This window comes from Panthera pardus, unplaced genomic scaffold, assembly GCF_024362965.1.
Source record: "Panthera pardus isolate Hobbes unplaced genomic scaffold, ASM2436296v1 HiC_scaffold_7, whole genome shotgun sequence".
NCBI classification, from domain to species: domain Eukaryota; kingdom Metazoa; phylum Chordata; class Mammalia; order Carnivora; family Felidae; genus Panthera; species Panthera pardus.
In genome coordinates, this window is record NW_026527002.1 from 74,025,055 (window position 1) to 74,309,154 (window position 284,100).

At 53.1% G+C, this 284,100-nt stretch overlaps 2 protein-coding genes and 3 long non-coding RNA genes across 11 annotated transcripts; 3 read left to right on the plus strand and 2 right to left on the minus strand.

Annotated features, from left to right (window-relative positions):
* Nucleotides 1–14,499: 14,499 nt before the first annotated feature.
* Nucleotides 14,500–18,583, minus strand: LOC109273101 (uncharacterized). 2 transcript variants are annotated; one of them, XR_002082765.2, is made up of 3 exons: nt 16,275–18,583; nt 15,197–15,433; nt 14,500–14,745 (listed from the first exon to the last, which is right to left on the minus strand). It is a non-coding gene; the product is annotated as an uncharacterized LOC109273101 (long non-coding RNA). The 2 variants fall into 2 exon arrangements; XR_002082764.2 differs by having other exon boundaries at nt 14,964–15,433.
* Nucleotides 18,584–46,534: 27,951 nt separating this feature from the next.
* Nucleotides 46,535–46,927, plus strand: LOC109273100 (glyceraldehyde-3-phosphate dehydrogenase-like). The gene has a single exon (XM_053896195.1). The coding sequence runs from the start codon at nt 46,550–46,552 to the stop codon at nt 46,889–46,891; it is 342 nt and encodes a 113-aa protein (XP_053752170.1). The 5' UTR covers nt 46,535–46,549; the 3' UTR covers nt 46,892–46,927.
* Nucleotides 46,928–53,344: 6,417 nt separating this feature from the next.
* On the plus strand, nt 53,345–60,855 carry LOC109273098 (uncharacterized). Of its 3 annotated transcripts, XR_002082758.2 has the most exons (3): nt 53,345–54,469; nt 60,214–60,288; nt 60,545–60,855. It is a non-coding gene; the product is annotated as an uncharacterized LOC109273098 (long non-coding RNA). The 3 variants fall into 3 exon arrangements; XR_002082757.2 differs by lacking the exon at nt 60,214–60,288; XR_008419918.1 differs by lacking the exons at nt 60,214–60,288; nt 60,545–60,855 and adding an exon at nt 54,808–54,970.
* A 23,604-nt stretch (nt 60,856–84,459) lies between these two features.
* Nucleotides 84,460–178,865, minus strand: ST3GAL1 (ST3 beta-galactoside alpha-2,3-sialyltransferase 1). 4 transcript variants are annotated; one of them, XM_053896502.1, is made up of 9 exons: nt 178,529–178,865; nt 161,117–161,251; nt 124,952–125,007; nt 103,001–103,897; nt 94,449–94,645; nt 93,221–93,400; nt 92,367–92,412; nt 90,850–90,969; nt 84,460–89,054 (listed from the first exon to the last, which is right to left on the minus strand). In XM_053896502.1, exons 4-9 carry the CDS (start codon nt 103,310–103,312, stop codon nt 88,881–88,883), a joined length of 1,029 nt encoding a protein of 342 aa, XP_053752477.1. In that variant the 5' UTR covers nt 103,313–103,897; nt 124,952–125,007; nt 161,117–161,251; nt 178,529–178,865; the 3' UTR covers nt 84,460–88,880. The 4 variants fall into 4 exon arrangements, with proteins under 4 accessions (XP_053752477.1, XP_053752478.1, XP_053752480.1 ...); XM_053896503.1 differs by lacking the exons at nt 161,117–161,251; nt 178,529–178,865 and adding an exon at nt 125,105–125,229; XM_053896505.1 differs by lacking the exons at nt 124,952–125,007; nt 161,117–161,251; nt 178,529–178,865 and adding an exon at nt 125,044–125,066.
* A 139-nt stretch (nt 178,866–179,004) lies between these two features.
* LOC109273095 (uncharacterized) lies at nt 179,005–182,261 on the plus strand. Its single transcript, XR_008420008.1, has 4 exons — nt 179,005–179,659; nt 180,448–180,478; nt 181,122–181,674; nt 182,044–182,261. It is a non-coding gene; the product is annotated as an uncharacterized LOC109273095 (long non-coding RNA).
* The last annotated feature ends 101,839 nt before the right edge of the window (nt 182,262–284,100 follow it).

Genomic DNA, 284,100 nt, shown 5'->3' on the forward strand with positions numbered 1-284,100 from the left:
AGAGTGAACACCCACAGCATGACGTTCTGAGAGTGAATACCCATAGGCTTCGTGCATCTCCGAAGCAGCTGGAGGCCCAGGGTTCTTTGGGCAGGAGGCTGGGCCACATGGGCTCCTGCAACCTGGAAGCTGAGCGGGTCCTTCCCTCCCCGCTCCCGGACATACCCACGTCCGGGACAGGGGACAGAACTTGCCCACGGCAGGTGGTGAGCCAGTGGCCGGGCCAGGATCCCAGACAAGGCTTAAAACCAGATTGAATCGGGGCGCCTGGGTGGCTCAGTCGGTTAAGCGTCCGACTTTGGCTCAGGTCATGATCTCGTGGTCCGTGAGTTCGAGCCCCGCGTCGGGCTCTGTGCTGACAGCTCAGAGCCTGGAGCCTGTTTCAGATTCTGTGTCTCCCTCTCTCTGACCCTCCCCTGTTCATGCTCTGTCTCTCTCTGTCTCAAAAATAAATAAACGTTTAAAAAAAAAATTTAAAAAAAAAACAACAGATTGAATCGTCAGGAAGTGATTTCCACTGGGCTTTTTGCTACCATGCTCATGACTTAAATTGCAACAGCACGTGTCAAAACAGCCCTCGGAGGCAAGCAAGCCTTGCCTCTGCCGTGGCTCCCGACCTCGGTGGGAGTCTGAAGAGGCTGACACTGGCTATCCGGGAGCACTTGCCTCTGCCCAAACACCCAACAAGAATTCATTCACTCAGAAATAGTTCAGGAGCTCTGCCGGCCTGGGAAGTGGGGAAACGGGAACAAGACGCTGTCCTTGACCTTGAGAGGTTCTCGGTCTGCTAATGGAGGCAAACGTGTGGGGAGAGCCTTCTCCCTGGAGGATGCCGATGGGGTTTCAGACAGCCAGAGAGAACTCTGTAGAGTTAGGGTAACTGAGGCAATGAGTCCAAAGAAGCTTGAGCATAAGGCTCAAGTCAAGGTGAGGGGAGCAGGCAAGATAACGGTGGCTCTTCTATAACTTGCAGGCTCTCATTGATGTCATCTGCTAGGTGTTCCCCTTCTCTGGCCAGACTTAGGGTACTCGAGAAGCAGGACTCGCGGCCACTGGAAGCAAGGTGTGGCCATGTGACCCGGCTTGGCCAATGAGGTGCGACCAGGAAGTGGTGGGTGGGGCTTCCAAGCTGGAGCTTTAAGAGCCGGGGCAGGTCACTCCCCCTGCGACAGTGAGCGGCCACGCTCCTGATGGGGTGGTCCTGTCAGCCCCGAAAGGTAGGACAACATAGTTTGTGACCCTCACCCAGTCTACCAGACACACAGGGCAGGTAAGAAATAAAACTTTGTGGTTTAAAGCACTGATTTTTGGGGTTTTACTTCTGCACAGTCCAGTGCAGCTTGAGCAATACGACCCAAACCCGAACGATCTCGCTCACAAGTTCTGGGATTTCACCACTAGGAATTTCTTTTGCCAGAGTCAGGATTGATACGTCTCACTGTATTAGGCGGGTTTGGCCAGGCTATGCAGCAATGACAAAAATCCTCGATGTCCCGGGGACTTCTCCTAATAAGTGATTTCTTGCTTAGATCAAAGGCAGATCTGAGTCAGGGGGCCCTCCCCCTTGTAGTACCTGTGCCACTGGGAGCGCAGTGGCCAGCAAGGTCGCTGTAGGTGAGAAAAGGGAGGGAGCATGAGGGCTTGAAACTGACACCCAGTCACCTGTGCTCACAGTCTATGGACCAGAAATAGATAGATGGTCCCAAACTTAACCTGAAAGGGATCGCATCGCTAACCCCTTCTGCACTGGAGTGGCTGTTAATGCATGCATACTAAAATGCTATCACTATTGGGGTGCTTGGGTGGCTCAGTTGGATGAGAGTCTGACTTCAGGTCATGATCTTGCAGTTCGTGAGTTCGAGCCCCAAGTCAGGCTCTGTGCTGACGGCTCAGAGCCTGGATCCTACTTCCAATTCTGTGTATCCCTCTCTCTCTCTCTCTCTGCCCCTCTCCCGCTCGTACTCTGTCTCTCTCTCTCTCAAAAATAAATAAACATTAAAAAAAATTTTTTAAGTGCTATCACTATTAACTGTGAAGGTACAAAATATCTGCTGCTTTGGGGGAATAATAAAAATCCTTTTACGAAACACACATGCTACCTTTCGGAATCCTCACTGCAGCCCTGGGAGGTAGGTCGGATTATGACCCCACTTATAGCTGACTGAGCAGGGACGAGTAAAGTTCAAAGAAGCTTCTCTACATCGCGAGGCTCACCAATAGGGCTTGGGTTTGAATGCAGGCAGCCTGGGTCTTAGGGCTGGCTCACTGGACCACTTTATTACATAGCCTGTGGGGATGGTGGGTTGTATTTTTTTTTTTTAACGTTTATTTATTTTTGAGAGAGAGAGACAGAGCGTGAGCAGGGGAGGGGCAGAGAGAGAGGGAGACACAGAATACGAAGCAGGCTCCAGGCCCTGAGCTGTCAGCACAGAGCCTGACGCGGGGCTGGAACCCGTAAGCTGTGAGATCATGACCTGAGCCGAAGTCAGTCGATTAGCCAACCGAGCCACCCAGGCGCCCCAGAATGGCGTGTTGTTGACTCAAGGTGACCTTGTAATGATGATGTTCTCATTCCACCTGCATCCTGAGAGGGGACCCAGGGGTGCGGCTACAGCCCCTTTGATAAGAATTGTGCAAACGTGAGATTTCCTCCCAGCAGTGCATCACCGACGTCATCACCTCTCCTGCGTGTTCAGTGGGAGAAAGTTGAGAGGCATGAACCATCTGTCACTCTTTGAAGACCGCAGCTTTCGGTACAGCACCGAGTATGTGCCAAGCCCAGTGCCGAGCCCTGTTTAGATGTGTGTGCCTTTTAATTGTTACGGCCACCGCAAGAGTATGTATAATTTCCACTCCAGAGGCGGGAGCGGAGGCTCATGTTTGGCTGGACCAGGGTCACTAAAGGCCTTAGACAGCTGGGTCAGGGTCCATATCCAGCCCCGTGTCGTCTTCACCACACCTGTAGTCCTTCTCCAGCTACCAGTTACGACGCCAAATGCTCTGGAACATGCTCAGAGCAGGAGAGAAGAGCCCGGGCTTGGAATCCGAAGACCTGGGTTTGAGTCCTGGTAGCTGTGCGCCCTGGAACAGGCCACCTCACCTCTCTGTGCCTCTGTGTGTTCAAGCGCATAACGGACTTAATATTACTTTGCCCCCGAGTTGTTTGTGAGGCACAAGCGAGGTACAGAATGTCACAGCACTCTGCCAGCGATAAAGTCCGGGCAAAATGCACAGGCCCTGCTTCCTCCTCCCCCTTCCCTCCCCTTGCCTGCCTCCCAGCCCCGAACCATTGTCTTGGCCCCGGGGTGATACTGCAGCTCTCTTCCCAAGCCCAGGATGAGCAGGCTGCCTTCCCAAGATGAGGGAGAACAAGGTTCAGGCCGGTTCCTTCTTTGAACGAACAGCCACACGATTTGGGCGTACAGGCGTCCCCGCATTGGGGACAGATCCCAGGGTCTCACTCATGTGGGAGAGACTCTCAGACTAAGGGAGAGGCGGTTGCTTCACATTGCTCTCTCCTTTAATTGCGTAGCAATCCGGGGACATGTCCGGTGATGGACACGCCCAGGCCCATTCTATTTTCCAGTGAGGTAAACCGAGGACGGAAGGAAGTCTGGCTGCCTGCAGGTGGGAGGAGTTGAGAGGCCGACCACCTGAGCCCACGCTCTCTGCCAGCTTACCTGTCCTGTCTCCCGCTTCCCTCCCCAGTTGATGACTTCACTCTCCGCTCTGGGCTTGTGGGTGTCGTCCTCTGGCTGGAATTTGGCAAACCCCGAGTCTTGGCTGAAGAAACAACGGGCCCAAGGTTTTGGGCCTGGGCCTAATGAGGCCCCACAGGGATTTACCAGCGGGGTTCTATTAAGTCATCTAACTGGGGAGCCAAGCGACGAGGCATCGCTTCTCCCGGGGCTGACTCCCAAATGCGCGGAGCCACAGGGGCCGCTGTACGGCCCACGGACGCAGTAGCCCTTCTGGAACCTTCTCAAGGCGATGCTTCACGTTTTCCTGGGAAGGGGGTGAGTCAAGCCTGAGGAATCTACTCTGGGAAGGAGTGCAGGTCGGAGCCCCCGGAGGCCTCCCCGCCCGGCCGCCCAGCCTCATGTGTGGGTGCCCCCCGCTCCTGTGAAAGCCACCCCCACTTCCTGGGCTGGAGGACCACCCAGGGGCTGGGCTGGGTCCGGGTCCAGCGGCAGTAGACTCATCGAGGCCGTCACAGGCTCCCTCGCAAGAGCAGCATGATAACGTTCACCTCACAAGCTGCGTGGGCATCAAATGTGGGGCTCTGTTATTTCCCACTCACTCGTTCACCCGTGTAGCCGGCTACGTGGAGGCCGGCTGTGCACCCGCACGGAGAATCCGGGGTGCCTTAGAGAACCAGTGTTTGCCCCGGTGGCCCGTGGACTCCAGAGGAGGCAGGTGACACGACTTCGTGATACTGAGCTGCCGGACGAGCGAGAAGGGAGCCAGAGTGAGGGGAGGGTGGGTGGCCGGCCCTAGCGCCATCAGGGGCCTCGGTTCAGCTCTGAGATCTGCCCGAAGGGCAGGAAGGAACGGCCATGGCCAGAAGCACCCCCTGCGGGTGGGATGGGACGGGGCGAAGGCCAGGGGGCTGGAGTTCTGGTGGGGGGGAAGGCTGGGCGGGCTTGTGAGGGAGGCAGGAGGGCTGACCAGGAGCTCGGGCCCCGTCCAGGGTGAGGAGCGACCCCGAGGTCTGCAGTGGGGGGCAGTGGGGAGATGCGTCTGACTGCCGTGTGGAGGTGTGGCGGTGAGGTTGGAAATGTCCGGGTCAGTGAGGAGACCATGGCATCTGTCCCCGTGAGAGACAGTCCCGGCCTGGGGTGGGCAGTGCCCGTGGAGGGAAGGGACAGAGCCGAGATGCCTTTGAGAGGACTTGCTGCTGTGCCGTCCGGCACAGAACCTGCGGCAGAACAGGTGCTCAGGAAGCATTAGCTCTCTGTCCCGTGGACCCCGAGCAGGACGAATTTCCACGCTCCCCACGGCTCCCCCCACCCCCCCGCATATGGTGGGGACTCATGGGCATTTGTTGTGGTTAACTAAACACCTTTCATTGGCGTGACCCCAAGGCAGTCCTGTGAGCACCCTGTGCCTCAGTTTCCTCATTTGTAAAATGGGTACGTTCGTAAGACCAGCCTCATAGGGTTTTTGTGAGGGTTCAATGAGTTAATCTATGAGAAGCGTTTAGGGGCGCCTGGGTGGCTCATTTGGGTATGTGTCCGACTCTCGATTTCGGCTCAGATCATGGCTCCACGGTTTGTGAGATCGAGCCCTGCGTTGGGCTCTGGGCTGACAGCATAGAGCCTGCTTAGGATTCTCTCTCACCCTCGCTCTCTGCCCCTCCCCCACTCATTCTCTCTCCCTCTCTCTCTCTTAAATTAAATAAACTTAAAATATATATATATATATATATATATATATATATATATATATATATATGGGCACCTGGGTGGCTCAGTCAGTTGAGTGTCCGACTTCGGCTCAGGTCACGATCTTGAGGTTTGGGAGTTTGATCCAGCCCCGTGTCGGGCTCTGTGCCGACAGCTCGGAGCCCGAAGCCTGCTTCGGATTCTGTGTTTCCCTCTCTCTCTGCCCCTCCCCTGCTCATACTCTGCCTCTGTCTCTCAAAAATAAATAAATGTTAAAAAAAATTTAAAATATATATATATGTGTGTGTGTGTATTTATACATATGTGTATATATCTATATCTATATCTATATCTATATCTATATCTATATCTATATCTATATGTATCATCTATATCTATATATCTATCAGAAGCATTTAGAACAGCCCCTGACACATGGTAAAAAGTATGCAAGTGACAGTGATAATATTTACTATCCTATTTATCTGCCTCCACGCTCACGTACCATGCCCTGGGCACGCTGCCCTTCCCTGCTTGGCTCGTTTACCATACAACACAGATCCCTCCACAGCCCACCCGACTGAAAAATCTCCCGCTGGCCATCCACGCAAGCAAAATCGTGTTTTCTAGGGATCTGAGCTCAGAGGCTACTTCCCTTTTACATAGACACCCGAGGGGGTTTTGCAGGGTTTTCACATTCCCTGAAGTTTCTAGAATGCAACTACCGTACCCATCAAGGGACGTTTGTGCTTTGTCGGCTTCTGGGGTTTTTCCAAGAATTGTTCACTGTTTTGGAAAATCACATCACCCACAGAAGCGCTTTGAGTCACTGGCAAACACACCCATGTCGGTCTGTGTTTGTAATTGTGCTCGTGGTGATTTTTTATTTATAGGTGTGGGCAAGCTGACTGCTTTGTTATGGTTTTTCAGTGCGGCCGGGCCCAGGTATTTGCACAGTGCGATCCAAATCGGCGTGCTACAAGTCGTTTTCCTTTGATTCCTCCTTTGTATTAAAGATAGAGCATTACACGTGTTTCCTAAACATTGCATGTGGACGCGGACCATGCTGTCTATGATGTTGACTTCCAGATAGCACAGGATATTTACTTTTAGAGTCATTCGGTTTTTAGAAGGAAATAAGTAGGTCAGGAAGAAGAAGTGCTTTCTGGAGGGTCATGGTGGAATTTTAGGCATGTAAACACCACTTAGGGAATGTATTACTTCATGTTCCTTCAGTAATTCCTGCCTGGCTTTCTGCTCTGTACTTCCTTCTGGCCTCTAAGATCCCGGCAATCTCCATGTGTCTTTGCCCTTTAAAGTCTCCAGAAATAGGTTTCTTTGCTTTTCGGGATATGGGCTGTGTGTGTGTGTGTGTGTGTGTGTGTGTGTGTCTCAGCTGCAGGTGTATGGCCTCAGTTTGAGGACCCTTCTCACCTTGGGACGCTGCACTTCTTTGGGTCTGTTTCCTCCTCTGTGAAAGTATGAGCAATAGTCCCATCTCTGAGAGTTTTGAGATCCGTAAAGGTCCACGTGGAGAGAAGAGAAGAGTCGGGCCGCGCCCAGAGGGCAAGGCATGCTGGGACGACCTCAGGATTGGCCCCGTCCACCAGCGGGCCTGGGGCCTGAAGTCTCTTGCTGTCAGTTGCCCCATCAGCAAAACAGGTACAGAGGCAGAACTCACAAGATGTGTTCTGGGGCCCACTGGTCCACAGAAGCCCTGTGAAGTTAATTTTTTTTTTTTAATTTTTTTTTTTAACGTTTATTTATTTTTGAGACAGAGACAGAGCATGAACGGGGGAGGGGCAGAGAGAGAGGGAGACACAGAATCGGAAGCAGGCTCCAGGCTCTGAGCCGTCAGCCCAGAGCCTGACGCAGGGCTCGAACTCACGGACTCACAGACCGTGAGATCGTGACCTGAGCTGAAGTTGGATGCTTAACCGACTGAGCCACCCAGGCGCCCCCCTGTGAAGTTAATTTGAACATGGCCACTCATAGGGGAAATCTATGTATTCAGACATAATCTCTCTTCTGATAATGGGAAGATGCTAACCACCCCCCCCCCCCATGTTCCATACATCTGGAAAGGGCCTTGGAAGGAAAACTTGCTCCCAGAGAGGAAGGTGACACCCCAGTCATGTCCACGGGCCATGCAAGCTCCCAGGCACGGGCTGCTGTATCTGGAGCTAGAAGCAAAGGGCTTTCACTCGTACACCAGGTTGGCGTGGGGTCATCCATTCCGTCATTCGATTAGTGCCTTCCCCGAACCAGGCCCTTTCAGCTGCCCAGGCTGCTGCGCTAACTGTGATGGCTGAGGTAGCTCCAAGAGCTATGGGAGCACAGACCAGGGCCACCTAACCCAGCCCGGGAGGCCGGTATCGGGGCGGTGCGGAAGGGCCATAACCCTGGAGGTAACTCTTCCAGACAAAGGCAGGGATTGAAGGGCATATTGCCAGGCAGTGGGAAGAGCCTGCGGAGGGCAGGAGGCAGGAGGAAACATGGCATGCTTCAGGACCGATCAGTGATCACTTTTACTGGGCACCAAGTACAGGGGTTGGAAAGTCGAAAACTGAGTCTGTGGGGTAGACTGGTGCCAGCCAGGAAGGTCCTTGTGTACCCTCAAAAGAGTTCTGATTGCCCTTTGGGTAACTTGGAACCACGGAAGGACGGCAAGCAGGAGAAAGACATAGTCAGATTTGTGTTTTCAGAAAAGCTTGACGTCTTCCCTTGTGTGAAGGAAGTATCCGAGCAGACACATCATTGGTGATCTGGTCCAAAGGGAGAGATGATGAACGTTGACCTGAGGCAGTGGCTGTAGGAACCAGTAAGGGGACTTGGCTGAAGGACACTTAAGACGCAGGAGAGAAAGAGCACGGTGGGGCTTGACATGGCTGTTGTCCACAGGTGCCTGGGTGGCCAGCCTTCACCTACGTGCATGGGGGACAGAGCTCAGGCACGTGATGATGATGAGCTTCATATGGGTGGCACCAGAGGAAGGTCAATGTCACATGAATCTTTGGACCAATCCTGAGAGTTGGTTGATCCTGGGATGCTAGTTCTTCAGAGAGAGAAAAGTGACTCGCCCAGGGTCACACCTCCAGGAATCAAGCCATGGGTACGCCAGTCCTGTTAACTGGGACCCCGAATGACAGAAAGGTGAGAGGTCCAACCAGAACTTCTCAGGTGTCTGCCACTGTGTCACTGAGAGGTGTTTCAGCATCTAAAAGAGGGTGTGGTTCATCCTTACGGGAGCCCACCTGGATGTCCTAGGCTCACGCGCATCTCGAGCTACTCCAGAAGACACAAAGCCCATCACTATGAACAGAAGGGTCTTCGGTTGTCATGGTGACTGGGAATGGCGAGAGAAGCTTTCTGCTCTCTTTGAGGGGGGGGAAAAAGTGTGGTTCCTTCTGTGATGAGCTACAAAATGCCTCCCATGTTCTGCCCGATCTGGATGCCTCTCCTCTTTTCTCTCTTCCCTCTGGCTTGTAAATTTCCCATCCCTGCCAAATAGGTCAGCTGATTTGGAAACATTAATTGTTTGTGTTGTTGGATGCCAAGTTCCTCCCTGGCCTTCCTCACCTGGCAGAAGCTCACTCACCCTCTCAAAGCCCATCTCAGATGGCCCCTCCTTCCTGTAGCCCCTCACCTGCCGGCTGCCCCCTCCACGGCCCCACAACATGCACTCAGCTGACCCAGGGCGTCACTGTCTCTTGAGACCCCCGCTGGTTCGGGCCTGCTCCCGTGGGTCATCCCCTAGACTCTGAGTCCAGTCCTCTGCGTCTTCCTACCTGGGATGTGACTGCCACCAAATTGTTGAATGAATCAACCAACAAACGGAGCAGTCCATGAGTGAATTTCAAAGGCAACCTAAGACGCCCTAGTGAAAACACTGTCTTTGAGACATTTTAAATATTTTATTACAGTTTTTTTCATAAAACACACACACCGAGTCCAAAAAAACTCTCACGGTGCCTGTTTTAGTTTATTTCGGCTGCTGTAACAAAAACACCATAGGCTGAGTGGCTTACACAACAATTTATTTCTTATAGTTCTGGAGGCTGTGAGTCCAAGACTAAGGCCGGTAGAAAGCAGCTTCCTGGTTCACAGACGGCAGTGTTCTCACTCCATCCTTCCCTGGCGGAAGGGGTGAGGGATCTCTGGGGTGTCTTTTACCTAAGGACACTAATTCCATTCCCGAGGGCTCCACCCTTGTGACCTAATCACCCCCCAAAAGCCCCACCTCCTAGTATCGTCACATTGGGAGGGGGCTAGAATTTCAACATATGAATTTGGGGGTGGGGGACACAAACATTGGGTCCATGGCAGTGCCCAAGGGCATAAAATAAGCAGTGAGTCTTTCTTCCCCCTCCAAAGACCACTCCCCAGATGTTCCGACCCACACAATGGTTGTTTATATTTCCAAAAGTTTCCCTTTTATACGCTTTACACAATTGGGGACATGCTGTCCAAACTGTTCAGTTAGAAGATAAACAAATTTTTTAAAAATCAAATAAATAGAATAAAAAGAAATCTTTTTATTTCGTGTAGCAATATCATGGCGATGGTTTCACATCATTCCCTATTCAGTTATGTAGAGCTCCATTTAATGGATACATAATAATTTCTTTAATCGAGCTTCTATTGGAAGACAAGGACGGTGCGTCACTTAATATGCTCCCCCCAGGAGCCTGTCTGCCTTCATTTTTGCCAGCATTAGGTACGATTTTATTCATTTTTGGACCTAATTGTAGCTGCCTTCTGGATGGAAGAGGCGGGCTTGTCAATGCGCATTCATCCGCGCTGTTCATATCGTGTTAGACTTAGTAATTAATATTTGTATTTATTTTTCTCCAAAGGCTGTGAAAACACTCCAAAGGCAGGGGCTGGAGCGCAGGGAACTACTGTTCCCCGAGCGGCACTCGATACATTTGTGGTACAGATGAGTAAGTGAATGTCTGTGGATGACACAAGGCAGGGAGGTTGGGAAGTATTTTCTGATGCCAGGTCAGTGGCTTAAATGCCAAACTCACTGAGATGTCATTTCCTGACTTGTATTCCGACCAAATCAATGCAACGCTTCATTTCATCTACTTTTAGTCTTTTACTATTTGAAATAACGTTGTACACTTTTACAAGTATTTCCTTACTAAAAGCTTCTGGAAAATCCCAACTGTGGAACTGCTGACTCAAAAGCGTCGTTATTTTTAGGGATTCTTGATACATTGTATCAGAATGCCCCTCCAGAAGATTGACAGAAATTTTCACACCAACCGAGCTCTGTGAATCCTGTCAATGCCCTCTTCCTTCCTCTGGTAGGGAGACATTAGGTGAAATTCAAATTCGTGTTTCTTCAACAGTAGTTAGGTTGGCTATATTTTGCTGTCTGTTGGCCATTTGTAATTCTTTTTTTTTTTCTTTAAATGGTTATTTATTTTTGAGGGAGAGAGAGAGAGAGAGAGAGAGAGAGAGACAGAGCAAGAGCGGGGGAGGGGCAGAGAGAGAGGGAGACACAGAATCCGAAGCAGGCTCCAGGCTCCGAGCTGTCAGCACAGAGCCCGACGCGGGGCTCAAACTCACAAGCCATGAGATCATGTCCTGAGCCGAAGTCAGACGTTTAACCAACTGAGCTACCCGGGCACCCCCGGCCTTTTGTATTTCTTATATGAATTATTTATTCTTACCAATAGTCGATTTTTCGGTTGGGATTTTGTTTAATTTCTTATTGTGGCAGAATGTTACTTGGGTGTTTCCAATGGACCACGTCCATTCAATGCCGCGTTCAATGCCTCCCCCCCTTGCATCTGGGCGACTTGTACAACCTCCTGTAACAGATAGAATGAGGCAGAAATAGCACGGGGAGGGTGTTAGGGCTCAGCCGTCAGGGAGCCTCCCCTCTCCTGCCCGTGTTCGCTTCGAAGCCGGCAGCCACGCATGGGGTAACACACTGTCAGAGTCCCAGTCTGGCCACCAAGAGAAGCTTCAGGAAGAAAATTGAGGCTCCAGCTAAGGGCTCTGGCTGAGCTCCCAACAGCCAGCCAGGTGAATGGTGGCGACCTCGCTGGTGACCGGGGTCACCGAACAGAAGACTTGGCCATGTCAAGCCCTGTCCGGGCACAGAATCAGGAGCAGATGCCTACGACGATTGTCTTTACGAGCCGTTACTTTGGGGATAGCTTGTTGTATCCCAAGAGAGAACCCAAATTCTCACTATGGGTGTCGGTTCTACAGATCAAAGCTCACGGGTTGGAGCTATGAAGTGTCAGAAGTTAATTTTCATGGTTCATTTTCTCCCCCCCAGAGTTTGTCTGACTTTTCATTATAGCTGATTGATTTAGTCAGATCTATGCCTTCTTCTCTGCACGGTTTCAGCTTTTCAGGTCATGCTTGAGGCTCTTTCTCATCCCAGTTAAGTCCACTGACATCCAGCTGTATTTCTTCTCTCGTTTCACGTTTGTATGTACGTGTGCATTTTTAGATGGGATGTGGAACGTTTTCATCCACCTGGAAGTTACGTTGAACCAGGGTAGGGGTGGAGGCAAAGTCTGCGGGGGTGCAGGGCTTTTCCTGGACCTGAGGGGGGAAGGCAGTGGGGGTGTGGCACGGGGAGGGAGACGGCACTCTGGCTGGAGGAGGCCTGGCAGGTGATACAGGTGTGCAAGGGTCCAGAGTCATCCAGATGCCCCCACCTGCCTGACCTCCTGCCGGGTGCCCTCTGATGTGACCATGGTGCCTCATGGCACCCGGGGAGCCATGCAAATGGCTGAGTTCAGGCCCAGCTGGGAACCAGTGGCAGGCGGATGAGGGGACGGTGGGTACTTCCAGGGTGTGGGCCATTCGTCACGACCTCTAGCCTCTTCTAGACCAGCAGCCGATGTCAGGGAAAAGAAATGCAAACAAAAAAAGGTGCAGACAGGAGACACGCATCGAGGTTAAGAGACTTAAAATGTATCCTATACAAATAAAACAAACAAACAAAAAAAAACACTGCATGAATCTCATTTGGATTCTGATTTGGGGGGAAATGCCATGAAAATGACTTGGGGGACAATTCTGGATGTTTGAATCTGCACCGCGTATTTAATCATATGAGGAATGTGTCCTCTCATTTGAGGTATAGAATGTGGCTAGGTGACATAGTGCCTCTATTGTTAGAAGATATTTGTTGGAGTATTCGGGGGGGTCAGTGGGTCACCGTGTCTGTATCTTACTTTCAAATGCCCCAGCAAATAAAAGCAAAAATAAAAGTAAAATGTGAACACTATTGACTCTGAGGAGGTAGGTATAAGAATGATCGTTGTGGTGTTCTAGAAAATAAAATAAAATAAAATAAAATAAAATAAAATAAAATAAAAATAAAATAAATACAAATAATAATAATATAAAATAAAACAAAACAAAATAGAATAAAATAAAATAATGGCGTACCCCCAAAAAAGAGCCCCCGGGCCCTGTGACCTCTCCGGCCTCCCTCCCCCACCCCGCCCAGCTGTCTGGTCCTCGGATCACTGTGGCATGCATCTGAGCCTGGCGACCGCCATCTAGGGCGTGACTTAGAAAGTGGGGCACAGATCACTATTGATTGGCAAAGACCGAGAGCACTTTCCCACGGGGCTTGAAGGTCATTGTCGTTTCAGTTATTCACTCACCCACTTATTCATTCATTCAAGAAGCTGGCTCTGGTCAGAGGCTGCTGACCTGGGGGCTTGGAAGGTAAATGGGACCCAGTCCTTGCCCTGGAGGCACTCACCATCCTCACAAGCCAAAGCCACGGTAAAACCCAGCAGGGGACATGCCTTTAGAGGTAAGTGTGGCACAGGGGCAAAAAGAGGAAATGTTTACTCACCCCGAGGCGGGGCAGGGCACAGTGAGCCAGCCTACGGGGTTAGGGATGGCGTCGCTGGAAGTGACTCTGTCCTTCATCAAGGTTCTTACCGGTGACGGCCCAGAACATTCCTTCGTCCTCCCCACGGCCCCGAGAAGAAAACCCGAATGCCGAGCCCCCCCCCCCCCCCCCCCCGGCTGCACAGACGTTGGAGAGGTGACTTTCTCTAGCATCACCTGTTATCTGCGATGGAGGCGAAAAAACCCCTCTGAGAGACCGCTCACTCCCGAGCCTGACCCCTACCAGCGGCCTCCCCAGGGAAGGGCAGACGGGGCCCAGGCAGAAACACGAAGGTCAAGAAGGGGAAGAGTGGCCCATGAGAACGGCAATGAGCCCACAGAGCAGGCTGTGCGGGGGCGGGGTTGAGACCCAGGGGGCTCAGCCCACAGACTGATTATTAGCCCAGTTTACAGGAGTATAGACTGAGCTCAGAGAGGTGGGGGCACTGCCCAGATGCACCGCCCCCCCCTCCCCGTGGCAGAGCGGGAATCCAGACCCCCCCCTTTCAGCATGAGGACCTCCAGCTCTTTGCCCCGCACGGGTGGCCTGAGAGGCCCTGCCTGACCTTGATCCTGCGTGGAGCCAAGGTCAGCTGGGCAGCGTGGTGGGGGACGGGGGAGGGAGGGAGCAAGTATCTCTGTATCTGTCTTCCAGTTAAATAAAAACCCGGATCGCGAAACTGCTGCCTAAGCCCTGGGCCCGTGTGTGCGCAGGGCGGTGTCCGCTGCTCTGGAAAGGAGCCAAAGTGGGCAAATGTTTAACCAGGTGTGTCCTGTGCCTCCCAGAGCCTGCAGAGATTCCCTAGGGCTGACCCCAGACCATCCCAAAAAGTGCTGTGTGAGATTCCTGACCCGGGTTGCCGCCACCGTCTGGGGGTGCTTCTAGGCATCTGGGGGTGCTTCTAGGCGTCTGGGGGTGCTTCTAGGCATCTGGGGGTGCTTCTAGGCAGTTTGAAGCCTGCCAGCCCCAGGTGCCATCCTGTTCTGGACCCTCAGCACAGGTCAGCTAAGGTGCTGGCATTTCCTGTAATCAGAAGGTCAGAACCCCTTACCTGTAGAGTTAATGGTCCTGCCTTACAGATGGGGAAACTGAGTCCCAGAGAAGGGCAACCCCGGCCAAGAGTCACACTAGCAGAAGAGGGGCAGAAATGAAGTCTCTCGACACCCAGCCACGGGCCTCGTGCTCCCTGCCTCAGTCCGCTCAGGCTGCTGCGACAAAATAGCACAGACCAGGTGGCTTAAACCACGTTTATTCTCACAGCCGTGCAGGCTGCAAGTCCAAGATCAAGGCAGAGTCGAGGCGCCTGGGGGGGCTCAGTCGGTCGAGTGGCCGACTTTGGCTCAGGTCTTGATCTCGCGGTTCAGGAGTTCATGCCCCGCGTCGGGCTCTGTGCTGACAGCTTGGAGCCTGGAGCTGCTTCCGATTCTGTGTCTTCCTCTCTCTCTGCTCCTCCCCTGCTCATGCTCTGTCTCTCTTTGTCTCAAAAATAAATATAAACATTAAAAAAATTTTTTTTTTTTTTTTAAAGATCAAGGCAGAGTTGGTTCTTAGCTTGAGAGCCCTTTCCTAGCTTGCTCACGGGCACAGGCCTGTGCCGAGAGGAAACTGGCAATCGGGCCGTCCTCGGGCATCCTTGACTGTGCTCCTATCCTGACCCCCCACCCCTGCCCATCCAGGCTTCTGCCCACCCCACACACCTTCCTTCCCATTCAGCTGCGATGTCCCAGCCCTGCCGGCCCTTCTAGATTCCTGAGAGCCTCAGCAGGAGGGACCGACAGGATCACCCAGGCGCCCTGTCCTGGTGTGTGAACCTCACGGAGATGGGGTGGGGACCCCCCAGCATCACTTTCTGAATTACTCGAGGCATTAAATGAATCACAGAGGATGGAAATGACTCCCAAGTTAACCCCTTATGCCCTCCTGGTTCTACCAGGGAGCGAGTCTTGATTTGGCATTGGTCCGAATGCTTCCCTGATGCTTTTTCTTCTCCCACAAGGAGAGCCGGCCTCTGTGCCCAGGTCCTTCCCAGTCAGGATGTAACACCCCATTGGCTTTGGGTTGTGATTATTCTCACCAGTGACTTCAGTTCATGACCAGCAAGACGGCTTCTCCACTTAGAGCGGCAACGTCGTGTTCGCCTTAATTTTTTTTTTTTCTATTTCAGCTTCTATAAGGGGATCCATTAAATTTTCAAAAGATATGAAGTAATAAATTTTGCAAAATGTGTTTGGATTATGGTAAAAAAAAATCATAAATGTAATATGCCAAAGACTGCCATTTGGTAACTATTACTTGGACACAAACCACGAACCCAGGCAGGGAAGATGAGGCCCTGGAAGGGGAGGCCGGACAGCCGGTGTGTGTGGGAGGGGCCACCTCTGGCGTCATGTAGATTTGGACCTACTACGCCCTAGCGTTTTACGTCCTCGGTTACTCCCTACCGCCAGACTGCCAGATGCTGCTTTTCCTGTTACAGTTGTGAAAACTGGGTTTCAGAGAGGCTGAGTGACTTTCCCGAAGTCGCACAGCTAATGGAGGTCCTGGGGATTGGAGGCTTTGTTCCCGGGGCCAGTGCTATCCACCCCTCCCATCCCCTCCCCCCATCCGGGCCCTGAGGCCTCCCCTCCCCCACCTCTGCTCCGCTCCCGCTCCCGTCTTGGGGGAGCTGGGAGCTGAGTTTATAAGCCCTGAGCTGGTCTCTCTGAGAGTCTCTGTCCCCAGTACTAGCTGTGACCCTGACTACAACCGTCTCAGCATAAAGAGTAAGACCCCCCTTGTGCTGACCATCAGGGAAGCACTGATCTCACCTCCTACAAACACACAGGACTACATTCTCTCCTGCAAGATCCACCTCTGGCCCATCCAGCATTCTTGGACCTAGGAGCACCTGCTTGGGCCCTGGGGCCTCGTTTATACGAACTCGATCTTGCACACAGACTTGTGTGCTGTCCCATTATAAACCCGAGTACTCTGACACCCAGAAGCTTCCATCACTTATCCACACTCACCTGCCTTAGAAGGAAAAGAGCTCGCATTCCAACCCAGATTGGTCTATAGCTCTAAAGCTGACCTCGGTCCTCCTTCCCCATGAACGTCCAATTTCAGAGAAGCCTCTGTCTACCCAGATCCCAGTATTCACGTGATAGCCCCAGTCCCTCATCTCTGGCCCCCTCCTGGGGTGACAGCATCAGCTACCTGATGCACACACAAGTACTGGGCACCCCCTGTCACAAAGGGTTCCTGGGGAAAGGTGGGGGTGGGGGTTGCCGGGGAGGCAGGTGGCCCTTGTTCCTCTCCTGAGAGGTCCTGCCCCTGGAGCCTGCAGACCCTCGGCCTCAAGGACAAAACAGAGGGGAGAATCTGGGTCAGAAAATCAGAAACTTCATCCCGGACCACGCACTAACTCCTGGTGACTTTGGGCACGCTGTTGCCTCTCAGCGTACTCATCTGTAAAATGGGGAAGAGCTTCGGGAATTGGGAACTCACGGGCTTTATATGGCCCACAAACACATTTGTTTGTCCCTTTGTTTGCCCCCCCCCCAACCTTTTCTCATTGCCTCTTTCATCTCGTTTTGTTTTTGCTTTTGTTCTCTTTGGGGGGGTGTGGGTGTGCATACGGGCGCATGCCCACAAGCATGGCAATAACAACTCTTCCTGTTGATATGCCAAGTGGGTCCCTGGTTTCTGTGGTTGGCCCCTGGAAGACCTGGATGCCAGGAACTATCGCCCAGGCCTGGAGGGACTGGAGGTCCCTTCCCTGGGGACAGCCTCTGCAGCAGCTGGCCGACCACATGGCCGCCCCGAGGTGGAGTCCAGAATGCATTGTTTCGCTCTGTAATTAACACACAGGGTTCATTTTTCAGGGCCTGACTTGGAAACAAGTGCCAAGAGCATTCCAGAGGGGTCAGAGGGAGTGTTTACTGTCAGACTGTGAAGAAACTTCCTCCAATAAACCCTTGGGTCACGTATCAACCCTCGAGTAATGCCTTCAAGACTGAGTACTCAGCAAACCCTCATTCGGCACCTACTGTGTGTCAGGCCCCAGCCCAGGCGTGGAGACACAGAGACACAGGTTAGATGCAGTCCCTGTCCTTGGAGAGCTCCCAAGCCTGCGGGGGAAGCCGATTTATAAAGGGACAACCCCAGGGGCTAAGAACACTGACAGTGATGAGCACCAGACCCAGGGAGGTGGTGGGCAGGGAGAGTCGGCAGCCTGGGTGGTGAGTCCCGTGCCTGAGTCCGGAGTCTACCCACCCATTCGTGCAGGGAATGTAGTAGAAGGAGGCATTGACCTATCCTCGAAGGCCGGTAACAAGGGTCTCCTTCGGACACCAGTTGTTTCTCTGCCCGACTGCATTCTTTTTTCCAAAAATGTTAAACGCCGTGGAATGCGTGAGTTCAACCATCAACACTCTTCAGAGACAACCAGTGACCGGTGCCGGCTGAGCACAATTCTCCAGCACTTCCTTCCGGGCTTCAACATAGCGACGACTCCAGGGCTTGCTGTCTTCCAGGCCTGCAGAGACAAAGCCTCGCAGGGTTGCACGCATTCCACCCTCGAAACACCTCCCAGAGGGAAGCACTAGGAGCGAGCACGCCCGGTTTCTGCGCAGGGAAACCGAGGCACGGCAACAGTGAGTCACACGGTGCAAGTCACGTGGGAAACCTGGCTCCGGGTCCGGGCCCTTAGCCCTGAGACACGGAGAGCTGCCGAACCTGTCCACCCTCAGCCGCGCTCAGACCAGTGTCAGCCCCGCTCTCTGCTGCTGGCAACACGGCGAGGGAATCCAAACGCCCACACGAAAACGGCGTTCACCCCAACAGCCTCGCACTGTACGAACTGTCCTGAGCCTGAACTAGACCTTGTGAACATCCGCTGTTATCACAGGCAGATCTACTGCCTTCACTTCAAGGTGTGTTCGGTACTCCAAATTTGAGCGCCGCAGTGGATCGGACCAGTCTCCTCCCAGGACGTGCGGGGTGGTTTCCAGTGTTCCACTCTTACAAACCGTGTTCCCCGCAGAGATCTTCGCTGGGGCCGATGAGCATTTCGGCCACATGGATTCCTGGAAGAGGGGTCGCCAGGTCAATGGTGCGGCCACACCTGCCAGCCAGCCACACCTGCCGAGCTGCCCGCCGGGCAGACTGGTCCAGAACTCACTTCCGTCCACCGGAGGAAGAATGTCTGAGCTGGCCGCGTTTAAATGCCTTTTCCCGTTGTGGCTGGCCGCTGAGCTGCATTTCACAGCCTCCCTGCGCTTTGCATTTTTATCTGTGCTCTTAAATGGCTTTGAGAAGGTCAGGATAAAAAAAAAAAAAAAAAAAAAAAAAAAATCAATGCTGCAAATGACAAAGGTGCGATGTGGTCAGCTGCTGTCGTTCCCAGGAGGACAAGCTTGGCTTGCGGTCCTTGGGTGGAAGTCACACAAAGGTGCCCCATCCCCCCCCCCCCCCCCCCCAGCAGCCCGTGCCAGCCTGCACAGCCCAGAGAGCAGATTTCGCGATGGATCTCGGCCTCCACCTGCGCAGGGCACAGCCTGGCCAGCCTTCCACATGATTCTAGTTAGGGCAGGAAGCTGGATCCAGGCTGCCCAGATTCAAATCCAACCTTTCAACCCCATGAATCATGTGTCCTTGGACCAGCCACTTAAACACTATGTGGCAATTTCCTGGTGTGAAAAAGAGGCTGATTATCATAGTAATGCCTCCTTTGTGGACAGCAGTGGTGAGAATTTAGGTGAAATATTTAAAACCCTTATAGGCTTACACAGTACAGTATCAGTAGACGTTTGCTAACAAGCAGTTAACAATCCCCCTGGGCAGGCCTTCGGGAGGCCCAAGCATCGCTCCCAGAGGTTCTGCTTTTCTCCACCACAAAGGTTTCTTTGGCCTTCAAGCCAGTGCATTTAATGGAAAGATGCTGGATCTGGGAACTGGAGGGGAAAAGGCTGGAATCCTGATTCTCTCCTACCCTCCATGTGACTTTAAGTGACTCCTTTATCTGATTTTCATGTTCCAGAGTTTTGTCTGTATATTCGAGACCTAGCATCGTACCTAGCCAAAAGGGCCACCACGAATTCTGGTTCCTCTACCAATTCAGGGGCTCCAGGACGTAGTAGAGGGTAATAGGTGGGGGGTTGGGGCTCAGGGGGGAGGAGGGGTGCGTGGAAGAATCCAGAAAGGAGCACACGCTTCTGGCTCCCTGTGCTGGCCTGCCAAAGCCTTCAGCGGCGACCAGGTCCTGCCCCGCCAGCCTGCCTGAAGCCCACCGCGGAGCCATCCCAATGCCGACTGGCAGACTCGAGACACCGGGGCTCGGCACACGCACCCCTCCAACCCCACACACCCTTCAAGACCCAACCTGTGTCGCTTCTTCCTGGAAGCTTGGGTGATTTCTCCAAACTGGGATGGTCGGCTCCTGGGATCTCCCACAGCTCTTTCCTTGTACTTTTTTTTTTTTGGCAGGCGCTTGGAAAAAGCACCCGTGAGTTGCTTCTGTTCTCCAAGAGAGACTGGAAACTTCCTAAGGGCAGAGGTAGGTGTCATGCAAGACCCATGGCGGGGCGGGGGGGAAGGGCATTGGAGTAGTGAGTTTACCACCAGCCAGTTCTGGGGTTCAGTTCCCAGCTCTGCCCCTCACTACCCCAGAGGCCTTGGGTATGGCACTAAACATCTCTGCCTTAGTGGGGGAAGGGGTAGGTGGCCTCCATTTGCAAGCCCCTCCCTGCCCTGCCCTGGATGTGGCAGGCTACGTGCATACCTGTGGATCCTTAGAACAGATGGGTTCTTCTCCCTCACCTCCTTGCGCGGGGAAGGAAACCGCGGAGCCTCAGTGGTAGCAGATTTGCCTGAGGACACGCTGTAAGCGGGCAGAGCTGAAATCTGAACCCAAGTCTGCACATGCATGCTCTAGCCGCCAACGTCCCCATGCCTGTCTCTGTCCCCTTGTTCCTGCTGTGTCCCCGCATCCCTCCGGCCGCCCCAGCCTCGCAGGGAAAAGCAGGCGAGGCATTGGATGCATCCTATGAACTCGGCACATGGATTTCAAATAGGGACGTAGCAGCCGAATGTGGGTAGTTCTTGCCTTCACTGAGCGTGATTTAGGCTTTCCAGTCCTGGTGGGCGAACCACACAGCCCCTCACGGAGCCCCAGAGGCCTGGCCCGCAGGAGCAGGAGCAGTGGCCAGAATTGGGAAGAGGAATTTGCACCTTCCGGCTCTCCTCCTGACACTGTTCTCTCCGGAGCCTCGGGAATTACGTTTTCCTCCCCGTTTTGCTGTGTGCTCAGGAAGCAGCACGCGAAGAAATCCTGGGCCAGAGCAGGCGCTGAAGAGACAGCGGTCGTGGCCGTTCTCCAAGGTTGTCCTGAGCAGGCACTGGACCCGTGGTTTACATTATGTCCCCGAATCGCCACAGCCACCCAGAGGCAGATCCCCTTACTGTCGTCACGGACGAGGAGACTGAAATTTAGAGCGATGCAGGAGCCCGAGTGCGTGGTGGTCCCGGTCCCTGGATTTCTAACCCCCTGCGAGCTGGCAGGTGCTCCTAAAACACGAGGCTTGAGCACGGACGCTCATCCCCACTGCCCGCCGTCCGCGCAAAGGTGTTCCCGTGAGGGCCCAGAGAGGCCGACTCGGGCTGGCGTGGCCCGCGTCCCTGTCCTTCCTCCACGTCCGCCTGCCACCGGCTGTTGAGAACGTTCACGGAGTCGATTTCTGCCAGGCGGGGACGGGCCGCTCACTTCCACACTCCACACTGCTTGTTTTACGACTTCCACTTACACACTGAGCCGGCGTCTAACCAGACGAGGCCTGGCCCAGCGCACGGCCTGTGGGATGACGAGCGCGTCTGCTGGGCTTTGCAGAGGTCCCGTGCGACGCCTCCCGTTGGCCCAGCCTGCCCGAGGTGTGGTGCCTCTAGATTTCGAGAGGACACAGAGCAGGCTGGGAGAGGTTTCCTCCTCGTCCCCCTGGGCCCTTCCCTCGAAGTGAACTGACACAGAAGAAGGGCGGTCCTATGTGTCCTATGGGTCTCTGGGCCCACGTTGAAGCTGTGTGACCTAGAGCAAGTTACTGAATGTCTCTGAGCATCACTCGTCTTTACCTGAGACAATTCCGCACACCCACCTGGGTGGCGAGGAGTAAGAAGATAGAAAAAAACAAAACAACAAAAAAAAAAACCCAAAACCAAACACCAGAAAACAGTGCCGGCAGATGGACAGTACTTGGTTTATGTTCTTTTCTTTTCCTCACCGTTGGGGGGGGAAAAAAAACCCAAAAAACAAAAAACGATCTTATCAGTTCTTTTTTTGGACATGCGTTTTGGTCTGGAGAGACACGTGTATGTAAGATGCCGTTCCTGGGAGTGTGATACGAATCCGTCTGCCACGTTGTTGCCTGCTTGTGAGTCCGGACGCAGGCCTTCCTAGCTGGCCGTCCTAGCGCATGATTCAAGCTTACGGCATTTATTATGCGCTACTGTAAACCCCGCCTGGCACGAGGGGCTGGGAGCTGCGGAAAACCGGATGCCTTCTGCAAGAGCTCACATTCCAGTGGGGGGAGGCCAGCAGCTCCGGCCGGAACGGACATCCCCAGGGAGTCATGATTTCAGACTGTGCATTCTGGAAAAGGTGGCATGTTGGGTGCCCCCCAAATATGAGCAGGACCGCTGTAAGCAGAGCTAGGAAGAAAGGCATTCGGGCAAAGGGAATGGCTGCAGTGTCAAATCTGTGGACGTAGAGGGGCGCCTGGGTGGCTCAGTCGGTTGGGTGTCTGACTCCGGCTCCGGTCATGATCTCACGGCGTGAGTTTGAGCCCCGCGTCGGGCTCTGTGCCGACAGCTCGGATCCTGGAGCCTCTTCGGCTTCTGTGTCTCCCTCTCTCTGTACCTCCCTCACTTGTGCTCTGTCTCTCTCTCTCTCTCAAAAATAAATAAACATTAAAAGATTTTTTAATGGTGGAAGTATAGTGTGGAGATATTGGGTTTTTTTTAAGTTTATTTATTTATTTTGATGAGAGAGAGAGATAGAGAGCTGGGAGGGGCAGACAGAGAGATAGAGAGAGAGAGAGAGAGAGAGAGAGAGAGAGGGAGTCCCAAGCAAGCTCCTTGCTGTCAGCACAGAACCCGACGCAGGGCTGGAACCCCCGACCCATGAGACCATGACCTGAGCCGAAACCAAGAGCTCAACCCACTAAGCCACCCAGGCTCCCCAAGATATTGTTTCCAAATGCTCATGACCTTCAGAATCACCTGGGGAGTGTATTAAAACACAGATCATGCAACCAAGATGTCCTTCAGTAGGGGACTGGATAAATAAACCGCGGTCCATCCAGACAATGGAACACCGTTCAGCGCTGACAAGAAATGAGCCACCACGCTGTGAAGAGACATAGAAGGACCTTAAATGCCCGTCACCAAGTGAAAGAAGGCCGTCTGAAAAGACTATGTACTGACTGTATGATTCCAGCTCTATGACATTCTGGAAAAGGTAAAACTATAGAGACAATGAAAGGATCAGTGTTTGCCTGGGAGAAGAGGGGCTAGGCAAGTATGAATAGTCAGAGTGCAGAAAAATTTTAGGGCGGTCGAACTATTCTGTAAAATGGTGGACACACGTCATTATACATTTGTCCCAACCCGCAGAATGTACCGCACCAAGAGGGAGCCCGAAGGTCGACTGTAGACTGTAGGTGATCATGGTGTGCCAGTGCGGGTTCATCAGTTGTAACAAATGTATGACCCTCAAGGCACGACCCTCGCGGGGGGATGTCGATAGTGGGGGAGGCTGTGCCTGTGTAGGGGCAGGAGGTATGTGGGAACTCTCTGTTACTTTTGCTCAGTCTGGCTTGCTTGAAGCTAAGCTTGCAGGTGCCTGCTGAGCCCCACCATGCGCGGTGGGAGCCACGGACCCTTGGTCCCGTGAAGAGAACCGTCTGACGTGCTCCATGATCTTTGCCCGGCTGGGGCTTACGGTCATACGTGGCACTGCACGGCCAGCTGCTCTCCGGCCATCGGGGCACTCAAGACAGGACTCTTGTAGGTGGGATTTGCTGCCCAAATCATGCCCATTTCAAGAAAAGTCTTGTCTTAACCAGAACTCCCCACGGTGTCTGAGGAACAGGTTGCTGTAGAGTTGACTTGCCCAGTAATAGAGGGTTATCCGGTCTATTTGTTGGAATACAGGGTCGGCTGTCACGACAGAGACCAGGACTAACCAGGACCGGAACGAGATACAACTTTCTCTCTCTCTCACGCCACAGTCTGGGTTTGGGCGGCCATGGTTGAAGCCCATGTCGAGGAGAGAGGACCGGCTCTTTCCCGCACTTGTTCTGACGTCCCTGGGGTGTTGCTTCAGTACACAGAGTTGGCGGTGGCTCACCATCGGGCCCCCGGTTGCACAACCCACGGGGCCACTTGCACGGGACCCAACGAGATCAGGGCTTCCCGGACCCGTGTAACGTGGTGCCGCCACTCTCCGCCACCTCCGTGACGAGGAAAGGCGAGGAAGCGGGAGGGCAGAAGACGTGCTTCCCCTTCAAGACTCGCTCTGGAGATTGTCCATCTCGCTTCTGCTCACAAACCACACACCACGGCTTGATCACATGGCCTCGCTTGGAAGGCCGTCCGTTGTTTGCCGTGGACGGTGGGAAGGGATTCGACCTTCGCGATACACCATCTTGGATCCTGTCCTTCCGGAACATTCTGTGTGTCGTGCTTCTTTCTAACGTGTGACACTCCACCATCCTGCTTTCCTCCTTCCGCCCACCCGCCTGTCCCTCAACAGTTTTATCTAGACGACATCGGGTTCAGGCGAAAACCGTGGATGGTTCTCAAGCAGGAAGCAAAATCCCTCATGATTCATGTATCCTGGATGAGAGGAAGCTTCACTTTTTCACTTCAGTGAAGGTAGAAGTGACAGGGAGGGGCTGATGGCACTTATCTCAGGGCTTCGTGCCTTCTTTTTTTCCCTTTCTTTCTTTCTTTCTTTCTTGGTTTTCTTTTCTTTTCATCTCGTTTTTTTTTTTTTTTTTGTTTTGTTTTGTTTTGTTTTGTTTTTGCTGACCTTACCAGCTCCTTCTCTGAGTCACTGTCTGGGAACCCAGCACCTCCTTATTAAGGAAAGGGTGATTCTTGGAATTAGCTATAACTTCGCGTGACCCTGCAGGAATCAGGCACAGTGTGAACTCCAGAGACGATCACCTCTCTCAGGAGTCAGCCAGTCCAGATGCGGTGATACCCTTTTCCCGAAGTGAGAAGCCTGGGCCCCTTGGTAATGATGACGTTTTTTGTTCTGTTTGTGGGCAGGCAATTACTTTTAGTGCCCGTGTTCTTTTCCCAAATGAAAATATCCTATTTTCTTTTTTCTGATGCACACGATCTGCACCATTTATCAGCCTTTCCTATGAATTGTCCCATCCCTATATGTAAATCTCGTTGTGCCGGGTTGACTGCAATATAGAAGAGAACGAATCCAGGCTGGGGTCTCTGTAGAGCTGTGTGCCCTCGGGGAAGTCACTTAGCTTTGCTGAGCCATTGCCCTGCCCGAGGGAAGGCCAGGGGGGGCAATAATTGTGGTCGGTTCCATAATGGCCTCCAAAGAGATCAGATCTTAAATCACCGAAACTTGTGAATGGTCCCTCATACAGCAAAAGGGATATTGCAGATGGGATTAAACCAAGCATTTTCTGAGGGGGAGATCACCCTGCACTACCCAGGGGGGCCGTGAACGCAATCACAAGTGTCCTTGTGAGGAGTGGGCGGAGGGAGATTTTGGCCACAGAGAAGGAAGTGATGCGACCACAGAGGCTGAACTCAGAGTGGTGCAACCATAAACCAGCCATCGTCAGTAGCTGTGCTCAGCAGGAGGAGGCAAGGAACAGATTCTCCTCCCGGATATGGGCTCAGCCCTGCTGACACCCTTATTGGGGCCCAGAAACTGCCTTGGGCTCCCGGCCTCCAGGATTATGAGAATAGATGGCTGTTATTTTAAGCCAGCCAGTGGGCAGTAGTTTGTTAAGGTGGCCCTGGGAAACAAACACGATAACCATCAATCACCAGATCCCACGGGGGATCTGGCCCCACCCCGTCCCGCTCAACCAACCAGAACCGCCAGGGCGGGTGGGCAGGTGGCTTTTTACTGAGCTCCTGGACATTGCATGGGGTCGGAGATTCCAGATTCCATGCCGCAGCTTGGCCTTCCCGGCTGGCCCGAGAGGTTATGACCAGTCCAGAACCCAGGGGAACCAAACAGAGAAATTCTCCCGACCAAGAAGGCCGGGTGTCTGGAGGCAGAACACAACAGGCTGGTTTATAGTTTTATCCACGTACGCTGAGCACAGACACGCCACGCACACGTTACGTAACTTACCACCTGTTCCACAGGAGGGAAAACAGGCACTTGAATTACGTGAATCTCCCCCTTGAGTGGGTACCCCAGGGTGAGCTCTGATGGAGACACGGCTTCCCTGCAGGGCTGGGCGCTGGCACTCCCTGCTGCCCTTCTCACGCAGCACCCTGCCCGCACCTCTCCACACTTCACCCCCTTCCCCCCTGTTCCTCAAGACCCAAACCGACACTAAAGGAATTTTCTCCTTCCTCCCATGTCCCACTTACCAGGGCTGGGCCAGGCTCCTGAACTGCTTATCTTGGCCATAGGGGCCCTGCCTGCTATAAAATGTTTGCTCACGCTCACCGGATCCCGTGGGGGCAGGGTCTGATAATGGGAGTGAGCTACACCCAAATATCTCAGACGGGAAGAGGGAGGCCCAGGGAGAGACTTTCCTCAAGGTCCCTTGAATCTCATGCCAAGCTCAGAGCTCAGGTTCCTGACTGAGTTCCCTGTCCCTGCAGGTAATAAAGAACACACAGCGGAAAGATTGTGAGGGAGCAGTCGGGACCGTTGGGTGTCCTGTCCCCCACCCGCAGGATCTAATGCTCTCGTTCTGTGCCTACCACTTTCCACTCCTAAGCACTGCCGATCTGTCCTCAGACATTTACTGCGTGTCCCCGTGCCCCCCCCAGGCACAGACAGGGCAAAGCCCGGATCCCAGCTCTGTCTCTTACTAGCTGTGCAGCCCAGATGCATAATTTGTCCCGTGCCTCAGTTTCCTCATCTATAAAGTGCAGGCGATAACGTCGAATTGCAGAGGGTCAGAAATAAGGCATGTGAGGCACCCAGTATACCCTAAGCACTCAATAAATGACAGCTGTTATCATTCCTGAAGTCATGAAGAGGTCTGAGGTCCCTGGGAAGTCCCAGGGACCCTACAGTGTCTTGCTGGTATGTCACAGACTTAGAGACGCTGACAGCTGGGGACTTTTCCCATGTGGGGGGAAAGCGAGTCCAGACCCTGCTGTCGCATCTGGCTCTGGTCAATAGCCGGCCGGCAGGTCCACGTGCCACAGGCCCATGTCTCCAGACCCCGACTACGGCAGCAGCCTTGAATGTGCGTGTGATTCTCTCCACTTTCCAAACGTTCGGGGAGACCGTGTCGCCTGCCTGGGTCCCCTGGAAAGTGGGGAGCGGCAAAGCACGTGAGTCCAAGCTTCCCAATTCCACAGACTTGTTGTTTCGGCCGTTTCTAGACCCCACGAGTCCACTCTGTGCCTTTGCACGTTGGCCATGCCGCTCCTGAGCTTGGGACACCCTCCCCGCCTTCTGGGCTCTTCAAGCCCTGACATTTTCTGCAAGTCCCAGCTTACAAGGCCCCTCCTTCTGGAAGCTTCCCCTTGGCTTCTGGGGCAAAGTTTTTGGTTTCTTCTCAGCTCCCACAGTCCTTTGCAACGGGTTCTATTACAGCCCTTATCTTAACCACCATAATTACCTGTTTAGGTCTCTGTCCCATGAACTGCGTGCAGCAACCCAGGGGCCAAGGCCTGGACTTGAGCAGTCGGTCTGTTATCTCCAAGACTCGTATCCTCCTCTGCCCTGGATTATAGTCATTTACATTCCTGCCTGGCTCCCTTCTCTGATAGTCTGCGTTTTAAAATGGTTTTGTTTATTTATTTTTTACAGTTTATTTTATTGATTTTGAGATAGAGAGCGAGTGGGGAAGGAGCAGAGAGAGTGAGCGCGCGAGAGAGAGACAGAGAGAGAATCCCAAGCGGGCCTTGCACTGTGGGCACAGAGCCCGACACGGGGCTGGAACTCATGAACCAGGAGATTGAGGCCTGAGCTGAAACCAGGAGTCGGCCGCTTGACTGACCGAGCCACCCAGGAGCCCCTAAAATGGATTTAAAGTCATTTCACTGTAGTTACCCAGTGCTTTCCCCAGCAACAAGTCGGTTGAGGCCCCCACAGTTTCAAAAGTGCAGGTGCAGGAACCAGGCAGGCAGGGCACAGTAGTGGCTCTGGGAAGGGGAAGGGGGAAGGGGGAGGAGGAGGAGGGAGGGAAGAAGAGGAGAGAGAGAAAGAGGAAGAGAGAGAGGAAAGAAGGCGGGGAGGTCGAGGGAAGGAAGGAAGGAAGGAAGGAGTGCAGGGATGCTCCCGGTGGCCAGACGTAGTTGGCTGAATAATGACCCACCAAAGACATCCACGTCCTAATCCCCAGGACCCAGGAATACGTAACTTTACGTGGCACTGGATTTTGCACAGATATTTACATTAAGAATCCTGAGGGGCGCCTGGGTGGGTCGGTCTCTTAAGCGTCCGACTCTAGACTTCAGCTCAGGTCAGGATCTCACGGTTCTTGAGTTCGAGCCCCACATCGGGCTCTGCACTGACAGTTCAGAGCCCGCTTGGGATTCTCTCTCTCTCCCTCTCTCTCTGCCCCTCCCCCTCTGGCTCTCTCTCTCTCTCAAAATAAATAAATGAACTTGAAAAAAAAAAGATTAAGGATCCTGAAATGGGGACATCCATTGTCCTGTACCATCGAGGTGAGCCCAGCACAATCACAAAGGTCCTTAACCAGGGAGGCAGCGAGAGGTGACGTGACTACTGAGGCAGAGGTCAGCATGGCTTCTAGAAGCTGGAAAAGGCAAAGATACGGATTCTTCCCTAAGGCCCCCGGAGGGAGTGTGGCCCTGCCGGTACCCCGAATTTGACCAGTAAAACTCGGTTCAGATGTCAGACCTCCAAAATGGTAAGATAATAAATTGGTGTTTTAAACCGCTAACGTTCTGGTAGATTGTTAGGGCAACATTAGGAAACTACCACATGGTCTGGCTCACCTGCCCGTTCCCGGATGCAGGGCTCGGGGAGGAAGGGGTAGGCATGGAGTCCGGGAGAGGGTGGGTCCCCAAGAGCAAACGGGAGCACCTTTACCAGAAGAAAAGGAGGGACGGGAAGGGAGAAGACACAAAGACACAAAGTCGCTGCGGGATTCCTTTTACGTGAAGTGCGGCGAAGGCGAACTGGCAGAGGGAGAGGCGGAGAGCTGGGTTAGTTCAGGGGGAAGGGCAGATACTGACCAGGAAGGGGAACCCGGGTGTCTCTGGAAAGCAGGGGACGTTCTGGCTGGATCTGGTGTACCTTCGAAACTGCCCATTTTACAGATGAGGAAACAAAGGCCCGCGTGGTCGGGCGCAGAGCACGTGTTGAGCAGCTGAACCAGACCCAAGCCGGTCGGCCAGCGCTCTGCACCCCGCTGACCCCCTTGGGTGTCCTGCTGGCCGGGAGGAGCCCAGTGTCTCCTCGTGTCCTCTCTCTGATGTCAGTTACTCCTCCGGGACTCCGGGGATAGGGAGTGGGTCTCCTCTCCTTTGGTGGTGTTTCTAGGCTCCTGGAGCCCGCGGGGAGCGCCCTAAGCCTGGGTTCACCTCTCTGGATCCTGGGACCCACCTGGGATCTCACCGGGAATTGCTCTGGAATCACAAGACCTCCTGGGCGAGTGGACACCATTCTCAGCATGCCCTTTGCCACCCATTCTCTTTCATTCATTCAACAAACGTTTCCCGAGGGCTCACAAAGCCCAGAAATTGAGGATAGAGTGGAGAACAAGCCCGTGAGGGCGCCCGGCCTCCGTGGAGCCTCTCCACCAGACCAGACGGAAGCCTTCGGCCATCTCCCTGATACTGGCCCGAAGCAGTCTGGAAAGAACAGGCCAGAGAAGGTATTTTTTTGTTTTGTTGTTGTTGTTTTATTTTATTTTTTTTTAAGGTTTTGTTTTAACTCTTCCATTGACTTGAATTTTCTTTAAGGTTTTATTTTAATTCCAGTTAGTTAACACACAGTGTTGGGTTAGTTTCAGGCGTACGATCTAGGGAGGGCGCACTTGGGCACATCGCCCGGCGCTCATCGTGACAAGTGCACCCCTCAATCCCCTTCCCCTCTTTCCCCCATCCCCCACCCCCCACCCCCCTCCCCTCTGGCAGCCATCAGTGTGTTCTCTAGAGTTAAGGGTCTGTTTCTTGGTTTGCGCGGGTGGGAATGCAAACTGGTGCGGCCACATTGGAAAACAGTGTGAAGGCCCCTCAAAAAGTAAAAATAGAACTACCCTGCGAGGGGACCGCTGGGTATTTACCCGGAGCATAGGAAAACACTCATTCAAAGGGATCCATGCACCCCTATGTTTAGAGCAGCATTATTTACAATACAGAAAGTGTTATTTAGGCTCCTTTTGCAGACGTGTAAACAGCAGCTCAGAGAGATGGGAGCCCAGGCCAGGGTCACTGCAGCTGGAAGGCGGGCCTGGCACTCAACGCCCACCTGCCTTGGGATAAAATTACAGGTCTATCTCCCCTCGTGGAACTGTGGGCTCCGGGAGGGCTAGGGCGGGATTGGCGTCCTTGAGCCCCAAGAGGGCCCTTAGCTACTGCTTGTAAACCTGGGTCTTTCTCCCCACTGGTGCTGCTGGGGCAGAGAGAGAGAGCTGGCGCGGACAGGCACCCTCCCTCTCCCCTGCCTGCCTCAGTGGGACGTGCAGCCCTGCACACCCCTCCCAGGAATCCCTCAAGGCCAAGAGGTGACTCAGCGCCTTGCCAGATGCAGGGCCCAGGGCAGGGCAGGGCTCCGGGGCGGGGCAGCCCCTCCCTCCTGGCTCCTTCCTACCACACCTGCTGCTTCCAGCTCTTTCCACTTTCTTGGCCACCTCCGCACCCCCCACCCCCACCCGGGTCCTGTCCTCCATCTGACCAGCCATCCTCACCCCCTGGGCATTAAGGCAGTGCAGGGGGATGTGGGGGGTGTGGGGGGGGGGGGGTTGCTCTGCCGAAAGCTCCACACAAGCCTCTTCCTGTAATCCTCTCTGCAATCCTCCCAGGCCAGAGTGGGGACACTGAGGCTCAGACTGGGGCCATTACTTATGCAAGGAGCTGAGATCCGAACCCAGCTCAGCCTGACCGCAAGACAGGCCAGCCGGTTTCCAAAGACTTCGCACGAAGAAAAGCTTATAAAATATCTCCATTTTTAATTATTAATTACATATTGAAATGATATTGGAGATGTTGGATTAAATGGAAATATGAAATCTGAGTCAAGCTCATTTCCTTCTTTTCATCGTGTAAACATGGTTACGGGAGATTTTCCGTATTAAATTACGTGTGTGGCTTGCGTGATAGTTATGCTATCTGCACCCTGACTTTGTTTAAAAAATTTTTTTTTTAATTTTGTTTTTAATATTTATTTTTGAGAGAGACAGAGCGTGAGTGGGGGGAAGGGCAGAGAGAGAGGGAGACACAGAATCTGAAGGAGGCTCCAGGCTCTGAGCGGTCGGCACAGAGCCCGACGCGGGGCTAGAACTCACAGACCGTGAGATCGTGACCCGAGCCGAAGTCGGGAGCTCAACCGACTGAGCCACCCAGGCGCCCCAGATCTTACATTTTCAAGTGGTAGGAAAAAATCCGAAGAAGAGGTAACATTTTTCGTGGCAGAGGATAATAATGTAGAATTCAAATTTTAGTACCTATAAATAAAGTTTTATTGGAACACAGCCACGCGCATTCATTTCCATATCCTCAACGGCGGCTACGGAGGCAAAGCCGAGTAGTTGCCATGGGGACCGCGTGACAGGCAAAACCTGAGATATTTACTATCTGACTCGTGACAAAGCTCACTGCGCCCTGGTCTCGAGTTGACTTTTTCGGATGACTCACTGTCTTTGGAATATTTTGTATTTTTCTTTCTTTTTCTAAAGGTCACTGCCTCCAAAGGCCAAGATGATTTAGAAAACAAAACAAAATGAAGGGACAATTTCTTCAGCCTGGCCCGGCTCTAAGGGCAGCGCCCGGACGAGAAGAGAGCCCGCCGGCCTGCTTCTTCAGCGTCTGCTCAGGGGAAGGGTATGTAGGTGTGGAGGCGGGCTCAGTGCCAGACTCCCTCCCCCTGACTTCCTTACCTGCAGGGATGTAGTTAAAACCGAATCTCCGAAAGGCCCCAAAGAGCATCAAAGACGAAAAATCTGTCCAGTGCAGTGTGGCTAAGCACATGGGCTTGGGGTCAGGCGGATCTGACTTCTAACCTCATCTCCCCACTTCTTGGCTGTGTGACTTTGGACAAGTTACATAACCTCTCTGAGACTTAGTTTGTATTTAGGGGTAAAATGGGGAAAATGGCACTTAACCTGCATTAGTCTCTTGGGGCCGCCATAACAAAGCACCACGGACTGGGTGGCTTAAACAACAACAATTTCTTTTCTTACTATTCTGGCGTCTCTAAGTCTAAGATCAGGGCATCAGCAGCGTTTTCTTCTGAGGCCTCTTTCCTGTAGACGGCTGTCTTCTCCCCATCTTTCCTCTCCTCTGTCTTTCTCTGTACTTGTCTGTGTCCTAATCCCCCTTCCTACAAGGACACCGGCCTTATTACACCAGGGTCCACACTCATGACCTTATTCTAGCTTGATCATTGCTTCACAGTTCCTGTCTCCAAAAACGGTCACATTCTGGGGCCCTGGGGGTTAGGACGTCAACATATGCATTTGGGGGAGACGCAGCTCAGCCCATGACACTGCCTCATAGGGTGCTAGGAAAACTGAATGAATTCAGGACCACATAGCACAGTTTCTGGAATATCAGGGAGTCGTTAGGAAATGCTAGCTCTAATTTTCGTTAATAATTATTATTGCTGCCAAGCACCTCGGTGGCCCAGTAGGTTAGGCCTCCGACTCGTGACTTCAGCTCAGGTGAGGAGCTCACGGTTCCTGGGTTCGAGCCCCTTATCGGGCTCTGCACTGAGGTGCAGAGCCTAGTTAGGGTTCTCTCTCTCTCTGTCTCTCTCTGCCCCTCCCCTGCCCCTGCTCTCTCTCCTTCTCTCCCAAAAATAAAAAGAAACTTAAAAAAAACTAAAAACAATTATTATTGCTGCTGTCGTGACGGAGCCACTCCCGTGCCTGGAACAGCACTGACAGCCTTCCTCAGAGTTGGAGGCTTCAGTGGCTTCCGAGTGGCCCCACGGGGTACAGCCCCTCCTCAGTGAAGCTTGTTCACTGCACGACCCCAGGTGACCCCATCACATGGTTGTTACTCTCTATTCGTATACTGGTCAGGACAATTTTTCTGGCAGAGGTCAGAGGAGAAGACCCCTTTCCTCAAGTTCCCACAAAGGTGCAGTCCGGCCCAGGGCAATGCTGCCTCCTGGCCTCACGGGACGTGGTCTGCGAACACAGGGCGGAGAATGGCATCTGGCACACAGGCAGGCCGTCCACACGCCGTGCTGGATAAACGCGTGGAAAGAATCCCTCTCCCTGATGTGACGCGAGAATGCGAGCTGCACGAAGGCAGGGGCATTTTCTGCCTCTTTCACTGATGTATTCTGGCCCCTACACAGTTTCTGGCACACGGTAGGCACTCGGTAAATAACTTGTTAAATGCTCGTGGGATGAAACAAACGAACTGCTTATGCAGAGTCGTTCTTTCTCTCCTCCCAGTTTACAAGTGTTCAGCACGTACCGTAGAAACTCAGAGCCGGGATACAGGTGTATTTCTTGAACACACCTGCTGTGTGCTGGGGGCTTCCTCATTCGCTGTAGCCTCTCCTCTTCCCTACCCTAGCTCTCACCATCACAGCCCCGTGGGGTGGATTTTGTGCTGGAAAGAGAAGGGACTCTCAGTCGAATCCAACCATTTCGGCGCTGTGCTGGGAGTAGTAGATTAATAAGGCTCAGCAGAATGTTTGGCACGTAGTAGGCATTCAATAAATGTTACTACATTTTCCCGCCCCACCCCAAGATAGCTGGAGGAATTCTCTCCATTCCAGCCATGGCTCCACTGTTGGCCCTGGGCTTCAGAAGTGAATGAAGAGAGAAGATACCAAGAACCGAGTTGAGGAAGGGGAAGGGAAAAGGAAACCCCACCCAGGCTGTGTGGCAAGGCCAGAGGTGTCTCAGCCGCTCTGGTGAGCATTTGGGGAAAAGGCAGTTGCCTTCATCCTCATCAACTGGGGGATGCGTCAGGCCTCAGCCCAGAGCCCCAAAGCTGCAGCCAGGGGTCACAGGTGGCTTTGGGGAAGCCGTGTCCCAGGACAAGGCAGAGCCGCCTGGAGCTCTGGGCCTGGAGGAAACGCTGGGCACCCAGGGCCCAGAGCTGAATGGGCCCTTTCTCTTTCTGTAACAAACACAGGCCTTGTTCGTAGGTTGGTGTGTTTGTTTCCCCAGGCGGTTTCTGTTCTCCTTCTCCCGCCCCGGGCTCAGCCTCGGGCAGGCGCCTCCAAGAGCTCTGGCTTCGAGAATTTCTACAGCATTGCTCATATCCTTTCTGCTTGGAGAGCACCCGGGGGGGTCCAAGAGGAAGCGAGAGGTCTTCACCCTTTGCAAATTTATTTGGGAAGACAAAACCTGTCCAAGGAGCAAGGACTGTTTTGGGGGGAATCTCTCACGGAGGCCCAGGTACCGTCCTGGGGGTTTGGCATGGATTCCCAGGCTAGCATGCCAGAAGGACACAATTAGCCACACGACAGATTATGTCACCACCCTGCTTAAAACCCTTCAGGGCTCCATTTTATTTGCTCGAAAGAGGAGATCGAGGCTCAGTTCTCAGTGCCTTTGTAGCTACGGTGGCCGAATTTGAACCCGGACCCATCTCCCTCTTTCTGCCCCCAGCCTCGGGTTGGGTCCCAGACTCAGTTTCTTCACCATCCGGTTCAGTCCCCAGCTCCCCGACTCCTTTATTCACTCCCGCTTAGACACAGGCACAAACTCGCCCCAGCTCTCCGGGACTTGCTTCTTTCCTCCGTAAAGCCGAGGTTACCGCGCCGATACCTACCTCAGCGTGTGCGGTCAAGACGAAATGATTTCCTTCTGGGGAAGCACTTAGGCCACGCTTGGGCAATAGATTCCAGCTGTCCATGGTCCCTCATCCTCAGAGGAAAGCCTCTGGGAGCCACTCTTGTTATTTCCACTTTACAGATGGGGCCGACCCACTAGGTCGCCGGCCGGAAGGTCCCCTACTGCTAGAAATTAAAGTTGGTGTAGGAATTAGCTCCTTTTTGCAGGTGCACCCCACTGGGGCCCAGCCTGGATGGAGATTGTACAAGGAGGTGGGGGTGAAAGCCACTTCCTGACACCCAGATGTGCAGAGGACCAGAAGGCAGAGGAATGCTGGGCAGGGGGCGTTTCAAAGGAAGAACGAATACACACGCCTGGCTTGTGGACCTTGAAGACGTTTGCCGGAGCCCCAATGTCAGCACCTGTCGCTGAGCGTAACTTAGATGCCACAGATCATGCTGAAGGTGAGTGTGTTGATAGGGGCAGCAGCAGAGACTGGAAAGTTCCCCCACATCTCTCTTGAGTCTCCTTCCCACGTTTCTACACAGGGCCAGCCTCACCGACTCCTACCGGCTTTTTCCCCAGCCTCCCGTCCCTCCTCTGCTGGGCTGTGCAAAGCAAAAGGCCTCCAGATAAAGGCAGATCTGCCAAGGTCAAGGCCCCTCCTGTCCTTGACCGTACCCACGTCCTGGGCGCTCACCCAGACCCAGAAAGAAACACGGTGGCAGGGTTGCTCCAGGCATTCTCTAAATGCGACGATCTCCCTCTGGGCGAGAGGAGGCACCCAGGAAGAGAAGAACCACATGACAGGGACTAGACAGGTCAGCATAAAGCGCCCCAAGGACAATCCTGGGACCTCCACTTGTGTCCTGGGGGTTCTTGGTGAGTCACTGAGCCTTGGTGAGCCTCGATGTCCTCTTTCAGGAAAAGAGGGCCCTGGGATCCCAGCCTCATTTTGCCGTGTTTCCCCCTAGACCACAAATGTCTCAGAGCTGAGACTGTGCCTCCATCACCTGTGCACCCCCCAGGGCCCGGGCCATCTAGGTCCCCGCATCTCAGAGCCGGCATCTACGGACGTTGCAGAGAACACAGTGTGGCCAAGCACTCCGTGCAGACCTCCTGTTTTGTGCTGCCTGGCGTCGTTACCTCCAAGTTGCCCGTGAGAAAGTTGAGGCTTGCGGAGTGCAGTCAGCTTGCTCTAGCCACGGAGTGGGTAGGTGGGAGAGCCGCAACTCACAGCCAGGCGGACGGACTCTAGAACCTTCCGGCTCACCCCCCCCCAGGCTGCAGCGGGGCCACGTAGGCTGAGCAACGGCTCCTAGCACTGACTGGGACGCTCACCTAGGCTGTTGAGAGAGTGAACATGCAAGGAAGCTAACCTAACGGCTGGTATCCTGTAGGAGCTCACTCGGTCCAACTGCTTGAGATAAAGTCAGGCCTAACCCAATATCCCGAGATACGCAATAAAAGCATCAAGCTCAAGGGTCCTGGATTAGCCCCGGAGGCACAGCGAATCCAGTCCAATAACGTCTTCCCTGCTGAGAAATTGGCTGTTCGCCTCACTTACCGGTGCTCTGTCTGATCCCGGGGTCCCGCTGTCGGTGCTGCTGGGAGGTCAAGGTCGAAACCTGGCTACGCTCACCGGTTTGTGACGGGTTGTTCTCCAGTTACGCGTTGGTTCGTTCAGATTCCGTCTTGGGGGTTCCCCTCGGGGTGCGGGCCCGAGCACGGGTCTGGGAACCCTTTGGGCACGGCCGGACGGGTTGCCCTGCCCCTGGTGAGCTCTGACCCCAGAAGCAGCCACATTTTCTGGAGGTGGCTGTTGCCTGGAGGGAGGAGTAAGGACACCTTCTCCCACCCGCGGAGGACGTACAGTCTACAGGGGGAGAAAAAACGAACCGACTGTCACCATCTCACAGACCAGGAGACAGAGCCAGGCAGCGACTGGCCAGAGTTCCCACAGCAGGTGAGGAAAGAAACTCAGACTCCACCCCAGCAAGGGAAGGGAAGGGAGGGGAAGGGAAGGGAAGGGAAGGGAAGGGAAGGGAAGGGAAGGGAAGGGAAGGAAGGGAAGGGAAGGGAAAGGAGGGAAGGGAAGGGAAGGGAAGGGAAGGGAAGGGAAGGGAAAGGAAGGGAAGACTCCCTTCCACACCCCCAAGCAAGCGCGTGATGCACTTTAGCAGAAGTGCCCGCCATGTGCCAATATTCAACAGGCTCTCGTTGGAAGTTCCAACTCGTTCTCGAGGCTTCAAGAGGGCAGGACGAGTCCCGTATTGGAGTTTTTAGGGGACACGCCAAAACCCCAGATGGAAAAGACTCTGCGTTGAGGGTGTTCCTATTTCCCTGAGGAAGACTTTCATTTCAGGGACAAAACTATATCTCTGGTAAGATAGAGAGACCAAGGGTCCAGCCTCAATGTGGTGCAGGACGGCGGAAGGCAGTATCTTCTTTTTATGTTTGTTTCTGTCGGGTCTAGAATCGAAAGTCCTTCAAGGAAAATACCCATGGTTCTCATGTTTTCCCACACAGCAGACAGCATCTTGGCTGGAACGGTATTATTCTGGTAGGTTCCCCTCCATGATTCCCTCATAAAGTCACATGGATGAAAATCTGAGAGGAACCCAGTGTTTGTGTAAGACTCTGATCTTGTCCTTGTCCCTCTGACGTAATGAGACTTATATTAGGAAACGGGGGGTGGGGAATGAAAACGTATTCTTTATTTTTCACCTCCTTGTCTTTGTTTGAATGTTTGCACGAAAATCGGCAAGAGAAACAAAAAGGAAGGAGAAGTGAAAAAATTCCTATTGCCGGGAAATGAATACATCCGAGAGGGAAATACAGGTTGGTGCCCTCCTAAGCCTGCCCGTTAGATAACGTCCATCAGAGATCAGACAGTTCAACACTCTGTGTTCACTGTCCAGTACTCGTCCTAACGATAGGGTAGGGCATCCCGTCCCTTCCAGATCCGGGGTTCTAGAATCACACACGAGTTGTGTTTGGGTTTTTGGTGTTTTCCCCTCCTTCCTTTCTAAGGAAGGGTCTTAGAGATTGTGGCACAGAATTTAAAATCACACACACCCGGATTCCAAGCCTGACTCTGCTCCTCGGTGACAACGAGACTTTTGGAAATTTGTGTCATCCTTCTGCATCGTGGACTCTCCCTTTTGAAAGGAGAAGGGGTAGTCACTCTCCTCCTCGGGGTCACCGTGACGATGAAATGAGTTGACACGTGAAATGCCTGATTGGCTCATGGTGTGTGCTAAGAAAAGTTAGTTCCTTCCTTCTCTTTTAAAAACCTTTCCTGGGGGGCTTGGGTGGCTCAGTCCGCTGAGCGGCTCAGGTCATGATCTCGCGGTTCGTGGGTTTGAGCCCCGCGTGAGGCTCTGTGCTGACAGCTCGGAGCCTGGAGCCTGCTTCGGATTCTGTGTCTCCCTCTCTCTCTGCCCCTCCCCCTCTCATGCTTTGTCTCTGTCTTCCAAAAATAAATGAATGTAAAAAAAAATGTTAAACCTTTCCTAATTGGATTTTTTTAAATTGTAAAGCAATGCATTCTCATTGCCTTTAGCCAGATAACATGGAAGTCTATTTTTTTTTTTTTAATGTTAATCGTCTTGTGGCAATGACCGTTATTTGCTTACCCAATATCTATTCTCCATAGCCTTCTTAGAGTTTTCTTACGTTATCGAGCCTGCCTGATATCATAAAATATAATATGTTGCAATATAATATCATGCAATTATTGCGGCCAGCTGAAAGACTACATTTCCCAGCCTCCTTTGCAATTAGGTACGGTTGACAGGACTTCTGAGATCGCGCCTGCGGACGAGGCACAAATAGCTTCCCCCACGTTCCTACCTGGACGAGGCTGCCAGAGCACCAACCACCGTCTCTGACCACAAGTGGTCTTGAGGAGAGGCCATTAGTCAAGGACAGTGACGCAGAAAGACGGAGCCCGAGTTGATGACTATCTAGCTATCGCCACATTGGTTCTGGACCACCTACTTCTCAACTTCCTTTTGTGAGAGAAAACTAAAGCTCCTATTTACTTAAGCCCCGGTTTCCGTGGTGGTGGTGGTTTGAGTTTTCCGTTGAATGGTCCTGGATCTAGTTATAACTGATAAGGCTTCCTCCTCTTCTAGTCTCACCTCTGGACACGACTGGTATTAACCAATCGCATCTGCTCATGAGATTTTTTTACGCTCATGGCAAAGATAGATTTATGGGTGCATGCATATAGTTGAATCATGCAGTATGCCACACATAGTAATTGCTTATCACACACACACACACACACACGTGTGTGTGTGTGTGTGTGTGTGTGTGTGTGTGTGTGTATCAAGGTCAAATTCCCAGGCCAAGGCACACATATCTCTAGCATCAGCTTTCTACTACTAGGCTATTAAGTTGCACTATGGGTATATTGTAATTTATTACCAATAAGTAACTCCCACTGATATAATGACAAGCTTTCCACTTGTTTTTCAAATAACATAAACCCTGCTGTAAAAGACATCTGGTACAAATACCCTTACCGTTACTCTTGTATTTTTTATTTTTTAGTGTCTATTTATTTATTGAGAAAGAGAGAGAAAAGCTGAGCATGGGGCAGGGGAAGAGAGAGAGGGAGAGAGAGAATCCCAAGCAGGCTTCCTGCTGTCAGCACAGAGCCTGATGCGGGGCTTGACCCACGAACCCTGGGATCACGACCTGAGCTGAAACCAAGAGTCGGACACGTAACTGACTGAGGCACCCAGGTGCCCCTACAGCCCCACACTTGTATTTTTTAGCAAATGCTGCCACAGTGGGACGACTAGGTCCTGTTCTTTGTCACCCTTCCATACTTCTTCCTTTTATAGATGAAACAAGAGAGACCCCGAAAGCTAATGTGCCAGAGATAACAGAGATGACGATGCCTCCAGAATCCTCCCAATTTTAATCCAAACCCCACACTCTGATCTATCCAGTGGTTGCTGGAAGCAAATATTTGTTGAAAGAATATCCACATAATCTTTGTAAAGATAATTCTCCTCCGGTCTCTGCTTGAACGTATCTGGTGGCAGGAATTCACTACCTTTCTTTTCATCTTTATTTAAAGATTTTTTTTTTTTAACGTTTATTTATTTTTGGGACAGAGAGAGACAGAGTATGAACGGGGGAGGGGCAGAGAGAGAGGGAGACACAGAATGGGAAGCAGGCTCCAGGCTCTGAGCCATCAGCCCAGAACCTGACACGGGGCTCGAACTCACAGACCACGAGATCGTGACCTGAGCTGAAGATGGACGCTTAACAGACTGAGCCACCCAGGCGCCCCTCTTTTCATCTTTAGAGAATGTCTACAACTAGAATGTTCTTTCTTACATTGTGTTGTAATCTGATGCCGTGAAGAAAAAAATTTGATGTTTGTTTATTGGAGAGAAAAAGAGAGAGAGAAAAGGAATGAGCATGGGGTGGGACAGAGAGAGAAGGGGGACAGAGAATCTGAAGTGGGCTCTGTGATGACAACAGAGATCCCCATGTGGGGCTCGAACTCAAGAGCCGTGAGATCATGCCCCGAGCCGAAGTGGAACACTTAACCGACTGAGCCACCCAGGCGACCCCCCTCCCCACCAAACAAATTTTCAATGACACTTTTAATCATGACCTCTGGTAATCATGACTATGAAACTACTACTCCGTGGTCTCAGTTCTGACGCCTGGGGTCCTGGAGAGCTGGTCCAGTTTCTTTTTTTTTTTTTTTTCTTTTTAAAAAAAAATTTTTTTTTAACGTTTATTTATTTTTGAGACAGGGAGAGACAGCATGAATGGGGGAGGGTCAGAGAGAGAGGGAGACACAGAATGTGAAACAGGCTCCAGGCTCTGAGCTGTCAGCCCAGAGCCCGACGCGGGGCTCGAACTCACGGACCGCGAGATCACGACCTGAGCCGAAGTCGGACGCTTAACCGACTGAGCCACCCAGACGCCCCTGGTCCAGTTTCTCAAAGGACAGGTGGGACCCACCAAGGCAGGCACAGGAAAGGCATTCAGCGCTATCCCCCTGGGGTCTTGGCACTCAGATATTTCTTCTGTATGGAGAATATCCGAGTTGTCAGACAAGGAACATGGCTGAGAGGATACAAAGAACCGTCACCGTTCCTGACCTGAGGATGGTCCCATCCCCTGACAAACCCAGCTTTGGGGGACCTGAAGCCCCCCGGTGATGGCCAAGGGGCACAGTTCGGAATGCTTGGACTCAGAAGAGAAGCACATGTGGGTGGGGTTGAGGACTCCCTTGGGAGAGATTACTGGAAATAACGTTGGCTGAGTAAGTGGGCAGCGGTCTTCACCCAACGGAAGAAATCATTTCCTCTATAAATGTTGATTTGTTTTTCCTGGAAAGGTTTCTTACTCACAAGCACTCGCACCCTCATGACAGTCCTCCCCCTCTCATCTTTCTCTCACGTAGAGACAATATGTAGAAAAACAGGCTGAAAAAACACAATCTCCAGAAGCTTCCTCTCTCCTGACGTTCCAATGAACCCGGCTTGACTTGTTCATCGTCCAATGGGATCACAGAAAGTAAACGTCACTCTTGTAAAACACTGGGTCTTTCAGAGCAAAATAAAAGTTAAAATTCATGGTCAAAATCTGTAGAAATTAAAGGTGAGGCGATAAAAAGGTCAGGCTGCCTTCTGGAGTAGAAACATGGGGTCTGAAGCCAACAGGCCTTGTGTTGGAATCCTGTCTGTCACTCATGGCTGGGGGACCTGACCATACCACTTCTCCTGGTTTCATTGCCTGGTATAGAAGGAGGATAGAAAGTACATAAGTCTCCAAGAGAGTAAATACGATAAAACCACCTCCATAAAGTGCTCGGCCCACTGGCAGTGATCAGTGCCTGTGACTCTCTCTCTCTCTCTGCTTGTATTTTCACTTGGCACAACATGGGCATGCACGCTGGGCGTACCCGCCCTGTTCTCTCCGGGTGGCTGAGAACGTGCAATAATCTTCAGAAGGTAAGATGTGAAGAAAATGGATCAGAAAAGGCACAAGACTAGGCACAGGGGTCCAACACTTCCCTTGAACCTTTGTTCAAATCCAATGATGCATGGTTGCCCTATGAAGTGACCAAGCCACTGGCTGTGGTCACAAGTTCAGTTCTCCTACCCGACTGTTGGGCTGACCGCGCTTGCTATAAGCCAAGGGATAGCAGGACAGATGCAATCGATGAAGAGGAAAGGCGTCAAAACTTGCCCTGTTCTGCCTCTCACCACCTGTGTGGCCTGAGCCAAGTCAGTTAACCTCTCTGAGCATCAGGTTCCTACTGTGCAGAATGGGGCCTCCAAATCCCTCCATACCTCCAGAAGGAATTCTTGTGCTATCCAAAGTGGACGGGAAATGCTTCATGAACTTTCTGGGTGGTGAGGATGCCAGTGTTTCTTGGGGAGCAGCTCTGCAGGCAGGGAGGATACCCAGTCCAAGGACCCACCGGGAACTTGAGGTTTTCATCTGCGCTTCAGGTGGGGAGGAGGATGCTGACGGCCGTGTAGGTGACATCACTTGGGGGCTGGACTGCCCCCGTTCCACTCCAGCTCACATCAGGCTCTCCCTTTGCCTCCCAAGGTCTTGGTCTCACTTTGAACCAGAGTCCCGAGGCCAGGGGCCCGGCCTGTCACATGGCCTATCAATGATTAGCAGCCTGACCCCTGCTTTGGTGGGCAGGAGAGCTCAGGGTTGTCAGGTGTCTGCCCACTGGGGCAAGTCAGGGTGACCGAGGACCTCCTCAGATAATCAGCTGAAGTCTGCCATATGCAACATCCCCCCCACCCCCAAGCAGGACAGCAGCCCAGTCCTTTACCATCAAGACTTTTAGTGAATCCCCACCATTGTGCCAACTGTTGATTGGGAGACATTTTTTTTTTTGGCCTTATAATAACTAGTCTCTATTGAATACTCAATGTCAGGTGCTTATATGCATTATTTGTCTCCTTTTCTCCTGGTGCAGACTTTTAAATTCAGTGACACTTCCAAATAAATTTGTGCCTGATTAGCAATGCCCATGGGTATTTAAGCTGATAGTACATTTTGTGTGAGACAAGACTTAGTGTGCCTGCAATGCCAAGGACACAAGCGGTTTTGGGTTCCCCCTTATGCTCTAAGTCTAAGAAACTGTAGACAGCAGAACATAGTGGTTGCACAGTGGATTACTCTGGCTGCTGTAACAGCGAGCCTTAAAATAATAATGACTTAAAACAAAAATTTAAATTTAATGATCAGGGGCGCCTGGTGGTTCAGTCGGTTCAGCGTCTGACTCTTGGTTTCAGCTCAGGTCATGATCTCACGGTTCGTGGGTTTGAGCCCCGTGTCGGGCTCTGCGTGGACGGTGAGGAGTCTGCTTTGGATTCTCTCTCTCTCTCTCTCTCTCTCTCTCTCTCTCTCTCTCTGTCTCTCTCAAAATAAATATATAAACTTAAAAAAATAAATTTAACGATCATTGCCATATAAAGATCCCCTGAGTAGGTGGTCCAGGATTTGCATAGCAACTCCACAGTCATCAGAACTCGGACTTCTTCCATCTCATTGCCCTGCAATTCTCCTTGTGAAATTTACATTTCATGTTCCAAAAAGGCTGCTTCAGTTCCGCCCATCACATTCTCATTCCATCTCATGAACTGGGAAAAGAAGTTACATATAGTACTTCCTCTCATATCTTACTAACTCGAGTTTGGTCACATGGCCTTAACCTCAAAGGACTCCAGGAAATGCATGTTTTAGCTGGGCATTCTTGTGCCCGGGTGAAAAGTCTATCACTCCAAAAGAAGAGAAGAATGGACACGGGAGGACAACTTGTATCTGTCACAGCGGTGAGAACTTGGACTTGAAAACCTGTCAACTTGACCTTAAACCCCAGCCCAATCACTTCCCAGCTATGTGGCCTAAAGAAAGGGTATTAGTTATCGATTGCCATGTAACAAATTATCCAAAAACTTATCCACTGCAAACAACAAACATTTATTATTTTGTGACTCCTGTGAACCAGGAATTTGACAGGGTGGGGGTGAATGGCGGGGAGGGCAGCCTAGCTGGGTGATTCTGGCTCAAGGTCTCTTTCAGGAGGTGCGGTCAACTCAATGGCTAGAGCTGTGGTCACCAGGAGCTTTGACTGGGGCTTCCAAAATGACTCGTTCCCATGGCTGTGGGGTGGGGGGTGGAGGGGGGTGCTCTGTTCCTTGCCACATGCTTTTCTCCCGAGGGCTGCTTGACGGTCCTCGTGACATGGCAGCTGGCCTTCCCCAGAATGAGTGACCCAAACAGTCAGCAAAGAGGAGGCCACGGTGCCTTTTGGGATCCACTCTGGAAGTCTAGCACCATCATTTCTGCCACGTTCTATCCACTGGATTCACCAAGTGCAGCCCACGAGCACACAGAGGACAATGAGGCTCCACCTTCAAAGGAAGAAGGATAAAAGAATGTATGGGCATATTTTAAATTACAAGGCAATTTCTCCATTTATAAAGTAATTTATTAATTTATAAAATAATAGTAACACTCGACTCCTAGGGCTGCAGAAGGGTTTAAAAGAAACAATGACTTCCCCTCTTCTCCTGGGTAGACATGACCTTGCTCTGCCCGGGGACCATCAGTGGTCTGTGTGATAAAGATGCTCCTGAAGCACCTACTTCATAAATCTCATCAGAAGACTATGCTCCTCAGGGCGCCTGGGCGGTTCAGTCGGTTAAGCATCTGACTCTTGATTTCAGCCCAGGTCATGATCTCACGGTTTATGAGATCGAGCCCCACGCCAGGCTCCAAGTCCTGATATCGAGGAGCCTGCTTGAGATTCTCTCTCTCCTTCTCTCTCTGCCCCTTCCCTGCTCATGCTGCTCTCTTTCTCAAAATAAATAAACTTAAAAGAAAAAAGAAGAGTGTGCTCTTAAAGATTGCTCACGATTGTGAATGTGTGCACTTAAGGCCAATGCCACCAATGGTGATGATGAGCATTTCTGTCCTCCAGCTAAAGTAGCACAGGTATAGAGCAGGAGCGTAGACACAGTTTGGAGCTCGTTCCACCTGCCAACTGGGAAGTTATGTAATTGATACGTGGCTGAAGGGGGTGGGGGACTTGAATCCTTTCACATTTGGCACATCGACTGGGAATGGTTTATATTTTCACGCTGCAGATCTTCAAATATCACACAGTTCACATTCACGTAGAATGTGGGTAGTGTTGTGGGTGTTTATGGATTTGTTTCTGTCACTAGATGAGTTCCCTGAGGACAGAGAATGGGGGCCTCAAAAAGTCAACCCAGTTCTGGAATCCTCAGTTTTCTTCATCTGTACAATGTGGGTGATAACACCCACTCACAGAAAGTCTGTCCTGAAGGTCAGCAGGGGCTCTGTGGAGAGAAAGCCCAGGTGGCCCAACATGCTACAAGTCAAGGGTGAAGGGCAGAACTGAGGGGCAGAGGGAATGGAGAAACTCTTCAGAGAGGGAGTCAGAAACCGGGGGCCAGCTTCAGTAGGTCATGGGTGTGAGCCAAGCCAGGTAGTTCAAAGGACTCTCTAGAAACAGGGGCCGGAAATGGACACCCCGTTGGCTTGAGCTGGAGGCCATTCACCCCCCAGCTGATGGCAGGACACAGAGCTGGGCTTTCGGGTCCTATCGCGGCCAAGAAGCCAGAGACCGGTGGCAACCATGAAACCTGGCTGTGCTTTCCTGAGTTTTGGGTCGAGGTGCTGGCTGTGTCTTGGGCATCTCCTTCTGGAATGTTCTGCGGATGCTGCTGCAAACCCAGCATGTCTCAAATGGGCCTCCTCAGCCTCACCTCCGCACAAAACTGCCCACAGGGCTGGCTTTGTCCCATGTTACCTTCTGGGACCAGTTGCTGAGACCAGTTGGTCTTCCCCTTCCCCCATGCCTCCCTGCTTCCTATCCAACCAGACGTCACATCCTGTCCCATCTTTCTGTGCCTTGTCTCCTGAATTGGTCCACTTTTCCTTTCTCTGGCTGCCTTGCCGGATCTGGTATCTCCTGCTCCATCTGCCAAAGGGCCTTCCTAACGGCAGCTTGGAGCGCACCAATTCACCCGTTGCAAGGCCTTCTGTGGCTTTCTCTGGCACAGATTGAAAAGACTTGGCCAGTCAGAAGGAAAAGGACTTCTCGATTTATATTCCACATCATGGTTTGCTCTAGACGCACACCATTTTGAACTCTACAGGCCAGCTTTCTGGGGCTCTCCTCCCACACCCCCATTCAACACCACGTCCTGGCAAAAGTCCAGTTGGGATTCGCCTTCTCCCCAGGAACCTTCCACAAACCCACGCTCCGAATTCATCTTCCCTTCCCAGGTCTTAGTAGCCCTTTGAACCTTTCTAATATACTTTACTACCCGTCTCCTGATAAATGGTTATTCACATATCGATTTGTTTCCACCTGACTGTAGATCAAGGACTTTAGCTTATTTAATTACATAAACAGTATAGGTGTCAAGGCCAAGACTCAAAATATGGAGCCCTCCACAGGAATGTCCTGGCCGAAGAGAAGCTGTAGCCGCTGAATTAATCATAGCAGGAACATAATAGGCTCCTAATAAATATTAAGAAATAATTTATGGGCGACTCAATAGCAAAAAAAGCCCAAATGGGTGCCTGGGTGCTTCAGTTGGTCAAGCGTCTGACTCTTGACTTCAGCTCAGGGCATGATCTCACGGTTCATGAGATCAAGCCCCTTGTCAGGCTTCTTGCGGAACGTGGAACCTGCTTGGGATTCTCTCTCTCGTTCTGTCTCTGCCCCTCCCCCATGGGCATGCGCTCTCTCTCTCTCCCTCTCTCTCTTCCTCAAAACAAATAAACTTTAAAAAATCCCCTTAAAAATGGGTAGAGGATCTGAATAGGCATTTTTCCAAGGAAGATATACAGATGGCCAACAGGTACATGAAAAGTAGGCTCAGTGTCACTCATCATCAGGGAAATGCGAATCAAAATCGCGATGAGTTACCCTCTTAGTCCAGTCAGAATGGGGATGTTAGAATGCTAATATTAGAATTGACCCCAAAACTCACAGATACAGAGAGCAGGTTGGTGGTTGCCTGAGGTGAGGTGGCTCTCTGCTCTTCCCCGTTGGACAGACAGCCGCATCTCCTGGTGCGGTGCCAGCCGCGCCCCGAGACACGATGGTGAAGGTCAGAGTCAACGGATTTGGCCGTATTGGGCGCCTGGTCACCAGGGCTGCTTTCAACTCTGGCAAAGTGGACATTGTCACCATGAACGACCCTTTCATCGACCTTAACGACGTGGTCTACATGTCCCAGTCTGATTCCACCCACGGCAAATTCCACGGCACAGTCAAGGCTGAGAACGGGAAACTTGTCATCAATGGAAAGCCCATCACCATCTTCCAGGAGCGAGATCCCGCCAACATCGAATGGGGTGATGCTGGTGCTGAGTATGTTGTGGAGTCTACTGGGGTCTTCACCACCATGGAGAAGGCTGGGGCTCACTTGAAGGGTGGGTAAAATGGGTGATGGTGGTCAAAAGCTACAAGTTTAGGGAATTTATGAACTGGATTAAATTCCTAACTTTGTCCAGGGTTGTCACAAATGTATTTATCTATTTAGCTTCCTCTATTTCTCCTTCTAGCAAGTTCTCTCGAGTCCCTCCCTCCTAGGAAAAGCAGATCTTCTGTACACGATTCCTTCATTTGTTCAGGAAATTTCTAGGAGCATCTACTAGGGGCCCGGCACCATGCTGAATGCTGGGGGGACGTGAGTGCACAGAGAGTGCAATGTCTCTGCTTTCCAGAAACCTGGAGCCAGACCTGAGATGCTAAGAAGAACAAGAAAAGAAAAGCAGTCACAAAATTCATCGTGACCCAAAGGACAAGATTCCGGAGGGCGGTGGTGCAGATTTCGATGAAGCCGGCTGGGCAGGTACCTCAGCCAAAATCTAAGGGGGACAAGGACTCATCCCTGGAGAGTCAGGGGTAGCATTTCAGGCGGGGGGGGAAATGGTAATCGAAGGTCTTCAGGTCAGAAGGTGCTGATCTGCTTGGAAGAAGTAGGAGAAGGCCCTGGAGCTGGGGAGAAGCCGAAGAGGAACAGGAGAGGCAGTGATCCCGGCTGCTGCAGGGTTGGAAGCCACTGGAAACCAAGTTTTCTTGACATCTTTTTGAATAAGCCCTCGCCGCCGTGTGTACGAACTTCCTCGTTCCTGGGCTTCCACAGAAGCCACCGACAGCTGTCATTTCTTCTGATCTGGGCCCGGATCTCACACTGAAGCTGCCCCAGCCTCTTGAAAAGAGCCCAGGAATTCCAAGGAGACAGGCAGGTTGGCCTTCTGTTGCCGGTGACACCAGGCTCCCAGCACTCACCTGGCTCCGAGGAGTCTGGGGCTGGCAGACGTCCCCGTCTCTCCTTTCTTCACACGAGGAGGGAAGTCCAATGCCTTTCCACCCTGCAGGGTCTGCCTCCCAGGCTGCAGTGTCCTGGGTTCCTCTCAGAGAGAGGCTGGATTCTAGTGAGGCCCTGAGTAAGAGCCGGCCAGGGCTCCTCCACACACAGCCTGTTTCCAGAAAGCTCTTTCCCCAGTCCTGTTTGTTCTGGATGGCCTGCCCCTCAGGCCCATGGCCTCCACCCATGTCTTCCTCTGGTCTAACCCCGAATGTCCTCCCGAGCTCTCAGAGCCTCGCTTCTCTGGTGCGCGATCGTCCCTCGGGCCCATATGAGTTCTTCCTCGCTAGGTTCCACAGGACTTCGGACCGGCAGGAATGGGAAGAGGCACGCTGGAGGCTGACGGCACCCCAGGAGCTGCTATGCTCCTACAGCTATCCCCTTATTCAAATTTGGGGTCTCATTAGCCCCAGCTTTCAGATAGGGAAACTGAGGCTAAGAGAGGTGGAGTGGCCTGCTTTGGGCCGGGTGGACAGAGCATACACCGACTCCGAGGGTGGGCCCCCCACAAGGCTTCCCCCTGCTGCCTGAGTATCAACTCCTTATACGTTCAGCTGGTACTTCCGGTGATGGTTTAGTTCTTCACATGCCCTGAGCACCTGTGGCGGGCCAGGCCCTGTCCCCATCCCTCGGGACACGGGGATGCCCAAGGCATGATCACAGCCTCTATGCTGGGGCCGTGGACCAGAATGGGTCAGAGCTGAGGCTTTGGTGGATGCGCTGATGCAGGGTCCAGCCGTTGTCATTCCACATTGGGCTGTGTGGTTGAGCGAGTAATGAACGTTTCCGTTCCTCGGTGTCAAATTCACAGCCGGGGCGGTAACGGCACCCGCTTGCCCTGACTGGTAGGGTCTTAGCGGGAGTGACTGAGAGACAATTAACAAGGAGCCCCCCGGCGTCCCTGCCTTGGAGGCCAGAGAGTGACCCCCAAACTCCGACCTCTTTTCTGTCCTTCCTCACTGCCGCGGTGTCAGAAAAAGCCACGCCAAACAGATGGTCTGCGTGAGAGCCAGTGTCTCTGTAACATAACACACACTTTCGGCTTCAACCGAAAGTCCCTCATGCCAAGCACCAGGAAGAACCAAGAAGCTCTCAAACCGATTGAAAGGTGATCAGTAGATTCCAAAACCATGAACACAGAGGTTTTAGAATTACCCGAGGAAACTTGGGGCTGAAACGTTAGGGCTGAAATCTTAAGTATACTTCAGCGAGCAACTATGAACACACGTGAAACAAATGAAAAAAATAGAAAGCCTCAGCCAAGAAACAGAAAATCTCAGGAAAAAAAAAAAAAAAAAACAACAACCAACCAAAACCCGAGAAGATATAAAAGAAGAACCCGATGAAACTTGTGGAACTGAAAATACACTAAGTGAAATAAAAAGCCCAGCGATGGGCTCAGAAGCAGAATTGAAATATAATCCTAATTTCAGGTGGAGACCTCCCTGCCTCCTGCAGGGCACCAAAGGCTCATGAACCCTGGGGGCTGGGATGACCATTTCTGTACCCCGAGGGCTCACCCCTGGTTCTGGCTAATTGGAGGGGCTTGCTTAAATGATGGCGGTGTCTGATTTGGGATGTGAGCCCTTGAGGAGCCCAGGGAATTAACCCCACCCCCACCCCCAACCCCGGTCTCTTGTCTATCTTTCCTGTACTCAAGGGCAGCATGGTCCCATCTCCCTGGGATGGAACCATGGTTTCCAGTTCAATCCAGCTGTCCCAAGACACAATTCGGGATCTTGTTCTCCCTCAGTGGTCTCTCTTTTCCGGGAGATGCAGCCTGCAGGGAACAGCTTAGAAAATTCCAGCCTGCAGGTTGGTAGAGGCATTGGAGAATGTCAAATCTAGCCCCTCATTTTCTATCTAGGAAAACTAAGACACAGGGAGAAAGAAGTTTCCCAAGGAGCCACTCTTGTGAGTTGCAGAGTTAGAACGTAAAATCTCTCCACCAACTCACAAGAGGCTTTACATTTACACAAAATCTTTAACGTTTATTCATTTTTGAGAGACGGAGCGCAAGCAGGGGTGGGGCAGAGACAGAGGGAGGCACAGAATCCGAAGCAGACTCCGGGCTCCAAGCTGTCGGCATGGAGCCCGATGCGGGGCTCGAACTCACGAACCGTGAGATGGTGACCTGAGCCGAAGTCGGATGCTTGACTGACAGAGCCACCCAGGCACCCCGAGGCTTTACGTTTTAAGTCAGGATTCCTAGTTCCTGGAGGCCCAGCCTGGGCTTTGGTAGAGAAAGCAAGAGAGGGAAAGAATCTGCTCTGCTCTCCGTCTTCCATTCAACAAAAAAACTTTAAACTGCGGTGTGTGATTCCCCATAGTTCCTTCTCTCTGCTTTGGAAAGCAGAAAGTCAAGGTCGGCGGTCCTACTGGCCTGAACCCCTGAGGGTTGCTTTAACCCCACTCCCCTCCTCTTTGACCTCAGGGCTGCAGCAGGGGAAGTGAGAACAGTCGGGGAGCCTGCAGAGCTGGCTGGCGGGAGGGAGACGGAAGTTTGTCACATATGGTCTCCTTTAGCCTCCAAGGCATGGGATTGCCTGTTTCTGGAAACATCACTGATACGGGGTCTGTCCTCGTTTCCCGGGGCTGCTCTCCCACACGTGTGTTCTGTCATAGTGGTGGAGGCCCCAGGAATGACGCGGAGCCCTGGCAGGTGGGCTCCTTCCGGTCACCCCCGCCATTCCTTGGCTTGTAGGCCCATCACGCCCGCGTGAGTCCTGCCTTCACACGCCTCTGCCCTGTGTCCCTCTGCCTCTCCAACCTCCCTCTCCTCCTACGGACATCCGTCATTAGATTTAGGGTTCCATCCCTCATCTAGAAATCCTTAATTACGCCTACGAAGACCCGCCGCCGAACAGGGTCACGTTCACAGCTTCCCGGTGGACAGATCTCTTGGGGGTGGGCGACACCATTTAACCCGCCACGGGGTCCCTGGGCTTCCCCGACTCCTCAAGGGAGTCTTTGAACGTGGGCAGTATGACTCCGGCTCCCCTCTCTGACTGCCCGCCGTCTCCTCTGACAGGAGCAGAACGAGTTGGTCCCCCCTTCACAGGGCCCCAGGAGACGCCAAGCAGAAGGGACTCGGCAGGGATGACAGTGTTCTCTTGTGGCTTCTCCCTGTGGGTGAGGGGATCCTCCAACTGGAGAATAGAGGGGTCTTAGTTGCAGCTGCCGCAAGCCCCCCCAGGAACAGAAGAGGAAACTGAGGGCTGAAAGCAGTTAGCTCGGGTCAGGCAGGAAGTCTCGCCGGCCAGGCTGAGAGCCCGGCCAGGGGCTCGGGTTCTGGATCTTTGTATCTCGGAGGAGAGGTCCCTAAAGTGAGAAAGGCTTTGTCTGCTTGGAGGTCAGTGTGGCCAAGGTCCCGTGGGCACGGAGGGAGGCTACAGGCAGGCAGGAGAAGGGTCTCCACGGGGTAAAACCTCTGTCCCCGGCAGGAGAGGAGGAGCCCCTATTTCCTGCCTGCCCTGCGATCTGCCCCTCGGCTGGCCCTGCCCACCCTCCTGGATCAGAGCCTGTGGCGGGTGGAGACGCCAGGAACTTCTTCATGCTGAGGCACACAGGGTGGTGGGGACGGTCAGGGCTGCCCCCTTCAGAGGAACAGCCTTCTTTGGGCCAGGGTCACCTGCAGGAAAACCCTGAACCCCCTCCCGTCCCTCTTGTCCCACAGACGAGGCAGCTGGAGCCAGAGAAGGGGCTGGGATGGCCTGAAGTCACATTACCTGGAGAGGCCTGCAGGTGCCCGGGGCTGCTTGAGCCAGCGCTCGGCCTCTATCTGGAAGCTTCCCGGCCTCAAAGTTCTCCTTTTCCAGATGAGCCAGCTGGCGCTGCCCACCGAGCTTTTCTTTGTTAGTCTGGGAACAAAACAATAACACAACGTGTCATGGAGCCTCTCGTTTGGCTCACGAGCTGAGGTCTCCCGGGACAGAGTTTGCTGGGCCCCTCGGAGCTGCCAGGTCTGTGCGTGAAGTCGGCACCTCAGGTCACCGGCGGCCAGAGAAGAGGAGAGACGCGTTCACCATCTGGGTCTGGGGAGGAATGAGGGTGTCTCCCTCCAGCCCCTGGGGAGTAGTCCTTGGCTCATGACCTTTGACTCCAAAGCAACTTCTCTTCCAAGAGCCGCTCCAGCGGGCTGGTCATGGGTGCTCTGTGGTCTGGCAGGATTTCCTTTGTACCAGACAGAGCACCCTCCTCCCTGCTGTGTGACCTCGGGCAGGCTGCCTGACCTCTCTCTGCTCTGCGTCTCCTGCATGCTCGGCTCAAGGAAGGCAGGGGAGTGAAGCCCTCTATCTCCACTCTGACGGCAGGGCCGTCCTTTCCCAGAGGTACAAACAGGAACTGAGCCGGCCGGAGTGGCTGTTTTAAAAGAACGCTCTGGCCGGGAGGGTGTGTCTGTCCGATTTGGTTCTCTGCCCCACGGGCTCTGGGAAAAGTTCCAGGCCTGCTCGAGTTTATCAGATTCCTTTCTTTACTCACCCAACCTTGAATTCCATGGAAAACAAAATAGAGAAGAAAAAAACAAAGCAGCCTACCACTGGATTCCATCATTTCCTGGATTTTAAAGTCTTTTGGAGCTGGGTTTCTGCACTTGGCCCCCTACCACACGGGTGCTCTAGGGCAAGACGTTTCAGTCTCTCGGAGCCTCCGTTTCCTCGCTTCCTGTGTGTAAAACGGGTGTAGTAACGAAGCTTCTGCAGCGTGTTCAAGGACCACAGCCGATCCCGGACAACAGTCCTTGGCAGGGCGCCCACGATCGCGGCGGGACAGAGCGGGCCGGTGTCGCTCTGGGCGGCCCTTCGTCACCCTCGGATTCACACCCCAGCCAAGATGTCCCCGTTCCTAATCCCGGCACCTGCCGATACGTTGTGTTACATGGTAACAGGGACGCTGCAGGCGTGATTAAGTTAAGGATCTTGAAACGGGCTGATGTAATCACAAGAGTCCTTTCGAGAAGGAGGCCGGGGATCAGTCGGGTAGAAGGAGGCCAGGGGACCGCGGAAACGGAGAAGGAAAAGGCGGTGAGACGTGGGGCCAGGAGCCAAGGAATGTGGGCGGCCCGGGGAAAGCTGGAAGAGGCAGGGATCAGATTTTTCCCCTGGAAGCTCCAGAAGAAACACGACTCTGCTGACACCTTGATTTTAGACTTCTGGCCTGCAGAACCCTAAGACACGAACCGCGTGTTGCCTTAAGGGACTGAGTATGTGGCTGCAGTAGAGGCCACAGGAAACTGAGAGAAGCCCAGAGAAGACGTCCGTGCTGAGTCCCCCGGGCTCCCTGCCTCCTGCCCTCGCCCTGACTCCGCTCCTCCAGCCTTCTCGTGCGTTCTGTGAGCTTCCTGATCTCCCGTGCTGCCCACGCTCTCGGCAACGAGCCCGGCTCTCCCAGGCTCCCCAGCGGGACGTGCCCTCTGCCTCGTGGGGTGGCGTTGACTCCACGGTGGACGGTCCTTCTCTGCCCCGCTTGGGTTGGCAGTTCTGACTCAGACTAGCTGATAAAACATGGGCAGAGGATGGTTTGCTGGGACTTGTCACAAAATGCTCCAAGGAAGAATATTCTTCTGGACGCACCGAAAGCCAGTCTTCAGGTTCCTTGAGCTGAGGAAATGTTTCAGAAAATGTTAACGGAAAACACAAGAGAAAGATGAGCAGGCGTGGTGGGTCTGGGATCTCCCTGCAGCCTGGGAGGGTTGGCTCCCAACTGCATGAGGTCTGGGAGCTGATAGATCGTGGAGGGGGGCACCCCAATGTAGGACCTGAGGGTTTGAAGGGAGCAGAGCAGCGACTGCGGGCTGCGGGCGTGTGTGATACGAGGGGGCCATGCAAAGACCGCTGCCTCCCGCTTTGATGTCATTGCTGTCGCTGTTCCATGATGGCATTTCTTAATTTTTTTAATGTTTATTTACCTTTGAGAGAGACAGAGCACGAGGCGGGGAGGAGCAGAGCGGGAGGGAGACAAAGAATCCGAAGCAGGCTCCAGGCTCCGAGCTGTCAGCACAGAACCCGACGCAGGGCTCGAACCCACGAATCTCCAGATCGTGACCTGAGCCGAAGTCGGTCGCTCAACCGACCGAGCCACCCCGGCGTCCCTCCATGATGGCATTTCTGATGCTAACTGGCTGAGCCTCTCAAAGCGTCTCTGGTTACCTGTTTCATTCTGCAGGTCTCTCATTAGGCTGTGAGTTCCTGGAGGTCAGGGGCATGTCGACCTTCATCTCCTGCCCTTAGCTCCTGGCTCGAGCCAGGGGCCTGGCACACAGTGGGGACCCAACGGACGTCTGCAGAATGAAGCTTTTCCTCCTCTGGCTTCCTCTCCTGAAGGAGGCAGTGGCAACCCTTCGCATCGCCGGAACTTTATGTTGACCAAAAATGGTTAGGGAGGCCCGGAGGGAAGAACGTTGTGTCTGAGTTCAAGTTCCAGCGCAACCCATGGCTTGACATTTGGGAAACCTCCCCGCCCTGGCTTGTCTCAGGTGCGTGTGTGTGTGTGTGCACGCACACGCGTGCGGGAGGGGGTGTGGTAATACCACCCTCCTGGCCTGGACGGGTCTGTCTCCTCCGGGAGAGGCTCTCCTTGGAAGGACCTCTTGGAGTTGACTATGCCAACAGCACCCATCACGGGGCCCCGCACAGAGTTGGCGCTGTGAGTGTCTATCGCTTGAACTTGGCAGGATATCTCTCTAAAGGTCATGCTTCCTCTCTCTCCCCACCATGTTTATTCCCTACCCACACTCTTCTCCCTTGGCCTCCATCGTCCCCTCCCTTCTGAAGCAGGGGCAAGTTACCAGAAAAGCAAGGCTGAGCATCGATCCCCTCCTGCTTTACGCCCTTGAAGGCTTGTTTTTTTTTTGGATGTTTATTTATTTTTGAGAGAGAGAGAGAGAGGGAGGGACAGCACTCGAGCGGGAAAGGGGCAGAGAGAGAGGGAGACACAGAATCCGAAGCAGTCAGCTAAGTGTCCGACTCTTGATTATGGCTCAGGTCACGATCTCACCGTCTGTGAGTTCGAGCCCCGCATCGGGATCTGCATTCACAGCACGGAGCCTGCTTGCGATTCTCTCTCTCTCCCTCTCTCTCTCTGCCCCTCCCCTGTTCGTGCCGTCTCTGTCTCTGTCCGAATAAATAAGTAAACTTAAAAAAAAAATAAACTTTTTTACAATGCACAAAAAAAATCAGCCGATGGTCTTTCAAAAAGAATTACCATCTCATTTCTTTACCTTAGACAATCTTTTCTGTATTTCAAATCTCAGCTCCAAGGCTACTCCTTGCATGGAGACGTCTTTGTTTTTTTGTTTTTTGGTATTTTTTCCACTTGATATTTATTTATTTATTTTTATTCTGTTACTATTAGTTTTGTCAATACGAAATTTACTGTCAAATTGGTTTCCATACAATACCCAGGGCTCATCCCAACAGGTGCCCTCCTCGGTGCCCATCCCCCGCCCTCCCCTCCCTCCCACCGCCATCAACCCTCAGTTTATTCTCAGTTTTTAAGAGTCTCTTATGGTTTGGCTCCCTCCCTCTCTAACTTTTTTTCTCCCTCTCCTCCCTCCTGGTCTTCTGCTGAGTTTCTCAGGATCCACATATGAGTGAAAACATGTGGTATCTGTCTTTTTCTGCCTGACTCATTTCACTTAGCATAACACTCTCCAGTTCCATCCACGTTGCTACAAAAGGCCAGATTTCATTCTTTCTCATTGCCAAGTAGTATTCCTTTGTATATATAAACCACATCTTCTTTATCCATTCGTCAGTTGATGGGCATTTAGGCTCTTTCCATAGTTTGGCTATTGTTGAAAGTGCTGCTATAAACATTGGGATACAAGTGCCCCTATGTATCAGCACCCCTGTATCCCCTGGGTCAATTCCTAGCAGTGCTATTGCTGGGTCATAGGGTAGTTCTATTTTTAATTTTTTGAGGGACCTCCACACTGTTTTCCGGAGCGGCTGCACCAGTTTGCATTCCCAACAACGGTGCAAGAGGGTCCCCGTTTCTCCACATCCTCTCCAGCATCTGGAGTCTCCTGATTTGTTCATTTTAGTCACTCTGACCGGTGTGAGGTGGTATCTCAGTGGGGTTTTGATTTGTATTTCCCTGATGAGGAGTGACGTTGAGCATCTTTTCATGTGCCTGTTGGCCATCCGGATGTCTTCTTTAGAGAAGTGTCTATTCATGGCATGGAGACTTCTTTGAAATCTCCTACTCTTTTCGCATGGCTGTTTCTCTTTCCATTCGGTCAGTGTTTACTTTAAATATTTAGGGGCTCTGATGTTGGGTGCATGAACATTCACACCAGTTCCATCTTCCTGCTGAATTCATCCGTTTATCATCAGTTTTGACTTAAAGTCTCTTTTGTCTGTTATTAGTGGGCCTGGTCCATCTTACTTTCAGTTCCCATCTGTATGGAATATTGTTTTCCTTCCTTTCATGATCAGCCTGCATGTGTCCTCACATCTAAAGTGAGTCTCTTGGGGCGCCTGGGTGGCTCAGTCGGTTAAGCGGCCGACTTCGGCTCAGGTCATGATCTCGCGGTCCGTGAGTTCGAGCCCCGCGTCGGGCTCTGTGCTGACAGCTCGGAGCCTGGAGCCTGTTTCAGATTCTGTGTCTCCCTCTCTCTGACCCTCCCCTGTTCATGCTCTGTCTCTCTCTGTCTCAAAAATAAATAAACGTTAAAAAAAATTTTAATTAAAGTGAGTCTCTTGGGGGCACTTGGGCGGCTCAGTTGATTGAACGCCCGACTTTGGCTCAGGTCATGATCTTGCAGTTTGTGAGTTCAAGCCCCACATCGGGCTGACTGCTGTCAGACTGTCCGTGCAAAGCCCGCTTCAGATCCTCTGTCCCCCTTCCTGTGTCCCTGCCCCACTGGTGCTCTCCCCAAAATAAATAAATGTTTTTAAAAAATATAAAAATTAAAGTGAGTCTCTTGTAGGGCCGCCTGGGTGGCTCAGTTGGTTAAGCGTCCGACTTCAGCTCAGGTCAAGATCTCATGGTTCATGGGTTCGAGCCTTGCATCGGGCTCTGTGCTGACAGCTCAGAGCCTGGACCCTGCTTTGGATTCTGTGTCTCCCTCTCTTTCTGCCCCTCCCCCGCTCTCTCTCTCTCTCAAGAATGAACATTGAGCCACATGCAGTGTTAAGGTCTTCACTCGTGTTCTTTTAAACGAACCATGAGTTAGAGGCAAGGCTTACCCCCATTTGGCGGATGGGGGAGCCCAGGCTCAGAGGAGTAAAGAAACATTTGGACTCACCCACTTGGAAACAGCAGACCAGGATTCGAGCCCTGGTTGGCCAGTTCCAAGCTTGGGTTATGACCCGCTGTACTCTTGCATCAGTGAGCGTTAGATCTTGCTGTAAGTGCCAGAGAATCCCAAGCGACAGTGGCCTAAATAGGAGGGAAGTTCTGTCTCTCTTGTGTAAAAGGAGCCCAGAGGCAGGCAGCCGGGGTCAGCAGGGCAGTAGAGCAGTCTCCCCAGAAACCCAGGGTTCTGATTTCTCTGCTCCATCCTTAGCACGCACCTTCAATCTCAAGGTCTCATGGCCCAAGAGGGCTGCCACAGCTCCAGCCATGGCAACACCCAAATTCCAAGTCACCAGCAGGACGAGGTGGGTAGGAAGAAGGCGTTCTTCTTCTTTAAGGCCATTTTCTGGACGTCTCATGCACCTTTTTTATTGCCGTGTAACAGATTACCACAAATTTAGCAGCTTAAAACGCTGTGCATCCGTCACATCGCAGTTACTGTGGGTCAGGAGTCTAGAAACGGCTCAGCTGGGTTCTCTACTTCAGCGTCTTATGGCCCCTCAATCCAGGTATAGGCTAGTGCTGCTGTCTCCTTGGAGGTACCAGCTGGTGGCTTCTGAGCTACTTCTAAGCTAAGGTGGCTTTGTTGCCAGAATTCCGGTCCTTTGAAGGGCTGGGGGCGCTGAGGGCCTCAGTTTCTTTCTGGCTGTTTGCCGGAAGCGTCCCTCACTCAGCTCCTCGGAACCGCCTGCAATTTGTCACGTGGGCTTCCTTAACTGGCCTACGTACTTCATCAAACGAGCAAGGGTCCTTGTAGGACATGGCCACCTGTGTACATATGTGTGTGTGCACGTACCTGTGATCACCACACGCTCACGGACATCCTCTGACCTTGGCTGTGTTCTGCCGGTCTAGAAGCAGGTCAAAGCTCCCACCCACCTCCAGGGGAGGGGATCATGCAAAGACGTGAGCCTCAGGAAGCAAGGGCCACAGGCGCCGCAGGAACAGTTGGTCTACCCCAATCCTTACGACACTCGGATTGGCCTCCCGTGGGCTAAAACCCGGTCCCATAGTCACCACGGTGCACAGGAACCCAGGGATGAAGTTTCTTAACTGTTCAGCCACGTGCCCCTTTCAAAGCCGGGGTTCCATTACCAACAAGATGGATATTGGCATCTACAAGTCATTTTTGTAAAATTCAAGTTGGTTGATATCTAGTGTAGTCCTGGCTTCAGGAGTAGGACCCAGCGATTCGTCTCTTACGCACGACACCCGGTGCTCATCCCAACACGTGCCCTCCTTCACGCCCTTCACCCGTCTAGCCCGTCGCCCCCCTCCCCTCCAGCAACCCTCAGTTTGTTCCCTATATTTAAGAGTCTCTAATGGTTTGCCTCCCTCTCCCTCTCAATTTTCATCTCATTGTGCCTTCCCTTCCCCTATGTTTATCTGTCGAGTTTCTCAAATTCCACATATGATGATATCTGTCTTTCTCTGACTTATTTCACTTGGCTATAACACACTCTAGTTCCATCCATGTTGCTGCAAATGACAAGATCTCATTCTTTTTCATCACGGAGTAGTATTCCTTTGTGTATATATACCGCATCTTTATCCATTCATCAGTCAACGGACACGTGGGCTCTTTCCATACTTGGCTATTGTTGATAACGTTGCTGTAAACATTGGGGGTGCATGTGCCCCCTTCGAATCAGCCTTTTTGTATCCTTTGGGAGAATTCCTAGTAGTGCTATTGCTGGGTCATGGGGTAATTCTATGTTTAATTTTCCGAGTAACCTCCACGCTGTTTTCCAGAGTGGCTGCACCAGTTTGCATTCCGGCCAAAAGAGCAACACGGTTCCTCTTTCCCCGCCTCCTCGCCAACATCTGTTGTTCATGTGAGCCATTCTGACAGGTGTGAGGTGGTATCTCATCGTGGTTTTGATTTGTATTTCCCCGATGATGAGGAATGTTGAGCATCTTCTCATGTGTCTGTTAGCTATCTGGACATCTTTTTGGGAAAAGTGTTTATTCATATCTTTTCCCCATTTCTTCACTATTTATTTCATGATTATTTGTGGGGGGTTTTTGCCCATTTCTTGCTATTTATTTCACGATTATTTGTTTTTTGGGGTGTTGATTTGGATACGTTCTTTACAGATTTTGGATACTAACCCTTTATCTGGTATGTCATTTGCAAATATCTTCTCCCATCCCATGGGTCGCCTTTTAGTTTTGCTGATTGTTTCCTTTGCTGTGCAGCAGCTTTTTATCTTGATGGGGTCCCAATCGTTCATTTTTGCTTTTATTTCCCTTGCCTCTGCTAGAAGTCACTTCCATTACTCGTAGGAGAAAATGTGAAAGACATTGTTGATGACAGAGGCATTTTCTCCTTTCCTTCCTTTTCTCCTTTCCTATGCTTTGTCCTCATCATATCAATTTTAAGAAGAAAGAAAAAACGAAAATCGATCAGTATGAGGTTCCGTGTTCTCGAGAAGTTTTCTGGTGGACTTTGCCATGCATTTCTGGCTTCCTTCCCATTCTGCCTTCTTCTTTTTTTTTTTTTTTTTAGTTTTATTGTTTACACCCTATCATGAAACTCCCACTTCTTGAGTCAGCAGGAGGGGTGGAATCCTAAGGAAATAATTTGGGGTGTACCAATAGCTCCAGGCACGAGGAGAGTCACCAGAGTGTGTGCTAGAATACAAATATTTGATACAACCTTGATGACCAGCTATTACATGCTGAGTGGATGTGATAACAGCAAACCACATGCTGGGCCAATAGCAGTCATAAAAGTCATGTTTGCAGATGTTTGTTTAAGGAGGGGAAAAGAAAGGCTCGGGATATGTTAGGTTTAAAAAAAGCCAGATAGGATAACTATATATATATATATATATATATATATATATATATATATATATATAACTATGACTTCAATCATCTAAAAATTGCATGTAATAAAAAATAATCTGCAAAAATCAATCACAAAAATGTTAACAATATTTATCTCTGGGTAAGGGGACTCCAGGTATCATTCATTTCCTTCGTTCCACATTTCTGTATTTTTCCAGACCTTTACTGAGTAGGAAAGTATTGCTCATGAAGTCATAAAGATGGAAGAGAAATACATATATTCACTCCCCTGGCAGGAAACACAGTTTCACCCAGTGTGAATTGCATGGGAGGGCGTGGCTGGTCTTGTGGTTCCCTGGGCCAGGCTGAAAGTGAGCATTCCTTCTAGAAGACCGGCAACAGTGGAGGGGGTGGGACTCTGAGCCCGTGAGACCAGGGTTTATCTCCCACCGCCCCCGCAATGGTCAGAAGCAGAAGAGGCGGCCTGGGGTCGGAGCAGGGTCATATGAGTCCAGCAGAGTCCGCGGGGGTTCGCCCGGTGGCAACGACATCCCAGGGAAAGCCACCATGCCCCTGCCTGTGTGCACCACCCACTTTCTCTCGGTGGCTGATTGCTTCTTTCCCCAGGGCCCACGATACCCCCGAGCAGGAGCAGACTCAGCCCGTGCATGGGAGAGGCCAGAGCAATGGAGGACTTCCAGGGGCCCCCGTAAACAATGGCGGATGGAGGCTGGTGGCTGACGTCCAGCTCCCCCGCCCCTCCGTGCCACGCTGCTGAGTCGATCTCTGCAGTCTGTCGGGGAACCCCAGTCGGAGCGAGCCCCGGGTGCCCATTGTGGTAGACTGCTCGTGCGTGTACCTGACATCCGTCTCTTTCTTCCCTGCCTCACCTTCCCAGTCCCTGCGATCATTTCCCAAATAAAGTCCCTGCACGTAAATCCTTATGCCATAATCTGGTTCTGGGAAACTCAGTCTAAGACTTGGCATCTCTCACCGGCTCTGCTCTGGAATATTGACTTCTCCTTCTCCGCATACGTCTTACCCCCAGGGGCCCATCCCAGGCAACCATCTTGTCCCAGACACTCTTTTCCCACGTCTCCGGTCTGGCCTGCCCTCGTGTCTCTGGCTCCCAACATTACTGTCCCATTTCCCCCACGGCCCTGATCTTTGTGTTAACACCTACCTGTGCTTTCTTCGCTGGTTTTGGAAAATAGGTGGCCATTATACCTGGCTTCTCTTCTCCAGCCATTTCCCTGATTCCTCAGCCATTCTCACTGTGGGTAAGCGGCCCTCCGATGCTGCCCTCATTCAAGACAGCCAACAATCGCCTTGGAGTGCTCCACAGCACAGCGGCCATCTTGCTAACAGTGACCACAAAGGCAACAATAACAACAATGGTTATGGTTATTTCCTGAGCTTCTAACGGTTTCCCATCTCACTCAAAGGAAAACCCAAAACCCAGTGGCTACAGAGTCATGTGTGATGGGCTTTCTTTTCCTTCTGATCCTATCTAGTCTTCTCTTTCCTGGCCTCAGCAGTGAAACATAAGGTGAAACAGGGGAGAGAGAAATAAGGAAGACACACAGAAGACAGCTAACGTATCATACTTAGCGTTTCTGAGACAGAAAATGTAAAAATGGGAGAAAGATTATTCACACGTGTATTAGAAAAAATTTCCTAAAATAAATGTGCAGACTGAATGGGCAAAGTGTCCCATCCCACACCCCAATGCCCACAAAGCCTGCGAGATAATCCACACCAAGATACAGTTCCCGAACTTTCATGCTAAGGAAAGGAGCTTGGACACGTTCAGGTAGAAAAAGCAATTAAGTATAAGAGTGGACAAAGCCAGGCAAACTCTTGATTTTTCTCCAGCCGTTTTCATTGCTAGAAACAATGGCAATGACATTTTGAAGGAAGGAAGTAGGGCCCAAACATGTCAATTCCAGCCAAGTTGACTTTCAGATATGAAGGCAACAGGCAGACATTTGCAGCCAAACAAGAAATTAGGAACCAGAGTGTCCATGAGCTTTCTGTGGGGAAAGAAAATGAGAACAAGAGAAAATCCGGCTGATGGGAGTTCCTGTCATCCAAGTGATAAATCCAGACACAGGACGCTGAGCTGGAACAGCATCTAGGAACACTGATGATGAACATGGAGTCCATTTAAATGTCAAAGTCATTCAAAACACAGGCACGAATGATGGTTCTGAAACAATGCAAGTTGTATCAAACTTACTGTTGAAAACGTCAGTACTAACAAGTGTAATCGTCGGATGGTAGAAATGGAGGAAGATGAAGGACATATGTAAGGACACAGACTTTCTTTTCATCATTATTCATTTATTCGACAAACACTAGTTGAGCACTTACTATGGTCAGATCCTGGTCTAGTTTCTAGAGAAAACGCGGAAAAAGTCAAAATTCCTGTCCTTGTGCCCCTGACGTTATGTTGACCACTGAAACACTAATTCTGACTCCTTGCTGAGTTTGGGATCTTGGGTCTTGTTCCAGATCCCATGAGGAGTTTCAGAACCCACAAGGCTTGTTCATGCTTTTAACTGTCCTCTCTGCCTGGGAGGCTTCTTCTCTTTTGCTTTGTTGACACCTACTCAACTTTACTCAGTTTAAGCGTTGCCTCTTTCAGGAAGTCTTCCTTGATCTCTCACTCTGGCTGGATTAGGCATCCTTCTAATGTGCCTCCTTCAGTCACAACTCCATCCATTTGAGAACTTCTCAAAGCTGAGCTATTCAAGGCAGAGACTATGTGTTTTAGGTCTTTGCATTTTGAGCATGGTGCCAGGGCAAGAAAATAGGTACTAAGTAAGTTACATAGATAGATGGATGGATAAATAATTGGATGGATGAAAGAATGGATGGATGGATGGATGGATGGGCAGATGGATGGATGGATGGATGGATGGATGGATGGACGGACAGATATATGGACAGATGGATGGATAGATGGATGGATGGACAGATGGATGGATAGATGGATGGATGGATGGATAGATGGATGGACAGATGATGGATAGATGGATGGACAGATGGATGGATGGATGGATGGATAGATGGATGGACAGATGGATGAATACATGGATGGATGGGCAGATGGATGGACGGATGGACAGACAGATGGATGGATGGACAAATGGATGGATGGATGGATGGATGGATGGACAGATGGATGGATAGATGGATGGATGGAAGGATGGATGGATGGAAGGATGGACAGATGTGTGGACAGATGGATGGATAGATGGATGGATAGATGGATGGATGGACAGATGGATGGATGGATGGATGGATAGATGGAGGGACAGATGGATGAATACATGGATGGATGGGCAGATGGATGGACGGATGGACAGACAGATGGATGGATGGACAAATGGATGGATGGATGGATGGATGGATGGATGGATGGACTGAAGAGTGAATAGTTAGTTGAATGTATGGATAAGTGAATGGATGGAAGGATGGTGGTGTGAAGCTGGTCCCCTTGTGTGCTATCACCCACTCCCTGTCCACACCCCATCTTATTATTGCAAACTAGAAGCCTAACCATATCCCATGCTCTTAATCTGTCATCTTCTCTCCATGGCCTACTCAATAAAGTCCAAGCTCTTCACTGTGACGTGTATGTCCTCTGTGATCGAGGGTCTTTCTTCTTCTCTAGGCTCCTGTCTCAGAGATGCTTCAGCCTCTGACCCAACCGAGATTAGATCTAAGTGTCTACGTGCTCTAAGTGGAATTAGAGCAAACCCCTTGACGTGGCCTCCTCTTCGCTTTATGCCTTTGCTTGTCCTGCTTCCTCTACGTGAGATTTCTTTCTCCCCCAGATATATTCCTCCTCATCGGGTCCTCCATTCTCTGTATAACGTTAGATCTTTACCCCTTAAACTCTTTGGTTTGGTTATTGGTTTACTTACTTGCTACCGGCACCAGCCTGTGAGTTCCTTGAGAAAATAGTCCTAAATCTTATTCAGAGCGGAAGAAGATTCAACACCTGACAAAGAACAGGTACTCAAGAAATATGCGGGAAAATAAAATCGTGTGATGGGCAGAATGATGACCCCTAAAGATGTCCATATCTTAATCCCCGCAGCCTATGAGTATGTGACTTTACCTGGCAAAAGGGACTTTGCAGATGCAATTAAGGACGTTAAGATAAAGAGATTATCCTGGATTATCTGGGTGGGACCAACGTAATTACAAGGGTCCTTAAAACATGGAAGAGGGAGGCCCCGGAGTCAGAAACGTGATGATGGTAGCAGAGGTCAGAGTGCTGTGGTTCCTGGCTCTGAAGGGGGAGGAGAAGCCGCCAGCAGCCTCTGGAAGGAATGTAGCCTTGCCAACACCTTGGTTTTAGTCCATCGAGTCCCATTTAGGACTTTTGACCCCCAGGACTGTAAAATCCTAAGCGTTAAGGCGCTAACCTCCTGGTCGTTTGTTACAGCGGGAAAAGGGCACCAATGTAAGAGTAACAGCTGCAGCTTTGCTCCCCCTCTGTCTCCGCTGTGCCTGACACACCGTGTCTGTTGACTCATTTAGCGCCAAAGGTCTGAGAGGAGTGTGAAGTGACTGTCACGTGGGTAGTAAGTGGCAGGGGGGGGATTGCAACCCCCGGCAGTCTGGCTCCAGAGCCCCAGCCCGTAGCTGCTCCCCTGGATGAAAGGGCACAAGGGACCTTCATCTCTGTGACCCAGAGATGCCCTGATCGACCGTTCCAGGGTTAGTTCTCAGGGACAATCTAAAATAATCCTAGTTCCTTCCTAATCCAGACCCCAGAGGCAGGAAACTCTTTCTTGTCCTTCACTTTACGTCTTCTTCTTCTTTTTTTTTAATGTTTTATTTTTGAGCGGGGGAGGGACAGAGAGAGAGAGGGAGACACAGACTCTGAAGCAGGCTCCAGGCTCCGAGCTGTCAGCACAGAGCCCGACTTGGGACTCGAGCCCACAAACTGGGAGATCAGGACCTGAGCTGAAGTCGGACGCTTAACCAACTGAGCCCCCCAGGCGCCCCCAGTCCTTCACTTCTTAGCTTCTCTTTCCCTTCTTCCCAAGGAGGAAGCTGGCCGCCTGTCCGTGCTGGGAGCCAAGTGAGCCGGGAGATAGGCTGGGCTCGCCAGGTGCGCGGTGGCTTTTCCCAGAAGTCTTCCTGCTGTGCCAGGAGAAGTCCTGGAATCCTGGCTACCCAGTGTGCCAGGAGAAGCGATGGTTCTGCTCCTCCGATCAGCCTCCGTGAGGGCGGGCAGCCCACGGGCCTCGGGGCAGGAGGACCGTCCAGGAGCCCAAGCCGATACCCTCTCCCGAGCCTGTGCTGGAGACCTGCGTCCTCGGCTCCCGGGAGGAAGCGTGAAGGGCTCACGAATAGGTGGAAAATGTGGTCCCCCCCCACCAGCCACCAGTAAAACACACATCAGTTACCCACCAAATCCGTGAAGTTAAAAACGCCAGTACTTATGCTCTGGAACCAATTTTCTAGAAACGAAATTAGTATTGATTTATTATATATTATTTTTTATGTATTTATTATGGAATACTTATATTCTACTTTGAAAACTTCGTGCTCTCTGACCTGCTCAATCCACGTCTAGGGAGTCATGATAAAAAGGGAAAGCAAAACCAAGATTGGCATCTGGATAACAATTTAGGGAGAAGAAACATCATAGCAGGGGGGTTGATAAGAATAAACAAAGGAACGTGGGGCGCCCACATGGCTCAGCTGCTTAAGCATCCAACCCTTGACTTCGGCTCAGGTCATGATCTCACGGTCCGTGTTGGCCTCTGTGCTGCACGGAACCTGCTTGGAATTCTCTCTCTCCTTCTCCATCTCGCCCCCTCCACCCCCCGCCTCCCTGCTTGCACTCTCACTCTCTCTCTCTCTCAAAATAAATAAATAAACTTTAAAAAAAAAGAATAAACAAAGGAACAATAGAAATGTCAAAAACTTTTTTTAAAACAAGAATAAACAAAGGAACAATAGAAACGTCAAAACTTAGGGGATCAGTTACATAAATCTTGGCCATCTCGTGACGGTATGCTAAATAATGACGATCTTTATAGGATTTTAATAAGCATGAGAATTTCTTCTGATTGAGGATTATGTGGAGATAAAATACAATGAGGGTACACATGCCTGCACATTTAAAAATTTTTTAATGTTTATTTATTCTTGAGAGAGAGAGAGAGAGAAAGCATGAGCATTGGAGGGGCAGACAGAGAGGGAGACCATGAATCCGAAGCGGGCTCCAGGCTCCGAGCTGTCAGCACAGAGCCCGACGCGGGGCTCGAACCCACAAACCTTGAGGTCGTGACCCGAGCCGAAGTCGGACGCCCGACCGACTGAGCCACCCAGGTGCCTCCCCCGACACATATTTTTAAAAGACTGCACCAGACTGACAAGCGTGGTTATGTCTACAGCTGGGTTATGGTTTTTCTTTTCTTTCTTCAAAATATCTGTGTTTTCCAAGTTATGCTACTTTTAAATCAGAGAAAACGGGCGTTATTTACTTAACCCACATCAGAGACGCACCGTCTCGTTCCTTCACGACACCCACCAAATGCTGACTCTGCGGTGAGCACGGTCAAGTCAGGAGCCAGCCAGATGGGAAGTCTTGGTGCAAACCCCTTCGGGGAGCCCTCGGGGTTTTGGAACAGGCACAGCGGCAGGCCTGAGGACACAGAACCTTCCTTGAATATCTTCTCTGATAAAAAGAAACAGGTCTGCCCACAGGCTCTGCCAACAGCGGCCCATTAAGCAGCTGGCCCTGGAGTGCCTCAGCTGACCTCCCCTTGGAATGGGCCTCAGACGCACCTTCCCGGGAAGGACTCCGGGCCTCCCAGGTGGGCGTTTCTATTTTTGGAAACGAGACCAATCAACAACAGGCAAGAGCATTTTCTGCCTCCACTGTTCAGGGGCCTGGGCCCGACGTTCCGAAACCCAGATCCGAACTCACAGCATGCTGTCACAGACCCCTCCCTCGCCTGCCCGGGCAGCCCTGGGCTTCCCAGCACCGGTCTCTCTTTCCCTCCTCCTTCCTGCAGTGTTAGACAGATCCCTTTGCCTGAAAGGCCTGGCCGGGCCGACCGGAGGTTGGGAGCAGAGTGTAGGAGCCAGAGATCTAAGCCGGATTCTGGCTTCACCACTTGCTGTACGACCTTGAGCAAATGACTAACCCTCTGAAAGCTCGGTTTCCTCATCTGAAAAATGGGCACAATACAGTACTTGTTTCAAAGAAAGGAATTTGTGAGAGTTCATCCATCAGGGTGTTTCCCGAGTTCTTACCAGGTGGGGGGCCCTGACCCAGAGGGGTGTGCCAGGAAACCACAAAATGAAGCGCCCTGATTCATGGCCCTGGCCACTTTCCGTGGGGTGAATACTCCCACCATTATGGATGCCAAGCTACCAACAGTTTAACTGGTTGGCAAGACGCCCGCCTATTTCACAAGCGGCTTTCCGGATCTTGTGAGCGTCCTGACACCGTCTGTCCCAAGAGGACAGAGTTGGTCCCTGGTCTTCATGGGCTCACGGTGCCATGGGAAGAAACCGAGAGCTATTTGTGTACTTATTGAATAGACACCTGTCCTACCTCTAGACTCATGGCTTTGTCGTGACAGGAGCAACCATTTAGAGAAAATTTTTCCTTGCCGTGTTATCCCCGGTCCTGGCGAGATACGTACTAATAACTAAATACCCTACTAACGTGTGTTAGGCCAATGAATAAACGTCTTCGATAAAGAACAACACGTTTGAAAAGGAGCTAAATGAAGAGCTGGAGGGCAATAGGGAACCAGTCTTTCCAGAGGCGGACTCTCTGGGGAGGGATGTTCTGTGAACATCTGGGAGGAAGGCTAACACGTTAGAATTGGCTTGTGTGAGGTCACAGGTCTGTTTTAGGCAGAGCCCTGGTTACAAAGACCTGGCTGGGTCCATGGCTATCGCCTTGGGGAAGGCTCCACCCCTTCGGCAATTCGGTGTCCCAATCTGTAGCTGAAAGGCCCGATAATGTCTGTGCCTCCTTCCAGCCCTAACGTGTTGTGATGATTATATCAGCTGACACTCTCCGAAATGTCTTCGATGTCTTCAAACCCTCTGGGCCTCAAGAACAAGCCGTACCTTGCACATGGCTGCAAAGGAGCCTCTGCCGAGAAGATAGGGCCTAGACCCCCGTGTCCTAGCAGAAGACAGGCTTGAGGAATAAGGGTGTCCTCTTGACCCCATCGCCTCCCTTACTTTTTCCCCATCGCTCCCCAGCTCCCCCGTGGCCGGCCTTCTTGGAGCACACTGCCTGCTCCGTGTGGCTCAGGAGGGTCTCAAGCCGCCGAGCATGCCCACATGTGCCAATCTTTTCTTCCGACCCTGTGGGCAGGAGTCCAGTCTCTGCTGGAAAACATCTAGCCACGGGGACCTCCCTACCTTGCAGGCTGAGGCTTTCCGTTGGCAGGGGCTGGAGGGCAGAGAAGGGAGCCAACCTCCACTGAGCGCGTGCTTAGCCACACGGACGCAGCTCTCTAGAAATCATCGCCCTGTAATCCTCCCGACCGGGGGAGGCCTGGCTGATGAGTCTCCTTTTAGGCATGAGGACGCTGATGCTCTGGGACACTGAGCCACTTGCTAGAGGACACGCAGCTGGGACGCCCAAGCTACGCCTCACGCTGCTTGGTGCCCCTGAACATGCACACAGCCCCTGTGCCGTGAGCACCCTAACTGTGCCCCCTCCCATCCCCTCACGCACACCACTCCTGGAACCCCCAGGAACGTCTCTGGGCAGCCCGAAGACAAACTCACACTTTTGTTGTCCGGGGACCAAGGAGACGGGAATCTCCCGTCCCCTGGGTACTCGTGAGGCCCCCCAGATTCTCTCAGCTCTTTCCATTGCATCACATTCCCCTCGGCACAAGCTGTAGAGTTAATGGTTAATAAACATTTGTTGAACAGACAAAGCAGGTCCCTTGCAGACACAGATACGGAGGCTCTGAGAGGCCGGGTGACCCACAGCCGGTAAGGGGAGCTGGACCCTGAACCCAAGGCCAGCCCGCTCAGGGCTCAGGCCCATCCCCAGGGTGGGGGGTGGGGGGTGGGGGGCACATGTTCTCAACTGTGTCGGATTTGTCCCCAGCCCAAAGTCCCTGGGGAGGTTGGGGCCAATCAGCTGTGTTTGGAGAAGGCAGGTGTGGAGACCTCAGGACCCTGGTTACTCATTATATTTTATTAAATGCTGATAGCGCAAACTGTCATAAATAGGCCAAGGAGTGCTAAGTCACCAGAAGGCCAGGCCGGACAAACACGAGCCTTACTGATTAACCAGGCCCGCCAGCTGCTCAGCAGCCTTGGGGAGGCCACGAGTGCCACCTCTGCCAAGGGTGGCCAAGGGTCAAGGCTGGGCTTGCTCTCGGGCCCAGCCGTCAGGGATCTTGAAAACCGGCAGTGGCCGGGACCCCTCCTGCAGCCTCTAGAAGTCCCTGTCGTGGGTGTTTCCCTGTCTTAGCTGTACACGTGTCCTGTGATGAGGCTGTAACAAATTGTTACACACTCAGGGGCTCAACACAACATGAATTTGTTGCCTTAGAGCTCTGGGGGTCACGAGTCTGAAATGGGTCTCTGTGGGCTCAAGTCAAGGACCACCTCCCTAGTGGGGGCTCCAGGGGAGAATCGTTTGCTTGTTCTCTCGGATTTCCAGAGGCTGCCCACTACTGCTTGGCTCAGGGCCCCAGGCCATGATGTTGTCACGTCTCTGTCTGGGACTCTGCCTCTCCTCCTGGCCTCTTAGAAGGGCCCTTGCGACTTCAGTGGGCCCAGCCACGTAATAGAGGAATACCTCAAGACCCTTAACTTAGCCGTACCTGCAGAATCCCCTTCCCAAGTGAGGTCACATGTTCCCACCCTCTGCGGATGGGGCACAGACATCTCTGGGGAGAGGCCATTCTTCAGCCGAGCATGGTGAGTTGGCTGTCTTTGCAATGATCACTGACAGCCACTGTGTCCTAAGGTCACCAGGCTTCCTTCCCGCTGGCCGAGAGAAACGGGTATTATGATCTGCTCCTTCCACGGGGCCGTCCCTCAGGGGGAAGAGGTCCACCTCCTGGTGGAGGGGCACTTCCCCACCCTTGGGCCCTGACTGAGCCTTGGCCTCTACCCTCAACCATGACTCCTCTCTTGGCCTTGGGTCTGGAACTAGAGTTGGCTATGCCAAGGTCACGAGTGACCTTGGGAGAATTACCGTTGCTTGTGACCCTCCGTTTCCCCTCGCACAAAAGGGTCAACGCTGTCTCCTCCCCAAAGCTATCACGAGGATGGGTTGACACGGTAAACTGTAACTCAGATAACTCAAATACCCATAAAGGCCTCCTTGCCCTTTGGAAGGAGGATAAGATCTCTGAAAAATGCAGCCCAGATTCAGGCACTTCCCTGCTGGAAATCCCCCGGGGGCTCCTGGCGCCCACTTAGAGCTGAGATCAAGCTCCCTCGCGGGCCCTGCAGGGAATGTGGGGTCTGCGGTCTCGCCACCCTCACCCCGGGTTGTCCACACTGGCCGCCCCAGCTCCTTGAATGCACCGACCTGGCCACCCTTTCGGGGACTTGTCCCTGATTTCCTTTCTGTGCCGGGCACGTGTCCCCAGCGGCGTGGACTGCCGGGCACCTGTCGCCCTTTAGATCCTAGCTCAGGTGCCATCTCTTCAGACAGGCCTGACTTGCCCGCACGGTGTGCACGGTTCCCCGCTTACCCCGGCCGCTGTCACCATACCTTGTTTTTTTCCTTCGTCCCCTTTGTCATGCTCCTCCTCCCGGGCACCCAGGCCACCACACCTCCCCACTTCCTTGCCGCGAGGTGTGGCCACGGGACCGTGCCCTTGGCACTGGCACCTGGGCAGGAGTGCTGTGCTCTGTTTCCAGCGCTGGTGTATGAAACTCTTCTGCACGGGCCTCCATGCTCCCCTCCCCCCCGTCCCTGGCTGTGGGGCCGGCAAGTCCCAGCAGATGGGAGGCGTGTCACAGGATACTGAAGCCTGCACCCCAAACCAGGGAAGACCCGATAACCCCCCACACTAATCCCTCTGAGCGCGAGACACGAGTTTCTATCGCGGGAGGTGCTGAGGTTTGGGGGTCGTTGGCCGACGCGGACATTCTTATTTTGTGTTTTATTTATTCGCTTTTTAATTTTACTTGTATTTACCTGTTCACTGCCCGTCTCGCTAAAAGGTCCCCTCCGTGCGGCAGAGCCGAGCTGTCTTGTCCCTGCTGCTGCCTCAGCTCCAACCACGGTCTCTGACACACCGCAGGTGCATGACCCAAGCTTGTTGGGCAAAAGAACAGATGAGCGAATGAGTGAATACAATCGGCCTGACTCCCCAAAGCCCACCCCAAGTTTTTTGCAAATTCCCGGCGACTCGGGCTCAAGGGCTCAGAGTTACTGGCAAGTCACCGTCCTTGCTGCTGGGTCAGGAAGTCTGAGAGCCTTCATTCCATCTTCTTAGCATCGCGACACGTCACCCGTGGAGCCCCATCCCTTTCTGTGTGCACACGAACGAGCGCGCACAGGCACACGCCGGCCCAGGCCCTGGGTGGGCCCGGGGTACTTGACTGAGGCGCGTGGGAGGCAGAGGACGGGGACGTGACCCCGCAGCAATGCCTACAGCTTGCAAAGGAAGTCAGCGACCCGGTTGAAATTTGTAGGGCCTCCCCGTCGACTCCTCCACCAAAGTCTCCCCACTCCCGTCTTTCACTTCCATTTCCGGCCACATGTTGTTCTAAACGCATGTTTGTTTCCCGGTTTCTTTTCCCCCCTTCCTCCTCTTCTCTCCCTCCTTGTGGTGGATGGCGCTTTTTTCCGTGGTTGACGAGCTCTCCCATTGTGCCTGCTCTCCTGTTATGTGACCTGATCACCCTCCCTTCCACCGGAGCCGTCCGTCTCCGCCTCCCGACTGTGGGCAGTCCCGTCCCCCAGACAGGGCAAGGAGGGAGTGGTCCTTATCTCTGAGACCAGGTCAGTCTGGTCCGAGACCAGCTTCTGCCCAGCCCACCGGGACACTGGCTTTTGGACCCCTGCGCTTCGTGCAAGAAGTCCTCTTCCCTTCGTGGAGAAGCCCAGACCGCACGGAATGGCCGTGATGGATGACGCTCTGGTCAGCGGCCCCAGCTGAGGCCACATCGGCCACCAAACTGGCAGGCACAGATGGCTTTCGACATTTCCAGCTACCTCACGGGGAGACAGTCGTGCCACTGGGTCGTCCCAGACACCGTGGAGCAGACACAAGCCAGCCTTCCCTGTGCTCCGTGCCAATCCCCGGCAGAATTTCTGGGCGTCATAAAATTGGGGCTTTCCTTTACCAGAGAGCTCTGCCCTCCAGTCCTCCGGCAACTGGGACAGCTCTGCCCTCTGCTCCCTCTGCGGCAAAAAAAGATTCCCCTCCTTTTCTTAAGCCTGGCACAGGCCGTTTCTTTTGTTGGTTTCCTTTGCCCTCCGGGTCCCCGATTCCACCCCCGAGTGGCTCGTTAAGGTATTTTCCTAAACGGAACTTCTCTTTGAGAGGTGTTCTGATGCCAGCGATTAAGAGAGCAAAGTGTTTAATCTCTGCCAAGGGCTCTGGTGCTTGGCACTTACGTCTGCTCAATTAACGTTCGTTTCCAATTCTGTGTTCCTTTTTGAACTCCCGGGGAGCTGGAAGGTGAATAAAAGGCTGGGGTAAGGGGGTTGCTCTCGGATTCCAGGAACACGCATTTGGCTCACGCTGGCCTCGGCATCTGATCCGGCGACAAAAGAGCCCTTATCGGGAAGTTTCACAGAGACAATTAATACGGAGAGTCAGGTGCGATGGTGTCTGAGGAATTGAGAGGACTCACGTGTGGGGCCATCAGATGCAACGCACGAAGGCTAGTCCGATGTGCGTTTCAGATACACAAGGATTTTCTTTTTTTTTCCACGTAAGTATGTTCCCTGCATATCTGGGGATACTTCCCCTTAAAATATGACATGTCGTCTGGCTGAAATGAAACTTCAACGGGACTTCCTGGTTTTTTTTTAATTGACTAATCCTGGCAAACTCTACTCCTGAGGCTCTTGGAGGCATCGTGGAGCTTTGCAACACAGACAGCATCTCTCCCTGGGCTGGGGGATGAGGGAGGAGGGGCTGACACCGGGGGAGCGAGGGGCTGAGGCTGCCCCCTGGGGCTCGCACCCTGTCAGGGACTGTCTCGCTGGGGCTGGGACCAGGGAAGGGATGAGGCCACCTCAAAGACGCTGCCCGAAGCAGAGGGAGGAACCCCATAGCTCCCTCCTTCCTCCTGCTCTCTCTCCCCCCGAGCCAGGGCCTCCCACCCGTGGGCCAGTGGGCCTGGAAAATGTAGTTTGCGAGAGCCAGTCCTCTGGGACAGAGTAGACGAGGGTAAAGTGTCCGCACTATACATTTCACCATACTTACCAAAAATATATTCAAGGGAGGCCTGGGTGCCTCAGCCGGTTAAGTGTCCGACTCTCGATTTCGGCTCAGGTCATGATCTCACTGTTTTGTGGGTTCGAGCCCCACCTCAGGCTCTGCACTGACAGCGTGGAGCCCGATTGGGATTCTCTCTCTCTCCCTCTCTCTCTGCCCTTCCCCTGCTCTCTCTCTCTCTCTCTCTCTCAAAAATAAATAAATAAACCCATATATATTCGACCTCTTCAACCATTTCTTGATCCCTCGCAATGTTTGTGGAACTGTGTTAAGCAATTCAGAGGCATCATGTCATCCAATCCTTAACCAAACTATGGGGAAGGCACGATTCTTGTCCACGTTTCGCAGATGAGGACATTGAACCTCCGAGAGATTAAGAAATATGCCCAAATGCCACACAGGAAGTATGTGTCAGGGTCAGGTCTTTGCTACATCAGCAGGAGGTGCTCCGGCCCTCTGGGCAGGTAGGGAGAAGGGCGGAGGTCAGAGAACCAGGGGCGACATCGGTTCATCCAGACCACTGGGTCCGGAAGGGGTGCCATGTTGATCTACCCCCACATGCTTTTGCTGATGCCTGTACCTGAAATGCCTTCTCATTCTTGCTCTTCCTAAAGGCATCACATCTTTCCTTCCGATACCCCCCACACACATGTTGGCAGCCACGCGTGGTAGAAAGCAGCAGAACATAAGAGTTAAGAGCTGGAACCCTGTAAGCAGACGGCCGATTCAGATCCTGGCTCTGGCATTTATTAGCTCTGTGACTTAGGGCAAGTTCCTGAAACTCTCTTATCCATCTTACCCTTCATTTATAAAACGGGGCGGAGGATGATGAAGATGATGGTGGTGCTGCTGATGATGATGGTGATGTCTACAGTACGGTTGTGTGGATTGTTCACTGCTCCAGACCGCTTCTATATGTAACAGGCCAGGAGCAGCCCTGCCTGCCCATGGATGTGAAGGGCCAGTGAGTTCGTCCACGTGAAGCCCTGGTTCAGTGCCTGGCCCACACTCTGCACCCGAGAAATGCAAGCTGTTATTATATACATCACAGAACCAGCCCAAAGCAGGGCAGTGTGCTAAGTGCTCAGGGTACAAAGTTACAAGTCTGTGTGTACCGAGCGACGGGGAGGTGAGAGGGGCAGGGAACCACACCATTTCACCAAGTTGTCCTGAGCGCTGATCAAGGTACTGTCATTAGCCCAGCGGGGACAGGAGACAGCAGGGACCGGGACTGAGGAGGAGTGGGTCTCACGGAGAACACAGGAAAGGCGTGTGAGGGGAAAAAGCAAGTGAGGATGACGGTGAGATGAGGGGGGGATAGGAGTGCATGGGGCAGAGGGAAAGAGAGAAGAAGGGGCAATTCGAGACACAAAAGGCTGGAGAGGTTGGCAAGAGGCCAATACCCTGGGTCTCACTGGCAACTCGGGCTGCCTTCCCTGGCAGGAAAGATCTTCAGGAGGTCGCTGGTACAGAACTGACGTCAGAGCTATCACAGTGGCAGGGGCGGGGGGTGGAGGGAACGCACTGCAGAGAACCGACCTCCTTAGAGGGAACCCTGTCTTAGTCCAGAGACGAGATCCCTTTGTTACCCCCAGGTAACAAAGACTTCCTGAGCACCCAGACCTATGGGGCTCCTTCTTCGGGGTCAGTTTTGCATTTGAACAGAGACCTTCCAAGCCTAGACAGCAATGCCATCGGTGGTGGAGCCTTGGATAAGTCACCGCACCTTCCTAAACACGGAGCTGGTGGCCTCAGCTCCCAGCTCTAGGCGAGAGCTGTAAACAGCAGAGAGGACCGTGGGCACTGACGCTGGAGGAGGAAGGCAGAATCGGGCAAATACCACAGTATTTCTGGGCACACCTGAACCTTAGCACGAAGTGGCCTCTGTTCTAGGCTGATCCTCCTCCCCTCCAGGCTCATCCCTCCACCTGACCTCTCCAACACTCTGTGGACCTGAGTCTTTGGCCTCGGGAGGGTCCATCCCTCCAACCCACCTGAGGCCACAGGCTCGGAGTCTCGGAGAGGATCACTGCGGGAAAAGCCTTTGGGGATCAGGTCATCCAAGCTTCTTATTTTATAGATAAGAAAAATGGGGTCGGAGAAGGGCCAGGGGGTCCTGTGGTTCTCCACCGAGTCGGGAATGGTGGGGAGCCTGCTCTCTGACCTTCAGACCGAGGCCCCTTTCCTTCCCATTCTGCCTCAACATTTCCGTTCACCTGGCTGTCCATCATCCAGCATTTCTTTTTTTTTTTTTTTGAGAGAGTGTGCACGAGCCAGGCAGGGGCAGAGAGAAAGGGGGACAGAGGATCTGAAGCGGGCTCTGTGCCGACAGCAGTAAGCCCGATGTGGGGCTCGAACTCGGGAAACGCAAGATCATGACCAGAGCCGGAGTCCGACGCTCGGCGGACTGAGCCACCCAGGTGCACCCCATCCCGCATTTTTTAAAGCGATGCCTTTTCCTCACTCGGCCCACACGATCGAGCACCGGCTCACTGCCAAGCACCGCACTGGGCACGAGAGCTCACACGTGTCTGATTGAGAGCTCCCTGGGGAGCGAGGTAGACAGAGAGGCAAAGAAAGAATTCTGGTAGGATAAGCGTGGTGGCGGTCCTGGGGCTCTAGAAGCCTGATGAGGCATAGGATGGGGAGTGCGAGGAGGGAAGGGCCGATTCATCCTCCAGCCAAGGCCGAGAGGGCAGCAGCTGACTTCCCAGGGGCCCAGAAGCCTGCTCCCTACCAGTCTGGCCAGCAGCACAAAAGCAGGAGAGGAGGCAATCCGTGTGGCCGGGCCAAGGAGCCCAGAAAAGCCAGAGGCTGATGGGAGGGGTGGGGGGCTGGGACTAGGTTTTCCAGGGGGTCCAGCCTGTGGAAGAATGTGACCAGAGGTATCACCTGACCAGCCCCCTGACCTCTGGCCATGGGCCCAGCGATGCAGACACTGGCCCCTGGGTTCTCTCCGAAGCAGGACAGTCAAGGAATCAGCTTCTGATCTGTCCACTGCTGCTAAGACCCCAGAGACTTGGGGCAAACGTTTTATTCACTCTGAGCCCTGGTTTCCACGTCCATAAAAAGGGGTTCTTCTTCACATGTATTTACCCTCTTATAGGTAGAGAGACGCCTAGGTCGTTTCTACCTATTGGCTCTTGTGAATAGTGCCGCTGGGAACATTCACGTCCATGTGTCGGCATGCCTATTTTCGGTTATTGGGGGGCACATCCCTACGAGTAGGATTACTGGGTCATACGGTGATTCTGTGTAACTTTTTGGGAAGCCACCAAGCCGTGTGGCACAGCGGGCGTACCATTTTGCATTCACACCAGCGGGGGCACCCGGAGTCTGATTTCTCCACGTCCTTGCCAGCGCGTGTTGCACTCTGACTTTTTGGTTCACGGCCATCCTGCCGGGTGTGCAGTCAGAATCTCATCAGAGCGACGCCTAACGATGTTGAGCACGTTTTCACGAGGGCCTTGTCCGTTTGTGTATCTTCTTTGGAGAAATATCCGTTCAAATCCTTTGGCCGTTTTTAGACGGATAATTGGGTTGCTTGCCTTTTTGTTGTTGAGTTGTGGGAATTCTTTATATATTCTGGAAATTATCAGGTAGGTGATTTGGAAATAATTTCTCCCAATCTGTAGGTTTTTAAAAAGAATTTCTTTTTAATACTAGTTAGAAATAATTTTTTAAAAAAGTGTCATGTGGGGCGCCTGGGTGGCTCAGTCGGTTAAGCGTCCGACTTCGGCTCAGGTCATGATCTCGCGGTCTGTGAGTTCGAGCCCCGCGTCGGGCTCTGTGCTGACAGCTCGGAGCCTGGAGCCTGCTTCGGATTCTGTGTCTCCCTTTCTCTCTGACCCTCCCCCATTCATGCTCTGTCTCTCTCTGTCTCAAAAATAAATAAACATTAAAAAAATTAAAAAAAAATAAAAAATAAAAAATAAAAAAGTGTCACGTATAGATAGATTTAGTATCACCCCATCCGCCCTTCTCCTTCCCTCCTCCTTTTTTCCTCCTTCTATTTCTTCCTTCCTCCTCCTCCTCCTCCTTCTTCTCTTTCTTTCTTTCTTTCTTTCTTTCTTTTCTTTTGGACATTAACTATATTCTAGAAACTCTGCTAAGAAGTTTTCACACATTTCAATGTGGAAATTAATGGTTGCAAAATAACAAGCCAGTAAAACGTAAAAATAGATCATCCTCTGTGATGGCAACTCTGTTAAAATACACCTGCAAGGATGAGGGAGGGAGAGGAAGAACAAGTTACTGGGTTCTTTCTTTCTTTCTTGTTCCCTTCCTGCCTTCATTTCTTTCTTTCTTCCCCCTCCCCCTCCCTCCTCCTTCTCCTCCTCCTTCTCTTCCCCTTCCCCTTCTTCTTCTTCTTCTTCTTCTTCTTCTTCTTCTTCTTCTCTCTCTCCCTCCCCCCTACCCCAACCTCCACAGAGAAAGAGAAATGACTTTATATTTCAGTAAGAGATTCCATTCATAACTTTCAGGAGTTTTCAACTCCTTGGGGATGCCTGGGTGGCTCACAGAGCAGCACTGCAAACCGTCCCTTTGTGGAATAACGGAGCCGGTCATCCTCAGGGTGATCTGTGTCTCGCACCCACTCAGGGGACCCTGAGGCCTGGGAGTGCCTAGAAGCCTGGCCGAGTCTTGGCCGTGACAAAGCCTGAGCAATGGAAACTCGGGCCTTACCATTACCCATCCGTTCCATTCAAATCTCTCCGATCCCTCACACGCGCATCGTGCTCCTGGACCAGGCTTTCCGCTCACTTCTGGGAATGCAGGATGGTCTCGGTCACGAGGGGCTCAGTGTCCAACTGGGGAGACGCCCCCCCCCCCAGCCCTTCCCCCAGCCCTGCCAGCAGCGGGACGGTGTGCAGAGCTGGGGAGTGCAGAGCTCCCCATCCTGAGTCCCGGCCCTGTCTGTCTCTGACTCACTGCTGTCCTGTCTCAGCCATCAGCTCGGGTCTGCTCCCCTGTTCCCGGCCGGGTGCTGCTGAACGAGAGCAAGGGTGTGGGGCACTTTGTAAAGTGCGCATGTGACGTAAATATGCGTCCAACCGCCACACCAAGTGTTCTTCTGGAGGGGGCACTTTGGGCTTCCCCGCTTGCTCTGGGCTGCACCCTTCAGTGCTCTCTGTTTTCCTGAGAATAAAGCCCAATCCCCCCCCCCAAATTCGCAAGAGACCTGGACCCCGCTGCTCTGACCCCCGTCTCTCGTTCCTGCCTCCCTGCCTCGGTGGCACGGAGCATCTGCCGCTTCGTGATTGTGCCACACCCTGTCTCGCCTCTGGGCCTTTGCACGTGCTCGTCCCTCTGCCTGGCATGCTCTCCCAGCGTTGCTTGGGTGACCATCCTTACCCCTCACGGCCCAGCCTCTTCCTCCAGGAAGTCTCCCTTGATCTCCCTAGACACGCTCAGGCCCTGTGCTCCACGGAACCCTGACTTCCTGTAGCCATGTGTCACGGTGTCTTCCCATGGCTGGTTTGACCACCTCCACTGGAAACACAAGACGGTTACATCAGGACAGCAAAGGAATGACCACCCGCCCACGGCTGTCACGGTGCTCTACACTCAACGAACGTGGACGAATGAATCAATATGGTCCGTACCCCCAGGCTGTCCTGGGGCCTCTGTATCCGCGGCCCAGACCCACGGTCATCAGCCCCAGGAGGCTGCAGCCTACACATGGGTGTGTGTGTGTTTTCTCATGTGCTTTTCAACTGCTTGCTGTCTGGCTCCCAACCAAACCCAGTGTTGACAGGAATCCCGCCGAAGGCGGGTCCGTTGCGCCCTCTGGTGGCCACTATTGCTAGGTGGCCGGGCCAGCACTCCTGGCGGGTCAGAAGGGGAGCCTTCGGACAGCTTGGGCTTTCCCAGGGCAGGACCCGCTCTACCACCTGGGACCAGCCCCTGGGGGCTCATCTCCAAAGTGCTTCAGTCTAGAACAAAGCTGACAGTCCCCTGGTCCCATACTCTTGTGGGGAACGGAGGTGTTTAATTCTCAGCCAGGACTCGTGAGCTCAGTACCTTGCTTTTAAAGTCCTGGGTGCACCCCTTCCTTGCTGGCAAGTTTCCTCACCTCCCGGAGACTGTCTCCTCATTAAATTCTCCTCTCCTGGGGGGATTGTGCTTCTTGGCAGAATTGCCGCAGGATTCAATGAAATTCATGTAGGCAAAGCACTTAGCCCATGTTGACAGGGTGCAGAAGGGAACCATGGTCATTATTAAGAATCTCCCACCTCTCCTGGTGTTGCCGCTGTCTGGTTACCTGCCTGTCCCCACTGGACTGAGGTCTTCGGATGGCAGAGACCTCATCTTGCCCCAGCCCCAGCCCCCAGTGGCCCTAGGTGAGTACTTATCAAACGAAATGCACGTAAACCGAAAGTGTGTTAGTTTCCCCCACAATCCCACGAGGCAGACAAGTCTGGAATCCTCATTCCCATATCACAGAGAAGCTCCACGTCTGGATCCGGGTCTTGGACCCTTGGGGCCTGTGGGGGTCTATGATCCAACCAAGCCCTCTTCTTGGGGGACGTCCAGGGCGGGGGGAGAGACCTTCCGGCAATCTATAGATCTACACCACACAGAGCTCCCTGTTCCGGTTAAAGTTTCAGGAAAGCCAGTTCAAATGTTATAAAACACGGAGGGGAAGGAGTTCTCGGAAGTCATGGGTACCCACAGGAAGGCGCCCTGGACATCTGCGGCTCTGCAGACACCCTCGGGGCGTCCAGGCCTCCGAGGCGATAGTTTTCTCAATAGGTACGCACCCCTTCTGGAAGCCTTGAGAAAAGATGTTCTGGGCCGAGAGCCATTGCAACCCCTGGCTTCGGCCTTCCACGCTCCAGGAAGTGTGCCAGCCACACGCGGGGAGTGCCCTGGCCCCGCGAAGAGGCAGGCTCGCTGCCCTGACGTGTGAGGCATGCCTGAGGGTCCTGAGGACCCTGCTACCCTCCCAGACTATGGTCACTTTCCTCTCGCTCCCAGCAGCAGCGTCTGGGGTGAGCGCTGCGTCCCTATGGGTCCACGTGGATGTTTCTGGACTTCACCCTCCCCCCCCATTGTCCCCAAACTTTTTTTTTTTCTGCACCTGCCCTGCGGTTACCAGCACTGTCCCTTTTCCTGGCACCTGCCACCTTGCTGCCTACTTTCCTTCATTCCTGGCGGACTTTACAGTAAGTGTGTTTCTGCCCAGTTTGTGCCCTTATCCTGCTGACCCTAGTGTCCCTGTTTACACACAGCACCTGCCCTCCTGGGCCCTGGACGTCTGCTCTCTCCCGACTTCCCCTTTCCGCCTTCCGGCCCGCCATCACCTAGACCTGCTCCATCTCAAAGGCCTTTCCGACAGCTCGTGCCACATTTCTCCCTGAAGTCATCTTGTTCCCGGCCTTGGGGACACCTCACAGCCTCGGGGAGCTGTGGCCTCTCTGCTCGTTCTAGCTCCCTTGTCCTGTTCCTCCCGAGACCGTCCCCACTCACCTCCTGTGGTTTCTCATCCAGACCCACAGCCTCCCTGGTCTATAACCTGGCAAGGTCCAGGTCTCCGTGTCCAAGCGGCAGGGGTCTCGGGGCCGCAGTCCCACTGTGGCGCGGTGAGGCCTGAGCTAACAGAGAGACTGATCCGGGAACCTGTTGCTACTCGTACTCTGCGGTCAGGCTGAATCAGAGGACGTGGCTTAGAACCGCAGCAAAAACTCCAGCTGTCTTTTGCCCATCTCCTCCCCAGACGCGGCCTCCTGCCGGTGGCCAGTCTGGAGTGAGCCCCGTGGAGGCCCGGAGATGGGGAGACATCGGGGGAGGGCGCACTTCCCAGAGCCGAGCAGGACGGTGGCTTCTTGAGCTGCCTTGCGGTTTTTACCTCATCATGCCCCCCCACCGCCCCGCCCATGACCTGCTCTAAACCTGATCACCTCCCAAAGGCCCCTCTCCAAGCAGCATCACCCTGGGAGTCAGGACTTCAACACAGGAATGTAGGGGACACCACCCGGTCCATAGCAGTGGGTTGGGGTTGAGTACGGCCAGGGTCTGAATTATTCCGTGTGCTTACGGGACGTCAGGTGGGGCAGGCAGCCAGCGTCTCTGAGAAGCAGGTTACCTGGGATTCAGCCATCCTGTGAGGACCCAATGTTTCAGCTGAGGACGATCAGAAGGGCTTCACCTTGTTCTATGGGGCTCCAGGGCTTGGGCAGGTCTGGGAGGGGGAGCGCTTAGAGGGAGGGGAGTGACAGGGGCACGTGAATCTGTCAGCATCGTCCCACAGATGGAGATCGTGAATTGGGGTGACAGAACCCGGGCCCCGGGGATGCCTCTACTTGGCAGGTGTTGTTGCATCAGTGAACGAAGCAGAAGCAGAAACAGAGGCGGGTCCTTCCCCAGCAGGTGCAGAGGGACCCTTGAATCACTGGGGGACATTTCCTCACCGGGCCCCTGCAGCAAAGGTGCCCTGGACCTCCCATGACCTGGACGTCACTTGGTTCTGAATACACAGAACGTTTCCTTTTGTGACGCGACCTGTAGTGAATCCTGGTATAAGTAAAGCAGCTGCCTGAGGCGTGGTGAGGACAGCTGAGGGGGTCCCCCGTGGGCCGGGCACCAGAGGAAGCGGGGACACCCTCCACCTTGCTGGGTGACGCTGTGTCTCACAGGACAGGCACACTTCCTAGCCACTTCCTCACGGACGCAGGGGCAAAATGACTTTTGAGGCAGACTTGTCCCCCCAAACACCGCGGGACATCGACAGTAACGAAAAAAGGAAGAATTTTAAAAAGGGAGTGGCAGGTGTGGAAAACGTGATTGTTGAGGTGGGGTTCATCTCTTCTCAATCAGTGCATGTATTTAAAAGTCCTCATGTTTTAGGGGCGCCTGGGTGGCTCGGTCGGTGAAGCGTCCGACTTCGGCTCAGGTCATGATCTCGCGGTCCGTGGGTTCGAGCCCCGCATCGGGCTCTGTGCTGACAGCTCAGAGCCTGGAGCCTGTTTCGGATTCTGTGTCTCCCTCTTTCTCTGCCCCTCCCCTGTTCATGCTCTGCCTCTCCCCTGTTCATGCTCTCTCTCTGTCTCAAAAATAAATAAATGTTAAAAAAAAAAAATTAAAAAAAAAAAGTCCTCATGTTTTAAAATCAGAAGCAGGTAGAATGTTTCTTCCCAGGAACTTCTTTTTGGTTCCAGGAGCTCTTTGCTGAGCAGCCGAGCGTGTGTTTGGGGCCGCGTGAGGGGTGTGTCTGGGGGACCTTCCCAGGGTTCCCAACACCCAATCCTGGAAGACCTACGTTTGTGGGAGGCGTGGGGGGTGCACAGCACTGGGTCTGGAGGGCTCTGGCTCTTGTCCTCTGTGTCTGGGCAGGTGCCAGAGGGTCCTGAAGAAACGTTTTCAGGTCCTCAGGGCTCCCCGTGGAGGGTCTTAGCTAATTCTTACCCCTTCCTAGGCTTTGCCCGTGGGCCTGGGACTGGGTGGATGAGCGCCCACCCGGCTGAGCGTGTCGCCACCTGGTGGCCCCTTTCCCACTTCGCAGCTATAATGGGGGCTCGCCCAGGTGGCAACTTGGGGGAGGCCGGGTCTCAATGGAGGGAGCAGGCCGCATGTTAATAATACCTGAGAGCGGGTCCCTGATGGGGTGAGGTTAGCCAAGTGATGGGAACAAGGAAAGGGAATGTTAAGAGTTGAAGAAACCACTTGGAAAGAAAGCAGCACAAAAGCCCCCGGCAGGGGCAGGGCAGGAGAGGGGGCAGAAGAAATCGGACTGGGTGCCCCAGGGGGCCTCATGGTTTTGCTGGCATCTCCTTCTCTCCTCACGACTTTAAATTTTTTTTTTAACGTTTATTTATTTTTGAGACAGAGAGAGACAGAGCATGAACGGGGGAGGGGCAGAGAGAGAAGGAGACACAGAATCGGAAACAGGCTCCAGGCTCTGAGCGGTCGGCACAGAGCCCGACGCGGGGCTCGAACTCATGGACCGCGAGATCACGACCTGAGCCGAAGTCGGACGCTTAACCGACCCAGCCACCCAGGAGCCCCGTCTCCTCATGACTTTAATAACAGCTGACATCTACAGGAGGCTCCCTGGGCACTAGATTCTCTTCTTAGCCTGTGGTGTGCATTCACTCATTTAATTCTCAAGCGTGTTTCTAGGGTAGGTACCCCCTCACCCAGACTTTATCCACAAGGAGGTCGGGCACAGAGAGGTTCAGGGACATGCTCAAACTCGCACAGCTAAGTAGGAACACAGGCAGCCCGACTCCAGGACACCTGTGTTCCTCTCTGGCCCCTCCTGCCTCTGAGGGCTGCTTTCCGAAGTTCACCACAAACTTCCCAAAGAACTTTGGGAAGACGTCCCTAACGTCCCAGCCTGGGAGACGTCCCCTGGGGAGGCAGCAGAGTGACAGGGAGCCCCGGACCTTCAGAGGGAACGCTTGCTTTGAACCCCACCCCTGCCCTCGTCTGGCTTTAACTCTGCACCTGTTTGCAAACATGGAAACCCGGGAACCACGCACCAGCTCCGCAGGACCGCTTTGAGAAGTCAAGTTCATGCCCAGCAGGCCGTTGTGAGAGCCGACACGAATTGGGGACTCTCACCATTTACACAAATTTTACATTATAGAACCCCACGACTGGATTTCTGGACTATTCACAAAGTCAGAGACTTGTGCCGACTTTGGATCAAACTTGGGATTCATCCACGGATGTAACTGTTTATTGGGAAGAGATGAACCCTACCTCGCCCACCCTGGGCCCCGGCCAAGGCTAGCTCATTCAGCGACTGCCTGAAGCGGCCGACGCAGATCTCCTCGGGCGGGCCTCCTGAGTGATTTTTATTCTTGACCTCACACCCCTCCTGACGGCTGGCATGGTCAGGTCCATTTGGCGGATGGGGCAGCGGAGGGTAAGAGAGGTGAGGTGGTTCGCCATAGTCACAAAGCAGTGAGAGTCACGGTGGCACTTGAGAGGCCAACGCTCTGCTTCCTGAACCTCTGGGCACTTGGTAGGGACGGACGCAGAGCCAGGAGACCCTCAGCTGGTGAGCCACTGAGCAGAACCCCTGACCGGAAGCTGTGGGGTGGGGGGCAACATGAAGGCATGCCCCGCCCCCGCCCAGAAACACCACACACACACCCAAACGATAAAATAGCTTTTTTTTTTTTTTTTGATTCACTTTGATTTGGATCATTGGAAATGTCCAACAATAAATAAAACAGAGCAAAGGCTGAGGAAGGCGGACTCTGGCTAACTTCATTCCAAATGCATCCAGATTAGCGCTCGGCTACAAAACAAACACGAGGCGAGAGGGAAAAGAAAGCAAATTTTACAACAACGACGAGGAACCAAACGAGACCGCAAGGAGCGGAAAGCGCTCGGGAACCTTTGGCTTGGACGTGAGTTCAGCGACGTGCTGACGCGGCTGGGGAGGGCGCTCTCCTCCCGGGGTGGAGGGTGGGGCGAGGTGGCAGGTCAGAGCTGGCGTCGGGGTCACGGCCATCCGCAGGTGGACACAAATGGGAGTTCTGCCCAATGAGGGTGGCTGAGCCAGGGGGTCAAGTTCAACACCAGTGCAGGTCTCTGACGGGCTGAGAGGGAAAGTGGGGGGTGGGGGGGTGGGCTGGACGCTTGTGGGAAGCACATTGCCGCTCGTCTAATGAGCAAGGAAGCTGCTAATGCCCGGATGCCAGCATACTGTGAATGCCACCTTGGGGGGGGGGGGGTCTCTGCCCCTCCTGCCACAGCACCTTCTCCTCTCTGTGCCCCAGAGGCGGAGGTTCTTCAGGACGAGAAAGCGGAAAGCTGACTCCGTCTCCCAGACCACATGGCCTGTGGGAATGTCTGCTTCCAACCAGATGTCCGTGATGGACACAGTGATAACCCCGAGCTCTGGGGGGCGGCGGCGGGGGGGGGTGGTGCAGGGGCAGCTGCTGGCTCCTGATGGTACGTGGCCAGCAGCCGGCCATCTGTCGCTGGACAGCGGCCACTCGGGGCTTGTCCTTCCCTGGAGGAAGCATTTCTGGTGCTCCCCATGTGGGGGACGGTGAGCTCTTTTCTGTTTCCCGTTTTTGCGTTCGGGCTGCCTTGACAAGAACACTTAAAGCAGAGGTCACGGCTCCAAATACTCTCTGTGACTCTACTCCACCCTTGACCCAGAGGCCCAGCCCTTCTTGCCCCCAGCACTTACAAGAATCGCCCTCCCCACCTTCTTGTCTGGCTTCCCTATTTTAAGTCCTGTTTTCTTGTATCTGGCTTCTCCCACTGAGCACAGCCCGTGGGGTTTGCCCGACAACACCCGCTGAAGCCAGAGTCTCAAAAGGCATGGGTTTAAGAACTTTCTTTTCTGCTCGATGGCTCTGGGGGCCAGACGCTACAAACCTGCCCTGCTTTGTGCCCTGACGGGGGGAGGGGGTAAGGGCAGGGGCTCCAGGGGGGCCTGTGGAAGCAGGTGCTGGTTTTGCAGGAGGTGACTCCAGCTCAAGAAAATCAGCGTCCTGGCTCACTGGGGGTTGGAAACAGCGCTGAGATCTCCCTTCCTCCTCAGCCCCGATCTTTCTGGCTTTAGGCTCAGCACTGATGACTGCGGGCGGGGACACCTCTGCTCCATGCCTGGGGCCCGGGGCTGGCCTCCCAGGAGCCCTGTGCCTGGAGACCTGGCAGAGCCCTGGGCTGGGAGTCCAACAGTGAGCGGGGTGGACACTCGAGAGCCTCCTCTGGCTCGGGGTTTCTCGTTATCCCGCCCACAGCACGCTCAATGCTCTGTGGGAAACAGCCTTGCCCAATTCTCAGCCATCCTTACCCCGGGTAGAGACGCTAACTGGCTTAAGCCAATCGGCGCATTCGATCCCAGTCCCAATGATTGGAGCGTATTGGGTTTAGACCCCTTCACCAAGCCAATGAACACAAACGTGTGCTGGGGCACTGGGAGGAGCAAGGTTTCTCCCCCACTGGGGGGATGGCGGCAAAAGGCAGACACCAGGGCTTGCCAGGGCCACCATAGGCAGCCTGGGGACGAGCCAGGTGGGAGAAGGCAGAGGCCCACCCCCCATCACAGTTCTCTGAGATGCTGGATGGAACCCAGCTGGGAAAGCCCACCTCAGGATGTTTTAAACAGAGAGCCGACGATTTCCTGGTTTTGCTCAAAATGGTTGACTCGTGCCGTCACGATTGTTGGTTCACTTTTGCAAGTCGCTTCCCTTCCCCGGGTCCTGCTTTTCTGATCTGTTAAATGGGAAGGCAGGCGGGCTTGAACGGGCCTAGCGGGAGGGCGAGACGGCCAGGACCGGGCAGCCGGGCCGGACAGCCTGCGCCTCCTCCCCACGGGGACCTGTTCTGACTCAGCAACGCCCAGGAGCCGACTGCGAGCCCTGAACCTGTCACCCCTGTATGGACCCAGGAAGAGCTCGGGAGTCCACCCTGCTCCCTGTCTCAGTGGCCACGGTTCTCAAGGGCTGTCCCTGGGCTCAATCAGCCAATCGACAGATGCCTGCTCTAGTCTCTGAGCGTGGACGATCAAGATGTTGACCTCACAGTGACTGATGAGCCTTCACCGGTCACGAGAGTCTCATGCTTTGGAGGACTTTAAAACGGGCACACGCCGTTTGTGTGTTGGTTTGTTTTTTTTTTTTTATACATCACATTCTGGATTCTGAATCTCTGAGAATCTAACAAAGGCTAAGGAATCTCTCCCGGTGACGATGCTCATATGCACAGGCTTGGGGGGCAGACTAACGCGGCATGCCATCTGGGGACCCCTGGGAACTGCCCAACACCACCTGCGGCCCCGGAGCTGACAACATGCCTCCCTCCCTGTTTGTAGAGGGAGAGGCTGCAGCCGGGAGAACGGGGCTTGCCAGAGAGCCGCGAGAGCGCAGGAGACAGGCCCCGTGGCTTCCCAGACTGGCATGCCTCACGCTCCCCCAGGAAGCTGTCACGCCTCCTCAAGGTGGCATGGCCTGTTAGCAAATGCTCTCAACAGGAAAAGCGGTTTTTCTGATTAAGGGTCAGTAACTAGAGCCAACAATCACTGTCCTTCTATACGTGTGACCCCACTCCCCACCCGGCCCCAAGGGAGTCCCGCTGGGTTTTGGAGATTCTTAGCCCGAGACCGAATCCAATCCACAATGACGAGGAAGGAAGGCGGGGCCGAAGGGAAGGAGGTACGGAGCACCCCGCAAAGCTGCCCACCTGAAACCCTGGGATCTGCCCACCGGCAAGCCCCCAAGCCCTAGACGCTCCCCACCCCGAGTCTGAAGCTCCCCAAGAACCTAGATTCAAGCTCCCCCACTCCCCGGCTGCCAGGCGAAGCAAGAACAAGCTCATTTAAACCGTCAGGACCAGCCACAGAGCCACAAAGTGCACACGACGTCAGCGGAGTTAAAAGAATAAATCAATAAATAATCAGGAAGGCTGAAGAGGAAAGATCAGAGCAGCCCGGGAGGGAGAGAATGAGGTATGTCTTCTCCCGCTCTGAAACTCATGTTCGTGGGATGGCCCTGCAGCCCTCAGGACACCGTACAGGTGGCCAGCAGGGACGTGGCCCAGAACGTGGGTTTCCTGGGGAGAGTGCCGGCTGGTGGAGGTTATACGCGTGGCCTTGGAAGGTCATGGGCGCCACATCCAGCGGTCTGTGAATGTAAGCAAGAATGATGTTCCACGGCTGACGCGCCTCTGGACAGCACTGCCCGTCATCCTAGCTCTGCTCCAACTCAGGCGCTGCCTCAGGAAACTAGAAAAGATGCCCCGAGCTACAGGGCAAGGGGGCGGCATTGCTGGGGGTCCCCTCTCCCGAGTCGAGGCTTTTGCCTTGTTTCGGCCAATGCGCGTATTTCTCCCCAGACACAAAGGCACGCGGAAGTGGTCAGATCTGCTCTCAGCCACGGTTACAGCCACAAAGATCCATCGCTCAAGGGACATCGGCTTGGGAAGAAGACATCTGCCGGGGCCTGAAACACTCTGCCACGTGTCTGTGAAGACCTTCGGGGCGGGGAGCCTCTCCGGCCACCATAAATGAGCTTTGGGACGACAGCGGGGCGGTGGGGGGCGGGGGGTTGTCGAGCCAAGTGAGGGAGGGGCCGGGCATCGTGCAAAGAAAGGTGCCATCTTGCCCCCCGTGTCCACATGGCCCAACACGGCTCTGTCCCGAGGTCTTCCCTGGGTCCCCAGGCGGAGGAAAAGTCTCTGCCCATCCGTCCCGGAAAACTGTCCTTTCCTTTAGAACACAGAGTCCCAAGTATCTGCCCCCTCCCCAGAAGCCAAAGGGACCTCGGTGTTTGGAGACTGGACCCTCCCCCGCATCTCCCCACCTCCCTCCAGCTCCAGGACGGCAGTGAGGGGCCCTCTCCATCTAAGACCAGTCCTGAGACTTCCTTCGCAGACCCGGCGGGGCTCGGGGACCTTGCTGAGCAGACGCTGCCCAATGTTGGCTCGCGGGAGGCCGCGAGGGGCACCTGAACGCCCCCACCCCCGAGGCTGGCCCTCAAAGCTCCCAGGACAGAACGGCCCCAGCGAGAGGCTGGGGCTGGACACAGAGAGGCGTGCCTCAGTTCTCCTTTGCAGCGTCATCTCCCCTTGAATATCCGGATTTTATTGATGGACGCCAAGGTGGCCGTCACGTTGGACTCAAAGTCTCCATCGTGCACCCCGGTCTTGCGAAAAGCCCCCGCCGATGGGTTGTTCTCCCAGTAGTGATGCCAGTTCCCCTTGCTGTCTGCCCCGAAGCCGTACAAGTTTACCTGCGGGGGCAAAGCAAAGGTCAGAACCAGACGGCAGGGCCACAGGTAGAACCTCTAAGAAGAGGAGCCTGCAGGCATCTCCCGAGTCTGTAGGCAATGCTTCCCAAGACTCCTAGAAACCCTTCTCCGTAGAACCCGTCCGGTTCCTTACTGGAACTCCCAGGGGCTCAGGGAAGCAAAAGCGAGTTCCGTAAAAGTCAAGTGTAACGCCAGAAGGCACGACGGGGAGGCCAGCGCGTGGGTGGCCCCGAGGGTGCCGGCGCAGGACAGCCTCTTCTCAGAGGGAGGCTCCTGGGACTGGGCAGGGGGAGTGGAGTTGCCAGCAGGGCTCCCAGCTCTGCCTCGTGGAGCCAGAGAGCACCAAACCGCTATTCTGAGCCTCGCGTCCCTCATCCGGAAAATGGGCCAAGAAGAATGACCGCGTTGAGGCAGGTGGTAGGTGCTGAACTCTTTCTTCCCTGAGGCTAATAGCCATGCGGTTCAGGAGCCCTCACTGGACAGTGGCCAGGGGGCCTTTCCCACACGTGACCAGCATTTACTGAGTACTCACTCTGTGCCAAGCACTGCGATAAATACATCAGAGTTCATCACCGGGGCCACCTGGGTGGGTGCTGGGGAAATCAGGGACTCAGGAGTCAGGTCTCAGACCTTGGAGCCTGTGACTTCCCACAAGCACCAGTGAGGACGGGGGCTAACGTCAGGGCTCCCGCAGCACAGAGGACAGCAGGGCCAAGGACGCAAGGGATCTGAGATGGGAGGTGACACTTGAATTGGGTCTCGGGGGAGGCGTTGAAGATGTCCAGGAAGGAACATGCCCTCCAGGGAGAGGAAATGCTATCCGGGCTGCGGCAGTGGGGAGGGCAGATTCGGGGGGTGGGGCCCCACCGGGGGCAGGAGACACCTCGGTGGCCGGCTGGCCAGCACAGCTTTCTTGTGAAGGCCAGCAGGGCCACAGCGGCCCCGGGGCAGGAGGGAAGAGAAGGGAGTAGCATTTCTGAGGCAGCCGGGTGGAGGTGAGGACGAGAGGTGGCTTCTGGGAGAGACAGCCCAGGCTTCTGGCGACAGTGCGGGTGCACGGGGATGGTGGTGACAGAACAGCCCCTCCCCCCTCCCTGGATGTCCCCCAGGATCCAAGTGGGGCAGGGGCGGGGATGGCTGCATGTGACCTCTGATTGCCCCGCCTGACGCAGGGCCAGGGAGGAAGAAGGGTGTAGGTGTTGTGGCCCCCCTGCTCCTCTCCCCGGGGTGGCAGTGAGCACCGCAAATCAGCATGGCTTGGCGGACGGTCAGGCAGACCCACGAAGGAAAACACAACGCGCACTTGGCAAGATCACTGGTTCTCAGTGTCGGTGAAGAGTGGAAGCCCTGGGTGCCTGGTTTCCACCTTCAGAAATTCTGGCGAACACGGGCCCGGGCGTGGTCCGGGTGCTGGGATTTAGCTCTGGGGACGATCCTAAGAGCGGCCGGGATCGAGACCCCAGCTCTCCCCCGTTACGACCTGCTCCGTTATTCTGCCCCCAGATCCGAGCCTCCACCCGCCAGTTGTGACTCGGCCTCCGGAGCCTGCACAGAGCGAGCCGGCACCCTTGCCCCTGCCGACGTTCTCGGGAACGCCCAGAGCGTAGAGATAAGGAACCGGAGCTTCTGGGAGGAGAGCTACGTCGGGGCCCGGGTGAGGCCGGGGGGGGGGTCAGCCTGACTGCAGACGCACCCCCGGGCGCTCAGAGAAACGCGGAATGAGGGGCTCCCCCCCGGGGGGGGGGGGCGGCCTGGCAGGCACGGGGGGCGGGTGTACCTCATCGCAGATGTGCAGCGAGAAGATGACGGACAGAATGCCGGTGGACGGGTATCGCCCGTGGCCCTGCAGCCAGTTGTCAAAGACGTATTTGATGAAGGCCGGATGGTATATCAGGATCTGCGGGGAGAGGACAGGGCCCCCCGTGAGCGCCTGCGGGGTGCCCCACACGGTCGTGGCCCTGGGGGACAGGGCAGCGAACAGAGCCGGCAGCCCTGCCCTCGTGGGCCTTCCCTCCGAGTGGGAAGGACCGGCGGTGGCCTAACCGCGGAGGCAGAGAGTGCTAGATAGAGCACAGCTATGGAGCCGCGGAGAGAAATGAAGCAGAAAGGCAATAAAGTACGGGGGTGGGGGTGGGGAGAAGGCTGGCTGAGAAAAGGACTTCCGGCAACATTCACATCGGGCCAGGGAGGTTCCAGGGAACAGCGTGTGGCGGGGACAGGGACGCCTCTGTCACAGGGCAGGAAAACACAGGCGCTGAGCCGCCCACCCGTCGAATGATCTCTGTGCCACGACATGGCCCCACGCGCTAGCTTTCCCTCTCCTCGTGTTATAGATGAGGAAACCGCGCTCAGAGAGCCTAGGTGATGTGCCCGGTGTCACACAGCCAGGGTGGCCAAGCTGGGAGGTGCCTGGTATCAGACCTGCCCTTGACTCCACCCCCACGGCTGCTTCGAGGACAGCGAAGGGGGCGTCTCAGGCGGTAGAGGGAATGCATGTCCAGGAAGCCTAAGGCCAGCCCCCAGGAATGGACTGGAACAGAGGACCGTGCAGGTCTCCGGTCATCACTCAGCCAGGCCTCAAGGGACTGCCATCTCTGGGAGGCTTTCCCATATACCCACTGGGCCCACATAGGGCTCCCCCCGTTCCCTGGGCGACGCACCCATGCAAATGGCAGGTGCTGGAGGCCCGGGGCCAGCCATACCACAAACTGGCTGTGTGTTCCTGAGCAAGTTACTCGACCTCTCTGATCTTGACCTCACTATCTGAAGAGGACAGCATATGCAAAGGACCAGTGGGGTGGACACTTCACTTCTTCCATCCTTCCGCCCTTTGCCCACGTCTTGGCCAACCCCCATACCAGGGGCCCCCGGGGGACAATGGAGCTATGGAGGCAGGAGGGGAGGTCTGGCTGTGAGAAGCTCACGCCATACAGCGCTGGGTCTCAAAGAGCAGCCGGCATCAGCATCCCTGGAGGGCTGGTAAAAGCCCGGATGGCTGCCCCCTCCCCTCCTCTTAGAGTGTCTCATTCAGCAGGTCTGGGGTGGGTCTGAGTCTCTGCATCTGTGACAGGATCCCAGTGACGCTGCTGGTCCGGGACCCCCACTCGGGGACACCTTCCCGGTGTTTGTGGAGCAGGGGAGCTGAGTGGGGGCTACGGCCTCCGCGGGCACGGGGGGCCCAAGGGCTCTCTGCGGCCAGGCGCCGGCAGTGGGGGGAGGTGGTGCTTTCCAGCCTCGTACAGCTCCTTCGAAAGGAGCCTGAGCTCAGAGGAGAAGGGGCCGAGTTCGACTCACCTTATTCTTTTTCACTTTGATCTTCGCGGGGACAGGGACGTAGGTGCTGCAAGGGGAGAAAGAGCGGTTAATGCGGGGGCGGGGGGGGGGGGGGCGGTGGCAGGCAGCCTGCACGCAGCTCTGGCTGGGGGACACTGGAGAGGGAGGGAAGGATGCGGCCTCCCTGCCACAGCCCCGTCCCCCTGCAGCAGTGGCCCTCTGTAGACACCAGAGGGCGCTCGTGGCTAATTCAGGAACTTTCTTTCAAACTGCCGCCTTTCCCCCAGAAAGGTGGGGGGAGGGGGGCGACTTTCTCCAAGCCCCCACACCACGGAGCGCGGCAGAGGCCAGAGCGCACGTTGCCACTGCTAGGGCGCTGGCCGATGAGCCCCACGAACGCCCCCTTTCCATCTGCAAGGTTACGTGTGCCCCAAGGTGAAGGTGTAAACGCCCGGCCACCCGGCCTCACGTTCCTTCTAAGGGGGACAGGGTGGGAGGGCAGCCGAGCCCAGGCCTGGCCCACTCGCTCCTCCCCTGCTTGAGCCCACCTCCCTCAGGGCCCTCCTGGGAGGGCGGCCCCTGGCGTCCTGCACCCCAATCCGTCAGGCTTGCTGGCTGGTCCTCAGACAAGGAGGCTTCTGGCCGTGAGGACAGTGAAGCCACTTCCTTTCAGGAAGAGGGAGGGAGCTAGGAACCTGAGCCTGGCTCTCAAGCTAGGACAGCATGCTCAGGGCAGGCCTCTGAGCCCTCTTCAGAGGGGGGGGAGGGGGAGGGGGGCAAAGGGCAGGGGAGGGAGGGGAGGGAGGGGAGGGAGGGGAGGGAGGGGAGGGGAGGGAGGGGAGGGGCCTCTCCACCCCAGCCCCCAGGGGACTCACTGAGAGATGGTGCCCGTGGTGGTGGCACTGACCACCCACTCCAGGTCGGTGGTCTTGAAGGGGACCAGGACCATGCTGACGTTCTCCCCCAGCTCCCTGAAGCTCTCGGGGTACACCAGATGGTGCGTGGTCTTGCTCCCGACATCGGCCTCAAAGCCCGCTGTGGGGGCCTTGTTCATCCTGGGGGACAAGGGACAGAAGGTCGCGCGTCGCATCCCACGGGCACGGGTCAGCCTTAGCTCCACAAGCCTGTGATGTCACCTCTGGGGCCTCACCCTCCGCGGCTGGGCCCCAGCTTCCTGAGCTGGAAAAGGGACTCAAGTCGTTAAGACGCAGCGCAAAAGCTTGCGTTGTTCGTTTTCTCTCCGTTTCTTTTACGACCTCACGCGAGCCTGACCATCGTCTCTGCTGATGACCTAGGAAGCACAGGGCACCACCCTGGCCCCTCAATGCACCTCGTTAACACCTTAATGGTAATGCCAACCAGGCCTGGGAGGCGTCCTGAGGCCCTATTTTCCGGTGGAAGAAACCCGAAGGCAAAGAATTTGTCTCAGGACACACAGCTTCCGGGTGGCAGGCTCCAAGTCAGGTTTGTCTGACCCGCTCCCCCTCACCACGAATATTCCTGCTGCACGCCGGGCACACTGAGGCTCCCAGAAGCCAGGCGAGGGGTCTAAGGGCATAAACGCAGAGACCACGGCAACGGGAGACTGTTCTGGAAGGCCCCTGGGGAGCAGCAGCCCCCTGCTGCCTGTCCTCGCGCTGAGGCGCTCGTGACCCCGGGGGCCGAGCGCACAGTGTGGTGGAGATTATGACAAGAAACCCAGGATACGCGTCTTCCTGGAGGATCTGTTTTTACTCGGTGACGGGGAAACGAATTTACATTAAAGACATGCGGTTTTACTACGGCCTCGACTGCAAAACGGGACTGAGTTTTCAAGATTAAACGGGAGTCTTCAACTGAATCTTGCCCTCTCGCCAGGCGTCTCCGTGCCAAGCTCCCGGCCCCGCTGGCTTCCTCCCGCGAGTCGTTTCCCATCTGGGTCCAGAGAGGCACTGCTCGTCCGCTTCCCTCCCACGATGCACGGCTGGGGAAACTGAGGCCCTCGGGGGGCGGGGGGGGGGGCCTGGGGCCCGCGGGGGAGCCCGGCCATGCCAGGACTGGGGTGTCTCGACCTCCTGACCCTGGGCCGAGGCGCCTCTAGCAGCTAAGGGGACGGGCGCTCACCTCAGCACGAAGTCGTGGCCGTCTATCTGAGGCCCGTACCAGGACTCCCTCAGGTTCCCGGAGTTGCCCACCACGGCACAGCGCCGGCAGCCCCCCGACTTCTTCTCCAGCAGGGGGTCCACGTTCCCAGGCACCACCTGGAACAGCTCCTTGATGGTATCGTTCAGGTTATTGGGTTGCTTCTCCCGCTGGAGCCTCTGCGGGCCGAGGACGGAAGGAGACAGGTCAGCCCAGCTGTGCTGCCTCTGGCCGCTGCTCAGCCAGCCGGCTGCTGGGCCCCCAGCGCCCCACGTGTGCTCGCTGGGCCCCGAGCCCCTCCCCGCTGTGCTCACTGGGCCCCAAGCTGCCCCCTGTGCTCACTGGGCCCCTAGCTCCCCACTGTGCTCACTGGGCCCCAAGCTGCCCCCTGTGCTCACTGGGCCCAGAGCTCCCCCGCTGTGCTCACTGGGCCCCAAGCTGCCCCCTGTGCTCACTGGGCCCCAAGCCCCTCCCCGCTGTGCTCACTGGGCCCCAAACCCCTCCCCGCTGTGCTCACTGGGCCCGGAGCCCCTTCCCTCTGTGCTCACTGGGCCCCTAGCTCCCCCCTGTGCTCACTGGGCCCAGAGCTCCCCCGCTGTGCTCACTGGGCCCCAAGCTGCCCCCTGTGCTCACTGGGCCCCAAGCCCCTCCCCGCTGTGCTCACTGGGCCCCAAACCCCTCCCCGCTGTGCTCACTGGGCCCGGAGCCCCTTCCCTCTGTGCTCACTGGGCCCCTAGCTCCCCCCTGTGCTCACTGGGCCCAGAGCTCCCCCCCTGTGCTCACTGGGTCCCTCCCTGGCACCTTCCTTTTTGCTGGGCACCTGGAGACTGAGGAGGCTCAGACAGCTCTCTCCGGAAGCCCAGGAACCCCTCAGGGAGGTGGGAAAGATCACTCACTCATATTCCGCAAATGTTTATTGAGCACCTACTGTGTGTGAGCTACTCTGCCAGCCACTGAGGCATCGAGACCCGGTAATATGAGAAAGCCACACGAGAGAAAGGTCAGGTGACCCTCCGTGCCCACCACCCCCGCCTCTGCTCCCTTCCTCCTCCTGACCACCCCCCACCCCCCACCCCCCAGGGACCACTGGGCTCCAGCAAGACGGAGAAACTAGCCCTTTGCTGGATTCGTCAAGGCCTCCAATGTCTGCCTGGCAAATCGCTTTCACCCTTTAAGACCAAGCTCGAGACTTCTGACTTCCTCACTCCTGGTAGAACCTGGAGACATTTCCTAAGGAGCATCCCATCGGACTCTGTCACCATGTTGTGGTGTATATATCACAGCACACTGGAATGTAGGTGAGAAGGATGTTCTGGGGCCTGGCCTGGTGGAACCACATGTCCCAAATCCAAGCCAGTATTTGAACCCAGGCTTTTGGAAACCGAACGTAAAGTCTCTCCCACAACACGGCCCCTGTCTCAGACCCTTGGAACCTAGACCTCGGGAAAGCCCAGCCCCTGGGCTTGGGGGAGGTGGCTGCGGGGTAAGTCCCACCAGCCTCTCCCGGCTCCAGGCCCGGGGCAGTGACTGGGAAAGAAAGGAGAGGTTAGAGATTGCTTTGGCCGTTGTCCAGGACATTAGTGACGGGGCACATAGGGAGACCCAGAGGCACGCAGGCCCCCACCGCCCTGTGACGGAAGGAATCAGATCTCCAAAGGAGAGGCCCATCGGTAAGCCCGGATGGCTCCTTTAGTTCAGGCGTGGAACATCACTCGGGTCATAAAAAAGAAGGAAATTTTGATGGACGCTACAGCATGGGGGGGCCTTGGAAACCCATGCTTGGTGAAGTAAGCCGGACACAAGAAGACAAATACTGAGGGGTCAGATCCATAGCGGCAGAAGGCAGAATGGTGGTTGCCCGGGGCCGGGGGAGGAGGAAGAGGAGTTAGGGTTTAACAGGTGCAGGGTTTGGGGGACACGGTGAAAAAATGCTGGCTATAGGTGGTGGTGAGGGTTACACAACAGTGGGAATGTGCTTAAAGCCACTGAATTGTACGCTTACCTTATGGTTAAGGTTGTAAATACTGTTAGGTACATTTTAACACAGAAAAACAGAATAATCTCCAGGTTAAACACCTGCTTCTGATAAGATCTCCCGGGAAGCTCCCGAATCAAGGAGCCCGACTCAGTAGGGCGGGGCTGGGCCCAAGAACCTGCATTTCCAACCGCTCCCGGGCAATGCTGGGACAGGCAGAGGGCCCCAGCCAAGCTCTCCTTCAGGAGCCTCCATAAACGGCCCCACCCAGGAAGGGCCCCTTTGCGCCCAAGCACTGCGAAGACACGCTCAGGACCAGCGTCCTCACGTTGTGTCATTACCTCGGGGGAGTCTGACACAGTCTGTGGGATTCAGGGGTGACGTGGCATTCTTCAATCCAGCGCTCAGCAGTATTTACTGAGCACCTAGTATATCACCTGTGTGCGTGCTTTGCCTCGGAGGCCCCGGGGCTTGAAGCCGGCAGGGGACGTGACTCGGGAGCACAGCACAGCATCCTCTTGAGCCCGGCTATTACTGACTTACTCATCATTCGTGACTCATTGCAGGAAAAAAAAAAAAAAAAAAGGAAGTTCATTTTAAAAGGAACTCTCACATCCCCACCACAAAGGGACAGCAAGGATTACTTGGCAGGAGAAGAAGGAGAAGAAGGAGAAGGAGGAGGAGGAGGAGGAGGAGGAGGAGGAGGAGGAGGAGGAGGAGAAGAAGAAGAAGAAGAAGAAGAAGAAGAAGAAGAAGAAGAAGAAGAAGAAGAAGAAGGAGGAGAAGAAGAAGAAAGTAATTGCAGAAAACAATGAAAACAAAATAACGTTATTTCATTTCGGCTCATCGGTTGCTTGCCCGGGCAAGATGCCCACCCTCCGTTAGAAGGAAAGCCGGCAGGTGTTGAGGTGTAGAAGGAAACATCGGGTCAGGTTCAAGTCCTCTCGACTGCAGACCCAGCGAGAGAATGACAGCGGACTCTTCCTCGCTCTGAGATGCGCGATTCTGGAACCCTCGCGTCTGACGCCCTCGCATCACCTAGAATCACGCCGCTGGCCACGCACAGGCGGCACATGGCCCCATGTCAGCAATTCGGGGTCCGCTGCAGGGCTTTCCTGGCAGCGCTGGAGACCCCGAGGCCCCGAGAGGGGAAGGGGCCAGGCCCTTGGGCGCGTCAGCCGCACAGCCGGGAAGAACGTGGGGGAGGAAAGCCGGGCTGTGTTTCTGCAGGTTAGAATCCGAAATCACCCACCCGCCAGCTGGATCAGTCGGGGCAGGGCACTCAGTGCTGCGTCCCTGCCCCTGTCCTCCTTGGGAAGGAACAGTCTGTCGCGTTTCCCTGCCTTTTGTAAGTAACAGGAAGGGCGCTGCCAGGTGCTGACTTGCGCATCGGAGAGAATGTTGCATTCAAAGTTCACCCTCCCCTTCTCGCTCGTCCTGAGGAGTTTCCCAGTATCCTTGTCTGCATCCAGTCCGTGCTCCGGAGGCACCTGCCAACTGTGGACGGGGAACCTCGAGAACGCATGCGACTCAGGGCGGGGCCGGGAAGCAGAGGCCAAGTCCGGGATGCGTCCGCGAGGGGCGGGAGCTGTCCGCAGCGAGGGAGGGCCGGGCACGCCGTCTCCACTGCGGGACCCACCTCAGCGGGCTGGGACAGGGAGGCGCACATCCTGGGCACACTCACGCTCGGAGAACAGTCTGGGAGAGCCTCCCTCACTGCACATGCCCTTGCATGTGATCCCACGGGGATCTTGGGGGCGTGAACCACAGCACAGATAGCCCAGCCTGGAGGCGTGATGTCTGGCCTTCTGTGCCCCCTGTCGCAAGCCCCCGTGTGTGCTGCAAAGAGGTACCCTCTCCTCCCATCCCTCCTTCTTTCTCCGTCCAGTGAACCCTGCTCCTCCTTCCTGGTCCAGCCTGCCGGGCGGCACCTGGGAGGCCTCCCACAATCCCCCACGATATTGGTCCTGGCCCTTATGCATGTGCTGGGAACCTTGGGTCCCATCATGTGCTCGAGGCCGTGTGGCGTGGGCAGGTTAGAGCAGGGACTTTTGCCGGACTTTGAAAGCCCATCATAGGTGGGGGCATGCATTGTTTTTTTGTTGTTTTCTTAAGTTTGTGTATTTATTTATTTATTTATTTATTTATTTATTTATTCAGAGGGAGAGGCAGAGAGAGAGCAAGCGAGACAAAGAATCCCAAGCAGGTTCTGCACCTGACGCAGAGCCTGAACTCTCGAACTGCAAGATCGCGACCTGAACCGCGAAACCAAGAGTCAGAAAGCTTAACCGACCGAGCCACCCAGGCGCCCCCCACACATTCTGTGGCTCCTCTTACACGCCGGGCCCTGCGCTGAGAACTTCATAGGCGTTTTCTCATTTATTTCCCATAACCATCCTACGAGAAAGGTGATACGAGGCACCCATTTTACAGATGAGAAAACTGAGGTGCGGTGAGGTGGAGTGGGTTCCCCAGGGCCCCCCAAGATATGAGTAGCCGGGCCTGGCTCCAGGGCTTAGGCACTAGAATGTGATCCCCCTGTGCCCCTCACCAGTGAGGTGAGCCTCACCAGTGAGAAACGGAGGTAAGATGACCTCCCGGGCTGTGGTGAAGTCGGGGGGGGCTGGAGGGCAGTGCCTGGAAAGCTTGGCCACAGTGGCGCTTGGCATTGGATGGGGGCTGCGATTATCAAGTGCACTGGGCACAATGATCGGGGCAGAAAAGACGTCTCCTGTGGTTGGGGCAGGACCCCGGGCCCCACGGAGCGGGAGGGCCCAACTCCGTGTGGCCCGTCTCAGGAGTGGAAATGTGGCCGGGACACGGGGTGCCTGGGGCAGAGGCGGGAGGAGAAGGTCACCGGGCGGGCAGATGGGGGGCGGGCACCAAGCCCGAGGGGGACCCTGTGCGATTGCCCCGGTCTTCCTGCTCCCGTCGGGGCTACGTCTGCCTTGTGTTTTTCACCTGCCGGGAGGCCCCTGAGGCCCACGGGGACCCTGAAGCTCAGAGACGCGGGACCCCACATTTCTGGCCTCAGAGTCCCCCCGGCTCGGCTGGTCGGCCCCGGGCCCCGACATCACATCCTCCGCACTTTCCCAAAACCCCGGGGAAGGAGGGACGAAGGGTCTGTGGGCCCGGCTCCCCCACTGGTGGCTGAGTGGCCTCGCCTGGCTGGGTGCTCCCTGGGTACGGACCGAGCTGGAACTCCAGCCGTCGGCTCCACGCTGGGCTCCGAGGGGTCTGGGACACGGCGAGTGTGGGAGTCACACGGTGTGAGCCACCTTCCGCTGGCTCCCTGCCAGCCGAGCACCCCGCAGCTGGGCTCACGACATTTTAAAGGCGGGGGCTCTGTGGTTGGAGCCCTGGGTCTGGATCCGTCAGGGACCTTTTGCCCCGGCTGTCTGGGGGCCCACAAGCCCAACCCTGACGCGTCTTGGAATCCCTAAGCTGCTTTTGATTGCAAATATTCCGGGCCTCCACCCACAGAACAGGGGTGCCTGTCAGACGTGGTGTCCCGCTTCTTCACGCCAGACATGTGGCCCGCATCCTGGCAAGGAACCCGGAAGCTCTAACGCCCGGCTCGTTGCTATCGATTTCTGTTCACCGGGGCTCCCTCTTCCCAGGGCCCATCTCTTCCAAGTGGCCACCAGGGGCTGAGCTGCAGAAAAAGAAGGGCTGTAGATAAGAGCTGGGGGTGGGGACGTGGGAGGACAATTTGATAAAATGCTAACAGTCTCAAAAAAATGTTCAGCCTTGATAAGCGCTGGGGGTGGGGTGCGGAAAGCAAATTCATTACTACTTGCCCATTCAGCCAGCAAAAAAAAAAAAAAAATAAATAAATAAATAGAAATGTTAGCAGCTAGGGGCGCCTGGGTGGCTCAGTTGGTTGGGCGTCCGACTTCGGCTCAGGTCATGATCTCACGGTCCGTGAGTTCAAGCCCCGCGTCGGGCTCTGTGCTGACAGCTCAGAGCCTGGAGCCTGCTTCGGATTCTGTGTCTCCCTCTCTCTCTGACCCTCTCCCATTCATGCTCTGTCTCTCTCTGTCTCAAAAATAAACAGACGTTAAAAAAAATTTTTTTTAAAGAAATGTTAGCAGCTGATGTTTGCCGTGTCGTAGAGAACAGGGCAAGGCGGCTGGCATAACCTCAGTCTGAGACTCGGCAAGATGAAGAGGTTCACTCAAAAGCACTCTTGGTAAGACCTAGGACGTCAGGAGCAAAACCCAGGGACCGTGACGCTACGCCCTGATTTCTAAGTCTAGAAGGCACAGAGCATGTTCTGTGAAGATACCTAGGGTATAGCGAGAAACTGATGTGCTTTTCTTACACCTTTTTGTACATTCTGGGCTCGGCCCAGCCTGCAAATTTTAGAAACTGCCCTCCCTGAGGGCCTTAGGGAAGGAGGTCGATGAATACCGTCCTGGCTGTCCACTCTAGAAGTTCCCTGCCAGGGTCATCTGGTAACATCCGGAGACGTTTTGGTTCTCACAGCTGGGGGACGGGTGAGGCCGGCATTTAGTGGATAGAGACCAGGGATACTTGTGGCAAACGTCTTACGATGTGCACGACAGTCCCAGAAACAAAGAGGTATCCAGGCCCAAGTGTCAAGAGTGTGAGGGCGAAACCCTGCCTGGCCAAGCTTTGGTCCACTGCCTCCTTTAGCAGACTCTGGAATCTTCGAGGGGGTGTAGACCCTGCCTGCTCTGTTCTGTCACCTCCCCGGAACGCACCCCAGGACCTGCACACTGACGTGATCAACACAGCTCAGTGAGTGAACCAAGGCTCAGCCCAGGCATTCCGATTCACTTCTTCTGAGTCATTTCAGCCTCTTCGCAGCTGTCCAAGTGGACCACAAGCTCCCGGAGTGCAAGAGGTGCTTAAAGAGGGGCGCCTGGGTGGCTCAGTCGGTTGAGCATCTGATTTTGGCTCAGGTCATGATCTCACAGCTTGTGAGCTCGAGCCCCATGTCGGGCTTTAATGCTGTCAGCACAGACCCTGCTTCGGATCCTCTGTCTCCCTCTCTCTCTGCTTCTCCCCTGCCCCATGCGCTCTCTCCCAAAAATAGACAAAAAAACGAAAAAAAAAAAAAAAAAAAAGAAAGAAGAAAGAAAAAAAAAGAGTTGCTGAAAGGGAAAGTCGGCTTCTTACAGGAAGCCCCCCCTGGTTTTCTCAGCCTTCACTCAACTCCACTTCGTAACATGATACAGGAAGGCCTTCATGAGCTAAGGTCAATGGCCTCGTGGCTCACACCCCACCCCCCCATTCGCATTCGGATTTTAGCCAGGAGCTCTACGCCTCCAGCAACCACACCAGTCTTTCTCACGCCTCTAGGCCGATGCACCAAGCGGTCCCTCTGCCTGGAGAGCCCTTCCTCCGGTCCCCACCCGGACAACCTCTCTGAATCTTTTATGATGAGCATGGCCACGGTCTCCTCCGACAGCCCCAGACCCAGGGTGGGGTTTGACGCCCCTCCTCTGCACCTGCGCATCTCCTGCGCTCCCTCCCAAGTACCGCTCTACCGCCCTGGCGTGCGGCTGTCCGTCTCCTCCCTCGCCACCCCTGCAACCCAAGAAAGGGAAGACTTTTCCATCTCCATAGGCTGGCGCTTGGCATACAGGAAGTGCCCAAGGAATCTCCAAGGGAGGAATTATTTCTTACTCCCTTTCAATCCACTTTGGGGCTCAACACCCGGAATAACCTTTCTCAGACCACTAGACCGGATCGCGGACGCCCCTGGCTAAGATCCACGGACGCTCCCTGGTGCACACAAAACAAACCCGACGCCTCACCGTGGTGCCACCCACCTCTAGGCCAGCACACCCAGCAGGCGCCACCCCAGGGCCCCTGCGCTCGCTGCCGCCGTGACTCCGGCACGTTCTCCAGACCCTTCCGTGGCCGGCGCCTCCTCTACCTCTGGGGCTTAGCTCAAGTCCTGCCTCCTCAGAGACCTCCCCCGACAGCCCCATGACGGAGCCCCCTGGCCCCTGGCTTCTCTCACAAACCTCCTCTGGTCTTCCTCAGGGCACTTCCCCCTGAGCTTGGCTTCTCCGTTTCGGATCTGTCACTCTCGGCCAGAACAGAGTTCCAGGAGAGTAGGGACCGTGTCTCTTTTTTGCATCTCGATATCTAGCGGGCGGAGCGGTGGCCCTGCACAAACGTTATGACCACGTCCCAACTCCCGAACTTGTGAAGGGGCCCTTGTGGAAAAGGGTCATGAACGAGCATCCTGGATTTAGAGGCCCCTGAACCGAGTAACAGGTGGCCTTAGAGAGAAAGGCAGAGAGAGAGAGAAACCAGAGACCCAGAGAGACCCAGAGGGGAGGGTCGTGTGAAGATGGCGGCTGAGCCTGGCATCACTGATGTGTCTGCTGTTTTAAACCACCCAGTTTGGGGCAGTCGTCTACGCAGACACAGGAAGCGAACGCAGAACGCTTTGCTCTGATCTACGCGTCGCGGGTCCCCGACCAATAGATGTTGGGTGAATGAATGAGAGCCTGGCGGGGGGCCCCCCGGGGCCCAGCCCCCGCCCAGTCCGGACCCACACCCAGTCCCCGGCTCTCACCAGCCACCAGCTGTAGGTGTCCTCCTCCAGGAGCGCGTTCTGGGCCGTGAGCAGCGGCTGCATGGACCGGTTGAACCTCTCGTCGAACCAGGACGAGACCCTCTGCTGCCCGACGCAGCGGGCACACGTGCAGGGCCTGTGCGCGTACTTCATGAACTTCTTGAAGTTCTCGGACAGCTCGACGACCATCTGCTTGGGGAACCAGGTGGTGGCCACCGTGGTGTGGGAGTAGTTCAGGAAGAAGGAGGTGAGGAAGATGAAGAGGACGAGGAGGGTAAGCACTTTGAGAGTCCTTTTCCTCACGGTCACCATTTCTGCTCTGTCCGGAAGGACGCCTCCCAGGGACGGGCTGGAGGAAATCACGCCCGGGAGCGGGGGGGACGCGGAAGAAAAATCCCAGAGACGGAGGCTCGATCACAAGGCAAGGCGGGGACTCCCAGGGGGACCGCGGCCGACTTCGCTCCCGCGGGCCAGTGGCCACCCCAGTGTGCCGGACATCACCCTGTGACGGCCGGCGGCTAAGGGACCACTCGGGGTGAGGTTGATTCCCCTTGCATATAATCTGTCTTTCCAGGAGATAAGCAGGCGGCTTGGTCAGCAGTCCTTAAACAGCCAATAGTGTCTCTCGAAGCTTTAATCAAACTTAATAATATGATTTCCGTTCCCATCCAAAGGGGTTGAGGGGCAATTAATCTTTGTGACAGATGCAGGGACTCTTGGGGGGGGGGTGGTGAGGACCTCAAAGGAAGGGTCACGGTGCAGGAGAGAGGGAAGCTGTCTTTGCCACCGTCCTCCGGAAGGGATGATGTGTGCTGATACTTAATTACAACCCGGTCTTTCCCACGCTGTCACCATTAAGCAGCCTGCTTGACGAAGGCACTGAGGGCCGTCTGTCACCTGCAAGGAAACGGAGGAAGAAAACAGGGTGAAATCTCATTAGCTTGTTTTAAAAACCCATCTCTCTCTCCTCACCTCCTCCAGGATGAGCTCCGTGATCTCCCACTCTGTTGTCAAGCCAACGAGATGGGAGGCTACGGACGATTTACTCCCCGTCTTGAGACTCAGGGTGTGCCTGTGGCTAACGGGATGTTGGCGCCTATTCTGCCAGGTTGCTAAGGGACACAGAAGTTGCCCCCCGCCCCATCTCTCCTGCAGCCAGAGCCTTGTACATGTAAGCGTTCAACCGAAGTTTGTGAAATGAGTCAACGATGCACGAACAGCGCCAGGCACCCAGAGACTGCTACGTACGTGCTCCTTTCTCGCTCCTTCACTCTCCTTTGGATTCTGAATTCAACAACAATTCTACGCTTCCCCGCACCCCGGCATGCACCCTCTGCCGGTCAGCCTCAGCCCTACGAAGCAGGCTTCCGATGGCCCAGGTTCAAGTTCTGGTTTACCAGCCCTGTGGTCTTGGGAAGTCCGTCAGTCTTCCCGGCCCTCAGTTTCCTCTTCTGTGAAATGGGAAAACAACACCTCCACTCAGAAGTGGTTAGAAAGGTAACGTAAAATGCGACACGCTGAGCTTCTGGGTTCTGTCAGGTGATCGTTCAGCTTTCCTTTTCCTCTTTCCACGCATGACTGAATGAGGATTCTTGGATGATCCACCAAAACCCGGACACGATGGTCGATCATTCCTGTGTACCTATCTCGTCCAAGAGTCCCCAAAGTGTACTGCCAGACAAACAGGGGTTCCCCGTTTTGTCCTCAGAATAAACAGGCTCAAAGAGACCACATGGCCCTCCCCAGGTCATGGGGAAAAGAGGAAGCAGGTCCTGAATCCAAATCCACACCCCTCTGATTCCACACGCGGGGAGGGGAGTTCCAGGATCAAGGACTCTGCTCGGGAAGCGATACGCTATCTGGCAACTGGTCTTCGGCTGGAAGGGTGCACCGAAAGGGGGAGCAGATCTCATCAAAGGAAGCCAACAGGGACTCCTCGGATATGCACAGCACAAGTCCCCAGACGTCCCTGACCTTATGGCGGTCACACCTCTTCACGTGAGCATACTGACTCTGGTCTTTGCTTAGAATGTGTCCCCTGCCCCAGCCCCAATCTCCGTTGGGTCAATTTGTCCCCATCCTCAATGTGTAGATGCCACAGGTACATTTTTTTTCTAGGAAAGTAACGGTTGGAGGGCTATTGATTACTATAGAAAAAAGGGGGGGGGGGCAAAAATCAGATTAAATCCATAGCGCATTCCTGGAGACATCCAGGGGTCCAATGTGCTACCGCCCTCTACGACCTTCCTGATCTTCAGCCCAGCGGGCAAGGGGACATCGTGATTTGCCCAGTGCACCACTTCTCACTGTTCAAAACAACCCCACTTGTCCTGGTGACCTACGGGTGTCCAGAGTTGTCCCTTCTGGCCATTCCCCCTCCCCCCCCCCACCCCGGTTCTTCCAGGAAGAAGCAGCTCTGTCACTTGAGTTAGATTAACCTGCTTACCGTCAAGGGCGGGCTCAGATTTAACTTGGCTGGCAGGGGATTCCCGGCCCTCTCGGTCCAGGGATGGATGGGTATGTGTGCTAAGTCCTCCAGTCAGACTGAAACCCCCTGACTTGTAGGAGGCGAAGAAACTTGATCTTGCTCTGGCTGTTTGATTTTTGGACATAAAAGTCAAGGTCGTGCTGGCCGGTTTAATGGCTCAAGTGGACGAAGCGAGGGCTGAGCAGGACCGGGGCAAGTGGTGCTGAACCTGGTCCAGCCTTACCTGCAGTCCACCCTCCGCCTTAACATCTGCGTGACATGAGACAGGTAACAAAGCCCCTTTATTTTGTAAAGCAGATTGCTTCTAACTTGAAGCAGTGCGACTGATCCACAGGTCAGAGCTGTCCCTGCCTTTGGGCTCCTGCCCAGGCTGACCCCACTGTGCGGAAAGACCATCCCGCCCTGCTTGACTCCTACCCATTCTTCGGGGATCAGCTGGTGCTGACTCCTGGAAGAAGGCCTGCCTCCTCCTGGCAGGAGCAGACTCCTCTCTGGCTTCCACAGCATCTGGCTCCACTCCGGGTGTACTGTTTACTCATCTGTCTCCTCCCTGGGCCGGGAGCTCCACGAGGACGGGAACTCAGTCTCACTCACTGATGGGTCCCCGTCACCTGGCACACACACACGGCACAAAAGGAACGCCAAAGCAGATGCCGGGAAAGACAAGGGCCAACCATCCAGAGGGGAGAGCTGGGCAGAAAAGCACAGATGGAGAATCAGAAGACGCTGATTCTCAACCAGGCTGTACCGCCCGTTTGCTGTGTGGCCGTGGACAAGTCACCTGCCCTCTCTGAACCGTTTCTTCAACTGGAACATGGGGCTGGTATCACAGATTCTTTCCACTTTGCTGGGCTGTCACCCAGTCAAGGCTTGTCCGGTCATCTGATCCACGCACTGCATATTTTCTAGGGCTCTGCGATGCTCCAGGCTCTGGGATAGGTGGTTGGGACACATCAAGAAAGAGTCTAAGGTGGGAGGTTCCCAGGCAGATGCAAGGCCCCGGTGCCTTTGGGAGAAAGGAGGCTGGTCCACCTGGATCGATGTGGAGGAGAGGAACAGGCATGTGTGAGGGTGGGGTGGGGAGCACGGGGCTGTGGAAGCCACTAGAAAGGCTAAGTTTGCTCAGAGTGACATGGGGACCCGCCGACACCAAGGGCAGAGACAAAGTCACTCAAATAGAGGACTGTTGGACCGCACAGATCAAATCAAGTTCTGAATGAGCCGTCAGGGTCCCTACAAGGGCATGGCTCCATGGGACAGATATTCATGCTCTGAGCTGATGCTGGGCTGGAGTGAGGGGGGGAACAGAGGGCAAGGCTGGGCTGCAGAACCAGGGGAACCACAACACCCTCCTCCCGTCCGCTCAGCACGTCCCGGTAGCCGCATCTCCGAGGCCAGAGCGCTCGCCCGGATCCCATCCCAGCAGAGACCTTCTGTGCCAGCATCAGTGAGTGCTTTCCAAAGCCCTCGTGTGCACGGCAATGGAAAAGCGAGAACACCCTTCCACCCCTTCCCCGGCCCCAGGGAAGAAACAAGGAAAGCGTGACTGCCCTGTACTCCAGTAAGTGACGCAGCCTGTGACGCACGGGCGAAAGCCAGCCCTGCTCCCGGGAGCGGAACCCGGACCAAGATGCCACGGGCCTGAGACCTCCGCGCGCGTGTGGCGAGGGAGGCCGGCCACACCTCCCCCGGGGACACGGCCCCCTGGCCCGCCTGCAGAGTGACGGGCACCTCTCAGCCACGTGCTGGAGGACAAGCCCGCTCCCTTTAGTCGCACTTGGCAGATACCGCGTCTCTTCCGAATTGGACCGCGGCATCCCTGTGCCTCGCCAGCCTATCGGTGCTGTTTCCCAACAGTGTTCGCTCACGTCGCATCTCTGCGTGACATTTTGGCCATCCTCGTGATATTTCAACCTTTTTCACTATTAGATTTGTTAAGATGGCCCGTGATCAGTGATTACGGCGGGCTGAAAGCTCAAATGATGGTTAGCACTTTTTAACAGAAAAGGATTTCTACGTTAAGGTATGCACCTTGATTTTTTAAGGCACAATGCTACTGCACACATAACAGACTCCCCCGGTGGAAGTATAACTTCTGTACACACCAGAAAACTCATTTGACTCACTTTGTTACAATATCCGTTGGATCGCCCTGAACTGAACTCTCGAGATCCCCACGGTATGCCTGTCCTGGAGGAGGCACGGAGAACGTGTTTGTGACAGTCTAAAGGGGTCACTGGCACAATGGTGACACACGTTAGCACCTTTTCAAGGATCCAGAAAGTCACGATTTCCCTCAAGAGGGTGCTGAGCAAGGATAAACCTCTCTGGCAACAGGGAGAGGCTGGCGATGACCAGCCACTGACAGATGAGCTGTTTTAAATGGTTGGAAAGCCTGGTGAATGAACTGCACGGGTTTCTGTTCCGTTCATGCCTGCCGTGGTGCACAGATCCCCCAAGGCTGGGATGCCCCCGGCTCTCCGCAAAGCCCCCGCAGGAGAGTTGCCAGTGAAATGACCAAGGGGGCGAGTCGATGGGTGGGTACATCAGCACGTCGCGTGAAGAAGTGCAGTGCTGCCCTCCGTGTGGACCCCCCTCCGTGTGGATCCCCACACAACCGGGCCAAATGGATAATCATGCTTATTTTCCTGACATGGGAAACTGAGGCTCAGAGAAGGCAAGCGAGTCGTCTAAGGTCACACAGAGAGATGGTGGCAGAGCCAGCACTCCGCCCCCGCCTTCTGCTGCCCCTTCTAGATCTTTCTGTACAGCCACAGCTACTCCTCTATTTCATCAACACCTGCTCTCATCTTCGTTACTTCCTTTCTTGTCATTTCTTTGGGCTTGAAATCTGTCGTCTTTCCAATTTCTTAAGACACATACTACCTTGCCATGCTCTCTCCCTCTGCATCTAATGTCTTTGAATTAGGTATTGCATTCATTTCAGTTATTGTATTTTTCAGTTCTAGAATTTCCATCTGAGCCAAACTTTTATGGGTTCTTGTTTTCTTCAGGTGAGATCCCCCCTCTTGTCTATCGTCCTGCAATTATTCACCACAGTTATTTTAAAGACCATCATGGGGGCGCCTGGGTGGCGCAGTCGGTTAAGCGTCCGACTTCAGCCAGGTCACGATCTCGCGGTCCGTGAGTTCGAGCCCCGCGTCGGGCTCTGGGCTGATGGCTCGGAGCCTGGAGCCTGTTTCCGATTCTGTGTCTCCCTCTCTCTCTGCCCCTCCCCCGTTCATGCTCTGTCTCTCTCTGTCCCAAAAATAAATAAAAAACGTTGAAAAAAAAAATTAAAAAAAAAAAAAAAAAAAAAAAAAAAAAAAAGACCATCATGTCTGTCCCTTGTGACATTTGGAGAACATGTGGGTCTACTTCTATTGTCTATTTTCTCTCTTTATTTCTCTTCCATCATTTGGTTCTGTCTCCCGGCATGCCTGGTAACTGTGCATACTGTATGTGCCAAAAGCACAGAGGCCCTGGAACAGGCTGTCCTTATTCGGAGAGGAACGTGAGCAGGGACTTTGTTCCAGTTGGTGACTGGGATGAGTGGGGCCACGCTCTAGTTTTCACAGTGACTGGTCATTTCTGGTTTGCCCTCACTCAGAGGCCCTTCTCAAAGGATAGCGGGGATGTCTACCGAGGCCCCTCCTCCTTGCCTGCTCTCACCTTCGATTTCTGTCTCCCCTGCACTGTGAGGTTATCAAAAGCGGGGTCCAGCCTTTTAACCTCTCGGCTGCTGTTTTCGGCTTGGTTTCTCGGGGTCTGGTCCCGTGCAACTGAAATACTGGTAAATGCCTTGGAAGGAAGAAAAGGTGCAGGACAATCCCTCTTTTCTCTCTGGTTCCTTTGCTCTAGGTTCTTGGTCACTTAGGGTTGGGCTGACCTGGTGGTCCCGAGTTCCATTTTTAATTTAATTAGTTTTACCCCCAGCCTTGTGAGACGGCCCAACACGGAGCTGTTTGTCTCTGTTTGTCTCTGGAGCCTCCTACGAGCCAGCACGTCCCTCAGGCAGGAAGGCCGCAGGATGTAAGACTCAAGCCCTTCTTGTCCCTTCTCTCTCGATCTTCCTCTTTCAAGTCCCGGCTGCCTCGGCTGCTCTCTTAACACCTTCAAAGAGCTGGATTTCTTTTTTTTATTTATTTATTTTTTAAAAATGTTCATTTATATTTGGCAGGGGGGGGCACAGAATCCGAAGCAGGCTCCAGGCTCCGAGCTGTCAGCACAGAACCCGATGCGGGGCTCAAACTCACGAGTTGTGAGATCACGACCTGAGCCGAAGTCGGACGCTTAACCGACTGAGCCACCCAGGTGCCCCTCAAAGAGCTGGACTTCTGTCTCATCCGGCTTTGATAGTCCTCGGTGGGAGAAATGGTCTACAAGCTTCCTCCACAGCTGCAAGTGGAGGCCACAGTCTTTCCTCTGCTTCTCTGATGCCTGGTGCCTGGCACATTCCTGGGTGCATCAGGTGCTTGGCAAACCTGGAGGAGGGGGTGGGGCCCAAAGACGCCCCAGGGGTGCCACACGGATTGCACCGCCTCCTACCAGCGGGGTGGGCAGATGGACAGGTGGAGGGCCACGGCTGCCCCTCTCGTCTGCCACCCCCTTCCCCGGCTCCGTCTGCTTTCACTTGGCCTCCGCACACACCAGCTTCAGGAGGCACCGCGAGGGGGACTTCCCAGCTCAACCCATCCCGAGAGCATGACGAGCGGCTACGGGGACTTAGCGCCCACGAGGCTTTGGGTCATTGGAAACTGGCTCCCACTCAACGTCCTGGCCTTTGGGGGTCCCGGCGGCTTCGCCTGGGGGCCCAGGGTGGCATGAAACAGGAACGAGCTGGTGAAGGGTCCCATCACTTCTAGCAAAGAAGATCCCTTCTCCCCTGAACCGCTACCCAGCCCCGGCCTGTTCACTGGACTCTTGGAATCCACCTCGTCTGGTTCTGTGAGGCACCTGCTAGTGAGTCACGGTCAACAGCTGTCGGAAGAACGACACAGACGGACCCGGGTTCGAATCCCGATTCCTTCCATTCCTGCTCGTGTGCTCTTGATTTCCTCCTATTCCTGGTCGTGTGCTCATGGGAAAGGCACTTCATTGCTCTGATACTGATTTCTGGACCCAGGAAGCAGGACTAATAGTGCCCACACAGGAGGGCTATGGTAGATTTAAAAGGACACGCACAGAAGCGACCAGCCGGTCTCGCACAGAGGCGGTGCGTTATAAACATCAATTCTCTGCCCTCCCTAAGGTTCAGGCCTTCATTTATTAAAAAAAAAAAAATCCGACAGAACCCCTGGCTTGCCCTCCTGGCAGGCTTGTTTAAAAGAACAAATGAAATCGGGCATGAACAACCCCGGGGGCATCATGAAAATGATGCTTCCAGCTTGCTGCATTCGTGACGCCCATTCCTTAAAGGGCTGCTCCCTATTCTACTGGCCACGACCCCCGAGGACCTGCAGGGAAGGGGTCCCAAAGCCACGAAGGGGCTAGCAGCCGGCAAAGTATATGGAGTCCACACAGCCCCAATTCTCTGTGCAAAGGTTAATCTGTAGAGCATCAACCTTGTCCACACGTGAGGGCATCCTGCTGTTTGCACGGCCCGCTAGGCTGGGTCCAGTCCACTGGAGTGAGGACTCTTTCCTCCCTCTTCAGTGTCCCCCCCAGGGCCTGAAAGTTTGGGAGCCACATTTCCGAGCTTCCCCTGCCTGTAGGGCTCGGGATGCGGTTGAGATTCGGGCCAGTAGTAGTTGGACGGGCAAAAGGGACGCAGGACCATCCTCCTTCCCACAGGGATGGGTGCTGCTTCGCGGTCTGAACCTTGGGCCCAGAACCACCTGCCTCCCTCACTTCCGGCCTGCAGATTTTGCCTGACTTCCTGTAGTTTCCTGGCCTCTGGACCTCGGCCTGGAGGAGTGGGGCCAAAATACCCAAGGACTGCGCTCCTGTCACCTTTCCAACAACTTTGTAAGCACCAGATCCTGCGAATCCAACCCGCCTGCTTAAAACTTCTGTCTGTCTTCCCCTATAGCGTGGGGATAAGCATGGAACCTACTTCTCAGGGCTGGACCGAGAAAAACAGGAGTCAATGCAGGTCAATGGCTTAGAACGGCGCCCAAGCACATCCCGAGTGCTCTCGGGACTTTAGGGTTTATTCCTTCAGTGGGTTCCGTTTTCTTGCACGGACTACACCCCCTCTTACATCTCTGCCCCACTTCTTCTGACAGAGGTAGAGGCTGAGCTCGCAGAGGGGAAATGACTCGTCCAATGACACAGGGCAATGGCACCAGCGCTCAGAGGAGAGCCAGGCCCCAGATTCCCAGACGTGCCTGGTTCCGGAGACAGAAGTGCTCTGTTCATGCAGCTGTGCTGGCGAAAGGAGCTCGGAAGGCGTTGCAGGCTGAGCCCAAGCAGGGAAAGAGCCAGCAGAGGCCCAGGTGGTCCGGCTGCTGCAACCAGGGCCGAGGCCCTGCAGGAAAATCCGAACCTGAGCCCCTGGGACGGTGACCCCAGGGACATTACGTGGGCTGCCTGAGCTTCCAGTCTGCCGTCTGTAAATGGGGGGTAAAATCCAGCCCTGCCTCTGAGGTGGTTTAACAGGAAGGAGGCGTTCTCTCTGCCGGACCCTATTCTAAGCAGGACAGCAGGTCAAAGTGCCCGAGCCCACGACACTCCTGCTGCCGGGACGGGGTATCATCTCCATCTTTCCGAGGTGGGAACAGAGGCTCGCAGCAGTCAGGTCACCTGCCCCAGACCGTCCACTGGCGGGTGGTAAAGGGGCAGGCAGAGCCCGGCGGGTGGCGCCCAGGGGTCTGCCCTGCCCTGAGCCTGGTGCGGGGGGTGCAGGAGAGGGTGAGAGGCCCCGCCGGGCAGGGGTGAGAGAGAGACCTCCCTGCTTGTTTGGTTCTCGCCCTGGGGGGCTCGCTCCAGCTCCTCTCCACCCACTCTGAGTCACCCACAAAGCTGGCAGCTGTATCCCCACAGCCCGGCTGGGCCTGGATTGGCCCCAAGCCTCTCCCCTCCCCTGGGGCAGGAAGGACCGACCAGCCAAGCTACAACCGTTCCCTGCACAAACTATCAGCCGGGAGGAACCGGGCCACGACGAGCGGAGGCCTGAGTGGTGGCCCCGGGCACGCAGAGGCAAATGGGGGTCATGACAGGCTCCCCGACACGCAGGGTAGGGTGTGGCTATTTCTCTCTTTGCGGAGTAAAAACCAGGCCCGATGAACCCGGCCAGCAACTGTCACCTTGAGGCCTCTCTCCCCCCTCTGGGCTTCCCAGAGGACAGAGGACAACGGAGACGGCCCCCCCACTCTGGGGCAGGAGCCCTGCAGTCCAGCAGTGACACTGAGTCACCTCAGGACTTCAGGCGAGTCCACATCCTTGGGCTTCAGTGCCTCGTCTGTACGACGGGACAATGATGCAGCCCCTGCACACCCCAGACTCAGTGAAGAGAGAGAAAAAAATAACGCACACGAGGTTAGCGTGGACAGCCACTTCCCAAAGGGACGGGTCGCCCCCACGTTATGAAAACGTTACCCAGAACGTTGAATATGTACCAGGGATCAGAATCCGTGCTAAGGGTTTAAGGATATAGAAAGCGTCCAGAATGATCCTGACCCTCAGGAAATGCCAGTCGTTACCAACAGTAACATCAGGGAGATTTCACCCCGCCCTGGTGTCATCACACGTTTGAGAAACCAAACAAGCATGCCTTGTGGGGGGAGGGGTGGGGTTCAGATGGAGGGAGCGCCCTGTGCGGAGCGAACGCCTCACTCCGATTTGCACCCCGCCACCTGCCGTGCAGATCCCGTCTCCCCCTCGGATTCTCTCCTGCAACAATGACTGGGCACAGGCCATGTGGCCGCAGCTCTGTGACGTGCCGGTCAAACCAACGGTTCGGGAAAGCCAATGACCTTCATCCTCGCCCTCCTGGAACTTAATATTACAGAGTGGGGCGGAGGCTGCCATTACCAAGGAATCACCCAGGGAACTGTGAAAAGGGGTGGTGGTTCAACTCTGTGCGTCCGCTCAGCTAGGCCATGGCGCCCAGTTGCCTGGTCAAAACACGAGCCTCGGCGTCGCTGGGAGGGCGGTTTAGAGACGTGGCCGCCATCTATCATCAATTTGACTTTAAATAAAGAAGATCGGCCTCCAAAATGTGGTGGGCCTCATCTAATCAGTTGAAGGCCTTCAGTGCAAAAACGGAGGCTTCCCGGAGAAGGAATTTTGTCTCAAAGCTGTGCCAGGGAGAGGCGCCTGGGTGGCTCAGTCAGTTGAGCATGCGGCTCTTGAGTTTTGGCTCAGGTCACGATCCCAGGGTCGTGGGACTGAGCCCTGCATAGGAGCTCAGCGCAGAGCGTGCTTGAGACTCTCTCTCTCTCTCCCTCTGCCCTTCTCCCCCACTCTTGCTCTAGACAAACAGACACACAAACAAATAAAGGAAGCCTGAGGCTTCCATGACAGATGGGTAACTAGGTAGAGAAGACAAGAGCCTCCGGACTGGGGAAGCTGCAGGTGCGAAAGGTGTCTCGTGGAGAGCAGCTGAGTCTGAAGGAACTGAAAGACAGAAGGCCACGCAGAACAGAAACCCAGAGAGCAAGATGCAAAACGGAGCTGGAGGGCGGGCGTGGGCCGGGCCCAAGGGCTGGGGTGACATCCCGGGAGTCGCAGGAAGCCCCTGCAGGGTTTGACACGGTGAGGCTTCCAGACCAGGCTCAGGGAGGTCAAGGCTTGCCTACGTCCTGCTGCAAGGAGGCCAAATCGGGGCTGACAGAACGGCCATCCCCTCTTGGCCCTGCAGGCCAGGGAGCACAGAACGCGTGCACCCAGGCCTTCTGGGGGTTCAGGCGCAGAGCTGGGCGTCCGGGCTTTCCCTCCAGATGTTTCTTCCACCTTCCCCACGTGCTTTGCGCCCGGGGGGCGGGCCTTAGGGTCCGCATCTATGGGCTCCCACTCGGGCTGGCTTCCTGTGGGTTTGGCCCACGGGAACGAACACAGGCAGGAGACTGGAGGGACAGGGGGCAGAGATTTGGGGCTCCGGCCCCTCCGTGCGTCCACCAGCTCTGTCTTGGGATCTCGGCAACATCTCTGTCCTTAACCTCTCACCCCCTCAGCCCTAGAGCTGGAAACCCCCCACTGTTTCCATCCCTGGGGACAGCTCCGCCCTGCGGTCCCTCTACCCCAGACCACATCCTGGTAAATAACCCTTCCCTCAAGCCGCCCTCAGTGGCCCACGTGCAGTGCACTGCATCCTGCTGGCAGGAGCAGCCCCCCACCCCCACCCCGGCCGGTCCTGTACCAACAGCCCCAGGAGGTGCCCCACGGGCGGCCCGGCCCCCCACTTCTAGGAACAGCCCTGGCAACCTCAGAGGATTCGCGTGAAGGGCTGGTTGGGGCCAGCTGGATGCCCAGAGCCTTGGCAACCCTCCTACCTTGGGTAGCTGATCTTTCTGGAACCTTCCCAACCCCGTTCCCACTGCTGCCCAGGAACTCACCCATTGGGAGGTCTTCTGTGGAGATGGCCTATGGCCAGGACAGAGCCAGAGCCCCCTGGGCTCCCCTCAGTCTGCAGGCTCCCCACATTCCAGGTCCCACTAGGGGGCGCTCTAACACACCCAGGGCCCCAGCCGGCTCCCCAGCACTGCCTCCTCCAGGAAAATGCGGCTGCTGCAGGCCAGCCACAGGGCCAGGCCCTTCCAGCCCCAGACTGTTCTAGGTGGTGACTGCAGCTTGCCCCCCGCCCATTCCGGAGCCCTTCGCCACCGGTTCACCTGCCTCTCCCATCCGCCGGCCCCCCGACTTGTGTCACACCCCAACATCAAGGTCTCGGAGAGAATCCTCATTGTTTTGCCGTGGCCCCCGGGGGTGTCTCCTCCGTATCTCGGGATTGGCTTGGCTGCCTCCCCATCTTATCCACGCACAGTCGGCCCGGCCCGCAGCGTCGATATCTGACACGTTTTCCTGCTGGACCCCTGGCAAGGTGCCCAGCGGCTCTCTGGGGGCAGGTACCCTCCACTCCGCTTTGCAGGGGTGGGGGTAGTTAGGCTCTGAGATGCTAAGCTTTCCCAAGGCTGCACAGCTTCTTAGGGAAGCCAGGGTGTGAGAGAGGCAGTTCCAGGCCCTTTGGGGAAGGTACGACTATCAATACCATTTTACAGACGGGACAGCTGAGGCCCTCGGCCTCAGGATACTGTCTCAAGGTCACAGGGCTAGGAAGGGCGGGGCTGACGCCCGAGGCCTCTCTTCTCTTCAGTGCTGCTCTGCCCAGCCTCTCACGGGGCCTCTTACCTGTGGGGACACCTGTACTTTACCGCCTGCACCAGGGGGCCTGTCTCTCTTCATCTCCAGACGGCGAGGCCAGACTGGGATCCCGCACGTGGCAGTTCATACGTGTAACTCTCTGCTCCGCACACCCAAGGGCCCTGGTGACTCAGAAGTGCTGGGCTGATGACAACCAGAGAAGGAAGGGAGGTTCCATGGAGGAGGTGACCGCGGAGACCGAGGAGGGTGGAGAGGGTGGGGTCCCAAAAAAGTGCACGGCGGCGGGAGCGGTGGCGGTGGTGATGATGGGGGCATCTCACGCAGTTACAGAAATCAGGGTGCCCTTCTGAGTGGCTGCGGTGGGCAGGCGGGGTGGGGGGATAAGTCTTTTGGAATGTGGTCTTGAGATAAAGGCATTGGGAGCCACTGATGGTTGGTGAGCAGCACACAGCAGTGATGCGACTGGCATATGGAAACGAGACTGGATGGGGTGCACACGGCGTCCCCTGGAGACTGAAGACGAGCCCTGTCTCTATCTTGGTGGCTTCGGAAGCTCATCTCCTTTGGGGCCTGAGTCTCCCCGCTCCTTCCCGCGCTGACTCGACGGTTCGCCCGGGTCCCCCACACCCAGGCGGTGCTGACAGGTCGAGAGAGCCCCCTTCTTGCGGTTGGAAATCCTCCCCTCCTTACCCTGGTACCTCTTGCCTGCTCCTTCGCTGGGGGGGCGGCTGGAGGGGAAAACACAGATTCCTTGGAGCACAAACAGTGGTTCAGAATGGGACGTTTGGAGACGTGTCCATGAGAAACACGATTAAGCGGGATTAGGGTCAGACGAGAAGGAGTGGATATATTTTCATATTTTCAGCCGCACAAAAGGAATGCAAATCCGCAAATCTTCTTATGTGTGTAGACTGAGCCGTGCTCAATTCAGAGTCTGAAGACAGCCACGCAACGTGCAGAGCATGTAACACGGTTGGGGCTGCACGCCGAGGCTCACACCTGCCCCCAGAAAGAAAGAGATCTCCCCGATCTAGGTGGTGCAGAAGTCCCGACAAAGGAAAGACTATTCGGGACTCTGAGACCCCCGCCCCGGCCCCGCCTCGGAGGTCTGTCGCTGGTTCTAAAGGGCTCCTGGGTATCTGACAGGTGGAGTCCTGGCGGGTTTGGCGGGAAGGTTTAGACAGCTGATAGGTAGGTAGCTTGAAGAGATAACGTTCCTCCCAGGCTCCGACTTCCAAGGAGAGATTTGTTTAACTCTTAATGTGCAGGGGCATCGCGAAGGCTCCTGAAGGAGTTGAGGTGATGATCTCCAGTGACATCCAGAATGGGGATTCAGACTACAGGATAAACCCAGCGGCCAGTATGGCGAGAGGAGCCCAGCACCCACTGGGGTTCGGAGACGGGCAGGAGCCCTAGGCAAGCACGAGCCAGACGCCTCATCCTGCGGCACCTATGGGCCACACGGGCGCACACAGGCCAGGGGACCTACTCGGGGCCACTCGCGTGGCCAACAGTGGGTGGAGCCAGAGACCTCAGGTCTAGATGCCACGTGGGAAGCAGCTCCAAAGCCTGATTAGCCGTGCGACCTCGGACAAGCCACTTGGCCACGCTCAGCCATACCCTGCCCTCCTGCGCAGAACCAAAACAGCAACAGCACATGCCTCACGGCTTCTCAGGGAGCGGCACGGGACGGTGAGGGGACGGCGGCCCACACGGGGGCCGTTAGCCCATGTGATCGCTGCTCTGTATTGACCCTCTAGAGAGCAGTCACCAACTTGGTGCCAAGGACAGCTCGACAAGCTGGTCTCAGAGTTCTTTTCCTGTTAACTCACTGAATCCAATCCGTTCAGATGTCCATTTTGCGGATGAGAAAACGGAGGACCGGGGAGGTTAAGCCACTTGGCCCAGAGTTGTACATTTCAGAAACGTGAAGCCCAAAGGCGACCCAAGCAAGCACAGCCACAAACCCGGAGCTTTTCGAGCTACGTATCTGCCCTTCAGGTGACAGAGCCATCACCTCCCCTGAGGGTGCGTCCACACAGGCGGGGGGACTGTCTCCACTCCGCCCTACTCCCCCTGACCCCCCACAAGGTGCACACAGCTGCCACTCACCCTCTATCCGTGGAGGAGGCAGGCAGGGCAGGAGAGAGGGGACGAGCGGGCCTCGCTGACCCACAGGACAGAGAACGCCCTTGCGGCCGGGGCGCCAGGTGGGCACTCGACCCTGGGAGTCCCCCATCTGTGTCTCTGCTGAGTCCTGGGGGCGGGAGACTGCACGGCTCGTCCCCGGCTGCCCGTCAAAGGGCTTCCCACTCAGGGAACACAGCACCTTTGCCAGCACTTTCTTGTTCTGCCCAATTTGCTTTCAAACAGGTGTCCTTTCATCTCTTCCAGGGCAGCGGTGAGAGACGGGACTTTGAAAGGGCGGGCGGCCATCCCGGGGTCTCAGAGAGACCAAGGCTGGACAGGGGGGGCCCCGGCACGATTCTGGGCGTAGCGGAACATACACAGCACAGGGCAGGAGTGGCGACCCAAGTGCCAGCCCTCAGATTCTGCCAGCTGGGCGACCTCGGGAAGACTTCCTTGCCTTGGTGTGTCTGGAGAGGGGCTGTCCCACAGGCTTCCCTTCATACTTGTCTTTGGCCTTCTGGGGTCCTGACCCTTTACACCTTCTCCTTCCCTGTCCCAGTGAGTGACCAACACCATCCTTTACTGGGGAAGACACTCCCGGGTGGATTTTGCATCTGTGTGTGTGTGTGTGTGTGTGTGTGTGTGTGTGTGTTGTGGACCACAGCTTCATAGCAAACATTTCTATGATCCATAGAGAAAAGGAATAACCATCGAAAACCTGGAAAGAGGAGCTATCAGGGTGGGTTTGCATCCTCTTTGCTGTGTATTGGCATGTTATGGTTTCAAACCCACCTCCTTCTGATTTCAGCAAAGCTCTTTTGACCTCAGGGTGGGTTGCCTTCCACCGAGAAAGCCGTGTCAGGACGCTGTCATTCACATCTGCTGGCCGTAAGCACGCGGGAGCTCACGCAGTGCCCAAGTTGCTGGGGGCTTGGCGATAAAAACATACGGAGCGGCGGCTATGACATGATGGGCATTTAAACTTCAAATACCAAAGGGACGCCTGGGTCGCTCAGTCGGTCAAGCATCCGACTTCAGCTCAGGTCACGATCTCGCGGTTCATGAGTTCGAGCCCCGAGTCAGGCTCTGTGCTGACAGCTCGGAGCCCGGAGCCTGCTTCGGATTCCGTGTCTCCCTCTCTCTCTGCCCCTCCCCGGCTCGCGCTCTGTCTCTCTGTCTCTTAAAAATAAACATTAAAAAAAAAAGAAGTATTAAACGTTAAATATCAAGAATTGCGAGGACTCACTGAGTGTTTGGTCCGGGCGAGGTTCCTCTTTGCTGACCTAAGGAACTCTCCGGAAATCTTGAGACACTTGCTCCTGCCTTGGCCGGGCCATTCCCAGTTGGCAGTGGCATTAACCCGGCAGCCGTCTCAGGAGGAGAAGGGACATCTGTTTCTGCCTTGGTGAGGCTTCTCCTCGTGGGCAGGGGTGTGAGCCACAGAGCTGTCCCTGGGCCACTATGGAGCAGCCCCTGGACCAGCCGTCCCTGGACCTTCGGAGGAGCCCACCTCGCCTGTCAACACCGGTGCCCTCACCGCGAGCTACGTGCCCCGGCATCGAGGGACCCAAGCCGACAGCTGGTGCTTGGAAGGCCTGACTCCACAGACAACCAGCTCCTAGCAAGGTGCACCTCAACTGAATTTGGACTCTATTCCTCCCGTCGCCCCTGTGCCTGGAACAACAGTGTAATTCATCACTGGTTTGGAGTATGTTATTTCTTTAATGGCTTATTAAGAGACATCATCCTCTATCCTACTGGCTTGTGAAATATTACTATTATAAATTATAACTCCCTCAGTGAAGCTGTGTTAAATTATTGGCAGAGACAGTCTCAGTCTCTGAGCAGAACTTGCCTCGAATACAATATTCTTGCTAATGCAGATAATAAGCACATGGTCTTTAGGTTCAACTTCTATTTACGAGGCTCTCACAACGTGCCCGGCTGCTAATCTTCTCCCTCTTTTCCAGATAGGTAGCCAGGCCTGGCGAGATAAGGGACTTCTGGTAAGCTTTGGCCTGGACCCGGCCCCAAGAACCTTCACTCCCTCCTGTTTTGGGAGCTCAGCCTCTGTGAGCATTGACTGAGCTATCATCCTGCCCCCAAATTCAGAAGGGGAAACTCTGAGCCCGGGCTCTGGGCAGAAGAGGTGTGAGATCTCTCCCATTCATAACAGGCCCTCGTCCACACCCAGGAGCCTCGCGGCGCCTGCCGCGATCCAAGCAACGGTAACAGGCTAGCTGCTCAGTTAACGGGCGGCGATAAAAAGCAAACCCCGGACCGAACATGTTCTCCTGCTCCCCCATGCCCCTCGACGCCTGCGAGATCTTCCTAGAACTGGTCCTTGCCTACTTTCCGACCCCACTCTCCACGCCTTCCCTTTGCCCACTGTGCTCCCCAGCCCCGTGCCCCCTTGCAAGATGACGAGCCCAGGACCCGTGCACCGCCTGTGCGCCCTGCCCGGATGCTCCTCCCACAGACAGGACCCACCCACCACTTAACTCAGGATGCTGGGTCCCATGTCAGCTCATCAGAGAGACTCTCTCTGAACCTTCTGCACGCCCGAATCACACCGTCTACCACCCTCTGCACCTGGCCCACCTCTGTTTTCCAACGTTACATGCTTATGGATAGCTGAAAAGGTTCTCCATGCAATTAGGGTCCTTGAGCTCAGTCTCTGTTTTGTTCCCCGTCATGTTCCTACAACAGCGATCCTACATCATCTTGAACAATCACCTGAAAGGTAGGTATTATCCCATTTTACAGATGATAAAACTGAGGCTAAAAGACACTGAACAATTGCAATTTGCACAATCTCACAGTTAGTAAGTGTTAGACCTCAGGATCAAATCCAGACTTTTTCTGTGCCAACCTATTGTCAAGAGACAGTCCTCCAAGGGTCTCATGCATTCCCACACGTCTTACTGGGTGGGCTCAGAATGCAAAGCCCTGACCAGTCCTTTATCTGGATTGTTTTTCAGGGTTATGTTTGCAGCAGCCAATTGCACGACCTGAGGTAGTCTGGGACCAAAAGAGGGCTTGCTTACCGTTTGCTACAAAATCCTGAACTTTATAATCAGTAAAATGCCCTTGTTAAGTGCCTCGTTGCCCACGAGCAACTTTCTGGCCACTTCCCTTCCCCCCAAATTCACGTGAGACAAGGATGTGTTGGAAGGAAGGAACCAAAAGAAAATTTATTTGACTGAAGAAGGCTAAGCCAATGAATTCGGCGCAGGCATTGTGGAAAACAGATAACACTGACAGGCGAAAGTTGCTCAAATGTTTACATCTTTGTGACCTTCAGAGTCCGCTCAGCCATGAAGTGTCTGGAGTTCGACCGAACGAGGAAAGTGGTCAGGCTGAGCCCGAATGGTCACTGAGAGCACAGGCCGTGTCTCATTTACTTCTGTATCTCTGGCACTGTACCCGTATGGGGGCCTGTTTCACGGGCAGATGGACAGAGGGATGACGCCGAACGATAACAGCCTTGCTGGTCGACTCCCACACTGACTGCTCGTCGGGGAGGAAGCAGGAAGGGCTGGGCTCTCTTACATACAGGAGTTGTTATTTTTATTTTTAAGTTTATTCAATTATCTAGAGGGAGAGAGAGCGAGCGAGCGTGGGGGAGGCGCAGAGAGGGAAAGGGAGAGGGAAAATCCCAAGCAGGCTCCGGACTGTCAACATACAGCACAAGGTGGGACTCGATCCCACAAACCGTAAGACCATGATCTGAGCTGAAGTCGAGAGTCAGATGCTTAACCGACTGAGCCACCCAGGCGCCCCCATACGGGGGCTTGTTAAGCGTTCCTTCTGGGAAACTTTCAAGGAGTTCACAGGCCAGTAACCAGGCAGAACTGCTGTCTGATTATTCTTTTTCCAGCTGAATGAGCTTCAGTTAATGGAACACTTTAATAAGTCCTTCTGGGTCCCAGGGAAAGAGAGACGTTCCTCTGCTCCTAGAAATGAATTTCTGGTTCCACGGCCACAGGCCCCACACCAGAGAGAGGCGAGGACTGCTTGAGGCTCTTATCTGAATGCCCGAGGCAGGATCACCGAGGTCGTGCCCCCTACACTGGGCATCCCTCTGCTGAGAGTTCCAGGCTCACAAAATCAAAAGGGAGCTGCTGGAAGGCTCTGTCCCGATGCCTGACTGCCGCCTGCCTCGGAGGCAAAGGCTTGTGGCATTTCAGGATCACAGAGGAACGGAGGGAGGACCCTACCTCTCGGCTTCCTTTTCCAGGTAGGGAAAGCGAGGCTCAGGGACGTGACTTGTCCGAGGCTGTATAGGCGTCTGTGGTGGCAGCAAGACTTGAACTCGTGGTCCCTAACTCTCCAAACATGTCCCTTCCAGCACACCCCGCCCGTGAGCTGCTTCAGCAGGTGCCAGACAGGTGTCAATACCAACCAAGACAGAGGAAGAAGGGACCTCCAGGCGGGACGGGACGCTGCCCAAGATCACAGCCTGCTGATGGCCGTGCCGGGCCACAGGTGTGTCTGCTTCTGCCCCGCCCCCCTCACCCCCTACCGAATATGAAGCTACTTCAAATGTCAACCAGGAATGAACTGTGCAAAATGGGTTAAGGAATCAGATGAGTCATTTCCTATTAGATATACACTTTTCTTCTGCTCCACTCAATTCTGTTTGATTTCTTTCCTTTTTCTTGTCTTTTTCCTTCTCTCTTTTTTTTTTCTACATAGCCATGACCCCCTACCTCACCCCTGCAGACACTTGGAGGTGACAGATGAAGGAAACAACAGAGACTAGTAGCTGTGTTGGTGGGAGAGTGGGGAGGCAAACACACAGAGGGTCGAAGAGTGTTCTGGTACAACAGTCACATTCCCTGCCCCAGGGCCTTTGCACCTGCCACCCTTCCTGCCCCGCCTAGAAAATTCTTAGCCTGGAATCCACACAGCCTGCTCTCTGGCTGCATTCATGGTTCTGCCCACATGCCCTCCCTGGAGGGGCCTTCCCTGATCCCCCTAAAGTCGCATCGCTGTCAGTGCTCCCTTCCTCAGCTACATTTCCCTTTGCAGACTCAGTCACAAAATGACACTTCACTGTACACGGTATTCCTTCTCTATTTGTCTCTCTTCCCCCACTAGGGGGGGCAGGGACCTCACCTGTGTCCTTCACTGCTGTGTCCCCCATACTGAGAACAGCGGTGGGCCCTCAATATGTGTGGGCCGCACACAGGATGCAAAGTGCTCAGAGCTCAGCGAGCAGAGGTCCCTTTGGGTTTGTGTAGAGTGGGAGGTGGTGGGGGAGGGGGAGTTCTGGGTCATTGCTGGGCCTCAGTGTCCTCATATGGAAAATGGGATGGTGACAGTGACATCCTCAAGGCAGGGTGGCCCACGGATGGCCCAGGGCAAGTTTCCCCCTCCGTCCTGAGCTCTGTTGGCCCCGGACCGAGCAGACCAGTCACCTTCGGGGACGGGAGGCAGAGCTCCGCCTACAGACTTCCTCTGGCTTTTGCAAAAACAATAAAGCCAAAAATACTACAAAACCGCACTCTACATCTGTGCAGGCACCGAGAGCTGTGGCGAGCAAGTGTGCATCCTGCCTCCTGGGGTCCTCTGTGGCGAGGCAGGATGTGGGGCTCACGGCATGGGAGGGGCACCCGGCCCTACCACGGGGCCCACGGGTCTGGTTCCCAGAGAGCCCGCGGCCTCAGAGTGACTTCCATGGAATACTGGGATGTCAGACGGAGGGGGGCTCATTCCCCCCGGGAGTGTGTGTGACTCTGGATTTGTCCCAACCAGGGTACCCATGGAGGGTGGGGCTGTTTTCATCAAGTATCGCCCCTTTCTCAGTCAGTCCCCTGCCCTGATGGGCTTTTCCTTGTCAACTCAGGAGCATAAGCGGCTGCATGAGCATCATCGAAGACTCATTGCCGCTCTGGCCAGAAACCACAAGGACCCCACTGTACGGATGGACAAATTGAGGCCCAGTGAAGGTAGAGGACTTGGCAAAGTCCACCCAGTGCAACGTGGCGGAACCAGACCTAGAACCAGCTTTCCGGACTTCTGGACGAGGACGTTAGTGAGGTCGTGGTTTCCGGATTTTATTTAAACTAGAATCTTACCCGGGCGGAAACTAGCTACTGAAACAGATTTTCCAGTTGAGGGGTGGGCAGGGCCCAGCCCGGACGCTGGGGCCTCCCCACCACCCCGAAGCCGGCTTGAAAACCAACATCACACCCACCTCTACCCCTACTCTAGAGTTTTCTCTGAGGACTTAGGAGACCAAATCAGGCGGTTCATCTGCGGTCACGTTACTAAGTGGGGCTTGTTCGTTCTCAAAGATTTTTCAGAAGCAGGTTCTAGGAAACCTTCTGAAAACAAGAGAGTGGGCCTCAAGGATGAGGAAACGGAGACGGGCACTCTTGGTGACAGGAGAGGGGGGGAGCGTGAGAAGTAGCAGGACCGGGAAACGGAGATGGTCAGAATCACACTGAGGGTGCAGAAAAGGCTGGCGGAGGTTAGCCCTTGGCAAGACACCTGCTTGGGTGTGGGCTGAGGGCACTGGGGGCCTGGGCTGGTGTCAGCCCTGTGCTGGACCCCTCCTCCGCCACCTGTCCTGCCCTCCCTCCCACCGCGAAGTCAAGGATCGTACTTTCTGAATCACAAAGATACCTCCACGGTCAAAATGGTCTATAGGTACAGTCTGCACATGAAGTCTGCAATGGAAGACATGCTTTATGACGGGGCGCAGAATGCATTTCTCACGCCGCACGCGTTGGTGACTTGGGGCATTTAAACGTAGCAAAAAGGGGAAGCCCTTGGCTAAGCAGAACTTTCCAGTGATTCGATGAGCGTCCGGTTCCCTGAACACTGCCCCACCGCGCGGGATTAGAAAGGATCCCCTTCAAAATATCCTGTATGTCTGGAGGGCCTACTGTGCTCTCGGTAGGAGGCACCGGGAGAGTTACGACACTAACCGGGTCACAGGTCTCCCACCCTTGGCTGCCGGGGGACAACCATTTCAACGCAGTTTAAGACAGAGAAAGCAAGCAATTAACAGCACAGGCTCTGGAGTCACAGAGAGCTGGGCTCAAGTTCCAGCCACTCACCAGCTGTGCGATCTCGGGGGGAGTGCCTCAACCTCTCTGAGCCTCGGCTTCTTCATCTGAAAAACAGAAAAAAAAAAAGTACTCAGACTTACCGCAGGGAGAAGGCGGGAAGATCTCTCCAGACTGTGCCAGCAACAAGCTAAGCTCACACACCCAGAGTAAATAGCAAGTGCTATTCTGATGGCAGAGCCCTGTCAGGCCCACTGGTGGCGAAAGAGAAGAGTCACCAGCAGAGCGCGGGGTCAGAGCCGGGAGCACTGAGTGGGGAGGCTTCTGTGCTCCAAAATGTAAACGAAAGCTGTGTACTGTGCGATCTCTGAGGCCACTTCCTGCCCTAGATCGGAGACCAGGGGCCGGGGTGTGCCTAATTTGGAGATGTCCCGTGCACCCGGCAGGGTCAGCCACTCCACACACCCTGTGCAACCTCACGGTTGCACGCACAGTCCCCGAGGCAGCTCCGGCCTCCCGTCGGACCTGGGAGGAAACTGAGGCTCAGACACGCGGAGTGGCTTGGTGGGGCCACAGGAGCGGGGAGGGGCGGCGCGGGGCTGGAAGCTATTGTTCCCCCATGACGGGAAGAGAGAGGCCCGTGCAGGTAGCACCTGCAGCCGGGCTGGTGGCAAGTCCCGGCTCACGTGGGGGGCCGGGGGAGGAGGGTCTGACTCTGGAATGTTCTAACTGGCAGGAATCAGACAGCTGGGCATTTTGTAAAGGGAGAGGTTACTTGAATCTGAGACTCAGGAAGTATTATTGTTGTTTGGGCTTTTTTCCTAAGTGCTGGGGGGGGGGGCAGGGAGGCTCCCCAAACAGTAATAAGGACAGATGAAAATCCCGCCCCAGCTCTCCCCATGGTATTAATAATAAGCCCTCAGCTTGCAGCAGCTTCAGCCACTCGCTATCGCGGCTCTCGTCACCTGTGAGGCATGCAAAATGCTTTCCCTCTGGGAGTGGGGATGAAGAGAACTTTCTATAGCATTCCAATTTTAGTACGTGTGCCTGCCAAGGCAAGCAAGAAAAGAACTTTCGGCATAGTCAAGACCACCTGGGCTTGTTTCTCTCCCTCTCACCTGAACGCACCTGCGCCCGTGGATCTGAGCTCACTGACCTCTGCAGGTCAACAATGGATGACCCAGAGGCCCATGGATGTTGATATTACAGAGCGGCCGCTCCGGCCAGCGGGAGTCAGTGCCCAGGATGGGCTGGCCTGCCTCTGTCTGACTCTCCATGGAAACAACATGAAAGGAGAAATTTTTAGAAAGTATACAATGGTTTAATTCGAAGTAATTACTTTCTAGAATAAGCAGCGTGTGTTGTTTGCACCCTTTTTCCTGCCACAGGTCGGGGAGCATTGGGCGGGGGAACATAGTCTTGCATAACTAACACTGGATGAGCTTCAAGGCCATCAGGGCAGCGGCTAGCTGTGTATCTTTCAGTGAGTCACTTTTCCACCATGCCTCAGTTTCCTGATCTGTAAAGTAGGGAGAATGACAGCATCTAGCTCCCGGCTTACTTAAAAGATTAAGAAGGCCAACATATATGAAGTGTTTAAACTATGCCTGGCATATAGCAAGTCCTCTCTATGGGAAAAGCTGCCATCATCATAATCACCATCACCACCACCACCACCATCACCATCGCCATCATCACCACCATCAATATCATCTCCATCATCATCGTCATATCTTCATCATCACCTTCACCATCACCATCATCATATCTTCATCACCATCATATCAACAGCAGTGGCATCACCATTATATCTTTATCACTATCATATCATTACCATCATCATATCACCATCACCATCACCATCACCATCATTACCACCATCACCTCCATCAACATCACCATCACCATCTCCATCAACATCATCATCAACATCAACATCATCACCATCAACATCACCATCTCCATCAACATCACCATCTCCATCAACATCATCATCATCAGCAACATCACCATCAACATCATCATCACCATCACCATCAACATCACCATCATCACCACCACCATCTCCATCAACATCATCACCACTATCACCTCCATCAACATCACCATCACCATCTCCATCAACATCATCAACATCAACATCATCACCATCAACATCATCATCACCATCACCATCACCATCACCTTCTCCATCACCATCAACATCACCATCTCCATCAACATCATCATCACCATCATCACCATCATCACCACCATCACCTTCATCAACATCACATCACTATCACCTCCATCAACATCACCATCACCATCTCCATCTCCATCAACATCATCATCAACATCAACATCATCACCATCAACATCAACATCTCCATCAACATCATCATCACCATCAACATCATCATCACCATCATCACCACCATCACCTCCAACAACATCATCACCACTATCACCTCCATCAACATCATCATCACCATCTCCATCAACAACATCATCACCGTCTCCATCAACATCATCACCATCAGCATCATCATCGCCAACACTATCACCATCATCATCATCACTGCTCTCATCTCCATCACCATTCACCGTCACCATCTACTCTGGGCCAGATGTGACACATCTTATGGGAAGTGTCATTGATCCCGTTTCCCAGATGAGGAAATTGAGCCTGCGGGAGTCAACACGCACAGACTTATTCATTGTGCCAATAATTAATTAGCAGTGAGCTGGGAGGAGGCACATGGCACCATCTGCCCCAACACTGCTGAGCTGAGCTGAGCCACATCAAGCAGAGAACTTGGAAAGGCAGGCTGTCCCCATGTCCTGTGATCATTTTCTCCTTAGCTGGTGGATCCCCCTGCTAAACACACAGCCTCAGACACATCCCTCCCTAAGCAAGGCCACATATGTATTAGGCATAAGAGACGAACACGGAGTTTGGAGTGTTGCCACTGAATCCCAAGAGGAGACTCTGAGCCTGGTGGTTCTATGAATGGCTACTCAAGACAAATACCCAAACTCATAAACGAGACCCAGAAGCTTCCCTGGACACAAAGCCGTGCGAGTGAGTTCTCCTGATGCCCATCCACATCCAGCCCTGTTGTGCAGGGTCATTATGGTGCTTTCTTGGTGGGGGACAGTATCTGTGGCAGGGGGCTTGGAGAATTACTGCCGCTTGGGGGTTTACAACAGCATCTTTGTAAAAAGAATCTCTCGGAGTCAATTCCGGTTCTGAACATTGCCCAATTACCTTAGTGTAGGCACCAAAGGCCACAAGAAAATGAAAATCTACTGAGATTTTGCTGGCGAGAACTTGGGCCATTTTCTTATTTTTTGTTTGTTTGTTTAAATTCCAGTAGAGTTAGCATACAGCGTTGTGTTGGTTCCAGGCATACAATACAGCGATTCAACAGTCCCATATATTACCCAGCGTGGCATTATCTACAGTAGCTAAGTTATGGAGGCAGCCTTAGTATCCATCAACAGATGAACGGGTAAAGAAGACATGGGGTATCTATGCAATGGAATACTATTCAGCCATAAAAAAGGAGTGAAGTCTTGCCATTTGCAAAACATCCGTCTTGATGTGGTAGATCCCGGTTGGCATAAGACAAGGATGTGCCTCAAGCCACAGCAAGTGAGCAACACCCAGGGTTCTCCCAAACCTGGGGGGCTCCCATTAACTGCTTCCTGCTTCACCACAGGATGACAAAAAATGTCTTCTCTGAGCACCTAGTTTGTGCCAGGGAATTGGGACAGTTGACAAGGACATAAAGAAGAATGGAATGAGGAGTCATCATGGCAGAGAAATGCCCCATCAGTACAGTTCGGGCCAAGCGAAAACCGAGCACGAATAGCAACCCGGCTCCTATTCAGCGCTTCCTTGTGAAGCCCTACCCGCCCCCTCACCCCCACCCCTGCCAACGGGGCTGTTATTTGGAGACAAGGCCCATAGGGAGGTAATTAAGGGGAGATGCGGTCATACGATTGGGGCCCTAGTCCCACAGACCAGCATCCTTGTAAGAAAAAGAAGAGACTAGGGGCGCCTGGGTGGCTCCGTCGGTTAAGCGTCCGACTTTGGCTCAGGTCATGATCTCGCGGTCCGTGAGTTCGAGCCCCGCGTCGGGCTCTGTGCTGACAGCTCAGAGACTGGAGCCTGTTTCAGATTCTGTGTCTCCCTTCCTCTCTGACCCTCCCCCGTTCATGCTCTGTCTCTCCCTGTCTCAAAAATAAATAAACGTTAAAAAATTAAAAAAAAAAGAAAGAAAGAAAAAGAAGAGACCCTGAAATGCACTCACAGTGCACACGTAAAGAAAGACCAGCAAGGACACAGCAGAAAGATGGCCATCTACAAGCTGGGAAGAGAAGTCTCACGAGACACCACCTTTGACGGCAACTCGATCTTGGACTTCTAGCCCAAGTGAGAAAGAGAAAATAAGTTTTCGTTGTTTACATCACCCAGCTGTAGAACTCTGTTATGGCAGCCCCAGGAGACTCACGCAGGGCTGTAATTGTCATGCTCATCTTACAGATGAGGAAGCTGGGGCATGAGGAGGAGAAGTACCTTCCGGAAGGCCACCCAGCTACTAAATGGTAGAGCCAGGGGTCAGACCTACGCGTCTGGCTGCAGAGCCCAGCAGTTTATGGCCAACTGCGTTACACAAATATGTATTTCCTGCCTCCTTGGTCCCTACTTTCACTGTGAGAAGACTATACCTCACTCCTGCTTTGATGTTCAGTTTGGTCAGCTCTCTTGCTTTGGCCACTGGGATGTCAACAGATAGGAAGTGTGCCATCTCTTGGCAGAAGGCTTAAGTTTGATTATGCGGGGGCACCTGGGTGGCACAGTTGGTTGAGCGTCGGTGTTGAAAGTCACTGAGATTTAGGGATTGTTTGTTACGCAGCAAAGCTGACACGTGTAGGGCTCGGCCTGCAATTATTCTATCTGCAACCAACCAACATCCAATGTGTAAGAATGGAGTAGGAGCTCAGGAGATCTGACTTCCAGCACAGGCTCTGCCATTCGCCAGCTCTTTGGCATTCACTTCTCTGCACCTCGGTTTCCTCAGTGGCAAAATGGGGATAATAATAGTACCTACATCCTGAGGTTGACGCAAAGAGTCTGTGAGAGAGGATATCAAGTCCTCATCGTAGTGCCCGACCTAGGAAGGGCTCACTATGGTTGTCAAGTAGGATGCGTGTGATGTGTTAAAGCTAAAGAAACACGGCTGGGTTCAGATCAAGTGCTCCTCTTTCAGTGTATCCTTATGGCTAGCGCCCCCTTGGCCAGCCAGTGTGGAGGTCTACGTTCTACCAGAGGACGCCCAGAGCCCGGTCCTCCTCAGGGAGGCAGCAGGAGGTTGGATAAGGAAGGAGCAGGGAGGCCCTTGGGTCTTGTGAAGGGGAAGCTGGGCTCTCTCCCAGGCCCAGAGTTGTTGGGGAAGCATGGGTTGGAAAGAAGGGTAGAAAGGTACCTTGAAGGGCTGGCTCCTTTTCTCTCACTCCAGTCCCACGTCACAGATGAGAAACTAAGGCCCAGAAAGGGGAGTGTCTTCCCCAAGGTCATACAGCTGGTTTGCATCAGAACTTGGACCAGAACCTTGGTCTCCTGAGAGCAGCTCAGGCATCATTCCACCGCCTCCTGCTCATTTAGGAAGAAATGAGACTCATTCCTCATGCCGGCTTGGAAGGCAAATGTCAAGTGTCTCTATCCTCGTGGGTGGATTTACCAAAACTCAACACTGATTCAACAAGCTTTCCTTTGAGTCACTTCAAAACACCCCCTTCTCTTTCTGGGAAAGTCAGTCCTGTTCACAGATCCCGGATCCTGGAACAGGTGGTGAGGCTGTCAGCTGTGAATACATGGGCAGGCCATACAACAGGAGTCGGTGGTTGCTAGAGTTGTTCTTTTGAGGGTCCCTGTTCATTGGTCTGTATTCCCCCAAGCCTCGCAATAGGCAATAGACAACTGCCTGTCAAGAGCATGGGACCGGCCGCTCTATGTTAGAGAAGACACAGACTGTGCTGGGCAGGGAGGGCTTCAGGGAGGAGGCAGCCCTGGCCCCGGATCTAGAGAGATGGGAAGAATGTGACAAGGCACAAGAGGAAAGGAATTCCAGAGTCCTGTAGGGTCAAGTTTTGAAAGGGAGCAAGGAGAACAAAGGTTTCACATTTTTGCTTTTGTTTTTGTTTTTGTTTTTGTTTTGCGGGGGGCGGGGGGGGCGGGGGGGAGGGGGGGAGGGCAGAGCTGACAATGAGTAAGAGTAGAAGAGTCCGTAATTGGAATTTTCAGGGAGGACAACTCAAGTGAGCTTCAGTTGATTCGTCTGAAAAATGGGGAAACTGAGGCCTACGGCACAGGCTCCTGGAGGGTAGCAAATGATGGAACACACGTGGAGTATCTCAGCGTAGTCACACAGGTGGCACCCCCAACACAGCAGCTCCTGTTGAGAGACAGTCCCTCATGGTCTCTTGTGCATCTATGTCTCTTAGAAGCAGAATTACTGGCAGCTTCTGTTCTGGGCTAGCTTTTCAAGGATGTGTAGGGAATGGAAGGTAGGGGGAGGGTGTCTGTCTGGAGCAGTATCATAATGTCCCCCCCCAGGGGAAAAGTTGGGGAGGTTTGCTTGCAGCCCGTTCTAAAAGATCATGGTTCCTCATCCGCGAAGCAAAGCCAGGGGAAATGAGGCCAACATGAAGCTCAGGCTGCGGGCTGTGCTGTGAGTAACAAAGTCCTTTGTCTCTGATCCAGGAAACTCATGTCTTCCGCCGGCGTCTGGCATCCAGCTAAGGTCTTAGCTAGCAAGCAGAGTAACGCCTCCGGATCTCCTCAGTTCTTTACAGGCACTGGCCACACGTGGCTACGTCTCCTTAAAACTAAATGAAATGTAAAATTTAGCTCCTCAGTTGTATTAGCCAAATATCCAGGACGCAACGGCCCCATGTGGTGGGTGGCTACTGGACTGGACAGTACAGATCTGGACCATTTCCATCGCCGGGAAAGTTCTCTTGGCAGGCCCTGGTCTAGTAGCTGAGAGCACAGGGTTTGGGGTTCAATCCCTGATTCTACTACTTACTGGCCAGGAGCATTTGAGCAAGTTACTTCACCTCGCTGGGCCCCTCTTCCTCATCTGTAAGGCCAGAGAAACAGGGCTGAGTTCACGGATTCTCGCAAGGATTTCACAAGATAACCCGTACAAAGTATACCCAGCCTGGGCCTACGGTGAGGGCTCCCTAACCAAGAGCTAACGTTTTCAGGTAGTGAGCGAATGCCAGTTCCCCCCCCTCACACCACAGTTGAGGGTGGTGGCAGGCAACATGAGGGAGGCGACGGAATAGGTGGGAAGGTGGCAAAACCCAGAGGGGCCTGGGAAGCCAGGCCCAGAGGCCTTGCCTTACGCCAAAGGCGAGTGGGAGCCTTAGAAGATTGTAGACAGACGGATGCCTCTTCTGCCCCAACCCAAGCTCACGGAGGCAGCACAGAGAGAAGAGAGATCACAGGCTCTGGCCCAGAAGAGGGAGGTGACATTCTGCACCGCTAGCTGCAAGGCCTCGGGCCAGATGTTTTACCTCAAGAGCCAGGGCTTAGGCCGTGCAGACACCGGCATCATAAGACCCACGTCGCAGGGTTATCGAGAGAGTTAAGTGAGACGAGCCGTGCAAAGCTCCCGGTTTCTGGCACACAGTAGGGACACGAGGAAAAGAAAATCTTCTTCTCTGGGCTGGCCTAGAGGACAAGCAGGAAACCTGAGTGGCACCGAGGGGCAGGAGCTGGTAACCAAGAGATGCTGGGCTTTCCTTAGGTTGCAGATTACTCCCAGTGACCTCCGGAGTCCCTTCAGCTGGAAAGGCAGGTTTCAGGTTTTCATTTCTCAGCCAGGGTCGGGCTACTTGGACGGCTCTGTGTCCCCATAGAGCAGATGGTCTTGGCACCAGCCTGAATGGCCATTCCCCCCTCAGCTGCTGTGACCGTTGGCTCCGGGGGATCAGCCCGGTTGGACGGGAGCTGCCCTCCCTGGGAGGCGACCACACCCTGGTCCCCTTCCCCCCGGGCAGCCCCCCGACAATGACGGAGGTGCCCGGGGTTACAGGATGCTGGCATCCTTTGGCTCAGTGTGGAACCAACCCTATTGTGGGCGTGCTTTGTGCTCAGGGGTCCCATGGAGTCGGCTAAGGGTTGACTACAGCTGGAGGCCCAGCCCTTCTCAGCTTCTCTCCCCCACCCTGCTCTGTCCTGTCCCCCTCACCGCCCCCCCCTTCTCCTGGAGCACCTCCTTGGTAATCCACACACACAGCCGAACGCCTGCGTCAGGCTCTGCTGGGAGGGAACTGAGATCCCTGCATAAAGCTGGCCTGAGCCACAACCGTCAGTAAGAGGAAGCTGCACGAGTGAAACGTTTTCAAGTTCAGAGAACTCTGCAAGAGCGAGGGATCTCTTCGGCAACCGCCTGGTCCAAACCCTTGGCTTCATAATGAGCAACCAGACGCCCTCGGTCATTTAGCGAAGACTCATCGGGGCCCAGAATGTGCCAGGCTCTGTTTTGGATGCTGGGGACTCAAGGGCGAACAAGGCAGCACCCCCCTCTTCTTGAAGCTTCCGGATCACATCAAACAGCAGGCCACAGCGAACACCACCGGGGCCCCCAGGCCAACGCCACCTTTCACGCCGGATTATTTCGACAAGTGCCAGCTCCACCTCCCACACGGCTTCTCTGGGCTTTCATGTGAAGGCGCCCATCAGACACGAGGCCGATAAATATTTCATTGTCCTTCCGTCTCATCCCACATCAAATGAAACGCGGCTGCGGGAGGCGTGGGGGAAGATCTGCTCAACTCGGAGACGAGTTGAGGCAAGAGGGTGGGTTTTCGAAGGGGCTCGCTGCTCTCTGAAGCGGGTTCTGCCGCTTGCCTGCCAGCCAGCCTGAAACCAGTACTGAAAGCCTCTGGAGCCTCAGTCTCTTCGTCCGGAAAATGGGCACGTCGGTAGCCATGACACAGAGGAGTGAAGGCGGCTCGCAGACTCGGCACGCTGGGCACGGGTATCTGGTCTCATCACCACCGACAGTGTGTGTGCTTGGGCTGGGGTGGGGGGGCGGTTCTCCTCTGCCCAGGGTGGGGGGCGGGATGGAGCAGGAGTCGGAGGGGGCCAGCCCCCAGTTCTTTCTTCCGAAGTCCTCATACTGTGCAATTCTCCGTAACAGCCACTGACTCTTCCACTAGGAATCTAAGTGATCGGTCACAGCGGACAGAGGGCAGAGGAGCGAAACCCTCGCCACTCTCCCTCTTTGAGTCTCCAGCGTTCTTACCCAGTGCCCGAATTAAATCCCTTCGATGTACTTGCACATTTTGGCAGTACATACTCATCTCAGGGGGTTTGAAAAGAGCAGCAAACACCTTCTGAAAATTCTCATCAAGCCGAGGCCCGCGAAGGATGGAGAGGCAAGGTTATCCGGGTTTGGGGCTTTTGTTAGCGGTGTAGGGGGAGGGAGACGTGCAGGGAACCTCTAAGTCCCTGGGGAAATAGTGAAAAAGAATATAATGGAAACACAGAAGGGCGACTGTGAACACCTACTAGGTACCTAGCAGGTAACGTTTACCAACGACTCACATGTGCACAGTTTCAAACGCTTTATGTGGATTAAGCCATTTCATCTTCCAAACAACCTAGTATTAGGGGCCTCGTGTCACTTCCTCTTTGGGCAAGCACAGAGAGGTGAAGTCACTCGTCCAAGGTCACATGGCCAGTAGATGGCAATGTCAGTACCTGAATCCAGATTGCCAGGCTCCGGGGCTGGCGCTGATGGTGACACGGGACTTGAAAGTCATCTCCCTTCCCCTGGGCTACAGACCACAGACCTTGTTACATGTAATCACGCCCTTTTTTTTTTTTTTAGCTTTAAAAAAATGTTTATTTATTTTGAGAGAGAGGGAGATGGAGCGTGAGTAGGGGAGGGGCAGAGAGAGAGAGAGAGAGAGAGAATCCCAAACAGGCTCTGGACCATCAGCACAGAGCCCAAGGCAGAGCTCAGTCTCACGAACCGTGAGATCATGACCCGAGCCGAAATCAAGAGACTGACGCTTAACCGACTGAGCCACCGGGGCGCCCCGATCACTTGTATTCTTAAGGAGCATCCGTCAAGGTGCAGTAAAGGGTCTCTCTGTGAGCACACTTGGAGACTCAAACCCAAGCGTCCTGTCCTCAGGGTGCCCTGAGGCCACCCAAGCCAAGGGTGGGCAGGGGAGGGAAGCTGGGAGGGAAGGAGGAGGAAAGCCACTGGACCCCGCAAATCCAGACAAGCAAATGCATCTCTCCACTGGCCCTTTGCAGAACCTGCTGGGGCTTTTGAGTTTTTAATTAAAATTTTTGACAGGCAAGCTGTCTCCTGCAGGCAGCGCTGACTAGAAGAACCCCTGCAAGAAAGGATCCGAAGACAAGTCTAGAGCAGTCTCCTCTGGCGTGGCGTAAAACCCACGTGTGATTCCTTAACATCAGGCTGACAACTCAGTCCGTAGGAGGGTCCAGATCTGGGGGGGAGGAGAGGGAGCAAAGGGGACTCGTCGCGTCCGGGGAAGTTGGGGACCCTCACTTGGGGTCCCATTGGGGCTACCCAGGACTAACTGGCTGAATGGACAGGAGTGTCCCCTGAGAACACACTTGAAAGTCAAGGTCGGTGGTGAGAACAAAGGTCAGAGAGGAGGGCACAGGGCACACAGGGCACAGGAAACCCCTCGAGAGCCATCCTCCACTCTGGCCCACCCTGCTCGCGTCTCGATGCCTCTGGCCTTGACCCCGCCCTGTGCCTCGTCTATAGCGGGGGCCTCCCTCCTTTCCCCCGGGGACTTGGGATGTCCAACGTGCAGATTCGGGCCAGGACGTCCAGGATGCCTTGTCTTGAACCAACTGCCAGAATGAATCACTCATGGGGCATTTTGCTCTTACCACTTGTGAGTACTTTTTTCTTCTTCTAGTTTTCCCCCTTCACTTAACCTTGAAGCGGGGAAGTCCTCTGTTCCGCATAAAATTCCGTACTTACACAAAGGAAAAGATGGAGCATATTAGAAATGGAAACTTCCGTAAGGCAGCAGTTGGTGAACTACAGCCTGGCCCTCTATTCGTGTAAATAAAGTTTTATCGGGACACAGTCGTGCACGTTTATTTCCATATTGCGTGTGATGGCTTTTGTGCTACAATGACAGGTAAGGAGCAGTGACCGAACGGCTATGGCTCTCAAAGCCTAGAGTATTTACTGCCTGGCCCTTGAAAGAAAAAGCTGTCTATGGGATTAAATGCCCTGAACAACAGAGAAAAATAAAGGCAAACCAGGAAATATATTTGTGGCACCTGGCTGATCGTAATATATAAAGAGCTCTTACAAACTAAGAACACACACATACACCCACAGACATACACACGCCTATTTTTTAAAGTGGGGAAAGGACGAGAAAGGCACAACAGCTCAGGAGAAATGCAAGTGACCTGTCAGCTACAAAGAGTAGCGAGCTCTAGTGCACGAACAATCAAAGTGATACAAATAACAGAGAGATGTCATTTCTTATGGTATTGGAATCGCAGGACTCAAGAACAAACGACACGCCTGACCAAGCCCTAGTTCATTCTTCGTGTGACCCCCTCCTGCTCCCGGGCAACAGGGAATGTGTGCGTTTCGTTGTGGTTTCGGGGGTCACCGACTAGCTCAGGGCGCCCCCCAGGGCCACATCCGCTGGCCCTCTATTGTGACCCCCGCAGGGCGCACAGGGCGGACGTGTGCTGTGGAAGAGAAGCGAATGGCCAGGGGTCAAGAAAGGAGGGACCACCTGTGGCTGCCCTTCTTCCTTCTAACAGCTGCCCAGTCTCCTTCTGGGGGGTCCCTGCCTTCCCCCCTGTGCTGGCTCCGTGGGACCGGAACCACACTGCCTTCTCACGGCAGGAGTGGAGGGATCCCGGGAGCCTCCTCAGACTCCTGGGTTCTCAGGCAGGACCTCTGAGCAAATGAATGAGGCTGGAAGGAATGGCGGGGGGCGGGGGGCCGTGTGGTCCTGCGATCTCAGGGCACAGGTGGACACACAGGGTCCAGACATGACCCGGGTCCGTCTTGCTAAGACCCTCAAGGTCCGCCGGGTTCCTGGCCTTGCCAGTTGGGGGCTGTGGGCCTTGTCTTCAGTCCAAGCCCTACTCACACTTCACAGACCAGAGGATCCACCCCGCTTCCTCGATGTCTTTGGGGTGATCCTTCTCCCCAGCCCTACTGTGTTTTCTCCATTTTCTGGACCTCTCTGTTCTCCTGCCCAGGCCTCAGTAGAAAGCTGTGCCTCAGAGGGTGGTGAGGAGCTCACCTTCCTGTGAGATGCCAGCCAGCTGGATCCTCCCTCCAGAGACCTCCCCTTGTTCCTGACAGTCCACGGGCCACCTCTTTCTGCTTCTTACACGTTCTCCCCTGATCTCTCTGTTCCAGTCCTGCCAACTCCATATCTGCTCTTGAAGTCCCCAAGTTCATTCCTGCCTCAGGGCCTTTGCACCTGCCGGATGCTCTGACTCCTCCCTAGCATTCCCACCCCAGCTCAAAAGGAATTTGAGGCCGAAAATAATTTACGTTTCTCTAGCATTTTCTTTGGCAATCGGGACCCATCGGCCGGACTACACTCTCACAGTAAATCGCTCTGGGACGTCAGCAGGGCAACAATTATTAAAATGGCCAGCCAGTGTCATAGTCGGGACGTGGTGAGCTAGAACTGGCTCCTTACTCTCATAACTGTAAGCCCAGCTTCATTCTCCTAGGCCATGGGGCTGGTCACAGAGAATAAACACCTCCCACTCCGTCCGAAACTTCACATCTGAGGATGCCAGTTCAGGGAAAGGTCATGTCCTTCGATCAGACTCCAGGCACTTGGTTGGAGAGACGCTTCAGGAGAGACCAGAGATGTTCTCTGCACTCTCGGGGTTGAGTCTATTAGCTCAGCAAGCCTACAAACTACCCACAAACTGCCCTCCGCTCGGGGCAGCGGTGGTACCTTACCGTTACTGCTCACTGGCGGGCCAGCCGCTGACCACTGACTGGCCCCCGCTCAGAACGAGCCCCGTGCCAAGCTCCGGGCCAAGTTTTTTTGCCAACACCGTTCCAGGATCGTCTCTGGCCGCACAGTGGCTGGACAGGCTCAGAAGGCCCAGGCCTACTCCAGACTCTGCCATCACAAAGCTGTGTGACTTAGAGAAAGTCCCCTTGCTTCTCTGGGCTTCAATGCCTGCCCGGGGGAAAGGGTGGTGGGCATCAGTGTGGTGGGCAACATGCCAGCACTAAGCTGCAAAGGACCGTGCTTTACGTCCCTCGGGGTCACCACTCGAGGGGACCTTTGGCAAGTTCCCGAATTCTGAGCCTCAGTTTCCCAATCTGTCAAAGCTTGTGTTAAATCACAGGGCATGGAAAGTGCTGCCTCCTGGCATGTTTTGTCTGTGCCTTACAGCAATCGACAAGACGTTGAGTGAGCTGTCACTTATTTTTTAAGTTTACTTATTTATTGTGGGGGCGGGAAGGAGCAGGGAGAGTGGGAGAGAGAGAATCCCAAGCAGGCTCTGCACAGCCAGCACAGAGCCCGACACGGGGCTCAAGCCCACATCCCATACGGGGAGATCACGACCTGAGCTGAAGTCGATTCGGACGCTCGACAAACTAAGCCACTCGGGTGCCCCTGAATTAGGTGTAACTTTAAAACAAACTTTTTTAATGTTTATTTTTGAGAGAGAGAGAGAGAGAGAGAGAGAGAGAGCGCAAGCAGGGGAGGAGCAGAGACAGAGGGAGATACAGAATCCGAAGCAGGCTCCAGGCTCTGAGCTGTCGGCACAGAGCCGGACGCGGGGCTCGAATGCACAAACCGCGAGATCATGACCTGAGCCAAAGTCGGACGCTCAACCGACTGAGCCACCCAGGCGCCCCTTGCTATAACTTTTAAAAATCAGAAAACTGTCCCTAAAAATCTGGACCTCTGGCTTCCTCGGCAAGAGGACAAAAGATCCAGGATGCTGGCACTCCCGTTTCCCCGGGGCTAAGCAGTGGCCATCTCCTTTGGTCAGAACCTGGTCAGTGTGCCAGTTTGCCACAGACCCCACTACTCCCTACCGCTTACCCGGGCCTCTTTATCCGTCAGTATTATCCACGTGGCCCCTGTGCACCTGGGAGACCGTGCCCCCGGGACCGGAGGTTCCAAAGGCCTCCTCGGCTCCTGCTTTCCATGACTTTCCTGATATTCACACGCCACCAGATGCCGCCCTGCCAGCCCCCGGGGAAGCGAGTGGAGGACTGCCAGCTTGAGGCTGGGTCCTCCGGGGCTGCCTCTCACGGCCCTGTGAAGGGAGAGGCCCTTGCCTTTGCCGGGATTCCAGTCCCCCGGTCAGTGGAAAGATGATAGTCCTTGAAATGCACCGGGCAGCCTTCGGGCCACGCAGAGCTCCTGCCACGGCCTCTATAATTACCTGCAGTGTGTAATAAAGCCCCATTGAGAAACCTTAGGAAGGAAGGCTTTTTCCCGGGTAATTTTCTGATCATAGAATTTCAGGGTCGGAAGGGACTTTAAAATGGCATCTAGACCAACCCGTCATTACTGTCTTGCTGTTTGCCCGGCACTGTCGGGAGCTGAAAATATAAGATGCAGTGACAGCAGCCCCACCCTGGAGTCCTCTCAAGCGGCGGAGGCCAGTCGCGTCAACAGGTAATGACAATGCAGGGTCACCAGGACTCTGATACCCAACAGCTACCAGGTACCCGGCTGTACGAGGTGCTAAACACCGCGTGTGAATAATATCTCCGACTTCTCAAAAAAAAAAAAAAAAAAAAACTCTCCCAGGAGGTGCTGTTTGTAACACTTGGTTTGCAAGGGAAGACTCCGAGGCTCAGAGAGGCTAAGGCCCTCGGTGCAGGTTGCACAGCCTGTGTAATGTTAGCACAGACCTTGATCCCAGCGGGGTGAGAGCCCCGAACTGGGTTTGTAAACATGATCTCATCCTGCTTTTCTGGAAGCGTGAGGAGCAGAGAGAGGGGGAGGCCGGAGACCAGAGCCTGCGGAAGGGGCAAGTGTCTATCTTTACTTTGAAGGACAGGCAGAAGAGAGAGTGATCCTGGGGGCCGTGGGGTTGGTGAGGGGCCGGGTCGAGGGCAAGGCAGGGGCAGAAGTCAGGGTCCCCGCTAGCGATCCAAGAAATGCAAACGCAGACAGGACGAGGCAGCACTCGATGCCTCTCAGCCTGGCAAAAAATTAGCAGGAGCTGTGATGCCGAGCATCTCTGGTGCGTGCAGACACAGAGCCTCATGCCCAGCAAATGGGAGGGTGGGCGGGTCGGCCATTCTAGGGACCACCCACAGTCCTGGGGCAAGTCTCACATAGGCACGCTCTCTGCCCCAGGAATTGCACTCCAGGGTGGGATTAGAGAGCTAGCCAAAGTATGGAGGAAACCATTAAGCACATTCCAGAATGTTCTCACATGTGTCACAGGGAGAAAACTTCTGGCTCATAGAAAAAACAAAAATGAGGAAAATGTTTTTTTGTGATAACGTCAAGGTGTCAGGAGTCAGGAAACACACGGGACGATGACAGAAACAGCTCGTCGGGCGACCTGGGGCGTGTCCGGGATTGGAGGCCGGGCACATATTTAAGATTCCAAGAAGTGCGGGCGCCTGGGTGGCTCAGTCGGTTCAGCACCCAACTTCTGTCCAGGTTATGATCTCACGGTTCAGGAGTGTGAGCCCCGCGTCGGGCTCCGTGCTGACGGTTCGGAGCCCGGAGCCTGCTTCGGATTCTCTCTCTCTCAAAAATAAATACACGTTGAAAAAAAAGAATCCAGTAAATGAACGTGGTCAAGTATGGTTGCTTCGGGACCTCTGAGAAGGTCTTTATACTCTCCCCCACTCACCACTGACTCATTCAGTACCTGGGTACTGAGCACCTGCTGCGTGCCACGTAATGTGCAGGGAAGGCTTGTGCACGAAGCAGCTTAGATCCCAGGTGCTCCGGAGAATCAGCAAAGAAGGAAAGGCATTGTGGGTCAGAAGTGCAGAGGCCGGTGGCGAGGACGGAAGACAGGGGCCCCGCAAGGAGCACGCACCATGGGGGTGGGTGTGCTGGGCACGTTCTATGCTGAGCTCCGTCTTGCTGGGGGCAAACCTATTCCAGCATCACAGAACCTTCTGTGCACAGACACTTCTGCCTTCCGAGTGCTGCTAGTCATTCCAGCTTTAAGGAACTTAACCTGGATCATCACAGCTCCTAGAGCCTCTTCGAGAAAAGGGGTTGAGCCTGGCCCACCGGGTACCTTCCCCGGCAGTAGGAAGCGCATGGGTTCTGAACCCCCTTCCGGGGCAACGCGAGCCCCCTGCAGAGGCGGCTGTGTTCCCGTTAGCTCTGCCAGACGTCAGCCTTCTGTCTGTGACAAAAGGCCATTCGTGTGGGGCATCAGAGGCCCCAAAAGCGTTCTTGCTTCCACTCTGTAATTCCCCTCCAGGAAATGGCTTGATGTGCACAAGTCTGTGCCCAAGAGGCTTATCCCCGTGTTATTTTTTTTTAAAAAAATGTTAATGCTTATTCATTTTTGAGAGACAGAGAGAGACAGAGCATGAGCGGCGAAGGGGCAGAGAGAGAGGGAGACACAGAATCCGAAGCAGGCTCCAGGCTCCGAGTTGTCAGCACAGAGCCCGACGCGGGGCTCGAACTCATGCACCGTGAGATCGTGACCTGAGCCGAAGTCTGATGCTTAACGGACTGAGCCACCCAGGCGCCCCACCAGGTTATTTTTAATAGCAAAATGCCAGAGAGTGCCAATGTGCTCCACATTAAAGAAACTATTAAGGGCAACCTCATATGTTCAAATACCCATCATATGATGGAAAAGTCTGCATCATTAATAACGTTCAAGAAGAATTCAAAATAACACAGGAAAACATCTGCCATGCTGTTAAATTGGAAAAAATAAACAAACAAAAGAAAGGGTATCAGAATCAGAATTATAGTCTCAACAATACAGGAGCCAAAAATCCAGGGAAAGGAAATACAATGCTAACGTAGGTACTTTCTGGAAAGAGGGCTCCATGAGTTATCTGCCCCCTTCCCTACCCTCGGGGCCATTACATTTTTCCCTATTTTCAGGATTTTCTTCCGTGGTCATGGCTACTTTAATAAGAGTACCAAAAACAAAACAAAACAAAATAAAACAAACCCTAAAAAATAATGGCACCTTTAAAACCTTCTCTAGCAGCCCAATGCTGGGCTGGAGTCTCCCCAGAACCTTGACCTAGAGCTCTCCCAAGGGCTCGATTTAACAAGAAAGCCTCCCAGGGATTTGGGATTTCATTTCCAGAGGCTTAGGCCCAAAGCGAAGAAGGAAAACTAGCAAGCAATAAAGAACGCCGGCAAGGGACGGAAGGTAATGGGCGTGTGACAATGCAGACCGAGCAAAATATTTTAAAATTAAAAAAGAATAAAAATAACACAAATGGCTCCCGGGAATGAGGGCGCGGGGAGACTGTCCCCGACTCCCACGCTCCCCAGGGCTCCGTCCAGCCTCACACCGCCCAGCTGAAAAGCCTGTGGATTAGCGGCACTAATCACTCAGTGCTGGTCACTGAGGCATGCAGACAGGTCCCTCTTGGAGTCTGAAAGCTCTGACACAGGCTCACTGTGGCTGGATCTCCTTATACCCTCCCTGCGGGAATGTATCACATCACGTACGGTATGTCATAGCCGAAGGTCTGGCTCAGAGAGGTCGTCCCACTTGCACGAGGCCACACAGCTGGTCGGGGGACAGAGCAGTAAATGGGACTCGCGCCTTCCGACCTGAAGCGTTCTACCCCACAGCACAGCTGACCCCGGATCCAAGCACCGGCATCCACAAGCCTGGGTTCAAGTCCTCGCCAGGAAGGCATTCAATGGCCACGCGCCTTGCTGGGCGGCCCCTGCTAGGAAACCAGGCTTCGTGTGCGAACCGGAGGTCCCCGGGTTCCAGCGTGGACACTGCTGGGAAATGAGCGTTACAGCAAAGAGACCAAGAGACCAGGAGGACGCCACTCAGGAGAGCTGGCTCTGCTTTGAGACTTGGCAGAATGTTTCCACGCTGCTTTCTGGCCAAATAGAACCGGTTTCTGGCCAACTGTGCTCAGTGCCCGTCTGATTCCAAACAGATGGGTCTGTGCTGTGCCGCCCCTGCTCCATGGTCTCTCCCCCTCCCGTCTTCCCCCCTTCTCCCCCCGATTCTGGGGCCTTCTGCTTCCGGCCAGACTAAAGGGGGGCTGCACAGAGCGGGAGGATGGTGGGGCACAGCCCTTCCTTGGTTCCTCGTAACACCACAGAGGAGGAGCCTGGAATCTAGCCCTGCGTTAGCCAAAAGACTAACAGAGCCCGTCCCCCAGGCACGCCTCTGTCATAGCACGCGTCGGGTCACAACAACCCATACCTGTGCAAGACTGTTTCTCCCCACACCCCAAGAGGCAGCAAGGCCTGGTGGGTGAGCGCGTGGAGTCAGGGCCAAGTCGCCGGAATCTGAATCTGGCTCTGGCAAATCTTTGCCGGGACCCCTGGGCAAGGATCTCAGCATCTCTGTGCCCTTTCCCTCCTCTAAAGCAGGGATGGGGATGCTGAAACTGACACCTGCCTCCAAGCCACATCTGGAGGGGCCAAGAGTTCGCGCAGAGCACTTAGAAGAGACGGGCCATCGACCGATATCCGCACGGCCAGACCCCCTCCCTGCTCCGTGTCAAATGCACAGTCTACTCTCGGGGGATTCCCGGGACCTCCCGAAGGCCTGCGGTGGGGCCAGCGCTGTCCCCAGGTAAGGCATCGCTGACCACTCAAAAAAATACCTCTCTTGAATGAGAGTTGAACACGTTTTACTCATCCCAATTTTTCAGATGCAAATCTGAAGCACAGAGAGCTTAAGAACTTGTCCAAGGTCACCCAGCCTGGAAGTGGTACAGCCGGGACGCAAACCCCGGGCCTGGTCTCCTGAGCTGACAGCTCTGTCCAGCCCTGGAGTCCCCTGGACGCCAGACACCCCCACCCGTGCTGTTCACTCTACCATCATTCATTCCCCAGCCAGCACCCAGGGTCCGGGTTCCTGTAGATTGTTCTAGAAGACTTGGTTGATGAAGACGTTAAGCCTCCCCACATCCAGAGCCAGCAAATCCCTGTGGAGGTCTCATTAAAGGGTCTGTCTAAGCATATAGTTGGCTTCAACCAGCTAATGCCTTCCTTTCTATTTTATTTACTTTTAATTTTTTTAACATTGATTTATTACTCAGACACAGAGAGAGACAGAGCATGAGCAGGGGAGGGGCAGAGAGAGGGGGAGACACAGAACCCGAAGCGGGTTCCAGGCTCCGAGCCGTCAGCACAGAGCCCGACGCGGGGCTTGAACCCACGAACTGCGAGATCACAGCCTGAGCCGGGGTCGGACTCTCAGCCAACTGAGCCACCCGGGAGCCCCTAATGTCTTTCTTTTTACCCAGACATCCGTCTCCAGAGAAAAAGGCATCCACTGAGGGGCCAGGAGCCTAATCGCTGTGGGTTCCTGATATATAATTCCACGTCAGAGAGAAACGGAGAGAATACTGGGACTTCCGGGCACAGAGAAACCACTGTAAAAGCCTGCGATGACAGGGCAAGAACAAAAAAGGGAGCTGCCATGGCGTCCGGGGTGGAAACAGCCCGGTGTGGTTTCCTGGACTTGCAGCACTGCCCAGGATGAGGTCAGAGGTCAGAGGTCAGAGTGGTTACTCACAGGCGGTCGTGGGCTGAAGTTTGGCAGCTGAATGCCGTGGGCAGGCTGTGCCGCAGTTCCCCGGTGCGGACGGGCTGAAGAAGCTTCGGGAATAAGTGAGGAAGCGGAGACAGGAGGCCACATCTCCCGGGAACAGAGGCGCGGTGATGGGGTCGGGGGGGCGGGGACACTGGGACACATCACCACGCTCAGTTCTCAGAGCACCTCGGCCAACGTGGGCCATGCAGCCCCCGGTGCCAGATGAGAACACAGAAGGTCAGAGAGGCCAGCCGACTTGCCCAAGCCCACCTGAGTACTGATTCTTGAACCCAGATCCAGCTGATCCCAGGCCCGGGACACGCATCCTGGCCAACTCAGGTGTGTGTTTGCACTGTCAGCCCCAGGAGAAGAGGTGGCTTCTTAGCAAAGGATGCGGTGAGAGGTTGTTTTACTCTAGGGGAAGGGAGGCACCTTGGCTCTGTTGACTTACAGGTCAAAAGCCAAAGAAGGGGTTCGGACTTGTGGATAAAGCACCGGATTAGAAATCGAATCACCCAGCTTTAAATCTTGCCTCTACTACAAATGCTGTGTGATCGTGGGCAGATCGCTTCAGTTCTCTGTGCAGTGGTGTCGGAGGCTGGAGAGGCAGCTTGTTTGATCCATGTGGTTCCCTCTGCCCCTGGATGATGGGAGCTCGGGCAAGTTACTTTTCCATGACTCGGTCTGCCCCGAATAAAATCCTCATTTTATTGATACTACCCAGGGCATAGGCTGGTATGACGATTAAATGAGATAGTGTGGCAGGGGGGCACATGGGGCTCTGCCTCGGTGTACGTGGGGACTCAAGGCCCACGCAGAGCCCGAGACAATCGCGGTGCAGGAAGGAAACAGCTCGCCTGCTGGTGGGTCTCACAGCTCGGTGCCTCCTTTCCAGGGACTAACAGCACATAGGAAGCTCTACCTGCCCGAACCCCCATCTCAGCTCTGCGGATAGGTCAATCCAGGGGGGCCCTGGTCAAGGCTGGACAGATCTGTGGGTTTGCCCACTGGCTTCCAGAAGAGAGGCATTCCCAGATGTCAGGATCAAGAGGGCTGAGTAGACTCCTCCTAGGGCGACCTCCAGAGGACTGTGCCCATCCCCACCCGGAGCTCAATAAAATCATTCCAGAAATGGTGCCCCTGGAGGAGGGGATTTAGTTGAGTGCCCGGGGCGGGGGGGGGGGGGGGCGGCTTAGACGCCTGGAGGGAAGGCGCGGGCCTAGCCCAGAGGACTAGACTCAGTACCTGTGACACAGTCATCCCCTGGCTCACCGACCCACTCGCGTATCCCAGCTGCCTGCCCTGTGCCAGGCACCATGCTGGTCACTGAGGGTGCAAAGCTCCGTTCAACCCAACGTGCATTCCCAAAGAGCCCAGATCCAGCGGGGGGGTGGGGGGGGGGGGACACAAAAATCCGCATACGGTGCATCATACAGGCTAATCCAGCTGTTTCCCTCTACAGCCTAGATGGAGTCGAGACCGAGGGTCAGTAAACCACAATCCCCGGGTCAAGCCTGGCTTCTGTTTTTGTAAATGAAGTCTTACTGGAACACAAGGATACCCCCCTTCACCTTACGCATTGCCTGCGGCTGCTTTTGCTCTGCGATGGCAGAATCTGAACAGTCACACCAGAGACCATCTGGCCCACAAAGCCGAAAATATTTACTATCTGGCCCTTTAAAGATCAAATCTGCTGCCCCCGCAAGCGTGGGGCCGCATGAATCCTTCTGGGGCATTAGCCCCTCAGTCCACCATGATAAAAGGACGGTGTGCCACTGGGAACAGAGGGGCAGGGGCCAGCACTAAAGCAGATGGGGCACCAGTGAGTTTTCCAGGGATGGCAGGAGCTGGGTAGACACACTTGCTGGGTGAAGAAATGGCAGGGGGCAGTGGGGGGCTCTTGGCAGAGGAACAGCTCACGTGAGGACACATGGACCCTGCAGGTGCTGAGCTGGACGTACATACGGGGCAGGTGGAGGGGGCAACAGGTGTTCGGGAACCAGGCACCAAAGCCTCTGGGGCAGACCCTGAGCAGCCAGTCCCCATCCTGATGGACCAGAGCAGGCAGTGAAGGACTTCCCGGCTCTCCAGCCGCAGGGCAGGCAACACACATGGAGTGCAGGCCACCCTTTCAGACGTGGACCCCGTCCTGCCCCGTAGAATTTAGCATCTCGCAGGGGAATCCGACAGCCAAATGCCAGGCAGCACGGGCTGAGCGCCCGGGAGGGGTCCGGGGAGAACGCGAGCGGGGTTCTGAAGCAGCTCCATTTGAAGACAGGATGAGAAGGGTCCCAGGGGACCCTAGCGGGTCCGATGTTAGGGGGTCGATGGTGGTGCTCCTCAACAGAGGCAGGAGGTCATGAAATTCAGGACCACTTGGCAGGCAAACAACTGAAAGACCCAGCTGATGGGAAGACCAACGGGCAGGCAGATTAACTTGCATCTGAAGTTGGGGGACAGGAGGCTAGAGGCCCACGTGGGATGTCATGGGCGCCCAGAGGAGGGGTCCGGGCCCCGAGATGGGTACAGGAGTGGTTTCCCAGAGGAGGCAAGGTTGTGATCCGAATAGCTTAGGGAATTAGCCATAGGAGGTCACTGCGGTCCATTGAGAAGCACGGTGTCACAGTTGGAGATGTTGGTCACCCGAAGGCCAGGGAGGCCACTACGACGGGCCTTCCCGCTTCCTCCCTGACCATCTGCCAGCCCCTCACTCGCTCTGCAGGGGCTCCCCAGGGTGTCTGCCACTCAGATTCCCCAGGTATGCTCCTGCCCCCTTAGGGTTTGACGATGGCTGTCCCCCATGGGGACACATGGTGTCCCATGGTGCCACATGGACACGGCTCTCCCCTCCTCCAAGCCTCTGGAGTGTGGCCAGCCCCAGCCACCCTCTACCGGCAGCGTTCTGATGACTCCCTCTGAGCACTTCTCACCATCCTGCAAACATGAGACTCCATTTCCCAACTTTGGAGTTTTATCAGAAGTCCCCTCCGCCACAAGGGATTGCTTGTTGACGGAGGCATTCCCAGCTCTCTGAAGCCCACCTGGCACGGGGAAGCATTCGGCGGATACTTGTTAATTGAATTAATGAATGAGCCAGAGTGGGGAGCAGCAATCTGCACAGAAGCAGGTGGAAAAGGCTTCAGGGCGAAACCTCCCTGATGCCTTCACACAGGTGCAATGCAATGGGGACATAATCCAAGCCAACCTTTTATCTTTTCATTTTTTTGAACCTACGCACATATTTCCAAAGGCTAACGGGATGTATATGCCTTTGTAAGGCTCACACCGTGAACTTCCAGGGAAAAGTATTTTGGGACAAGGCTCCCAGCATGCGAGGCGCCCCCGACTGAGCACGGTGCTATCCATCAGGTACAGGCGGGGGGTTCAGGAAATCCCTGGGCCGGGAACTTCAGGCTCTTGCTTTGATTTCTGTCTTGCCCAGTGGCCAGATGTTTTCAATTGGGCGGCCAAATGAAGACGGTTGCGTCACCAGCAAACAGACGAAGAGAAAAGGAGGTGTACAGTCAGAAGTCGTCACCGAGCCCTCACTCGGGTCTCCAGGCAAGCAAAGCAGAGGGGAGCAGCAGTCTGGCGGCCTTAGGGCTGCACAGCTGACCTCTCATCTGGGTCCTGCCCTTACGGTTCTGCTCCGTGGGGCGCTCCCTGTGCACAACCATGGCTGTGCCCAAAGGGTCCCTCACCCCAGTAAGGGGACAGACATACCGCCTTAAGAAATGGCTGTGTTTAAAATTCTGATTCTTAGAAATGATGTGAAATGCGCGACTTTGGGGGCGCTCGGGTGGCTTGGTCAGTTAAGTGTCGGACGTCGGCTCAGGTCACGATCTCACACTTTGTGAGTTCGAGCCCCGTATCACGCTCTGTGCTGACAGCTCAGGGCCTGGAACCGGCTTCGGATTCTGTGTCTTCCTCTCTCTCTGCCCCTCCCCCACTTGGGCTCTGTCTCTCTCTCTCAAAAATAAATCAACACTAAAGAAAAATTTGAAGCGTGTGACTTTTGTTGTAGTATCTTTAAAAATACTTTATTGGCTTCAGTATGTATATGATACGTGTTATATATAGTATACACACAAATGTATGCATGTTCATGTACAGTATATACATATATACACACATATAGCATGTATATGTATACGTGCACCAAGTTATATAGCACACTAAGCGTTTACTATGTGCCTGGCACTGCTTAATTTCCATATCAATCCTATGAAATGGGTCCTATTGTCCCATTTTATAGAGGATGGAAGTGAGGCACAGAAAAGTCAAGTATCTTCTCTAAAGTCACTCAGCTGGTTCCAAGTGGACCTGGGATGTGAGAGCCCCCCTCCCATGGCAGCCTGCTTGAAAAGCTATACTCTTAACCTCTGCACCCACACTTCTCATATTATGTTCCCGGGACCGCTGGGGGTCACCAAGGCCCTTCCAGGGAGTTCATGATGCCAAACCATTTTCATAATGATATTAAGATGTCATTTCCTTTTCCCTCTCTCACAAAGGTACAGGGGAGTTTCCCAGAGGTGAGTGACGGGGATTTTACCGCAGATCAAATGCAGAAGCAGAGAGGAGAACCCAGCTGCTTTCGTTTAAGACACTGAAGAGATTTGTAAAACCATACCAGTCTTCTCACTACTTTTCTGTTTTGGAAAGTAGTTGTTTTTCATATTTGTGCTACCATGCGATTAATTTATTATTGTTATTTTTATTTTCTCTATGTATTTTTCTTTCTTTGAGAGAGAGAGAGAGAGAGACAGAGAGAGAGAGAGAGACGGAGCGCAAGCAGGGGAGGGGCAGAGAGAGAGGGAGGCACAGAACCCGAAGCAGGCTCCAGGCTCTGAGCTGTCAGCACAGAGCCCGACGCGGGGCCCAAACTCATGTACCATGAGATCATGACCTGAGCTGAAGTCGGATGCTTCACCCACAGAGCGACCCAGGTGCCCCTACTATTGTTATTTTTAAATGAAGGAATACATATGAAAAGCACAACTCAATTTTAATAACCAACCTGGAACATATTAACAGACATCGGCCGTGTTGGGACTCCTGGGTGGCTCAATCGGTTAAGTGTCTGACTCTTGATCTTGGCTCAGGTCTCGATCTCATGGTTCACGGAATCGAGCCCCGCATGGGGCTTCCGTGCTGCCAGCTCAGGGCCTGCTTGGGATTCTCTCCCTCTCTCTCTGCCCCTCCCCTGCTTGTGCGCTCTCTCAAAATAAATAAATAAAGACTTAAAAAAAAAACAAGCAGATATAAGCCACGTAAACAAATGCTCTTTGGGACCATCAGTAGTGTTTAAGAAGTCCTTAATGAAAAGGAGTCTGAACACAGGCAGTTTATGAACCATGGACCATGCCACGCTGCCCCACGCCAGCATCCCGCAGGGTCCTGGGGAGGCTGCACTTGGCAGTTGGGACAGGCCGACCCTTCCTGCCCGTGAAGGACTGTCCGTGCAGGATGTAGAGCACCCCGGGCCCCTACGTGCAAAATTCCCGAAGGGTCCCCAGATGCTGTGACAGCCAATATGCCTCTTCTTGCTGTGGGTGGGTTCCCGTGCGTTCTTTGTCTTTCTTGACTATTTTTATTTCAGAGGGATGACTTTGGAGCCAGAGCTCTCTGGATTCCCAGGGGATTCTGGAATTCCCCCCCCCCCCCCCCCCCCCGGTTTCCACAGTATGTGGGCATTCTGTGCCCCTCCCAGGCCAATGGCACTCTGAGCTTCAAGACCTGTGGAACCTTCAAACCCCGGAGTTCCACAAATGTCCTGAAGCCCACGGTGCCCAGAAACCAGAGCAAAGGGTTTGCAGATGTCGCAGGCGCCCAGAATGTCAGGATCTCTGTTTGTGCAGCAGAAATACATTTCTCCCTGTGAATTACCGACACCCCAGTTTTACAGATGAACCAGGCACCTCACAAGCTCCAGTCCCACCTGCACATGGCCCAGAGTGCCCTCCCTTCCCCCATCATGGGGCACACTGCTCCCAAGAAAGGAGGGGCCCCAGGACCCCCTCTCTCTCCTACCAGAAGCAGGTTTCTCTGTCTGGACTTCCTGTCTCCTCATTTGCATCTCCTCCCCTCCCCCCTTCCTCCTGGACCTGGAAGCAGAGCCCAGCTGAAAGGAGACTCCCTTGCCAACCCCAGACCCCATTCCTGCTGCATCCAGGCCCTGGTTTTCCCTAGCCCCAGCAGGGATGGGCTTTCAGCTCTTGTCCCCCAGTCTGCCTTCCTCTCTTTGTTCCGAAACAAAATCACAGCTGGTAACAGGTGGCAAAAACATTTTCAGGATCTTTGTCCTGGGAACTTATCTGAAGAGCATAGTTCAAATGAAGGAAAATGCTAAAAGCATAAAGATGCTCACCGAAATATTATTTATAACCATGATGATGATAATGATATATTACATATATTATATATATATATATATATATACACATATATACATATATTATATGCATGTATTCTACAGAAATATGCAGTAACAGAAATGCTTGGGGCACCTGGGTGGCTTCCTCGGTTAAACATCCGAATCTTGATTTTGGCGCAGGTCGTGATCTCACGGTTCTTGAGATCAGCACGGAGCCTGCTTGGGATTCTGCCCCCCTCTGCCTCTCCCCCACTTGCACTCAGGTGCGCGCGCTCTCTAAATATAGATAAATAAACATTAAAACAAAAGAAATGGTTAAGCCACACAGTACTACCACTTGATGAAACACTACACAACCACACAATGCGACAATTGTTCGTGTCAACTCCAGAAGCGCCCCCTGAGAGACCCCCAACCCCATCCAATTACTGACGACGCAACAGGGAAGGACAGGGCCCCTGCCCTCGAGGAGGTTCCAGTTAAGTGACTGCACCTCTGCTGTGCTTTGGAAGTGCAGAGATTCCATTCTATTCACCCAACAGAATGAACACGTCCATCCCTCCTGCCCCAAAGCCTCCCCTTCCTTCTCTTTTCCTGATGGCCAATCTCCCAACACAGAGGACATTTTCAGTGCCCGTGAGGAAGTGCCTACGTGAAGACTGCTGAGCAACACGGTGGCACAGCCCTGGGACTTACACGGTCCGCAAGACGGTGCCTGCCAAATGGATTTCGGACGGGCTGGCTTTGGTCCCTTCCCACGTCCTTCTTCTTCCTCCGCATTATGCAGATCAGAAAGTACACTTGGCTATTGCGGCAGGTGTGTTTGCTTAACTTAACCTGAGGCATGTACATCTATAATCAGCAGCTCTTCGTGCTGGCACACAGGCTGAGCTGTAGGCAGCACGGAGATAGCGGCTAATCCCAAAGTTAAAGGACCACTGAGCCCCCAGATGTAGGATCCCTCATTTCCAGGACTCCGAAAGCTGGAAGCAGAAGTCACAAGAAGTGTGGAGGGCTGGTTGATTCCTGGGGGGTATTGAAGAAGAGAGAAATAATCCCCAAGGGCACCCAAGCCTGTGAGTAGCCCAGAGGGTGGTCACCTAGCATGTTTTGCAAACCGGCAGCCGGGGCTGGTTCTGTGCGCCCGGCACAAGTGGTCACCTGTGCCTGCCTTCACGTATCCATTCTCGGCCCTGCAGACACAGAGACGTGCCCGGCACGGGTGGGTTTTCAGTTAAGTCCCCGTGAAGAGCGAATCACAGTCCTGTTCCCCAAGGAGCTGCCAATCTAACGGGGAAAACACGCACAGGCCATGCATGGCAGGCAGTGTGGTCAAGACACATACAGGGGTATTCCTGGGGATCCAGGGGGAGGATGTGGGACAGGCTAGGGGGAAGGATTTCCAGAAGGGGTGACCCTTGAGTTCTGAAGAGGGAGGATTTAAACAAGAAGGTACAAAGAGGGGGCGCCTGGGTGGTTCCGTCAATCAAGCATCCGACTTCGGCTCAGGTCACGATCTCACAATCTGTGGGTTTGAGCCCCGCGTCAGGCTCTCTATGCTGCCAGTTCAGAGCCTGGAGCCTGCTTCGGATTCTGTTATCTCCCTCTCTCCCTCTCTCTCTCTCTCTGCCCCTCGCCCATTCACAGTCTGTCTCTGTCTCGCAAAAAAAAAAAAAAAAATGAATAAACGTTAAAAAAAAATTTTAAAAAAAGAAGGTACAAAGAGAAGGAAGGGTGTTCTAGGTGGAGAGATGTGCATATGCAAACCGAGAGTTCCAAGTCCTGGAGGCTGCATGGAGAGTGAATTTATTTAGGATAAACATAGAATATATCTGTATCTGCATACGTGTATCTATAGCCATAGCCCCATCTGTGTCTACTATCTGTAGTTCAAGTACCTGACAACTGGCTTTTTCGATCGATCGTGATGGCACCTGTTGTTAAGCTTTGATTGCCTAAACGCTTTAAAGACATCCGTCTCAAAGAAATGCGAGGCCAGCTACAGAACCTAAACAAGAGGCCGCCCCACCCATCAAGTTCCGCTTTTAGAAAGCCTTGGGTGCCGATGTAACTGAAGGCTCGAGCGACCCCACTTTTCCCCTCCCGTGCCCTAATTCCTGCTTCTACGTTTTAAACTCATCAATAGGGGCGCCTGGGTGGCTCAGTCGGTTAAGTGTCCCACTCCGGCTCAGGTCACGACCTCATGATCCATGAGTTCGAGCCCCTCATCGGGCTCTGTGCTGACAGCTCAGAGCCTGGAGCCCATTTCAGATTCTGTGTCTCCCTCTCTCTCTGCCCCTCCCCTGTTCATGCTCTGTCTTTCTCTGTCTCAAAAATAAATAAACGTTAAAATAAATAAATAAATAAATAAATAAATAAATAAATAAACTCATCAATAAAGAGGAAAGCTGCACAAACATAGTGTCCCACCCTCAACCCCAATAAAGGCAGAACTCCTTCTCTGTCCCTCTCTCTCCCGGTGACCTCGCCGTGTGGCCCCCCGGGCGGTGCTGTGTACCCTCAAGCATTGGTAAATAATAAACCCTACTGTTTCCCAAGGTTTCCCCATAGTTGCTGCTGAGAGGTATTTGCAACCCTAACCCTAACGAGGGCCGCCCCGCCACAACACTGACTCTGGTCAGAGGCAATGTCCCCGGGGGCTCAGTAAGAGCAGCAGGGCCCAGGGGAGCGCCCCAGGCAGTCTGAAGGCTGAGACTGACACAGAAGGGTACTTGACACACAGCACCGGCAGTTAGGACTGCTGTGTGTCCAGAAGGGTCCTAAGCGTTTTTACATATATTAACGTATTTAATGCTCACACAGCACCCTATGAGGCTCGCATCACTGACATCTTCTGCGTCCATTCTGCAGACGAGGAAATGCAGATCAAGACAGGTTAAGTGGCCTGCCCAACACGGTACAGTACGCAAGTTAAGTGTGACTTAGACTCAGACTATCTGTCTTAACAGTCTACACTCGTGGGCGCCTGGGTGGCTCGGCAGGCCGAGCGTCCGACTTGGGCTCAGGTCATGATGTCAGGGTTCGTGAGTTCGAGCCCCGCGTCGGGCTCTGTGCGGACAGCTCGGAGCCGGGAGCCTGCTTCGGATTCTGTGTCCGCCTCTCTCTCTGCCCCTCCCCTGCTTGTACTCTGTCTCTCTCAAAAATAAATCAACATTGAAAAAAAAAACCATTCTAATACTCTGAATAGTATTCTTAAAATTACTCTGTGGTTCACAGAAGGTGGGGTGGGGCAGTGATAAGGCCAGGGTCCCAGGTGGGGCCTGGGTCATGGTGAGCTGTGTCCTTCTGTGGAATGTGGACTCTGTCCCAGGGCCATTAGGGACGTGGACACTGAAAAGAGGGAGGACATGACTGAATGCCCTTTAGGAACAAAGGTTATTGGTGAATGCCCAAGTGTTTACCATCCAGGCACGAGTGGAATAAACATCAGTCATTTGAGGCCAACTCAATCTGGGGGCTTGGCTTTCCAGAATCACATAGAAAACTTCCACGCATCTGGTGGCCCCCCTTCTTGTGGCACGAGTACTATCAAGGCCACGGGGCCTGGCCGCAGTGGTTACCCCAGAACGTCCACCCTCCCGTGGAAGAAATTCTGCTACAGCCTCACGGCTCACCCGCGGCCCCCCGCCCTGGCTCAGCTATGAGTAACCACAGACGTGAGGGGTCAGCACTGGTCACGGGCCAGGCACCGCGCCCCGCTTTCTGCACACCCTCTTACCCCGATAGGCAGGTGGGTGCTCCACTGTCTTCCTTACAAACGGGCATCCAGGTCACAGAGCCGGAGACAGACAGACGGAGGAGGCGCCAGGCCCAGTCCACCCTGAGATCTATTCCAGTGAACCCTCGGAGCTTTCGTATCCCTGTGGGGTCCACCTCGCCTGCCGGGCGGGACCAGCCGCATCTTCTCAAGGGAACGACGAGGCTCAGCAGGTTAAGGGCCCGCGGCTGGCAGGTGCGGGGTCACAGCGAGCTTGGGGTGAGGCTTGTGGCTTGTTGCTTCCCCCCTTCCAGCCTGGCCGTCGACCAGAACTGGATCTTTGAGCACCCAGGGAGGCCCCTGCGCTGCTGCAACTGCCCCGGTCTCAGCTGTGGGTGCCTGACCTTTCTAGAAGATACTAATGATGCCTGCAAAGTGCGCCTCCCTCAACAACTGTAAGGAGTGTGCACTCCCAAGGCCAGAGGGTGTGTGGGTCCCCCGCTCCGTTTTACAAACGAGGTAACAGGTGCAGGGAGACACTGGTTCCAAGGGCACCAGGACCAGTGAGGGATCTATGGGGGCTGCGGGAAGATACGCCGTGCAAGGTGCTGGGAACAAGTGCGAGCAGAGGGAGAGCGCAGAAGCCTGCCCTGTAAGCGGCGTGAGAGCAGAAACCAGGTCTCAGCTCCTTACCGCTGCGTCTCCAGTGTCGGGCACTCAGAAACTACCTGCGAATGAGCCTGTCCAGGAAGGGCGGGGGGTGGTGGGGGGGAAGCTGAGAGGGAGTTTCAAGCACTGTTAACACGCAGTTAACGTCTACTCTCGTTTTCTCTGTGTTCCACCTCCGCACCTGCAATCAAGCCCTGTGATGTGTCTGTCGCTAAAGCTCCTTGTGTGGATCAATCCACAACCCACGAGTTCTGGGACCGTACTTTGGCCCCTTCTCCTAACCTTGGCCACTCGGGCTGTCTCTGATGCGCTGCTATAAAGGAATCAGGCAGCGAGGATCATGGATGGACGGGCACCACAGCAAGCGGACTGGGCTCCAGAGGCCGACCACGTGGCTTGAAAGCCCAGCTCCCGCACCTGCTGACAGCTGTGCATCCGCGGTTAAGTTACCTAGCCACTCTGTGCCTCGGTCTGGTCCCATCTCTGGTGAAACAGAGCAGGGAGCCCCCAGGGTGGCTGTGGGGGGTTAAATGTGTCAATGCGCAGGGCTCTTAGGAGAGCACGTGACCCGCAGTCAGACCTTCTGGCAAACAGTCTGTCAGCACTTATACTCGCGAAGTTCAGGTGATTCCTTAGAAAACAGTTCTGGAAGTGGGATCATAAGGTAGACAGATCCCTTGTAGACGGCAAGGAAATTGCCTTTGAAAGTCTAAGAAGAGAAAGGTCTTTAGCCCTAACGGATTAGCCCAAGAACAAGGGCTTGGGGGACCTAAGGAGCCAGCCTTTCTGCCGAGCTCTGTCCAGCCTCCTGCTGTAAGGCACCCCCTATGCTCCGGGTACCCCGGGAGAGAGAGCACTCTCACCCACGCCGCAGGAGGTCCCGGCCCCGGGAAGCTTAAGCCCCAGCCCCTGGCAGCACCCCACTTAGCTGGGGCTTGTCTTTCACTTGAAACTCATAATTCGTATCGTTATTTCTCAAAGAGAACTCCCAAATTGTTTTAGCTTCAGGCCTCCCCACACTCAGAACTGAAAGTGCGCACACTCTTGACTTGTTCATTTGTCTGCTTCTCCCATGAAAGTATTAATATCTCAAGGGACAGAGCTCTTGTCTTCCCCTTTTGTCCTCCCTCCCCACCCGTCACCCAGGCTGGCTGCTTGGCACAATGCCAGGGACCCAGAGCGTCTGCTGCATGAATGAATGAATGAATGAATGAATCAATGTGTGCATGAACGAACGAACGCATGGGTGAGAAGGAAAAACACAGCCTGAACCGAAACCTCTCTGCTAATTCTACTCACTCCGCTAGGACGCCCTCCTTAAAATCGTCGGGTACAAGGTGCTGGCCAGTCTTCAGATGCTCAAAGCCAGGGCCCCCGGGTCTCCTCTCTTCCAGGGGAACAGCCCCTGTTCCCCAACCCTTGCTCTTCTCTTAAAGGTTATCAGCAATAGAAATTCCATCTGGGTCTCACTGCTGTCCGTATCTCTGACCACCAACACTGCCTCTTATTTAGTGAGGCTGCCTTCGCCTCCAGTCCGCCTCTGGGCCCGCTGATAACATTTATGTTTTTGGAGGAAATGCTTGAGTCCTGAGGGATAATGCCCACTTACATGGCTCTTCGAGCCTGAAAAGATACACTGGAGCAAACGGGCCTGGCTTTCCAGAGCGAACGCCAGGGAGGAGTCCCCGTGGGTCCTCCGATCGGGGACCTCCTCACCTTCACTGTTGTGCTCTCCTCTGGGCGGTGTCACTGGGTTCCACCGACAGCTCCTCCTGGACCAGCATCCTACACCCATCCCCACCTGTCCCCCCGCCCTGCCGCCCGCATGGTTAGGTGCCTGCTTACTGCCAGTCTCTTCCTCTTCCCCACTCTCTGCTAGGACGTGAGCTCCCTTTGTCTGCCCAGGACAGTGCCCGGCACATAGAAAGAGCTCAGGAATCGTCGTTAACGCACACGCTATTTACACTAGCATTCGTCAAATTCACAACCTACCATCGTCCTGCTGGGAGCTAGGGATACAAAAGCCTCTGAGCTTAAGCAACTGGGCCAGGAATACCCCCACTGCAAGACAGGAAATGCCCTCTCCCCCAGAGACGCCGACTTCCGCATTCACACCCTCAACCTGATCAAGGTCTTTGCAAGCCCGGGAGAGCAGCCACACAACACCCCTCCCCCCACGAAAACGCTCGTGCGCACATACACAGTCCCCCACGGCTGCACGCTCCTGCACCCCATGTGCATCTCTGCACACCCTGTTGTGTGTTTCGCGACTCCATCAGGGACGCCGCCTGTAAACATTTCCTGGGGAGTGAAGGAAGTGACCACCACCGTGCTGTCGCCTTCCTGCTGCTCTGGGTGTCAGCGGTCTTGGATCCACGGGGACGAACACTTGCCCCGCCTTTGGCTCGGCTTTTCATCCGAGGCAGCGGGGTCTCCCCAGGCCATCTGGTCCAGTGCCAACAGGCAAACAGGCGCCCGCTGTAAACTTGCCACATTTAGCAGCCGTGTCGCTTTGCGTAAGTTAATTCTCCTTTCTCGTTTCCTCATCCGTACTTGGGCCACTGGGCTGTTATGAGTGGTCACGGTAAGGGAAGAGTTTGGAACAGGGCCTGATCCATAGTTTAATAAATGGGATGGTCTGTGGTATTGGCACTGGGCCTGGGTGACTGTTCAGCGTCAGGAAGACAGATGTGGGTATCAAGAACGTTGTAGCCAGCATCTCCCGTGTGCGCTCGTGGTGTTTTTAATACATCAGTTGATTTAGAAACGATCTCGATGATGTACCTATGTATGGATATTCACATACATATGACGTACACGGGTGTATATACAGATGTGTATACACATGTCTATAAATACGGATGTGTGTATATGTATGACAAATGTATATGTATACACATGCACACACACACACACACACACACACACACACACACACACTGCCCATTTCTCAGCTCTGCCTGCTCAGAGGGCCTGGAGGCAATGCCACCTCAGTAGCAATGGACACATCTTGTGACCAGAGGATATTTCTAGATGCCATTCTCCACCGAAAGGATCCAAGGCTCCTTGACCAACTGCTGATTCCATCCTTAACCAACTGATAAAACCAACAATGCAGGAATGGGACAGCCCAGCATCAGCCTTCCAATGTGAGGCGTTCAGGACACCCTGTGGGATGCCTGGCAAAAGCATAAAATCTAAATCGGATCACGAGGCAGCATCAAACACTGAGGGAGAGTCCGAAAAATAATTGGCTTGAACATGTCAACAATGTCACGAAATGTAAGGCTAAGGAAGTTTTCCAAGAAGGACACATACCACATGGGCTTCCTTTTGCTATGAAGGACCTCGCAGAGGGCAACTGCTGAAATCTGAATAAGGTCTAAGGATCAGATAATAGTAACAAATCAATGTTAAGTTTCTGCCTTAGTTGTATCGTCATTGTAAGAATTTTCTGATTTTAGGAAAAAATGGAGAGAGGAAAGGCTAGAACAAAAATAATAAAATGTTAACACTTAAGGAATCCGAGTGAATGGTCCCCGGGAATTTTGGGGGGCTGTTTTTTGCAACTTATCTGTAAATTTGCAATTATATCAAGACAAAGTAATTGACAAAAAATCAATTGAAAAGAATACCCTGGGTTCACATACTGAGAAAAAGTGAATATAGTGCTTAGCACAATAATCTGAAGCTCTTATAATATCGTTGTTACCAGAACAGTGTACCCAGCACATAATAAGCTGAAAATGGATAGATGATATTATCGCCGTCAGTATCATCACCATCACCCCTGTTATCCCTGACGTGCTTGATACTAACTACACAAAACTCAATACCTTTTCTTACTGCGACTTCTAATTACTTCATATCTGCATTCAACTCCATCGTCTGAAGGTCCATCATGGAAACACCCGTTTCAGGTGCTTCCAGCCCTCACCTGCAACGGTGTTGAGTTTGAAGACCAACCAAGAGAAGAGAGGTAGGGCCCATTCAGATCTACACGTACGGACACATATCAGTTCAATCTTTTGCCATCGTCCGAATCTCTGCTTTGTTCTTGCTAGTTCCTGGGCAACCCAAGGTCGACTAAGCCCAGCTCCTAAAGACACAACCTAGGGCCTTTGCCCATAGACCTCCTGGATACCTAGAGTTTCTTCTCTGTTCCCTCTTCAGACCCATCCGTAAACACTGGGCATCTCAGTGACTGGGCCTCTTATTCTGCATTGCACTGCCTTATTCGATAAGAGGAACCTCCTATTATACCCCCAGTCCTGACCCATCCAAGATGGCGGGACTATTGCCAAGTCCAAGCTTCTCCCCAAGGGTCTTCTGTGCTCAGACCATTTCTGGGATGTGACAAGGTCCCAATCATCATTAATGTGTGTAACACGTTCTTTAAAAGTAAACCCACAGTCCTTTCCCTATCATCTTTTGTCCCCATCACTCCTCATTCTCTCAAGACTCACAGAAATCATACCTTTAGCTCATTTTCCTCCTCTCTTCGTTTCTCACCTCCCTTGCCCCTATCTTCAGCCTATGGAGACACTATGGCCATTGCTTCTTCCCCTTTTCAGGAGACCCCATACTGTGTCTGACCTTCCTACGACCATAGAAAGGCTCCTATTTGTATCGACCTATTTGTATATATAAAACCGATAAATCCTAAGGTCCAAGCGGCTTAGTTTTTACATGGAATTATATACAGCAACCACAGGTTGGCTGTCCAAAGAAATTTTAAAAGCAATTCCATGTTTATAGACAGGCAGGTAGACACAGATATAGATGTCCTCACCAATAATCATATAGAACAGCCACACACGCACAAATACATGCACCCACCTTCCTTCTTCCACAGTGGTTGCCATGATATCCAAGCTGAGTTAAACACTGGCAGATCGAAGAGAGACAGACCAGGGCAGGGCGATCAGTTTCCCCAAGCCCGCCTTCCTCACTGATGGAAACGTTCTCAATGTGCACGGTCCAAAATGGTAGCCGTGGGTCACATGTGGTGACATGTGGCACTTGAAATGTGGTGAGTGTTGAGTGAGGGCTGAATTTTTAATTTTGTTTAATTTTAATGAATGAACATTTAAATAGCTGTATATGGAGTGGCTACCTGTGGACAGCTTAACTCTAGTCCAGGGCCTGGCAGGCTTTTTCCATTAAGGACCAGACTAAATATTTCAGGCTCTCAGGCCACACAGCCTCTGTCACCACTGCTGGTGTGCTGTGACAGCAACCACAGACATACTTGAACAGAGGAGTGTGGCTGGGTACCAATAAAACTTTATTTATAAAAAATGGCCAGGCCAGTTTTGTCCTGTGGGTCATAGTTGTTTGCTGATGCTCGCTCCAGCACAGCATCATTCCAGACCTTCTTTGAGATGGCAGGCATTGGTCTTACGAGGCTGTTCCCAATCCGGTTTTTAAGTACTTGCTTAATGAAAACACAGAAGGCTTTCCTTTCAAGAAAAAGAGGTCACTTGATATCCTAACGGTCCTACATTTTTCCCTTTAGGAGAAAGCCTTCCCTCTTAACGGAATGTCCCCGGGGAGGGCAGGCCAAATTATAAAGAGATCAAGACAAGACATCTCTCCTCCGTGACTCAAGATTATTCTACGGAAGAAACCAGAAAAGACAATACCTCTCACTCGTGCAAGGGGAAGAGGGCAGTCATTTACCTAAGTATGCCCAGGGACTGTCCACTTCCGGTCCTGGCCACAAAGCTCAAAACGTTTGCTTGCCACAGCCCCTGGCGATGATAGTCACTTCTGGCATTTCCAGGTCAGAAAGGTGGAGTCTGAAAACGGTCCCAACTGGAAGGGAAGAGGAAGAGGAGAAAAGTTGAAGTCACTTTTGACATTTTGCTCATTCGTGGTCTTTTGAAAATGACTCAGGACGATTAAAAGGCATTCGCCCAATGCCCTACACACCCACCCAGTGATTTATGCGTCAAGTATTTTTTTTGAAAGAAACACCTATCCCGTTCAGTGCACACAGCCAAGCACCAGAGACAGAAAGGTGAGTAAACCATAGTTCACGCCTTTAAGAAGCTCAGGCTGGTGGAGAGGACAGAAAAATAAATAAGCATCTCATGGCAACACGATACAAGGACGTGAATGATATTTGGCAGAGCGAAGGGAGAAATGACCAGCCCAGTAGGAGGCCAGATGGATCGTTTTAGCTGCTCCTTGCTCAAGTGAAACGCCTTTTGGCAAAAAGAAAAGGGTTGGGGAAAGGGTCTCTGAGGAAGACGAGAAAAGAAAAATGTATGTGAGATCAGGGCTAGGATGCACCAGGGAGGCCGGGTGGGAGATGGTTTGGGAAGGCCTCACCCTTGAGTAAGAACAGAGACCCACAGTTGAGTTCTTACTGTGCCCCAAGCACTGAGAGATGTACCGACCACACGTTGTCTCACGAAATCCCTGGGGTGGTCTCCAGGATCATTCCCATTCAATGGATGGGCAGCTGGAGCTGGGAGAGCTCCTGTGAGCAACCCTGAACAAGATGACAAAGGCAGTGAGGGGTAGAGAGCGGCCCCCAAGGCGACACCCCCATTCTGTCTGGTTCTACTGTCCTCATCTTGGCCGCCAGGACAGGTGCGTACGGTAACGGCCCCTCCCATTTTCTCTGGCCACTGTGTACGCACGCTCCTTTGCAGAGTGGTTTTGCTCCCTCTCCCCACGTGAACTGAGGTCCACTTCTCCACCCTCTGAATCCGAACTTGGCCATGTAACTTGCTTTAGCCAGTGAGCCGATAACAAAAGACAAAAAGCTTCAAAGGCGCTTGTGCCCAAAACTTCCCCTTCCTCGCTGCTAGGAATCACTCTGGGGCCACACTGGCCCCTGAGCTGGTCCCCTGGAGGAGGACAAACACCATGGGAGAGGCTCCAGGCATCCCAGCCAGCCCGGCTGCCCCCCCCCCCCGCTCCCTGCCCAGTGCGTGGACCACCCCACTGAGTCCCAGCCAAGCTGCGGGGACCACAAGGAGCGTCCAATCAACCCACAGATTCAGGAGAGATAACAAGTGTTTGCTGTTTAAGGCACTAAGGTTTGGAGCTGCCTGTTAGGCAGGGAAAGCTCACCGATGCAATCACCAAGTAAGCTTTACGCTGCCGGCAATGGTGATAAAACACGATCAACTTGCAACTTAGAAAGACAGGTCAATGGGGGATGGGCATTGAGGAGGGCACTTGTTGGGATGAACACCGGGGTTGCTATATGTGAGAGATCAATCACTGAACTCTACTCCTGAAGTCACTATTACACTATATGTTAACTAACTTGGGTTTCATTTTTTTTTTCTTTTAATCCTCACGATAATAAAACGAAAGATCGGCCTGTGTGGGTGATTGCCCAGAGAGGAGGAGGGCCAGAACTAAGGCAGGGCTGTGGGATAAAGGAGATATGGGAGGTTCAAGGAGCTATTTTAGATGTAAGGTCAACAGGATTTAGTTCCAGACCGACCCACGATTTGTCTAAAGGCGCCTGGTGTCGACAATAAATAGATTCTATTTGGAGCTCGCCGAGGGGGCGGGATGTGGCCACAGACGACACGCCAAGTGGCCTGAGCCACAGCAGTTGGGGCTCAGTGTCACAGCAAATGCGAGCACCCGGGATGGAACTTTCTTTTCAGCCCCTGTTGTCTGAAAGAAGAATTAAGGTGAGCTGCTCACCGCCCCAGCCTCCTGGCTGGACCTGCCTTTCCCACCTCCTCTGATGCCTTTCCCTGCTCTTGGCGGCCCCCGGAGGGATCCGTGTAAATTGCAACCCCGACCTTCCTCCCTCCCATCACCAGCTGGCACCGTCCTCTTTCCCTCTGTGCTGTCCACACACTCTTTAGATTTCAGTATCGACGGCCTTTCCCAGGGACAGCTTTGCCGGCCGCCTCGACAAGGCCGGTCCCCGCCACTGCCCAGAATTCCCTGTGCTCCCAAACAGCATGCGCCACTGGCCTGATAACTCCCGGGGGTCACAGGTGTGCCCGTGCTACGTGTCACTCCGCCACCACCACCTGGCACGCGGCTTACCGCGTGGGACAAAGTCAGTTCCTGTTTCCTGAGTGAGAGAACGAACAGAAACATTCACGTGTCACCCGTCCGAGATGTTTTCTTTAACGTACTCCTTTCCACACTCCAAGCTGGGTTAGCCACCTTGCCGTCGGGCACCCGCGGCTTGCTGTGCTTACCTTCATTCGTTTGCGCGGGATTCCTGGCCCCGACCTGGCAAGCTTGCAACTGCGGGGCTTTTCCAAACTACAGCTGTCCCCCAGGTGTCGCCCACCTTCCGTGGCCTCCGTTTCTCAGCTCCTGGCGCACAACTGGGGCGCTAAGCGCGCAGAGAAGGTAACTACCCCACTCTGCACCTGCTGGTCCTAGGGAGCAGCCTAGCTATTATGCACGGAGATTCTCCTGGCCTTTGCTTGTCAACACGCGCCCCGAAAACCTCTTCCGAGGTGGTTCTCTTCCCGCGGCACCCTGCCCTCCTGCATCTCCCTACGTTCCACGTGCTTCCCTACCCTTCCACGTGCTTCCCTACCCTTCCTCTCCCGGGCCTTCGCCCTTTCATTTCTATCCATCCAACTGGTAGCCGCTCCCGGCCCAGGCCCTCAGAAGCCAACTGCTGGGTTTGAACCAGGAGATCTGGAAGCAAGAAACACGTCCACCAACTCTATCTGCTACGTGGGAGATGAGGGCCCATAAGTCATTCCTCCTTTACCCCTAACAGAGCATCACCATCGGCGAGACCCCTGACGTTCTTTTTGACGTTCCTTCCCATCATGCAATAGAACACGATACATCTTGTCAGGGGGTTTTGTTCTCTGATTTTGTTTCTTTGGGGAGCAGGGGAGGGGGCTGGAGGCAAAACTCTGCATCACCCCTGGAGGAGCGCGGCCGGTTCGCTTAATAAATCACGGCTTTCTCCTCCACGTGAGAAGTGATGATCCAGATAACCGTGAACACTGGACCCGGCTGAGTAATATTGCTGCCCTTTGAAGGTACAGGAGTCTGTTCCCAGAGGCCGGTGGCCATGTCATACTCCAAAATAATCTGCCTTACTGCCGGAGGTGCCGACAGACCAGGAGAGGCCAGTCAAGCCAGGCTGCGTGACTGTAGACAAACGGCCTTTCTCTGAGCCTTAGTTTGCTCCTTAGTAAAATGGACACCGCACCTGCTTCCACTACTTTGCAAGGCTCTACTGCGAAACAAGCGGATAAAAACCAACGTGAAATCACTTTAACAACAACGGCAATGAAGTAAAACTCGCAGTAGCGAGAGCCTCCGAGACCACTTGTGATGGCTCACGGGCACTTTCCCAAACTAAGCCCTTTGTTCTCCAACGCTCTGCTAATCTTCACAAGGATGTCATGTGAACTATTTTTGCATCATTTTGCGGATGAGTACCTGGCGGCTTGAAGAGGCTAAGCAACTCGTTCAAGGTCGCAGTCAAGACTGGAGGCCGAGTGATAAACCAATTCCTACCCTGCCTAGCACGGCGTAGTTCACGACGGCGCTCACTGAGCCTCGGGTGCGCCCGTCGAGCTCGCTGCTCGGCCCTGGCAGGGACCACAGCACACTCTTGGGTTCTGCCAGTGAGGAGCCCACCCAGTGGGGAGGGGTGCGGGCACACAGCCGGCAGCCGCGCCACCCTGCACCCCAGTGGGGAGCCTGTCAGTGCACAAGTGGGTGGTTTCTTAATCCGAGTTCCTGTCCGGAACACGATGATCACGACCGTGGAGAGTGAGATGACCACAGAGACGGGCAGATCTGTCTGCCACGGGGACGGGTGACCCAGATGTAGGCAGGTGCAGGGACGGATCAGAAGCTGGGCAGTGAGATGACCCAGAAACGCCTGGAGTAGGAGCCGGGTACCCAGAGCAGGGCTGCTGGCCAGCTGGGAGCAGGGTGCAGGGCAGGGGAGCCACGGGTGCCTGGGCCGGCTCCAGGGTAGAGGAGTTGAGCGGCCCCTTCCTGAGGCAGCCGTGTCTGCCCTCTCACGGCCCAGGGGCTGAGGAAGCCGGCCCCGGCCTGGCGGGCTGGCAGGAAGGGCACTGTACCCGGCAGGAAGTACACACGCTTGTCCTGGGAGGGCTGTCCTCTCATGCGTCCCCTCCCCCTCTGACAGGGCTTCAGCTGGGGGCGGTTTCTCCGACTGAGTGGATTTCTGAATTCGGAGGCCAGGCGCTGGTCTGGCAGCTTCGGGGAGACGTTATGATTACCGACAGCGAATGGATGGATGTGGACATGAGGCCAGCAGCGGGCTAAGCAGCCTGTGCGCATGATTTCATTCGGTCTGCGCAGCAGTCCTCTGGTGGCCGGGGGCAGGCTGACCCCCATTTCAAAGACGTGGAAACTGACGCTCTGAGGTCGTTTGCCCAAGGCCGCAGGTTAGGCAAGGGGCAGAGGTGCAATTCAAAGTCAGGGTCACCTCGTACACAGACCCGTCTCCTCGCCTTCTGGCCCAGCTGGGCTCTAGAAGGTCGTCTCCCCACCTCACACCCCACAGATGTGTAAGTTGGGGGGGAGGGCTGGGGCGGCTCACTGGCCTGCACCTCCGCTCTGGGCTCCCTAACATCATCGGTGGCTCCCAGCTCTGCAGCGGCTTCAGCTTCTGGTTCCCAGCACCGAATGCAGTCTGTTCTCCAAGCCCAGAGAAATAAAGACGTGGGAACTTCTCACCCGAGGCAAACACCCCAAACACGGCTGGCCGTCACTCCCGCGAGCACCGGGCCGCTCCCTCCCACCGGCCCGAGCCTCAGTCTGTTGGTTTTCCAACAACGCAGGTCTGGCTACGCCTCTTTCTAGAAGCAGGTAAAGAAACCTCGGTCGTACCTCACTATGAAAAACTGAAGGTTGCTCAGAACCCCCAAACCGCAACCTTGCCATTTTCCTCTCTTACAACCCGCTTCCTCAAAGCACACGAAGGGAGGGGGTGCCCTGCTTCCGTCTCAGGGTTCCTCCATGAAGTCCCCTGGGCCCTGGCTCTCTCCACCCTCACTGCCACTGTCACCAGATCCCACCGTCTTCCAGCTTGAAGACTGTCTGTTCTCTGGGGCTTTCCCCCATGCCCCCTCCTCTCTTGTTCTGTCGAGCCCAACTCCCAGCCAGGAAGATGGGTGGTGCGGCCACAGAGCACCAGTGGGAAGACTGAGGCTCGGACATGGAAGTCACCTGCCCCAGTCTCAGAGATGACAAACGGTGTCCCCCACACTCTGCCCCGGAGCCCGTGTTCTCCTGGCCCTCGCCGCCCCCTCCGGCCCCAGGCCTTCCCGGAGGTGTCCCCTCGGCCTTCCTCGCTGGGGAACCTGAATTCGCCTTCAGAGCAGGGAGACCGACGCTGGAGGCCTAGCAGCCTCCTCTGGGCCTCCCGGCTTCTCTGTACTGCCCAGAATCGCGCTCAGATCTAGGAGGGATTGTGAAATAAGATGCCTGTGTCTGTTTTCCAGGCAATCGCAGCCTAATTAGGGAGGCACAACTATGTACTTTTGAACAACAGTTTGTGGACGAGGGGAAAGAAGGAGGGCGGGGTGGGGGGGAGGGAGAAAGAAAAAGGGAAGGAAGTGAAGAAAGCAAAGTTGTGCTGACCATGGAAACCTTGAGCCAGAGGACAGGGCTGGCGTCACTCAGAGTCTGTCCGAGCTGAATGTGACCTGGAGTGCCACCATTAACCGTCCTATTTATAGCCCTTTGAAATGTGGCTTGGTGAAGTGGGGGGGAGGGGGGGGGGCTTTGTTCTTTTGGCCTCTTATCTGATTCTTCAGAACAAAAGGAAGGGAAGGGAGGTGGGGGGCAGGTTGGCAGGGGTGTGTGAGTGCGGGTGGTCAGACCAGACACACTGGACCCAGGAAACGTGGGTGTGTCTGCCACGTGGGTGTGTCACAGCAGGATCTGGTGACGCGAGATGGGGGGGGGCGTGTAACAGCTCCCCCCAACCCCGCTCGACTCAACCTGGGGGACCTTAGGCCCAACGGCCAACTTTAATGAACCTCAGCTTTCCCAACTGTCAAAACACTGATAACTATAATGACCGCAGAGCCCTGGTTAGAACGTTAAATGAGCCCGAAATGTCCAGAACGCGGTATTTCCTGAGCAGAAACTCCGGAGGGATAAAAGGGCAGACGGCCGCCAGAATCCACAAAATGCAACCCAGCCTTGCTCAGAGGGAGGTCTACAGGAGCCCGTGGGCAGGGGTGGTCTGGGAGGCTGCGGTGTAAGCACTGTGCCAACAGAGCAGCAGAGAGGGCTTGGTGCAGGGGGTCACGTAGGAGACCCGGCCGCTGGGGTCCCTGGCTGCTGGCCTGGGGAGGACAAGGGAGGCTCGCTCTCTAGGACACCCCGAGCTTCCCAAGTCGGGCAGAAACCCAGCGGTAAAGGCAGGACTTGGCAGCTGTGAACTGCGGGCTGGCTTCTCGCCCCGGCTTTGCCCGCTAACGGGCTGAGGAATCACACAGGTTGGCCCTCTGTCTGCTTAGCTGTAAAGTAGGGGGCAGGGAATATCTAAAATGTCACGTCAAAGTCTTAGGTGCCTCCAGGGTCCAGTGCCACCCCCAAGCTTCATAAGCCCAGACCACTTCTCAGCCTTAAATTCGGACAGCCCCAGAGCTGCACCCTATCACCTCCTCCAGGAAGCCCTCCACGGCTGGAAGGTCTGTGTGGCAAAGAGCTTCCTAATCCACAGAGGTGACCAGAGAGCAAAGGGTCACTGCGTGGGGCACGGATCTCGCCTATCGCTAGCGGTGTTCAAGCAGACGCAGAACCACCACAGGGGAGAGTGGAAGGGAGGAAACAATTCCCGGGACACCGTGCAAGGGGTTTCTACACTTGAACAGGGATCATGACGACCAAAGCACACACTTAGCAAGCACTTGGAGTGGGCACTCTGCAGGGCACCTTCTAAACACTAAGTGCCAACTCATTTAGTGCTCGTTTAGTACCTACTGGGAGGTGGGTACTATTCCCCATATTTTATCGATGAGGAATGGAGGCACAGAGAGGTTAGGCAACTCGCTCAAGGTCACACAGCTAAGACGCGGCAGAGCCAGTATTTTTATTGAGCGAATCAATGAATGACTCAGTAGATGAATAATTGAAATCTTGGAATAGGGGAAGGTTAAACAAGGGCAATGCTAAGCCTCTTTGCAAATGCTGGCATTTTACAGCTCCTTCTTGTTTCATGCTCTATAAACGTGCACCGTCTGTAATGTGTTATCATTCAATCTACTCAAACACACCTTCCTCCCCCACCCACCCCCCTGGCTCCGGATCCCGTCACAGCTTCTGACACTGTGGCTCCTGCTCAGAGAAAAGGAGAAACCTCCTTTACTTCACCCCAGGGCAGATTCCCAACGATGCGGAGATACTCTGCTGTTCAAAGCTGTGTCCGGGGCCAGTAAATTTTTTCACCTTCTTCGGACGTTTGGCCTGGTAGAGACATCAGTTTAGTTTTTATGATCCTAGAGTTCACAGATCGTTTTTGCTTAGTTCAGTTTGTTCCCTGTCATAGGTAGAGACAGAAAAACTAGCAGGAGACAGAAAAACTATGTCGGAACCAATTCTTCAAACCACTCTGAAAGGCGTGATTTTCATTGGAAATTTCTGGTAGGTGGGGGAGCACGACCTCGCTGGCTTCTAGTCTCCCTTTTTCATTTTACTTTCCTTTTTTTGCCGGAAGACTGAGGTCCCAAAACTAAGATTTTGCTTTAGCAACAACCAGGAATACCCCCCACAAGGACATTCTTGTTTGTGGCCGCTCGTACGTTTCCCAAGCAAAGGTCTTTATTCATCAGACTCTCCACCAGGTGGTAGGATTAACGGTGTTTTCGAGGCAGGAGAACAACAGCAGACCTTTCTCTCCATTGTGAAGATGTTATTAAAAGGGAATTTTCCAGTGTTGCAACAGCAACTTCTACTAATCATTTTACTTGGAGCAGGTCGCTCAAAGACACCTGCCTGGGGAGCTGGGTGGGTCTGCATGCCTGGTGACAAGCTTCATATTAATTAAGCCTTCCTGCTGCTCACAGCCCTGTCTCCGACCCCCGCGGGCTCCCAGACCTTCCTCAATCCCCAGGCACCATGGGGATCTCAGAATTCGATGTATGAGTACAACCGGAAGGAAGGGTGCTTGCCATCAGCAACACAGGGTCCGACACGGAGGCAGAAAAATCCGGCAAGTCTATCAAGGTTAGCTCAATAAACCCATCCAGCCAGCACCAAATGGTGAAGCAGGGAAAAAGCCTTGGAGCCCCACCCGTCGGGACACAGCGTGCAGAGGACAATCAGGACCGCGCTCCCGCCAAAGAAGAGGCTACAGAACCTGGGTCCCTTTGCCGTGGCCGTTGGGTGGGATGGCACGCAGCCTGGGTGGGCTTGGGGACAGATGTCCAGTGCGATGTGTTCTATATCTGCACCTCTGAGGGAGTCTATTTCTACCCTTGCCGGCCCCCCGATGTAGAGACACCAGATGATCCTGGGAATTACACAACATGAGGCCTGAGATCTCGGGCTTCGGGCAGAAACGGAGCAGTTAGGAATTGCCACTTTTCTAGCTGTGGGACTTCGGGCAAGAGGCTTCACTTCGCTGAGCCTCAGTTTCCACATCTGTAAAACGGGAGTAGGGGGGAAATACAAGCAGTGACCTTACGGGGCTGCTATAAAGACTAGGAAAGCAGTATCAAAGGAAGGGTCAAGTCGCTGACCAGGTCACCCGACTCGTCTGTACCATTCAAGGTGGGAGGGGCGGGGGTGGGGGCTGTGAGCGATGGGCTGAGTTAGATGAGTGAGGGGGCAGCCAGGCCACTGTCTGGTGCTGTTGTGTGTCGGAGGCGTGGGCTTATGCCTTCCCAGGAGCGACCCACTTTGCACGTCGGTAACTGCGGGCACATGGGAGATCTGCCTGCAGAGACCGTGTGACCTTGGGTAAGTCACTTCCTCTGCAACCTGGGCAGGACCCTAATCCCAGGGTAGCAGCTAGGGGAGCTGCAATGGAGCCCAAATAAGGTCAGGGCTGCAGATGCCCATGGCTGTGAACGCAGAGGTCAGGGGTTTCAAGAGGTACTTCAGCTCCCACACCGCTAGCAACTCTCTTTGCCTGTTACCGCAATAGCACAATAAAGAAAGGGAGGGGGAACGAGGCCCCGCAGCACCGGGCCAAGCGATTCGAGGGATTTATTTTGGGCTCCAGTCTAGTCTTCCAAGGAAAGAGGTTTTCTTTTCTTCTTTCCTTTTCTTTTCTTTCCACTGAGCCTTTTATTTCTGAAAAGGTAAATGCCCAATTAGATGGATTTTCGTCTTTCATGTGGAGTTGTTGTAGGCTTTTTGAGCATGAAACAATATTTTGGAGTCATTCCACCCTCTCAGTTAGAGAAGAAGCTGGGTTTGCTTTGGGTTTTTTTTTCTTTCTTTTTTTTTTTTTTTTTTTCGGTTGGGTTTTTCTCAAGAGCCCTCTGCTAAGTAAATATTCATGAAGGGAATTTTTAGCCACTCTGGTCTGTTAGTTCAATGTGGACTCAAACGGATTTTTTTTTTTTAATGTAGCAAAATCTATCACAATGATATCCATTTGGGTTTGATTTCTTTTTTGAAGGTCGCTGGTGGAATTAAAAAAAAAAATTTTTTTTTTTTTTTTGTATACCCAAATGCGGACCTACCAAAAGTCATTAGCAATCTCTTTTTTAATTCCACCAAATAATTTGGAAGGAATGTCCTTTCCTGCTCACCTCTGAATGACTGAGGCTGTTTAACTTGTTATTTTTTATTCTCTTAAGGGCTCCAGAATCAGACTTGGTTAGAGAACTTCTACATATTTCACAGGAGAAAAAAATATGTACACACATACACATACGCAGAGTCAGAAGAACATCCCCGGATGTTTTTGGAAGGAAAAAACTTTTTTTTTTTTTTTAATTTTTTTTTTTTAATGTTTGTTTATTTTTGATACAGAGAGAGACAGAGCATGAATGGGGGAGGGTCAGAGAGAGGGAGACACAGAATCTGAAGCAGGCTCCAGGCTCCGAGCTGTCAGCACAGAGCCTGACGCGGGGCTCAAACTCACGGACCGCGAGATCATGACCTGGGCCGAAGTCGGCCGCTTAACCGACTGAGCCACCCAGGTGCCCCGAAGGAAAAAACTTTTAAGATAAAAACATGCAAAGAGTATTATCTGAATATCACATAGGCTAAAAGGACAGGAGGAATCACCACCAACCCCAAAACCACACGTCTGAACCCTGACCCTTGTGCACAAAAGCCAACATTTGTTGAGCGACTCTTTGATTTTTCACATCAACTCTACGGAGTATCATCCCCATGACAGAAGAGGAAACTGAGACCCAGACAAGGTAAGTAACATGATCCTTGAGAAATAAGTGATAAGCCTCAGACCAAAACCTTAATTCTGAGGCTACTCTGCTTCTTTCAAAGATGCTACTGAAGTCCCAAAGGTCTTCATAACAATATCTTGCACTTTAAAAAAAAAAAAAAAGTTTATTTATTCTTGAGAGAGAGAGAAAGAGAACAGGAAACAGAGAGAAGGAGACAGAATCTGAAGCGGGGTCTGGGACACGGGGCTCGCACTCACGAACCTTGGGATCGTGATAAGCCGAAGTCGGGTGCTTAACCCACTTAAGCCACCCAGGTGCCCCAATGGTATCTTACACTTGATTCTTTTATCTTACTAGGGGAATAGAGAACAAGGGTTAAAAGTCCGGCTTCCCCCAGAGGTAGGGCCTGGAGTAAGGGAGTTTCCCTCCTGCCTCCGGCTTCTGTCCTTTGGGAATCCTGTGACCACCCCTGCCCCCGGCTGCTGCAGAATCAAATGAGAAGGCAGGTGAGTGCCAGATCACCCTCCAGGGGCGGTCCTGCTCCTGAGAGGCCCCAGTAAGGAACTCTCTGGGCTCTGGCTGCTGGCTGGGCTCAGCTCCTCGTGCCCCAAGGATTGTGGAAGGCAGGCAGGACTCATCAAGAGAGCAGCGTTATCTCCCAGGCTCTTCCCTGCCAGGTTGAGGAGAGAGGCTTTCTTCAGAGGCTTCTAGCAGCTCCTATGCCACACTCCCAGGGCCCCTCACCCATCCCTCCGTCTGCCTCTTGGGGGGCGAGGGGGGTGGGTAGGAGATGGTGGGGGGGGACGGTAACTGGGCTCAGGTAAACCCTCCACTCAGTTTGTGAGTGTGTGTTTGCTACTGGGACCCAGAATCCTTCTCTGTTCAAAATACCTGCCGCTGTACTGGGCACACCCCTAAGTGCTTTACTAAAAAGCAGGTGTTACTCTATTTATTATCAATAAGGCAAGCTCACGGCCTCCTGCTGGGGGCACCTCCCAATTGTCCCACGCAGGGTGGGAATTCTAGACGGCCATCTACCAGTCGAGGAAACGGGAGACTCCAAGAGGTTCGGTGATGGACCTAAGTCCTCGGCCAGGAACCCGGTGGTATGGGATAAGGACCAGGAGCTAGGAGTCCTGAATCCGAGGCCAGGGGTTGCCCTGCCTGGATCCACTTGACTCTGTAAGAAACATCCTGACACCAAAGTCCTGTCTCTAACACTCGTCCCAGCGTGAACCCCGACAGACCGAGTCCACGTGGCGTGTGTTCAACTTTGACGCAGGTCGCACCTGTCGCTGAGCCTGTCAGGCCACGCAGGAAGGGCTCAGGGCACGGCGCACCCCCACCCGTGCACTTCCCCACCGCCCTCCCCCCACCCCACCCCATATTCCAGCTCCTGGTAATTCCCCATGCCAAGCCCTAGGGATAAAAAAACTTTCAAAGTTTGTTTTTTTTTGTTTGTTTTTTTTTCACAACCCACAGGAATGAGAAAAGCACGCTGTACCTGTAACCTCATCGTTTGGCCTTGCTTCTTCCAGTGGGGGCTATTAACAAACTGTTTAACATCAACACCGGCCTTGTACGTCAAGTGTTTTTCCATGAGCTTTCCAGAACTTTCCGCCTTCAGTCAACTCCTTTATTTCCCAAGTGCTCTGTTTGAATCCGGTGCCTCCAGAAAGCAGCACCTCCTGTGCTCACCCGCCCGCACAGGCTCTCAGCTGGGGCATCAGGCACTCTTCCGTGCAGGATCGTTAACCCTCACCGTGCGTCCTGAGATAACCTACCTGCACTTGAACCCTAGCCCCCGAGGTGCAGGGCCTGCCTGAGCTCACACAATTAGATGTGGTCATGTGCCTGAAAACCTGGGCACTGTCCCCCACCTGCCTGCCATGCCTTTTAAAACCCCCTCTCTCGACGCAGCCATGTAATTCTGCCATCAAGTTTAAGGACAAGGACGAAAAATAAAGCACAGAATTGTATTTTCTTGAAGCGAAAGCAAAGCAGCTACTTTCTATTTGACAGGCCATCACTGCAGCGCCCGTAACCCTTGGAAGATCTCAATTCAGAGACCTGCGTTCTGGCTGAGCGGCAATGATGAATCCCACCCAAGCAAACCAGAAATCGACACCTACTGCAGGAACGGGGCCACATCACTGAAGCCCTGAAATCCCAGTTCCCTCACCTCTGCAGAACCACGCAGAACAGACCTACATCCGGCCTGTTATTTTATTTTACTTCACTTTTCTTGGGCTCACTAGCCGCACACCATGTTAATTAGATACCAGTTCTAGGCAGGCAACAAACTACCTTCGCTCTCCTGCGTCGTGACTTCCCTGGTTATTCGGGCTTTGGATCCCCAGTGAATTCTTCCCTGTGGGTCCCGCAAGGCACAGGAATCCACTCCCTTCTCTGTCCCAGCCCTCCCTCGGCACATGCGTGCTCCCACCCCGTGCAAACCATAATGCGACAAACTCTTCAAGTGCACCCGTGCGCCTCCCCGCCACGCGGTGACCTCTGGGGGGATGGTACCAAGGGTCGATCAGAGTTCTTACAACTCTCTATTTCCAGCATCTTGCATGGTGAGTAGAACACAGGTAAGTTCCTAATAAATGTTGGAACAACGGAAATCAAAACAATCCGCCCAACAAGACCCAAGAAACCGTCAAACCTCAGGCTTCCCAAGGAATGTTGGGTTTCCAAGAGGGAAACAAGGACTTCAGTGTAGGGAAAAGAATGAGGGTAGGGGGAAGGGAAAACACAGGGCACTCACCTATTTGGAGTTTATGAGACCAACTGGTGTTCTAGATCAGCTCTGTCACTCAGGTTCCCCTGATTTCCCCTCTGGGCTTCAGTATTTTTGAATTAATATGAAAATATTGGACAAAATGACTTCTATGAACATTTTCAGCTCGAGTGGGAACCCTGTTGGTCCTGGTGAAGTCACCAAGGTCCCTGTTTGCAATACACATCATCGGGGCTCCCCCAAAATGCCACCTCGGCTCTGCCCAGTTTCAGACCCCGGAGTCTGAAACTTCTGGGGCGTCTCTCAATGTCCGGTGCTGAGAATTGCTGACGAATGACTTCACCAAGCGGGCGTGGGCTCTGGAGTCTGGAGCACTCGCAGTGAGTAAGGAGGCGTCATTGCACGGGGTGGCCCTGTTGTCTGTGATGCCAGGAATGCCCGGAAAGTTCTGAGGACGGTGCTGGAGCAAAAAACAAGTAGGGCACAGGCTGTCTTCATGAAGAAAGCCTTTAACGGCCCCAAGGCCATGTCAGCAGAACTCCAAGCCTCTCATTTTGCAGAGAGTGAAACTGAGACCAGAGCCTGGAACAGACGGGTGCCAAATTACAGAGCAATTGCGCACTGGCTCCGGGACTTCCTCTGGGGCCCAAGGTTGGGGCTCCTGTGCCCAAATGAGAGAAGAGCGCTCTCAGAGCCTTGGGTCTGCAAGGGGGGAGCGAAGGTTACACGTGTGGTCCACAACTTAACAAAGGGCATGTGAGCCTTATTCTAGAATTCTCTGTGACCAGGCCAGCTCTTCCACGGGAGGGTGGTGCTTGTCCTTTGTGTATATAGGATTTATTGGGAAGCGGGATAAGGAGATCACTGGTGGATTTGTTTTACTTTACTTTGGTTGCTTTTCATGGTGTGGGAGGGAGCCTGGGGAGAGGGTTAAGGTCTAGATCCCGTAAGGCAAAGCCCTGTCCAAATATAACTCCTCTGAGTCAGCAGCTTGCCACACACAGCAAGGGACTCAAGCTAGGTGAGCTGACCAGGAGGTTCAAAGGCACCCCTTCCTGGGGGCGGAGAGTGCTGCTGAGAACTTGCCCCCAGGAGATATCCTGGCCTAGGGGTTGCTTGGTGCAGAGGGGAGACAGAGCCCCTCACATCCCTGAGGCTCCAGGATCTGCAAGGACCCCTCGCTGCCAGGCCCAAAGACGGACCCGCCCCACCATACCTAGGGGACCAAAGGCTCCAGATAGCCGATTCTGTGGAAGTCCCTGACGTCAGAGGGTTGCTGGTATGTCCAGCTGGGGGAATGCCTAGCCTGCCCCCAGAAAGGGAACACAGGCCTGAGGTCAGCAAGCGGGCTACTCAGAGCCACACTGAGCAGAATCCACACCCCCTAAAAAAAAAAAAAAAAAAAAAAAAAAAACCCTCTGCCATTTCTTCTGGCAACACTTCCTGTTTTCTCCATCAGCCAAAGGCTCAAGAGGCCTCCGCAGGCCTGCCCACCCAGTGAGGTGAGGGGAAGATCCTGCTCCGGCCCAGGCCCTCGCCTTGCCCCGGTGGTAAAGCCTGGACTGGCAAAATGCAGGGACAGTACATTGCCAGGCTTGTGGAGGTGTTCAAAGGCAGAGGAAGGGGCCCCCTACTCATTCTGTTATTTATTTGTTCAGCAAAACTAAATATTTTGGAAGATGGGATTCCTCTCCCCGGACTTTGAGCCACCGTATGTGGATATGCATATGTAGTGTGAATGTGTGAATGTGTATATCCACACGTGCACACGTATTCGCACAATTTTACGTAACTCTGTGCAACACATTTGTAAAGTAATAGCGATGACCCCATTTTACAGATATGAAAACTGAGATTCTGGGAGTTCCAAGTCTCAGGCTCGAAGGTCAGAGACGGAGATGATGAAAGACCTGGGATCTACGGGGAGGGTGGGAGTGTGCTGGAATGGTGAACTCTGGTCGATCTTTCCAGCCAACTGCGGGATTTCAGAAAACAGCCAGGCCATGGCTTTGGGGGAAGGAAGAAGAGGTGCAGGAAGGTACCTCCAAGGAGCCCAGGCAAGACGCCCTCACTGGCGCCCCTTCCCCACCTCGGACACAAGCAGCAGTCTCCGTAGCAGCCTGCAGGGGGCAGTGCGCCTTGCCTTTTGCGAACCGCCTGGGCGCCCTTACGCAGCTCCAGGGAAGGAACACCAGGCGGCTCCGCCCTCAGCTTCTAAACAGCCCAGTTTTGAACCCGGCGCGTAGTAGGTGCTCAAGGCACGCCTTGAGGCCGAAAGGCCTTGGTTAGGGGGATGAACGTAAATTCGGTGGTAGAAATGGGGAGGAGAAGGCGAGAAGGGGACATTCCGGCCCCTGCCAGCGCATTTCCATCTAGAGGCCTTTTCAAACAGCCTTAGTCCCTACTGTGTGTCAGGCGCGGTGGCTACCGCTCCTGGACAACCTCGTTCTCTGCTAATCTCCTTCTCCCCCCACTCCTCCACCCCTCCCCCTCCCCCCTCAGCCAAACACACACGCTCAGCCTTAGGGGCGGTGGGCGCTCGCTGTCTCCCTAGGGGACATCTCGGCCCAAATCCGCGTGGCGAGGGGACCCGCGAGGGTGGTGAGCCAGAAGGAGCCAGGAGTCCCTAGAGGTGGGGCACGTGAGAGCCAGGCGGATGCCTGATGCGGCCCCTCGGCCAAGTGGTCGCTGCCCTCAGGGACGAAGCCGGTTCCCTCTGCGGGACACACAGAGCCCGTGAGACGCAGTGACCCGCCCAGCCCCCACCACTCGCGCACTTCTGGGCGCGCACGTGTCCGCCCGCCGAGCGCCCCCACCGAGCCCTGCGAGTGGCAGGCGCTGGCCGAGACCTTCGGGTAGCAGGCTGGAAGGACTCCGGGCTCCAGCCGCCGATCGGAACCCAGACGCTGCAGACGCCCGTCCCCAGAGACCGGGCCGCGGGGCACGTTGAAGGCAGCCCGGGCGCAGCCTCAACCCCCATCTCAAGTTCAGCCGCGCTTCCTCCCGCAAGGTCACGCTCAAACACACTCAGGCTCAGCGAAAAGGAGGAGCTCAAAGTTGCGCCACGGTCCGGATTCCGAATCTAGCCGTAGCCCCATCCGGGCGCTCCGCCCCAGGGTCACCGCTGCCCTGGCCCTGCGCTCTCCCAAACGGCGGCCCCTGCCCCGCGCAGGTCACACGCCCACGAGACGCAGACAAGTTGCTAACTTTTGTCAGATTTTTTCGCTGCAGCTGCGGCGCCTAACGGGGTTGGGGCGGACTCCGGAGTTTCGAGTTGCCACCCGAGCCACCCCCGCCACGCTCCCCTGCGCCCACCCAATACCTCCCTGCCCACCACGCCACGTCCAGCTGCCGCGTCCCGGGCGCCAACTTCTCGGTCGTCTCCGGAGTAACGTGGGCCGGCGGCGTCCCCGGGGGCGACGGCCAACTCCCGGATGTGCTCCTGCTCGCAGCGGATTTGGACGCTCGATCCGTACACTGTCCCGCCGCAGCTCTACCGGATCACCGGCGGCCTCCGCGGGCCCCCGCGCCCCTCGCTCCACTCGAAAGCCCCGGAGCCAGCCACCCCGAGGGGACTCATCCCACCGGCGGCCCCGCTGGCCGCTTCGCCCTCTGGCGGCCCGGACCAGGGAGATTCCACCCTGGCGCCGGTGCAATGTCACTGGGGCCACCCCGGGGACCGCTGCCCCAGACCTGGCGCAGGCTCCCCGCTGAGGTCCCAGCAGCTCTTCCAATAACGGCAAAAGATCCCGGAGCCCCGGCCTCCTCCCGGACCTCCTCCCTCCCCCGAAGACCCCGGTGACGCCGTGGCTAAGGAAGGGGGGGTCTCCCTACGCGTGTCTTCCCCTGGGCGCCCGGGGTCTACAGTCCCACTTCCACTGTCAAGCCCTCCTAGACCCCTCCCGACCACTTCTGTTCCCGGCTCCGGGCAACCGCCCCTCCACTTGGAGAACACACTCGAAACTGCCCCAACTCCGGCGGACGCAGCCCCCCGCTCACCCCGGCCGCGCTGGGCTCGGCGCGCTCACTCACCGCAGCCGGAGACACGCTGGAGTTTCCGCGGCTTTGGAGATGAGGGGCTCCGGGGAGACTAAACGGGGGGTTGTCCCGAACACTGGCCCCCTTCCCGGCTCACATCGCGCCGTCCTCCTCTCCCTCCTCCTCCTCGCCCTCCCTGTCCTCCTCTTCCTCCTCCCTCTGGTCTTTGTCTTTGCAAAGTGTCGAAACTGTCTGGCATAGTGGAGCTCCGCCGGCGGAGGCTGGAGCCGGGGAAGCGGGGAGGCGGGGTGAGGACGGGAGCGGTCTCGGGAACACCTTCCCCCGGGTGTAACGGGAGGGGCCGGCGGGCGGCCGGGGAGGGGCCGCTTCCCTGGCCGGCCGGGGCCGGGAGCGGGGCGCGCCGGAGCGGGGCGGGCGCCTGGGCTGCGCGCGGCCCTCCCCTTCCTCCGCCCAGTGCCCGCCCCCCGGGCCCGTTCCCCCCCTCCCCCCTCCTCCCGCGCCCCCTCCGCCCGCTCTGGGCTCGGCTTTCGGCTCGCTCGGGGCTTCCTGCGAGCTCCGGAGCCACGTGGACCGCAGCCGGCTCGGCGGAGGCCAGGCTGGGGAGACGCCGGAGGCGGCGCGGGGACCGGATCGCCGCCCCGGGAGGGCTCTGCGGGGACAGCTCCGCGACACTCCGCGCCGCCGCCGCCCACGGGCTGGAAAGACTAGGGAAGAATCGCCCGGAGACCCGTGGGGTCAACCCCGGGGAGGAGGCGACGGGCGCCCGCCCAGAGGACGTGGCGGTGTCCTGAAGAGCCCAAGTCGGCCGCACCGTAGCACAGAAGGGGCCGGCCGACACCCTGTTGGTGACCGGGCAAAGCCATGGACTTCCTTTAAGGGCGCGGGACTCGAGGTGGGATTTAGGGAGGGGGAGGGGAGGAGCGCGGCGGGGCTGGGGCCCTGGTAAGGCCCGAGCCTGGGCCCCGTTCCGAGCCGCAGAGCGGCCACCGCGGCGCGGTCCCCGCCCCGGCTCGCCTGCCCGCCGCAGTTTTTTCCTCCCAGATGCGGAGGCTGCACCGCGGTCCAGGGCAGGGTGAGCGCCAGGCAGCGGGACGCCAGGCAGGGGCAGGTCCCACGGCGACCTGGGACTGGGGCTTCTGGGACCGGATCCCCTGGGGGACTCAGGTTTGTGGGGGTTTTGCCGTTTCTCCTTTATAGGGAAGTGAGGCCAGTGGAGACTTCTTGCTCAGTGACGGACTTGACAGTCTTAGAGACTAAATGCTGGACGTCAGGTTTAAGAGGCATTAAAAACGTGTGATTGTACAGCTTTTATCCCCTTACAGGGATTTCGCCTCTTTTGTAACTTCTCTGAGCAATGCTCAGAGGACAGAGGCACAGCGTGGCCTGAGGGGCGCTTAATTCTTCTGGCTTCCATTTCTTCCCTTGGAGAGGTCAGCCTTTTGCAGTGGAGATAGCTCCCTAGCACGTCATTCATCAGAGTGTGCTTCAGACCAGGGGCTGGATGGGACTTAATGCTTCCAGTCTTGTCTTGCACCTACTGGATGTGTGATCATAGGCTGGTTACAGAATCTAAGCTTAGGTAGCCCTGTGCCTCAGTTTCCTCTTCTGTGAAAATGGGACTGATTGCTGTCTATCCCATAAGGTTGTTCTAATAAACGAGTGAATCCATCCATGTTGAACTAAGCTTATCATATAGTAAGTACCCAGTGAAAGTTGGCTTTCATGGATGCTGGGCCCTCTGGCGTGGGCCCCTACTCACAATGGGGGGGGGGGGGAGGATGGGTAAAGGGTGGTCCAGGAGACTTTTCAGCCTTGGAGGAGGAAAAGGGAGCTATTCAGAGCATAGAGAAGTAGAAAAGGAGCAGGTTGAAAAACAGGAGGGGAGAGAGTGCGAAAATTCACCACTAGAAAATTAAAGAATTAGTAATTAAGACTGCACCATTTTATCCTAGGTGAATCTGGAAAGACGACCAGATTGAGCAAGTAAGTGGCCCCCAAACATCCAGCTGCTGGTTCTCCTTTGCAGCCAAGAACCAAAGACAGCTCTTAATTTCAGCCCTAGATCCTTGGCAGTTCCCGTCGGTGACTCCACAGTAAAATGGAAATTCCTAATTAAGTGACTCTATGGTGAAGCATGCATAAATCACCACCTTATCTAGAAAAAGATTTCCATCAGCTGCACCTTTTCCCGGTCTCGGTCTCGGAGGGGTTAACCCGGCCAGGCTTTTTCTCGCCCGCCTCAGTTGTGTTGCAATGTTATTTCTTACCAGGTGACAGACAGGGCCTCTCCCCCTCTCGGGTTTGTCCTCTCTTCCGTGGAGGCAGCACTTGCGAGGCCCTCGGACCTTTCGGGGAGCCCACATCCTCCGGGGCTATGTGTCAGGGGTGTGTGTGAGGGCATTCCTCGTTGTCATCCCGAGTGTCTCCTAACATGCCCTGCCTAGTACAGCCGCCATAGTCATTACTGGGAGTGTCTGCACAGTGAGTCCCCCCAGGGAGCCCTGACATTGATTTAATGCTCACCCCCCTCCCGCCCCCGTATGTTCAGAGCAACTGCAAAGCTCTGGTAATAATGGTGAAGGAAATTGATTTCATCCTCTCCCCGCCCCCTTTCTTCACACATCAGAAAGGAGGGATCCTAATGGGCCCTGATGCTATCTGGGTGATTGGGCAGAAAAGGGCAGCCCGGCTTGTCAGCGGTGAGTTCAGAGCTGCTGGGCACGTGGCCGTTTGTTTTGGGCAGGGTTTTACTTACCACGGTTTTGGGGCCCCAACTTCCCTTAAGATAAAAAGAGGTAATAGGGGGATGTACTGACAGCAGCCGGAAGGAGAGACACAGCCAGGCTTCCTGGCTCTGGCTCTGTCCCTCTTTCCCTCCCTCCGCTTTCTCTCCCTGCTCTTGCCCCCTCTCTGCTCTGTTCCATCCCTGCCCACGGTCTCCTTCTGCTAAGTCCTAGGGTCTGCCCTGAAATGTTCCTGGTGTCTGCGGCCCCAGCCCCTGTACGGCGGGGCAGCTGTCAAAACAGTCCTTCTTGTTTCACAGTTTCACTTTCCACTGTTCATCTATTCCGGATTTTAGTTTTTCCAGAAGAGGAATCTGACTGGCAGGCTTCACCGGGTCCTGGGTCAACAACCCAGCGGTGAATGGGCTGCCCAGGCAGCAAGTGCCCACCTGAAGAGTAAGCACGTGGAAGGAGAGCTACACGTTTTGCATTATGGGGACTGCAGGACTCATAACGCTTAAGCCCCCTTCCAGTTCTGAGAATCTTGGGGGCATTTGAGTCAGCAGAACTATTCTGCAGGATCACACGCTTTACACTATTCACACATGTTAGACCCAACATCCATGCTAAGGCAGCTGATTAATCTTGTCCAATCATGACTGCACTAATCTCTTTGCCAGAATTTGGCTCAGGAATACGTAGATTTAATCCCTGTTTGGATCAAGAAGACAAAGAAATATATTTGTGTTGAATTTGGCTCAGGAATACGTAGATTTAATCCCTGTTTGCATCAAGAAGACAAAGAAATATATTTGTGTTTTCTAGGAAAATAGTCCTTAAGAGTAAGGCCTGGGAAGCTTCTCTTTATTTCCAACTGGACGTGAACACGAAGGTATTTTTAGCTCAAGTTTCTCTGGACGACATCTTGTACCCATGAGGGGAGACAAACCGAAGCTAAGTAGATCCAGAGCCCTGATCACACCGTACCTGAAGCCTACCTCTAGACTTTCTGTTGTATTAGAACAATTATTTTGTTTAAGCCACTTTAGGTCATGGTTCTGTTACTTGCTGCCAGATGCTTGAGAACCATACACAGCTACATGTAGCCAGGTTCCTTTTTCCCCAAAGTCCCTTCACTGCCCCCAAGGCATTCCCAAGCTCAAAACCCTTAAATCTTCAATGGCTGCCATTGTCTAAGGATGCCAATCCAAACTTCTGAGCCTAGAGATCCAGAGGTCTAATGCAAGGCCTGGGATGAGGGAACTCTGCTTCTTAGCACTGATCACTGTATTCTCAGAGCTTTTGCTGTTCTGGGCTGCAGGACCCTTAGAGAACCATGCCTCCTACACATCGTAGACACTGGGTCCAGCCCTCCTGGATGCTACCATAACAAATTACCACGAGCCGGGGGCCCCACACAGCAGACATGTATTTTCTCACAGCTCAGGAGGCCAGAAGTGTGAAATCAAAGTTTCCGCTGGATTGGCTCCTTTTGGGAGGTCTGAGCGAGAATCTGGCCTGTGCCTTTCTCCCAGCTTCTGGTGGCTCCTGGCAATCTTCGGCCTTCCTTGGCTTGTAGATGATCCCTTCACATGGCTGTGTGTGTGTGTGTGTGTGTGTGTGTGTGTGTGCACGCGCGCCTCCTCCTTTTGTAAGGACAGCAGTCACTGGATACTTGGGGCCCACTTTAATTCACCACATACTATGCTAAATGCTGGGGACGTGGAGGTGGGCACAACACGGTCCCCGCCCACCAGGAGCCCACAGTTTGGCAGGGGACTGACCATGCTTGGGATTTCACCACGTTGGGGCAGCGCTGTGACAGGCTGACAGGTGGGTGTCGTGAGGTCACTTAGAGGATGTTGGTTCACAAACCCGGGAGCATTTGGAGTGTAGTCTGAAACTGACCGCACGCACAGAAGACAGGGAGAGACCGAAGGGAGAGGCGGGTCACTCCACGTTGGTAAGTGGCAGGTTGAATAAGCAAGAGAACTTACTTACAAGCCTGATCTTGAGTGCCTCACGATGAATAGATACCTGAACCCACCTTCTAGAATCTTAAAAGTTTAGAGAGAGGCCTTTGTGAGGTTCGGTCATATACGCCGTCGAGGTGGTCTCCACAACACCTGTCCCTGAAGACGGCTCCGTCTGTGGGAACAGGGTGTGGGAGAGACTGCATGTACATTCCCAGGACAGGGGAGGGGGAGAAGGCCCTCCGCTCCCCCGGGGTCAGCTCTCGGGTCAGCCGGCAGTCACGTCTTCCTGATGACCTCCTCCACCGGAGGGCAGCTCCTGGGGGACAGGTGTCCTGGGATCTCAGGGAGAACTAGGTGAGAGGAGGGGGGTGGGTGCGGTGTGCAGGTTCACTTACCTCCTGCTAAGCCGGGTGGTGCAGACTGTGGACCTCGCTCTGGATGCTGGCAGAGGCGCCGAGACTTCACACACCGGGCAGAGGCAACGGGGACGCGGCGACATTTGCATGCTGGCCAGACCACTCCCGCAGCCTCGGGAGGCCGGCGCTGGGGTGTCCAGACTGGAGGCCATGTTCGTTCCGGGAATCCAGCAGAGGCCAGGGGTCTGAGCTGAGGAAGGAGCAGAAGTGAGACATCTGGGCAGGCATCACCCATCTTTCATGGCGAGGCCGGCAGAAGCATGATAGATTGACAGAAAAACCTTTGATCCCCGAAGGCCTCACAACGGGTTCAGGGTGGGTAACATCGTCCCTCAGGTCCCTTGTTTTGTGAGGGAGAACGTTTAACCATGCTCAGCCCAGTTTCTTGAAGGTACCATAGTGAGATTGTTTTTATTAAAAAAAAAAAAAAAAGTGTCTAACGTTTGTTTATTTTTGAGAGCAAGCGAGACAGAGTGCAAGTGGGGGAGGGGCAGACGGAGAGGGAGACGCAGAATCCGAAGCAGGCTCCAGGTCCTGAGCTGTCAGCACAGAGCGGGACACGGGGCTCGAACTCACGAACCGTGAGATCATGACCTGAGCTGAAGTTGGATGCTTAACCGACTGAGCCGCCCAGGCGCCCTGAGATTTATTTTTTATTATTATTTGTAACCCAACTGCAAAAATAATTGACACTCAGTGGATGGTGACCGTCTCTAAACTACAGCACCTTGGACTGTGGAAGGAGAAAGGAACCGTTTTCACATGTCCCATTTCGGTTTTTTGCGGGACTTTTCATTTGCCGCTGACTCTGGTTACCAACCCTGCGTAACACAACATCCCCAAAACTAGAGGCATGAGACGGCCGTTCCTGCCTGCGTTTGATCTTGGGTTCTGGGGGTGAGGAATTTGGATGGAACCCCGCAGGGTGGGCTTATCTCTGTCCCACGTGTCTGGGAAGCTGAGAGTACCTTGAATGGCTGAGGCTGGAGTCCGGAGGCTTCTTCATTCGTGGGTCTGGGATCGGGGATGAGTTGACTTGAAGACGAAACTCAGTCCGCCAGAGCACCTCCACGTGGCCACAGAGGCTAGATGTTGAGACGGGGAGCATCCCAGGGGAACCGGGTAGAAGCCCTATGCCCTTTATGACCTCGCTTCCGAAGTAACATAGCCTCATCTTTGTGCTCTGTGCTCCCCGTCACGAGCCCGTGCAGACACAAGGGAGGGGATGGGGTGCAGGCGGTGGCAGGCTGCAGGCTGCAGGCTGTAGTATGTTCGGGACTGGGTTGCAGGACTAGATTCACAGACAACGGGTGGTGGGGGGGACCTGGTGTGGATGAGGTCACCTGGGGATGTTGTAGAAAATGAAGAGGGACAAGGTCGGAGCCCTGAGGACGTGGTGATGGTCAATAAATGGTTATGGAATAAATCAATCTTTCAAGAACGTAACTATAGGTAACTCCCCCCCCCCCCACCCCGCCCAAGTCAGCGGCTCTTCATTCTGGCCTCAAGCAGGAGAAGGATCATGGCTACGTCTCCAGTTACCTCCTGGAGCCAGACAAGGAACCCGTAAGGGCCATTTCCCCAAGTTCACTGCCTACAAGGATGACTCCAGGAGGCTTATTCTAAGCTCAGATTCCCGGGTCCTACTCCCAGAGACTCGAAATTCACTTGCCTTGCGGTGGGGTCCAGGAATCGGCCTTTTGAAACAGCTTCCTTCCGTAATGGAGCTACAAGGACGTGTGGACAGCACCCCGCTCAGCCGCTCAACCATAAATTCCAAAGGGACCAGGGACAAAGTCTTCCTGATAGGATGTTCTGGCCCTGAGTCCCGGCTCTTGCGACTTTGCAGCCACCTGACTTTGGACAGTTTCCTTTTTCTGGCCTCAACTTTCTTGTCTGTACGCTCAGGAGGTTGAGTTAGAGCGATGTTTTCAAACTGGGCTCTGTCATCCCTCAGGGGATTGCACCTTGGCTACCCACCTCCATTAATCCATTTAGCAAATATTCATGGCACGGGTGGATACCGGGGATGTTACAGGATCAGTGATTAATTATCATGATGGACGTTCTTTCCAAAGAAGTGCAACAAGGGGTAAGAGGGAGCTCACAACGATGGCTTGCGTTGTGCGTGTCCTTCCGCTTGAATTGCCGTTTGGACAAACTGTTCCTGGGATTGAAACTGCTGGCTTAGATCATCTTAAGGGTCCTTGCGGCAGGAAACCTTTTGTTCTGTGATGTTTCTTCGATGATTTTATTTCTGAGCAACGTCAAAACAAGCAGAATGCAATTACTGGATGTGAAATCCGTCAGGGCCCCCCAGGTTAACCCTCTCGTTCTGGAAAAGAAACTTCAGGCTCTTTAGAAGGTTTTCTGACAGTGAAGAACCAGCACCTTAACCTGGGAAACTGAGTGAAAGGCAGACTGGGAAGCTGCAAAGCAGCCGTGCCTGCTTGTGGAGGAAACAGCAGGCGGGGCGGGGGCAGGGGGCTCTGGACCCACGAGCCTTCCAGTTTTTGTCTGCAGAATGGGCAGATGGTACCTGGCCCCCAGAGTTGTTTTAAGGAGACAGATTATATATACAAAATTAGTAGCTCAGTGCCAGATACTTAGTAAGCATTCAATAAATGATGGCCATTATTAATTTAAGTATCTTTCTTATGCATATTATACTTGTCAACATTCCTGCAAATGTTTTATAGATGAGAATGGAAAAGTGCTCAGCACGGGAGCTGCCAAATATCAGGGTCCTGCCAGGCCAACTGCATCTCTGGGGGAAGAAAGCCCTGTAATTCCCTCTTCTTGAAACTACACGCCCATGGTGGCGGCCTTGAAATTCTGAGTGTCCCTCTGCCCCATGCCCTCCCCCCAGCGCTGCCCCCCCCCCCCCCCCCGCCAAAGGAGAGCAAGTTACTTTTCTCAGTAGAAAGCAAGCCAATGTCCAAATTTGGGATAGGTTTCCACATTGAGGTCGAATAAAGATGACAGGCATAAATGTTGCGGAGAAATTACAAAAAAGCCCTGAAATCATTCCTTTGTATTTCTTGTAGTTGAACGCCCTAACTTTCCTTGAGACCAAACATGCGTGCGTTTTTTATTCTCTCTCTGGCTGGATCCTTAAAACAGTACAGAGACTGAACACAGTTGGGAACACCTCTATCACTTAGTTTATGGGGTGCGACTCCACGGCTGAGCTGGGGGAAAACATGTGGCCACAGCTTCCTTATGTCTAAACTGAGGATAACGATAGACTTCACCCTCTAGGATAAATAGGGTGGTTGTTAGCCATGCACACAGTAAGTGCACAGTACGTTAACTATTGTTATTTTCGCGTCTATTGATTTACTCGGTATTTTGGTGCTCACTTATGTATTTTCAACTACAGACTCATAAAATATAAATTAACGTTAGCTTCTTGCATTTAACGATCTGCATTTAATGATTCTGGGGGCAGCCCAATCTACCGTGGCGTTGGGTTGGGAGCTATAGCCTCAGCTTTAAGAGATACGACACCTGCTACCGATTTGGGGCATCCATTTGGTAAAATCATGTAAATCACTTGGGGTGCCCTAGGACTGTGGTCTACAACCGGACACGGGAGGAGGCAGAATTCCATCGGGCAGTCAAATAGCTGACTGGTGAAGAATCCCCTCCAGGGGGAAGGATCCAGAATTTCACCTACGCAAATCAGGCAGTAGTATCTAGCAGTTAGGATTAGGTTCGACAGCGGAAAACCCCCAATCACAGTGGCTTCACTGGGTAGAAGTTAGTTTTTCCCTTTCCTAAGTCCTGGCACACAAGGTTGGTGTAGCATTGTACAGGGTCAGGGGGAAGGATCCAGAATTTCACCTACGAAAATCAAGCAGTAGTATCTAGCAGTTAGGATTAGGTTCGACAGCGGAAAACCCCCGATCACAGTGGCTTCACTGGGTAGAAGTTAGTTTTTCCCTTTCCTAAGTCCTGGCACACAAGGTTGGTGTAGCATTGTACAGGGTCAGGGACGCAGGCTCAGCCAGCTCGTTGCTTCACTGTAGAGCACACCATCCTCCCCAACTTGATTTCCTGGTCCAACCTGGCTGACCCAGCTCCAGACATCAAATCTTTATTCCAGGCATCCAGAAGGAGATAAGAACATCCCCTTTCCCTTTACGTTCATTCTACAGATTGTCCCCAGGACTTCCACTTCCGTCTCCCAGCTGCCTAGCTGCAGGGGACACTGGTAAACGCAGTCCTTATATTGGGACACACACTGTGCGACACACGTATTCGGGGACAATTAGCAGTCTGTGCTGCCAGGTTAGAAGAGGTTAGATCATTCGACTTAGATCCAGGGGCAAGAGCGCAGAAACTCATCTCAGGTGCGCAGTGTGGGCTTGGAGTTGCTTGTTGCCATAGCGACTAGAAAAGCCTGAACCTGCCAACTGTCGTGAAGAAAAAAAAAAAAAAATCGTCCTTGTCCCTCAGCCCCTGTGTTCTGGCCAGAAATCTCTGGTCGATAATTTCATAAGTTTAGGTCGGGACTTGCTTGTGATGTTAAAACAACTTGTTTCTTCTCCTGGTGCCGAACACTTCTGCCCTGGCAAAGTTCAGAATGTATTCTGCGGAGTGAAGAGAAAGGAAATCCCAGAAGTCAAGTCTGGAGGGAAATCAGCATATGGCGGATATTCGAAGTATGTGGTAGAATTAAAAAAAAGAAAAAGGTTTTGATACATTAGAGTCAGATTAGTCTGATCATGCCAATTAAAATGTAACTGAGCAGTGAGGTAATTTAGACTTGTAAATTTTCATTGGAAATTTTTTTTTTTTTTTTTTTTTTTAATTAGAAAGTGTGCCAAGTTTGACTGTTCGGAAGAATCCGAGAGTCTCACCCTTGGTTATAAGTTGAATTACTGCTTCACTAGATGTTTGAAATACTTAGGCAGGCTTTTGTCACGTCGGTTGAAGCAATGGAGAGGATTTAAGGAATCCAGTTGTTATCTGGGCCCATTGTGTGAAGTTATTTAGGGTTCTTTAAACAAGAGACTCCTTGAAAGTAATTGTTAAAATATAGTCTATGTTAAAAGAGACTTAGAGGTTGAATTGAAAGATCTAAGGGAAAATGGGTTTTTTTACTGATTTTCATATTAAAACATTTTTAAAAACTCAAATAGTTTTCAATTGTGCAAACGTCGTCTCGTAACAATAATAGAATAATAATAATAATCAAAACCTCAAAACACAACTTCCACTTTTTCCCATTTTTATTTATTTGTGTACAAAATAGAAGGGCTCTGGGGAGCCTGGGTGGCCCAGTCGGTTAAACCTCCGACCCTTCCTTTCAGCTCAGGTCACCATCTTACTACTTGTGGGTTCGAGTTCCACGTTGGGCTCTGTGCTGGCAGTGTGGAGCCTGCTTGGGATTCTCTCTTTGCCCTTCCCCTGCTCACTCTCTCTCTCTCTCAAAAATAAATAAACTTAATTTTTTAAAAACTTTCTGGTATTTAAAAAAAAAAATTTTAAGTTTTTATTTTTTTTTTGAGACAGAAGGAGACAGAGCATAAGCAGGAGAGGGGCAGAGAGAGAGGGAGACACAGCATCCGAAGCAGGCCCCAGGCTCCCAGCCGTCAGCACAGATCCCGACGCGGGGCTCGAACTCAAGAACCGCGAGATCATGACTGGAGCCGAAGTCGGCCGCTTAACCGACTGAGCCACCCAGGCGCCCCCTCTTTAAGAAAAATTTTAAACCCAAATCAAAGATGCCTCTGTCCAAAACTTCTGGGAAAGAAGTAGCCACGCGCCAACCAGGGCTGGGCACCCACCACGTGCAAGGTGCACGTGACCTGGCAGATGGAGAGACAGACGCGTGAGTTCTGATCCCAGCGTGTTCCTTTCCTTACCTAGACCCTGCGTCAGCGCGCGCCCACCAATCCACCCCTCACACCTCTGTCCCAGACCCCTGGGAGGCTGTCACCCTTTCAACCATGAGCCGTCGAGCACGTGGAAAGACGCCCATTCAAGCATCTGTTTCCAGGAAGGCATCCAGCCCTTCAGCCACATCTTGAACAGCCAAGCTTTGATCTCTACAGTCCCACTTTTTCCCTAGACCCCGACCGTACCTTGCGGTGGGGCTTCCAGACAACCCAAGTTTGCGTACTGACAGCTCACTTTGTCACCGTGCACAAGTCACTCAGCCTCTCTGAGCCTTGTCTTTCTCGTCGGCAAATACAGGGAACTCACCATAACGTCACAGACCTCTCGTGAGGCTTAATTACGGCATGATTTATATAAATCTGAAGACCATTTATATATAAGATCTTAAGACCTTCCCTGACCCACAACCGGTGCTGGATTCACATTAGTGCCCGGGGTCTCTTTAGAAAATGGAGGGCCAGAACTGGCCAAGCCCTTTATTAATTCAAACCGTTCATTTTACTTTCTCTGTGGTTCAGAGAAACTCCCTGACTTCCTTACAGTCCTGCAGGCAAAGTCAAGGGAGAGTCGTCCATTGACTGGTATGTTTAACAAATGCGTAAATGATACTTACAACGTATCAGACGCTGCTCTAAGGTGGTTGACAAATACGGGTACTCTTTTTTTAAGTTTATTTATTTTGAGAAAGAGAGAGAGAGTTTGGGGGAGGGGTCAGGCTGAGAGAGAGAGAGAGAGAGAGAGAAAATCCCAAGAAGGCTCCACACTGTCAGCACAGAGCCCAACTTGGGGGTCGATCTCATGAACCATGAGATCATGACCTGAGCCGAAATCAAGAGTCAGACACTTGAGCCGCTGAGCCAGCCACCCAGGCACCCCATTGGCAAATATCAGTACTCTTAATATTTGCGGACCCCTGTGACGTCAGAATTATTTTCACCTGCAGTTTCCAGATGAGGAAACTGAAGGTTCGGAGGCTTGTAACTAACGAGAGAGGTGCGCAAACCCGGGCGGCCGGCTGCAAAGTCTGTGCAAGGAAGCACTGTGTCCGCTCCTGGAATGTGCATGATCCTTCTTTAACACCCGCCCACTGCCAAGGGCACCCCCTCTCCCCCTCTCTCTGTCACACTCTGCCTCCTCCTGCCTTTTAGCTATCCTAATTAATAATAATGAGAGCGAAATCACTTTCTCTTCGAATCCCACCGAGCAAAGGCTGAGGAAAAGCTTGCTCGTTATCAGGTTACTCTAGGAGAGAGATTTCCAAAGAAGCTGGAGAGAGAAAAGGGGAGGCAAGTTGGGAGGGAGTGGAACACAGTGGGGGGGTATGTGATGGGGAGGGGGGCACCACTCGGTATTGTTTTATCACCAGGACCGTCTCTAAGAGGCTCAGAACTGCTGCACCAGCGAGCAGACTGGGGGGCGGGGGGGGGGGGAGGGGAGCGAGTTCCCTGGCTTCCTTCCACTTCTCATCCATCGCAGGTCTGGCCTCATGGGTCAGCCACTCACCAGCACTTCCTGGGCCAAGGATGCTGGTCATGCCCGGGCTCTAGGAATCCCACCTTGGAAGCAGCAGAGACCCCGGGAGAAGCTTGTCATGGTGGGAGGGGCTGAGCTGGCGTGGGAACTCGTGGAGGGTTCCAGGGTGTGGAGAGGGAGGCTCTGAGCAGCTGGTTGTGTGCTGGGGTGGGGGGGGGGGTCTGATACACCTGCCCAGCAGGTGTCGAATCCTCTTGACCGTCCAGATCCGGCCAGGACTTCCCCGTCTGTCGTATTTTCCTCATTCCTATTTATCCTTAAGCTAATTGTCTCTGTAATTTGGGGCAGGTCTCTTAATTTCTATTGCTTTTCCATTTATTAAATGGGATATTATGAATATCAGATCAGCTAATGAACAGACGGGGCACGCATCCAAGATTACACAATGGCTGATGGTAGAGCAAAAAGAAATATCTAGCTTTTGCAGCGACGTCAGGGTGCTTTTCAAACAACACTGGAGAGGAAGAAACTTTTAACCATCTGGAAGCCAGCCACGGAGAAAAAGCCCCGTGCAGACTTCATGGGAGCCATCTGTAAATGGCTGACATCAGGGCCTCCATGTAAACTCATGGAGGGTCAAGAAAGTGAGTTCTCCTCATTCCCTGACTTCTGAGTGGTCAAAGAAGGTTTCGTGCTCAATTTATAAACAATGCCCCTGCCTCAAGATGGCATCCGTAGCTGACAAATACTTCCCTTCTTTACCCGATGGCGACACAGATCAACGAAGCATTGAAGGCATTTGATCATTTTGAAAAAGCACAAGATACAAATAATCAACATGTATTAAGCCACTCTTAGGTACCAGAAACTGTGCTAGGTGCCGCATCTCCAGTAGAATTGTGCGTAACATAACATAAATTATGCACTTCTGCCATTCAGGGCACAGCTCAATGCAGGGTAACCTGTGCGGCTCCCTGGGTCCCTCCAGCAGCCCTGGGAGATGGGAACTGGTATGAAATGGACACTGGTTTTGTCTATTTCACAGACGAGAAAAACGAGGCTCAGGGAAGTTAAGTAACTCGCCCCATGTCACATAGGCCTGTGGCTGTACAGGTGATACCGTGCACTTCTCTCTCCTCGATGCTAGGTGATGCTCAGCTTGACCCGCATTTGGCCCCCCGGGGTCTGCCAAGCTGCCAAGCTGGGATCTTGCCTGGAAGATAAAGTGCAAACTCTGTGTGGAATGTTCTACCCAGCGGACCTCCCCACCCCTACTGACCCCTTCCCACCCTATGCCCTTCTGCTGGTGCCAGGGAAAATGCACTGCAAACCCGATCTGCTACATTCTAGTTCTCTGACCTTGAACGAGTTACCGTCACCTCTGGGCCTCTGTGTCCTTATCTGCAGGCTTAGGGGAAGAAACTCTTCCTTCACAAGGGTCTTAGGAGGGACGCTGCACATTGTGTGGGAAACGCTTCAATGCCAGGAACATGGACGAGTTTAGTTAATGCCCATTTTCTTCCCTTCCGCCTTCTGAACTTCTGAACTTCAGCTGAGATCAGTTTGCAACATGAACCAGGCTCCGCCCAGCAGATACCTCCTGTCCCTCCCTCACTTTGCAAGAGCCTGGGGAGGGAGCACGCCGTGTTATATTTATCAGAGTATGTGTCTCTCCTCCCACTGGGTTATGCGAGGGGGGAGCTTTTGGGTCCACCTGTTCCTAAGTGCCCTGGGCGCTGCTCAGGGTCTCGGACAAGTGCAGGAGCTTCGCGGATAAATGCCTGTTGCATAAACAAGGGAACAACTCAATCCTGTCTTTTCGGATGCATAGCAGGAGCGCAGTATTGACTTGGCAACTTGGGATTTGACTTGGTTAGACCTGTGTGTGCCTGTTTGGATCTCCAGGGGAACACAGCGGAGAGGGATTATCTTTTAGCCTTTCTGCGCGCTGCTCAATTCAGCCAGCATTTTCCCCTGCAATAAACACAGAAGTGGGGAAAAGGCAAAGAAAGACCGGTTCTTCCAAACCCCTGCACAAATTAGCCACTCGAGAGGCATTTTTTAATGAATACACATTTGTCTGTGTCCTTTGCCCAGACTCACAAGGCAGCAGAAAAAGGAGGCAGGCAGGCTCCAAGATCAAAGAAATCAAAGAAATTTCGGGTGCTTACCCTTCTACATTCTCCCTCCCCCTCTCCCCCCTCCCCCCCCCCCCCCCCCCCCGTCTTGCATAGATGTAAACACACAGGTACCCGCACACACGCTGTATTTTCCAGGTTTAAGAAGCAGCAATCTCAAGTAACTAGCACAGAAATAGTAGGCTTGCCCCTCCTTCCAGCTGGGGTTTAAAATAGTTTTATGACTGCTTCGCCGGTCTGCAACGGAACATTTCACACCACCAGGAGGGACCCGCCCAAGCTCCGCCGCCCTCCAGCATAGAGGCCTGCCAGCACAGGACAAGTGGGGCCCAGGAGGTCTCCAGACGGAGTCCACGCTGATGCACCTGCAGCCGGCCAGTTGTTCAGGTCATCAGCACACAAAGGCACCCGCTGCAATTAGTGTCACAGGCAGGCTAAGCAGGGCTGGGAGTGGAGGGGTGGGGGGGGGGCGGGGCAAGGGGCAGACAGGACAGGAGGTGGATTCGCCGCCTCCGTGGTGACCAAGGGTTTGCAGAGCATCGCGCCTAATCTGCGCCACCAACCCATTAATCATCCCTCAGGAGTAGCGTGAGGGTGAAATCCGCCGAGGCCTCTGGAAGGCCCGTGGCGGAAAGACACAGAGAAGGAACGTTTGCCCTTATATAGGGCACGACTTCTGCAAAGTGCACCGACCTTCAGCGTAAAGCTCAGTGACCTTGTACACGCAGTGCATCTCCGTCCAGAAGGGGCCGCACCCAGGCACATCCCGGTGTCCGCGTGCTTGATGTAAATATCTATTCCCTTGCCCCCAAAATACACTGCCCCCAGCTCGAAACTTACAGGGATTGAAAAAAGACCTTTGAAATGTAGCACTCTGTTGGAAAATAGATGTTGACTAGAAAATTGCCCCAATTTATTGCTGCTTTTGCCGCTACTTTTTTTCCACCAGGTACCTACTGGGTATCATCATCAATAACATGATGACCATTTGTAAAAAATCTGAGAAACTCCTACCACAGGGAACTGTGTTTCCAAGGAGTTATGAAGACATGGGGCCATCCTACAGCCCCGCCTTCGATGCCCGTCGGTCTAATTTCTGCATTTCGAGATATGCCCTCAGAGACTGCAGGCCTCAGAGGAAAGACTGCCAAACCCGAGGGTCAGTTCTCCAGATTTTACCACCACCGAGGTCACCTGGCCCGCCTCGAGCCTTGGGACCCCCGTCTGTAAAACCCCAGGAATGGTATTTGCTTTCCCTTTCTCTGTGCTTTAAAGGTAAAGATGGCTCTCTCTTCAAGACCACTCAGACCCGGGTCCCTCCAAATCCTCAGACACAGTCGGGACGTTGCTAGCTTACATGGAGTCTCTATGCAATTAGAGACTGATGGGTGAGTACAACCCCACCCCTCAGGGAAATGGGTGATCCCTTTTCGAGAAGGAAATTCCCACTTGATTTTGACAGGTCTAGTCTTGCCGCAGAGAACACATTTGGCCAAAAGAGGGTGATTTGGATTTCAGCCTCTGCTCATCTTTTTTTTTTGTGCAGTGCACAACCTATAGAACCGTATGTTCTGGCAGCCTAACAGGTCTCTCGTTGGTTGACCCAGACCTTTTGCACTCCTGGCTTAGCTGACTTCAGCCCTCCTTGCCAGGGCCTCAAGCCTGGAGCTCCCCAACTCCTTCGGGCTGTTGAGTGGATCCTTGGCATTTGAGGATTTTCCTTTCTTAGTTTTGACTCTTGTCAAATCAGTGCAGAAGGTTCACAGTAAAGAGATCGGTTTAGAGAAGCGGGGCATTTAGTGCAGGAATAGCCGCTCATTAGCTTTGTGATCCTGGTCTGATTGTTTAAGCTTTCCAAGCCCCCATTTGCTCATCAGTAAAACAAGACGATGATGGGTGTCTCTTTGGGTCTGTTGACTGGGAAGATTAAGCAAGACCATCTGGGAAGGCCGCTGGACACATAGGACACACTTGATAAGGCACATGTTCCCAGGACTGTTCTCTGATCCAGGTCAGCAAACTTTTCTCAAATTCTCTAAAAAAAAAAATGTTTTTTTAATGTTTATTTATTTTTGAGAGTGAGTCAGAGACAGAGAGACAGAGCAAGGGAGGAGCAGAGAGAGAGGGAGACCCAGAATCCGAAACAGGCTCCAGGCTCCGAGCTGTCAGCACAGAGCCCGACGTGGGGCTCGAACCCACGAACTGTGAGATCATGACCTGAGCCGAAGTCGGGCGCTTAACCGACTGAGCCACCCAGGCGCCTCGGTCAAATTCTTTTTTAAAATGCAAAATTTACTCTTGGTCTGTGAGCCATAAAACATCGTCCATGGGTAGATTTGGCCCATGGGTCACTATTGCAATAAGACTATAAAGAAGTCATTTACCTTTTTTAAAAATTATCATTTTTTTAACGTTTATTTGTTATTTATTTTTGAGAGAGAAAGAGAGAGAGCAAGAGAGAGAGAGAGCAATCACAAGTTGGGCGGGGGGGGGGGGGCGGGTAGAGAGAGAGAAAGAGACACAGAATCAGAAGCAGGATCCAGGGTCTGAACGGTCAGCAGAGTCTGATGCAGGGCTTGAACTCATGAACTGCAAGATCATTACCTGAGCTGAAGTCGGATGCTTAACCGACTGAGCTACCCAGGAGGCACCCCCCCTTTTTTTAAAATGTTTATTTATTTATTTTTTATTTTTATTTTTTAAATTTTTTTTTCAACGTTTTTTATTTATTTTTGGGACAGAAAGAGACAGAGCATGAACGGGGGAGGGGCAGAGAGAGAGGGAGACACAGAATCGGAAACAGGCTCCAGGCTCCGAGCCATCAGCCCAGAGCCTGACGCAGGGCTCGAACTCACGGACCGCAAGATCGTGACCTGGCTGAAGTCGGACGCTTAACCAACTGCGCCACCCAGGCACCCCTGTTTATTTATTTTTGAGAGAGAGCACAAACAGGGGAGGAGCAGAGAGAAAGGGGGACAGAGGATCCGAAGCGGGCCTCCACACTGTCAGCACAGAGCCCAATGTGGGCCTCGAACTCCTGAACCGTGAGATCATGACCTGAGCCAAAGCTGGACACTTAACCACTGAGCCGCCCAGGCACCCCTGCTTTTTAAGTTTTCAGTTAACCTTTCTTGAATTTTACACAGGAAAACATGATTGTGTATGTGGTTGTTTGTGTTTTAAATACTGGAAGATTCGTGACATTTGTCGGCTCTGTCCCTCGATGACTTACTCTAGACTCAAAATACAGCTCCCTTTTATTGAGTGTACATGACAGGCCTGGGATCCAGTATTCTACTTACATTTAATTTAACTCCTAGAAGTCGGATCATCCCCACTTTATGGATGAGGTCAGGGGAACTCAGAGGGGTAAGTAAATTTACCCAACGTCACCCAGCAAATATGAGGCAGAACAGGATCCTGTCTCAGTTCTGACTGACCCTAGAGCCCTGGGTTTTTAGTGCCGTTCTCTTCTGACCTCCACCTTCCCTCGTTGACTCCTTGGGTCCCATCCTGGGTCCTGAGCTGCCAGCTCTCCCCAGCCCCACCCCCACCATGGAGAGGGGAGGAAGATTCTGCTTAGTATTAGCTGCGTATGTTCTGAGCCGGGTGCCTCCTTTCTCCCAGCATTCTTTAAACGCAGTGAGGTTGGGAAAGAAGGTCTGGAAAGGACCACAGTCAAGTCCAGAAAAGCCTCAAAGAGCAGAAGGCAGTAAGGACTCAGCCAGTGCCGGATCCCATTAATTGCTTACTAGAGTATCGGGGCGGGACACAGCTCTGTTATCTCTGAGATGAGGGCAGGAGCCAAGGCCCCCGTGGGGCCACCAGAGACACGGAGGGAGACTCATCTGAGTCGTTGCGTAAGCGTCCGGTAAGTCAGAAATTCAAATAAACCAACGAAAGCAGAAACAAGAGGGGCGGTTTTACATAATCTATGTCAGAAATGGTAACGAGATAAATACATCACCAGAAATGCAATATTGATCTCATTGAGAGAGCGGAACATTTTGTCTTGCCAAAGGTTCTGAGGTCAGCCGTTGGCTGATAAAGCAGTTATAAGCTTTTCCGGCCGCATGATATTTTGAAAACTCTGGACCTGTCTGTGGCTGGACCAGGAGGCCGAGCCTAATTATGACAACTCGAGCTATTATCCTTATTTCTAATAGTAAAACTTCTTCTTGGAAGTCTGAAACGATAGCCCTAGACAGATGTTTCCCAAACTGTTATGTACAGACAGATCACCCAGGGGTCTGGTGAAAAACGCGGCTGCTCAGCCAGCGGGTCCGGGGCAGGGTCTGAGATGCCGCGTTTCTGACCAGCTCTCAGGGGGTGGCGATGCGGCCGGGCCTCTGGACTCTGGACCTCGCTCCAAGTAGCGAGGCTCTCTGCGCCACATCCCACGTGCACAGCTGGCCCTGACTTAAAGTGACCTCTAGGCTTCACGTAGGGTCACTCTGTGACTGTGTTCATAGCTGAGTCCCAACAGAAAGAGCCCCACGCTGGGGAGCAGGACGTGAGCGTCCAAATGTAGTCTGTTCCTTGTCTGTAACGGGCTCTTTGGCAAATTGTCTTGGCTCCGAGAGTCTCCGTTTCCTCACGTATGAACGAGAAAAAAAATAAACATTCCACAGAAAGGCTGGAAGGAGTAAATGAGGTCACGTGTGTAAAGACACTCAGCACATGCATACATGTATCTGAGCCTGAAACTATTCTCACGGGCCAGCCCTCACTCCAAGTACCCTCAGGGTGCCCCCCGCCCGTAGTGCCCACGGTGGAGTGTGGGCTCCATGCTTGAGAGTTTGGAAAGCAGGTTTTTTTTTCTTTTCTTTTCTCTTTTCTTTTCTCTTTTCCTTCATTTTCTTTTCTTTTTTCTTTTTCTTTTCCTTTTCTTTCCTTTTCTTTTCTTTTCTATTTTCTTTTCTTTTCTCTTTTCTTTTCTTTTTTTCTTTTCTTTTTTCTTTTTCTTTTCCTTCTTTTCTTTTTCTTTTCTTTTCTCTTTTCTTTTTTCTTTTCTTTTTTCTTTTCTTCGTTTCTTTTCTTTCCTTTTCTTTTCTTTCCTTTTCTTTTCTTTTATATTTTCTTTTCTTTTTCTTTTCTTTCCTTTTCTTCTTTTCCTTACTTTCCTTTTCTTTTCTTTTATCTTTTCTTTTATCTTTTCTTTTTCTTTTGTTTCCTTTTCTTTCCTTTTCTTTGTTTTCTTTTTTCTCTCCTCCCCTCTCCTCTCTGTTCTTTTCTTTCCTTCTTCCTTTCTTTCCTCCTTTCTTTCTCTCTCTCTTTCTTTCTTTCAAGTGTATTTATTTATTTTGAGGGGGAGAGCACACGAGCAGGGGAGGGACAGAGAATCCCAAGCAGGCTCCCCACTGTGAGAAATGAGATGACCCATTTTCAGAAATACCAAATAAAACCTGTGTTGTCTAGTTAACAATAGGTTTACAACCTGAATGGAAATATGTAAGACCCCACCCCCACCTCCCCCTCACCCCTCCCCCCCCACCAATGGGGTCCCAAACCCTTGGACACTTCGCTTCTTGGTTCTTCTTCTCCTTTCTGTTTCTCAGGCTGATTTTTGCAGGCTTTGCAATGAGCATCGGCCAAAGAACTGAAGTCTCTGTGTCACCACGAGAAATGTACATTTGTTCTAGTCAGACTGCTTTTTGCCTTATGTAAGCGTAGGTGCCTTTTGGGTCAGGCTGTAACCTCTGTAGTACTCAGCCAATGAGAAATCGGGGGCGGGACTTACCTCTGTAGTACTCAGATAGTGAGGAACCAGGGGAGGGACTTACCGCTACAGTACTCAGCCAATGAGAAATCGGGGGCGGGACTTACCTCTGTAGTACTCAGCCAGTGAGGAACCAGGGGAGGGACTTACTGCTACAATACTCAGCCAATGAGAAATCGGGGGAGGGACTTGCCTGCTAGAAGACAAATTGCCTGCTGTAACTGCCCAGGGTGAGCCTGTCCGTCAGACAGCCACTCGCTCTTGCAAGATGTTGATTAAAGCCTCGCTTCGCTCTGCTCCGAGTCTCTGCGTCCCTCCTTTGATTGTGTCAGTGGGCGTATTTCTCACACCACTGACAGTGCTTAGCCCAATTCGGGGCTCGAACTCACTAACCATGAGGTCATGACCTAAGCCTACATCAAGTCTCCCTGAGTTGGAGCCCCATGTGGAGGTCAAAAGTTGGACACTTAAGTGACTGAGCCACCCAGGCACCCCTGGAAAAGCAACTTCTTTTCCAACATCTGTTCTCACTCTGGATGTCCCTCTCTCCCCTTCTTCCTCTCCTGCCCCTCCCCTCCCTTGCTGTCACCATCTCCCCAGTTGGTTGCCCCAGTTCCTTGCTCTGTTTGAAGGTCCCCTTGTGTTGGGGTGGGGCCTTTCCAAGCCCCTCTTGCAGCACAGGCCTTCAGGCAGCTACAACTAAGCCCCACGTGGCCATTCTAGCTGTGCAGAGAGGAAGGAGACTACCACAGGGCCTCCACCCCTGACCCTGAACTGTCCTTCACAGGCCTCGCTCATTGGTGGCTTCCTACTGCCTCCTGACCTGGTTCATTTCACCTCAAGTGCAAGCATCTCTCACTGCCCCTGGGAAAGCTGCCAGCGTGCAGCGGGAGGGCCCTCGATGCCCTGCTAGAGGACCAGGGCTTCACATCACCCCTGGGGACGTCACAAGCACCGGCAACAAAAGAAAGCATTGAATGCACTTCTTCCAATGCAAAACTGTGCATGAAAGGACATGATCAACAAAGCCAAAAGACAACCCACAGAATGGGGCAAATATCTGCGAACCATCTATCTGATGAGGGTCTGGTATCCAAAAGAGAGAGAGGATTTTCGCAGCGTAACACATGAGAAAAGACAAACAGCACAATTAGAAAGTGGGCAAAGGATATGAATCGCTGTTTCTTTAAAAAGAAAAAAGGGTACACAAATGGCGAATGAGTACATGAACAGGTGCTCAGTGGCATCAGGTGTTTGGGAAATGCAATTAAAAATCCCAATGAAATACCACTTTACACCCATTAGGATGGTGATAAAAATTAAAAAAAAAAAAAAAAAAAGGAAAGTGGCAAGTGTTGATATGCATATGGAGAAACCGGAACCCTTTGGACCTTGCTGGTGGAAATGCAAAAAGGTACACATGGGACTGGTACATGACCCAGCAATTCAGCTCTTAGGTAGAGGTTCAAAAGCCAGGATTCAAACCAATGCTTATACGTGAATATTTGTAGCAGCATTATGTTTTTTAAGTTTATTTATTTTTTGCACTCTCAGTGCAGAGCCGGACGCGGGGCTCGATCCCATGAACTGTGAGACCGTGACCCGAGCCGAAATCAAGAGTCGGAGGCTTCATCGACTGAGCCACCCAGGCGCCCCTGTAACAGCATTACCCACAATGACCAAAAGACGGACACAACTGGACCCGTGTCAGTAGATGAGCGACTGAACAAATCGTGGCACGCGCACTGAAATGCATCTAATATCGGATACCGTGGATTTTTTTTTTTAAGTAAGAAAATAAAAGAGGTCACATGCACATTTCATTTCCGTCGGAGGCCAACCCTATCTATGCTTCTCTTCATTTTCCTGTCTTGTAAACTCTGTCCTGCTCCCTATCTCATACAAAGCCACTTCGTCACTCTCTCCCTGACATTTGTTCTTTGAGTTCTCCCCAACGTGACATCTTAGCCTGTTATCCTAAATCCCCAGAAGGAGGAGACCATGCCCATATTTAACCCCTTCCAGCACCTCGGTGCCCGGCCCGGCCCCAACCAAGTGATAACCCCACCAGCGTCTATCGTGTGGTATTTCCAGTAGTAAGCTGGGTTCTAGGCTAAGCCTTTTATCCACGCGGTATCTTAGTAAATGCTTGCAACAATTCTGTGAGGTAATTATCGCCGTGCCCATTTTGCAGAGGGGAAGGAAGGCAGGTGGAAGAGGTGGGTGGCTTCTCCAAGGCCACCGAGCTGACCGGTGACAGCCTGGGATGTGTGTGAAGATCCGTTCCGATTAGCCTGGAATCCTCAGTCCCTAGATGACATCATAGGACTTTCAAAACACTTGCTGGGATGGGTTTGATTTGCTGCCCGACTGGGTGTGAGCTTTGAGAGCACGTTGGCAGGAAAGGAAGACGGTGAGGTGACGCGAAAAGGCATTCCCCTGACAGTCGAGAGACGTGTACCTTCGTCCAAGCTTTGCTATTTTTCTCCCCGGACCTCAGTTTTCCTGTCTGTTCAGTGGGAGACCTGGATTGGCCCTTCAGTCACTGTAATGCTGTGAGTGCCCACAGGAGACTCATTATGGAAGAATGAGAGCTTCAAGCTGCCCTCGTTGCTCTCGGAGCGCCTCGTATTTTTGTCCCCCAAGGGAAAGCTGTAGAGAGTCGTTTCACTCCCTGAGAAGCGGCCACACTTCCGTGAGGTCACCTCACAGGTTGTCAGACAAGACAAGGGGAAGCCCCTGGCGTTCCCTGAGCACCTGCCCCTGTGGCACGTGAACTCCACGATAGTCCCGGGTGGCAGGAACTGTGCGTTCACGTGACAGGCGAGACAGCTGTGGCTCGGAGCGGGGCGGTGACTGTCCCAGCCTGACTTGTGAGAAGACCCAGCTTTGCCGGAATCCCAGACTCTACTTTTTACTCTGTGGCAGCTTGTGGTGGGGCGGGCTCAGCTCCACGGTGGTGCCGGGGGTGGGGAAGGGGCAGCATGCGGGGAAACGGTTCTAGAATGGATTGTCGGGGAGGACGGCGGCGGGGTGCGGGGGGGCTTGTGCCGGCCGGCTGTAACGACACCCCTTCTCCTCGGCTCCTCGCCGACTGCCCTCGGCTTTGACCAAGGGGACAGGGCCAGTCACTGCTCAGCTCACTGATATTTCGGCTGAGACACAAGCATATTTGCGGACAGAGCGATGTGAGCAGAGGGGGACGTGGGGCACCCAGGCAATCCCAACAGGAGAAGAGGAGGAGATCCAGAAGCCAGCTCGACCCCGCAGGGGCCGATACCCTGGCCCTACCCTGGACCAATTGGGCCTGAATCTGAGCACGGGCATCTTGGTTTACTCTCCACGCGTGAGTGTGCCGCACGGCCGAACTTTGAGAACCACTGGTTTCGTACCAGTTGACCTTCGCAGAGACCTTCCAAGGACAAGGTTTCTTCTTCTCGTTTTGAGAGGCCTGCCTGCGACAAGCACCGATGCTCTTGCCCTGTGGGGGTGGGTTTAGGGCATGATGAGGACGCTGGGAGGCACGGTGGCCAAGTGGCGGGAGAGGCGATTTGCCACCGGGACGGGCAAGGAGCTGGGCTCGGTCACAGTACGCAAGAGGTGGCCCCAGAGCTCCTGCTCGGACAGGCGGGCATCGTGCCAGCTGCAGGCGAATGGAGAGGGATGGAAGCTTCGCTTCTGCAGGATTCCCTCACTTCAGGGGCATCCGGGGGGCTCAGTCGGTTAAGCATCCGACTTCAGCTCGGGTCATGGTCTCAAGGTTCGTGGGTTCAAGCCCCGTGTCGGGTTCCGTGCTGACAGCTCAGAGCCTGGAGCCTGCTTCGGATTCTGTGTCTCCCTCTCTGTCTCTGCCCCTGTCCCACTCTCTCAAAAATAAAAATAAACATTAAATTTTTTTTGTAAAAAAAATCCTAGCTCCTGGATTTGCACTTGAGAATTGGTTAGAAGTACATATTATTGGGCCCTGCCCCAGAGCTACCGAATCACAATCCTGGGTCATGGGGTCTGCAGTCTGTGGTTTAACGGCCCTCCGTCTGCTCCCATGTGACAGCTAGGAGGCTAGGTCTTTGACCTGGGTCATGGGACACAAGCCCCCAGAGCATCGGCTTCCTTAATCGTACGATGCAGCAGAGAATCCAGACTCCACAGGATGAAATAAAACCATGCACAGAAAGAGCCCGGAGAATTACCTGGAAAACAGTAACCACCACCACAACACATTTAGTATTTTTTGCCCTTTGCTACATGGTTAATCTAGATAATCTCATTTGACCCTCCCACCAGCCCTACGGTTTGCCTCATTTTACAGGCAAAGAAATGAGGGACCGAGGCCCAGGACGCCGCCTAAGGGCGATCCAGCTCTAGGGACCCCGTGCTGAACCCCTAACCCCCACCGCAGTCACTGGGGGGGGGCCACTGGAGAAAGTGAGACTGAGCCATAAGGACAACTGTGACAGGGTAAGGATATGGAGTCTCCCGGACCACCACCTCCCCGCTCCAGGTAGGACGGAGAAGGATGAAATAGAAACTTCTATTTGCGATGACTTCTATCCGATAGGCGACACTTTTATATGGAAGACGAGTGACGGAAGAAACTGAGAGAAGCAGGTTGGAGGCGGGGCTGAAGGTCTGGCTCATCTCCATCACTGCAAGAAAAAACGTGAAAGATTTATGTAAAAATGTATCAACGCTGTGCCCCGACAGGTGTCAGAGCCGACAGGCCAACGAAAGCCTCCTAGGAGGGTGTGAACTGAACCAGAAGAGGCGGCTGAGGCCTGAGGAGGAGCTGGGGTGGGGAGACAGGCAGACCTGGAAGCAGTGGGGGGCCTTTCCCCTCTGCCCCTTGCTGCTGTGTGACCCTGGGCTAGTGCCTTGGCCTCTCTGAGCATCACGGCCTCATCTCCACAGAGTGTGAAGCATTGTTCAGGTGTTTTCTCACTGAATTCTCACCAGCCCCACGGGCACTGCTAGCCTGGCTCAACCATCGTTGGGGTGTGTATCTGCCTGTGTGTGTGCACGTGTGTGTGCATGTAAGTGTGTGTGTGTGTGTGTGTGTGTGTGTGTGTGTGTGTGTGTGTGTGTTGCTTTTTGACTTGGCATACCTTTTAAAACCCACCAAACATGGCAATGATTGCTTCATGCCATGAGGTCCTTACTCAGCTCTGTTTGCCCTCGCCAGGGTCCCCACCCCTCCACGCTTCTCCTTGGGACCGTTTGCTTCTAACCCAAAGAACGGTCATTATCCGGCATTTCCTTCTCTTCTGGCTTCTCTGAAAAATTCCATTTTCATTTTTCAAAATCGATTTCTACTGCCCATGTAGAATTCTAGTTGGCGACTTCTTCTGGAATTTGAGGGTGTCATTCCATTGTCTTCTGGCTTGCATCATTTTTGTTGAAAGGTCAGCTGTAAGCCATACTGCTGTTCCTTTGAAAGAAATGTTTGTCCTTCGTTCCTTCCTTTCTTCCTTCCTTCTTTTCTTTCTTCCTTCCCTCCTTCCTTCCTCCCCCTCCTCCTTCCTTCCTTCCTTCCTTCCTTCTTTCCCTCCTACCTCTACCCTTCCTCCCTCTTTCCCTCCTTCCATTCTTCCCTTTTCCCTCCCTTCCTCCCGCCTTCCCACCTTTATCTCCTCTCTTTTCTCCCTTCTCTCTTTCTTTAAATAATAAAGTATCCACAAACACACAGAAAATGTATTCACCATAAGTATACATATGACGGAATGAACTCTCACATAGTGAGTGAACTTTCACATACCTGCAGAATCTGCAAACAGGCAAAGAAGCAGGTCATGGTCAGCTCTTCCGGAAGCTTTCCTGCCATATCACTTCCACTGACTACTCTCCACCAACGTCCCAACACCCACTTGCGATGTTTCTCGACTTTATATAGATGGAATCATTCATGCCCGTGCCTGCTCTCGTCTCCGGCTTCCTTTTCAACATGATGTTTGTGAGATTCCTCTGTGCTGTCATGTGTAGTCATAGAGGCTGTGCTCTCAGTGCCGTGTCATATCGCATGGGAGGAAAGTGCCACCATTCGGGTACTTATTCATTCTACCGTGGTTGGGATCCGGGTGACCCCCAGTGACGAACAGTGTTTCGATGAGTATTCAAGCATGTGTCTGGGTAAACATATCCCTGAGTGGAGTTGCTCCATTAAGGGATAGGCCTGTATTCTACGTTTGTAGACGTTGCCAGGCCAAGAGCTCCAACCGCTCTGTACCTCCTGACGATGAATAACTTTGTCTTTTACATTTTAGCCGCTCGAGGGGGCGTTACACCGTGCTTTGAGCGCATTGTTGACACCCTTGATGAGCCGTTCAGGCCGCTGCAGACGAAACCAGAGAGGTAAGGATGTAAGCCACGGCAGGAAGGAGGCACCTAACAGTGATAGATCCTGAGGTCAGATAGAGCATTATTGTTTCCATTTTGCAGATGATGAAAGTGAGACCCAAAATGCCGAAGTGACTTACCCAAGGGCACACAGCCAGTAGAAGACAGGGATTGGATTTGCCCGAGATTTGTCTGACTCCTACACGCTCCCCCCGCCACAAACAAGCCAACAGACAAACAGGCGGGGCACTTTGCTATTCCCCCTCACTTCTGGGGTGCCTTGGTCCCTATTCATCCTGAACTCCCCTGCCTGCCTTTATGATCTGGGCTCTGGGCCTCGCTTCTCTGGGCAAAACTACCAGCGAAGGCGAGTGAGTAACCGGAATGTGGTTCTCTATTCGTTCTCATTCTGACTTGAAGATCCACAGAGGGTGGCTCAGAAAGACGAGGTGACTCCTCTGGGCTCTTGCCGCCAAGGGGCGGCCAAGCAGACTCCTGGGCTAATAAGCTTCCTGCCACCCACCTCACTGCCTCCGTGGCGTCCGGGACAGAGCTGACAGAAGGAGAAGATGCGTTTCTGTTTTGTTTTCGTGGCACGAAATCATGTTTGTGTTGTGCCGTAAAGTGAACAGTGTTGCCAAATGGTGTATGTGCATGCGTATGTGTATGTGCAGGAAAACACTCGTGCAGGCTCGCAGGAAGGGCTTTATCAAGGCCCCGGCCTGGAGGGCGATACCGTACGCATCGAAGAATGAAAGTTTGCCTTGTTCAGGAAATGCCTTATTCAGGAAACCCCAATGCCTGGGATTCCTGGAATATGAGGAAATGCGTTTACAGTTTAGTCCTAGCTCCTGGGTATGACCCAGAAGCAGGGGCAGGAAGAGGCACCTGGCTTGCGAGGGGTCACATCTATTCACCGAACATTCACTGAGTGCCTGATGTTTGCCAGGCATTGAGCTGGGTGTGGGGGTAACGAAGCTATGCGAGACATGGTCCGGTCTTCGCAGAGATTTCGAGAAACAGACACCAGTGTTTGTACCGACCGTTCTGTGTGACGGGGGCTCTGACTGTACAAGCAAGGTGGAGACGCCACGAGGACTGGGTCTTGCCTTTCCTGTCCCCACTGTGTCCCTTGCACCTGGTACAGTTGCAGGCACGTGGACGTGACATCGGGTGAGCGTGAGGGTGGGACTGATTTTACTCAAGAAATCACAGAGGTAGAGCTTAGCTAATATTAGAAGCTGGGTACCTGTGCCCTTGCTGGTTCATTTTTCATTCATTCTTCATCTCCTCAGGTGTTAACTGAGCCATGAGCTCTTGTGATGGTCATGGTACAGGAGGAAGGGAGGATAAGTAGCAGCAGCAGCTAAACTGCCACATCACTTGGAACATGCTCCACCAGGGTCAAGGGCGGCTCCAGAAGAGGAAGGGAGTATGAGTGTCTTCCCGGAGAAGGTAGCGCTTGAAGTGACCTTGAAGGGCAAATGGAAGTCTCCAGAGGCTCGAAGGAGCTGGCGTGAGTATGTTAGCAAGAATCTGGGGCCATTACAACGGAGCTTTCCAAATCGTCTACCACGAGGCTCCCGATCTCGGTAGAACTGACCATACGTCACCGGGCAAGCGTGTGTACGAACGTACTTTACAGATTGTGAAGCACCCTGAACGACCCCCCAGGAGGCTAAGCAGCGTGATAGTAACTCGATTGTTGGTACATTTGGGCACCACAAGTCCACAGCAGGCGTTGGCTTTGGGTGGACACATTAACACCCTCGACACCACCGTTGTACAAAGACCTTTGGTGAACAATACTTCTGGCCAGTGCACTTGAGGGAGATGAGGCCTTAGAGCTTCCATAATCATTGGGTTTTGTAGTCATTGTTTTACTCACTTATTCATTCATTCATTCGTTCATTCGTTCATCCTTATGTAGCAATGGGTCTCTTCCTTCATAGGAACCTCATGTAGCCTTCATACGTAAACCAACCAATGTGGAATTATTCTGGTGGAAGGTAAAAGGGGGAACCTGGCCAGAAACCCACCCCACTTCCTCTACCTCGAGCCCCACTGCAGGATCCATGGTGCTTCAGGACTTCCAAGGAACGCAATTGGAAAACTTCACCCGGAATGTAGAAAGTAAGATCCAAAGAGAGCAAAGACTTGTCTACGAGCTGAGGAAGATTCTTTCCGTGAAAGCACCCAGGAAACCCAGCCTCACAACAGGCAAGGATGGAAACCGTAGCCCAGAGAGGTTGACTGAGGCCCCATCCATTGCTAACTTCGGAGGGCAGACTTTCTCTGGACACTTGCTCCCTGCCTGCCGTGCCAGTTTGGATACAATCGGTAGAAAGGGCACAGACGTGGGGAACAGAGCAATGAGCCTTTAACCCTGCTCCTGTTATATAATAATCACACAATCTTGGGAGACACATATGTTTCTCTGGGGCTCCGTTCTCTCACCGATGAAATGAACACCTATTGAGAGGATTCAATAAAACAATGTATGTCAAGCACAGATCCCACGGCTGGCACCGTGCTGGTCTTTGCTAAAGTGGGTCTTTGCTAAATGCTATTTCTTTCTTCCTCTTGGCACCAAACTTTTTATTAGAGATATTTTCACTTGACCCTGCAGTTTTGGGCTTGTCAAAAATTAATTAGTCACAGGCATCCCTGCGGCCACAGAGCAACATTCTTCTTTCTCAAATCATCAACCTTTAAAAAGAGTCACCCTTTTAAATGGACCCAAATGACCCTGTGGCTGCTATCCTTCTCTCCAGCCTCTGGATTCTGCGAGGGGAGGGTTTGAAATCACCTGGAACAAGAATAACGAGATGGGCCAGGAACAAACAGCAGAAAATCTTCCAAAAAACCCATTGCCCTCTTAGCTGGAACTGTGTTCTGGAAGGAAAACTGGGCCTGGAGAACAATACGCAGCTTTTTTAATGGTAAGGAAGTGGTCAAGCAGGAGTAGAAGGTTTTAGAAACTCTAAAGAGACTCTGGTTTAACAGCTTGGTTTTGTCCTGCTCGTGACCCATCATTGAGAACTCTGAACCAGCCCCAGTCTGAACCTGGGGAGTCAGCGCTAATTAGAACCATGTTTTCCAGAGAAAACAGGGCTTTGCCTGCTAAAGATACAGATCCTGGAGCCCCAGCCCGGAAGCCCTGGTGGAAAGGCCTGAGGACGTTTAGAAAAGCAGAGTGGACTTCGAAGTCACTGCTGATGGGTGAGACAGGTGAGTAGGGAGGTATTGCCAGGGGGCGGAGACCCCGCCTGCAGTCCTCACCACGGGGCTCAGGGAGGCTCCCTGTGGGGTTACACCTTGGCCTTCAAGGAGGAGCTAGCGGGTGAAGGGTGATCAGGTGATGAGCGTGGACAGAGGGTTCTGAGAAGAGGAAGAACAAGGGTGGAGACAGGCAGCTCAGCACTGCCTTGTGCAGGGGGCCGTGGGGAGGTGGGGCTGGAAGTGGAGGGGGCGGCCAGATCATGGCGGCTCTTGGAAGCTCAGCTGACAGCCGGCCCTTTACTCTCTGTCTCTTGGGAGTTATCGGAGGGCTTTGGCAAGAGCATGATAACGCCCGCCATCTACTTTGGAATCAGCATGACGGAGGTGGCGGAGAATGTGCTTACAGGGGCAAACCAGGGGCAGGGCAGTTGCTCAGGGGACATCAGAAAGAGCCTGACCTAAAGGAGGGGGAGCTGGATCCTCCCAGGGGCAGGGGGACTGGAACCATGGAGTTGGGCAAGAGTGGGGGATTGATTTCATTTGGGCAGAATGAGGGAGGTGTGGGGCAGGCCCTGGGGTCTCTGACTGCATGGCTGCAGGGAACGTGGGGCCATTCTACGGAGGCCAGAGAAGGCAGGAGCTGGGCCCTGGTGCTGTGTCCTCTCCGGTCCCCCCAATCCCTCTTGACTTGGATGCAAGCACTGAACCTAAATCCCAGAAGGTTGGCTTCACGTCTGTTGCCTGTTGGAAGGCAGAATAAATGGCATTCAGGGTCGCAGAGAATGTGATTCAGAGTTTTGCTAGAACTCTGGACTTACCAGCTCCTAAGATATCAGAGTTGACCTTCAGAGGCCATCTTCACGAAAGAACCAAGAAGGGAGTGTTCACGCGTTCAGACGTTGGGCCTGTGGGACTAGCCCCCAGAGTCACCTCTGTCACTGCATCCCTTGTGATGATGGGCTCACTATTTAATCTCCCCTCCTGGTTCCTTATCCATAAAGTGGGGAGGCTGCCCCCCTGCCAGCAGGAAGGTCATGAAGATTAGGCAAGATGGGGGACATGACAGGTTTAAGGCCATGGTGGGCTCCTCTGAGCTCAGAAAATATTTCTTCTTCTAATCAGTTATTGTGCTGATTAGATTTCCACCCCATCCCTTCTCACTGGGGAAACTGAGAGGGAAAAGGAAGTGGCTTTTTCAAAGCCAAACAGCCGCTCAGTGGAAGAGTGAGGCCCGAGTCTCAGGTCACGGGGCCCCTTTGGGTATCCTCCCCAACACCAGCTTCCTTCTTCCAGATCTCGGGGCCGAAAGGGCCCCAAAGAAGCCCAGTGGGCAGTGGCAAATCCTTGGGTGGCTTCTGGGATTTGCGCAGTTGAGTTTCTCCATGGCATTTCAGAGCAGTGAATAGAAGCCAACAACATTCACCACGGGCCTGACCAAGAGGCGGCCGAGGCCAGTGCCGAGTCTGGCTTTACAAGGCCCTTCTACAAACACGGCCGGTCACCAAAAGGGAAAGATAGGTTTAACTCCCTATCTTATTGACACAGTGATAATAGCCACTCCAATCAATATTCCCTCATTAGTCAACACATGTCAGCGGTTGGACTCAGATTCAGCCAGTTTAACCAGAGTTTCTTGAGCTCCTACTGCGAGTGGATGGAGTGCTGGGTGCTTTCCCATGTTCGCCCTCACTGAGGCCTCACTACCTCCATCCGGGTGGGGGGATGGCCATCTTACAGCCAGGCAGCTGAGTCGCAGAATAGTTTTCAGAGTTGAGCGGACATGTGGCGTGGCCAGGACGGGAAGGCGGGAGCTTTCGTGTCTGGTGTCCTTTTCCACTACAGTGGATGTGCCTTCACAACAGAACGGACTGGTCATTCAAGCTGTGTTGATTTTACCCCAACCCAGCCATCCTTTCCAACACAGTTCTTCCGTAGTCGTTGCCATGAGTGACCTGCACCCATTTAGTTGAATTGTGGTCAGGCTGGTTGCGCCCGGGAAGGCACAGGAATGTCGATGATCTCACTTCTTCCAGGACCGGTCAGGAATGGAAACAACACAGATCGGGGCAAAAACTCCCCCTTGCTGCATCTGAACCGTCAGGGATGTGCCAGTTGGGTTCTCTAGGAAGACAAGAGAGGACCAAGGCAAGGTGACTCGGGGCATATTAGAATGAGCCATTAAGTAGCTGTCAAGTCCTGTGGGGGCACAAAGTTCAGTGGATTGGGTGGGGCTGAGCTGGGTTCTGATCCCACTTCTGGCACCTCATAAGTGAGAGAGCTCTGACACCAGTGTTGGGTTCCTGACGCCCACGTCTTCACCTCCTCACCTGACAAAAGCTTTCAGGGACTGTGGCGAGGATTACAAACGATGCCTCTGCTGGGTTCTAAACCATATTCACACTCAACTCTTAACCTCAGACACCAGGCACAGAGCTATGTGGTTGAAAACGTGGCTTCCCGACCCGGGCTGCTTGGAGTCAAGTCCGGGCAGCGACCTTGAAGCACTGCCTTTGATCGAAGTCTCAGTGTCCTAACCAAAAGATAGGGGTAGTAATGGCCCTCGCTTCGCAGGTAATTCTGAGAATTAAATCTATGCAAACGCAGCTCAGCCTGAGAGCAGATGCCAAGAGACCTGGTGGAGGGAGGAGGTGCGGTACCGGGGGCATCCAGAAGTTTCCGACAAGAATCAAGTCCTATTGACCTAAAACACCAGCATCACCCGGATCTGGCTCAATTCGTGCTGTACAGGGTTGCCACGAAAGAAAGGATTCAGGCCCCAGAAAGTGCTGCAACTCTGAAAATCTCAACACATATAAGGTAAGGTCAGAGTTGATGGTTGTGGCCCTGGGCGTGGCTGTTCTACCCTGAGCATCTTCTGGCCTCTGAGACCATCCTGGCTCATGAAGAAAGCCATCCGTGTGGCGTACGGGTGGGTTTCCTGGGTGTTTGTGGAGCTGCTTGAGCGTCTGTCGGCGGGGGGCAGCGGGGTGCTGGTTTCCTAAGACCCCGGGCTCCCCCACACTTGTTGGGAGCGAGACCCCAGTACGTTTTAGCTGCTCCCATGTGTGCTAATGATATGCACCTGTGGGCCATGCTTGGCCAAGTTCACTGCTTCACCAATGTTCACTGATATTATCATCTGCCAAGGGAATCCCAAATGTCACTTACCCTTTCCTGGGAAGGCGCACACACACACACACACACACACACACACACACACACACAAGTGGTTATCTGTTTGCAATATTCTTCGTCTAGCATTTTTAGTATTTCAGCTTGCCACGCTGTGAAGAAGAAATGGAAACTCAACCACCTCCAGGATATATTTTCTCCCCCTCTTTCTAAATTTCTGCACGGGCACGATTTCCTTCGGTACAAGTGGAAGTCAAATCACGTTCCCCTTGGGTGGTCATTCTGACAGTTGCCAGTTTCCTGGCAGAAAAGATGAGGAGGGGTTGATTCTACGAGGCTTCTGACTCCACAGAGACACTCTTGAACATCAACAGCCTCCAGTTTTGAGCCTGGAGCCCGGCCTGGGCCACACGCGGCCACCCATCCTGTGCCTTCCTCATGGTGGCTGCAACCCAGACACAGTCTCTTCCCCTAAATACTCTACCTGTACAGCTACAGGGGCCTCGGACACACTGCCCCTTGAATGTCTGGTCTTGTCCAGGCCATTCTGTGTGTCAGGGACAGTCTCTCCCCCACGTCTGCTCACGTGCATCCTGGACACCGAGCAGAGTGTCTCCTGTCCTTGCGCCCTGGGACCCACCCTCGGGACTCTGATCAGAGCACCTGACTTTCCTCTTGACACACCACATCGCCCCCATGCTGGTCCCCTGGGCTGCCGCTGCCCTGGGCGTAAAAGTCCAAGTCCTTGCTGTGGCTCCCATCCCACCTCCTCTGATGTGCTTTTCAGCCACCATCACCAGGGGCAAGGGGACATCCGCTGCCCCTCAAGGCTGTCAGCCGGTTCCGGCCTCAGTGCTTTGGATACATTCTTCCCTCCGACCCCAGGCATTCCCTTGGCTCAGTCCTTGGCCACCTCCGCCTCTGCACAGTGTCGTCTCCTCCTCTGGGGACCTTCCCAGACAATCCTTTCAATTTGGTGACTGCAGCCCCTCTCCCAGACCATCCTTGGTTTATTTTGCTCCCAAGCATTTTACTTACGGCACCTGCCCTGTGCGTTTTACCCATTTGCGAGCTTGCCGAGGGCATGGAGCTCTCCCCCTTCTGCCCTGATGCTGCCTCAGCTCTCAGAGCAGCTCCTGGCTCACGACGTTCCTTAAGGGATGTTCTGGAGAGAATGCAGTTTGGAGAGGGCTGGTGTGGCCCATTCCCTCTTCCTCACACTCTCGGGATGGCACGTTTCCTCCGCCTGCCCAGGCAGCACCTTGTACCCCGCTGGAGGCAGGGATTGGCCCAGGGAGAGTCAGTCAGCCCAGGAGCTGCAAGGAGGAAGCTCTTCGCTTCTCTGGAATTGCTGAACTGATTTGGGAGCTCCCAGCTACAAGAAGCCATTTTCTGTTACTTTAGGTGAAGTGCCCAAGGAGGAGCTTATGACAAAGCCAAGCCCAAAGGTGGTGAGAATCCTGCCTCAGGGCCTTTGAACTGGCTTTTCTTCCTGCTAACTCCTCTGGGTCCATCCAGACCTGAATCTCTACCTCTGGCCCATGAAATCCCTCTTCTTTTTCTTTCTTTCTTTTTTTTTTAAAGCCAATGTGACTTGGGATTAGAAAGAGTCCTGACTAATTTCGGTTAAAATGCTCCCCCCACCCCACACCTGCCCCAGGAAGCTCTTCTGCGGCTCCTGGGATCCGGTTTTTCTCCTCTCTTGTCCTGCACTTTGCGTCCTTCTCCACGAAGGCTCTCGTGCTGTGTTGTGATGTGTTATCTGCCTATCTCACCCCCGACCAGTTTGGGCATTCTTTGAGGGCAGGACCATGTGTGAATCCTTCTTAGACATTCCACACCAAAACAAACATAAATAAGGATGTGTTGAATAAACACTTGGATGAGTAAAACAGCTTGTGGCTTTCCCCTGGTGAGTTTCATTTAGGGCTTCGTCTGTTTTCAGACACATCTGACCCAAGCACCTTGGGCCTCTGCAGACCTCTCCATATCGATGTCTTTCTTTTTTTATTTTTTAAATTATTTTGATGTTTATTTGTTTTTGAGAGAGAGAGAGAGAGAGAGAGACAGAGCATGAGTGGGGGAGGGGCAGAGAGAGAGGGAGGCACAGAATCTGAAGCAGGCTCCAGGCTCGGAGCTGTCAGCACAGAGCCCGACGCGGGGCTCGAACTCACAAGCCGTGAGATCATGACCTGAGCCGAAGTCAGACGCTCAACCGACTGAGCCACCCAGGCGCCCCTCCATATTGATGTCTTTCTGTGGTGTGTGTGTGTGTGTGTGTGTGTGACTTCTCCAACAGCTGATCCAAGAGCAAGCTGATGGGCTGCTTTCTTCTCTCCCAGACACCAGCCTATGTCACCCAGGGAAGTGGCATTTCAAACAGATGAAGTTCAGCAAACGGAGCCCTGCAGCAAATTAGAAATTCCTTTTGATTAGAAAATACCTTTCATTTCAAACACGTAGACTCAAAGAGTTTATGTTTCTAACAACTGCTTCATAGGCTGAATTTGATTTTATGGAATGAAAGGAAAACTGGGGGTGGGGAGTAATGGCTTGATATTTGTCCTCATGGTCAAAGTGCTCATTAGCGGGGGATGTTTGGGGTGGGGTAGGCGGGAGTGAGAATGGCACCCATTCCTGACTCCGGGGGGGGTGCCTCAAGCCCCTAAATTACAGATCGGGGAGCAAACAGAGCGATGGGGGAGGTGGTCTTGTTTTGACAAAAAATGATGGGCAGCTCCTGGCCTGGAAGCCGCCTGTGCTGCTGCGTTTCCCCAGGATTCTATGTGCAGAAAGAACCCTGTTACCCATCTCTGGTAACAGGCGTCTCAGATCCCAGCCCAGCCCAGCAAGGGGCACAAGAATATCAACAGCCTCCAGCAGAACTGGAAATTAAGTCATGCCAGGAGCAGATCTCAGGGTGAGGGCATCCTACACTCCTTGCTGAATTGTTCCTCCGGGGGAAACAGGCAACGAACAGCATCCTCAGTCCCCAACCTCCCAGGCAGGGAGCAGCCTCAGGCCTCCACCCCCACTTGCCCTGTGCCTAGAAAAATCGAAAGCATTCTTTCTAAGACTTCCGGCACAGGGGATGGTGCAAAGGCTCTAGGATCCCCCACCCCCTTCACTGGGATCTGAAGATGGGGCTTTGCCGCCCACTTTGTGCTTTCTTGGAAAAGTCCTGAGGCTCCTTGACCCTGGTCAGTGGAACGCTGCCCTGGCAGGTGGCCTCTGAGACCCCTCCCGGCATGATGAGGTCATCATGCCCTGTGGGATTTCCCTCTATCGCAACTGACTCGTCTAAAAATTAGAGTTCTTGTCAGTCACAGGGGGGGATAATGGATCCCGAATCAGCTGACTGTGTAGCAAGAGAAGCTGTCCGGTCCAGGCTGTCTCTGGGAGTGCCTGTGACCTGTTCAACTGTAAACGTGGTGAGCTTTGGCCTCGTGTGCCCGAAGCCCCAGGGATTGTGGCGAGACTCACCCGCGTTAGCTCCTGGACCCTGCCACTCCTAATTGGTTCCCTAGCAGCCATCAGTCTCCTGCTGCAAATCCTTCTTGGCCACTGCCATTGCATTTGACTTATATTTGACTTACCAACGCCTTCCGTAGCTGGCTGCAGCCTGCCTCTAACCTTGCTTCGTTTCTAGCCACGTTCCCTGCATCCCTCCCCAGGACCCATCCTGCTTATCCAGGCATCTGCACCTAACACCCAATGGTCTTTTGACTTGGGCCGCCATTTTGCCTCTTCACCGGTCAACATACTCTTACTCATCTTGCAAGAGCCAGTTCAAATATCTTGTTCTCTAGGATGTTCTTTCTGATCTCTCCAGACACACTGAACACACTTGACTTATGTTTTCCCAGCATCTTTGCTAATAGTCATCTGCCTGTCTCATCCCCAGTCCCCATTGAGCCTCCACCCATCTCCAAATGGTTCCGAATTTCCCTGACAAATAGGTACTGAAAAGAACTTGGCACTGAGGTAGACGTAGACTCAGAAACAATTGGTCCCTCTCCCAGAGCAATAGGCAAATAGATGGTCACGGCGCAGTGTGGACAGGGCTGGGGTGGAGGAAAGCGCCGAAGTTAGCGGGAGCACGGAGCGCCCCACTCATCGAGCCGTAAACGCATGCCTCAACACCATCAGTCTTCCCATTAGACTTGAGTCCCCGTGGCTAGGGGCCTGGCTAATCGTCTTAGTACCCCAGCTCTTGTTAGCTGGCGGGGACACTCAGGCTCTTGAGTGTCCTTCCAGATGGAGTTGTCAAAGAACCCACACAGCAGCCCAGGCAGCCGAAGGAAATGGTTTCTCACAATAAGCGTGGGACTCCAGATTCAGGTAATGGTTACAGGTACTCCGGTATTGACTCCTGGTACAGTTTTTTTCTTAATGTTTATCTATGTATTTTTGAGAGAGAGCGGGGGAGGAGCAAAGAGAGAGAGAGAGAGAGAGAGAGAGAATCCGAAGCAGGCTACACACTGTCGGCACAGAGCCTGACACAGGGCTTGAACTCATGAAGGGCGAGATCACGATCTGAGCTGAGATCAAGAGTCGGGCGCTCAACCGACGGAGCCACCCAGGTCCCCCCTCCTGATACCGTTTTCCAAACACTTACTGAGCCACTGCAGCCGGTCATGCACACTTATTGGTGCAAGTGGTCGGTTGCTGTCATTCCTGCTCACTCTGGGGACCGTGTGGGTTTAACTGTTACTGTTTTTCCACCGGGTCTGTCCCGGTGCTTATCACAGAACCTCGCATTTAGCAGGGCTTCCCCAGTATCTGCCAGGCCACGGGTGGAAGGGAAGGGGAGCTCAGGGTTGGGGCACGGGCTTGGGTGTGGGGGGTGATGGTTGCTCACAGGTCCTCTCTGCTGATGCACGGCAGCAAAGAGCTGGGATGAGTTGATGATGGTTAGACAAACTTCTTCAGTGTCCTGACAAACACGCAGCAGACAATGAGGGCAAGAGTAGGGGGTAGGGCTGAGGCAGCAACGGGGTCGCCACTTAATGGAGCTAATTTGCACCTTCCTTGAGGCGCTGCATCCCAGAAGCCACCCCTGTGCCCAGTTGAGAGTCCGATCGTGCGTACCCATGTATTCTAAATCTGCACTAGAAATAATGCATATGTGCATGTCTCTATAATTTATTTCTACTAACTAGACGTAGAGTATTTGCATCTACTGAAAATATATTGTTTTCTTAAATTATAGATGGTGTATTTACAACGAGCACATATAAATGGTGAGTGCGTGTTATAAATACAGAATTCCGTCTGCTAACATTTATTTATCAGCTGGGTGCTGTGTGCCAAGCTCTGCCCCAAGCACCCTGCCTTCCTTCTTCCATTTCATCCGCACAGCTATCCCGTGAAGCACTTACCGCGCAGTGGTTTTTAACTGGCTCTTTTTAAACAGAACCTTTTTTTTTTTTAATTTTTTTTTTAACTTTTATTTATTTTTGAGAGACAGAGAGAGACAGAGCATGAGCGGAGGAAGGGGCAGAGAGAGGGGGAGACACAGGATCCAAAGCAGGCTCCGGGCTCTGGGCCGTCAGCCCAGAGCCCGTCGCAGGCCTCGAACTCGTGAACCGTGAGATCGTGACCTGAGCCCAAGTCGGACGCTGACCGACTGAGCCACCCAGGAGCCCCTAAACGGAACCTTGTTTAAAAAATAAAATATGCTATGGAAACTCCAATCTACAGAAAAGGTGACAGTTTGCTGTGTGGTTGCAGGGGACCCAGTGACCTGCTCAGCCTTCCCACCCTGCCATGCACAGACGGAAGACACAAGCGTGTGGAACACTCAGACTAGAAGTTCATTGCTTGCCAGATGTGTGATTCGAGGTCAGGGGCTTAGATCTCAGGGTGCCAGCTTCCTTACCCCTCGTACTTACAAAACGTTAATTGTGACAACGAAATGAGATAATGTATTTTATTTATTTATTAACTTTTAACTTTTTTAAATGTTTTATTTATTTTTGAGAGACAGACAGAGACAGGGCATGAGTGGAGGAGGGGCAGAGAGAGACAGAGAGAGAGAGAGAGAGAGAGAGAGAGAGAGAGAGAGAATCCTAAGCAGGCTCCACGCCGTCAGCATAGAGCCTGACGTGGCGCTCGATCTCACAACCGTGAGATCATGACCTGAACCAAAATCAGGAGTTGGATGCTTAACTGATGGAACCACCCTGAGATAATGTATCTCAAAAAAAAAAAAAAAAAAAAAAAAAAAAAAAAGAAGAGGAAACCCTAACTCGGTGCCTTGCACCGAGCGGATGCTAAATACTTAGGGTCTGAGTTTTATTCCGTCTTAAGTTGGGTTCTCTAGAAGTAGCCCCTGGCATAATTCGTGTGAAAGTGGTGTAGTTGCAAGCGTTTGCACAAAATCATCATGAGAAAGTTGGCTTGGGGAGGGCAAGAGGTCAAGCGAGGCTGCGGTGTCAGGCAAAATCCCACATGTGGGGAAATAGGTTCTACTTACGTAACTGGGTTAGGAAAAAGCTGGGGGCGGAAAGCCGTCGCCACGGGACACAAACGCCCAACGTTAGCCAGCGAGGTATTGTAACAGATCGCAAGTAACTGGTTATATCACCTGCAGGAAATTGCTGTTCATCTGGCACCAATGTACTTTGATTACAAACTCCACTTGCCCCCCAGGCCCTTGGCCTCTTACCCGCACAAGTTAATGATTACTGTCTGGTTGTTTTCTCGACCTTCACATGTGTAAGATCTTGTTTTCTTCACGTTCACCACATGCGTGAGGTCTCGAGAGCTCAATAAATACAGAGATGCAACCCCTGTTTGGGGCTCTTGTCTGCTCCCGGACACTAGCCTCTCTCGTATTCAATTCTGCATCTGCTCTCTTGCTGGACAAGAGAGGACTCCAGGCTCATAGTCTGCGACACCCTCGGAGGGTGACTTTGGCTCAACCCTGCTGGGCAGTTTTGGGGGCCAGGGCGGGTCATGACTTCAGACGAGTCCTCTCCAGGGGCCTAGGGAGCTGGGGTAGTGATATTCCTGCTTCCGTCAAGTCGAGGCTGCTCCCAGGCACTCCGCTTCCGGCACTCGCCAAGAAAGTTGGCTCCTGCTGCCTCAGGGCAGCCCTTCAGTGACGTGACGGAGTGACAAAGGTGCCGTTAGGAGCAAAACTTCCTGGAGATCAGACGCTTTGAAGTGGCAAGGTCCTCAGGGGTATGGAGGGAGAATCCTAATACGTACAGTGGTAGCTGTAGAATCCTCATATGTGATGGTCTGTCTGTAAGAGATACCGGCACAGGTTAGAGGAGGGTTTTATTCACCACTTGTGCCTTTGCTGGCCCAAGTCAAAGGGTAAAGTACAATCAGCCCTTGCATCCCGCCGGCTCTCCCCTTGGGCGTCTGAAATTTCCTTCCCGGGGAGGCTGCCCTGGCAAAGAGATGGGAGATCTAGTTCTTCTGCAGAACAGAGCTCCTCTGGGTACTGGAGACACAGCTGTGCTTTCAGCTGTAGCTTAGAACCACGAGGGGGTACATTTTCTTTTTTTTTATTAAAAAAAATTTTTAATGTTTGTTTATTTTTGACACAGAGAGAGAGAGAGAGAGAGAGCACGAGCAGGGGAGGGGCAGAGAGAGACACACACACAGAATCCGAAGCAGGCTCCAGGCTCCGAGCTGTCAGCACCGAGCCCGACGCGGGGCTTGAACTCACAGACCGCGAGATCATGACCTGAGCCGAAGTCGGACGCTCAACCGACGGGGCCACCCAGGCGGCCCAACGAGGGGGTACATTTTCAAAGTAGGTGTGCCTACGGGACAGCGATGGAACCACGCTGGGGAGCCGTGCACCCTGAGACGGGGCTTTCTTGAGGACAACTCCATGCTCGGTCCTTGGATTCGCATGACAGCCAGCTCCAAGGGACAACTTGCTCTTCTCATTCCTGTTTTTGTACATGGAGACCCTGAGGCTGAGAGAGGTTGTGTAACTTCCCTGAGGTCTCAGAGCTACTCAAAGGCAGCGCAAGAACTCCAGGACTGATGTTTCGGACTTTGCTTCACCATTCTGCCCTTCAATTAACCTAAGCGATCCGGGAGCCCGGAGAGAGGCTTTAACATTGCTAATTGGAAAGAGGCTGTGGAGATATTACCCAACCTGGAGAATGCACTCTGGGATCTCCAGGTGCTGCCCTCGGACCTTGTCCAGCTGCCAAGCCTGGAAGCAAATGAAACTTCAAGGAAGGATGGTCTCTTTTGTCCACTGAATTAACCTATGTCAACTTATTTCCCACTAAATTCCAAGCTGCGGTGTAGAAACTCTAATTAACACTCAGAAGCAAGGATGCGTCCAATGGGAATGTTCCAAGAACAAGTGCAGATAAGCATGTCCTCCAAACCCATCCCTAATACTAATGAGCCTCACAAGTCCTCCAAGGGGCTTTCTGTTAATTTAGAACCTGATGATGAGCTCTGTTTCTGCCTAGCCTCAGAGATCAAGGACACACATCTTTTCATCTCCATTATTAGCGTCACGCCAATGGTCAAAGGGGACCTCAGAACCATCAGTGGCTCCCTGTTGACCGGGTGGAAGTCCTTCACAAAGTAACCATGCCAAGTTGGCTCCCTCCCATTCAAGTCGGACGTAATGGGGTTAGTTGTGGGGCCCCTGGACCCACGTGTGGATGACATTGCCACACTCTAGTGACGTCCTTGACCTCAGATGGAAATGTACGTTCTCAAGGCTGGTGCACAAGCATGTGGGGTCGGCAGTCGGGAAACTAAAAATCCCCTTCCAGCTGTACCCCAGTTTTCCCCCGTGGAGTTTGTTGTTACTTCTCTGTCCCTCCGTTCCCTTAGTTGTAAAATGGGAACTCAATCCTTATAACAACCTTATCTCCTGGATGAAGTAAACGAGTGAAAGCCCATAAAACACTTAGGAGAGTGCCTGACACATATAAACATAAAGAGATAATGTCAGCCCTTCGTGTTTAGGTTTCCCCACCTTTGTGATTTCATTTCCCACTGACCTTCCTGCAGGGACCTTGCCCTACATCTACACACCAGGGCATACAAAGAGTCATAGCTCTTAGACCATGGCGGTCACCTTCTCAGTGGTCTCCTCTGTCATCTCTCACCTACATTCCCCTGGGTTCATGCTTTGCTGTAACCAGTGCTCCTTGCTGATCGTGGAACACACAGGAATGTGCTGCTGTCTCGGGATCTTTGCCCCTGCCTCCCTCTCCTCCTCTTAGAACCTTCTTCACTGCATTTTTTCAGCTCTAAGTTGAAAACTTGCTTCATTTGACCAACTGACGTGTGTCCACAGGAGGGGACAGGGTGACAGGGAGACTCAAAACCGTGACTTAAAATAGCAGTTGAAGAGCAGGGGCAGTTTAACCCAGGGAACAGGCAGCTGGGGATGGGGAGAAGGACTGAAATGGGAACTGTCAAGCTTCTTGGGGGCTTTCGTGTGGATAAAGAGCAGATTTGCTTCGTGAGGCTACCTGAGAAAACCAGGATGAAGGACTAGAAGGAGACGTACCTTTCAGTGTAGGCTCAGGGAGAACATTCCCCCATGCCAGTTTGTAAATTGGCCCCAAACACAAAGGGCGGGGAGAAACTGAGAAAGAGGCAGGCCACTCCAGATTGGTAGGAGGCGGGTTTAATAAACAAGGGAACTGGGGCGCCTGGGTGGCTCGGTCGGTTAAGCGTCCGACTTCGGCTCAGGTCATGATCTCACGGTCCGTGAGTTCAAGCCCCGCGTCGGGCTCTGGGCTGACAGCTCAGAGCCTGGAGCCTGTTTCAGATTCTGTGTCTCCCTCTCTCTCTGACCTTCCCCCGTTCATGCTCTGTCTCTCTCTGTCTCAAAAATAAATAAACATTAAAAATAAAAATAAAAATAAATAAACAAGGGAACTTATATGCGAGGCTTGTCCTGGGCACTGCAAGATAAGGTCTCGGCACCCGCCTGCCAGAATCTTAAGTGGACAGAGAGGCCTGAACAGGGTTCAGTCACGTGTACCATCCAGATGGTGTCAATATCACCTTACTCTCTTAAGACCGCGTCCTTGGAACAGCTCCCACTATGGGAACGTGGAGGGGAGGGCAGAGTGCACATTCCAAGGATGGGGAAGGAGTGAGGAGTCTCTGAGTGCCCGGGGCCAGCTCACAGATCAACCTTCCCTATGACCTTCCAACACCCCATCAGAACTGTCCAGAGCTGAATGAACAATCTCAGGAGTGTTGCAAATGGAAGCTAAAGGACCCCTAGGCAAGAGGATCCAGCATTTCATCTGGAGACCGGTGTAGTACTGACTTTGCAAAAATTCTGAACTGTCCTTGTTCCTGGGCCTTGTGTCCCTAGAAGCCCCGGGTGAGAACATAAATGACCTTGGCCGGGGAGTAACTTCATTAGCCCGTGATCAGACGTCTCATCTTTGTGTGCTAATGAGACTGGGGGAGTGTGAACGTAGACTCCTTTGTTCTCGAAAACACTCGGTCCTTCTACACTCATTAAACTGAGGTAGAAATATTTGGCTTCAGGGCTTTCAGAACAGTTCATGACACAGAAAAATTTCCGATGGAGGGTGCCATGTTGACCTCTCCTTGTCTGCCATGGGCTCCGTGGCACTTCGCGCATAGATTTACCCTAGCAGGGCCCAAGATCTTGTACAGATGTGCTTGACTTCTCCGAAAAAAAAAAATAATAATAAGTTTCTTATATATAGAGTTCAGGTCTTATTTAGTTTCGTATCCTTAGTCGAGTCCAGTGTGAGCATGTGTGTGTGTTGGGGGAGAAGCTGGGGTAAAATGTACCATCTGGCCCAGGTCAGCAGGACACGAACTCTCAAGGACTCACATCACTCTTGCCCAAAAGGGTCCTTCACCAAACTCTTTCCTATCTTCTTTCTGACCTTGAATCACCTTTTGGTGATGCTGCTGATGCTGTGAATTGGGGTGTTCACTCTTTGATTTTATATTACTTTATTTTATTTGATATTATTTCTTTTTTAACGTTTATTTAACTTTGAAAGACGCAGGGTGTAAGTGGGGAAGGGGCAGAGAGAGAAGGGGACAGAGCATCCAGACTGTCAGCGCGGAGCCTGACGCAGGGCTCGATCTCACAGACCTTGAGATCACTCTCTGAGCGGAGAGCAAGAGTTGGACCCTTAACTGGCTGAGCCGCCCAGGTGCCTCTTTGCTCTTCATTTTAAAAGAACAAAAAAATAGGCCTGGTTCCTGGGAGGGGGGGAGCACTCTGACTTTGGCAAGGGTCTGACCCTGTCCCCAGAGAAGGGCTGGCCATGCAGAGTGCGGTGGCTCTGATGGGCACGCGGCTGATCCCGGGGCCTTGCTGCCCCAGAGGGCCTGCGTGTTTGGGGTGAGGGAGTTCTGGAGAGCCAGAACCCCGAGAACTGTACTAACACGGTGATCTGCCCACGACGGAGCGCGGCCTCCTGCGGAGAAAGGCCGTCTCCCTCTGCGTGTGAGGGCCCTCTGCCACCTCAGGGCATCAGCAGGTGTCCAGGGGCCCCTTGCTCTGTGCCGAGCGGCCGAAGAGGGTGCCCGCAGTGGCCCAAGAAGCTGGTGGTTCGAGCCAGAGAGTTTGGGTTGGGGTCCTGTCTCCACCGGACGCCCCCTCCAGGACGACTTCTGTCTCTTCTGGTCATCAGAGCCCTCACTGCGAAACAGGGATGATGAGGGCAGTCGCCAGGTCGTGGCCGGTTGTCGGGAGGACATGTGACCGCAAATGCGAAGCCATGACCTTGAATTTGAGGTTGGAGGACCACCTCGAGAAAGGTTTACTGTCATTGTCACTGTTGTTATGATCACGTCCCGCTTCTCTGAGACTACAGAAACCAGGACTGACTGTGTGCCTCGGACGGATTGATCGCTGCGGACCGTGAGACATCTTCCCGGAGGCCGGAGGGTAGAAAAGGGTGTTTGTTTTCCCCGAAGAGCTGAGGACCACGGCATGGCCGAGGAAACCTTCTATTCCGAGGCCGTGGAGGGGCTGCACTTTTCTTTGCTTGCAAATCTGTCTCTCCTCCTCGGCAAGGCGGGAGCTGGATCATATTCATCCAGCTCCCTTCTTGCCCGGGACACCCCTGCCCCAGCATGGAGGCCAGACACGGCAAAGTGCTTCTGGGCCTGGGCCCTTCCCTAAGAGCGGGACCTGCTCCCTTGCTCTTGACCTTGCTGGAAGGCAGGCAGGCAGGCTCCGCCATAAGCAGAGGGATCTTTTCCTGAGCAAAGTTCCTCCGGCCGCCGTCCGGACGGAGCAAGTACGACTCAACGGGGTTAGAGATTTGGGGCTCGAGTCGTTGGACGGTGATTCCTGGTGACCGGGATCCCTGGAGTGGGGCCTCGATGCCATCAGGAAGGAGCTTCTCACGCACTTGCCTCGGTCGTCCCCGAGCCCAGGGATGCCTGCGTCTCCAGGTTGAGAGGCAGGGTCCCTGCTCCTGACCCGTGTGGTTCCCCAGCCGTGCGGATGGACGGTTTCTATTCCCCACCCCCCCTCGGAGAAACCTCCCCGAGACTCGAATTCCTGTCCCCTTCGTGAAGCCTTCCTACCTGCCCAGCGTGGGCAGAATGGTGGCTCCCTTCTCCGTGGCCCTAGGTTCCCTTGCGAATCCAGCAGAAGGGCCTTTCTCTGGAATGGCCAGTCCCTAGCATTTTTATGATTACCAGGAGTTCTAGAGCGGAGGCATTTTTAACTGCAATACGGCCCAGGGGCACTACACTTTTCTTTAGCTCGGGAGATATTTGCACACCCGTGTCTGTGCACAAATGCAATTTAACATTTAATTTCATTTGACATTTCCATTATTACCAAAACAGATCTTATAAATGTCAAACACCCACCATTCTTGCTGCTGAGGGGCCATCGCTGCCGTCTGTAGGCCTTGCAGACACTGAGCCTGTGACATCACAGACCTTGGTTTGTGGCTTCGCAGAATACGCCATTATTATCTGGCTTCTCGCCAAAGCAAATTTCCCATCTGTTTTGTTCCCTGATATCACAGAAGTGTGATTTACAACAAAAGAAGCTCTTCCCAGAATCTGGACGGAACCCCAGCGCGGAGGACAAAGGATGGTCCTGACTCTCACATTCAAAAGACGAGAAGGACCTGCCCAGTGACCTAGCGATTCACGGGGGGAAGGGTCAGCGGGTTAGACGGTGGGCGATCAAGAGAGCGGGGCTCCAGGAAAACTTGCGTAGAGACAAGGGAGGGAGGCATGCAAGGAGAGGAGAGAGGCAGTGACCATCAAGACAGAGCTTGAGAAACTCAGCGGCTTCTAGAGTACAAGAACCTGCCGCTTCCATTATTTCACCGCTGGTTCCCACGTCAGCCCTGATGGATGGCACTGGTGAAGGACGGAAGTTTACATATTACTCCGGGACCACCATCATTCCTGAAAGTGACCTTAAAGCTTATGGTTCCACCTGAGATGGCATTCAGGGATGGGGGAAGGCAGAAATGATAGACGGTGTCCGAGGCAGGCTATTTTGTAATTGTATCCTACCGAATTTAGCTGTTCAAGAAATACTGTAATTACCCCCCAAAAAGCGACAATCCGAGAGCACACACCCAGAGCGATTCTCTGTATGCTTCCAATTTTAGACTCTGGGCTATTCAGTCTTCTACTGTATTGCTATGTAGCGCGCGTCATTTTGCAAAGTCGCAAAATGTTTCACTCTTTCCTGAACCGTGACTTCAGTGCCCACGGTTTCCAGGTGCTACGTTAGGCTCTGAGGGTGCCCAGATGAAAGGGCATGTCCCAGTGAGCTCACGCCAGCACGGGGGAAGTGTAATCCAACAGTGGCCAAGCACCTGGACACCTGTAAGGGCGGAGTGTTTCAAGACACGTCCTGAACCAGATGGGCAGGGTAGGTTTCTTGGAAAAGTATATTTCTCTATTTAAATTAAAAAAAAATTTTTTAAATTTATTTTTGAGAGAGAGAGACAGAGACAGAGAATGAGCTGGGGAGGGGCAGAGAGAGAGACACGGAATCTGAAGCAGGCTCCAGGCTCCGAGCTGTCGGCACAGAGCCCAACACGGGACTTGAACTTGTGAACCATGAGATGGTGACTTGAGCCAAAGTCAGACACTCAACCGACCGAGCCACCCAGGCGCCCTGGAAAAGTGTATTTCTAAACTGATTCCCCTTCAACAAGTAGGCGTTGTCGGGGAAGAGAACAGAGCACGCGCACGGACCTGGAGGTGTGGACGCCACGGAGATTTGGGGGGAACAGGCACCATATGGCTGAAACAGGCAGTGCAAGGGGAAGAAGTGAGAGGGTGTAGGATGTTGGGTTGTGGGCAGGCGCCATGTCTTCCCTTCGGACTTGCTCCAGAGTTCCTTCTCGTGGAGGCCAGTTAGTCCTGTCTACTATAGACAGAACTATGAAGGCACTTAGCATGAGAGGTGGCATTGCTGAAATGCATGCTAGCAACAGCTTGGAGAACGGATGGCGTGAGCTGGGGAGGAGAGCAAGGATGCTGACTCTCAAGGCTGGGAAATAAGATGGACTCCAGCTGCTTGAATCCCGCGGGAGAACAAACCTGAGCTACTCACGGCATGAAATGGTTGAGGTCCGGAAGGAGGCATTACTGATCCCATTCCGAGAACGAAAGTGGTTTTCAGAGTAGAGGAAACTTACTCACAATCTCCAAATTAAGTTAAATCATTTCATTCTAATTCCTGTGGTCTTTGGACCAGGGGAGATGGAGAGATGGTCCAAGGAGGCAGAAAAGCATAGAACTGAAAGGAAGACCAAATATGATTTCATCAACACGAGCATGGACCGATTCGTCAGTGAACGCACCCATTTGCCGAGAACGTTCCTTGTGTTTAAGAATAAAACGGAGGAGACTGCGCGTGTAAAACTGGACCCTGCCTTCGATTATTCTCATTGGTGACTCGACCTTTCCAACTCCCTATATTTGACAATTTTCATGTTATCAAATCTCTACCCCCACGAGAATGGCCGTATAGCCTGGGCAGTCTGAGTGTAAATGTGTTACCTGCTTATACGGATCACGCATCGCCTCTGTGGTCTTCAAACGATCCTGAATTGTAAAATCTTAATGATAGTCCCTTGACCCCACAAATACGGTGTTTTTTTTTTCTTACTCTTCATAGAGAGTTAGGTATTCAGAAATGAGCACCGAGCAAGCTGCGTGTCAGGAGGGGAAATCCACTGTTCACTTTGCTAGTCATTACTTTTTAATCTCCGTGTACTTGCACCTCTAATTGGCATCATAAAATGTCTCTGGAGAGAGAGAAGCTCAAAACCCTTAATAGCGATAATGGTCCCGGATAAAAATAATGAGCTGAAAAAAACAAAAACCTGAGTTTAAAAAATACGTTTTGCCTTAAATGGTCAAATCCATTAGAAATAAATGGAAGGAAGCGCACACTCAGTGCAGACTGTTTACGGGCCAGATGCATCGCGTACGTCGCTCTCGAGTTAGTTGTCAAATCGGGATTCTGAGGTAGATAATATTTGTAAAAGGGGTAAATCGAGGCTGGGGAGATTTTAGTGGCATGTCCAGGGCGGAGTTGCGGTAAGGCAGATCTGTGTGACTCTATCGTAAATGCTCTTTCCGTGACACAGACTGATTCCAGGCCAACACTGTAACGTGGCACCATTTTGGGTTGTGGGTTTAGGCTGCAGTGGAGAAATTTAGGTCGGACGCAAAGAAGAACTTCCTGATTATTAAATGGTGGAATTGATAGAAAAATTATACATGGCTTTTCTTAGTATTTTGATTATGTCTATAGGGGTTTGCTAGAGCCATTTCCATACACAATGGTTTGGATCATTACGTTGTGGTACCCGTAGAACTCTATCATTATAATAGTTACTAATTATGTGCTAGGCATTGTCATATTAGATATTTTCAAAGACGACTCTCTCTATTCTTACAGACTCTATGAAGTAGGTGTTATAATTTCCACTTACGTTATAAGGAGCCTGACTCTCAGGGACCCCAGCAGACTTGCTCAAGATCGGTCTATTTGAACACAAGTCTGCCCTGAGAACTTGTATCCTTTGCCAAGTCAGGAGGATCTGAATATATACTTTTCTCCCATGGTGACAGGAGAATGAATAAAATGACCCCGCCAGTTGTCCATCACACCTTCGTTTGCCAAAAGCAAGATGGTGTCAGGTCAGTGACAGTTTCCAAATATGAACACAACATCAAAAGATTGGGTGTTGACCTACTTACCAGAGCCTGGGTAAGATACTGACGTTGGGAGTGAGGGTTCAAGGACACACCTTCTTCTGACTTTTCTGCATCCAAGGATGATACCTACAGCCTTCTCACAGGGACGCATTCTCTTCTTCTGCAGGGCAGCAGGGTCTCCACATCCCTCGGTAGCTGTTCAACAGAGGCCTCCCTCCCCACCTCCTGGAGCCACCAGTCCTATCAAGACTTTGTTAATATGACTGAGGGTCCCCATGGCCCCTGCCTGCTTCAGCCTCATTTCACAGGGTGTCTCCAGTGGAAAAGGTCTTCCATTTTGCTGCCAGGCTAATCTTTATATATATATATATATATATATATATATATATATATACATATATATACACACACACATATAAATATATATATAAATAAATAAATAAATAAAAATATATATAAAATATATATAAATATATATAATATTAACTAATTAATATGATAATAATTATATAATATATATAATTTCTTATTTAATAAATATGTTCACATTCTAGAAAAGCTGGGCGATACAAAAAAAAACTATCTCAGAGGAAAACCAAAATTAGATTTTAGGCTATTTCCTTCTAATTTTCATGATGTGAACATTTTTATGATAGCTGGAATTAAATATCAGTTGTTACTAGAGCTGCTGGCAACCAAGGAGGTAAACACCAGAGGCCAGAGCCGAATGGAGAAACCAAGCTGTTCTTCCCGTTTCCCCCACCCGGAGGGAATCAGGACCTGAGACACGAAGGTTCAATGTTTTCCTGAATGTCCAGACAGAGAGTCCCTAAACCCGGTGGAGAACCTTGCAGTGAAAGACTATTATTTGTTCAAAATATTTGCTTGAATTTATCCATACAAGAACATCTTATTTCCCTCTGATAGGAGATTTGGCCACCTGGTTTGCTCTGGCCAATAACATGTAAGTGGAAACGGTGCGCATCAACTCCATTGGATGCGTCAAGATGGGTCCCTGTCTCTGTTTTCCCTCTGATATGAGTCCGGTTTGTCCCAAATAGGGGCTGCCCCTCAGCTCTGGAAAGAAGAGGTGTGGAGCAGAGATGGACCCCACGTGCAGCTTGACATGAACATGACTTGTGAGCAAGAAATGAACCTTTGTTGTTGGAATGCACGAGAATTTGGGGGAGAGCGTTTGTTCCTGCAGCCTAAACCCGGGGCATGTTCTTGTAAAGGGGACATTACTCTAAAGGAGGAACCAAAAAGATGACATACATCATTGACAACGCGAGCCATCATTTCTCTCCGGCTTCCTGTGTGCCAGGAACCTTGCTGAGTGAAATTACAAGATCTGTGTCATTGGATTTCCCCTCAAGTTCTAGAAGGCAGTTGTCCATTACTGGCACCATTGGATTTTATTTATTTATTTATTTTGAGAGAGAGAGAGAGAGAGAGAAAATCCCAAGCAGGCTCTACGCTGACAGTGCAGAGCCCGACGTGGGACTGGAACCCAAGAACCGTGAGATCATGACCTGAGCTGAAGCCAAGAGTGAGGTGCTTAACCAACTGAGCCATCCAGGCACCCCAGCAACATTTTAGATGAGGACTCCGAGGGTAGGGAGGTTAGTAGCATACCTAGTCGTTTAGACAGAGTAGAGGTGTGATTCAGACACAGGCTTCCCACGCCTGCTCTGCCCACGCTAACTCATAGGGTGGACCCTTGGCTGGTTACCTGCATGGCTGCCCGTCCAAAGGCGGCTCCTGGCCGGGCCGGGGCTGCCTGGGGAGGGAGGTGACAACGGCAAGATTCCTCAGGGCAAATTTCTCCCCTGCTAAACCAGAAAGCACTGACCATGCTTCTTTCATGCTGAGGGAAATCTCTCCCAGAAAGGTTTGGTGGGCTTGTCGTTGCTGCAGAAGTAGAGATCTGAAATTAGACGTGAGGCTGGAATGTGCAGCAATTTGAATGATATATAATCATTTGCTCAAGATTTTTTTTTCTGAATGTAACAGCAAAGCAGGGGCGCCTGGGTGGCTCAGCCAGTTGAGCGCCCGACTTCGGCTCAGGTCGTGATCTCATGGTCTCTGAGTTCCAGCCCCGCGTCGGGCTCTGTGCTGACAGCTCAGAGCCTGGAGCCTGCTTCAGATTCTGTGTCTTCCCCTCTCTCTGCCCCTCCCTTGCTCACTCTGTGTGTGTGTGTGTGTGCGTGTGTGTGTGTGTGCCCTCTCTCTCTCTCTCAAAAATAAATAAACATTAAAAAAAATTAAAGCAAATCCTATTAATTACAATTAGTTCGAGTGCAGCTGTAAGAAATCCAACTGTATCTAGCTTAGGCAAGAGGGACAATTGTCGAGAAGATCCTGGGGTAATTCCCAGAACCAGGAGGCAGGAATACAGTGGGGCCTCACGAGTGTTGGAAGCCAGAGCCTGAAACACAGCAGGATTCTTTCTGGCCTGCTCTTGGCCCTGCTTCGCTTTGGGAAACGGTTCTTTCTTCTCTGTTCCAGCCTCGTCCAGCTGCCCTCAGCTCTCAAGCTCTCATAGCTTCTGTTTCAGCCACCTGCAGAGAGACGGCTTAGTTTCGTTTCCAAAAAGCTGGGGAAGGACTTTGATTTGATGCATTTTATTCAGGTGTCCACATGTACCAACTGCAGCCCGGGCTGTGGTCATGTTGTGCCGACACGGCAGCTGGGTTGACGAGGTGGAAAGTTCCAAGAGAAGTGCTGAGGGGCAGGGCAGGCGACTCCGTAAAGGTTGAGTATGCATGTGCGCTAGAGAAAATTTGGACGAAACACAAAATAATGAAAGTGGGGGAACACAAAGGGTTCTGCCTTTCAGGGGCAACCAGTCGAGCCAGTATATTTCTTTAGTCTATTTTTTGAAATTTGTCAAATACCTGTTCTACTAGGTGGTTGAAACCGGGGTCACGTGCACTGAAGTGAAAGCACAGTCAACAGAAACAAATCGTCTAGGGCTTGGTGGAAGATGATGCAGAGAGAAGTTTAAAGTCAAATAACATTCGGCGTCGACGGGTTCATTGGTTTTTCCAATTGAAGGCCAAAGCCAAAGCAAAACACAGGAATTCAGAGCACTGGTTATGAATTTAAACGTTGAGATACCTAGCGGCATCCGGGGGGCTCAGTCGGTTAAATGTCCGACCTCGGCTCAGGTCATGATCGTGCGGTTCGTGGGTTCGAGCCCCGCGTCGGGCTCTGTGCTGATGGCTCGGAGCCTGGAGCCTTCTTTGGATTCTGTGTCTCCCTCTCTCTCTCTGCCCCTCCCCTGCTCACGCTCTGTCTCTCTCTGTCTCTGAAAAATGAATAAACGTTAAATTTTTTTTTTTTTTAAGTTGTAAGACATATACAAAAGAATCTCTTTGAAACACTCAACTTAACAGGCCACCCCGCCCCCGGTCAACTCTTCGTGACCTCTCCGGTAAAACCCAAACCCTGAGACAGCAAATATGGCCTCCTGACAGCTGGCCCCTGCCCTTTGGCCCTGCCTCCTCCGGAAACCCTAGGTGGATTCTTCATTGATTCATTTACTTACTTATTCATCCATCACAGTTACTAAGATAGGCACTGGAGATACAGAAATGAGTAAGGCACCTTCTCTTGGCTCAGGGAGCTTACCGCCTAGCAGCAGGGGAGAATGAGTAATCAGGAAATATCTACAGGACGGTAAATGCCGCGATAAAGCGACGCCCCACGGGCCTGCGGCACAGTCTTAACAGCCGGGTGGATTTTTACAGGGCAACAGTGGGGAAGGCCGGTTGAGACTTGATTTGGGTCACAGAGCCAAGAGCTGCTAAACTCCAGCCTCTTCCTATTCCGATCTTTCCAGGAAACTGGCACCGAGGACTCGGGTCCCTGCTTCCCTTTGCTGTCCACGGCTTTAGACTCCTCCGGCTCCAGAAGAGAAAGCGGCGTGGAAGGAGGAATGGCCTCATGGCCACGTCCACCCCCTGCCCCCCTGCACCTGTTCCCGCTCGTGCTGCCCACAGGGCCGGCACCCATCCCCATTTCCTGCGGCCCCTCCCCTCCACGTCGTTGCCCACTAACGTCACTAGGGTTGATGAGACAGTCCTGCTTGCGAACGCTCCTGGGCCGTAATGCCATTGTCAAATTGACATCTCACTTTCCCGGTGGTTGAGTTGCCTTCTGCGTGTGTAATTGCAAAAAGGATCTTTTTCCTGTTGCGTCCACTGCTTATTAAATAATGGAGCCACGGTAGGAAAATGTGTCTAGTCAGTGAAATTAATTACGGAGAGCACTTAATGCCTCTGCCGAGGTGTCTGTGCCCAGGTCGCTCTGATTGTAGCAGAGAAAAGAGGCGTCTGATCCTCAAAAGGACAAGGCGGGGGGAGAGGGGGGGTGGGGGGGTGGATGATCAGGTTGGGAGTCAGGCAGGTCCCCGGAATCTAGCCAGCATTCGATGGGAGCGTATGTGTGTATACGCATGTGTACGTGTGCGTGCGTCCCTGTCTGGATGCGTGCTCATCTGTGTATCCTCGCCTGCGTGTGTACATCCGTTTACACAGATACTTGTGAGCCCGAGGATGTGCCTGCATGAAGGTGATCGTGCATCACAGATGTTTAGGCGGGCAAGAATTCATTCATTCATACCTCTGTTCACCAATAGCAAAGTATATTGGATTCCGGCTCTGCCAGGTTCTGAGCTAGCCCTGGGGATTAAAAATGAGGAAGCTGAGATTTCTGCCCTCAAGCAGCCAAGAACAAGGTTTCCCAACTTTGATACAATTGGCGTTTGGGGCCAGTTAATTCTTTGTTGGAGGGTGGAGATGTCTGGAATAGTATCAGGTGTTTAGCCACATTCCTGGCCTCACCCAGTAGATGCCAGTAGAAACCCCCACTCCCAGCAGGGACAATGAAAACTGTCTCCCAGCCCATGGCAAATGTCAACTCGGGGGCAAAATCGCCCCCCGCTGAGAAACACTGTTCTAAAAAACGAAGCAGGTACTTTTGCCAGAGTAAAAGGAGTCTGGAATCGAGATTTACAGCGATGCTTTGGAGCAGGGGAGGGAATGAAGTGCTCCCTTCTTGTCTCTGAGGGGGTGAGGAAGGGCGAGGAGAAGGACAGGGGGTTGAGATCCCAGGTGACTTTGACTGGCAAGCTGTGCTCGGGTTACAGACTTTTCCCTAGAAGGCGACCCTGGATGGCCCGTGGAGACCCTGGGTACAAACCCAGCTCCCAGCCAGCTCACTACTTGGTGCCAAGTGCGGGGAGAATCTCATGAGTGACTCAAAGAACCAGTGCTCCCTGCTAGGGCAGGGCCCGGGGCGGGGGTCCGGGGCAGGGGGAGAGAAGATCAACATCACGGGGGTCCTGGGAGAGGGAGTGAGGGAGGAAGGTCAGGGAGGGGAGGAAAGCTTGGGTGGCCTGAAACGGATTCAAATATGGATGACTTCGCAGGAAGGGGAGGGCTGCTTTGGGCCATGGTCTGGACGGTGTTTTCAGATAGTGGACTGAGCCCGTGCCCCCTCCTGTAAATTGCAGACGAGTGGAAAACGCGAGGCTCGTAGCAGGTGGCCGTTAAATCAAAGGAGGGCCGCGTACATCCCAACCCTCTCAAGCCCGCTCTGGGTCTGGTGGAGGCTCTCCACTTCTGTGAACCCTGAGATGAAGTTGCCCGATGACGGCCATACCTGCCCTCCGTTCCTTCTATTCTAGGCTCTCTGTCTGCCTCACATCCGGTTTCCACCATTAAGGCCCGAGCGGCTTCCCCTCCCCACCATTCCTTTGCTCTGGTGACTCCCATTTTCTGAATGCTTTGCTAATGATGTCGCACCAGGAAAGGCCTCTCAGGCCAGGAGAGGGAAGGTCACCCACTGGCAGACCTGGTCTGTGCCTGGCAGGAGATCGTGGCTTCCTGTCTGTGCCCCGCAAGGACCAGCACCCTGTCGGCCACCCACCAGGCGCTCAGATAACACCGCCATAAACGGACCAAGCTCATCTAGCCCGCCTCACGCCCCTGACTCCCTTCGTGATCTTGGGAACAGCCCACGGCTCCCATCTCCTAAATGGGGGTCTTAATATCAACCTTGGAGCGTTATGAAGAGTCAGACTTTAAAGGGACACACAAACGAAAGAAGGGAAGGAAGGTTAGGAGGCTGCCTCTCTGTTGCTGCTTCTCGAATATTCCAGACGTGAATGCGGAGGCCCCGAGTGCCAGTTTTCCCTCGGGCATGGTTCGGTTCTAATCGTCAGCTACGCTGCACAAACACGCATGGTCCCCCCTGGGGCCCAGGAGACCTATTTGCATCTTGAGTGAAAAAAAAATGCAGCTTGTAAATAAATATCTTAATTTTCCCTGAACGGGCCTTTGTGTCAGGGAAGGTTGTTCAGAACTTCCTGGGATGTCGGGACTTGGAGGCAGTATTGGGAAAGAGGACACACTGGCCGTGGAACAGAACTTTGTCCTTTGTAAATCAGGTGTTTCCCAACATCTTGTTTTCCGGGCCTGGCCTCCGTGTCCCGGGATGGTTCTCAGCGACCAGGCCCCTCTCATCCCACCCGTCTGGGTGGGGGTCATGCACAGGCCTAATTTGGAATCTTGGGACTGGCTACTCTCATTCTCCACCCCTGCCTGTCCCCCCCACCCCCGCCTGGCCCTTGGCAGTTTCCCATATACTCATCTATTCATATATTTATTCAATGAATATTTAGGACGTGCACTGTTCTGGGGGGAGTACGTTAGTCAACAGAGCAGGTGAATGATAAAAATCTCTACAAGGAGTGTGAATATTGGTGACAGGCCACCCGGAGAGTCCTTCATTCTCCATGATTTCTTTCCCACGGGGCCACACATCCTCTCCTGCACAAACTCAGCTGTCTCCCGTCTAGCCTGCCCACAGAGCTGGCGGAGAGCTCCTTCTGGACCATTAATCTGACCCCCCCGGGCCTTGCTTCCCATATTCCAAAAGCTCCCCATAGGGGATGATACACAGTCTGCGTTCCTGGTGCGCCATTCAGGGTCACGCATCCCTGGATCTCTGGGTCCGTCCTTATCTCCTCAGTCACGGCTCCTTCCTCTCTGTTCCCGAGACACCCCACAGGCGTCTCTGTTCCTGGGTCCACTCCCAACCACTGATCTATACAGAGGGCTCCGGGATTGATACGAGTATCTTTGCTGACTTCTGGAGGCAGGTCTCTCCTACCCAGCTGCTGGGCTGTGGGAGGTCTGTTGGGGTTCCGGAACTACATCATGGGCTGGGCTTGTTGGGGAGAAGTAACTGATGCGGTGGGGTCTGGAGGCAGCGACCTGGTACGTAGGACAGATTCCATCGCTTAGTAGCTCTGGTGTGACTACGGAAAAGTCACTTCAACTCCTTCATCTAGAACAAGGGGCTAACGAGTCCCCCAGCCCCTGGAATGAACCTCAGGGACACCGAATCCAATGACTTTTCCAGTCGATGGGCAAAAGGGCTCAGTTTCGTCATCACTTCAAAGAAAATTTAGTAGGGTTTTGGGGATACATAGAGTCAATATGTGGTCTTTGGCTCACGGAAAGTGCTCAAAAAATAGGAATTAGCGTTGCATAGCTTTATGTGTTGGTCTCATTAACATGTTGTATTCTGCTATTAGTCTGAGCCTCTACAAGCAACAGGACTCTTTGGGGATCTTCCAGTGTGTCTGACACTCACAAGATCTACCCCGAAAATTGTGTCTGAGTAACAAGTCTTGGTCCTCATATGCCACAAGTCAGCCCGGGTCGGAGCTAGGCACGTGCGTCTTCTTATATTCTGCAAACTTTGGGTAAAGGGCTGCATTGCTTTCTCTGGCTATATCGAAACCACCACATGGCCCCCAGAATTCGCCCCATCCGAGCTCCTTCCGTAAATGCATCAATCCTCAAGTTCCATTTTGATGTGAACTCAGCTGTGACTCACGGGCCCTGGGCTCTGTGGTGGGCTTTGCATGCCATGTGGCAGTAGCGGTCCCGGTCCCGGTCACGACCACTCACTCACGATCACCCGAAGGTCAGATGTTACCGTCCTCGGCTGAGAAGAAATGCGGCCCCCACCAAGCCGCGCTCCTCAGGGAGGATGCGGGGCCGACACAAGTCGTGGGGACAGTGTGGCGGCCAATCTCTGGGGCAGTCCTGCCCCTGCCCTTGGTCCACAAGCCAGGAGCACACAGAAGGCTGGAGCAGGAGGCAAACTGAGCGTATTTTCTGGGTGGGAATGACTTGGGTCTCTTCATTTCTGTAACCGAATAAAATGCATTGGGTTCCTCAGCCTGGTGATCACGGTTTTCATTTTTTCTTTGAAAATGCTTCTGGAGCAGTAGGCACTTGAAAAGATTTATTGCCTGAAATGAAAACTCCAAGAAGGTGAAATGAGAAAATATCTGTTGAGGAGGAACAGAGTTTCTTGCCGCGGAGCAGGTCTGCTGTTGGGGGGCCGCAGGGGCTGGTGGGTAGAGATGTGGAAGGAGGCGTGGTGCAGACCCCAGCTCCAATGACCCCAGTTTTTGGCAGAGTCTCGGGGCTTTTCCTGGCCTCTCGCACCACCTCCTACGCACACACGTGGCAGGTGACCCATTTTCTTACCCCTCTCCTCACGTCTTGTCTTGAGAGGGAATGGAAGGCTTGTACAAAACCAGCAGCTGTCTTGAAACAGATACGCCGTATAATCCTGAAAGGAGGAATGTGGTTGACCTGCAGCAGAAGGGGAAAGGCATGAGCAGAGAGAAGCTTCTGGAAAGCGGGGGGGGGGGTGGATTTGTGAGCAGGAAACAAGGATGGGGGATGTGGTCTCGAGGTGAAAGGTTCAGCCTCTGGAACCAGGCTACCAGATGGGAGTGCTCTCCCCTCCTTCCTGGAGGCCTGGCCTCAGGAATGTCACCTTCCGGGCCTCGGTTGACATACCTGTGAAATGGGGAAGCCATAATAGGCTCCGGTTCACCGAGTCATTCTGAGGACTCAGGAAGAAGATGTTTCAAAAACATAACCTGTTAGAGAGAGAGAGGGGTGGGGGAAGGAGAGAGAGAATCCCAAGCAGGCTCCGCACTGTCAGCTCAGAGCCCAATGCGGGGCTCAAACTCACGACGTGTGAGATCATGACATGAGCCAAAACCAAGAGTCAGACGCTGAGTCTGTTGACTGAGCCACCCAGGTGCCCTGAAGTTGGGGGGGGTTTAACTACCAGGATTGTGCTTTATTACACAACCCCACCTAGTCTATGCTGACTGACACCCAGATTCCAGTCGGTCATTTTGTGTGTCTGGCTCTCGACCACATCTTCATTGACCTTGATGATGTCTCTCCTTCTCTCCCTCCCAGGGAACAGTCCCAGCTCAGGGCCTTAAGGTGCTTTACGCACATTTTCCTCCTGTTGCCATCCTAGACGCTGAGGAGAAGCAGGCCCTAAGCTTGGATGTGCTTCCCGTCAGTTCCTTGCCAAGGTCATTGCAAATATCTCTGCTCCGATCCCGTCAGCCCAGACCTCAGTCGCTCCATGGTTATTGCTGACAGTTTTATAGGTGTTGTAAGCATATTCCTGTCGATACACTTGACCTCTAGCATTGAACACAGAGAAGTAAAGGTGCATACATTATAATTTCCCACATGGGAGGTTGCGTTTGTAAAGGGATTACTGTGGTTTTTTAACTTCCCGGACACGTGGATTTTCCGGGGGACGTGTTGTGTTTCCATAGGCAAGGGTATTCACGTATCTTTTTCAGCATCAAGGTTGCTCTGGTTGAGTCTGGGGCATAGAGAGTTAGCCCAGACAGTGCAGGAAGGGTTAGACCAACACCCGGGACCTTTTTTTTTTTTTTTTTTAAGTTTTTTTAATGTTTATTTATTTTTGAGAGACAGAGAGAAACAGAGCATGAGCGGGGGAAGGGAAGAGAGAGAGGGAGACACAGAATCCGAGGTAGGCTCCAGGCTCTGAGCTGTCAGCACAGAGCCCGACTTGTGGGGCTCAAACCCACGAGTTGTGAGATCATGACCTGAGCCGAACTGAGACGCTTAACCCATTGAGCCACCCAGGCGCCCCAACACTCGGGACCTTTAACGAGAGGACCTTTAACGAGTTGGTTCTAGAGAGGCTGTCCTAGCTAGGATCCCCCTGAAAGCAGAAGGAGCTGGGATGCGGTTTCTTCGGAAGGTGATCTCAGGGAGCACTCAAGGAGTGAGGACACAGGGGGTAGTGAGACAGGTCGGAAGGAAAAGCCGCTGTGAGGGGTGTTCAGAGGTTGCTCTGTGGGCAAAGGGGGCCCCATTCCTCCAGGGCCTTTTGAAGACATACAGGGAGGGCAGGAGTGTTTTGCTTCCCACATCTCCCCTACCCGAAGGTGCCCCTCAGGGCTGCTCACATGTCCTGTACTCCAGCCAGGGGAGGGTCACTGTGGGCAAAGTGCTCTGACAAAGCAGGGACTGTACGTGTTCGAGGCCAGATCCCGCTCCTTGGAGCGAGCCGAAGGCCCCCAGAAATGACCACGCCAGCTGCAGCGGAGATCTGGGGTGGAGGGGGGCTGAGACTGAGAGTCAGAGTGACAGCTGTGTCTGCGACAATGCTTGGATGTCATTCGCAATAAAAACATAGTGTGCCTCGTATTTTTGTTAATGTTTCTTTTTGAGAGGGAGAGAGAGAGCGAGCAGGGGAGGGGCGGCGAGGGGGCGGGAACAGAGGGTCTGAAGTAGGGTTCCCGCTGACAGCAGAGAGCCTGACACGGGGCTTGAACTCGCGACCCATGAGATCATGACCCGAGCCCAAGTCAGACACTCAACCAGTTGAGCTGTCCAGGTGCCCCCAGTGCCCAGTATTTTTATCCAACGCTGTCTTCCTGGAAAGGCAGGCTCATTGCCAGCCCTGTCTCTGATGGGGCCGAATGTGGGTGACGAGGGCAGTGCGCATACGGCCTAGAAGCTGACAACTCATCAGATCCCAGCTGTTCTCCACGACTGGGGAAACTGAGGCAATATGGCAGCCTTCCCAGGCACTATCTCCCCGGCCTTTTCCTACCTCCTCACTCCAGCCCCCTCAGACCAATGCCAGCATCTGGTTTCACCCTGGCTTGGAGCCCCTTGCTCCCGCACGACCCCCCGCAGACCGCGTTCTCGCCCAGCACAACCTGGAGGTGAGACCCAGAGGGAGACGGTCTGCTCAAGGGACGCCCCTGGGGCCCTGGGGCCCAAGTCCTCAGGCTCCCTGAGATGCGCACGCGCTCCCGCGGAATGTGCCGCAGCCACGCGGAGACGGATGATCACGACCGCCGCTGGCAGGGGTGACGCTGTGTTCTCGTTTCTTCTCGCAATATGCCATCTGTAGGAGAGAAATTGATTTTTAAAGCAAACAGGCTTTGTGTAAAATGTGTACGTATGTAAGGTGCCATTATTAGGCTTTGCAGACGACTTTCTCCCCCTCAAAGTGCCATCATAGCTTCTCGGCCGCTGAGATGCAGAGCTCGCGAGCGGGGTTCCACGTGAGGGTCATGCCGGGGGCCTGCCAAGCCCCTCTCAGACCCCCTGAGCTCCTCCAGCTCAGGGAGGGCATGGCTCTGGACGCCAGTCCTCCTTCCGAAGCACTTCATCGGGTTTTCCAGGTGGGGGGAGGGCTGTAAGCGCTTTTCTGCTCTTGGGCAAAGGCAGGGATAACATTAGACGTGCATTTTTTAATGTTTTTTTTTTTTTTACTTTTTTATCTTTTTATTTGAGAGAGAGAGAGCGAGCGAGCATGAGTTGGGGAGGGGCAGAGAGAGAGGGAGACGCAGAATCCGAATCAGGCTCCAGGCTCCGAGCCGTCGGCACAGAGACTGACGCGGGGCTCGAACCTGCGAACTATGAGATCGTGACCTGAGCCGACGTCGGACGCTTCACCGACTGAGCCCCCCCAGGTGCCCTTAGTTGTGCATTTTGAAGTGTGTACTTGTGGTATCGACAGCAACAGTACAGGACCCACGGGGGTCTTAGGTTTCCCGAGAAGAAGAAAGTCTGCCTCAAGACTGAAGGGTCAATTTACCTGATTTTCCAGCCTGCTGGCCTGTCCTACGGATCTCAGACTTGACGGCCTCTGTAGCTGTGTGAGCCATTTCCTTATACTAAATCTCTTAGCATCTATATATGTATATGTCCAGTTATATCTCAGTCTCTCTCTCCCTCTATTAATATCATCTATTGCTTTGCTTTCTCTGCAGAACTTCGACTGATACAACCTCGATAATCCTTACCCTTCTATAATCTCCTCCCCTTGAGTTTGGGTGGAGCCCGTGGGTACAATGATACGTCACTCCTACGACTACGGCACGAGGCTTTTGCAAATGTAATTAGAGTTCCAAAGTAGTGGACTTTAACATAGGGAGATTCCTGGAGGGGCCTGACTCAATCCCACAGCTCTCTAAAACTTGATCTGAAGGTCAGACACAGGAAGTCAGAGATCTGAGAAGGATTCAATGTGCCCTCACTGGCCTGAAGGAGGAAGGGGGTCATACGGCGAGGAATGCGGGTGCCCTCTTGGAGTTGAGAGTGACCCTTGGCCGACAGCTGGCAAGAGAGTGGGACCTCAGCCCTACAATGGCAAGCTACTGGGTTCTGCCCACAAGATGGAATTTAGAGGCAGATTTTCCCCAGAGCCTCCAGAAAGGATTCAGTCTGACCATCACCTTTGTCTTAGCCTTGGGATACCCCGAGCAGAGAAGCCAGACACACTGGGCCCAGCTTGTGACCTACAGACTCGGGAGCTCACGCAGGGGTGTTGGGCGAGGCCCTAAGGTTGTGGTTCTTTGTCACGCTATCAACAGAAAGCTCATACCAAAGCTAATACCATCCCAGGTGGCATTCAGAGAAGACGGCCACAAGTCAAGAGCGGTGAGAGCCACCTGGGAACTTGGTTTCAGCTCCGGGATCTACGTTTCTGGAGGGTCACGTCCAGATGAGAGGGTGAAGTGGGGGGGGGGGGGGGACACGTGCCAGGAGGGGCTAGCTGGGGGATAGTGACTGTTCGTGGTTGAGAGGGGGTACTCAGGGGCACGGTCACGGGCTCACAACGTATGTAGAACTACCCAGTGCAGAAGCCATCCTGTCTTGCGTGCCAGGGCTAATAGCTGCCGGGAGGAGGTATCTATGGGCCGGAGCAGAACCTGCCAAGTTTCTTCAGGCCTGACCCAAAGGCACTGCTTCACTATGCAGGACCACAGCCCTTATAAAGTGGACCCACATGCTTCTGGGAGCTTCTGGGAATCTCACAAGCCATTCTGTGGCCCGTGTGTTTGCCAGTGTTTGGGCATCTCTAGAAAAATGTCCTCTCACTCTATCTGGATTTAATGCCCACCAGGCACTGCAATCCCCTGCCGTTTCCGAGGCACGGGCATTCTTACCGTGCTGGAGTGGACCGAGGGATGGGTGGAACTTCAAGCCCCTTCCTCTCTGACTCTCCCCGGTCCTCCCGTCCTACCCTCTCTTCTCTCCTTCTTTAATCGGTAGACGGCCCCAAAGTGTGTTGTCCCCTTACCATACAGCCTTCTGTAATTTATGTCTGCCCTAAGAAATCTAACTCAACTCAATACCCACAGCGAGCCCCCCGCTGCCCTTGTCAAGCCTCACATGTACCAGGCATGTGCTAAACAGGTGACATGTATCGTCCGACCAAGTTCACAGCCTTCCTTTGAAGTGAGAATTATCATTTACTGGTGAGCACATGAGTCACGGGCAATTTGGTGGGTGCGAGACCCTGTGGAGAGAGAGAAGGAATGATTAAACGCACGGTCGACTGCTCTCAAAGGCACATAACCCAATGAGAGTTAAACAGACAAACAAAAAGTCCCGAGAGTAAGGCGGACGCTCAGGACAGGGACGTAATGTGCCTTAAGCACATGTCCTGCTGTTCCGTCCCCAACCCACTTCCTCTATGGTGCCTCCTTAGGGACATCGTGGGTCTTGCCACTCGGGCGGCCGGTGCTCAGAGAAACCTTCAGTGCCCGTCCTGTACCAGACACATTTGGTAACACAATTGGCTTTCTATCCAGTCTCATTTAGTCCCCATAAGGCTTTTAAAAACGGGGGCAGACAGAAGTTAATAAATGATTAAACCAATCATCCTGGCATATCCAGTGGCCAGGCATGACCCCTGGCCCATAAAGTGCTCTGGTTCAGTCGAAAAGGCTGGGCCAGAGGACAGAAGTCCGTGCCTGTCACTTCTCAAGGCGGAGGCCTGACAGGTCATTTCACGTTGGCAAGAGGGACCTGGTACTATTTCCCCAGCCACGGTCAGGTGCCTCCCATCGTCTGGAATGTGGCTCGTTTTCCGGTAGGGTTACGGCCCCCGCAATGATCGTTTCGTTCCTAGTTTTCACTGAGCCTTGCTCCTCTGGAAAATCTCAGCCAATCGAAGCTCGACGTTAAGTTAATGAAAGCGTGATCGTATTGTAACATTCCCCGCCCCCCCCCCCCCCCCCTTTCCAGCAAACATCCTATCGAGGGCGAACCGACTCTGAGCTGTGCGGTAGGAAGCAGCAGCTTCGGTCCCTGCCTGCTGGGTCTCTTTTCTACATCAGACAGACAGACTAAATCAGCAATTAGCTGCTGAGGGTGGCTTTCGATTAGCAAGCAGCTGCTACACTCCCATTAGTTAATGTCACCGTCCCTGCATTCCTTCTGAATGATAATTGCAGTAGGTACCAATGCATATTTTTAACGGTTCCCCTTTTTTCTTTAAAACGGAAAGAATGCCCTTCTCTTTCTACAAAAGCTCAGCTACAGTATTGTTGTTCCTGTAAAGAAAAAAAAAAAAAAAAAAGAAACCCAACCTGGGACCATTCTATCCCAACGAGTAGCCCCATGAAACCCCAGGCCATCAGCCTGAAAAGAGGATGTTGCTCGGAACGAGTTTTGTTTGGAACGAGTTTTTTGCTTGGAACCAGTTCCACGTTTGGAACCAGTTTTAGCCGAAGGCAGCGCGTGCGCGTGCGTGCGTAGGGGATGGTGTTTGTGAGGGCCCACACGTTTCGGGAATGATAGCTGTAAATTGTCCACGGTGAGGGGTTCCCTGAATATTCTTCTGGACCGCTTTTATCGGTGGGGGGAACCGTAAGCGGCAAGGGAATTAGGAGGCGTGAGTTGACGAAACCTGTTTATCTTTGTTTTTATTTCGTTTTAAACTTTTGATTTGGGGAAATTTTGGATTTACGAAAACGTTGCAAAGATAGTGAAGTGCGTTCTTCCCCCAGCTTCCCCGAAGGCATGGACAACTAGGCATACGTAACCATCGTGCAGTTAGAAAAACTAAGAAACTGATATGGGTGCAGCGCTCTTAACGGACAGACTAGATTTGGAGGGTGCCTGTGTTTCCGCTCATGTCCCTTTTCTGCTCCGGGATCCAGTCCAGACCCCCGCATTGCATTTAGCTGTCATGACTCTTCAGGGTCCTGTGATCTAAGACAGGTTCCTGAGTTTTTTCTCTCGTGCCCTGGACAGTTTTGAAGAACACGAAGCAGGCATCCATTTAAATCCAGCTGATTAGGTTGGGGTTGTAGGATTTTGAGACGCTGTCACAGAGATGAAGGGCTGCGTGATGTCAGAGGGTATGTGATATCAGCATACGTTATCACCGGTGATGGGAACGTGGGTCGGGACGCTGTCTGCCAGCTTTCTCCAACAGAAAGCTATAACATTCCCTTTCCCTTACCTTACTCTTCGGGAACAGATCGCTAAATAAAGCACCAAATCAAGAGGAGAGGAGTTAAGTCCCACCTCCCAGTGATACATCATTTGGAATTCTCCTGGAGTGAAGATTTGGGGAATGTGCCTTATTTTAAATTTATATTTATTTGAGAGAGAGACAGAGAGAGAGAGGGACAGAGAGAGAGCACTAGTAGGGGAGAGGGGCTGAGGGAAAGGGAGAATCCCAAGCAGGCCCCACGCTCAGCGTGGAGCCAGACATGGGGCTCAGTGCCGTGACCCTGGGATCGTGACGTGAACCCAAATTAAGAGTCAGACACTCAACTGACTGGGCCACCCAGGGACCCTGGGGATTGTGGCTTTAATGAAAGACCTGTCACCGTGCGCTTTTGGTCCAGTAACCCAAGCTCTCTCAGCCTCAGAATTTCTTTCCATGAAACGAGAGGCTGCACAAGACCCGCTGAGGGGTTCCAGCTAGCTCCACTCTACCAATATGGCCTTAGATAAGTTTCTCAAACTCCATAACCTTCAGTTGTCTTGTCTATAAACTGCTGTGGTTGGGAGACTGAGACAGCAGCCATAAGGCATTTTGCGCAGAGCTTGTGCATGGGGACATGTAATGAATTTCAGCTCTTGTTTGGACCAAATGGAGACTCAGTAACAGGCTAGTCAAAGTTACTCAGTAATGGCATCAGAAAGGGTTCGTAGAATTAATTCCCTGCCACGTGCTTGAAAAGAATGTCTCCCATCCTTCCCGGCTTTCTTGAAACATGAGACCTATAACGGCAGCTTGAGGACATTGCACACATCCAGGCTTGCCGCGCAATTGTGCACAAGTACAGTTTCGGTGAAGAAAATAGAGCGCTGAACGTCAGGTGGAAAACGGCTCCGGACCGTCTTGCCCGCTACGTGGCGAACCGTCAGCCGGTGCCTCCGTTTCCCTATCTGTTAAAGAAACACGGCCATCGCGGCTCCCGGCGCAGGGAAGACCACACGGCAGACGTTCGGTTCCTAAGCTAGGTGGATGGCTTACCCGTCATAAACTGCTTGTTTCAACGGAATAGACGGGCAGAAAGCCATTGATTAAGTCCTCAGAGGCATGAAGCGGCATGACATCCAAAATGGGTAGCTGAGATCATAGCAGTGGTTTGATTTCAGGTGATAGAGTTGGGCCCCATACTAGTGATAGTGAACGTTTTATTTATTTATTTATCTATTTATTTATTTAGATAAAGTTTTTTCCCTTTAGGTAATCTCTACACCCCACGTGGGGCTCGAACTCACGACCCCGAGATCAAGAGTCACATGCTCCTCTGACTGAGCCAGCCAAGTGTTAAAGGGTGAAGGTCTTCAAGGGTGATTAGCGTTTCCCTGTAAGAATTAAGTCAATGTACAGATACGAAGACCAGTCGGGAAGCTCATCGCGTAGGTGTATACGTGTTCTTTGGTGTTGGTAAAGCGGTGGCAAAATTGGCACGTGCTGTTTTCTTAAACTTTCATTCCAGTGTAGACGGGATACAGCGTTGTGTCAGTTTCAGGTGTACAATATAGGGACTCAACGTTTCCGTACGTCACCCGGTGCTCATCACGACAAGGGCACCCCTTAATCCCCATCGCCCATTTCACCCGTCTCCCTCCCCGCCTCCCCTCCGGTAACCTTCAGTTTGTTCTCTATAGTTGAAGCGTTTGTTTCTTGGTTTGTCTCTCTTGTTTTCCTTTGCTCACTGTTCTGTTTCTTGGATTCCACATAGGAGTGAAATCGTACAGTATTTGTCTCTCTCTGATTTCGCATAGCATTGTGCTCTCTAGATCCACACGGGCGGTTGCAAATGGAAAGATTTCATTCTTTTTTATGGCCAAATAATATTCCGTCGTGTATACATCTTCTTTATCCATTCATCTGTCATTGGATGTTTGGGTTGCTTCCATAGTTTGGCTATTGTAAATAATGCTCCAATGAACATAGGGGTGCGTATATCCCTTTGAATCGATATTCTCCTATTCTTTGGGCAAATATCCAGTAGTGCGATTTCTGGACCATAGGGTACTTCTATTTTTAATTTTTTGAGGAACCTTCATACTGTCTTCCACGGTGGCTAAAACTGCTACACTCTCACACGCTGATGTGTTATAAATGGCTAAGCTCTATTTAGAAAAAAAGCGCACACTTGCATATAGACAGGAGTCATGAGACTGCTCTCAGACTTTGACCCAGTGAGCCCGTCCAGGGGGCTCAAACCTAAAATAGCTGAACTGAAGAAAATAGCGACGTGCATGGAGATATCTATTGTTGCCTTCTAGATAGTTGTGAGGAGAAAGGGCATCATCTAACGGGGACGGATAAGAAGTGGGAATACCCTACATCACTCAGTAACAAGAAGTTAATTACAAGAACACAGGAAGTACTTAGGATGGATTGTGTAGTGAAAATAATAGTAAGAACGCGACACACACATCGCGTTGGAGCTGTGAAAATACTTGAGCGTGTGGACAGACACTAGAAGGAAATGTGCCCAAGTGAAAACGTGGTTCTGTTAAGAGAAAAAAAGCAGTTAGGGGCACCTGCGTGGCTCAGTCACTTACGCGTCCGACTCCAGCTCGAGTCACGATCTCATACTTCATGTGTTCGAGCCCTGCGTTGGTGTCTCTGCTGTTAGCACAGACCCTGCTTTGGATCCTCTGTCTCCCTCTCTCTCTCTCTGTCCCTCCCCCGCTCATTCTCTCTCTCTCTCTCAAAATAAATCAACTTATAAAAAAGCCATTAGGTAAGAGTGAAACAAATATTCTTTTATGTTAAGCGTTCCAGCAAATATGTCAAGTTCAGCAAAACAGAGGTGCTCAAATCGGTCAATGGTTTGGAATAAATACACATGGGCTCCCATGAACACCTTTTGCTGCACATAAATATTTCCCCAACCTCCCCTTTCCCTTATGTGCCCCTTAAAGCTCCTAAATAAAATTAATAGAGTCAACAGAATCATTTTTAAAGGACGAAGAGAAACAATTTCAGGACTCTATCTAAAGAGGGAAAGAAAGAGCTTTTTTCTCTTCATTCTTCAGTGGCTTGTTAGAGGTGCTCAGAGCCTGTGTTATTGAAACCCGAGGGTGACAGGCATTAAGGTGAATCTATTGCCGAGCCTGGGTCTTTAATGAGTGCATTGATCAGAGAAGAGACGCAAGAAAGCACAGTCCGGTGACACATGAATGAATATAAATTTAGCCTCGACTGAAGATCTTCCACAGTCGGACTGTTCCCCGCTGATAGTGTGAACAGGAGGAGAGGAAAGCGATTTCGGTCCTCAGTCTTGATTCTCTTCATGCTGTTGGCAGTTTTTAAGAGCAAGTTATGACTATTTTACCTTTAAAAGCAACGGGAACTTGTCAAAGATTCCCTCCCTGGAAGTGATGATCGAGCACGACTCTACTTGGTACCGATTTTGAATCTGAAATCAATCCGTTTGCCTGGAGGAGGAACTACTTTTCAACCATTGGATTTGTCCAGAAATTGGGACTGGCTGCCTTGGCAGAGAGCGAGTGCCCCGTCCTCGGAAGAATGCAAAGGAGGGCAGGTTGGCCGGTTGGTGAGGAGTTTCAGAGGGTCTGGGGAGACCTGGGGAGAGGAGGAGAGCTTGATATTGGGTCACCTTTCAGATTAATCCAACGTTGGCTGTCTACCCTTCTGGGAAACCACCCAGTGGAATGATAAGGACCACAGCGTTTTGGAAATAGATGGAGTTTTGGATTCTGGCTTCGTGAGTTATTGTATGACATTGGACAATTCCCCATCCTAGTTCACCTATTTCTCAGTTTCTTTATTAATCAAGTGGAGATGCGAATAGGACCTGAGTCACAGGTTCGCCAAGAGTTCGATAACGCACAAGCGTCATGGGTAGTGTGTTCCCCACAGTGGCCACGGTGTAACACGTTCTCAGTAAGTGTCATCACTATTACAATTAATTTTTCATTACATTCAGTGACGACACATCGAACCCTTCCTAGGTGCTTGGTCTTTTTACCCATGACATCTCACCTAAACTCCTGAGAAGGGGTGAATCGTGTCCCCTAGATTGACGTGCAGAAGCCCTAACCTACAGGAGCTCAGAATGTGACAGCGTCTGGAGACAAAGACTTTCAAGAGATAATTCAGATAAAATGAGGTCGCGTGGGTGAGACCCGATCCAATACGAGTGGCGTCCTCATAAGAAGAGATTAAGACACAGATAATATGCAGAGGGAAGGCCATGTGAGGGTACAGGAAGATGGCCGTCTTGCAAGCCCAGGAGAGAGACCCCAGGAGACCCCAGCCCTGGTGACTCCCTGCTCTCAGACTTCCAACTTCTAGAACTGTGAGAAAATTAAGGTCTGTTGTTATAGCTATCCACCCTGTGGGACTCTTACCACAGACCTGGCAAACCGACCTACGTCTCAACCACCCTGGGACATATGGATGATTACCTACGTTTTCCAGAAGAAGACACCGAGGTTCAGAGAGGGGCAATGACATCTTAGGGATTACACAGCCCCCTCAAGCAACTATCGTTTTTGCCTGAGTGTCAAGGGAAGGTGACGAGGTCGATATTTAGCACATCGTAGGAGCTCCATAAAAGGGAGGGCCTCCCTCGTGACAGAGCGGGGACACGCACGTTGCCGCCGTGAGTCCCCTTCTTCCCGCCATCGGCCCCTCTCCCAACTTACTCCGAAGTGCACTCTTGCTTACCTGTTGGCCCTTACGTGTTAAGACTCCCAACTTTTCTTTCTCCCCTTTATCAGTCTCCCGACTTTGGCACATCAGCACCTTTTGATTTCTGCAGCCTCTTCAGAAGTATTTTTGACACAAACAATAGTCCCGGTTTTTGCCTTTTCAAGAGGCATCAGCACAATCCGAGCAGACACTGGTGACTCATTTTGATCATCGCCTTAAAGCAATCCCCTCTGTGAGCCGGGACCTGACAGGCCTCACTGTGCCGTGGAATCTTACACTATTTTTATGCCTTTTAATCTATCTTTTAACAGCCTCCTTGTTTAGAACTCTAGGCCCTGGAGTCTCAGAAAGCACGTTTTCCAGAGCGGGGAGAACAAACTTGGCCTGTCTTAATCAAAGGCTCAGGGAGCCCCAGTCTGGGGTCCGTATCCAATCTTTAGCTTTTCTAGTGCATTCCCCCATGGTTTCCTTTTATAATAGCCTCAGCGGGGACTCCTTGCCCGCTTGGCAGGGCTGCCGGCTGCCGTCTTAATAACTGCTGAGCTTCTCCAAGGCAGGAGACTGTCAAAACGTTTCTAAAGGGCCTGAGTTGCTCAACTGAGTCACTGTTATTGGAAGGTCATTACGAAAGTGACATGTCAGGGTGAACATCAGGGATGGGGTCAGTCATTACCTTCGGAACACCTCCCCATTACCCTTGGGCCAGGTAGAGCCGTGGGCTTCTCCCCGGGCTTCTTAAGAACTTGGTACGTCTCCTTGTTTTGTGTTCCATTTGATGTAACAAGCACTCATGGAGATTTGATAGGATGCACGCCAATGTAGTGACGTCAGCATCTTTCTATTGACCTATACAGTGAGTTCCTGCACCTCATGAGGAGTTTAAGGTGGGGACACAGTACTCTGACCCTAAGACTCATTTCTCCTGCCCTCTGAAGATCCAGGCCAAGAGAACCGCATATGCAAGAAAGAGAGCCAGGTGGGAGACAAACCCGTTTTATTCACAGAATAGTCGGGCAAACAACTTGTATCCTTTACTGCTGGGTCACTGGGAAAATTGAGCTAGAGAAACGGATGGGGTCTGGGTCTCCTGTGGGCCCCCGGTACGCTATTCTGGAAACCAAACACTTCATCCAAGCCCCAAGATTGGCCCTGAGACCTGAACACCACCAGCAGTGTGGATGAAGGTTCGACAAGGCCCCACAGGACAATCCTACCCCAAATGGCCACAGCATAGGGGAGAATATGAAAGAGAGACAAATCCTGGCTTTGGGGCTTGATGGCCTTGAGCTCGTGGCCTATCAGCTCAGCATGAACTCCTCCCAGTGATTTGGGAGATTGTCAGGAAAATCTCCTTTCCCCTACAATACAAAAATAGTCGGAGTAGGGGAAGCTGAGGCAGAGAAAGTAAAGAGCTCAAAACCCATCACAGACACCACAGGTGGATGGATTCTCCAAGGGCACCAGGCCCAAGTCACCATCGCTCAGCTGGCAACACAAGAGTGAAGGGACCTGCCGAAAGCCACGTGGTCACTCCTGAGCAGAGGAGTGGTTCGAGAGTGAGTGTCTTGATTCCCTCTCCATCCTCTCTGCCCTGGAAGAGTTTGGGGACGGAGGTTCCTTGGCTGGTGATTATGGTCCAGCCACTTTGCAGCCCATGCCGTAATGAGGAGGGAGCTGTGCTCTTCCTGAGTTCCTTTTTGTCCCTCTGACTTTCAAATGAAAATGCGTCTTAGAGGAACAGGAGGTCTCTGAATGCTGTGCAGGAACCTCCTTCCTTAGCAAGTCTTTCTGCCTCCACCACAGGGTTACTGCTAACAAACTGTGTTCTTGCGATGTCTCAAAACATTGAATTTCCCTTCCCTCCACTGGCCCTGTCTTTACAGCCTGAGGTCAAGCTGAGAAATGCAGTGGAATGTTGCCTTCCAGTCGAACAAACAGAAAGATAGCAGATGAATTTGATGTGACGAACTAACTATATATGGGGCTTTGTGTAGATTATTTAATATAGCAATCTTATGAGAGAGTATCCCTTTTACAGAGAGGAAAACCGAGGCATAGAAAGTTTAAATAAGCTGCCCAAGTTGACCCAGTAGGGTGGTGGTGAAGCCAGTATTTGAGCCAGACCTACCTGAATGTAGAACCCATACTCTTGGCTTTATACAATAGCTCCCTTACATATCTTTCCACACTCACATCCCTTAATAAGATTTATCCACAATTTTTGGTTAAGCTGGTAAGTAACGTTTACAGAATTATGACTATGTAAATATTGGTCCCCTCCAGGCAAAAGAGTATGCAGTTATGTAGACTTCAACGTTTTGTTTTACCTGGAGTTAATAATTGCCTTGATTCGGGGCGCCTGGGTGGCTCAGTCGGTGAAGCGGCCGACTTCGGCTCAGGTCATGATCTCGCGGTCTGTGAGTTCGAGCCTCGCGTCGGGCTCTGGGCTGACAGCTCAGAGCCTGGAGCCTGTTTAAATTCTGTGTCTCCCTCTCTCTGACCCTCCCCCGTTCATGCTCTGTCTCTCTCCATCTCAAAAATAAACATTAAAATTTTTTTTTTTAATAATTGCCTTGATTTTCTATGGGTTATTTTCTGTGTACCCACTGCTTTCTTTTCCGGTGTTCTTACCTTCTGTCATACGCTTGTCAGTAGTTCTCCAAAAACTTAAACAGTTCTACACTCTCAGTTTTATATTTTTTTTATAGTTACTGGAAACCTGTCTCCTGCATCACCAGAGCTTTCTCTTTCAATCTGAACAGATCACTTTCTCAGGCTGGCACACAATGGCCGTCCTGGGATTTCCAGTTGATCATCTTACGCTTCTGAGTTGAATTCTCTGTCCTTTGGATCCTGTGTTTTCTTTGTCTATTTTTTTTCATTTTAGTAAGTGCCTCTTCCAGCATTTTTCTAGGAAAGGACTGTAGATGTAGTCCTACTGAGCTAAAGAAATAGAGATCAGAGTTCAGGGATTGAGGCAGGTGGAATCCCCATGGTGGGGATTTGGAGAGCAACCTATGTAGAAAACGAGTCCTGTCAGTTGATGTAGGAGTCCCTGAGAGTCTCAGGCTGAACTTGGGCTGTATGTGCACAGGGCAAAGCACTCAAACCTTATCATCGAGCAGCTGTTATGGCACTGAGAACAGAGCAGAGCTACTAGAGGTCAAGCAGGGCTAGAGAAATTGGAGTTCTCGCCCTGCAGGGTAGGGAAATCCCCTTGACATCCTAGCCTCTAGCCGTGACGTCAGACAGACCACGATTTAAGAGTAAGGACCATGCCATGGACCTGCCTTGTCTGAGTCCCGCCAAGTTAGAGGGGCTTGGAAAATGCCTTGGAGCTTTCCACAGATCTGAGCAAACAAGGTGTGAAAACAAGCCCTTGCAAGTTCAAATGATTAATCCGTAATTGCATGGTTTGGGATTTCAGAGGGCGACAACTGAAGCCAGAGTTTGTACGATGTCCTTTGCGCAATGTTCAATATTCAATAAAATTTTCAGTGGACATTAAAAAAAAAAAAAACCCAGGAAAATGTAAGCCATAGTAAAAAATGAAGCAAAACAAAACACAGTTAAGAGATACCCAAACCCAAGATAGTGTATGCGGTATGCTTAGCGAAGACTTTCAAATGATCCCTGTAAATACGTTGATGTAGAGGAAAAGTAGATTTTAATGAGTGAGCAGGTGGAAAGTTTTAACAAAAAAACGTAAACCCTGAAGAATTGAGTGGAAATTCTAGAACTGAAAAGAATGAATAGAAACCAAAGTTCCCTGAAGAGACTAATTTTCTTTATTGTTTTAAAGTGTACTTATTTTGAGAGAGAGAGCGAGTGGGGGAGGGTCAGAGAGAGAGAGAGAAAGAGAGAGAAAATCCCAAGCAGGCTCCCTGCTGTCAGCCCAGAGCCCGAGGCAGGGCTCGAACTCACAAACCGTGAGATCATGACCTGAGCTGAGATTAGGAGCCCGATGCTTAACAGAGCCACCCAGGCGCCACCCAGGCACCCCAAAAGTTCACTGGATAGAGTTAACAACAGACTGGAGATGGCAGAAGAAAGCATCAGTGAACGAGAAGACAGAAGGACACAAATGGCCCAATTGGAGGACACGGAGAGGAAGGTCCAAAGACCCAAGGCTCTGGTGGTCTGTGGGGCTGTGCAGGGGTGGACGGGGCATCCGTCTGCGTGTGCAGACTTCCCAGAAGTCCCAACCTGCAGCCTTGCTCCCGCCTCGCAAGTCCCCGGTGCTCTGCGTGTGGCACCTTTTGGAGGCTCTGCAGGGTACCTTGACTCACGTCTCAGAGTTCTGCTCCGCTGCTGGCCCGTGTTCCCGCTGTTCGCCTCACTCTCCCCTCTATAACCCCGAGTTCACGACAAGCTTGTTTCACGGGAAGCCCCGAAAGGACTAAGTGGGCTGGAGCCGGTGAGGGGCCGGGCTCGATGTTTGGCACACAGATCGCTGATGCCAGATGCTACCCGTTTCACTCTCTCCCGCCTTCCCGCCCCCTCTTCCTCTTCCTTTTCCCTTCCCCTCCCAAGCATTATGCATTCATGTATTTCAGCCCCGTCAGGCTGCTTTCAGGACAGCGGGTTTGTAATTACTGCAGCATGGTGTATAATGTCTGTGGCAAATTTATTTCGTCTCATATTTCTTGTAAGTGTTGCTGATGCAGAGTGAACGCCTCAAATCACTCGGAGGCAAACAAATGAGACAGAAAACCCGCCGGTAATAAGGCTGGATCGGGAGGCACATATATTTTTCAGAAACGGCTCTCTTCTTTGTCTTTCACCGTGTGGCCAGTTACAGTCTCATCTGGGGAGACGACAGTCTGGCCCCGTCCTTGCCAGCAGGCCTGACCCTGAGCTCAGAAGGAAGGTGGGGGTTTCACAGCCTGACCTTAGTCGACGCAACGACCTTTGTGCACGGAGTGCATCAGATGCGAGTTTGGAATGATCCGGGGCAGCCCTACGCAGGGGAGGGAGGCCGTGATCCAGGCCAAGGTGCGGGGCTGACTTCTGCGAGGGCCAAGCGGTGGGAGGCTGGGCCTGGGCTGGAACGCAGGCGTCCCCCGGTCCAGGGTTCCTCCCGGCCCACCAGGTCCAGGAAATCGCCCGCTTCCTGTTCCCTCTCCTTCCTGCTTCAGTCCATGACTGTCCTGAACCCCCGGCCCGTTGGTGCTGATTCTGTTTTTAGTTTTAAGTAATTAGCTCGGCAAATATGTGCGGCACACTTTGTGGTTTCAGGAGTCGGTCCAGGCACTGGAGACACAGACGAATAAACCCCTGTCCCTCCCTGCAAGGTGCCCACAGGTGGTCAGGAAGATGGACATTGAACAGGCCCTTTCAATTCTGTGTGGCTGGTGGCCGTTTGGGGACAGCAGAGAAAGTAGCCCTCCAGCCTGCTTGGAGGGGTCTCCGTGAGTTTCTGGGTGAAGCTGCTTGAACTGGATTCTTTAAAACAGAGGGAGGGGCGCCTGGGTGGCTCAGTCGGTCGAGTGCCCGAGTCTTGATTTCAGCTCAGGTCATGGTCCCAGGGCTGTGAGATCGAACCCCATGTTGGCCGATCACAGAGCCTGCTTGACATTCTCTCTTTGATTCCCTCTGCCCCTCTGCCCCACTTGTGAGTGCTCTCTCTCTGTAAACTAAACCTATATATATAAAGAGAGGGACACAGAACTCATCAAAGAAGAATCAGAGATGAGGAGATAGCAGGAGCCCATCCAAGTGGGAAAAGAACCTGAGTCTTGTGGTGGGACTTGAATTTGAACTTGGGTCTGCTTGGGTCCAAAGGCCAAGCCGATGGGCTGTTTGGCGTGAGATGCAGCCCGAAAGCTCACACCTCAAGTCCCAAAGCCCTTCACCTTTGGAAGCTTTGGCTTCCTTGCTTGCGTGCAAGACTAGGCACGAGCACAAAACCACGTAGCTCTCTCAGTGTCCCCACGGACTCCGTCGCGGGCGGCTCACCAGGGCCCGGGGTCCAAGCTCCTCGCCTACCTCCCGCTCACTTTCCTCAGGGAGACCACGCTGGGGCAGTGGCGTCCAGAAGGGCAAGGCTTACGGAGCTTGGCAAAGTATTTTCACACGCCCGCAATCCTCTCCAGGAGATCACACACGGGATAATGACAGCCTTTGGGTGGTCACTCGCCCCGAGCCCGGCAAGGCGGAAAGTCCTTCAGAGACTGTGCCTTCATTGACCGAACCCTCAGAGCGTTCACAAAACAAGCAGATGTTGAGGAAATGGAGGCTCAGACAGTTGAAGAAAGCTTCCCGAGGTCACCCAGCCGCTAAACTGCAACAAGCCGTAAAGCCAGGTCCGTCTGACTCCCGCCGCACGCGGCACCACGCAGTGGGGTGGCCATTCTCTTTGGGAATCCCAAACCCTCTCTCTGCGGCCTCCGTCTGTCAACGGACAGCCCCAAAGAAGAGCAAAAACAAACTCCGTGAACAAGAACGTCCCCGGGATTTCACAGGGATCAATGTCAAACCCCATGTGCGGGCTTAAAAAAAAAAAGTCTATTGCCCTTATAACAGATGGGAGAGGCCTGGCTGGGAGACGGATCAGGCGCCCACCGTCTGAGGCTTTGTTTGTGGAAGAACAGGCGTGACCCGGGCCCTCGCAGCCACACTCGGAGCCCTCGGGGAAGACGTGGCCGTGGAGGGAATGGAGATCGTACTGTGCCGACCTCTGCTCAGCGTGCACCCCTGGAGGCCGCAGCTTTAGAGACCTCCCGTGATGGAACAGGCCGCCGGTGAGCAAGGGAGCGCCCTGTCCCTGCGCGTGCGCCAGCAGAGGCAGAAAGGGCGCGTGCCGGGTCGATTGTGGACGGGACGCCTACCTTGGATAGGAAGTGGCTGGGCAGGTAGAGAGAAACCCAGGGGGAGGAAGAGGCTGTCCGGAGGCCTCACAGAGCTCCGAGGTCAGCATCCGGGTTAGGTGTCCCCGTGCAGGGTCCGAGTGGCACAAGGAACTTGGAGGGAGGTGGCACGCGGGACACTTCGAGTCCAGAGGGCACAAGGCAGAGCCACCGCTCAGACCAAGAAGCTTCGCTGCTGGGCCTTCTGCACGCTGGGCCGCAGGGCCCTCGAGCGTTTGCCTCAGAAAACCTGGATCTCCAGCGACGATGAGCCCTGAGCTTAGAAACAGAAGGGCGCGAGGCCCATGGCTCATCTGCTTCCCCCGGGGGATTGCACCAGACCCTGGTTATCCAGGAAAGCCGCTGTTGCTGTTAGCCTTGACTGATGGACCGGGCGGCGATAAGAGGCACATTCCTGGGACTAGGAATGTGCACGGCCTGGCAGGAATAGCTGGAGGGCATTGCCAGAAAGGGGACTCAGATATGAAGCAGACGCTGTATGCACAGGGAGACTCAGCAGATAAGTCAACAGACGCCTCTGTGTCCAAGCTGAGAGGGGGCAAAGATTGGCTGTACCTACTGTAGGGAAGGGCAGTCTGGAAGGGTCAGGAGTGGAAGCCAGATTTGTCCATTCTGTTGCAATAATTAAAAACAATTCTTTTGAAATGTTTACTCATTTTTCAGAGAGAGAGAGACAGAGCACAAATCGGGGAGGGGCGGAGAGAGAGGGAGACACAGAACTGAAAGCAGGCTCCAGGCTCTGAGCTGTCGGCACAGAGCCCGACGCGGGCCTCGAACTCACGGACCGCGAGACCGTGACCCGAGCCGAAGTCGGACGCTCAACCGACTGAGCCACTCAGGCGCGCCTTTAGTAATCTTTTTATTTTAACGGTCACGTTGGCTGACAGCGAACTGAATTCCTTTTTGGAAAACACTTCCTCATTTGGAGACTGTACATGGAGATGCCCTCCGTCCCCCCTGCAAAGCGTGGGCTCATACCTGATACTGGTCCTATGGGGTCATCACTCAGGGCTGCATCTCAAAGAGTAAGACAAGGTCAAAGGCAACAGCAAGGAGACAATCAGCCAACAGTCGGTCTCATCCAGGTGAGAAGCGTCCGCCTGCCGCCTCGGAGCCGGTTCGGGCTGCAAGAAACAGAAAACGCAACTCTTCTCTGGCTTGAAAAAGAAGTGTATTGACTCAAATGACTGAAGCGTCCAGGTATAGATACTGGCTGCTGGGGTTTGGCTTGTGGGCAGCTTGAGTCAAATGAATTAAGAGTATGGGATTTGGGGGCGCCCGGGTGGCTGTCAATGGAGCGTCTGATTTTGATTTGGGCTTGGGGCATCGTCCCAGGATTGTGGGATCAAGACCCATGGCAAGGTCCACGCTGATCATAGAGCCTGCTTGAGATTCTCTCTCTCTCTCTCTCTCTCTCTGCCCCTCTCTTCCAGTCATGCACGCTCTCACTCTCTCTCCAAAAAAAATATAAATAAGAAAAGAATATGGGATGTTAATCTTTTACCCCAGTAACCACTACGTTTCATTCGCAGACGGTCACTCGTTCCCTGTCCTCCCCCACGCTGCTCCCCATCTGTCTTGCACACGCATCATCGTCCTCAGTCGCGTGGCTCCCGGGGACTCGGGTCGTGGGACTGGACGCGAGTCCGCCTGCGTTTGTCCAGCTCAGCTGAAGTGAGGGGCGCTGCAGCTGGGAACCCCATCCCGAGGTCCGTCTCCTCGGGGATTTCGGGCAGAATCGTCTCCTCGGGGATTTCGGACAGAATCCAGGAGCGTCACAAACGTGCTTGATGCTGGGAAAACACAGATTCTGGTCCGGACGAAGCCAGCGTTTTCTCAGGGAAGACGGGGCCTCCAAGCTGCCTCCTGGAGGGGGTTGGGAGGTTTTCACAGCTGCGGGGAAGGAACGCTACCTTCCCGGGCCGCGCCGCTTTGGTCCTGCTCGGGGCTTCCCTTCCTCATGGCTGGAACCTCCGGCAGAGCAGAAGGTAGCTTCCCGCCATTCGTTCCACAAAGGCCCATCGAGTGCCAAATACGCTGTGGTTCTTGTTCTAGGGCCCCAGGGATACGAGGGGGACAAAGCAGCCAAAATCACTACCCACAGGGGCACATTTTCCAGAGTCCTCTCTTTGGCGATAATCTGCTGGTGTTGCGAGACCCGCCTCGGAGATGCATCCTGAGTGCGGGCAGCGTTCTGTCAGTGAGAACGTGGAGGAGCTCTTCGTACATTTGTTTCAGGACAGCAAGCGAGGGACAAGGACGCAAACACGCCTGGCAAATATTCTCTGCAAAAGACCTTCTCCGGTGCTACACGCTACGTACGGTCTCCTGAAAAGGACATGGCGGGGTTGTGTCTGGGACTCTAGCCCTTGATTCAGAGCTCGGACTCACGCAGGAAGTCAATGTGGGATTTTGAATTATGGAACCGGTGGGCAATACCTGAATAAATTAAAGGGGGACCCACATGTGAATGAACCTCGTTGCGCTCTTCTCCTCTGACTGCTGATCTCATCCTCCTCCACGGCTCTCACCCTCATCTTTGTGGAGGAAACGCTTCTACCCGTGCTTGCCAGGTACGGTTGCTCGGTCTGCACGCTGCACAAGGTTGCCAGCCCTAAAGCGGCACCATTCACACTGCAGACGTGCGCTAGCTTGTAGGAGAGTGTGGGCAGGGGTAGAGCTTGTGGGTCTCACCGCCGAGCCTGGAGCAGGGGAAAGGAGACTCCTCGTACACGCGGCCACGTGCATGCGGGAGCCGGGTCCTGCTTTGAGCATGTTCTGGGGTTCCTCTGAAGTCCCTGCTCCCACCAAGGCCCACATCTCATCCTTGCCTAAGGATCCTGCCTCCGATGAGGGTGGCCTCATCAGGGAGGCAGTGGGACGTGCAGGGGGTGCGTGCTGCTGGTGTTGGAGTCGATGGGATCTGATGCGCGTTCGCTGCTGCTTCCAATGGCCTCTGGACGCCCCCCCCCACCCCTCCCCCACCAGCCGAGCTAAGCTGAGGCCACAGGGAGTCTTTTCTTCTGAGAAGAACTCTTGCCCGGCCTCTCCCCTTTACAGGAGTTACCTGATGTGGCCAGAAAGGGTATCTATTCACACTCCTGCTTTGCCCCAGGCCAGCTTGTGCCATAATGTATTCCAACTTGCCAAAAGGTAGTGAAGAAAGGGATGCCTTGAAAAATCATTTCCCAAACGTTTAGTGCCAACCTGTATAGGCCTCAAGGAGCAGATCTGAATGCCCGCAGCCCCCTTCTGGAATCCTGCGTGCAGTTAGGAAAGATTCCGCAGAGCACCTGTGACTGCTCTGGGCCAGCGACACGGCCGAGGTCACCCCCCCCCCCCGCCTCACCCCCCCGCGGACTGTCCCGGGGTGGAGGAGTGACCTTGTTCTACGGGAGACCATGCGGTTACAAAGCGGCCGAGCGGGAACCAGGGGAGAGCGGTGACGGCTGAGGCTGGTGAGAAGCTGCCTGCCACAGTCACCCCCGTGAGGACAATGGTCACAGTCGAACCGCAAAGCAGCTCCCCGTCGACCCCCGCTCGTTCCAGGAACCGCTCCCACAGGACCCCGTCTCCAGCATTCAGCAGATCCTGCCTCGTTCGGAGCATCCCCCACTGCTTGCTTGCCGCTCACAGCTGGGGACGGCCACATCTCCCTGCAGACCCGCGGCCAAGTCTCTCCCACCCCCAAACCCGCCTTCGCGGGGTGCTGGTCCACGCGAGAGTGTTCGGCGTTTCTTCTGTTTACCAACCGTCTCCTTTCCGGCTCCTTAGCCCTGATGGAGCAAAAGTGATCCCAGATGGGTTCGCCGCTGCAGGTTTATGAATAAACGGCCCTCCACGCGTTATGGTTTTACGTGTGTATTGATTTCATTCACTCAAAATATCTTACGAACGGGTAGTACCACCTTCATCACCGTCATCTTTTTAAAATTTCATTAAAATTTTTTTCTTTTTTTATTTTTGAGAGAGAGAGAGAGCGAGAGCAGGGGAGGGGCAGAGAGAGAGGGAGACGCAGAATCCGAAACAGGCTCCAGGCTCCGAGCCGTCAGCACAGAGCCCGACGCGGGACTCGAACTCACGAACCACGAGATCACGACCTGAACCGAAGTCGGACGCTTAACGGACTGAGCCCCCCAGGCGTCCCCGTCACCGTCATCTTATAGGTGCGTGAACTACGACACAGAGAGGCTGATAAACTTGCCCCGAATCACACTGTGGGTGAGCAATGGAGCTGGGATTTGAACCCGGGCAGCCTGGCTCCAAATTCTATCGTTTTACCCCTTCGGGCTATGTGCTTCTAACATCAAGGAGGGGTCCTTGTTCAGATTCTGAGAGCAAGGGGGGGCTGGTGGCATTTTTGAGTAGGAAAATGAAGGATGTGCTGGAAATTCAAGCTCCGGTGGTTTGCCTTGGCGTTCCTGAGGGGTTCCGGGCGGGGACTTTGGGAAGGAGTGGTCTGGACCCTGAGCCCTGACAAGCGTCCCTGGACCAGACAGTGGCAGCTGGGAGGGAAGCAAGTGTCAGCCTCAGGAGACCTCAGGAAGCTTGCGGCCACCTCTCCAGGCTCGAGTCCTTGACTGCAACCACGGACCTTGCAGGCACACAGGCCAGACAGCTTTTGTTCTATGGGGGAAGAAGCCACCAGCTGGAGGGAAGGAAAGTCGTCTGCCGGGAGTCGGGCAGCAAGCCTGTGGCAGAACCAGATTCCGGGAAGGCTGGATCGCACTCGCTTCTGGACACAGAGAGATGTCAGCTGCAGCACGAAGCCGGGATCCCAGGAGCGCACCCGTCCCCCGGCCTGTGCCGTGTTAGGACAGCTCACGTTCTGTCTCTCCTGCGGCTCTTACAGAAAGGGATGCCCTGCTTAGAGTCTGGGAGGCACACGTGTGCACAGCGTCCCTTTGTCCTCAGGACAGATGTGAGCCAGAGTTGTCGCCTCAGTTCCGTGGGCGTGACTCAGGAGGTTGGGTGACTCACCCAAGGCAACGCAGCCGGCAGGCAGAGAGGCAGGAGGACGGCACAAGGTGCCTCCAACCTCCGAGAGCCTCGCGAGAACCTGAGCGAGACGGTGACACCGACCCTAAGCATGCGTGTGTTGTCTGAAGAGAGGAATCAAGGAATGAGTTGGAAGAATCAAGATGTTCTGGAAAGCGGAGGTGAGCTCTGACATGGCCTTTCTCGGGGACTGCTTAACTCCCGTCTGCCCTGCTTCCAGGCTCTTCGAGGCACCGGCTCGTGCCCGCTAGCTGCCCTCGAGTTTATGACAACGACAGCATTACTGGGATCCACTGGCCATCGCTGGGTGGCCTGGAATCCGAAAGGTGCGGAGGATGTCGTTTCTCCTTGGAGAAGGTGCCTCAGGCCCCTGGAGGGTGTTATCTGCGGAAGAGAAAGAAATCACCCAGGCCCGGTTATCTGTCTCCGGGTGATTTTTTATCAAAGGGGTCGAAAGGAGAGGCTGATCAGCACAATTCCTCGGACGCAGCTAATTGCACGCAGAGAAGGGGCCTTGCCTTGGGAAGCTCTGAGCATCAGATTGTGGAGCAAAATATTATGTTATGGCCTGAGGAGGAGAGGGGGAAGGAATTATTTTCAGGAAGCGAGGCACTTAAACCCGGCTTGGTCTCCAGCCTGCTGTGTGATATCAGAAAAGCTCATTGCCCTCTCTGAGCTTTATTTTCCACACACGTGAAGCTGTTAAGCCCAAACTCCTTGCTGCGGTGTCTGAGCCTCCCGCAGAAGCAAGTCACTGTCCCCCAGCTGCCGGGAGTGCTGGCAGCTTGTGGCTCAGCCGTGGCCACACTCCCCTCCCTGGGATCAGTCAGCAGCTGGCAGCTGGTCCGTGCAGGACATCAGCCCTGGCCACCTGGCCTGGAGACACAACAACTCCGCGGGTGCGTCCCAGCTCCAGAGCTCCCTACAGGGCCCACTGTGGCCTTTTGGGATTTAGGCCCCTCTCCTAAAATCCCGCTTCCCTTCCAAGCTGTGGTCCCAGTAACCCTGCCGTGTGCTAATCCCCACGTCAGCATCCGTTAGGACCCAGACTAAGGCCCAGTGATCTTCCCCTGCCCCGCTCTCCAGCCCAGCTGTTCAGTCCTTCTCCTCATTAAACTTACCAAGCTTGTCCCAGCCTCAGGGCCTTTGCACATTCCTTCTGTGGGAACGTGCCTCCCTCCACCTTTGTCCTTGGCTTCTTATCATTTAAATCTCGGCTGAATTGTCATCTTTTTAGCAAGGCCTCCCCCGACCACCCAGTCTAGAGTACTTCCTTAGTTACTCTTCATGCATCACCCTGTTTCATTTTCTCCGAGGCGCTTATAACTCGCCGACATTATGTTTATCAAACATTCCGTTGTTTGTTTTCTGGGGCCCACTGTGCTTCCCACTTTGGAATGCAAGCTCCCTGAGGGCAGGGACTGAGGCAGTGTTAACCGGTGTGCCTGTCCCACGGGAATGTGGTAGATGAATGCATGCGGGAGCTATATGAGAGAGGGGGTCCTTCTAGAAACCGCATGTCCATGACCTTAGACGGCATCTCGGTTTCCTAGAACTGCGGTAACAGACTACCACGCACTGGCTGGCACACAACTTCTCACACGGTCCTGGGCCGAGAAGCCTGGAATCAGGGTGCGGTGTGCCCGTGGCTCTCCCCCCAAGGGCCTGGTGGCTTCGGGTGTTCCTTGGCTGGCGGCCACACCACTTCCCTCGCCGTCACACCGCCTCCCTCTTGACGCGGTCGCCCCCTTTCTCCACTGTTGTCCTCTGTCTCTCTCAACGACACATGTCACTGGGTCTAGGGCCCCACCCACGTGATCCCGGACGGTCTCATCTTGAGATCCCTAGCTTAACTGCGTCTGCAAAGACTCTTTATCCAAACAAGGTCACCGGCACCGGGTCCCGACATTGGGACGTGGATGTATCTCTTTGGGGGTCACCGCTCAGCCCATACGGATGGGAACAGAAATGCATCTTTATTTTCATTTTGTAAATGCATTTCATGCATTTTATATTTCACCTTTATTTTATTTCAATGCATCTTTTATTTTTGCGGGCAGTGCCCGCGACTCTCTCACGGCTTGGTAATCCAGTCCTTCAAGGAGGCGGTCCTTCCCAGACGCCCCCCGCCGGCCCTGGTTGTAGAATACGGTGCCGGGGGAGCCCCTGTATTACTGTTTGTTGGTAAACTACTTTGACAGCTGTATTGCAATATAATTGGCCTCTCTTTGATCCTGTGCACTTTATTTTATGGGAAGGGGTCCACAGGTGTTTCAGGCAGTGGACGGGGGTCCATGGCACGCACGGGGGCCGAGAGCCTCTGGACGAATGGTTTCTGAGGTGTCTGTTGTCTTTGACCTTCACAGGCTGGCCATATGTTTTGGTCACGTGTGTAACAGTGTAAAGAAAGGAAGCTCCCGACACTCTCCCCTGAGGGTCTGAGACCCAAGAGGGAGAGCAGGTGCGGAGAGAGAGAAAGTGCTCGGCCCCTGTGGTGGTTTTCATTTCCCCGTCACTCCTGGTGGTGATGGAGGGGAGGGCAGTGGCTGGTGTGGGAAGGGGCTCAGGGCTTGGGGATCCTCCAGAAGAGGACGCTCAGATTCGCCATCAGAGCCCGGAACGCACAGCTGGCCGGTGAATGCCCCCAGAACGAGCGGACGCATTAAGGATGGTCCATTTAATGGGCCGACATTGGCAGAGCTCCTGTTCAAGAACCCCCCCCCCCCTCAGTGGACAACTTAAATCTGTCCTCCGAAAAGCGCCTTCCCTAATTCCAGGTGCAAGGCAGGGCTGAGCCAACTCTTCAGACGCAGAATTGCTTTTCTTGGAACCAGATCGCCTTGGGCAGCTCCGGGGCTCCCTGGATCCGGCAGCCGTGGTCCATTAACGGGGGAGATGAATATTCCACAATCCGAGCTGGAGGGAGCCATGGGCTCCTGCTTGATTTCCCAGCCACCGGCCGCTGCGATGGGCTCCCCTCACCATTGACTGTGCAGGTTACGTCGAGCCGCAGAACAGGTCAGATGACTCTCACCACCTATGCCCATCCGCCCAGAATGTATTGCTCACCCTAAATGGTTGGAAGTCAAATGACGTGAAGCCTAAACGCAGAGATGAACGCACACAATTTCAGATAAGAATCTGATACCTGTTGCCCTGGCGGGGGCACGCAAGCCTGACTCAGAACACCTTGTGTTTCGGGTGTGCCTGCCTGTCTGAAGCCGCCCCCTTTCCAGCATCGGGCCCTGGGGCGAGCTGCCTCTGGTCGGGTAGGACCCCGGAGTCTCAGCTTGCTCGTGTGGGATGGGCGGAAAGAATCCCTGATTCTTCCTACCTTACGGGGTCCTGAGGGGCTGGAAGGAGACCGTGACTGAGTCCCCTTGTGATGTTGAAGGGGTGGGGATGTGGGAGAGATGGTTTCTATGGTGCTTCTCGTGGATCTGAGCTTATAAACTGTGAAACACGAGAGCGACGTTGCAGTTTCGGCCGTGGCCACACGCTGTCCCGGGCAGGGCCGGTCGGATGGTGTTCCCGGACCGGTCTTCCCCAAAGTGCTGTCATGTGGCTGTTACTGTGCTCATTGGATAGGAAACGAGAGCGAATTCAGGTGCCCGAAGGCCCACATTCTGATCGGAAATCAACACAGGCAGGACATAACCTCTGGAATCCTCCCTGGTCTAACGGCTTCGAATGGAGTTTTGCAGATGGAATCATCCATTTTGGGTTTACTCCAGTCCTTGGATTAGTCTGGTACAAGAAAGAAACATCAGGGGCGCCTGGGTGGCTCAGTCAGTTAAGCGTCCGACTTCGGCTCAGGTCATGATCTCGCAGTCTGTGGGTTCGAGCCCCGCGTCGGGCTCTGTGCTGACAGATCAGAGCCCGGAGTCTGCTTCAGATTCTGTGTTTCCCTTTCTCTCTGCTCCTCCCCTGCTCATGCTCTCTCTCTCTGTCTCAAAAATAAGTAAACATTAAAAAAAATTAAAAAAAAAAGAAAGAAAGAAAGAAAGAAACATCAATCTTGGTGTCAAGGACCCGGGATCGAATCCCAGTCTTTCCACTGAGGTGGGGGGGGTGGAATGGTTGTCATGACTTTGGGCGATTTTCTTTTCTCAGTCTGTTTTTTTCTCTCTCTCTCTCTCTTTTTTTTCATCTCTGAAAGGGATGCTCGCGCTTAACCTTCACGCAGTTAATTGTCAAGGGGAGTAACAAATGTGAAATCGTCCAGGCCGTAAGGGTTGCCAACTAATGATTTTTAGCTTCTTCGTTCGCATCGCTCGCTCGCTCGCTCACTCACTCATCCATTAGATGAGCTTCTGGTCTGCAAGATGGGTTAAAACCATAGTATTGTAGCCGAGCAGAAATGTAGGCTTCGCCACCTGCCCGCTGTAAAACGGCGGTAATTCAATCAGCCCTTGTCAGGCTCGCTCTCCCCTCCGTGACAAAAACTCGCCCTCTGTACCTGCCGCGCGTGCCTTAACTCACTTGATCTTTGCAGTAGTCTTCAGCGTTGGCGTGTTATTATTCCCTTACTACAGATGAGACAACTGAGGCACGGGGAGGTTACAGACTTGGCCAGTGGTACATGCCTCATGAGTGCTGGAACTGGAAACTGGTCCCGTGAAGCGGGACCGCAACTCACGAGGCTGTATTGCTACTTTCCCTCCTAGAGGGACCTTGAAGAGGGTACGTGCGGAAGTGTGGTTGGCACAGAACGAGCGTTCTGTAAACGTAAACGTCAGCTTGCCATGTAGTGGGAAAGCCCACTGATCACAGAAACAGGCCCCGGGGCTGGGTTCCCTGGGTCCCACCTCAGCTCCATCACCGAGACCTCCAAAATCTCAGATAAGAGTCTCATTTTCCTGAGCAGCAAAAGAAGGGTGGAAATAACATTCCACTGCACGCTGGTGCGAGGCAAAGCGTCAGAACAGGAACCGAATCGTTTTACGCCCATTACGAGCATTGGCTTTTGTTACGAAACCTCTTGCCGCTTCCTTCCCGCGTCCTAGTTATGAGTCCACGCATTCCAGATCTTCGACTGGGCTGCGGGATCCGGGAGGACAGGGGAGATGTGTTATTCACCACCGCCTCACTGCAGCCCCCAGCCTGACAGTCAGCACAGAGTCGGGCCGGGGTGTTCCTTAGAAACAGGTCGATTTGAATACGTGCGTGGCCCGGGGTGCTTCGGGTCGCGTGATCTCTTCGTGGGACGAGAAGGTCAGAGGACCTATGCGTTACTAAAACCCCTTCTAAGCGGTTTGCTCACACCACGGGCTCCCGGGCAACAGATAAATGCCAAGCTGCCGGGTGTGAGCAGGCAAGGGGGCTCGGTGGGGAAGCCTGGGACCCGGTGCCCTTTAATATCGTTTTTAGCTCTGACACTGAAGCACCTGTAACTCGTCTCTCCATTCGTGCAGTCACCCACGCTTGGGTGCGTCCATTCCTATTGATTTCCGAGAGAGAGAGAGAGAGAGAGAGAGAGAGAGAGGCAAAGCTGCACGTTTGATTACTCCTTCCTTCCGTCCTCTCCGAAAGCAGAGAACCTCAGTCACAGGGGCACAGAGCACGCGGCCTTTGCCTCCAGGAGAGACCAGGCTGCTTGCCCTCCGACCCCCAGAGATCTCTCTAAAACAGCCCTGCCCTTGTGCACACCCACTGCCCAAGTCCGCCCCGACGAGCAGCACTTTCTCTGCCTGCCTCATTGCCGGCAGTGTGAGTGTGGACTCTTGTAACCCACCCTCCACCCTGTGGGCAGAGCCCCCTTTCCAGCTGCGACCGGTTCTCTTTCCCGCATGAAATGCTTCAGCGGCTGCTACCTGCCGCGTGCCAGGCCTTGGAAAGGAAGCACCGGGCACACGACTGTGACCCTTTCCACCAGATGCCTGCGGGGCTTGGCGTGTGGGCCCGGGGGCCCCTGGCAGAGGCGGGGTGCAACCGCAAGGTGCCCGGGCACTGCCTCGTGAGCCCCGGGCACTGCCCCGTGAGCTGGTGGGGAGGAAAGCCCTGAGTCTGCTGGGCACGTGCTGGAACGGCGCGGGCGCACGGTCACCCTGGAAGATCGTCTCCTGCTGAGTTGTGGCATCTGGGTCCCCATCGTCCCAAGAGCTCCCCGGGGGCAGAGGCTGTGTCTTCTCTTACTCTGCACCCCCAGGGTATGGTGGGCGTTCAACGAATATCGATGTAGGCAGAGGACTGCAGGAGTGAGCGGACGGCCACTTGCCCTTTCCCATCTCTGTCCCGTGCATGCAGCTGCCCTCCCTTCCTGGCTCGCGCCTCCCCTGCTCAGAGACCGACTGAGCCCCCTGCTTCTCCCCTGGCCCAGGACGCACCCGTTCGGAGTCAGACACAGGGATTCAGAGGGGGAGCACCTGTAGGTGAACACAGAGGTCTGCAAATGCCACCGTTTAAACATGAGATGCCTGGACACCCTGTCCGGTCTGCCTCTCAAGAGGACGTGAGTTAGGGACTTCCGGGAAGCGGCAGATGTGTGCGCGCATGTGCGAACGTGATGTATGCAGCGTGTGTGTGTGTGTGGGGGGGTGCGATGTGTGTCTGTGTGTGCATGTGCTGTGTGGTGTGGGTGCCTACATAGTATATGGTGTGGTGTGTGTGTGTGTGCATGTGATTCAACGTGGTTGAGTGGTGGTTATGTTATAGGCATTGGATTAAGGCTGTCGGTTCTAACTACCCACACTGTCATTTATTGTTATGGCCTCACCGGGCCTCCAGGATCCTCAGTTTTTTTTTATCAATAAAACGGTCATAAATGGCCCCTCCGAAGGTTGCTTTGAGGACCAGCGATGCTGCATTTAAAGCACCCGGCATCTAAGGTTTGGATAAATTCCGCCTCCGAGCTTTCTTGCTGCCATGCTCGGGGGTCCAGCCCTTCCCAGTGAAGGATACTGCAAGCATCAGGGTTGAGCCCATCAGCCAGCCCCTTTGAGCCAACACCAGGGCAGGCCAGAGCTAAGGGCTGTTGAGCCAGCAGTGGCCTCACAAAGATGCAGTGCCCGTCTCGGTTTTTTCTTAACAGGCCTTGGGGAGGACCTGGCAGAATTTGGCCTTAACGGAAAGCCACGGCGGGTGGTCGAATCCACTTGTCTCCACTGGGTCTGGAGCCATCCAGGGTCTGGAGTCATCTGGGCTAGCAGTGAGGCTTCTATAGCCGAAGGCCCGAAGGAGCCCCCTCAGGCAGGCTGGGCAGCTCCTGATTAAACACACACTTCCCTCCAGGCCCTGCCTAGCATCCCGGGGAAGGATAATCGTCAAAATAGCCTACTTTCCACTGTGTGTCTATTATGTCCCAGATGGTGGAGTAGAAAGTGGGCGCCCTAACAATGAATTCTCACCGTTGTCTTCGGAGGCACTGGTTCTCAGTTGGGGTTGATTTCTGCCCCCTGCCCCTCGGGGGACATTTGTCAACATCTGGAGACGATTTGATGGACAAAACCCACGCAGTCATCTTTAATAGATGCAGAAAAAGCATTTCACAAAAGCCCAAACCTCTTCATTATCAAAACGCTCAACAAACTGGAAATAGAATTTTGTCATCTACAAAAAAACCCAGAGCGAACATACTTAATGGTGAAAGGTGAAAGTGTTCCCCTCACAACCAGAAAAAAGACAAGGGTGTCTATTTGTGCCATTTCTATTCAACATAGTATTGGAGGCTCTAGCAAGGATAATTAGGCGAAAAAAAAAAAAAAAGAAAAAGGAAAAGATTGCAAAGAAAGATAGAAAACCATCTCTTTTGGCAGATGACATGACTTGGAAATAAAAATCCTAATTAATCCACTAAAAAACTATAAGAAGTAATAAAGGGCTTCAGGTTTGCCTAGTGTATGATTAATATAAAAGATTGATTGCACAGGTATCCCTCGCTTTTCAAAAGCTCACAGTACACCACTTTGCTTTCATGAAAGACCTATATTGGTACCGATTTTGGTAACGGAAAGAAAGCTCAAGAGGATTTTCACTTTTATGAAAAAGCAGCAAGCCGCTATGGAGGCAGGGCACCCCGAACTCTGAGAGCGGCACCAGCCAGCACTGTTCCCGGGAACTACACTAAGTATTTCTGCATCAAGCCCCAGAGCTTTGACCTGTGTCTGTATCGGTGCTTCATCTCCATTTACTTTGGGCTTTCTTTAGCAACATGGGTCCTAAGCGATCAGAAAAGCCCAGGAGGGTTGTTTTTGGGGTCTGGGGATGCTCTGAAGTTTTTCCATATAAATTAATGGTGATCGCTTCCTTGCTTTGCACCATTTTGGCTTACTGAAGGTTTTCATTGGAACACTCTGCTTGCAGATAGTGGGGGAAGCCTGCGTTTCTCTACACTAGCCATGAACATTCCAGAAATGAAATTAGGAAAGCAATTCCATGTACGATAGCATCAAAAAGGATAAACTACCTAGGAATAAATTTGACAAAATCAGTACAAAACTTACACTCCGAGAACTACAAAATATTGTTGAAAGGAATCAAAGAAAACCTAAACATATGGGAAGAGAATCTACATTCAAGGATCAGAAGAGTTAATATTGTTAACATGGCAACGCACCTCAAATCAATCTATACATTCAACACAATCCCAGCTGACTTTGCTACAGACATTGACAAGCTGATGGTAAAATTGATATGGAAATTCAAGGGATCCAACACAGCCAAAACAAAGTAGAAAAAAAAAAAAAGAACAAAGTTAGATAACTCACATTTCTCAATTTCAAAGGTTGCTGCCGTTGAAAGATAAACTGAGGCACATTAAAATTTTCAAGAGTTTCTTTGAGCAAACATCAATTCCAATTGGGTGGGGCACCCCACAGAAAGTGGTTGGACAGGAGCTAAGGGAGGGGTTTTTACAGAGAAGACATGGAAGAGAGCAAGCAAGTTATGTGACTGGCAATAGCTTGAGCAGTTGCCGCATTTGGGAACGTCTAGTGGACTGCGATCAGTTGTTCTTCGGTTTCATTTTCTTGGACTTGAGTGTACTGGCTGTACCATAGGTTTCGGTTTGCACATTGGAGGCTCCCAAGTCATTTGAGACACCTCAGCCTACTGGCCTTGTCTAATTCCTCAACACTACAAACCTGTAGAATTTAAGACAAAGTGGTTCTGGTACAAGGATACACAAGGATAGAAGTGAGAGCCCACAGTTAAATCCTCACATTTTTGGTCAACGGATTGTCAACAAGTGTTCTAAGATGCTTTGGTGAGGAAAGAATTTTCTTTTCAATGAAAGATGCTGGGGCAAGTGGATGTCGACACGCAAAGGTAGGAAGTTGTATCCCATTGTTCACATCCTACATAAGAATTGTCTCAAAGTGGATGATAGACTTAAATATAAGAGTTGGAACTCTAAAAGTCTTAGAATGAAATATAGGAGTAAATCTTCATGACCTTAGTTTAAGCAAAGCTTGCTTGCTTGCTTGCTTGCTTTCTCTTTCTTTCTCTCTCTTTCTCTCTCTCTGTCTCTTCCTTCCTTCCTTCCTTCCTTCCTTCCTTCCTTCCTTCCTTCCTTTTTTAAAATTTAAATCCAAGTTAGTTAACATATAGTATAATAATGATTTCAGGAGTAGAATTTAGTGATTCATCACGTACATTTGACACCCAGTGCTCATCCCCACAAATGCCCTTGTTAATGCCCATCACCCGTTTAGCCCATCCCCCCACCCAACACCCTGCCAGCAACCCTCAGTTTGTTTTCTGTATTTAAGAGTCTCTGACGGTTTGTCTTCCTCTCTGTTTTTCTATTATTTTTGCTTCCCTTCCCTTATGTTCATCTGTTTTGTATCTTAATGCCACATATGAGTGAAATCATGTGATTATTTGTCTTTCTCTGACTTATTTTGCTTAGCATAATACACTCTAGTTCCATCCATGTTGTTGTTGCAAATGGAAAGATTTCATTTCATTTCATATATATATAATGAAGTGTGTGTGTGTTCCATATATATACGCACACACCACATTTTCTTTATCCATTCATCAGTCGATGGACATTTGGGCTCTTTCCATACTTTGGCTATTGTCAATAATGCTGCTATAACATTGGGGCGCATGTGCCCCTTTGAATCAGCACTCCTGTATCCTTTGGATAAATATCTAGTAGTGCAATTGTTGGGTCATGGGGTAGTTCTATTTTTAATTTTTTGAGGAACCTCCATACTGTTTTCCAGAGTGGCCGCACCAGTTTGCATTCCCACCAGCAGTGCAAAAGCGTTCCTCTTTCTCTGCATCCTCACCAACATCTGTTGCCTGAGTTGTTAATTTTAGCCATTCTGACAGGTGTGAGGTGGTATTTCATTATGGTTTTGATTTGTATTTCTCTCATGATGAGTGATGTTGAGCATCTTTTCATGTATCTGTTAGTTATCTGGATATCTTCTTTGGAAAAGTGTCTATTCATGTCTTTGGCTCATTTCTTCACCGAATTATTTGTTTTTTTGGGTGTGGAGTTTGATAAGTTGTTTACAGGTTTTGGATACTAACCCTTTATCTGGTATTTCATTTGAAAATATCCTCTCCCATTCTGTCAGTTGCCTTTTAGTTTTGCTGATTGTTTCCTTCATTGTGCAGAAGCTTTTTATCTTGATGAGGTCCCAGTAGTTCATTCTTTGCTTTTGTGTCCCTAGGCAAAGCATTCTTAGATAGGAAACCAAAAGCACTTTGACGTCTTCAAAATTAAAAACTTTCACGCTTGGTGAAGGTCATTAAGAAAGTGAAGATAGCCTATGAGATGGGAGAACAGATCTGCAAATCATATATATCTTAGAAAGTACTTGCATCTAGAATATATCAAGAACTCTTACAAGTCGACAATAAAAAGACATCTCGCTTTTGGAAGTGGGAAATTCATCCAAACAGATTTTTCTCCAAAGGAGATATACAAAGGCCAAGAAGCACATGAAAAGACAGTCAACATCTTTCATCATGAGGGTAAAATAAAGCAAACCCTCAACGGGATACTGCGTCACGTCCAGTTGGATTATTATGATAGAAAATACAGACAGTAACAGGTGTGGGCCAGGATAAGGAGAAATGGACGGGGTCACACACAGCCGGTGCGCGCAGCCACCGTGGAAAACGGTGTGGCAGTTCTGCAAAAGGTGAAACAGAGTCACACGTGACTCAGCGATTCCACTTCTGGATGTACACCCAGGAGAAATGAAATTAATATCCACACAAAGACTTGTTCTTGAGTGCTCCTAACACCATTCTTCATAATAGTCAAAACGTAAAAGTAACTGAAATGTCCATCGGCTGATGATGGATGCATAAAATGTGGCACGTCCGTGCTGTGGAATATTATCAGGACACGAAGAGGGATGAGGTGCTGACGCCCGCTACAACTGTGTGCATGGCGTGTGCACACAAGGAAGAATCATGAAGACGTGACTCGGAGTGGAAGAAGCCAGTCACGACGGACGACGTACCGTATGAGGCCATTTTTACGAAGTGTCCAGAATGGGCAAATAAATAGGGATGAAAGTAGATTATCCGTTCCCTGAGGTGGGGAGAGATGGGTGGGTGGGGGTGGAGTGATAGCTAAAGCATACCAGTGCTTTTAGGGGTGGCAAAAATGTTCTTAAAACTGATCGTGGTGACGACTGCACAGCTCCGAATACGTTAAAACCTGCTGCGTCGCATAGTTTTCCTGGGTGAAGTATATGGTGTGAAAATTATGTCTTGGTCAAGCTGTTAAAACTAAAACTCAGCCCCCTGGATTCTAAAGTGCATCCTTGGTGATGGCTGTGGGTGGCTTCTGGGAGCTGGTTTCCCCCGAGACTGTGGTGGGCATCTGGGGACAGGGGCTCTGGGTTAAGTTCAAGTATGGCAACGGCATCTCTGGGGTCCCCTCCTCGGGTGTCCTGTATCACTACATATCTGCCTCCTGAGTTCATTTGTGGTCAGATTCAGGTTTTTCCTGAGGGACTTGGGTTTTAGCACCTACTCTGTGCACACAGTGTGGTGTTCTGAACCCAGTGCTGGGCTTTGGAATGACACAAAATGGCGGCTACCCCAAGTTGGCTTTGAGTTCAGCTCAGCCACGTGGAAGCTCTGAGACACTGGCAAGGCCCTGACTTCTGCGGGCTCTGTGGGATTTGATCATCTTCCTCTGTGCGTTCAGGACACCAAGGTGCAGTGTCGGTGAGTTTGAGAGGGTTCGGCAGGTGGGGCTTTAAAGCTGGAGCTCCACATCTGAGTCCAGAGTGAGTGGCTCGTGCCCTTCTCTTCGTCCTTCCAGAAAATAGTGGAAAGGCTGGCGTGGATCTGGAGAGATCATTCTGAGCACTGAGGCAAGCTCACCCGTTCTTTTATAATAATGCTAATGATGAAAACAACTGCCTCTTACCGAGGGCTTTTCTGTTTTCAAGAAGGTTGCAAATCTGACTTGCTCAGCGCTGGCTCAGCCCTTGCAAGGAGACTGGGATGAGGAGGCAGGAGGCGGCAGGAGGTTTCGGAGGACTTCGGGACAGCTGAGCCGGCCTGAGACGGCCCAAGTCCTTGGTGCTGGCTGGACCCGGCCCGGGCAGGGTTCCACGTCCTCACTTTGATCTCTGACCTCCCACTGGGTCCAGGCTGCTTCCCCATCTTCCTTGGCACGTTACTCGGGCCGGAATAAGCAATTCTGATAAGTCCGATTGATGCTCAGGGTCCTTGGGAGGTCGAGGAGCCTGGGGCCCAATATCATCTGTCCAGTGATGGAAGCCAGATGCTGTGGAGGAGACAGAGCCAGAGGGAAATCAAGGTCAGCGGAAGGGCCAGGCGCCCAGATCCCTCCCCCACCGCTGGGCAACAGGCAGAGGAAATGCCCTCGGCCCCGCCTGGACCTGCTGTATCTCCATCGCTTCCTTCAGGTCTGAATTCTGAGGAGAACCCTCAGGCAGCGCTAAGCACCTCCTGCTTGCATCCCGGCTGTGCCCAGGAAGGACCTGGGGCAGGGCAGGCCGAGGACTAGGGGATCTGCGTCTGGTGCAAGCCCCTTATCTTATTGCAGATGGGAAATGGAGTTTGGGGGTTGGTGGCAGCCCGTGGGCCCCACTGAGGAGCGCTCCTCTCAACCATCCGTGCCCCCAAGGACAGAGCGACAGCACGTTATGGTGAAGGCGTGTGGCACTCTCGTGTATTAAGCTCCTATGCATGCCAGATACTGACCTAGTGTTTTCTTTTTTAATTTTTTCACCTTTATTTATTATTTTTGAGGGAGAGAGGAGGAGAGAGAGAGGGCAGGGGAGGGGCACAGAGAGAGGGAGACACAGAACCCGACGCGGGCTCCAGGCTCCGAGCTGTCAGCCCAGAGCCCGGCACGGGGCTCGAACACCACGAACCGCGAGATCACGACCTGAGCCGAAGTCGGATGCTTAGCCGACTGAGCCACCCAGGCGCCCCGACCTGGTGTTTTCTGTACATGAACTCATTGAATCCTTAAGCCAAGCCAAAGTAATGTTAACTTTTTTTTTTCCCCAAAGAGGACATTGAGGCTCTGTGTAGCCAGTGATCTGTTAACTAGTCACACAGCAGGAACTGGGGTTCGTCCTGGCCTCTCATTTTGATTCTGCCTGCTGCCCACGGTAGCTGCTAATTGTTCCATGGAGACAAAGCCCGGTCTTCAGTGAGGAGTAGGGCCGAGGGGTCAGCTTGGTAGCTCCAGTCCAGGGGGCTGAGCCCAGGGCCTCGAGGGTTAACCAGGGCAGATGCGGGGAGCAGGGTCAGGCATGGCCTCAAGGCATCGTGGTAACTGGCGGCCCGGAGCCTGTTCTGCGAGGCCTGTGTCAGCCTTCCCTTTGACCAGCGTCCAGTGTGGCCCGGGCTGCGGGTCACGGAGGTTTGGGGTCGGACCCCAACTCCGTCCCTTGCGGGCCAGTGGTTTGACCTGGGCGCGTCCTTTCTCCGCCTTGTGCTCTTTCGTCCGTTGGTAAATTGGAGTCTAGTCTCGTCCACTTCTCCAGGGTCGTGAGGGAGGCTGGGAAGTGCAGTTATTTTATTTTATAAAAATTCTTACTGGGAAGGCAAGGTTTACCTGGGAGGGAACGGTCAAGGGGGTAGAGAGGGTGTAGAGAAGACCTTGGACAAGCACAAAAGATAAAAATGGACAGCTGGGAAGTAACTAAGCAGGGTCAGGACCCACTTTCCCCTCCCTCCCACTCCCCGTCAACCCTCAGTTTGTTCTCAGTTTTTAAGAGTCTCTTATGGTTTGGCTCCCTCCCTCTCTAACTTTTTTCCCCCCCTCCCCCTCCCCCATGGTTGTCTTTGGAGTTGCCAGACAGGGGAGGGGAAGCTCGGCTGGCTCCAGATCCCTTAGAAGCTCTCACACGTCTCCCTCCATCCCCGTCCCACCGGGAGACTTTGGGGTACACGGGCCCGGCAAGTCAGTTGGAGAACCACTTACCTAAACATTCGTTCCTTTGATTTGGAGACGCTTGGCTCCTTCCTCTCTCCAGACTCTGTTCTGGGGCCTTTAGGGACGTGGTGCTTGCCCTGGAGGAGTGCCCTGAAGGAGAAAGAAACTGAACAAACCAGAGCAAGTCCAGTGCTGTCCATGATGGAAGTGTGAAAAAGGAAGGCTTCCTGGAGGAGAAGGCAGTTAAGAGGAGCCTAAAGATACACGTCTGTTTACCAGGCAGACAGCGATAACGAAGGTGTGGAAAATATTATAGCTGTTCATTCAAAGATTGCTGGCTGGCTGCTCTCTGGGCGAGGGCAGGGCATTCCCAGCCCCTTGACTTGCTCTGGCCTATGAGATAAGAGCTGAATGGAAAAGTGTCAAAAGGCAATCGCAGTTTGCCACGTTCTCCGCCCCCTGCTGCTGTGGTCACAGGGGCACCAGCTGAGATGAGGCCTCTGACAGCCTGGCTTGCAGACTAATGACAGCGAGCGGACGTTCCCCACCTCTCCTCCCGAGACGACGTTGAACGTGCAGAACGGGATCTAGGGGATGCTTGTTACTGCGGAGGAACTTCACTCGCCTTGGCCGATGCCTACAGGCACGAGTGGCCACAGGCAGAGAAAACAGCGCGGGAAAATGCCTGGAGGTGGAAAATAGCATCTCGTGTGTGGTGAACCCGAGAAGTTGAGTATGGCTGCTGTGTGAAGTATGACACAGAAGGGCGGAGACATGGGCAGGCTGAGCCCTGAAGGCTCTGCTGGGCTTTGATGCAGGAACTGAGCGGTTTTCTTCCTTGTGAGCCAAAGGGGAGTCATTCAGAGTTGCATTAAAAAAAACTACAATGGGTTGGAGGCGGGGCCACCTTGATGCTGGGACACAAGGGAGGAGCCTGTTTGAATAGTACCGGTGAAAGGCGGGGTAGGCCCTCGTCAGACCATGGCACGGGGAAGGGAGAGAGGATTCGTTCAAGTGCAATCTGCAAGATGGGATGATGGCTGTGCCTGGGATGAGGGTCAAGAGGGCGGTCTCATCGCTCATGTTGCCTCATTGCCTTTTTTTTAAAGTTTATTTATTTATTTTGAGAGAAAGTGAGAGCATGCATGAGTGGGGGGGGGTAGAGAGAGAGAGAGAGAGAGAGAGAGCATGAACAGGAGAAAGGCAGAGAGAGAGAGGGAGAGAGAGAATCCCAAGCAGGCTCTGTGCTGTCAGCACGGAGCCCGACGCGGGGCTCGATCCCACGATCCGTGAGATCGTGACCCGAGCCGACACCGAGAGCTGGATGCTTAACTGACTGAGCCACCCAGGCGCCCCCGGCTCGTTGTCTTTTGATCAAGACTTTTGCATTTGCCATCTGTTTCGATCCTCAGCATTGCCCTCTAAATTCAGCTGAGCAAATAATATTTCCATGTGATAGATGAAGAAATGGAGGCTAAGAGAAAGGACAGGTTGAACTGCTTAAAAATCCAAGAGCTAGAATTCAGGTCTCCTGCCAGCCGATCTGGTCTCCTTTCTCAAAACCTCCCTGGCCTCTCTCACTTGGATATTTCCGGGGTGGAAGTTGATGTTTTGGGGTCAGGAACGGGGAGCACCTAGGGAAGAGGAAACCGATCGCTGCTTTCCAGCCATACTTACCCAGCTGATTTATCTGTGAGTGTTCAAGCATATGCTACATACATAAAACGCAATAGGCTCGAAGGAAGCCCCATATACCACAGTCTAGATTTATAAGACTCAAATGAGTGATTTTTATTCCATTGTTAAAGGCTTTTTTTTTCTTCTTACTCTATCAAACTATTCCTTATAGGGTTTCTTAAAAGAGCCATCTCCGTCTCCCATGATGCTTTTAAAACGCAATTTATTGCATGCATTTTATTAGCATTCCACTGCTTAGTAATGCACTCCACGATGAACACGACACACATCCACTAATGACGCTTGAGGTGTCATTAGTTTGGTATTTCCAGTGGTGTTCGTGGTTGTTTTGGACAGGGAGACAGCGAGCCCAGTCAACTGGGTGTTTTAAAAATGGCTTCACTTCTCCAACTCAAACTCGGGGTAAAATTGTCCATGGGACTTCATGGGCAGAGAGGCTGGGTGGGACTTCGAGGGATGGCAGCTGGGAGCCCGGGATCCGGGTGCTGTGCCTGATATCACGCGTCAAGCAGCACCGAGACCCAGGCCAGCTTGTGTCTTCCCCGAGCCTCGATCTCCTCTTCTGTGAGGCGAGAAGGATGGGAGAGGCCAGTAGCTCTGCACCTATGTGTTTATTCCTTTAATTATTTGTTTGTTTGCTTAAACCTTTCCAGCTGCTGAACCCCTTCCCCCCAAAACAAAAAGCTATGCAGAAGCCCAAATTGTAAAGCAAATCAAAGCAAGTGGTCTTACCCTCCTGGCCACTGTCTTCCTTCCCATGGGAGACGTCGTGAAAGCAGGCTGGGGGCAGGGGGCCGAGGCTTAGATGATCACTCAGGAACATTCTAGTTGTGGGGACGTCTGGAAGGTTCTCCAACCTACTTCAGCCACTCACTAGCTCAGAGAGCTCTGGAAGGTCACACGGATGCTTCGGGGGGGTGTGTCCCCAACTGTAAAGCAGGGCATTCAAATTGAACAGTTTTGACATAAGCAAAATACAGCACATGGTTCAGAGCACACATGTAGTGTGTGTGTGTGTGTGTGTGTGTGTGTGTGTGTGTGTGTGTGTGTGAATGCTAATACTTCTTAAGCACTAAATCCACACTAGGACTAATGAAAGCATTTTCACGTGTTTACTCATTTACACCTTACGACATAACAAACAAAGTACCTCTACTCCCGCTCAGTTTACAGATGCAGAAACTGAACCTCAGACACACTGGGTAACTTGTTCAAGGTCAAAGAGCTAGGAAGTGATAGATAAAGACCTGGCAGTTTTATACAGATTTGGTTCAGATCTTGTCCGAACACCTAATCCAAACTCTTGATAATCTGGAAGCTCAATTTTGCGCTCGTTGCTCATGTAGTCTGACACAGTGACTGGCCAATATGGCGGGCAGATTCTAGAGTGGCCCCCATGATTCCCACCTGCTGGTGTTCGTTCCCCAGGGGGGCCAGGACCTATGAGCTGCTTCAAATGATAGGGTACGGCAAAGGTGACAGGATGCACGTGACTACATTACAGAATGTTACAGCTCCTGTCCCCCTCTCGCTTGACGAGCCAGCAGCTGTGTGGGGGTCCACGAGACAAGGAACTGAGGGCAAATGACGATGGTCTCAGGTTCCAGCTGACAGCCAGCAAGAAACAGGGCTGTGTCCCTCAGCCGCGAGGAGCTTAACGCTGTCCGAAACCATGTGAGCTTGGTAGCGAGTCTTTCCCCAGTTCAGTCTGCAGATGAGAACACAGTCCTGACCGACACCTGGTTCACAGAGGGTCCAGATAACCCGTGTCCAGACTCCGGATCCACAGATACTGGGAAATAATACGCGTGTGCCGCCTTGAGCCGGTCAGTTTGGGGTAACCTCATTGCACAGCGACAGATAACTAATGCCGTGAAGCTTTTCGTGTTTTTCCTTTCTGTTTTCATAGTAATAGCTATTTTCCAAAATATCCTTCTATTAAGCTAAATGCTTTTATGGGCAATGGTTAAAGATGCAAAACTTTAAGAAAAAAAATTAGGGACAAAGGATTTTCAGAAGGCAAGAGGGGTATTACCTGATGTCCTGAATCCAGTTCTGGCATGCCCGGTGCCTTCAGCCCTACCTTCCGAGGACTGGCTTCCAGCTTTCTCCTGGACGCAGCTGTCTCACGGAGAGCCCCACTCTCTAGACCCTTCTGAAATGCTGTGGCGGACTGAATGCACCCTCCACGGAGTGGATGTTTCCTGATGACCCACATTCGTCCTTCATCTGTGAACCGTAGCTCTAATTTCTTTGAGGACCTCCCCCACTCCCCGCTCCTGTGGGCTAAGTGGGGTCTAGAAGTCAGCACGAAGTCCTCATCATGCTGGACACTCTGTTTCTTCAGCCACAGGATGGGCCCAAGGATGAACACCTGACCCAAGCAGACCAACGGGGTCTGTCTCCGGAACTTCCGCTGAGGCTACTTAGGAGAGTGATCTTTCTAGAAGGACCGCTGTCCTCTGTGAGGCCCTCGTCTGCGTAGGTAGGGTCTAGTGTTTCCCCCACTTTGCAGAGGAGGAAATTGAAGCACACAGAGAAATTTAGTAATTTATCTCAAGTTTTCGTCTGGTCAGTGTGGAGCTGACATTTGAGCTCAGGTCTCTTGGGTTCCGAAGCCAGCTTGGGGCTAGCGCTTGGCAGCACTAAGGGAAACAAAGCCGTCCGGTCATTGCTGCGATTGCTCGGCAGAAGGCAGAAGTCGTACCTACTGGGCCCCACTAAGGGTTCATTAGGGCAGAGGCAGAGGGGTGAGCCGGCACCGGTCGGACTCCCCGGGGCCTCCTGTCTAGAGGCAGAGACGGAATACGCAGAATCGCAACAGTGGTGTTAAATAGGGACCTTTGGTGTTATGTAGAGGCTCACCTCCCCATTATACAGGTCGGGAAGTTGAGGTCCAGAAGGAGCTGCCTAAGGCCCGCAGACGGTGGGTCCCGAAAAGGTCATATGATAACCGGAGCTGGGACAAGACTGAGGCAGCAGAGGGCCCTGGGCGCCAAGTTTAAGGACGCTCCCAAACTCAGACGTGGCCGTGCGCTCGCACTCCCCTCACCCTTTGTAGCGTAGACCTCTCCCCCTGCCTCACCCGAGTCCTGGCCTGACTGCCGGCCAAGCCTCTGACCTCAGGATTCCACCAGAAAGCCCATCTTGCTGCCTTCCTGCAGCCTGAGCCCTTGCTGAGTGTTTACTCCTTCTTATCGTGTGTTTCCCAACAGACTTCTATAGGAATTTTATCAGGTGAGCTATAAAACACCGTATGGGGTTTTAAAGTCGGTTATCACCAGCTCAGAAGCTCTAGGATGGGGGCTCTAGGCTCACCCAGTTGTCCTGGACTTTGTTTCTTTCATACGGTATCTGAATCAATCTGAGACACCTGGGATTTGAAGACTGATTCTACTCTTGGAGAAATTAAAAAAAAAATTAATGTTTATTTATTTTTGAGAGAGAGACAGAGACACAGCAAGAGTACACAAAGGTGGAAGGGCAGGGGCGGGGGGACAGAGGATCCAAAGCAGGCTCCGAGCTATCAGCACGGAGCCTGGTGTGGGGCTCAAACTCATGAACCAAGAGATCATGACCTGAGTCAAAGTCAAGAATCAGCCTCTTTTTTTAAAAAAAAAATTTTTTTAATGTTTAATTATTTTTAAGAGAGAGAGAGAGAGACAGAGCATGAGCAGGGAAGGGGCAGAGAGAGAGAGGGAGACACAGAATCGGAAACAGGCTCCAGGCTCCGAGCCATCAGCCCAGAGCCTGACGCGGGGCTCGAACTCACGGACCGCGAGATTGTGACCTGAGCTGAAGTCGGACGCTTAACCGACTGCGCCACCCATGCCCCCCTAATGTTTAATTATTTTTAAGAGAGAGAGAGACAGAGCATGAGCAGGGAAGGGGCAGAGAGAGAGAGGGAGACACAGAATCTGAAACAGGCTCCGGGCTCCGAGCTGTCAACACACAGCCCGCTGCGGGGCCCGAACCTGTGAAGCATGAGATCAGGACCTCAGCCGAAGTCAGATGCTTAACCGACTGAGCCACCCATGTGCCCCAAGAGTTTGACTCTTAATTGACTCAGCCACCCAGGGGCCTCTCCCCCTGCTTTTTTTTCTAGCTTTGTCTTACTTTTGTTGTTTTCCTTCCCTTGGGGACTGTGGGGTTGTCTGTCACCAGGAGGACGGGGCTGCACAAGAAAGAAAGCACAACCAGGCCTCCCTCAGACCCTCAGGCTCAGGTCACACAGCCCTCCCAGGGCAGCGTGCGGGCCGCTCGGCTCTCAGCCATGCCTCAGTGGCCCCTGCCCTAGATTTATTTGCAGGATGAGCCCAAAAAGTAAACAAAAGGAAGCCTTACATGTGTCCTTAGGAGATGTATGTTCACAAGTCAGCAAAAATCAAATAAGTTGTGCAAATATTTGGTGAGGGACTCATCCCTTCTTTAGAAATGGGCGAAGTCATAGCTGAGAGATGTGTGGTGACGTTTATTCTAAACTGTCCAAATATTATCACTGTACTCCCGCTGAGGAGGGCAGAGAGATGAATAAATGCCCATTCCTATGGCCTCATCATTACAATGAACTGTGAATCTCCTGATGGAACGTTCTGGTCGATGTGGTGTAGGGGAGAGAACGTGGGGCGTGGAGTCAGGCAGAGGGCGGTTTGAGTCCTGTCCGAATCATCAGCCATCTGCAACCTGAATGAGGCATTCCAGCCGTTGGGGCCTCAATTTCCTCCCCTATAAAATGGGGATGTTAAATTTAGCCCGAAGCCATCTGGAATTCAATGAGCTGGCCTGCGTGATTGTTCCTGACGCAGCACAGGTCCCCTGGACAGCGGATTCCTCTTTCTTCCTCCTTCTTCTAGCTAAAACCCTGTTCCCACTCACCGCGCCCATTTGGGCCCTGTGACGGTCCCCAGACGCAGTGACTGAGGGAAGCCCTGGGTGCCAAGAGTTCATTTTAGAGCTGGCTTCAGGAAGCAAGAGGGATAGAACAGAGAAGGGGACAGAGGGAACAGGAGGCACCCAGGAGGGTCTGCCATGGAGGAGGCTTTGGTTTTGCCGGGCCCCCTGAGATGTGTCCAGAATGCTTTCCAGAGGTGCCCCTCTGAGAACGGAAGGTCGGTGCACTGACGCACGGATGGAGGGTCACTCCAGGGACGCATCCTCCACACCCACACCCGGTTTTGGACTCTGCACGGACAAGAGGAAATACAGCAGCTCTCTTGAGTTCGGTGGTTGTTGTTCCACCATCGGCCACCGCAGCTGTGGCTGCGATCAGACACGCGTCAGGGGAGGTCTGACACCAGGCACTCAAGTCGTCTGCCCCGTGAGACCTGGGACTGACTTCACACGGCACATCCAGCGTCCCCCGGCTGTGGAGACTGAGGTCTGAACCCCGGCCGCGTTCGTCATCGGCTGAAATACCCGTCGTGACCTTTCAAGCTTCAGTTTCCTCCATCCCCACACTGGAAGGAATTAGCGTAGAGACTGAATGAGTTCACCATTCTGCAAGCATCAGGACAGTGCCCGGGAGCGGTGAGAAGCGCCACGTGCCATTGTCGCCACCTCTGGGCCGTGGCGATGCGGCTGCAGCCGTGGCGATGTCGGGAGCACTGAGGTTCCGGAGAGCACGGAGATTTGCCCACAGTGCAGCCTGGCTCTGCGAAGTGAGGGTCGCAGACCAGCAGAAGCAGCCTCGCCTGGAGCTTGCTAACCGTTCAGAATCTCCAGGCCTGGGGTTGGGGGGGGGGGGGGGTCAGGTTCCGCGAGGTAGCAAGATCCCCGGGTGACTGGCAGGCGCGTTAGGCTGGTGAGGATTAGAAATGAGGGCTTGACGATGGTTCGGCCCCGGGCGGTGGGGAGAAAAGAGGGAAAGGCCGGAGGTGCTGGCCTGTCGTCATCTTTTCTCTTTCCTTCCAGGATCTGTGCAGCCGGGTGAAACTATCGAGGGAGAGGTGAACTCAATGCGTCCGGCACCCAGGTCAGGCCGGAGGCTGGGGGTTTGTGAGTCATCGGCACACGGTGGTAGCAGCCAGCGTTTATGGAACACGCTTCTTTGACGTGGTGGTAACGGGCAGGCCCTTGGCATGCACCGGCTCCTTCAATCTGCAAAACACCCGTGAGCGTGGTATGGTCATTACCCCATTTCACAGATGACAAGACCGTGAGGCGGAGAAGTTTTGTGGCTTTTTTTTTAATTTTTTAAGTGTTTATTTATTTATGAAGGAGAGAGAGACAGAGCATGAGCGGGGGAGGCGCAGAGAGAGAGGGAGACACAGAATCCGAAGCGGGCTCCAGGCTCCGAGCGGTCAGCACAGAGCCCGATGCGGGGCTCGAACTCACGAACCGCCAGATCGTGACCTGATCTGAAGTCGGTCGCTTAACCGACTGAGCCATCCAGGTGCCCCTGGAGAAGTTATTTTTTTGACCCTGATCGCTCAGGTAACAGGTGAGGGAGAGAGAATTCAAAGCCAAGGAGGCTGAGAGGAGAGCATAGGCTCTGCCCAGTGATGTGATATTCCTCTTGTTCTAACCTCCCTTTTAGATAGAAGTGCTTTGGTAACGGATGTGATAGCTGGACTGACAGCAGCCATTTTGCAACCATGAAGCAGCTGGCAAAAATAGCAAAGAAAACAACTAGCGGAGCTTTGATCTTTCCTATGATCGCCAAAGAGCCCAACCAACACTGGGAACTCTCTACCTCCAGACTTCTCGTGCCCAACGAAAAACCTCCAGTTTTTTAAAGCCACTCTTAGTCTAGTTTTCTATGATTTGTCTGAGAACATATTCCTAACTAACCTTCTAAAAGTAAGGGTAGTGGCTGTATTGATTCAATGGTGCTTATGTGAAAACAGTGCAGAGCATACACTCAGCGCTCAATAGCGGTGGCCATTATCACCTCCCTTGTGGCTCTGACTGAGGCCTGAGAAGCTTTCCGCATTCCGCAGGCTTATCGCACCACAGGGCAATGGCCTTCTGCTTGGGTCTCCTCCAGTCAGAGTTTATCCCAAGCCAATTAGCCCTCAGCTTTTGAACCCATTTCTTTCCTGTCTGACATTCATCATCTTGTCAGCCTGTCCCCAAGGCTCTGCCAGATGAGGGTGGGAATGCCCTAGAAAGAAAGGTTCCCAGAGAATGCATAATGGATGTCTCTTTCCTTCACAGCCCTTCCTGGTGCCTCTGAATGGGCTGGTCCTGGCGAATCTCAGACCCAGAATCCATTTCCAGAGTGATGTCAACCCAGTCTTTCTCCTTTGGGGGAGGAGGGGGGCGGTGAGGAGGGGTCCCACATGGGCAGAGCTGGACAGAGGTCTCCACTTCCATACCACCATCTATAGTGCAGAGTGATAACCTGTTCCTCCAAATATCCGGTGACTGCTCGGTTTTGAAACCTCATTTGTACTCAAGACATGTTTACCATATGATTGAGGGAATGAAGGAGTGAATCTTCAACTGCTTTTTCAATTATCTATAAAAATCTCCCCACAGAACCCTCAGAAGCTTTTTACACACACCATGCCCAGACTCTAGCTCATTATCCTTTTGCTTAAACTGCAGATGTTGGAAAAGAATGTTCTTCCTTGGGCTATAACGTTGCCCAGGTTAGTACAGTGGCCAATTAGGAACACTACTGGTAGTCAGAAGTGGATCGGCTTGAACAGGTGGAATCAGCTTTCTCTGCAGCATATATATCACCCCTGTGCAGAGAGATCAACTATCCCTTCGAATATCGTTGGGAGGTGTAAAAGAACAACAACAACAACAACAAAATAACATGGAATCAGGTAGGCAAAGAGAGAAGGAGAAGCCAGAAAGGAGAGATTGGACAATGTCTCTAGCTCACCAGACTGACAGTGTTACCACCTCCCTAATGAGAAGAGATTTGAGTTAAGAAAAATAAAATTTCAAAGGGTATTACATGCTGACTATACTATGGGATTCAAGTTAACTTTGTATGGTTTATTTATTTATTTATATTTATTGTACAGTTTTAATCCAATCTCAACTCACCTTTTGATGTCTTTATAAAACCCTAAGTAAAAGGAGCCTCTAGGCGGTAGATGATATGAATTGATTAACCTAACACTGAATAATGCCTTAAAAATCCAAGTGCCTGTGTTTGGAGAACCCGCTAATAAATCCATGCTACCCAAAGATGCCTGAGC

What these genes read in the sequence shown, in the direction of transcription:
- LOC109273100 (XM_053896195.1), top strand. Translation starts at nt 46,550, where the DNA reads ATGGTGAAGGTCAGAGTCAACGGATTTGGCCGTATTGGGCGCCTGGTC.
- ST3GAL1 (XM_053896502.1), bottom strand. Translation starts at nt 103,312, where the DNA reads ATGGTGACCGTGAGGAAAAGGACTCTCAAAGTGCTTACCCTCCTCGTC. An exon ending in ACACCTACAGCTGGTGGCTG is followed by an intron (nt 94,646 to 103,000) that starts GTGAGAGCCGGG and finishes CTCGGCCCGCAG; the next exon opens with AGGCTCCAGCGGGAGAAGCA. An exon ending in CGCTGCACATCTGCGATGAG is followed by an intron (nt 89,055 to 90,849) that starts GTACACCCGCCC and finishes TTGCCCCCGCAG; the next exon opens with GTAAACTTGTACGGCTTCGG.